Source organism: Mixophyes fleayi, chromosome 4 (genome assembly GCF_038048845.1).
Source record: "Mixophyes fleayi isolate aMixFle1 chromosome 4, aMixFle1.hap1, whole genome shotgun sequence".
Taxonomy (NCBI): Eukaryota; Metazoa; Chordata; class Amphibia; order Anura; family Limnodynastidae; genus Mixophyes; species Mixophyes fleayi.
The window spans coordinates 63012313-63266573 of NC_134405.1; the positions used below are offsets into that span (position 1 = coordinate 63012313).

The 254261-nt window shown below is 41.9% G+C and overlaps 3 protein-coding genes and 1 long non-coding RNA gene across 20 annotated transcripts; 2 read left to right on the forward strand and 2 right to left on the reverse strand.

Annotated features, from left to right (window-relative positions):
* Positions 1 to 44883: 44883 nt before the first annotated feature.
* CAMK2B (calcium/calmodulin dependent protein kinase II beta) lies at positions 44884 to 148598 on the forward strand. 16 transcript variants are annotated; one of them, XM_075207263.1, is made up of 23 exons: positions 44884 to 45348; positions 53347 to 53441; positions 79495 to 79554; positions 80057 to 80111; positions 93149 to 93214; positions 94248 to 94320; positions 100140 to 100242; positions 108187 to 108270; positions 118354 to 118448; positions 118812 to 118934; positions 119096 to 119179; positions 119258 to 119300; positions 120129 to 120206; positions 123110 to 123147; positions 125849 to 125920; positions 126488 to 126532; positions 129333 to 129381; positions 135655 to 135783; positions 137281 to 137400; positions 142043 to 142118; positions 144515 to 144609; positions 146054 to 146288; positions 146630 to 148598. In XM_075207263.1, the coding sequence occupies exons 1-22, from the start codon at positions 45290 to 45292 to the stop codon at positions 146284 to 146286; spliced, it is 1875 nt and encodes a 624-aa protein (XP_075063364.1). In that variant the 5' UTR covers positions 44884 to 45289; the 3' UTR covers positions 146287 to 146288; positions 146630 to 148598. The 16 variants fall into 16 exon arrangements, with proteins under 16 accessions (XP_075063364.1, XP_075063367.1, XP_075063363.1 ...); XM_075207262.1 differs by lacking the exon at positions 94248 to 94320 and adding an exon at positions 98957 to 99029 and having other exon boundaries at positions 44886 to 45348; XM_075207264.1 differs by lacking the exon at positions 94248 to 94320 and adding an exon at positions 98957 to 99029 and having other exon boundaries at positions 44886 to 45348; positions 120129 to 120203.
* LOC142151531 (uncharacterized) lies at positions 143145 to 167909 on the reverse strand. Its single transcript, XR_012691202.1, has 3 exons — positions 167733 to 167909; positions 160582 to 160647; positions 143145 to 143870 (listed from the first exon to the last, which is right to left on the reverse strand). It is a non-coding gene; the product is annotated as an uncharacterized LOC142151531 (long non-coding RNA).
* Positions 167897 to 178645, forward strand: MRPS24 (mitochondrial ribosomal protein S24). The gene is made up of 4 exons (XM_075207279.1): positions 167897 to 168039; positions 169943 to 170023; positions 170747 to 170858; positions 174119 to 178645. Exons 1-4 carry the CDS (start codon positions 168001 to 168003, stop codon positions 174400 to 174402), a joined length of 516 nt encoding a protein of 171 aa, XP_075063380.1. The 5' UTR covers positions 167897 to 168000; the 3' UTR covers positions 174403 to 178645.
* Positions 178646 to 189941: 11296 nt separating this feature from the next.
* On the reverse strand, positions 189942 to 210171 carry SLC20A1 (solute carrier family 20 member 1). 2 transcript variants are annotated; one of them, XM_075207280.1, is made up of 11 exons: positions 209893 to 210171; positions 202898 to 203506; positions 202595 to 202735; positions 201203 to 201288; positions 199002 to 199098; positions 194997 to 195116; positions 194413 to 194685; positions 192236 to 192800; positions 191793 to 191978; positions 191027 to 191111; positions 189942 to 190903 (listed from the first exon to the last, which is right to left on the reverse strand). In XM_075207280.1, exons 2-11 carry the CDS (start codon positions 203241 to 203243, stop codon positions 190742 to 190744), a joined length of 2061 nt encoding a protein of 686 aa, XP_075063381.1. In that variant the 5' UTR covers positions 203244 to 203506; positions 209893 to 210171; the 3' UTR covers positions 189942 to 190741. The 2 variants fall into 2 exon arrangements, with proteins under 2 accessions (XP_075063381.1, XP_075063382.1); XM_075207281.1 differs by lacking the exon at positions 209893 to 210171 and adding an exon at positions 205781 to 205885.
* Positions 210172 to 254261: the final 44090 nt, after the last annotated feature.

The window sequence follows — 254261 nt, forward strand, 5'->3', positions numbered from 1 at the left end:
AGGCCTCCAGAAACCTGCAGCCTCAGCAAACCTCTGGCGTCTCTCCAGAGCCGAAGTTGAATTTGCCCGATCGATTCTCGGGAAGCAGCTCCGCCTTCCGCAACTTTAAGGAGAGTTGCAGATTATACTTCCGCCTGAGACCACGCTCCTCTGGTTCTGAACCCCAAAGAGCCGGGATTGTAATCTTCCTACTCCAGGGTGATCCCCAGTCCTGGGCCTTCTCCCTTCCACCAACGAGTCCAGCCTTACAAACCGTGGATGCCTTCTTCCAGGCCTTGGGGTTGCTATACAACGACCCAGACAGAGTGGCCTCAGCTGAGTCTCATCTCCGGGCATTAAGGCAAGGACGTCGTTCTGCTGAGGAATATTGTGCGGAATGCCGGCAATGGTCAACTGATAGTGCCTGGAATGATCCCGCACCGCGGAGTCTATTCCGCTTGGGCCTTACCGAGCAAATTAAGGACTCCTTAGTTCAGTATCCTGTACCTGCCTCACTTGAAGATTTGATGCAGATTGTCATTAAGATTGACCGTCGAATCAGAGAGAGAAAAACTGAACGGGAATCATCTATACCTCCTTGCTTGCCACCCAAGTCTGGTCCTACTCTTCTGGATTCTCCTGAACCCATGCAGTTGGGTGCTTACCGTCTGCCCCCAGAAGAATGTTCCAGACGATGCTCTCTTGGTCTCTGTTTGTATTGTGGCCAATCGGGCCATCTAGTTCGTTCCTGTCCTAGCAAGGCGGGAAACGCCTAGACCTAGACGCTGGTGAAGAGGTGCGTTTAGGTCTCCAAATAACCTCTTCAGAAAACTCTGTTAGTCCCTGCATGCTTAGCCTTCAGACATCATTCCACTGAGTTATCAGCCTTCCTCGATAGCGGTGCAGCGGGCAACTTTCTGGACACTCTCTTGGCTCAAACTCTTGGAATTCCCGAAGTCAAATTTGGATGGTAATCCCCTAGTTGGGGGCCAAATACTCGCGAAGACTTGTCGAAGTCAGTAAATTGGATAAAGTCATTTCAATGAAAATCGAGCAAACTTGGTTGTCTTTGTCTGAAAATATGCATATGGCACGCTACAGCGTGGAAGGGCGTACGCAGCCGCAACACGTGGCAACAACAGTATTTACGCTTTTACATACATTCGCACCAACACACACATTTGTAAAATAGTAGTAGTTAATGGTAGTTGCAACACATAGTTATTTATGTCGAAATATAGTAGTGTTTATGTGTAATATTATAAGTTATATGCATATTAGTGATACATATGGTTCAGGTTAAAAGAAATGTGTCATGTCTAATATCATATTAATCCCCTTTACATCAGCAGCTGTTCGGTGCATTCGGCGAAGAGATTGCACATTGCATACTCTAGTTATTGATGTTAGGGAATAAACCTTTAATATGATATTAACTGTCAAATGCAAATGGACTGATTGTAATTGGAGTTTGGTAGGAAGAACAGAACTCATCCCCTGGAGAGAGCCCCACCTTTGGATTCCTTAGATTGAATCAGCCTATGATGTGTAACCAGAGCCGGATTTAGACCTCATGGTGCCCTAGGCAAGATATTGGTTTGGGCCCCCCCCCCGTACGCCCTCCCCAAACCTCCGCACGCCCCCCCGCCAGCTCCCCACACGCCCCCCTGCCAGCCCCTCACACGCCCCCCGCCTCCCTGAAACAATCCATAGCATTATATTTTTTTTAGCATAGCATATACTCCTATAGTTAAGCATGTACCGCCGCTCATCACGCTGCTCCTCCTGCATCACCATGCGGCCCCTCATTACTGTCCCTCTCGTCACACTGTGCCCTCCTTTATCATTACACTGCATCACACTGTGGTCCCAGCAGTTAAAGAATAATGTCCATGGACCCCATATTTTGTCAAAGGATCTACCAGAATTTTGAAATATGCTGGTCATATACTCCATACAATGAATATTAAGCTCAGTGGTTGAAGTGGAAATTTAGAAGTGGCGGTATGAAAAATGTAATGGGAATGTAAACAAATGAATGGAATTTTATTATTTTACAATGAAGGCAGTATAAGAAGTAGCGGTATGGCATACTACCATATACACCCCACTTCCACCACAGATTACCTTTCAATTCACACAAATTGTACTTTTTCTTTACATAAACTTAGGTATTAATCATAATTAACATGTCAAGAAACTGCAGTTCATGCTTAGCAAGCCCAGTAAAAAAAAACAGCAGTCTCCTATCACTACCACGTCACAGACCGACCGCCACTACAGTTACTGACTGCAGCCCTCTGTCGAAGTCAGTAAATTGGATAGTCATTTCAATTAAAGTCTAGCAAACTTGGTTGTCTTTGTCTGAAAAGAGGCGTACGGTACGCATCGACGTACAAGGGCACGCTACGGCGTGGAAGGGCGTACGCATCCACTACACGTGGCAGCAACAGTAACTGGTCTTTTACCATACATTCGCACAAACACGCATACTTATAAAATAGTATACATTAATGGTAGTTGCAACACATAGTCAGTTATGTCGAAATATAGTAGTATTTATATGTTATATCAGAGTTACATGCATATTAGTGAAATACACGGAACGGGTTAAAGGAATAACATCATGAGTGGTATCATAATGAACCTTGTTACATATCCTACTGTTTGGTTCACTCTGCGAGGGAATCGTAGAGTGCATACGCAAGTTATGAATGATAGGGAATTATGAACTACTTAAGACTAAGGAATCCTGGCGGGAAGAGCAGAGCATACCCCCTGCAGAGATGACCCCCTCCTTTGGATTCCTTAGGATGAACCAGCCAATGATTGACGACCCCTTGGACATTCCTGAGACCCGGACCAATAGATGCAAGCCATACCATCTTCATTGTATTACTGTATTTGATTGTGTATATAAGCAGCAGCTTGTGATCCAGAGTGCAGACATCTTGTCCCCAGACTTCAGGATTGAATGATTGCACTGGATCCAGAGCGCCTGCGATAAGTAACGGCTGTATTTACTATTACTTCGCTTAAGCATATTTATTCTACTATTTGCGAATAAATCTTTGTGCTTTGGAAACACAAATCGAGGTTCGACAATCGTTATTGGTTAGCGACAATACGCACATAACAATTTGGGAGCTCGTGAGCTTTGGAGGTTTCGTTGCCGATGATACGCAAGACCAACGGATTTCGGTTCCTCAACAAAGGGTGGAGACGCGTCATAAACGGGTAAGAACGCATGGTGTTCAAAACCTGAATTTTACTCTGTGTTGTGAAACCGAATGTCCGTTTTGCATTATCTAGGGCACGCTAACTAGAACCTAGGGACAAAAGAGAAAACTGTTTCTTTTTTCTGTCATTGTGCGTTTTAACTGTATTGCATTGCTTAGCGTATGTGTATTTCCTGCTGTGCGTACACGAACTTCCGGTAAACTTGCCACGTGGTTAAACAATCGTTTTGATAGTTATTATACATGCATAGTATAATTACTTGTGAAAGCCTCTGAGACATTATTACTATTGTTGGGAACTTTTGATTTTCTGCGCAGAAAAGGTGTATAGTGTGTGATGTTGTAACGTAGATACACTGTTTTATTGTGGATTGTGCTCAGTTGCTGTCTGACGAGGCGGATTGCCCAACTGAAGGACGGTATACAGGGCAGGTATACCGAATGCGAAAACTGGGTTTTCGCAAAGAGCTACCAATAGATCGCAAGGTTTGCTAATAATTAGTATTGGTAGGCAGTGCGATCCGATCGCACCGTTAGTGCGAATTGGTGAAGCAGCTAGGAGGAATTATACTGGAAAGGCAGGTTGATTGTATCGACTTTGCGCTCCCAGCGATAATAAACTCAGCAGATTTTTGTGGTTGAGCCAGGGTATCGAGGAGCTGATAGCCCTTGGGGCCCACAGTGATATTTCTGTATTAGGGATCCTCGCCAGGGGCGAAAAAAGCGAGTGAACGCGGCTAAAGGAAATAAGTTCACCGAGCATTATAGATCTCTAGCGGTGAGTATAGCAACAGAGTTGAAATTATTAGGTGGAAAGAACAGAGCATTGCGGTGTGTCTGTATTTCACATTTGGCCGGAAGGGACAGAGCATTGCGGTGTGTCTGTGTTCCGGGTAGAAGGTATATTGTTCAACATGGGTGCTAAGCATACGCTAGAGATGGTCAGTGTACTGCCTAAGGAATGCCCTATTGGTTCAGCGAGGTTTCTCATGTGTAAGAAATATGGTGCATATGCAACTGTGTATTGTGACACGTGGGTCGGGATGACCAAAGCTTGTGATAGGCCTTTCCCAACAATAGGGAGTTTTAATGCAGAGGTACTAAATACTGTAAAAGATAAAATATGGTTGATCAAGTCAACGAAAAAGAGAAATAGACATAATGATTGTTTAAAATTGTGGCAAATGGAAGGTAACACGTGGCAGAGCAGCGAATGCAAACCGGAAATAGGCGTGGCGAAAAGCGCGCGCGAGGCGGATGTAATCATTGAGAAGCGTGGCGAACTCAGCGCAAGCGCGCCCCCGCCACCTTATGTGGCGGGAGGGGTAAGTACAGCCGTTGTTAAAACTGAAAATAGAAAAATTACTAAGTTGTACCCTGTTTTAAATCAGTTTCAATCAAGTGTATCTGAAAATGAAGATGAACCCACTGTGATTTCGGCCATTGCCCATGCTGTTAATGTACTAGAGGCTCAGCACAAGTATGAGAAAATGGCTGAGATAGGTGAGAGTAGCGTGATCACTAGGAGTGAAAGTGTTCTAAATCTAGGGCCTGTAAATCCTGTAGCGTCCCCTGAAGTTAGTGTACCAGAGGGTGTGTTCCCGGTCCGCACAATATCGGTTCCCAATAGGAAACCAGATAAGGATGGTGTAGTTCCTTTAAGAAATGTTACAATGCATTGTCCCTGGACTAGATCAGAATTACGTTCCATTATGACTGAATTCCCGGACCCTAGAAAGGAGTTAGCTAAATGTCAGAAATTTGTTAAAGACTTAGGGAATGCCCACGAACCAACCAGTAAGGATTGGCGGGTAGTGTTGAGGGCGTGTCTTCCTCCCAATACTAACATACAAAAATTTATTGAAGATTGTTTGTTGGAGGAAGATGACACCTTGACTGATGAGATTAACCAACGGAATATAGAACAAATTGTCAAACACTTAGCCATCTGTTTTCCAGTAGTGGTAAATTGGAGTAAGATTTTCACCATTAAACAAAAGGATAGTGAAACTGCCTCAGATTACTTTGCTAGAGCTATAACAGCGATCGCACGATTTACTGGGATATCCAACATAAGTGAGGACCCACATCACAGAGAGGTAGCTGTAGGGGTACTGATGGATGGCCTTAGGGAAAATTTAAAGATGAGAGTACAAACCACATTACCTAATTGGAGAGGCGTCACGGTAGACTCCCTTAGGGAGTCTGCTGTGGAGCATGACAAGAACCTTTTTAGAAAAAGGGAAGAGAAAAGTGATAAGTTAATGACGGTAAGTATACAGGCTCTAGAAGGGATGCACACACGACCACCAGCATACAACCCATATAACAGGAAACCTAAAGTGATCAGGTGTTTCAACTGTAACGAGGAAGGACATTACAGGAGAGATTGTAATAAAGAAAGACTCAATACACATAGGGGTGGGTCACATAGATATCCTCCAAGAAAGGATTCACATAGACTAGAAGACTCACATCTACCCGCGCATATTACGGCAGCAAATGCTGCGCGGGAAATCAATAGTCAGCGCTAGGGGTCAGGTCATACCTGTAGTCTACAGCCAGTGAGGTTAACTGAGAGTCAGAGTGAAGAACCAACAATGATAGTTGACATAGCTGGCAGGAAACAAACTTTTCTTGTAGATACAGGGGCGGCCCGATCTGTGATAACCTCTCCTTTCAATCTACAGGTGACCAGCAAAACTATTCCAGCTATGGGGGTAACGGGAAAAGTGCTACATTACCCTCTAACTAAACCCGCCGAAGTTACTATCGGGCCTCTGCATACTAAGCATTCGTTTCTCTTGGCTGCAGCAGCTCCTAACTTGCTAGGGAGAGACTTGTTATGTAAAATGGGATGTGTCATATACTGTACTTCTGATGGTGTGTTCTTAGATATACCGGAGAAGGTCGCACATGAGGTACAGGATATATTGGACACCCCTCAAAGGTTAATGTTACACTCTCCTGTTATAGAACAAAGTCCATCTCAAGTAAAGGGGATGTTGCTGGGAATACCAGGTTCCCTATGGACCGGAGATGGACAGGACACTGGACTGATGGCAAACGTAGCCCCTGTCATGGTCAATCTAAAAAGTGGTAGGATAGCTCCAAAAATCCCACAGTATCCATTAAAACCGGAGGTGGAACTAGGGGTATATCCTGTTATTTAGAGGCTGTTACAACAAGGGATTTTAATTCGTACAGCCAGTACAGCAAATAGTCCCATTTTCCCTGTGAAGAAGAGTGGGGGGAGGGGCTATAGATTAGTCCAGGACTTAAGGGGAATTAACAAAGTTGTTGAGAGCCAATTTCCCGTAGTGCCGAATCCAGCTGTCATCCTCATGCAGATTCCACCGTCTGCCAGTCATTTTACTGTCATTGATCTATGTTCTGCTTTCTTTTCAGTCCCTCTTCACCCTGACTGCCAATACCTTTTTGCATTCTCCTTCAGGGGAGTGCAATACACATGGACCAGACTACCCCAGGGGTTCATTGACAGCCCCAGTATTTTCTCCCAAGCCTTACATGACTGTTTGCAATCCTTTCAACCCCACAATGGGTCTGTTCTAATTCAATATGTGGACGATTTGTTGTTGTGCTCTGATTCTTTTATGTCATGTTTACATGATACTAAATTGTTGTTGCTTCATCTTTCACAAACAGGGCACAAGGTGGCAAAGGATAAATTACAGCCATGTCAGACTAAGGTCAAATACTTAGGACACTGCCTCACTAAGGGTCTAAGACACCTGACAACCAACAGAATTGAGGCCATACAACACATGACCCTGCCACAGAGCCAGAAGCAGATTCGTACTTTCTTGGGGATGTGTGGATACTGTAGGTCATGGATCCCAGGTTTTTCTATTCTGGCATTACCATTACAGGAGCTAGTCTCTTCCTCAAAACCAGAACGTGTCGTACACACAGAAGAGTCAGAGCAAGCGTTCTTTAATCTTAAAGATAGTCTGACTAGAGCACCTGCATTGGGAATACCTGATTATGAAAAGCCTTTTGAGCTTTTTTGTACAGAAGCTGATGGCTGTGCAGCAGGTGTCCTCGCACAGAAACATGGTGACGCTAGTAGACCGGTAGCATACTACAGTGCACAATTAGACAATGTGGCAAGGTCACTCCCAACATGTCTCAGAAGTGTAGCAGCAACGGCCCTTCTAGTAAGTAAGAGCGAGGATGTAGTATTAGGACATAATTCAACCATCTATACACCCCATGCTGTATCAGCTCTGTTAAATTCAGCCCAAACCAGACATGTTTCTTCAGCTAGATTCACAAAGTGGGAACTAGCCCTGATGGCACCCTCAAACATCACCATCAAACGATGTAGCACCCTAAATCCAGCTACATACCTTCCGTATGTGTCTCAAGAGACACAAAGGGTGGGAGGTGAGGAGACCCTGGTTGATGATGAGTTAGGCAAGAATACTGACACGCATGACTGTATGGAACACCTGAATCAGACCTTTACTGCAAGGCCCGACATACGTGACACCCCCTTAGAAAATGTAGATTTTACGTTCTATACAGACGGAAGTTGCCATAGACAGACAGAGACAGGAGAGCTATGTACTGGTTACGCTGTTGTAGACGATCAGGATGTGGTAGAAGCTGAACCCCTTGGTCCACCTCACTCAGCCCAGGGGGCGGAACTAGTAGCACTAAAGAGAGCGTGTGAACTGGCAGAGGGTAAATCAGCCAATATATATACTGACTCTAGGTACGCCTTCGGGGTAGTGCACGATTTTGGGGCCCTTTGGCGTCTTAGAAACTTTACGACAGCAGCAGGTACACCAGTGGCACACTCACAACACATAAAAGGACTTCTGACAGCGATACAGTTACCCAGAACAGTAGCCGTCATAAAGTGCAAAGCCCATACCTTTGAAGAAGACCCAGTGTCATTGGGCAACAACAGGGCAGACGAAGCTGCTAAATGGGCAGCAGGGCAACCTATAACTGTAGCGACCGAGACTATGATGGTTTTTCAGACATTAGACACGCAGAAATTAATTGAAATGCAAGATTTGTGTTCCCTGCAGGAGAAGGCAGTCTGGAAGGCGAAGGGATGTGGTCAAGAGTCCTCAGGACTCTGGAGGGATGGACAAGGTAAGCCTGTAGCTCCCCGAACATACTATCCAAGCCTGGCTGAAGCAGCACACGGCCTGACTCACCTGGGTAAAGAAGGTATGCGCAAACTGGTGAGAGCATACTGGTGTGCTCCCGGATTTTCCTCTCAAGCTGGTAAGAAACCAATGTCATGTCTTACTTGTTTGAGGAAAAATGTTGGGAAAACTATTCCAACTGAGCCATCCCACATCCCTCCTACAGACGGACCTTTCCAGGTAATACAAATTGACTATATCCAATTACCACCGTGCAGGAATCTAAAGTATGTGTTAGTGTGTATTGATGTGTTTTCCGGTTGGGTAGAAGCATATCCGGCAGCCACTAATACTGCTGTGTTCACTGCAAAGAAAATTGTACAAGACTTTGTGTGTAGGTTCGGTATCCCTAGAATCATTGAAAGTGATAGGGATACCCATTTTACTGGTGATGTCTTCCAAAATATGTGTAAACTCATGGGAATCAGTAGCAGACTTCACACCCCTTACCGACCACAAGCCAGTGGTAAGGTGGAGAGAGTAAACGGTACTATCAAGAACAAACTAGGTAAGATAATGGCTGAAACTGGGTTGGCATGGCCTGAGGCTTTGCCGTTGGTCCTCCACAGCATTCGAACCACTCCTAGACCTCCTCTTAATCTGTCCCCCTTTGAGATACTGTTCGGACGACAACCTCATTTGATCGTGAGTCCACAAGACGACTTAAAGTGTAATAATGAAGTGACTGTACAATATCTTATAAGAATGAGTAGACAGCTGAAACAACAACAACAAAAACTAAAAATGCTGTCACCTGGTATGCCAGAGACGAACTGTCATGATGTTGAACCTGGAGACTATGTTATGATCCGCAATTTCTTACGTTCAGGTTGTTTAACAGACCGTTGGGAAGGCCCGTACCAAGTGCTGCTGACCAGTACTACATCACTGAAGGTTGCAGAGAGAGACACTTGGGTCCATTCCACCCAATGCAGGAGAGTCCATAATCCGGAGAAAGTGCAAGATCTTTCCAGCGATGGAGTGGCAGTTTTTGTTTTTCTTTTGTTCCAGGATTTTCCTTGTTTTTACTTTTTCTAGGACATTCTATTTTTGTGAAGGAGGATGGAGGACGGAGGAGAGTTCTGGGAGTGATACGGATGAAATGGAGGCCGAAGAAAAGTTAATAGGATATCCTGAGCAGCCCATTATCAAACTTGGTCCAGGGGTTATGAAAAGGTCTGCTAGCTCAGGAACTCGGAGGCAGTGTGAGGGGCTATTGTCTGATGAGTATTGTATCTGCAAGTTCTGCAACTCCCTAGTTGAAGAGAGATGCATCCAACGATGCCAGTCCCCCAGTACTCTGAATATAGGCGGGCATCCTTTGGAGGATTATCACTCCCTGGTGGGTAAGGTGCTAAACCAAACCGAGTGTTGGGTGTGCTCTCACGTGCCTCAAGGGCAGCATAACATAGGACTAGTGCCATTCCCTCTAAACATATCCGAAGTACTCGAATTAAGGGGTGGGAGGCCCATAGAAGAGAGGTACAATAACACTAGGTCCCCTAGTCTGACGCTTCGACAATACTCCATAGGCAGATCTTTGCTGTGCCTAAACATATCTCATGCAAAGTGCCTGGAGAATTGGGAGGCTGACCTATCAGATCAGACAATGGCTCGCCACACTCATTTTAGAGAGAGACTCACAAGATCACTACTAGGCAGGAATGTTGATGGAAGTCACAAGTTAGGGCATATAACCAAACATAAGAAGGTATCTATTGGAAAAGTCTCTACAGATAAATGTGAAAATATCATTAATGCCGACACGTGTCTAGAGCAGATGGAGACACTAGGCATGGGTAGTTTTATCAAAACTGTGTGTGATATAATTCATGGGCATACTGTTCCTTATGTTCTCCCTGATGATGTGTATTTTGTTTGTGGAAGGAAAGCTTATTCCTGGGTGACTCCGAGTTCCAAGGGCTTGTGTTTCCTAGCTAAACTGGTTCCTGAAATCATGACTATTACTCATGAAGAAATGGTAGATATTCACAAGACAACATCACCACCATACATACACACACAGTATGAACACCGTGGCAAGAGAAATATGATTTCTGGTGAGGAACCCATAGCTACAAAATTGATTAGTGAAACTGCTGGTTTCCAAGTTATGGTTGCTCTAGATCTCACCAGGACCGCTCGGGGAACATTAAACTTTAAATATATCCAAGACCTAGCTAAATTAATAGATAATATCACCGAGATGTATGATGACACTTTCAGGTATACTGGAAGGGAGCTACAAGCGTACAAAAAGGAGTTGGTGCAACATAGACTGGTACTAAATTATCTCACCTCTATTACTGGTGGGTACTGTGTGACACTGGCCACCCAGTTCGGTGTCAAATGTTGCACGTACATTACTAATAATACAGATGACCCTAAAGAGGTTATAGACCGGAAGATGGATGAAATTTTGCAGCTGAAATGGGAATTTCGAAAGAGCCATAATTCTTCGTTATATGAGGTCGGGGAAAAGGTGGCGGGTTGGTTCTCATGGTTGAACCCAGCAAAATGGTTCTCCGGTCGGGGGAGTGGGTACAGGAAATGATTGCGAGTGTAGGTAAGCTCCTTCTCTTTATACTGGGTGTCATCTTAGCAATTGGTTTAGTTGTCAAATGTGTTCCTACTGTGTTGAAGTGTGGAAAACGGTCTCATTGGAGTAACACTGAGAAAGAGACTGAAAGGGTGGTACCAGATACCGAGATCATGGTCTGTGGAGAAGTATTGTATAATCCTGAACTTGAAACGGTGATTGGGTGATAGTTTATTACACTATCAAAGGGTGGAACTGTCGAAGTCAGTAAATTGGATAAAGTCATTTCAATTAAAGTCTAGCAAACTTGGTTGTCTTTGTCTGAAAAGAGGCGTACGGTACGCATCGACGTACAAGGGCACGCTACGGCGTGAAAGGGCGTACGCATCCACTACACGTGGCAGCAACAGTAACTGGTCTTTTACCATAAATTCGCACAAACACGCATACTTATAAAATAGTACACATTAATGGTAGTTGCAACACATAGTCAGTTATGTCGAAATATAGTAGTATTTATATGTTATATCAGAGTTACATGCATATTAGTGAAATACACGGAACGGGTTAAAGGAATAACATCATGAGTGGTATCATAATGAACCTTGTTACATATCCTACTGTTTGGTTCACTCTGCGAGGGAATCGTAGAGTGCATACGCAAGTTATGAATGATAGGGAATTATGAACTACTTAAGACTAAGGAATCCTGGCGGGAAGAGCAGAGCATACCCCCTGCAGAGATGACCCCCTCTTTTGGATTCCTTAGGATGAACCAGCCAATGATTGACGACCCCTTGGACATTCCTGAGACCCGGACCAATAGATGCAAGCCATACCATCTTCATTGTATTACTGTATTTGATTGTGTATATAAGCAGCAGCTTGTGATCCAGAGTGCAGACATCTTGTCCCCAGACTTCAGGATTGAATGACTGCACTGGATCCAGAGCGCCTGCGATAAGTAACGGCTGTATTTACTATTACTTCGCTTGAGCATATTTATTCTACTATTTGCGAATAAATCTTTGTGCTTTGGAAACACAAATCGAGGTTCGACAATCGTTATTGGTTAGCGACAATACGCACATAACACCTCTACCTACAGAGACATGAAAAATGCTGGAATGCAATAATTATGTTAATATGTCAGTCTTCTGCATGAATCCCATAGTACAACATTTAAACAAGTCAGACCTCATAATATAAATCCCACCAGATTCAGGAGAGTTGGCAGACTGCCCTGCTCTCTCCTACCTGTTCTCGGCACTTTCACGGCTTGTGGCTGCTGGTGTCTTTAGATCAGCTGCTGCTTGTCTGGATCCTGGAATGTTGGAGGTCCTATTTGGAAAAAAAATGGGTACACGAAATTTAGTAAACTCCAACCAGCCCCAGTGTTAAATCAATATAGCACCCACATTTTATAAGTAGACCTCCCTCCAACCAAAACATTAAATTAATAGCATACACATTAAATAAATAGACCTATTTCCCTCCAAACAGCTCTAACATTAAAATAATAGTGTTACCATTTAAAAAATAAACCTATTTCCCTCCCACAAACAGCCCCTCATACACACACATAATATACCTACACTGGCCCCTCACACACACATAATATACATACACTGGCCCCTCACACACACACATAATATACATACACTGGCCCCTCACACACACACATAATATACATACAATGGCCCCTCACACACACATATTATATTAATATAAATGGTGCCTCTTTATTTTGAGGTAAGAGAGGTGTCAGGATTGAGGTAGCGGGTCAATTTAGGGAATAGTTAATGAGCACGTGTCATGGGGAATGTCAAAGAAAATCAGGGGAGAGTTGTAAGGGTATTGTTGGCTGAGGAGGGGCCGTGTGGGGAACAGACTTCTAACTCACATGCCCGCCCTGTGCCCTGCAGTTTCCATCACACCTGCCCCCCCCCTACAGCTTCCAAACATGTCCCCCTCAGCAGACTCCATCAAACATGTCCCCCCCTGCAGCTTACATCAAACATGTCCCCCCTGCAGCTTCCAAACATGTCCCCCCTATGCCAAGTACCTTACCTCTTTCCACATGAATGATGCCAGGAACAGGAGATGTGATGGAGGTCCTGCACCAACTACTATGAACTCCAGCAGCCCGCCTTCACTGCCTACCATGTGACCGCTGCGATCACATGACCCCATACTGAGTGCAAGGTACAAAACCTGAAGGGGATTTAGGCTCCACCCCTAGCATTAACACCAGCCCCTCCCTTGAATCGCGACCCCCCTGTGACTCGCGCGGGGGGGGGGTCGCGAGTCGGGGGAGGGGCCTAATCTTTTTTTTTTCTCCTCTCTCTTGTCCCCCCATCTGGGCCCCCTGAGAGCCGCTAGGCCCTAGGCAGGTGCCTAGATTGCCTAGCGGTAAATTCGGCCCTGTGTGTAACCTCCTGGACCCTCCTGATGCCTGGACCAATAAAAGCAAGCTATACCACCTGCATTGTTTCACTGTATCTCTGTTTGCATATAAGCTGTAGCTCTCATGTAGTGTTCAGTCACCTTGACCACAGACTTCAGGACTGAAAGACTGTTCACTGGATCCAGAGCGCCTGCGATAAGTAACGGCTGTACTTATTATTATTTCGCTTGAATATATTCTGCTACTTTTTGAAAATAAATCTTTGTGCGTTGGAAACACAAATCGAGATTCGACAATCGTTATTGGATAGCGACAAAACGCTCATAACAGACTCCATTGGTTCGCCTATCCGTAGGCGCTCTTCATACTGAAGAGCTCACATTCTGCCTGATCACCTGTCCCTCTGCTCCTTTGATTCTGCGGTATCGATGGCTGCAAAGCCATAATCCCCTTATTGATTGGAAAAGAGGGGAGATCATCCGTTGGAGTCCAGAGTGCTCTACTTCTTGTTTGACCCTGCCTCTCAGAACCCTGCAGCCTAGTTCAGAATTGTTGCCTGCACCTTACCAGGACTTCAGGGACGTGTTTTGTAAACAGAGGGTTGACTCTCTCCCGCCTCATCGGGACTATGACTGCGCTATCGATCTTGTGCCAGGTTCAAAATTGCCCAAAGGGCGTCTGTATTCTCTGTCTGCCCCAGAAACTCAAGATATGGAACAGTATGTGAAGGAGAATCTAAGGAAAGGATTTATCCGTCCCTCCAAATCCCCAGTAGGTGCTGGCTGTTTCTTTGTGGCTAAAAAAGACGGCAGTCTGAGACCCTGCATCGACTACCGTGGCCTGAACAAAATCACAGTCAAAACACTTACCCGCTGCCCTTGATTTCTGTTCTGTTTGACCAGCTTAAGTCTGCCACCATCTTCTCTAACATTGACTTATGGGGTGCTTATAATCTCATCCGCATCAGACAGGGAGACTAATGGAAGACAGCCTTTAATACCCTCTCTGTGTTTTATGAATATTTGGTGATGCCATTTGGCTTGTGTAACGCCCCGGCAGTCTTCCAAGATCTAATCAATGACATCTTGCGAGAATTCCTGGGTAAGACCGTGGTGGTTTATCTAGATGATATTCTAATTTATTCTCAGTCCTTGTCCCAGCACCGCCAACAGATTTGAGAAGTTCTGGAGAAATTACGTCAACACCACCTCTACGCAAAATTGGAGAAGTGCGAGTTCGAAGGGCCCAGGGTGGCCTTCTTAGGATACATAATTTCTTCATCTGGTTTCTCCATGGACCCCAGTAAAGTCCAAGCAATCCAAGACTGGGTTCTTTCTAATAACCTCAAGGCGATCCAAAGGTTCCTTGGATTCGCCAACTACTATCGGAGGTTTATACGCTCGTTCTCTTCATTGGTGGCTCCTATTACTGCTCTCACCCGGAAGGGCGCAAACCCGGCTAATTGGTCTTCGGAGGCGTTGGCGAGCTTTTCTGCCCTGAAAGCCGCCTTTACATCTGCACCCGTCCTCAGGCATCCAGACCCTGAGCTTCCGTTCATTGTTGAAGTAGACGCCTCAGATGTAGGAGGAGGCGCCATTCTCTCTCAAAGAGATCCTCAAACCAAAAAATTGCACCCGTGTGCATATCTGTCCAGGAAATTCTCATCTGCCGAAATTAATTACGATGTTGGGAATGGAGAGTTATTGGCCATCAAGTGGGCCCTCGAAGAATGGCGGCATTGGTTATAAGGAGCATCTCACATTATTACCATCTTTACTGACCACAAAAACCTTCAGTATATTCAGACCGCCAAAACTCTAAATCCATGACAGGCCCGCTGGACTTTGTTTTTCACCCGGTTCAACTTTCTCATCACTTACTGATTCTCTGTCTCTGAGTTTTATGCCATCCCATCCTCAGCCTCCTGACCCGCAACCAATAATTTCCTTCGACCTCCATTCATGTCGGTCTAACTCAAGATCTTGGGGTCACACTCCGCCACTTCCAGAAAATTGCTCCAGCTCAGACACCCGCTGATAAATTGTCCCAGTTCATCAGAGGATCGGTCCTCATCAAATGCCATGGCAATCGCTTAGCAGGTCATCCCGCTGGCTTTGGTGGCCCACCTTGTCTTCTGATGTGGAAAACTATGTCCGCGCCTGCCCAGAATGTGCCAGGAACAAATCTTCCAAAATCTGTCCTCCGGGTCAACTTCTACCCTTGCCAATTCCAAACAGGCCTTGAACCCATCTTTCAATGGTCTTTATTGTCAACCTCCCTTTGTCCTCGGGTCATGACACCATTTAGGTAGTCGTTGATCGATTCAGCAAGATGGCACACTTTATACCATTACTCAAATTGCTGGATGCCAGAAATTTGGCCACCTTATTTATTACCCATATCTTCCGTCTCCATGGCCTTCCAGAAGACATCATCTCGGACTGAGGGTCCCAATTCATTGCACAGTTTTGGAAGTCTTTCTGCAATTCCCTCGGAATCAAAGTTAGTTTGTCCTCAGCCTACCACCCTCAGTCAAATGGGCAGACGGAAAGAACCAACCAATCCCTGGAACACTTTCTACGCATCTACGTTTCCAAGTTCCATGACAACTGGTCCTCTCTCTTATCTTGGGCAGAGTTTGCCTATAACAATTCTTACCATTCCGCAACACGTACCTCCCCGTTCTTCTGCAATCTTGGTTTCCACCCGAAAGAGAACTCTCTCTCTCTTCTGCCGTTACCCTTGGAGATTCCAGGACACCTACTGTTGTATCCCGATTGAAGTCCGTTTGGAAGAAAGTACATTCTGCACTGTGTCAAGCCTCTCTCAGGTCTAAAACCTTCGCCGATCGCCATCGTGGGCCGTGTGTATTAAAAGCAAGAGATCGTGTATGCTGTCCACATAAAACATCAAATTGAGGCAACCCTGCAAGAAACTTGGTCCCCGTTTCATCGGACCATTTTTGATTGAAAGGAAAGTGAATCCAGTGGCATTCCGACTCAAACTACCACCTTCTTTAAAAAATCCCTGTACTTTCCATGGCTCTCTTTTGAAAAAGGCTGTTGCCCCTAGCAAGTTTACTCAATCTTCCTCTAAAAGACCTCGGCCTTTGCTTTTAAATGGAGACCACGAGTTCATTGTTGAAAAAATTCTGGACTCAAGGAAAGTTCAAGGTCAGGTCCAGTTCTTAGTCCATTGCAAGGGTTACGGCCCAGAAGAGCGATGTTGGATACCTCAGAAGCGTCTCCACGCTGAGAAACTCCATAGGGAATTTATTAAGAAGTTTCCTTCTAAGCCTGGATGTCGGGGTCCCTTGACCACTTCTCAAGGGGCGGGGGGTACTTTCAGCAGTCGCGGCGGTGCCGGCGGCCGCCGCGACTCTTCCTGCACTATTCGTGATGTCCCGGCCGTCTCCTTGGCGACCGGGGCGTCCCGGTTGCCTGGGCAACAACCGGGACGCTTCAGGCTCCCTGCCGCCGCGTCCGGCTAGCTGTCAAACAGCCGGGCGCGCGCAGGGCTGTTCAGACCCAGTCATTCTTGGCTGATTGTAATTAGGCTGCAGCTTGGGCGCACTAGATCTCATTGGCCCCACTGCCATCATTACTTAGTCAGGTCCTGGGGCTAGTATCAGGGCTTTGCCCTGATTGGCTGTTGGTATTATTTATGGCAATGAGGACTGAGCCTGACTGCCAGTTATAGAGTCCTGTCTCCAGTATTGCTGCCTGCTCCTATCTATTGTTTGGTGTTGAACCTGAGATTGATTACCTGTGTATGACCTTTGCCTGTTCCTGGATTCTGAACCTGTGCTAGTGACCTTGACCCTTTTGCCTGTACCTGACATTCTCTCTGGTGCCCTGTCCAGTCCGCTGATCTCTGGCCTGCTGCTACACCGTGTGCTACCTCCTGTACCTCTGCGCTGCCGTGTAAGTATAAACTCCTACTACTCTGAGCATAAGACCTGGGGGCATCTGAGGACCTGTGAGCATAACCAGTCTCTACGGGAAAGGTGGCTGCTAAAGGTGAAGACCTCTTCTACCTGTTCTATGAGTTTATGCCGCACTGGTGGCCATAACACAAAGACCTTGAATCCCATACAGGCTCACTGGGCTCTCTTCTTTACTTGTTTTAAATTTATCATCACCTTCCGACCAGGCTCCAAAAACATCAAAGCTGACGCTGTCTCGAAGTTTCCTGGCCTCCCATACTCTGCCTCCAGACCTATGGCCCATCGTACCTTCCCTGCTCAATTCATGTAGGCTTGACTCAAGACCTTGGAGCTACGCTCCACCAATTCCAAAGGATTGCTCCTGCCCAAACTCCTATGAGCAGGTTATTTGTTCCTGTTCACCTTAGAAAATTGGTACTTGCTGAATGTCATGAGAACAAACTCACAGGGCATCCAGGAATATTTAAAACCATTGAGGTATTATCGCGTTTGGTTTGGTGGCCCACTTTGTCTTCTGATGTTAGAAGCTATATTCTCTCCTGTCAGGAGTGTGCCAGAAGTAGATCCTCTAGAACTCGCCCACCGGGTCAGTTGGTTCCTTTACCTGTTCCAGTTAAACCATGGACACACCTCTCTATGGACTGCATTGTGGATCTTTCATGGTCCTCAGGTCATATTACCATCTGGGTGGTTGTGGATCGCTTCAGCAAGATGGCCCACTTGTCCCGTTGCCCAAACTACCGGATGCTCGGACCCTAGCCTCATTATTCATTCAACATGTTTTCCGTTTGCATGGTATCCTGAGGACATCGTGCTTCCCAGTTTGTCGCTCACTGCTGGAGGTCTTTCTACCATCTTCTTGGGGTAAAGATTAGTCTGTCATCCGCATATCATCCACAGTCCAATGGACAAACAGAAAGAACTAATCAGTCCTTGAAACAGTTTATTCGGTTGTACATTTCCAAATTCCATGATAACTGGTCTTCTCTACTCCCGTGGGCTGAATTCGCTTATAGCAAATCTTATCACTCCTCAACCTGCATTTCTCCTTTTTATTTTTTTGTAATTACGTATTCCATCCCAGGGCAAACTCTCTACTTTTTGCAGGATTCTGCTCATTCCAGCATGCCTTCCACGGCCTCACGGCTCAGAAATTTAAGACCTTGGCTTATTTCCTGACAACGCTTTGTTTTCTATCTCCCGCTACTCTGCGCTACGTTACGTTCATAAACTTGTACTACTCTGAGTGTAAGACCTGGGGGCATCTGAGTACCTTTGAGCATAGCAAGCTCTACGGGAAAGGTGGCTGCTATAGGTGAAGACCTCCATCTTGTTCTACAAGTTTATGATAGGACCGATAGCCATAACATTATAACCGGCTAGTGAAGTATTGGAAGAATTCGCGTCCATGAAAGCAGGACGAGTCCCTCTCCAGCCCAAGTCCTGGTGGGCCAGATTTAGACCTTAAATTTATAAGAGGAAAACAGATTCTCTCCCTCCTCATCAGAAGTATGCCGATGAGGAGGGAGTTGCCTTAAGGTCGTTTGTATGCTCTCTCTATTCCCGCTACTCGGCGCAACAGTACATTCATAAACTTGTACTACTCTGAGTGTGAGACTTGGGGGCATTCGCGTTCCTGTGAGCAGAGCGAGCTCTATGGGAAAGGCGGCTGCTATAGGTGAAGACATCTCCATCTTGTTCTACAAGTTTATGATGGGAACAATAGCTGTAACAGATACCTCTCCCACAAGAATCGACCTGACAACTGGAAGAGACTAATCACGTGGTTGGGAAGTATGGAAAGCCATTCAAGAGTTCTTTGAACTCAGTATTACAGATTAGACATCCTTCACCGCTATAAGGGAGGCTCATAAAGCTACAATCCAAGACAAGTTAATTAGGCAAGCTGCCGTCCGAAAAAACTTGCCACGGAGAGCCAAAACAACAGCCAGGGCCCAAAAGCAAGTTGAGGCGTCAATTTCACTGAAAGGTCAGCTTAACATTCTACTCCCTGAAAAAGCTAAAACCTTAAAATGGCTACATCAAACGATCTATGACTATGGTGATAAGTTGACCATTCTGTTGACCACCAAATTGATGAGCTAAGTGCTACCGCAACACAATCAACTCCATCAAGACCAATTATTTTTGAGTCAAACCAGTGGTTGAATTGAATTTGATAGTTTTACAATCAAGGCAGTAGGAAAAGTGGTGATATACTGGCCACTACACCATTGATCCAAACAAAACAGCAATAGAGTTATACAAAATAGAAGGTCCCACACAGAATCCCCAAAATTTGACATCTGCCATGAATTGGATTTTGCACCTGCCTCATAACTTTTACTGGCCATTAAATCCTTGAAAATGTCCCTGCTCCTAGTCACTGGCTCTTTTTAAACTCCATCCTTCAAGGGGACAAATATGATCTTGCCACAATGCACACCAAAATTATTGTTGTTCACAAACGAAAACAAGATCCTAAACTTGGCGTAATTTCTACTGTCCAATCTCGTTACTCAAACACCAAAAATATTGGTCATCAGACTAAATAGGGCAATTTATTAAACGGTATCATCATAAACATTTTTTGATATAGCGCCAGTAAATTTCATAGCGCTTCACAACTTTGACAGACACATTAATAAAACAATAGTGGGTAATACAGACAGACAGGTAGGAAGCCCTGCTCGCAAGCTCACAATCTATGGGACAACGGGCATTTGATACATGAGGTTAAGTGCTACATATTGCCCATTGGTCCAATCAAACTGGTATCATTGCCCTTTATAATAATCCTTCCACTGTTAATAGTGTGTGAAAATTGCCTTTTTAAAAAACTCAAGCTCCACATGTGAGCACTGCCCTCTTCCTTTTCATCTTCGCCCTTGTCATGGAGTCTCTTCTAGCAAAAATTAAACCCTACTATAATATATCACGTCTCCAATTTGGTCCCACCAATCACAAAATTATAAATTATATTGGGGTGGAGGGGGAGCTTATATCTTGGAAAATTATCTGGGGTGGGTTACTAGTCGCCGCTGCGGCGACTTGGCTCCTTTCATTAGGGGCCACGTCCCAGCTGTTGCCCTGACAGCCAGGACGTCACTTCTGGATTCTTTGGCCTGGCTTTCACCGTGGAACAGCCGGGACACACTCTCTTTCACCGCTGCAATCCAGCAAAACTGATAACCAGGCGCGTGCATACTGCAGCTTAATCAATTAGCAGCCTCATGATGCTAATACCTGCTGTGACCCTTGGCTTGACTTTGGACCCTGCTTAAATTCTGATTGCCCCTGACCTCTGCCTGTCTTTTGGATTGCACCTTGCTTGCTGCCAGCCCTCACCTTTGACCAGTCCCTGTTTATCCAGTTAACTGCTGACCCACGACCTTTGGACTGTTTCTGGTATCTGTCTCCTGTTTTCCGATTGTCCTCTACTTCTGTGCTACGGTTGCCACTGATAAACTTTTACCACGCTAGCGTGAAGTCCTGGGGACATCTGAGTACCTGTGAGCAATACCAGCTCTACGGGAAAGGCGGCTGCTAAAGGTGAATACCTCTATACCCTCTTTTCTATAAGATTATCTAGGTAACCATTAGCTCTAACAGGGAGTTATGAATAATATGGTTTATTCCATATATCTACCATATTGTATTTATAACATTACACCGATGGAGGATCTGAATTCTTTCATTGAAAGGTGATACTATGTGGCACTGAGAATATGCATCTAACTTTCTCCGTGTGTTTGGGGGGTCCTGGGAGGGGATGTAAGAGAAGAAAGTAAGAAATTGAAGCTGGAAGTGATGTTCTGGTGATCTTGGGAATCAGCGATTAAATATCCTTCCACATAAGTGCTATTTTGGGTACAATCTCATCAAATGTACAATAAAGTGCCCTCTGTTGTGTGTAGTCTCATTGGAATAACGTGGCACCTTTTCTCTGATGCGGACATATATCAGGCTCTTTACAATGTTTATTCTAATGGTCGGCCATTACTCAGGATCCCCCACATCTCGCTCCCTTTTGATTTCAGGTGGATCCTTGGTATCCAGGCCGTGGGTTGCTAGCAAGTGGTAAATGGATGAAATCAAGCAAAATGGATGAGCTCAAGCAGGTTGGGGAGAGTGATGAAGGGTTTAGATAGGGTACCAAGAACATTGTGTACATATAGTGCAAGTTTGTACTCTTGGGGACCAACTCAAATTTCAGAAGTATCAGGGTTAGCTCTAATTCTTGTAGAAAACAGTTCCATTATCAGGGCGAATATCGCGGGACAGTCTTGTGTAAAAGCTCTGTTTGCAAGACCTGGCTGGGGGTGTTTAAAATGAGTCTCTTGTAAAATAAGTATATCAGCTGTTTGCCTCTTAAAGTATTGGAGAGCAGCCATATCTTTATTTGGTGAGTTAAGGTCATTAACATTGAGGAATAAACCTTAATACTAATGGTGGATGGTAAGGAAGAGAAGGGTGCTGATGAGTACTTAATGGGGGAACTCCAATGTGGCTGCAGTGAGTCAAGGAGTCAGTTATGATAAAGAGAGATTTGGCTAACAGGCGTTGCAGTGCAGTAGGTAATACCCAGATCAGGGCACAACTTTTTATCCATAGTAAATAAACATTTTGATACATAAGTGTCTACGTGAGTTAGGAAGATCAGTCTTTAGGACAACTGGCATGTTGGGAGATCCGGTAGAATAAAGACTAGAAACTGGTTGATTGAAAAACACGGGTAAAGCTTGTGACCATTCTGGAGGGCTCCAGCTAGTGATAGACAATGCATATGCAGTCTCTGGAGCTTTAGTGTGGGAGTAGGTCTTAGAGCTATAATTCTAGGAGCTCCAGGTGTGTAAAAGCAGACAGAACAGTTCAATAGTGTTGGTCGAGGCCTGTCTCAACAGGTTGATTGCAGTTTGCACTCCTCACTGCCACTACTGGGCAATTTGAGGCTCAGTATAAAATGTAATCCAGCAACAAGAGATTAGGCTATCTATGGAGATCTTATTCAAGGTCGCTGAGAGATGGAAAGCCCACAGTGGGAGGTGGAGAGCACCAATCTGGCCAAGTTGTTTGAGGCCTAAGGGATTGCTGAGAGAGGGAATTGTTTTAAGGAGGTTCCCATCTTTCAGATTGAGTTTACTGATGTGCAAAGAATGGGAAGGCCATTTTGGGGGCTATAACCTAGAATTCCGACAGAGCAGTGGAGGTACCACTGGACAGGGTAAGTATTGGAGTGGTGTCTTCTGTGCTCATTTCACCTCTAACTCAAATCTGTAATCTCTCACTCTCTACTGGCATCTTTCCATCACTATACAAGCATGCAGTGATTACTCCTATTCTAAAAAAACAAAACTCCGACCCAAACTCTCTCTCAAATTACCGTCCCATCTCTCAGCTCCCTTGCCCCTCCAAGCTTCTAGAGAGACTTGCCTACACTCGCCTCACACGCTTTCTTTCCACAAACAACCTGTTGGATCCTCTTCAGTCTGGCTTTCGTTCTCAACACTCCACAGAGACTGCGCTGACCAAGGTTGTTAATGATCTGATCACTGCTAAGACTGAACGCCATTACTCTCTCCTAATTCTCCTTGATCTCTCGGCTGCATTTGACACCGTTGACCACTCTCTTCTCATACAAACGCTGCAATCCCTAGGTCTTCAAGACGCAGTTCTATCCTGGTTCTCATCTTACCTCTCTAATCGCTCTTTCACTGTTAATTTCTCTGGAGCCACCTCTGCTCCGCTTCCCCTATCAGTTGGAGTACCACAAGGCTCGGTGCTAGGTCCTCTGCTGTTCTCTATCTATACCGCTTCTCTTGGAAATCTAATAAGTTCCTTTGGCTTTCAGTATCATCTCTATGCGGATGATACCCAAATCTATCTATCCTCTCCTGATATCTCGACATCTGTGTTGTCCCGTGTAACTGACTGTCTTTCTGCCATTTCATCTTGGATGTCCTCTCGTCAACTCAAACTTAATCTTTCTAAAACAGAGTTAATAATATTCCCACCTGCCAACAAGAGCATACCTGACATTTCTATCTCTGTTGATAACATGACCATAAATCCCACCCCACAAGCTCGCTGCCTAGGTGTAATCCTTGATTCACGCCTATCCTTTGTTCCCCACATTGACTCTATATCTAAATCATGTTACATACATCTAAAGAACATTTCCAGAATCCGCACATATCTCACACAAGACACTGCTAAAACCTTAATTCATGCACTAATAATCTCCCGCATTGACTATTGCAATTCCCTCCTTACTGGTCTTCCCAAAAACAGACTCAAACCACTAAAATCTATTTTGCATGCTTCGGCAAGACTGATTTTCCTTGCAAATAGCTATTCCTCTGTTGAATCACTCTGTATGTCTCTACACTGGCTGCCTGTCTTCTACCGAATCCAATATAAAATACTTTTACTAACCTACAAGGCCATCAACAAAGCTGCACCAACATACATCTCCTCTCTTGTCTCAAAATATCTCCCAACTCGGCAACTCCGTTCTGCAAAAGATCTGCGTCTCTCATCCACCCTCATTACATCCTCCCATTCCCGGTTACAGGACTTTTTTCGGGCTGCACCCACTCTATGGAACTCTCTCCCTCGCACAATAAGACTCTCCTCTGTTCTACAAACTTTCAAGCGTTCTCTGAAAACCTACCTATTCAGACAAGCTTATAATATTCCTCAACCACCATCTTAACCTCACTACCTTTAGCCTGTTACACAATTTCACACAAGACAACTACCCCCGGACCAACATTGTTGTGTGACAGGATCATTTAGCTTATGAGTCACCCTACCTTTGCAGTCTGGCTGGGCCAAGATGCAAAATGTATACTTAACCTCATGTGTCAATCTCCCATTGTCCCATAGATTGTAAGCTTGCGAGCAGGGCCTTCTCACCTCTTTGTCTGTTTTACCCAGTTTGTTTATTAGTTTATTACGTTTGTCCCCAATTGTAAAGCGCTACGGAATATGTTGGCGCTATATAAATAAATGATGATGATGATGATGATGAGTGGTATGCAGCTGCATTATCGGAGTGAGCATCTTAAATGGTCAGAGATGTTTGTCAGCGGTTTGACATGGTCCTCTGTATGGGAGGGTACTGGATGTGATCAGTGATGATACCAGTGGGCTCAGGCAATAGCTGCAGATTGGTTACACTTAGTTATGGTTAGGAGCCTAAATTTCAGAAGTGCTGATTGCAGAGAGTACCAAGACAACGCTGTGAAGCATCAAGGGTGCTGTTCTGGACTCACTGGTGTATCCATGCCGTAGCTACCAGAGTTAGTGAGGATGAAGGTCCCAGGTGATGATGACCAGAGAATCCAGGCACAGGATACTAGCTGTGTAATAAATTCAAAGATGCTCATGTGAGATCTAATCATGGTCAAGATATACCGAGTGAAGATCTGTGGGAGCTGCCCATTAGCGTTACAGACAGCTAACAGAAGGTGGAAAGTAGGCCATGGCATGTGTAAAAGTTAAACACGCTCTATATCACAGTCAAAGGCCCCCCAATGGTAGCTGGGGAGTGCTGGCACATTTTCCTGTATCTACTGAAGTTTTGGGCAGGGGTAAACCCTAGATTAGTGTGGATTGTGAAAGTTATCTCCGAAGCTACATGGAAGAGCTGCTTACTCGCTAGATTGTCCGTCCACACACCCTCAATCTGTGTTTTACATGGAAGGAAATAATTAACAATCATTTAGTCCTCAACAAACTTTTTATAAATGTAACAACCCATAACAGATTTTACTTTATTATTATTTATTTAACAAAAAATAAGATAACATGAAGAAACCGGGATGTAGTCATTCTGGCGATGGTGAATATGTCATCATCATCAACATTTATTTATATAGTGCCAGCAGATTCAGTAGCGCTTTACAATTGGTTGACAATTATACTGTTGACATCTAAATGATGACAGTGTAAATGTCGATATATTCATTCTGTTGACATGTTTAAAATGGTGACATGTCAACAATAGTAATGTCAACAGTCACAATGTCAACATTCAAAGGGCAAGGGCATTCAGCGGACCGGGCTGTTGACCCGCAACTAATATATCCATCAAATCTGGCACAAAATAGTTAATATTAAAAAAAACACAAACATTAATCCCAAACCTCCCCCCCCCAAACACATTAACCCTAGTGTTATCTGCACTTTGACTTGGCTATTCCAAAAACTTGATAATTTTCTTTTTCAGCTATGCAGTTGTAGATTTACAGGTGTAAATCATCATCATCAATTTATTAGAATTAACCTTATAAACAAAGTAATGATTACCACTACAAATAATTAATAGCAGCTTTAAAACCCTAACAAACAATAACTCCTATGTTGGTTACAGGTAACTAGTGTGAGTTATGTTAAAAAATGCACCTCCTCCCGGCCTCTCTAGATTGAGACACCGTCTCTGGACTCAGGCCGGCCTTAAATTTCCATCAGATTTCTTGAAACAGGGCCAGTGGCTTCCACTAGCTGAGCTCCAGTTTCACTCCCCAGGCCGGACGCTTAGCCCCTTTGAGTTCTTTCAAATCAGCCATTTTTTGCGATCCCTACCACCCAATTCTATACTGCGTCCCCTCACTCCATTTGAGAAGCTATGCAAACACCACCCCATGTCCAAGGGCATGATATCACAACTTTATAGTATCTTTCTCAATTCCACTCTTCACCCTCAGCTCCCCCACGAAGTTGAGTGGGAGAGAGATCTCGGCCCTCCGCCAGATGAGGAGGCCTGGGAGGACATGAGACTGGGGATAGCCAAAAGCTCTATATCGACCAGACTAAAAGAAACATCCTATAAAATTTACTATCGCTGGTATTATACCCCCACTCGACTTCACGCAATGTTCCCCTCCGCGTCGCCGGACTGCTGGCGGAATTGCGGCCACAGGGGTTCTATGCTACATATCTGGTGGACTTGTCCAATTATCGCTCCCTTCTGGGACGCGATCCATGGCTTTATCAATACTTTATTTGAGATTCCCGTTGCAAAGGACCCCTGGATCTTTCTCCTTTGTTACCCCCCCTCCCCGGATCTTGATAAATACGCCAAAAAACTGATGGCGCACATCCTCACAGCCGCCAAATCTCTTATTGCCCTCAACTGGAAGCGTGCTTCCTCTCCATCTTTTTCGGCCCTTAAAAAACAAATTTGGAATGTGGCAGCAATGGAAGAGATTACTTACCATCTACACGATAGAGGTTACGCTTTCACTCAAGTCTGGGCTCCATGGCAAATGGCGGCAAGCGCTTTTCCCTCTGATACTTGATTTCCTCGTGGAGGCCCATGTGTGGCTAGTGAGTCCCTGCTCCTGCTCTACCAACCCTTGACCCTCTAACACACATTCATTACCTTCCCCCTGACTGTACCCCTGCCTAACTTCTGTGGTCTTCCTTCCCACCCCCCCTCTCTTACAACCCCCCCCCCCCAATTCTATTTTGATGTTGTCTGATCTATGTAAGATAAAGCAAGAAATAATATAAAAAACTGGTCACTTTACAGCTTAAGTTCCCTGTGGATGTCCTTCCAGGATTTCAGTACAATGTAAATGTCTTCCTATGCACACACTGTAACTTTCAGATTTTGTATCTTGTATACCTTGTATTGCTTGACCATTCAAAATAAAGAATTATAAAAAAAAAAAAAAATGCACCTCATTTTTCAAGAGGATTGCACCTTTATCTGTACCATTTTGTGCACCTTTGCTCATGAGACCACAGCCAATCATTTCAGAATGACTTATGTCACTGGTTTCTAGTGGATTGATAAGTTGCATTCTGAAGAATATTACATTTTGCTTCCAGAAGAGATGGTTATGTTACTTTACTAATCATTTGTCATCGTTTTTGTATGAAGTAATTTCTAAACTCATGTATTAACACAAGTTTGAAATATTGGTTACATTTGTGCAACATTTCATACGATTGCACTCTGTAATTGCCTCCTCCGGTAGAAATTGCAGTGAATGTGTGATAATGTACCGTGAACTAAAACTATCACAAATAACTTATTTTAAATCAGTTCACCAGCTATGTACAAATCACATGTTGTGAATATACTGTATATTATCCTGGGTAGAAGAACTCACACTTTCTTCCTTGCTACAACTGTTGCTTATGTCGGCTCTTCTCGCTGGCCTGAGTAATAATCCAGCTTCCTCCCACCCCCTTCAAAGCGGTGTCCATGGAAACACCCCATAATAGCTGGAAGAGACAGCTTTCCATGCTGTGTAGTGCTGAAAGCGAGACAGACGTTTCAAGCATAAGAGATAGTTCAGAATGAAGTAGAATTAGAGCTATAGAGAATTACAATGGAGATTGCATAAAGACAAAACAAAGATTAATAGGCTATGTACGTATTCCAGTGCATTGCTCCCTTTTTCTCAGGAACACTGTATGGCACACATTGCTTTGCCCATCGTGTTAGGTGCAGCTATCACACTCCTATTCTACATTCAATGTTAATCAGATACCTGACTGTCATCAACAGCGTAAAAAAAACTAGCTGTCACCAAAACTCTGCAGCACTGATCCAGTGCAGTCTGATTTTATTTTATCTGCTACCTGTATTCTTAGATATATGTGTGAGACTGCAGCTGTATGCTGTCAATGACTATTCTCTGCTCAGGGCTTATCAGTATTGCACCTGTATCCCATCTATAACAGTAGACGTGCATTCTGTCTGTTAATATTCTAGATCAGTACTTGGATACAACAAGCCTAGATCCTCTTTTTATTCATATATACTGCTGTGGGTAATATATTTTATATTTTGTGTGACCACACTATTGTGTTTAGCATACACTATAGTTTTGCTTTATTGGTATATAGTACATTAATATTTCATTTATATAGTATGTTCTGTGTATATGTGTGTATATATATATATATATATATATATATATATATATATACACACACGTGGATAGCTGACACTGAAAAAAAGCACATGAACACCAGGAAAGTGTGAATGATTCCTAATTCTACTGTATGTACCTACTATAGATCTGGTAAATGCACGGATAATCTAAAATTATCCAGAGTGTTTACATTGTCTGCAACCCTGACTGTGTTACATGTTTATGTCAGTAGGACATCAGCGCTGATGGAATTGTTGCTACTGATTGAATTAAGACTCGTGCTTCAAATGGGAAACTGTAGGAACAAGCGTTAAAATGTTCAACAGAAAATAATGCGGTAATGCTTTTATTAATAATTATTTTAATAAAAATGCTATCCTAATGATCTACATGTCCTAATGCTACATAATCCTAATGCTATCCTAATTATCTACACTTCTGGGTTTGCATAGATGTAGACACAATGATGCATTTATGAGTGCCCAAAGGGTAGAACAAATGTAAGTAAAAGTACAAAATGCACTGTCTATAGGTAAAGAAGTGTCAATGCTTATTATACCATGTAACTACTAGGATAAGGAAGGATGAATACTCTAATACTGCTATAGGCATTTCTATAACATCACTTAGGCGTCAAGACAATCTCACTTGGTCTGCTGCACTAAAGTGATGGAAATAGAATTTGTAATATTGAAAAGTTTGATAAAATATAAACCTTTGTTAAAGAAACTATTCTTAAATGGGCACTTTTCAACAGGTATAGTGAAGTTGCATGAAAATCTCAGATTCTTGGGAGAAGGACATGGCTGAAACCTTGGAAATAGAGGACTTGCAAAGGCAGAAAGCTTCTAACGGGGATGGGCAATAGGGTAAATATTGTCCAATTTGAGTGTTGTGGAGGTGTCGGATCTGGAGATATTGATAGAAAGTGGAATGTGGGAGGTTAAGACTATCACGGAACTCGGTGAATCCAGGGAAACATCCCATTGGAATTATGTCAGGAAGGAATTTAAAATTATGTTTTGTCCATGACATGAAGGATTTGGGTTGAGACCAGGAGGAAATGCCGGGTTGTTCCATAGGGGAAACATTCTCTCTGGGTTCTTAATAAGTCTGAGTGCAGTATCTCCATATATTAGAGAGAGAAGCATATCTTGGGGGGAGGCTGTGGAGAGGGGGTTGGTCCTTAGGGTCTAACCAGAATAGGCTGGAAGGAGACAGCGTCTGGAGAAGGTCAGCCTCCACATCTACCCATAGTCTGGTATGGGGATCTGTGTGGGCCAGGATAGCCTGCGTAAGATGGAATGACAGGTAATATGTTTGAACACAGGGCAGACCCAACCTGCCCTTTTTAGCGTGACGATACAAGACCTTCTGGTGGACTCTTGGGCGTCTTCCGGACCAAACAAAGTTGGAGACACTGAATTGAATATCTGTGAGGACTATGGATGGGACCCTGGACCGGCAGAGTCTGGAACAAATTAAGGAGCTTGGGGAGGATGTTCATCTTTACTGCAGCTACTCTGCCAATCAATCCAAGAGATAAATTGTGAGTCCTTGGAGCAGAAATCCCCTTTTAGAGAAGCGATTAAGGAGGGGAAATTGGCTGTAAATAGTTTATCATAGTGTGTGGTGAGGTTGATCCCTAGATATTTAATCTAGTGTGGTTGCCAGTTAAATTTAAAAGTGTCTTCTAAGTGCTGTAGGGTACGGTGAGAGAAATTAAGGGCGAGGGCTTCTGTTTTGTCTGAGTTTATCTTATAATTTGAAAGTGGGCTATATTCTCTAATTTCAGACAGTAGGGATGGAATCGAGATATAGGGGTTTGTTAGAGTGACTAGGAAATCATCCGCATAGAGTGATTTTGGATGATCTTGTGCCAGGTGAAATACCCGAGATTATTTTGGTTGTTTCTAATTCTAGCTGCGAGTGGTTCCATCAAGTCAGCGAAGAGGAGGGGAGTTAGGTGACAGCCCTGCCTTGTACCATTGGGAATGGGGAGGAAGAGCAACCATTGGCAAGTACCGTAGCGGAGGGGTTAAAGTATAGTGAAGCTATGCCCTTGAGGAAGGTGCCGCTGATACCAGCAGAGTTAAGGACTTCTCGCATAAAGGACCAAGAAAAGGGACCAAAAGCTTTCTCAGCGTCAAGGGCCACCACTAGAGCGGGGGTCTTCAGCTTATTAGAAGCATAGATTAGGTAAATTGCTTTTCTGCTGCCTGGCGATTTAAAATAAATCCCACCTGGTATAGATGGACCAATGAGGGAATTACATGTGTCAGTGTATTAGCTAGAATTTTAGCAAACAATTTGAGATCCACATTTGATAAGGAAATGGGACGGTAACTTGCACATTGACTGGGGTCTTTGCCTTCTTTTGGAATGACCACTATGCTTACTCTGGTGGCCCCATCGAACTTCTTACCCAGAAGAACAGAGATTTAGAAGCATGGGAGACAGACATGGGCACATTTTTTTTTATAATATATTGCGGTGAAGCCATCAGGGACAGGGGCAGAGGTTATTATAAGAGATTTAATAGTAGATTTTAATTCCTCAGAAGTTATTTATGTATTTAGAGAAGATAGTTGCAAGTCAGATAAAGAGGGTAACCGGCATAATTCTAGAAAACGTCTAATTCTATCATGTAGATCTTTAGGTTGGGGGTTGTCGACCTGCAGGTAATATAATTTAGAGTAAAATTCACGGAAGCGGTCGGCAATGTTTTGAGGGTCATATATCTTGTTAGAGGCAGCATCGTGAATTGAGACTATTCTATTGCGCATCCTTTTAGAGCGCAAACGATGGGCAAGCAGGGAGTCCGCTTTATCTCCTTTTTCATAGTATTTCTGGCAAAGCCATTGTAGGGTATTGGCAGCTTTAGAGGATTCCAGTTCGCGAATGCGATTTAATTGGGGGGTTTTAACAGCAGAGGACATACTAATAAGGAGCCCGCATACCGTGGCATAGTGAGCATTCAAGACTATAGAATGCAAGACATCCGGTAAAGCGCTTAATATCCTGAAATCCGTGATTGCCTGCATGATTTTTTGCTTGTCTTCTTTTTTAGATTATAAACTGTCCTGAAGACTTCAACAGCAGCGAGGAGGAGAGATAAACCCCCTCTTTTCCCTCTAAACTCCACACTCCTCCACATCCATATCTAAACCCTTCACTCCCACCCCCCATCTGTCCCTATTCCCCTCCAATCCTCCACCTCTACACTATGTCTCTCACTTTATTCCACTTGTATCTAATTCTTTAACTCCACAGAGTTCCACTTTATCTGCTACACCATTATTTTGAACCTTAACAGCACTCTTTCCACTACTCACGGTATTATCTCTTGTGCACCCTAGCTCTTCATATTTGGAACTGCCCACTTCCACTTAGCCCTCTCATCTATGGACCATGACCTCATATCCATATCCACGATCTCCAGACCATGACCTTATGTCCATATCCACCATCTACAGACCATGATCTCATATCGATATCCACCATCTCCAGACCATGATCTCATGTCCATATCCACCATCTACGGACCATGATCTCATATTCGTATCCACCATCTATGGGCCACGGTTCCTGTACAACTCACCACCTTGACAACCTCCTACGAGCAACTCTCCATGGCATGGACAGATAAAGATATGCTAGCATGTATTAAGTAAGTGTATATAAATACTAGTGGCTTCTATCACATTTACTTGTTGCAGGCTCACTCCCAACTCAACTTCTGAGATCCCACTGAGTAAGATGTTTATATTTGAGGTACAAATTCACGTGTGATAGTCAATATAATATTTAGAAGCAGAGCTTTTAAGATAAGTGGAATGAACGAGTGAGAAGGCAGATTGAAGAGTGAAGTATCTAGCCATGGAAGGTTAACACTCTTAGAAGATCAATTTGTTTCCTTCCTCACATCTTAGAAGGGAGTGGATATATGGATGTTAAGAACCAGTCAGCCAGGGAAGAGAATTGTTCAAGCCCCTGCCAGGGTGGAAGGTGCTTACAGCCTAACCAGTATGGAGAGAAACTGGCCCAGCTGTCAAGTAAAAGATCTTGTCCTTCAAATCAGGCTCCTGTCTATGAGGTTGCCCTAACATGCATTCTGATTGGTCAGTTATGGAAACTTAATCTATCATCGATCTGACCCTAACACGCAGTAAGATAGCTTAGGCCAGGAACGGGAGGCAACGTTACACTAGCATCTGGGGTACAACCTGTTACAATATAATATGTACTTAATCTAAAACCAGACTGTATCAGTACAACCAGTGGGTGAAGTGGAAATTTAAATGTGGTGATATAGAAGAAATGTAGTAGTGGCGGTATGAAAAGTGGGTAAATGAAATGTGATAGCAGTAGGAGAAGTGGCGGCATGTTATACCACCGTATACCAACCCACTTCCACCACTGAGTACAACTATATCATATCTGTGTTTGTGCACAGTAGAACTGCATGCATTTATTTATGTCTGTGCATATGTTTCATGTATTCAGTCTGTGTTATTATATTCCACATATATTGTTTGTGTTGGTATATACTATGCATGTATTGGTATATATCAGTGATAAGCAACCTGATACACTTCAGGGGCTGGCAAGGGCTGCCCTTTAACATTCAAAATGGCCACACATTACCCTTAATATCAGTAATAAGTTAAAACATATTATGTTAATAATATATATTAAACACATGTTCTAACAAAGAAATCTGACAATAAAGCAGGAACGAGCTTGGGGCCGTAGGTGAAGGGCCACCTAGGACCGCCAGTTGCCCATCAGTGGTATATACTGTATGTCTGTTCTGTATGTATAGAAACAATACTCACATGCACTTCTTCCTAATTTGTGGCCATATGTTACCAATAAAAAAATAAAGCAATACCAATACAGAATGGTGCTCAGATTTGCCAACATGGTACATTTTTTGATTTATTAAGTCAAGCAATGTTTTTGACTTACTACCTGAAGCAATCATCGCTCATACTGTGCCTTAATTTAGTCAGTATTACTGTATACTTTATTTATATCCTGTGTGTATGTGAGGAATAGCAATGTAACAATCCCAGAATAAATAAAGTGTTTCTACAAAGGCTTTTTATATCAATATTAGACAATCTAATTACCTGATAGTTTTTTTAAACCATGACACAAATAGTACAAATAAATAAATAAACATTACATCTCTGCACAATGTGCTAACCCCCTAGTTGATCACTGATGTTTAATTTGTGTGTGATTACTGCTTTGGAGTTCACCAGAAAACAAAGATCACCAGGACCACTCAAGAAGTTCATGGTGACTGTCTATGGCCACAAAATTAAATCTCCATTGAAAAGATGGTAGAATACACAACATAGATGTACGGTAGCAGAGTGTTCACATAAGTGTAGCATGCCTCCTAATTGGACGTAGACGCATCCCCTGATCTACGGAGTCGTATATTGTGAGGGTACTGGGGGCTGGTGCAAATATACACGATGATGACCATCAGCAGCACTATATAGTTGCTTCTGACTGGCTGTTTGTATATTGGCCTCTAATTCATTAGCGTTGCATCCATAGTATATCAACTCATGGCCGCTTATTCGCATTTATTACATTTCCATTTGGACTACTACAGGAAAGAAGGAGAAGCAACATTGTGGGGTTACGACTGGCGGGTAATCTATGCACATAGATGTTTGTATCATCAAGCAAAGAAAGGCTGTTGTCAATCATCTTCGAACTGGAAGCAGTCTCCAAATCCATACAATCTAGTTGATATATTCTTCGGGAACTTCCTAGGCTCATGCACTTACATGCACTTTTTCCATATCAACCATCAGATTTGATTAACAGTGGTTTCATCACACACAATTCACCGTACTAAATATCATTGAGAGTTAGATCATTCAATGCTGTATATACTGACCCACTGTGTCTCTACATTGTTATCCTGTATTTACAAAGCACCAACATATTACACGCTGTGCATTGAGATCATGATACAAGTAAATTAAACATGTAGGACATGAAACAGAAGGGAAAGATGGGCCTGTCCAAATGAGCTTACAATCTAAACAGGATGAGGACCACTGAAACCTAAAATAGATAGATAACAAGTGTAGCTGTAGGTAGGGAAAGTGTGTGTTGTTAGTACTGTAAGGCAGCAGCATTATCTACTACCAATATTAAAGCCGCCATTGGTGACTGCCATTTTTGTGGAGCCTCCGGTGGCAGAACACTTTTGGAATGAGGCAATGGAATATGGAGACATGAAATCAAAATTTGTGGTGGCAGCTGCTACTGCCAAGAATGCCAAGGAGATCACCAGATGTGGTGCTTGGCTGCCAATCGGTGATCCATTCTTGAGAGCACCCAAATAAGGCAATATAGAGCTAATCCTGACTGGATTAGGGCCCTGATGATTCAACATTGGGGAAACCTGTCGCCCAATGCTGTAATCTGAGCCCAGATGTTGGTATGACTGTGATGAATAAACAAAGCATAAACTGAATGCTATATCAAATAACTAAATACAACCGGTATTTTCAATGTGACAGGTTAGTAAGCCGCCCTGAGATATTAATATTATGCACAGTAAGAACGGTGCAGTTGGTTAGTAAGGATAATCCGTCAACATATACTCAGGTTCAGTGGGTCCAGCAGCTAAACATAGAAGGCAACAGCAACCACAATTGAGCTCAATGGGTCCAACGATTTGACAGAAATGGCAAACAGTAGATAATGGCTACAAGAGTCTTACACAGGAACTCGGTCTCACTAGGTCACTTGCCCTATCCACAGGTTACATATGCTAATGGAAACAGTACTGGCTAATAAGTGACAAAACAGCTACCTGTTGTTTGCAGCACAAAGAACAGTGACAAGACATACTGGGCCTCATGTATAGTTGGGTGTACATGAATTTGTGATACACGAATATATTCCGTCCTTTGATGCCTACAGAGGCGGTATAGGGGCAGGCAATCATAAGCTGAGTGCAACAATGGTGTGTTCACGTAAGTGTAGCATATGCCCTGGAAATGCAACATAATTTTACGTCTCGTAGGAGCGGTATATCTTGATGGTACTGGGGGACTGGTGGAAAGATACCCAACAATGATGACAATCGGCAGCATTATCCAATTGCTTCCGATTGGCTGTTTGCATATTGGTCTATGATAGTACTTATTTCATTAGCTTTGCGGCTATGTTATGTTGGACATTCATTACTAACACTGTTAAGACACTGTTCTCTTCATTGCAGAATGCCTTGTGCAAATACCAATAATGACATTTCTGCATTTACTACTAACACTTTTAAGCTGCATCTTTTTGCTATCATCTGACAAAAGTATACGTAGTTGCTAAACATGTTACATAGAAATACAGCTATTTTGGAGATGGTCTTAAATATACGCAACCAACATACATGTATAAGTAGACTTTTTTGTGACATAATCTCCTGCGTATGTTTGGCATGCAAAATGCATCAAACTCTAAATACGGCCCAATGAGATTGAGGGGGGGAATACTACAGTGATTGCAGCTGCAGATGCACAATGTAGTAACATTTATTCCGATAGAAATCTGCACAAACCGAGACTTTTTTGCAAACTCTTATCCATGCAAAATAGATAACGCATCTCAGTTGTCCTCTAAGGTACACTAGACTATTTTTAATTTTTCCTTTAAATGTATAAAATGTGGCAGGATTTTATATATAAATGCGTAAATAAATAAGCCTGCTTGCAAAGCCTTCTATTCGCTCGAGTAAGAACATACGTATGCATATTTAAATGTACTGATAGGATGTCATATAGTCTATAAATAAGCATTACATAATGACAATATCAAAGGCAGTTGAAAATATCTGTAAGACTGAGCTCCCTGTGCTGTAATAGAAGTTATCAAGTGCAATGGTTTCAGCAGATGAAATAATAATAATAATAAAAAAAAAGTGACATAGAAAGGGTCAGGTACGGTCAGGGTCAGATTCAGGTACCTGATACATAAATTCTATTATGAGGAAATGATAAAGAATTCTACATAAATATCCACAAAGATGACTATTTCTTTAAGGCTAAAAAGATTGAGATTGTTTACATTGGGAAACAAAGGTGTGTTATTATGAGGGCCACACACATGACATACATTTATCCTCTTGATTGTTTTATACAAATTGAATTCAAAATTGCACCTTGGGTTCAAAACAATAGTCCAATATGGCAAAATTCTAGATGGAGTTTTGATCGTTCCCCCGATTGTTTGGCCTGCCCTGCAAAACATGTCCACTTTGGCCTTGTACGTGAGTAGCCAAACCGGACAGATATTCAGCTGTTTGGAAGCAGGAGAGCTGTGAGGAAGGGAGGGAGACTTAGGATATAGATGTGGGTAGGAGCAGAGCACAGTATGAGGCCCAACTTGAAGGCTGAGTCTAGTTATTTGCATACAGTACACAGAGTTTTTCATGCGCTCTCCTGGGATAGGGGGCACAAAGGGTCTCTGGCTTTGTATTATGCATGCATAGCACACAAGGCCATATTCCCACAGGTGACAGGTTCTCTTCAGATATGCTTGGGATGAACACAGGTTTGCTCTAAGACTAAGCCTTTGAAAAGTAAAGTGGGCAGATTAGCTGCACCAATTGATTGCTGTTTGCAGTCAATATTATATATCTGTAATGTGCTCTGTCTTCACGTTTACATTTCGATAGAGGTCTACTATATAGTTTACTAACGTTGTGAAAACTGTCCTACTGACAACAGATTTGTCTTGTAAGAGTGAAATATAACTGATTCTTCACAGACCACCAGTTTATGGAACAGAAATGAGGATTATATGAGCAAAATGTTTCCCCCACAGAGCACATTCAAGAGCAAATATATTAAGTATTCAAACATTTACATAAACAATTGTGAATGTTACTTACTGTTCTATTATATAAGAATTTGTGTTTTTTGCTTGTTCCATAATAAACAGTAATAAGTATAATGCACTTGGCAACCTTGGAGATTGGATAATTGAAGGCCTATTTATTTGGCTCACTGCTAACTTTAAGGGCTCATTCACACCTACCTGTTTTTTTGTATTTTTCACATGTATGAAAAGTGCATTAAAATAGGTCAAATTAGAGTCAATGGTGCTGTTCCTACCACTGTGTTCTTAACATTTAACGCTGCAGCACAGCCTATTTCTCATGCGTTCTTTTGCTAGCTATCATTCTCTAGAATGCACTAGATAATTGATCGCTAGAATCTAATTGGTTACTATAGGCAACACCTCCACTTCTCATATATAGAAGGTTTGATAAATCTATCCATTATTAGTAGATTTACTAAAGAGCGGTCTGCTTAAACTGGAGGTTTTGGGCAGTTTGTCCAGCGGTATTAAACCTGTTGGATTTACTAACAGCCAAACCGTCAGTAAAACAGCTTTAAAACCACAGTTTAACAAAGCAAACATTACAAATAGCCATCACATTTTAACATGATCAAAACACAATCAGTCAGATTTACTAAGCTGCTGTTTGACAAACCGTCGGGAAAACTGCCAGCAAAACAGCCAAAATAAACATGGTGGTTGTGAGGTAAGATTGCTCAAGGTACATGGGAACACTATGTGCTGCCACTTGTGTGCATCATAAATAATTATTGCCCACATTAGCAATCAAATAGTATTGTCCCTTAATATAATTATATATTTGTATTGCCCCATAATATATATAATACAATAATATTGTCCCCTTAATATAATGAAAAATAACATTTGCCCCCATAAGTTCATTAAAAATTAATTTTGCCAGATGTAAATTTGCAAATTTAGTCAAAGGTGTCTCTTCTTATGTTCTGAATGGCAAGATAGCTCAAACACCAAGGGCTAGATTTACTAAGCTGCGGGTTTGAAAAAGTGGGGATGTTGCCTATAGCAACCAATCAGATTCTAGCTTTCATTTACTTAGTACCTTCTACAAAATGATAGCTAGAATCTGATTGGTTGCTATAGGCAACATCCCCACTTTTTCAAACCCGCAGCTTAGTAAATCTAGCCCCAAGTCTTTTTCTGGGGTTGTAATGGCAATTATGGCTAAAACACCAGCGGTTTAGCTGTTTTCAATCTGCCACACATCACCAGCCATATAACATCCCAGCATCAAACCACCCTATAGTAAATGCAGCATTTTGGAGCACTAAACCGCAGTCAATGGTGTCGATTTAAACCGACACCAAACACAATTTTTATGTAAATCTACTCCCCAGTGTGCATTTTCCAGCTCCCAGACGATATACTGGAGCAACTAGTAATGACCTATACTTATTTTGCACACACCATGAAACATCTTTGCAGCAGTTTGATGATGGGGGCAGCAGTGTGAAGAAGGTGGCAGCAGTGTGAAGAAAGGGGCAGTAGTGTGAAGAAAGGGGCAGTAGTGTGAAGAAGGGAGCAGCAGTGTGAAGAAGGGGAAACAGTATGATGAAGGGAGTACAGTGTGATGAAGGGGGCAGCAGTGTGAAGAAGGGAGCAGAAATGTGAAGAAGGGGAACAGTATGATGAAGAGGGCACACTGTGATGAAGGGGAACAATATGATGAAGAGGGCACAGTGTGATGAAGGGGAACAATATGATGAAGAGGGCACAGTGTGATGAAGGGGAACAATATGATGAAGAGGGCACAGTGTGATGAAGGGGAACAATATGATGAAGAGGGCACAGTGTGATAAAGGGGAACAATATGATGAAGAGGGCACAGTGTGATGAAGGAGCACAGTGTGATGAAAGGGGCAGCAGTATGAAGAAGGTGGCATAAGTGTGAAGAAGGGGGCAGCAGTGTGATGAAGGGGAACAGTGTGATGAAAGGGGCACAGTGTGATGAAAGGGGCACAGTGTGAAGAGGGAGCAGTGTGAAGGGGGAACAGTGGAATGAAGGTGGCGCAGTATGAAGGGGCAGCAGTGTGAAGGTGGAGCAGTGTGATGAAAGGGGCACAGTGTGAAAAAGGGGAACAGTGTAACGAAGGGGGCAGCAGTGTGATGAAGGGGTACAGTGTGATGAAGGGAGAAATCATGATGAAAGAGGGGACCAATGTGATGAATGAGGGGACCAATGTGATGATGGAGGGAAGCACTGTAATGAGGTAGAGGAACAGTGTTATAGAGTCTCACACAGGATGATGCTAGACTTGGGGCCGTCCTTGACTGGTGGGCAACAGGGGGCTCACCAAGTCTTCTTCTGAGCCCAGCCCCAGCCAGCTAATACCAATCTTATCAGAACGAGGGCAGCTATTACAGTGTGATGAAGGGGATATCAGTGTGATGAAGGGGGAACAGTGTGATGAAGGGGGTATCAGTGTGATGAAGGGGGAACAGTGTGATGAAGGGGCGAGCAGTGTGATGAAGGGCAAGCAGTGTCATGAAGGGGGAAGCAGTGTGATGAAGGGGGCACAGTGTAAAGGTGGAGCAGTGTGATGAAGGGGGAGCAGTGTTATGAATGGGGCACAGATGATGAAGGGGCAACTGTAAGGGGGCACAGTGTGATGAAGTGTTATAGAGTCTCACACGGGGATGCTAGACTTGGGGCCGTCCTTAACCGGTGGGAAACAGGGGGCTCACCAAGTCTTCTACTGAGCCTAGCCCCAGCAAGCTAATACCAATCTTATCAGAACGAGGGCAGCAATTACAGTGTGATGAAGGGAATATCAGTGTGATGAAGGGGGAACAGTGTGATGAAGGGTTGAGCAGTGTGATGAAGGGGTGAGCAGTGTCATGAAGGGGGAAGCAGTGTGATAAAGGGGGCACAGTGTAAAGGTGGAGCAGTGTGATGAAGGGGGAGCAGTGTTATGAATGGGGCACAGATGATGAAGGGGCAACTGTAAGGGGGCACAGTGTGATGAAGGGGAAGCTGTGTGATAAAGGGGGTGCAGTGCAATGAAGGGGGAACAGTGCGATGAAGGGGGAACAGTGTGATGAAGGGGGAGAAGTGTCATGAAGGGGGAACAGTGTCATGAAGGAGACACAGTGTGATAAAGGGGGAGCCGTGCGATGAAGGGGGCACATTGTGATGAAGGGGCGCAGTGTGAAGGGGGAGCAGTGTGATGAAGGGGGTGCAGTGTGAAGGGCCAGCAGTGTGATGAAGGGGTGCAGTGTGAAGGGGACACAGTTTGATGAAGGGAGCACAATGTGAAGGGGAACAAGGTAATGAAGGGGGCAGCAGTGTCATAAAGGGGGCACAGTGTGAAGGGGGAGCAGTGTGATGAAGGAGCACATTGTGAAGAAGGAACAGGTTAATGAAGGGGGAACAGTGTGACGAAGGGGGAAATCGTGATGAAGGAGGGGACCAATGTGATGATGGAGGGAACCAATAATAGAGGGGAGCAGTGTGATGGAGAGAAACATTGTTATAGATTTTCGCACAGGGTGATGCTAGACTTGGGGTCAGCCCTGAACAGTGGGCAACAGGGGGCTCACCGAGTCTTCATTTGCGCTCCCTCCCCCCAGCCAGCTGATACCAATTTTCTGTGTCACTTGACTCCTCTGCACAGTTCAGGGAGGTCATGCTGCAGTGTGAAGAAGGGGGCACAATGCGAAGAATGTGGCACAGTGTGATGAAGGGGGCGCATTTGTTGAAGAGGGCACAGTGTGAAGGGGGAGCAGTGTGATGAAGGGGGTGCAGTGTGAATGTCCAGCAGTGTGATGAAGGGGTGCAGTGTGAAGGGGACACAGTGTGATGAAGGGAGCACAATGTGAAGAAGGGGAACATGGTAATGAAGGGGGCAGCAGTGTCATAAAGGGGGCACAGTGTGAAGGGGGAGCAGTGTGATGAAGGGGCACAGTGTGAAGAAGGAACAGGTTAATGAAGGGGGAACAGTGTGATGAAGGGGGGAATCGTGATGAAGGAGGGGACCAATGGGATGATAGATGGGACCAATGATAGAGGGGAGCAGTGTGATAGAGAGGAACATTGTTATAGATTTTCGCACAGGGTGATGCTAGACTTGGGATCAGCCCTGAACGGTGGGCAACAGGGGGCTCACCAAGTCTTCATTTGCGCTCCCTTCACCCCCAGCCGGCTGATAACAATTTTCCATGTCACTTGACTCCTCTGCACAGTTCAGGGAGGTCATGCTGCATAAGAGGAGTAGGAGCACAAATGGTCCTTCAGCCATTTCATGTTGTCCCTCACTGGTATAAAGTTACATATTTCTGTTAATTAAAGCTGTGCTGGGGACACATAACATTTAAAGTGTATTAAAAGATTTACTGTAAATCAACCCAAAAAGTACTTAAACCAGTTCTAAAATATGACCCAAGGCAATTTTTGTTTGTGGCTCCTGGGTCCTGGTGCCTGCCAGGACCGAACAACACACCTGAAAGAATAAATACTTGTATCGCAATAACTCACGCATCATAATTCCATATCAACTAGTCAACTAGAGGAAAAAGTACCAATATGTCTAAGGAAGATTGTTAAAGATTAAGTAAAGCCGCCATTAATATTAGTACATGACATTAATATATATGAAAGGCTGCATATTGCTGAGTTAAATATCCATAAATAACTGTAGTGTTTATACTTAGTAAAATAAAGAGTATGATTGGCTTTTTTAATTAACAGGTTGCCATGTTAGAAGGACAGTGCCTCTCTAACTAACAAGCAGACAGTGGAGGCAATTTATGAAGTGCACCCAATCATGTCTAGGCTTGTGAGTCGTCTGCTTCTTCATTGCTTCTCCCTAAAATATGCCACGCATTGCCCAGGACTGCAGTCTGATTGACTACTGTTCACCTGTTTGCTGACTAATGCATGCACACTAGAACTGGAAGTCCAGACTTAAGAAAAAGTAAAGTTCAAATTAGAAAAAATTATCGTCCTTCATTAAAAAGCAATTGGAGGACAGCGGGGGTACTTGCATGAGGAAACATCGATGGGCACACACGGCACGGATAGCCGTTGATAGCCTTCGCCGGCCAGGGGGCTTTGATAAATAGATTGCTGGTTCTAGGGGATTTTTACCCATTGATAAATAGACTCCTATAGGTCATACTTGCCAACTCTCCCGCATTGTCCGGGAGACTCCCGCATTTTGCGAGAGTCTCCCGGACGAGTGTGGCAATCTCCCTGATAGGAAGGGGGAAAAATTTAGTTTAAACGCCGCGATTCACCCGGAATCGCGGCGTTTAGCCCCGCCCCCACTGTAAAATGACGCGATTTGCGTCATTCCGTCACGGGGGCGGGGCCAAAATGACGCGATTTCGCAGCCCCGCCCCCTGCACGCCCACGTCCCAGCCGGCATCTCCCGGAAGAAAAAAAAAAAATGTTGGCAAGTATGCTATAGGTTGAAGAGGTAATAGAGTGCTATAGCATTGAGGATGGAAAGAACTGATGTAAAAGTAGCCTGGGAAGTAAAATTAAAAGCAACCCTATAGAAATTTACTATCACAGCAACTGAAATGTCAACAAACTCAGCTTTTTGTCATGTATCAGATCCCCTCAGAACACAGTCCTAAAGATGTGGGAGGGGCTTCAGCTGCCTGTAGTGTGCAGGTAATACTTTAGATTTTAGCAGAGCTGCAGTAAAAAGTCAGAGTAACACTCAACAATGTGTTGCAGCTCATATGTGAACATTTCAATTTAGGTTTACTAGTCCTGTAGCAAAGCATGTGGCATAGATGCCATCCACCAGTGTGGGTAATAGAAGCTAAGTTTAGTTATCTCTGTGAACTGGCTACCTCAAGACAGAAGGCTTGAATATGGGTATTAGGGACAGTTTTGGGGACGACATATGAGAACTAGAGATGATTTAGGATGGAGGGATTAAATATTGAATAAAGGCTAGAAAGATTGGATTTATTAAAGGTAGAGAATTTTATTATTAGGACAGGATTACGCCTGTCAGAAGACCTTGCCTCAGGTGGCACTTTTAAGTGGACTCGTAGAAGTTGCAAGAAGCAGCATCTCCAAGTGTCAGAAGTCAAAACATCAGTGGGTATTGCTACAGTACTTTGCTGGAACATCAATGCCAGACCCATTCCTCCAACTGTCCCAATTCTGCAGTGACAATCCTGAATCACAAACCTAGAAAGAGGCAGAGCTTACACAGAAATGGTCGTCCTCTGCCTCTCAGGGTTCAGGTATTTGAGCACAGACAGCTTCAAAGGGTCCGTAGCGCCGTACATAGAGGATACGACAAAACAGTACATGGCAAAAACCATGCACAACAAAATAGGGAAAATAGTACATTACAGCAAACAAATAGCCAAGCCAGCAGGAAATAAATTGTTGCGGCCTCTTTCTACGTTCACTCAAATAGCCCAGCACAGGCTAGCTCTGAGGGTATAACATGAAGGGTAAGAAGGTGGCATGCAAGCTGGGGAACCAAGAGCTCTCTCCAGCAGTAGAATAGATGATTGGCAGAGGATGCAGACCAGGCTTTCCTGTGTTCCCAGCATGCTTTGTATCCTTACCTGTAGGACATCTTTGGATTGGATCAAACCAATGCAAATCCAACTGGAAAGTTATACCAGGCCCATTATGAAAACAGTGGACTACAGTAATTTCTGTGTCTGGGTCATAGAGCAATAGTCATCCTGCTGTACTTTATTCAGTTAATTCTGAAAGAAATCTAGAGAAATAGGTAATTTCCCTTTTACATTTCCTAAAACATGCGTGGCATTTTATTATTTTCCTTTTTTGCCTTCTGTAGAAATCCCACATTATAATTTAATCAGTGTTTTCCACACATCTGAAAATATCTCTTAAAGCCATGTGCTTATTACTATACACAGAAACTGCCTTATATATTACAGCCGCTAATTACAGCCCTTATATACCCCATCTATATTACGTGGGATATTTTTAGACATGCACACAATAATGTTTAAGAATAAAATTTTTGTTCTCTTTCCCTATTAAGGGGCTCCCTCTACGGTGGGTGAGGCGGGGGACCAGTATATTGCTATGTAATTGTTCTAGTAGATGTTACTATGGCAACATGGCACAGACGGTATCTGCATGGTTTAGGCCAAATGCAGGCAGTCCATACCTTTGCCTCTCTGATTACTAATTACCAGCACAGAAACATGGGGGTCAAAATGTAATTAAGTATTTTAAAAAAAGGTATATTTCTTCATCACTGTCAAATGATCTGATACTGAAAAAAACTACATATGTCCTATTTGTTTCCCACAGTGTTTATTGTAACACGCACAAAGCAATATATCTTATTTTTGTTATTTTATAATAAAATCGCAGTGCTATATTATCAGTAGAGGTTCAGCGTCTGAAGTTTGGTAAAATCTCCAATCTAAACTAAAACACAGTTATCATATCACAACTGTCTATTATTGGTTAAATTAATGGTTAGTCTATAACGTAAATGTCCTGGTTACATTGTTACATCTCTCAATATATTTATATATTTTTTATAGTTTGCCATGACTTCAATTTTTTTTTTTTACTAATTGGGTTTAGAGTAATGTGCTTTTCAGATGCAAACACAGTAGTTTGCTGATCTAATCCGTTCCGAGCTGACATCTTTAACCTCTTCAGTCAAAAGCCTGCAGGGCTGTTTGCCAAGGAGTTAAAGATCCCCCACTAAATGGTAGCTTCTGTCCTGTCCTCACACTCTCTCCTGTCTCCCCCTCCTGTTCTCTCATGCCCCTGTATCTCTACTCTATCTTTGCCCTCCCTCTCTCTCTCTTTTTCTCCCTCCCATCCCTCCCTCTTGTTCTCTCTCAGTCTGAAATTAATACAGGCAAGGCACATTCAGAGCTGCTCCTGACTACCTCTCCTCTCTCTCTCTTTCTCCCTATCTCCCCCTAATTCCTGAAATCTCCCCCACTCCCTCTGTCTCTCTCTCACACTCTCTCCATCCCTCTACATCCATCTCTATTATTCTTCATCCTTTCTGGGATTTCTTTTGTGGTAGAAAAGACGCAGAGAACCCCACAGGAGGGGCACACAGGAAAGAGCAAATAAGCGGACAAGAAGGGGCAAATAAAACAGATCTCGCCACAGCCACTCGCCCCCTGTCAGTCCCACTACATCAAGACTGAGGAGATATCTTCCCTCCTAGAGCCAAGAAGCACTGCAGAGCCCGGATCCCATGCAGACATGGCTGTAACCTGCACACGTTTTACAGATGAATACCAGCTGTATGAAGAGATTGGCAAGTAAGACACCATCTGATTCCTCACCTGCAGCTGAGCGGCTGGAGGGATAAGGCACACTGGGGAGAGGGTTAGCTGTGGAATACACCCCTTGTTTCTGTTATCAGGGATAACTTAGGTTCACAAATATATCTTATTTACACTATGACTACTGTCTTTAATAGCAGGGGATGCAATACAGGGCCTTCTGGTGCAGACAGGGGCATGTAGGGTGTGTAATGGAAGGGAGGGGGGTCAGTGGTGCTGAGACAGGAATTTGGTGACCCAACTCCTGATGTGACTGCAGATATCTATATGTTCATATTCCTCTGAGTTGATTACCTGTAGTACTTAGAAAAGGTGATCTTGTGCCTCTGTGTTTCTGTATATGTAAACGTATCCATGTATTTCTCTGCACAAATAATGTGTTTATGTCTGGGAGCCGCTGCTGTGTGTCTGCGTACATTCCTTCGGGGGAGGTGATTAGATTCAGGGTGAGGTTTGGGGTGATGGTGGTTGTATAAAAGCTGAACACTATTCATGGATTGCAGTGGCATTATCATAGATGACTGGTACCCACTGCTGGGCAGACATAGTGTGGGGGAGACAAGGGAGGAATGCGTACTTGTCAAATAGCCAAGGATAATTTAGCATTAATATTGATGATCCTGGGTATACTGGTTGGTAATTGGTGAGGGAGTAGGGGTGTATTAAGTTATTGATACATCATTATTTTCCAGCTACCCGTATATGGCATGAGATATTGTCAAAGTCTGGGTGCAGAGGTTGCCAATTAGCATATCAGTGGAGGTATTTGACAGTGATTGATAATCCTAGGGTGTATGTTCTTGGGGGGAAGGTGGTGTTGGTATTGCAGGTGTGTGATTATGTATTCATATTGGACCTAGAACAACCATTTAGAACATTTGGTGCATCACTTTTTAAAAACAATCAGTGTAATTATTGAATGACAGATAATGGACTTCTTTGTTGGTAAGTAATCATGTGCTCTAGTTATTAATAATCTATTTGGTGATCTTGCCTAGTGATGGATGATAATGATAGCAGGATATTTACGAACACTTTTTGATATACTGGATGTGAAAAATGGCCATATAAGGCCATTTATCTTAGTTATTCTCCCCTGGCTGTGGTATTCGTTGGGTGATTGGTAACACTGTCTATGAAGATGAAGATTTGATTGGCAGGTTCAGTGGTATCTCTCTGTCCCCTGAATGCTCCCCCTCCTCTCTCAGGTCCTCCTGGTTTGCTGAGAGTTATTCCGCCCCCCTGTGATGATGTCACACTTGGCTCTCACATGGATGAGGTTTTCGGGACAGGGCCTGTGAGATGTAGGGTCAGGGAGTCACCAGGGAGGTGAGGTTATTAAAGATGCATGGAAGAACTAACCTGGTCTGATCAATCAATGTATACAGTATACACATACAACTTACACTGCTTTGCTGAATGCCTGGATACATCATTTCAAAACCATGTGTCAAACAGTACATTGCAATTATAATGCAATAAACACCTATATAAGGTCTGTGACTAGTGTGTGCCCTGCAATGGTCACTGCTAGTCGCAATGTGTCTGTGACCAGTACTACTGAAGAAATGTACACAGAATACATGGGAGGGGGGTGCTCAGAGGCTTGTCACTACCATTCATCACTTAGGCATATGCCCTTCTCAGCTTGTTTCCCAGCTATTTATATGTATCAAAATGCCCCAGGCACTTTGTGTATCTAGCAATATTCGGGCAGTCTGCACCAAGCAAAATATGAACTGTACCCAGCTACCAATCAGCATTCAGCTCATAAATATATATTATAATAAATACATATATATATATATATATATATATATATATATATATATATATATATATACATACACACAAACAACATCAGACACTGGTAGTCAATTGTGTGTAATGATCTACTGCAAATTTTGCACCTAAATGCAATGCTAGCAATTGAGCCTCATGCCTACTCAGCAATATTTTTAATAGAGTGAATTTTGTTGGACGACTCTCAGGGTGTGTTTTCCAGCTGTATCCAAGAAACGGCTTCCTATCAGTGCTCATTATGTACCCTGCATAGCCTCCCCTGTGTCCCTCAGGACAGTCCCCCTTTTTTAAGTGAACCCTAGTCCTGTTAGAAGGGGCAGGATCTGCCACCAGCATGCATTGCCTCTGCCGTAGCAAGACCACAGCACTAAGCTGCCCTGCAGAGATGAAGGTACAGGTGGTTTCTTGCTGTAGACTCTTAATATATCCCCCCCCCCCTCCCCGCTACAGAGCAGGCAGAATGTGACTGCGTTGTGGGGTCAATAGAGACCTATATTTAGATTCATGATGGATGTGTGTGTGAGTACTATCACGGATATCTGCAGTTTCCACTGCTATTCCAGCAGTCTATGCACCCAGCTGTCACTACCCCACCACCATCCAACTCTAGAACCTTTTACGTATCACTGTGCTCAACCCAAAACCATGCATGGCTTAGTGGCTTTATCTTCAGGCCGCTCTTTTTTCCTGCCCCCACCATTCTTGATTAATGGAAGGCTAGAAGAAGTTATATTCAATCAATCACTTAACAATACAAGTTAATAAAAATATGATTACGTAACACAAGACATATAGAAATTCAATATAAATATCCAAAGTAACAAAGCATGAAGGAATGTACTGTTATTTTAAAGGGAACAATGTTACAGAGTACCTGTCACCTACACAGAGGGCAGCCCTATTCATAGCCTAACAATTCAATGAGGCACGAGGCACCAGTGACCAGTGGCATCACGGAGGCACGAAGCACTTCAGTGTCTCATGACTCGGTGTTAACACTGATTCCTAATGAATTGATAGGCTGTTTTCAAATAAATATTGGTTCCGCTGAACATAGGTGATATGTACAATTTAACAATCCTATTTGTCAGAAGAATATCAGAACATGGATGTTATTTACTAAAATGGGTGGAAACCTGCACACTACAGTAACCCATAGCAACCAATCAGACAAGTGCTTTTATACTAGTATATTGATCAAAGCTAATTGATTATTGGCTAGTATGGGGTACTGTAAATGTGCACCTATCTGAGTAAATAACCTCCCATCATTAACTTATTTACACAGAGACTTATTTCTGAGTAATTTGAACTATGTCACAAGTCGGATGTATGAACCTTGTTTCATCTAGTGGTGCATTTGATATCACAAATGTCCTGCATCAGTGGGACAGGTGGTTCACATCACTACTCTTTGCTGTTGAGACATTCCACCTTTGACTATCTAACTCACTGTCTGTGGCCTCTTGCTTGCCTCCATTTCCCTCCTTGCATCATGACACTTCCCCTGTCACATGAAGCCCTGACCTCTCTTACACAATAATGTGAATGGAAAAGTCTACCAAAAGACCAGAACACAATTACCTCATGAAATACTCACCCACCCACATTAAAACTGTAGACACACAGAAGTGCAGGAGATGAAGAAGTAAATATAGCAGATGCTCTGATCCTAGTCACCTGCACCTTAGCACATTGGTGTGCACCCAGGGAAATCTAGAGAGGGATACGATGCAGAGGGGGCATGTCTAGTTCCTAAATATCGGACATTGCCAAAATGTTCACACTATAATCATCAAATAAGCACAATGCTTACCTTGCTGCTGTGTTCAGTGGAGGAGGGTTCATAGGACTATTAATAGTCACACTGCTGCTGCTTCCATAGTCGGTGTGTAGGGAACTGTTGAAGTGGAGAAAAAAAGGCTAACATGTCCCTCAGACCTCTTCACCTGCCCCTCAGACCTCTTCATGTGCCGTTCAGACCTCTTCACCTGCCCCTCAGATCTCTTCACCTGCCCCTCAGACCTCTTCATGTGCCGCTCAGACCTCTTCACCTGCCCCTCAGATCTCTTCAACTGCCCCTCAGATCTCTTCAACTGCCCCTCAGATCTCTTCACTGCCCCTCAGACCTCTTCACAAGCTCCTCAGACCTCTTCACCTGCCCGTCAGACCTCTTCACGTTCCCCTCAGACCTCTTCACCTGCCAGTCAGACCTCTTCATGTGCCCGTCAGATCTCTTCACGTGCCCGTCAGACCTCTTCACCTGCCCCTCAGACCTCTTCACCTGCCCCTCAGACCTCTTCACAAGCCCCTCAGACCTCTTCACCTGCCCCTCAGACCTCTTTACCTGCCCCTCAGACCTCTTCACTTGCCCCTCAAACGTCTTCACCTGCCCCTCAGATCTCTTCACATGCAACTCAGACCTCTTCACTTGCCCCTCAGACCTCTTCACCTGCCCCTCAGACCCCTTCACATGTCCCTCACACCTTCCCACATGCCATCAGACCTCCCCACATGATAAATACATGCCTATCATTCTCCCTACATGCCATCAGATCTCCCCATCAGCCACCACTTACACACCCATCAATACTCTCCACATGTCCCTTACAGCCCACTCATACCTCCCCACTTACTTTTACTGCTGGAGCTCTTCTTTAAACCCATGCTAAAAAGGCCATAGGCGTGTCAACAAAATCTGGAACAAGAGGCAAATAGAACCACAGGCCACAACAAAAATTAATTTTTCTATGCCCACTATGCTTTCCAAAATCTTAACAAAATACAATCCTGTCAAGCAAAAAAATATAAAATTAACTTTTATACCAAAACAAATAAAAAAAATTATAATTTACATTATAAACAATATTACAACTGCTCTGATAGCTAATGTATAAATTACCTCTAGTTGTTAAGGGATTGAAGACCCTTGGATTAGGGGTCTGTAATACCTTAAACATTAATAAATCAACTCCCTCCTCCATCTGGCATAACCACAAGACTGTTATGTCCAGAACCACCAGATTTCACAAGAAACATACCAGTTCTCCATAACTCAACAACCTGAAGACCATTGAATGGATACGCCAATATATTGATAATGCTGAATGCATGATATGGCAGAACCACATGTAAACCAAAACAGATCAAAATTAATTATTTATATTAATTCATATTCTCTACTACTTGATTACCAGCCCTCTAACATTCACCAGTAAATCAAGAAGATTGCTGTGTGACTGAATCACAAAGCCACACTAAGCACTTTCTACCATTATACTCTGGGTGGAGCAATCTGTGGCACTTATGTATCAAACTCATATATCAAACTCCTATCCTCCCACTTTATTATCAGACAGTAAGCTAGCGAACGGGGCCTTCTTGCCTTTTTGTCTATCTGTTAATACCCAGTCCTCTGAATTGTAAATTACTTCAGAGTATCCTGGCACTATGTAAATAACTTGTATTAATAATAATTTCTATTCATTGTGCGAAAAGTCCAAAGCAGATATGGTGGAAGAGAAAACCTTGTAGGCAGTACAGAGTTAATCTTATAAACACATTAATGTGCTATTTCTGGACTAGGACAATTGCCTCTGTCACCTTGGGCCAGCTCTGGCTCCCATCATTAACCAATTCCTCTTTCCCATGTAACAAATCTCTCACCCCAAAAGACAACCAGAACCACTTCCCTGTCCAAAGAGTAATTTTACTATTTCCTGAATTTGGGTGATCAGTGATCATAATATTATAGATTGCCCTGGCAAGAAAGTCCAGCCTATGACCTCTGGAATGAAAATGCCTCTTTTTCATAGATTCGCCATAATAAAGGAGGGGAGAGGTCATACTAAATTTCAGGCCAGTGCATTCACTCTTTGTATGTCACTCCATCCTTATTATTTCTTGAAGCCATATTTATATATAGTTTATTCCTTGTACAAACAGAATTCCATTACGTCTCTATCATATGCAGTTTTTGCCAAACTAACCAACCACTACAAACACTTATGTTCTACAAACCAAACCATGGTAGCTCTTATTCTTCAATAAATATCTTCTGCAAAACAGCTAATGATATCATAGTGTATTCTAAATACCTAAAAATATTATTCTGCTTAAAATAACTTGAATAAAGCATATAGGAAACATATAGAAGGTAATGTGGATTTTTGAGGTATTATAGGTTTTTGGATACACATTAGGGGCCTAATTAAGGCATGCAAAACGAACATACATTTTTTTATTTTGTTTTAAAACACACGTAAATCAGTCATATCCCTATTCAACAAGGAGCGGATCTGAAGAACTGTCTGTTGTTAAATATGGGTCTAGGTACACTCTGGTCTGACAGATAGTAAGTACACTGCAGGATTCATCCAATACATATGTGGAATATATTCCCAACAGAACGCACAGGAAAAAAAATTAAATTAATGACAACTGTTAATAATATAGTCATTAATGACCAAACATTAAAAAAATAAACAAAATTATTTCCATTCCCACCAATTAAATACATTTACCATGATGTTATTAATGTCCACTGTACATAAAATGCAGTTTTACAGTTGCTGCTGATTGCAAACACATGTTCTAGCATGTATTCAGGACCGTCATCACTATCACTCGGCACTTACACCTGCCCTGTAGCTGGTGCAAGTGATGTGACAGAAACACACGTACCTTTCAGATGCCCAAAGCTTGGCACGTCCTTACTGTACATTGACTATGTACATACGCCCAGTCACCTCCCCATTCCGCCACTGAAATCGTAGGCTCTTGTAAGTGTCCTCTGCGCTCAAAGATGAATTGGATGTTGCTGGGTCACTGGCGTATTGTCCGGTTCTGGGCATGTGCAGAGCGACTTTACACAAAATACATCACGTACCGGCATTTACGTTCCTTAATGAATCGGGCCCAAGGTGGATTTTAAATTGACCACCAGTATAGAAATTGTCAAATTATAAAATGTATAGTTGAGAATGGAAAGGTTGGAACAGCATGAGTCTTCTAGAGGAAGCATATTTACGTTGCACTACTTACTTCCTGACCTTCATTGATGCATGAAGAATAAATGTGTTTCATTGTTGTTTTTTTGAGGGACAAGTTCCTATTTCCCAAATTGTGTAAATGTAAACAGGTCCCTTCTTCCTCCTATTATTCATGTTATCTAACCTCACAAATCAGGATTGTAAAACATATCAATAATAATGGAGCAGTGACATGGAGAAACGAGGGCACGGGAATCAACCTATGAGGAACCATCACAGGACAGGAGAGGAGCGGTCCTCACCCAGAGAAATCCCAAATTTACTCTAACCAAGAAAATCACAGAAGTCAATGCAGTCATATTTTCAACAACAATCAGGGTAATTGCTATAGACACTTTTGAGGAGCCATTGGATGAGATTATTCGTACAGATCTGTCTATCGGTGGAGAAATAAGGATCAGTGAGAGACAGATGGGATGTATAATATTCCTAGTCAGGAAGATACTTTACAAAGCTCCTACAGCCATCTCTGTCTTGACTTAGTATTGACAAAAGACTGTTTATTTAGGAAATGGTGCATTGCTGTCCATCTGGTACCTGATTATCACATCCCGGACTAAGAAATTAAGGATGGCAAGCATAAGTCATTTGCAGCTAGTGGTGACCTTAGGAGATGTTTCTCTGCCCTGGTTTATTTTTTGCATCACATAAATTAACTAAATTAGTGAACTAAATTTGTTATTAAATAAAAAGGCCTATATTTTTTAATTCATTGATAGACATTTGCGCACAACACATTCAAACAAGTCATGACATGTAGGGTACTTGCTCTCAAACATTTAGGGACCATGTTTTGGAAGTCACAGTAGATTATCCAATTCTATACATCACTTCTCAATTTGGATGGATGGTTAGAAGGGGAGATTTGGGTCCAAAAAAGGAAGTCATGTAGGACCAAAAAACCAAGACCCCCCTTAACTAAGACATTGGGCAGCTCCGTTCTTGGTTGAGGTACTGTGAGGTCAGCACAAGATAGCTACATGTAGGTCTACATCACACCTCATAACGAACGGCACTAATACAAATCTACTTTTGTGTTACCAACCTATGAGAAGAGATGCATAGACCAGGTCATGTAAGGTGAGAGTATGTGCCTAAATATCTTGTTTTTCACTTCCAGGGGAGCATTCTCCGTGGTCAGAAGATGTGTGAAGCTCTGTACCGGGCATGAATATGCAGCAAAGATCATAAACACCAAGAAGTTGTCGGCACGAGGTAAGCGGCAGATAAAAGACACAAAACGATTTAGGAAACACTAATTGATTGTATTTCTAGAAGAACTGGCCCTGTAATTATATAAATATGGGTTATTATATAAATATATTCAGAGTCGTCAGAAGATAATTTAGGGAGCAATAAGACATTTATTTTGAAAAAGAGCAAGCGAAAGGTGCAAGCACAGGAACGAGACCGGACTCTAAGACCTTAGAGGTGCTGAGAAATTATATTTTTTGAACTGCGCAAAAGTAGGTGTGTAATATCACAAAAGAGGATTTGCAATGCAGTTTTCCTGCTTTTGCAGTTTCTGAAAGAGCCTTATTGTGTTATAATAAAGCACTAGTACTAATGAAGCTGTATAAAATTATGTCACCTATCATTTAAAACACAAAAAGAGGACACTCCAAACATCCTTCCTCCAGGTCTATAGCAGCCATATATAAATGGGGGTGCCCTGTGCAGCTGACTTTATTCTAATATTCATCTACATGCCCTCCTGCAATCCTGTACTAAGTACATTGCTTTATCTTTCAGCCTGGAGATATAGACATGGATGAAAAGCACAGAAGGAAGGCAGAATGATAAATCAATGCAATTTAGTAAAAGGTGCAGTAGGGAATTTACAAGAAAAAACATTAAAGGCAACTGAAGGCAGAGAAGCCAATTAAAACCTTTTCAAGAACACCATTTTAAGGGCTTCTATTTTTTGGAAACAGAAAACAAATAGAAACCAGTAACATAAATTAAATAATCCCAAAATACCGCTCTATGATTATTTTTGGGTGCCAAATGCAGTTAACTTCCTGTTAATGTATATAATAGTGGTCTAGATTGCTAGAAAAAATGTGTTTCTTTTTTAGTGCTCTTTTGTGTTTATTGACCTGGTCATTGAACCCATGAAAACCTGTCACAAAACATGGATGGTGACATGCTCTAAATGTCATATATCCGCCTTACATAATAGCGGCTTTCCAAACAGTAGCAGAATTGTTAGTGTTTGACAACAATGACAGAGCTGAGATTAATACTGTTGAGAGCTAATAACATTATAAATAATGATGTCATACCTTCATTCAAAATTAATTAACAGTCAGGGAAGTACCTACAACTTGGCCCGGCCCTGATTGGGCTTCTTACGGAGCCTATTTGATGAGCATCAGACAGTATGGAATCATTTTCTCTCAGGGGTACATGTATCTTTTCGGACTAATTACAGGTGTTCACCACAAACTAATTTCATAAGCACTGAAATTGTGATGCCTGAAGATAGACTAATACAATAAATCAGAGCAGTTGCTGTAAACAGACCATCTGTTTCACCATCTACAGAGAGGACACTATAGCCTCACAGTGATGCCCCCATAGAAGTCCCACTGTTACAAGAAGCTGCAAAAGTTTTGAAATCCTCTGCTAACAGCATGGTGTAGTATTACGTTAAAGACAAGTACAGTCACTTTAATTTACAGCAAACCCTGTGTAATACTAAATTATATACAATTATGTGTTATGCCTAGCATAATCTGCCCAGCTCTCTTATCTTTACTATACAGAAATCAATAGTTGGAGGTGGGGGTGCTTCTCTATCATACATTACCATGGGGAAATCCACAAGTCAGAGCTTTGATAGATAAGTAGATAACATAATGCTCTGTATTGATTAAAGATTGGTGGATTCATATTCAAATACATGGTCAGTGAGGTCACAGCAAGCATAACTGGCAAGTAGTGATTTGCCATTTAAGCTTTTTTGCCCTATAACAGGTTCACTTTAGATAAAAATGTTAGAGCTGTGATGGTGGATAGCAGTTTGTAATGGGGTGGGGTACTGAATTAATCTTTATCTCTATACAGAGCCGCAGTGGTAAGCCAAAATAAGCTCAAACCATGTATTTTACTTTCAAATTTTATACATGAATTTTTGTGGTTTCTTTATTGGAAGATATATTTTACCTTACAGCAAGCCGACTACCTTTCCTCAAGTAGTATTTTAAGAGAGGTAGTAAATGCTGCTTTAAATTACGTTTGGTGCTGAAATCTAATCTGTAATTTGCTGCAAAACAGCTTTCCATTAGCAGGGCTGGCAAGGGCTGAGCATCACCTTAACTCTGATTCCTAGGGAGGAGTACATTGAGATTCTTGGATTTTTGCCCTTCTTGGGGATTACATGGACTGTTTTAGCAGCTGAAGTTCTTTGCAGTCCTTCTTGTGTGACAGGAAACAGTGTTTCCCATTGGCCCTAAGGTGTTACTAGTGTGGGTTCTGAATGCGGTAAAAATGATGTGTTGTAAAACACCCGGGGGTATATTTACTAAACTGCGGGTTTGAAAAAGAGGAGATGTTGCCTATAGCAACCAATCATATTCTAGCTATCATTTAGTACATTCTACAAAATGACAGCTAGATTCTGATTGGTTGCTATAGGCAACATCTCCACTTTTTCAAACCTGCAGCTTGGTAAATTTACTCCCTGGTATTTGGAATGGATTTGTTATAGAAATAATTATTCAGATTGGGGACTGCCTTAAAAATATTTAAAAAATATACAGATGCTTTTCTAAATTTAGTGAGCATATAATTTTGGTGCCAATATAAGGGTTTAGCAATTGAGAAATAAAGAGGGTTTTGAAGCTAAAACCAGGGTAATTTAGTGGTATGAATTAAAACCGGTGGCAAAATTTGCATAGAAAAACCGAATAAAAAAATATTGAGGAACATGAGAAAGGGATATAAAGATCTTTCCAGAGAGTGTTACAGGGGTGAGACAGTGGCCAAACCTTTAGCCTGTACTTTTTCCATCCAAGTGACCACCATACCATTAAAATGACCCTTAAGTATAATCACAGGGACCATTATTACTAGAAATGAAATAATATATTGCAAGTATATATTTTAGGCAACTGCTGACTAGGAATTTATATTCTAGAATGGGATTATTAATGAGTCTCTGAGAAGCAGGGTGAGATGTGCTTACAATATAAAATGCTGACATAACAGATTAATGCTAAAGTGAGTTTCCAACATCTGTTGGGTAGATCCTTATAATGTGTGTAGGATATTCTTTCAGTGCGTATACAATGCATCTAATTTCCTAAGCACATTCAGGGACTTATTTAGAGTTGGGTCCATGTGTGGGGAATGAATATATGCATTTCTGTACTGCGCATGCGTACCAAAATGCGTCAGTACCTAGATTAGAGCGTATCTTAAACATGCAGCCCTTTAGGTCTGGAGAACAGGGAAGGGATAGTGTAAATTGAAGACCGTAAGATGCGACCTAATAATACTTGGACGCATCCCCAGATATGCCTGTTCCTAGTGTAAACATACATGCTGAGCACACTAGCAGCACTATTTAACTGCTTATGATTGACTGCTTACATACTGACTCCTCCAGATGATAGTACCTCATTCATTAACGTTGCGCCTACTTCATGGTAAGTTGCGCCCATCTGTTCTGATTGGGGGGATGTGGGGTATTTATATTTAATTACATTTTATATGGAAAATGTGACTCATATTTATCACTAACACTGTCAAGACACTTTTCTTTCTGATGTATATGACATTTCATGACATTACATTATATTGTGTACTAATAGGGTAAAGCAATTTTGCATTTATAACTAACCCTGTCAAGATGCTTCGCTCCGCTATCATTGGGCAAAAGTATCCGCATTTGTAAGCCTGACGTAAAGAAACTGTTGTGTTTTGATTCGGATGTATCTTGAGATAGGTGTGATTTAACATACACAATGTATTCATGAGAGTAAGAGGGCACTTCCCAATCCAGTCATACCCATGCCCTCACATGACCATAGACATGCCCAAAAAATATTCTGTCAGGCCTTGAAACCATTAAATGAGTGTAGAGGAAAGAAGTAATCATTATGAAACATTACGAAGGATGACTAAATTATCATGCCACTATAATATCGCTTATGATGTTAATCAGATGGCTTTGTTTCATTAGTACATTATAAAATATGTAGCCAAAAAATAAAAAGAAATGATGAACAATGAACATACTGCTTCACTGTCACCAGCAGCATGTGCATCTTTGTATTGTACTATAAATATAAATGTATATCCCCTCCTCCATTTTCTAGCACAGGTTTTTACAAGATTCCTTGTAACGTAGCAACAGACACAGCCAATCATACAGCTTTATATTGCTAGGCTTGAAACATTGGGGCAGTGATGGAGAAGGGAAAAAAGGTTGAGATCGTAAATAATTTACCCAAAATTAGGAAGTGCAGGTAACCTGCCCACATGTAGCATTATTATTATTATTATTATTATTATTATTATTATATACAGAGCTCACCATTAACTGCATGGAAGCCTTAAGAAAAAAGGTCAGTGGATCACTGTTGTACCAATAGATAGACACAATCATGAACTATCCATTAAATGTTGGAGATCTCCGTGACTTTTTCCACTTTGGATGCACACATAAATGTGAGCTAGAGTGTTCTGTATGTCAGAGATGTTCTTTAGTCCTGGCAAATTTAATTTTTGTCTCCCTCCCTTTTCACATGGGCGTTCCGTTCTTGGGACCCATGCAATTGGTGAGACTAGGACAGCCAAGTGAAAGTTCCGGCCCCAATACAGCAACTACTTGCCACATCAGGTTGTTGGCTCCTCCCACTACACAGGCAGACCAGGGCCCCAGTACTTTGTACCTGCTCCCCCCACTCTCCCGGGGCCCCTTGGTGGGATTTATACCAGTCATTGCTGCAACAGTCCTTGTCCCATACCTGACAAGTGGGAGCAGTTCAAATTCAGCAACAGCACAGCGTGAGTTTCTAACCTGTGTGATAAATGACTGCACAATACCCACTTCTGGGGCCTGATTCATTAAGGCTCTTAACTCAAGAAACTTCTCCTGGACAAAACCATGTTACAATGCAAGGGGTGTAAATTAGTATTCTGTTTTGCACATAAGTTAAATACTGTCTGTTTTTTTCATGTAGCACACAAATACTTGATAGCTTATTTGTACACTGAAATTTAAAGTTGATATTTGTGTGCTACATGAAAAAACAGCCAGTATTTAACTTATGTGCAAAACAGAATACTAATTTGCACCCCTTGCATTGTAACATGGTTTTGTCCAGGACACTGAAATAAGAAGTTTCTTAAGTTAAGATCCTTAATGAATCAGGCCCCTGGTTGGGAACACCATAATTCTGCTCTTTGGGTAAAAGTTACAATTTAGCTGAAATTATCCTTTAAAATGTATCCATATGTATTAATGTGTAATGGGTTGTAACAGTACCTTTATCCAAAATAATTACATAACTGTGTCTGTGCTATGCATGATACTGTGAAGATATGTTGTTACTGCCGAAGTAAACAGGACATAAAGAACAGCCAAATCCATAATCTGCTGCTTTATCTGGGAGCAGGGCCGGACTGGGACTAAAAATCAGCCCTGGCATTTAAAGCACACAGGCCCACGTGTTGTGGGCCCCATGCACTATATTGTTGCACACTGATGCTGGCGCAGTGCACATTGCTGGTGCAGTACAACATGATGTAGTATGAGTGTGTGTGGGGGGGGGTATTTATTTCTCCTAATGACCCTCAACATTACATTGTTAGCACCCCAATTACATCAATAAATACCATGACAATACATTATTAGTACCCAAATTACAGCAATAAATAACCCCCCACACACACTCATACTACATCAATCACCCCCACATTACAGCAACCCGCATCACCCCCCACATTACAGCAATACCCTATCATATTTATTAGCAATACTAAGCCCCAAACACACTACAACATTGCCACCACCACGCCACCCCATACTACAGCAATACCACCAATTATACAGACGCCACTGTAGGAAACAATGTTTTGCTTTTTTCAAATCTCCCACAAAATAGCAACAACAGAATACTTACACACATATAGGTAACAGGAACCCTTTTCCCTCAATTAAATAGTAACGGCAGAATTTTCATGAATCATTCCACATGAAATAAAACTAACATATATCTAAATAAAACATAACTATTGAATGATCAGTTGAACCCACACGGCCGTATTAAAAGTATTTCCATCTACAGCAAAATGTCAGAGAAAAATATTTTTGTTTTACTACAGTAATTGGATATGCGTCTTTTCTATTCATTTTAAATAACACAGTATATAAATTAAGGGGGATAGAGGAGGTGGGTGAGAAATAATTGGATGTGATCCATCAGTTTGATTAGATAGGAAACATTTAGATTATTTACCTGGAGACGTCTACCCCCTTGACTCACAGGCAGGGCTGACAAGAGGAATTTTGGGCCCTGATACAGTAACTTCTTTGGGCTCCCATCATATTCAACAATGAAAGACTTGCCTTTGGCAGAAATTCATATGATGCCACACCGTAGTGTGCCCAGTTCATATTATGCCACATCGTAGTGCCCCAAGGTCATATTATGCCACATAGTATTACCCTCAATTTATATTTGGTCATGCAGAAGTGCCCACAAATCATATTATGGCATAGTAGTGCCCCCAAAACATATACCATACAGTAGTGCCTCCAAATCATATTATGTCACAACAGTGCCTCCAAATCATATTATGCCACAATAGTGACCCCAAATAACATTATGCCATAGTAGTGCCCCCAAATCATTAGTAAAGCCCAGACAAAAACTCATTCACAAATAAAAATTGGTACAGCATATCAGATACTGAGTGTGAGTCCCAAGAGCAGCTTAATACATCATTTACAATGCAAACAAAAATAGATATATTGACACAATTACAGATAAAATTTATGACAAGCAATGTTTTTTCCTCTTAATTAAAAATCTCTGTACAGATAAATATGCAAAAAACATTACAGCGCAATAATGAGCAATACATAGTGTTAAACATTATTGGATACGCTGTAGTGTCCCCAGTTCAAGAAAGGATGGTTAAAAACACATTGCACATGAGAAAATATATGAACTTACCTGATTATGGCATCCTGTTTTCTGTTCTCCTACTGGGCGCTGGGCGAGGAGGGATCAGCAGCTGTCAGCTCACACAGGCAGTCGGGAGCAGGAACAGAGGGCAGTGGTCGAAGCAGAAATTTAGGAGTGGGGGTATAGAAAATATAAGTGAATGGAGTATGAAGGCTTGATTTTTTTTTTTTTTTTAACACTTGTCCCCTCTGTGCATTTCCATTCTTCATTACTACTTGCGTTTTATGATAGCTGCATCCTTGACATTCGAATTCTTAAGATGTCGCTCCCTTTACACTTTCTTTTACCTATGCCCCTGCACCATCTTCTCCTTTGTCCCTCTCTCCTTTCTCCGCTGGCTCTCACACATCTTTCTGCATCACCTACTCCTCCGGCTCTCTCACACGTCTTCCTGCACCCTCTACCCCCCGGCTCTCTCACTCCTCTTCCTGCACCCCCTACCACCCTGGCTCTCTCACCCCCTCTCCCACCGCCCCCTTCCCCCTGGCTCTCTCACCCCCTCTCCCAGCACCCCCTTCCCCTTTGGCTCTCTCACCCCCTCTCCCAGTGCCCCTTCCCCTTTGGCTCTCTCACCCCCTCTCCCAGCGCCCCCTTCCCCTTTGGCTCTCTCACCCCCTCTCCCAGAACCCTCTTCCCCTTTGGCTCTCTCACCCCCTCTCCCAGCACCCCCTTCCCCTTTGGCTCTCTCACCCCCTCTCCCAGTACCCCCTTCCCCTTTGGCTCTCTCACCCCCCTCTCCCAGCACCCCCTTCCCCTTTGGCTCTCTCACCCCCCTCTCCCAGCACCCCCTTCCCCTTTGGCTCTCTCACCCCCTCTCCCAGAACCCCCTGGCTCTCTCACCCATCTCCCAGCACCCCCCTGGCTCTCACCCCCTCTCCCAGCACCCCCTGGCTATCTCACCCCCTTTCCCAGCACCCCATGGCTCTCGCCCCCCGTGCAGAATGAGGGCATCCGCGCGACCCCCCTGAAAATCGCGGCACCCCCGCGACCCCCCCTTCCTCTTCAGTAAAAAAAACCCAGGAAACTTACCAGTGTAACAGTGCACCAGTGCATAGCATAACGGGGGAGGGACCTGATGAGCGCGCAGCAGAGGTGGCTGGTTCCTGGGGAGGAACCAGCCACCAAGAAGACGGGAGGAGTCGGCCCGGCCCATCCAGCCATCGGCCCTTCTGGCATTTGCCAGAAGGGCCAGATGGCCAGTCCGGCCCTGTCTGGGAGTGCCACATATAACTTTTTTCATCATCACAACTATCACATCCAAGAGGCGGCAGAAAGATACTTTTATGTTTTGAAAGTTTCAAGTCTGCTTTCAACAATTACAACCATCCCTGCATTATTCTGAACAGGATCATACTGAACATGACATTTTTTTTTTTAATTATTCATTAATTATAATCTCCATTCATTGTGATGTATCATAGCCGATCTGCATAGGAGTTGCATCCATTCACAAGCTTTATAAATCAGCGTCTAATCTGTATTCTACTGAAGATGTGGAACAGATAGGAGTTAAAACTTAATTATGTATAAAGCAAAATGAACAATTGAACTGCTGGGGGTTATTTCAGAGCAGGATACAGTGTTAGCAATAACTGTTCAGTTACTGGTTGTTGTTTAGGTTAATGAGTGCTATGGGGAATCATAGCCAATTTATGTTTCTATGTTTTTGAATGTATTTTACATGTTTTTTTTAAGGCATCTCTGATTAATGTTATCAATGGCTTTATTCCTGTTCTAATGGGAGTGATCTGGTTTCATTGTATTTTTTTCCAACAAGTAGCATAGAATATTTTATATTTTGGGTGCAATAGAACTTGATTGCGCATAAGCAACTTTCAGTGCTTAAGCCCTAAATAGTATCTGTGAGTGGGAAACAAAAGTCCTAAGGCAACAAAGTGCTTGCGGGTATATTTCTGAGAAAGAGGATTTGTGGTGTGATTAATCATTAGAAGTTTAGGGTGTAGAGTAAGGAAGGTGGTTGGAGAATTAATTATCTACAGTGACGAACAGGAATCCTGAACATGCTGCAGAGCCATTCACCACCTCCAAAGACACAGATTGAAAAGGGAGGAGTTTTGGAATCATTAGCTTTGTATTACAGAATTTTTGTCCTGGAACCTAAAAGTACAATGCATGTGGCATCTTCTGAGCTCAAGAGGTCTTGTGTGACAGTGTAAAGAGTGTGACATGTCACTTAGGAACTGATTCAGCTCTTACAGGTGTGAACACCTTATCCTAAAAGCAAATGTCAGGGATTGATCTCTAGGGAATCTTTCATTGATTACATTCCAGCATCCTCATCCGGTGGTCTGCCCAAGTTGACTTTCCAGCTATGTTTATCCTTAGGGGTTGAGGCTTACTTGGCTGCCATAGTATATTGTAGAGTGTAGAAATCATATTTATTTAGTCCAGTGTCAGACTGGGGCATGAAGGACCCACTGTAGGGGCCCACCAGAGGGGGTGTGGTCAGCCACCATAGAGGCAAGACCAGACACTAGAGGAGGAGTGGTCAGCCCATGAATTGCATAGATAGCAGCATAGTGTAGTAAATAAAGAATGCAGTGTATATAAAGAGTGCATAGTCTAGACCCCACCCCTCAGATCAGAACAAAGTCTTACCCCACTAGAATCAGAAGAGTTGGCAGACTGTCTTGCTCTCTCCTACCTGTTCATGTACTGTTCACTACCTGCTACTGCTGATATCTTAAGCTTAGTTGCTGTCTGGACCCTGGAATGTTGGGGTCCTGTTTTGAAAAAGGGATATGTACATTAAATATGGAAAGCCTAGCAATGAGGGCACACTCTAGCCCCTTTCCCCAACCAGTCACAATGTTGTCAGGCGCAGTTCCCGCTGTTCCTCCACAAAGTGGGGACGGTCACCTGATGGATCCGGCCGGGGGCGTCCTGTTGCCAGGCAAGAGGTACACAGCCGTCCTGACTATGTCGAGCGCATGCGTGCCACCTCGTCCTGATGCTAGGTAATGGGACTCTTCCTGTCAGCACCTCTGCCGCCCAGCTCTCCTCCTCTCAGTGTGCTGCAACCTCTATTTAAATCTCACTCTGGCACCATGAGGGTGCCAGGGTATAAGGTCCCCCTGTTTTCCAGCATTCCTTTGTTCCTGCATTGTTATTTGGTTCTGACCCGGCTTCCATTTGACTCCTCTCCTGGTTTCTGTTTTCTACCTGGTTATTGACCCCGGCTTGCTGATGATTCTCTGGATTTCTCGTGACCCTTGACCTCGGCCTGTTTGACTTCGCTTTGGATCTCTCTGTTGTACTGCTTGTCTCCGCTGATTTGACCCGGACCGTCCTGACCCTTCTTCACCATACTGGTAGCTGACTAGGTGGACCCCCTTGCGGGGGTTCCTGGTGAACACCAGGGGTACGTTAGATTCCGTACCTCTTAGTTCAGTGGTGCTAATGCCAGTTGGTGTTTCCTGCATTCAGCGGCTCTTCCAGCCTGACAAATGTTAAATCAATAGCTCTCACGTTTAAAGGGTGCGTGTGAGTGTGACAAGCACTAGGCGACTCCCCTACAGCAAAAAACTTGCATTGTTGCGTACACCATCGACAGAAGTGTAGACGGCCTGCTCAAAGAAGTGTGACACATTTAATAAATAGCCTTCCTGCCCAAAACCCCATATTCAATTAATAGCCCCAAACCACCCCAACATAGAGGTCCCGCCACCTCATCTTAAATTAATAGGCCCCACTATTACATTAAATTGGTCCACCATCACCCCACATAAAAAAATTGCACATATTAATCACCACCTACCTCACACCCACATTATATTACCACAAGCCCCCCTGCCCTCACCCCCCATTTCACTTATAACAGCCCCCCCCTGTCCTCACCCCAATTTCACTTATAACAGCCCCCCTGTCCTCACCCCCAGTACATTGCCACAAACCCCATTGCACACACACACATAACACACATATTACCATAACACGCACACACATAAATTAATTTCTCATACATACAGACACACATATTACCTTTCCTGCTTTGCTTCCAACATGGTAGAGTGGGTAGGGGCATGTCTACTCTGATTGGCTGTGTAACTGTGTCAGCCAATCAGAGCATAGCAGAGGGAGTGATGGGAGACAGTGAGGAGTTCCTGCCTGAGCAGGAAGCTCCTCTGCTTTACCAGTAGCACAGGCTGCTACTACACTTACCTCTACGTGGGGGCCCTGCTGATTGCATTCTGGCCCTGCCCCCTAGCAAAAGGGGGCAGGGCCATCAGACAGTGGGGCTTACCGGGTATTTCGCCGGGACCCCATTGGGCCAGTCCGACACTGATTTAATCTGAAATAACAGATCACCTCAAAAGATGTTAACGATCTGGAAATCTCCAGCTTTGGGTCAGAATTAATAAAGTGTTTAAGTTGGAGGTACTCATATTTTGTTGTAAGTTGGTCAAAGGGGCACATGTGCCTCCCTGTAATACAGGTGGTACTATCCTAATGCCCTTATTTTGCCAAGGATGAAAGTGGGTAGGGGGAACAAAATCTGGGTTGTTCCATAGTGTGGTGAGGGGAGATAGAAAGCCAGCCAAATTAAAGTGTCATCTACACTGATCTCAAATTTGGCTTAGAAAATGAATAACCTGATGAATACATGTTGAAGTGTTTTTTTCTTGGGTATCTCTAGAACGGAGACCATTGATGGTACTCCACTATGTGTTGCCTCCAAATATACCTAACTCAAAGCATGTGAATGGGAGAACCAATCAGCCACCTGGCTGAGATGGGAGGCCTAGTAATAATGTCTGATGTTGGGAAAACCTCTTCCTCCATTTGTGGTTGAGCATCAAAGAGTGAGAAAGTTAGTCCTAACGAACCACACCAGTCATTTTTGAATTTGATGTAAGGTGGCATTAGGCACTTGCAATGGTAATGTCTGAAATAGATGAAAGAGTTTGGAAGCAGGGTCATTCTAATCACTATATCACCATGATATTATTAGTCTTTTCCAAGTGGACAAATTAGTCTTAATGGAGGTTAGAACCTGGAGGATTTTTTCTTTATAGAGGGTTTTATAACTATTAATGACATCAATTTCAATATATTTATGTTGATGGATTTATAAGTGTAGTATAATTGGATTTTATGAGACTAATAAGAGTGGGCAGCACATGATTTTGGAATAATTGATTAAACCATATGTATTTAGAATTTTGTATAGATTAAGCAGTGAGGTGTGGGGATTCGTTCTAGTCAACAAAATATAATCTGCAAATAATTATATTTTGTATTCATTTTTACCAACTACCACCCCCGACGTCTGAAGAAGGCCATGATTTTGCTGCAAGGGGCTTGATAACCAGGGCTAAAATTAGTTTTCGACAATGGGCAACCTTGCCAGGTGCCATTCGTTATGTTAGGAACATCTGATACACTCTGGCAGAAGGTGTTGTGTGCAAAGCTTGGATCCCTATAAGAAAATTCCCTCTAAACCCACACTGGCACAAGGAGTTAAGCATAAAAGGCCATTGGGTTCTGCTGAATAACTTCTCTGTGTCAATTGTGAACAGAAAGGACAGAGTTTTCTCAAAGTTCAGTGTGTGGATCAGGCTTATCGTTCATCTGGTGATATAATAGATTCAATAAAGATTTGTTTAGGGTCATATATTAATGACCACAGGTGGTTTTAATGGTTAACGTATTGTGTTGAGAGAGATTACCTAGCAACCTATCCAGGGGCGAACGGAGGATTGTCGGGGGGGGGGGGGGGGGTTTCCCCCCTGACCCCAAAAAAAAACCCACCCCTCCGTTTCTTCAGCGCTGTCCTATACAGCAGCCGCGGCGCTGTCTAAGAAGCGTCCGCGGCGGTGCTGTATACACTACAGTACCGCCGCGGACGCTTCTTTGACAGCGCCGCGGCTGCTGTATAGGACAGTGCAGCTATAGCGGCCACTTAGTTAGCGCAGGGGGGGGTTTCTGGAGAAACTGCTATCCTCCTTGTCGCCTTTTACATAAAATTATTGCTTTAGCCATTTGAGATCGTTTTCTGTTCTAGCTGTTAACATTTAGCTCTCATCTGACTATTGCATAATCTGAGTTAGAGGTTTTGTATGGTAAATCTAAAAGTCTAACATGCTCAGAGATCTCAGATCTTCAGCAGGTTCTGTTTTTTGAGATGCTTGAAAAACCTGATTTTGTTCCCTATTGTAAAATCTTCTGGAAACTGCTGTGCATTCCAGTCTTGGGTTATAAAATTAAGTGAGCCCTAATTTCATGGTATAGTTTCTTAAAAGGTGTGCCTTGTTGGAAGTGGACATTTAGAAGTGGTGGTATGAATAATGTAGTGGGAATGTAAATGAATGGAATTAGATGGTGTTACAATGAATGCAGTAGGACAAGTGACAGTATGGCGTACCACCGTATACACCCCCACTTCCACCAGTAGAAAAACTCTTTTTGGTCATTTTTGGGTAGATGATCTTTGCTGTGTCAGGTGTCTTTGGAAAAGAGAATGTCTTTCTGAAAAAACCCAAGGTAGGATTTGTGTGGTTACTCGGCAGAAAAATGACGCATTGATGCTGGAATATCACCAGCCCAAAAAGTGCCAAATTATCTCAGCACAGGGTTGAGGAAAAGCCTCAGCAACAAAAGGGAGGTAGGAGAGCTGGAGCGATGGATGTACACTCCACTTTGGACTGCATCTTGATATGATATCAAGTGCTTAATCTGTATGTACCTTGGGTGTATTTTATTTACCTAATTCACTGATGGACGCCTCTGTTGTCCATCTTTATACATATGAACCAACAGGCAACAGTTTCTATAAAGGCTACCCGCTCCACACAACAGTGAGTGAATATAGGGACTCATCCTTTTGATTTTTTTTTAACCTTTCTATATAAGGAGCACATCCTTTATGAATCTAATGACTACATTTTAGATACATTATTTACCTATAGACATACTTGCCCACTTTTAAAATCTCCTCTCTGGGATCTGTGACAAGTGCATGAGGGGGTTGCGGTAACATCATTGCGTCACCCTGGCCCCGCCCCCTGCTATGAAATGCCCTGCCTCCACCATGACCTGGGAGGATGCCTCCAGTAGGGCTCCCTGAAATTATGGAACCTCCTATAGGTCAAGACTGAACAAACATTCTGGGCCTGATTCATAAAGGTAAGTAAGGTAAAACAATAAGTTTTGTCCTGGTCAAATCCATGTTACAATGCAAGGGGTGCAAATTAGTTTATTATTTTGCATATAAGTCACATCTTGGTTGTTTTCATGTAGCACACAAACACTTGATAGCTTAATGTTTACACTGAAAATTAAAGTTGATCTAGGATATGACCTACCACGAATATAAATCTGTCCCCATATTTTAAATGTATCTTCCCTTCCAATGCAACATGGTTTTGCCAAGGTGCAAAGTTACTAATTTTTTTTGCTTTACTTTCCTTAATGAATCAGGCCCACTAAGTATATCTTTGTAGCGCCTATCACTCACCTGTTTTATCCTCCCTGTGCACCTTTATATGAAATAAATATTCAGATTCAGAAGCAAATCATTGACCTTTGCAAGAGAAATTTCAACCTATAACTTCATTACATGTTATGTGTACTACACGCTAAGCAAAAATACAATGCTACACTTATTCTCCAGTTGTACCATTTGGCAGCTGAATACGTTTTTGGAAGTAGATGTGCAAGAAAAATAAAGGGGAAGGTTATCAAACCTTCTAAAAAGGATAAGTGTTGCCCATAGCAACCAATTAGATTCTAGGGCCTGATTCATTAAGGATCTTAAATTAAGAGGTATCTTATTTCAGTCTCCTGGACAAAACCATGTTACAATGCAAGGGGTGCAAATTAGTATTCTGTTTTGCACATGAGTTAAATACTGACTGTTTTTTCATGTAGCACACAGATACTTGATAGCTTATTTGTGCACTGAAATTTAAAGTTGATATTTGTGTGCTACATGAAAAAACAGTCAGTATTTTACTTATGTGCAAAATAGAAAACTAATTTGCACCCCTTGCATTGTAACATGGTTTTGTCCAGGAGACTGAAATAAGATACCACTTCATTTCATATCCTTAATGAATCAGGCCCCTAGTTATCATTTTCTACAATGTACTAGATAAATGATAGCTAGAATGTGATTGGTTGCTGTGAGCAACATCTCCATTTGTCCTTTTTAGGTTTGATAATAGAGTAGATATGGGCCTTATTTCTTTAGATGTTCCTTTTTTTCAACCTAAAATGTTGGCAAGTATGTAATTGTCTGGGCTGTGGTGCTCTAGTGGGTAAATACACTTATTTACCTTGATGTAAGTGACTCTCTGAAACCTCTGAGATGTACATGGTGAAACGGGTCTGCATTATGTAAAAATAAGGTAATAGCTCACCATAATTTAGAACAGTGGTGCTCAACCTTTTTTAAGCTGGGACCCCAAGTGTCAGTGTACCATTGTTGTGGCACTCAAGTGTGAGTGTGCCATTGTTGTAGGACCCCAAGGTTCAGTGTGCCATTGCTGTGGGACCCCAAGTGTGAGGGTGCCATTGTTGTAGGACCCCAAGATTTAGTGTGCCATTGTTGTGGGACCCCAAGTGTCAGTGTACCATTGTTGTGGGAACCCAAGTGTGTGTGTGTGTCATTGTTGCGGGATCCCAAGTGTCAGTGAGCCATTGTGGTTGTTCCCCAAGTGTCGGTCTGCCATTGTTTTTGGACTACAAGTGTCAGTCTGCCATTGTTTTTGGACTACAAGTGTGCTGCTCTCATTTCCAGGTACTGTTGTACACGAACATCAAAGGATGTTCCTGTGCATCACTTTGGGCTGTGAGGGATAAATCCGTAATATCACATTGCCATGGCGTGCCTTCATGACCATTCCAGAGCCAATTTGCTGCACATGGTGGAGAATTGAATTCCCCCCTAAGTGACAGCAAATATAAATGTATTGCACGTCTGACTACCAATAATACATAATTTTATTTGTTGGAAAGAATAGTTGCATTATAAATGTTAATCGCAGTATGACATGATTGCAGGGAGCACCAGATCTCATCAACAGTAATACCTGGTCACCAATGAAGAATAAACAAAAACTATTGCCAGAATCAGCATTTACAAACTAATAACTCAGGCTTAGAATTAAAACAACAACTGGAGACCTGAAGGGCTGAATGTGCCCCCAGAGACTTCTCTACAAAGGTTTCCAAAGCTCTGCATTTATAATAGGAATTGATCCATGAACATTTATTTAAAAAATATATACAACCGTCCTATGAAAAGCCTTCTCTAATTTACATTATACGCCTGCCTGCACAAACAATCTACGAAGATGTCTGATCACCAGAACATGTGTAGATTTATTTTATACAGCTGGGACATGGTTAGAGATTGGGGTCAGTGAGCATACGTATGGCCTGCTAGAATTGGTGGGCTCACACGCAATAGTTACTGAATGCAATCTGAGAAGGTTATGTATATACGCAGGCAAAAACCTTTCACATTTAAATGTGAAGTTTTTACATAATAAATAATAATTTTCACCCTAGTAACTGTGATGCAACGAACAGTGCTTACCTGACACTTTTTTATTTGCACTGCTGTCTGGAATATTGCACTCGGCACTAATGTAATACTTGCATCTAGTCAGTATACTAGATATACCATTTTACCACCATCAGATTCACCATAGGGTTTATTATTATGAAATAACACAGTATGCCTTTCTTATAATATCCTCGGCTTGTCTGGGAGCAATGCTGTGAGCATCATTTATCCCATACCCCACCTGTGCTCTATACAGATGGTGCGAGGCACAGATGGTGGAATGTACGGGCAGCCTCCCACACACAGGGAAGCTGGGAGGATAGCTGCACCACAGCCAAACTGAAGGGTGGAGGTTGGGAACATTCAATTTCGTTCTGTTAGGTATCTGGACACATTCTGCTCTTTGGAGATCTTCTATAAGTTCACCAGTGCAGAATAGGGGGTGTAGGGGCTCAAGTGTCCTTTACCATGATCATTAATATTGGTTGGTGGAGGTAATAAGAAGATATATTTCCATGGAATATTAGTCCAATAACAATAATGATTGCAGGTCCATAGAATAGTGCAGAGAGATGTGTGGGGGGATGGGCTGCAGTGAAAGTGACTAAGCACTTGGTGGGTCAGCTCTGTGCCCTCTAGGTCAGTACAGGAACAGTAGAGGTTAGCACTGGCATACAGTACCAATGCTAGATCGAATCTATGGTTATAAATATTCCTCTTGCTGGCGCGTGCTCTGCTGACTGTGTGGTGCTGGTTACCATGGAGACCACTCCATTGCATCTATCTCCCCCCTCCCCAGCTGATTCCCACTGCGCCCCCTCCTCTTTACATCCCCCAACTCCTCTCAATCTGGGAATTCAGCTTCATGTGTTGGACTTAACCCCTCCATGCCAAAGACACTTAAATACCCAAGCCATTATCGACATATTAAAAATATACCCCCTGGTAATCTTGTGTGGGAAAGTGTTAATGGAGCAATCTTGCCGGGAGACCATGAATGATCAGTGGGTCAAAGGCTGTTAAGCCTCCATGGACCTTAATGGAACTATTTTGCAGAATATTTGACAGAGGCCTTTTTTTGCTTTCAGGGATCGAATTACTATTATAATCCGATAAAACTGAAGAGGGTCTGAAGTTAACTGGCACATTAGATGGACCTATTGTCTATTTCATGTAAATGTACATATCCCTGCTGCTTCCTGACACTGTCTGGTCAGCAAGAGGTTAACTGGTAGATGATGATGATCATATGTGCCAGGGAAGGGTTTATGAGATAGATGATATGTTTCTTTCTGTGCCTAGTTAGCAGATGTTTTACCTCTACCTGGCAGGAAATGGATTAACACTCACAGGCTCTTCATTAATTTCATAGGAAACTGGACAAAGAGTAGATATTTAGTTTCTACGTACCAGAAATTAGATAACAGGATAGACATCTTTCTTCCACATGATGGGATGGAGGAGTTGTTAAAGGACACAAGCGTCCTCCATTCCTGGCATTAGGGTACCACTCTAATATTTAGGGGCTTAATCTACTTCTGCCAATCATGGTATTACTTAAATATGTTCTTCTTTACCTGGAAAAAAAACCCAAACTATTTAAACGTAGATTGTAAACTATAACTTGGAATGAATGGGGTTAACAGGTGTCGTTGCCAACATTTGGGAACAATTCCCAGGGACACTATGCTGCTAGGCTGGTACATGTAATCCGGCCACACGTGGTTTAGGCAGACCTTGTTGTAATACAACCCCCATGATGACGTATTCATGGAACATTGTTCTAATTTTATTTTTTTTATGTAATCTAGGTGCTCATTGATATAAACATATTATCTTACATAGACAAGAGAGTAATAACATAAGTAATAGTTGTATCTTTCATGTACTGTATAAGAAACTAAAACCTTGGGACTGTTCCTGGAGATGATGGGCAATTGGCAGCTATGGGGACAAATGCAATTTGAAACAGTGATTTGACTAATAGATTATTTTTTTTATATTGAATGTAAAGGGGATAAAGAAGTAATTGGTAAATTTTAGATCACCCTGCACAAAATGACGGATGCCCCGTTCTGATCTAATAGTCTCTGAATAACCTGGCAGAAAATTGGTTAAATGATAGATATTGTGCCATTGGCTGTTTGGGAAGGAATTAAAGTGTAGACTCTTGGTAATTAGTAGGCTGTAAAGTAGGTATGTGTAAACTATGAACAGCTATAACTGCATGGTTGCACAGTGGTTAGAACTGATACCTCACAGCACTGGGGTCATGGCTTGGAGTCCGATCAGGGCCCTATCTGTGTGGGGTTTTTATTTTCTGTGTGGGTGGGCTTCCTTTGGGTGCTCCACATTAGTAGGATATATTCTGCAGGTTGAATGTAATCTTATTAGCATTACATATTCAAACCCTTATTTCTAACTACTATTGTCAGTCTTTAGCTATTGTTCCTTAGATGCAGGGGCAGGCTGGGCTGGAGGGAATCTGCCTCCTGGGCCTGTCCCATAGTGGGCTACCTTGGGCTGGGTGACTGGGCCATCTGCATTTTTCTTTTTCTTTTAAATGTTCCTAAACAGCTGCTGAGTTGAGTCTTGCCGAGTCCTCCACGGCTTAGATGTCATCATTAGTCAATTTCCTTTAGTCCAAAGTACATTGTTACTAGATCCAAAAGGTAATTCTGGCTACCTGTTTTATTCCTTAATTCTGGATACTGATTTCAGTCCTTAGCTGATTAGTATTCCCTGTCCAAAACTCATATTTTTATTACTTAGTCATTAGTATTAATTTGTAACACTGGCTACTAATACCATACTTTAGTGTTGACTAATAGGGGGGAATTCAATTCCCCCCGAAGTACCGTTGCGTTAAAGATATTACCGTTATTACTGTAATATTAACCCAGCATTAAAAGTACCGTAATAACGGTAATTACGCGTGCGCGGACCGCGTTACTTTTAGCATTAATGCGGCCAATTGAATTCCCCCAATAGTCTTTGTTATTGCTTATAGTTCTGGCTGTTAGTTGTAGTAATCAACTATGCTTGCTCGCTAGAGTCCATAGCTGAGGAAACTAGTCCCAGGTAATAGCTCTAATTAGTAGTAGTTTGAATCTCTGACTATTAGTTTAAACAATTATCTCTAGCTATTATCTCTATCCACCAACACCAATCCTTAGGATTTTAGCTCTCACACAATTTCCTGTCCGTAATTCTTATCAAGAGTCCCAGCCCTGAGCTTGATCACTAGTCCCGGCCTTTAGGTATTGTTACTTTCCCCAGTCATGAGCTCTGGTGGCTAGTGCCAGTCCTAAGCTCGGGAGGCTGCCCTATGCTCTAGTACTTAGGTCTTTTTCTCTAGTCCATGTACATAGTTCTAGTTACTAGTCTCTATACTCAGTCCAGGCTGCTCATCCCATTACTTACATTTAGTCACTAGTTTAATTTATTACCTTTTGGTGACTATTCATAGTACTTGGTTCTAAGCTTTTATGACCAGTCCCAGTCCTCTGATCCACTGATAGTCACTAGTTTCAGTCCTTGGCTCTGGCTACTAATTCCATGTACTATGGGTTTCTAGTACCCACACGACTTGTGCATGTTGAAGTAAATTGCCCAAACACCTTGTAGTGACAACAGGGGGTAAATGTATGTATGTCCGATTTCTGCAAGTCACCGGAAATCGGCAACTTTGCAGTGAAAATTTAAAGGGGCGATGGTTTGTAAAGGCAACAAACCATCGCCCCTTTAAATTTTCACTGCAAAGTTGCCGATTTCTGGTGACTTGCAGAAATCGGACATTCATACATTTACCCCAGGACTCTCTACTCAGATTTGGTGATTTAGTGATGTATAATATTCACTCTTTGAGGGGAATTCAATTCCCCCAGATTAACGCAATGTTAATCCTGCTATCTTTAATATGGTAAATTTAACATGGCTTTCTGCTCCGAGCTGCGAGCAAAAACCTGGCGTTGAAATTACCGTACTAACGGTATTTAAGCGCACTATTACCGTAATAATGCGCAGGACGCGTTACTTTTTACAGTAACGTGGCCAATTGAATTCCTGATGCTTATTTTTATCTGGGAATGGCCAGAGTTATATGTATCTTACTAGGAACTATGGGTTATTATAGGTTAAATAGTCTCTAACACAGAAGGGTATAGAGAAGTTGATCATCTGCTCCTATCTGATATTAGGGATACTCTTCTTCTCCTAAAGAGCGGAGGTTTATAGGTCTGTCATTGACATACAATGAGTTATGTGGCAGCTGCTTCCCTTCACCGTGGAAGAGAAAAGGTTACAAGGGAGATGGCAGTCTCTGCATTGCAGGTAGTATGTAGGGCAGCCTCAATGCATCAGACAGAACATTCTGTGCATAACTAACAACCTAATCCAGACACATCCCGGTACTGCCAACAGACACACAGACAGATAAACACTGAATGCTCTCTAACAAATCTACTTCCAGACGTCACCCAGTGGCCACTAGCAGACACAGGGCATATAGATCCCACTGACAGACAGCTACGCTGTGTACCCGCTGACTGGCTGATACAGATAATATCTACTGATAGTCTGAGAGCTCCCAGCAGCCAAAGAATGGGAGGACAGAACTGTATGACAATATACACCACCACTGACCACAGTGAGCCCTATTGCAGTAAATGGATGTTACTGATGGCAATTGTCTGTTGATATCCTGCTTTTTCTGATAAACAATGTAAGCCCACAGAAATCCTGCACCTCTCTGTAAGAAAAATGGAGACCTTCATAATCCTTACACAGACCAGCAAAATGATTCATTTTACAAGACAAATGCTGTCACTTTACTCAGAATTAGGGACTTGACTGAGGGAGAAAACGCTATATTCGAAAATGTGCATTGTAAAAGGTGAGTGACCACCACTGTTTTGCTGTAAACTTGCGCTGACTGCCGTGTACAACGTCTCACGTTCCACAGAGTGTCATCTCCTGAGTGCTGCTCACACACATGTTGAAATAATGATTTCATTATGTGAATTGATTTAAGATTTGCTGTCACACACCTTGTGGGATAGATTTGTTTCACCTTGCGTAGCACAGTTACCTCATAACTCATGCTGTGTAACCTCATTCCAGCCCCTCAGCTGCCTCTCTATGGGACTGACCTCAATCTTGGGTTATAAAAAGCAGCGTAGGAGGCGGGGCCTGAGAGGGGAAAGGAGACAGACTGTTTACAATCACTGATGGAAATTCACATGGGAAGATGACATTCATCTTATGACATTGTTACACTGGTTCTGAGATTACCAGCCTGCTGTGTCTACTCTTAATATTCTTAATATGAAAACTAATTAACACTATATATATATATATATATATATATATATATATATATATATATATATACATACATACACACATAGATTTATATATATATATATATATATATATCTATATATATCTATATATACATATAGATATAGATATATATATATATATATATATATATATATATATATATACATATATATATATATATATATATATATATATATATATATATATATATATATATATATATAAAAACAGATATTCTCTATCTATACATTGCTCCTATCATGTCATAACAGGTACAGTGGCCTAGTGGTTAGCCCCTCTGCCCCACAGCACTGGGGTCATGAGTTCAAATCACGGCCATGTGTGGAGTTTGTATGTTTGCATGGGTTTTCTCCGGGTGCTCCGGTTTCCTCCCACACTCCGAAAACATACTAGTAGGTTAATTGACTGCTATCAAGATTGACCCTAGTCTCTCTCTCTCTCTCTGTGTGTGTGTTAGGGAATTTATATTGTAAGCTCCAAAGGGGCAGAGCCTGATATGAATGAGTTCTCTGTACAGCGCTGTGGAATTAGTGGTGCTGATGACGATAACCATGATTACAAATAATCAGACACCTTTTAATTCCAGATACACTTTCTTTCATCTGTCCATAGAGATGTGCACAGCAATATAAACTGTTATTTCAATAACCTTTTAATGTTTCATCTGACAGTTCCAGCAGTGGACAAGCCCTCATTTTGATTGAATGTGATATATGCTCTATAACACACTGCAAAGTAATTGTATAATTATGTAACTGTAGTGAGACGTGGTTATCAGTGGTGTAAATATAACATGATCCATTGCCTTTATTAGACCATATTAAAATTATAATATCAGTGGTTTATATTATATAATACACTACATGGCCAAAAGTATGTGGACACCGGTACATCACGTCCATATATGCTTGTTAAACATCTAATTCCAAAACCATGGGCATTAATATGGAGTGGTTCCCCCATTGCTGCTATAGCAGCCTCCACTCCTCTGGAAAAGCATTCCACTAGATTTTGGAACATGGTTGCGAAGATTCGCATCCATTCATCCACACGAGCATTTGTGAGGTCAGGCACTGTTGATAAGGCCTGGCTCGTAATCAAATTCATCCCAAATGTGTTTGATGCTGTTGAGGTCAGGGTTCTTGCTTTGTGCAGGGGGCATTGTCATGCTGAAACTGACCCTTGAAGCTGCTAGGAGGCCTGGACAATGCTCTCCCTTCACATGGCAGGCCACAGATATTCTTTTCATGTTGCTTCTTGCACACCCTGTTCAAGTATAGCCATGTGTGTCTGAATAAACACTTGTTTTATTGTTGCTACCAATTAGATGCACCATGTGACATGTGCATTTAAGTGCATGCCTGTGATGCCATTCAAGCCTCTATTCAATCCTCTCTGCACCTAGTGTCTGAGCAACAGGTTTTTCATCTATAGTTGTGTGCCAATCCGACTTGCTTTTGACTACGTTTGTTTGTTACCTAAGCTCCTGGTAAAAATTAAATTTACAATTAAACTTTATGTCCTGGTTTAGCTAGTACTTATTGCTAGTGGCATAATAGATCCATATCTGGGACTTTCCAGTGACTTACTCAAAATTGACTCAGTGGTTTACAGATACTTGGCTCAGGGGCAGGCCACCAAGGTCAGGATACTCAGAACTGACTCCAGTGCAAGCAGCCTTTCTTATGACACTCAGATTTAACTCAGAAGCACTAGCAGCCATGAAAGACCTGGGACTCACCTGTCACAAGTTGGAATTAATCAATGTAAAGAATAGGGATTTACATTGTATAAACAAAAACAAACATAGATCCTCTGCACTCTCCATTTACAGACTGGGGTGCAGGAAGGGGCTGCCCACATTGTATAGACAAAACACAGCGATGCTCTGCACTCTCCAAGCACATAATATATAGTATATATATATATATATATATATATATATACATACACACAACACTACAGGGAATTATTCAAAAGTTCAGTTTAAATCAACATTGAGTGATATTGGTATTGTCTAGTGTTATGTGATAGCTCACATATCCTGCCCTACTGACCTTTGTCTCAGCAGAGTGAACATCTTTTTGTAAGACGTGCTTTTGGTTATATTTTTAAAGATTCTCCTGTCTCCAATGCGATTTTATCCAAGTGAACCTACACTGCTGTTTCTCTTATGATGACCTATGCCTGTTGCATTAAACTTAGCTGTCTTCTGCTTGTCCAGTTAGCTGACACCTTTAACAAATGGGCACCATGTAAAATTAGCTGAGACAGTAATCAAACAGGTCTCAAAATTAGACCATACATGCCCACTTTTAAGATTTCTCCGCACGTCACCATAGCCCCGCCCCCACTTAAAAATGCACGGCATTGAATGGAGGGGCGGAGCTTAATGTCACGACTAAGCCACGCCCCCTCCATTCACTACCGTTAATTTCGCCAAATTTCGGGACTTTTGCCTACTCTCCGGGAGTCCAGGAGGACTCCCCGAAATTCGGGGGCTTCCCGGGAATTCCGGGAGAGTAGGCAGGTATGAATTAGACAAACCTCAGTCTATTGAGATCTTACTCACAGAGTCTACAGAGTGAGGACTCCGAGGCCCAGGAGAACAAAGCAAACAAAGGGGCACCAGGTGAGTAATTCTGTTGTCATAATACAAGGGTTGAACCTTGGTTGTTACCTGTGACACTGGCAGGGAATGTCTCTGGAGACTAGTGGGGACAATTCCACACCAATACTGATCCTCAGCCCCATTTCCTTGGCTCCGGTACAGGTATATGGATAAGCATTTCACAATGTAGGCAAATATCTAAATAAACATTAAAACTTATATTTACAATACCAAATTGCCACAAAGAGCTATAACTTTAAAAAAAAAATAGAAACTGGCTAATTATACTGTGCGATGTTCAACAACATGGAGGGTGAAAAAAACACAAACATCCCATTAGAAGAGCCAATCCTGGGGGCTTGAGGTGCATCGATCAGGCACAGTTCATGGAAGTCTTAGAACCTTTTTCCCTCCTACTGTCAGAAAAGCAGCAATCCAGTCCAGCTGTCACCATGCTTTCATCAGGCACAAACTGGTACAAAGACCAAAAGGACTCCCTTGACTTGCAGATCTTATTACTGAAAGATTCTTTATTTTCCTTCTGATTATTCGTGCAGTGACAGTCCATCGGTAACCATAATCACCAGCCAGTCCTTGTTTCTTTGATCTCTCCTTCAGTCTCCATACCCCAGGTCATATACCCACTTTGGTTCCCGTGCTGGAGTATTATGGGTACAGCTGGGAGATCCAGGGTGCTCTTGATTGGTGACTTTTATTTGAAGGTGTTTGGTTAGGAAACAGATCTCTGCCCACTTCGTCCCCGGAACTACTGCTGATCTTGGCTTTGCTGAGTCAGGAGCCAAGGAGCTCATACAATAATGTTGGTTAGAGAAAGAGAAATATTGGTCCACCCTTGGTTTAACCCTCTCCAGTTTAGCTGCAGACCCTGGTCTCAATCCAGTACTCAAGTAAAAATGAAGTGTGTAGGATCCTAGTGGTAAATGCAATTTGATGTTGCTGGAGACATACTGTACAAACATGAGAATGCACCATAATCCAAGAGGTTTTATGTAACAATATAGGGAGTTTCCATATAGATGGATCGTTTTATTGAGCTGGATGTTTTGCATTCTCTTTCTGCATTTATCCTTAGGCTATATAATGTATATAGATGGAAAATCCCTCTTTATATTTGTATTTATGAATATAAGTGAAATAGTAAATAATGGTTAAAAGTCACTCCTTTTAGCTCAGATCTAATTAACAGAGTTGTTTCTGTAAGCAACTGAACAATGAACAAGCTTCACTGCACAATTCCTATGTTTAGTTTACTTTTCCAGCCAAAAGCTGTCAGGAGATGCTTGAACATTGGTTCCACGGTGGTTGGTGAGCCACATGTTGCTTACCTCTACTCCAATACCCTTTCTACTGAGAAGAAATTCTTGTGTTACAAACTGACAGCCAAGGCTGGGATTATACGTGTAGTCTATCTGCTGGCTCAAGATGGCTATTTTTTTAAACTGTGAACAATGCAGATTTCAGTACACAGATATTCAGGCTATATCAGTAAGCTGCTTAGAGTTTTTGTGTTAACCTGAGCTTATTTTTCTGACCCTACAGATCATCAGAAACTAGAGAGAGAAGCCCGGATCTGTCGTCTATTAAAGCATCCAAATATTGGTAAGAGGGTTAATATTACACCTATTTATTTCATTTGTTTTGTTTTTTTAAATAAAATTATATCCGTAAGCACAACCCTGCAACATAGTTAGCTGCATCTAAGGAGAGTGGGTATTATATAAATAATGGTCGCTAGATGTAAAAATACTGACGTCGTGCATTGTAAGCACAGAGAACCCTTTACATCAGTGGTAGGCAAAAAAATACTTCTCATGCTGCTCAAGCAGTTGGTTAACTAAGACTGACTATTAAAGACTGGTGATGAATGCATTGTGCTCCATTTGTGACATCACTAGGAAGAGGACTAATGAGTAGTGGAGAGATTATTCATGAAAGCCACATGTGACCCCTCTAAGCCCCCTAGTTGCTCATAACTGCTTTACAATGAGGCTTGGCAAGTAGACCTTAGTTGAGTGAAGGTAGGCCCAAGGTATCACAACACTACACAAGTAATCATTATAACCAACATGTCTGTAAATGTCTTTATCTGTTGTCTTTTTAGTACGGCTGCATGACAGTATATCAGAAGAGGGGTTCCACTATCTCATCTTTGATCTGTAAGTGGACAATTATTTTCAATTAATAAAGTATGCAAATGTGATATTTCTACAGTCAGATACATATGTTTCCAGAATTTCCCTTTGAAACACTGACCTGGATTAGGCAGAGGAGGGTAGGTATCAAAATCGGGCATGAGGGATGTGACCATACCATATGAATGATGTTGTACTAATGTCCTGCTTCATCAGTGTGGAAGACATAATTCTTGAAAAACATAGAGGGGTGGGGAGGACAGATATACATTATGAAGCCATTTTTGTTTTCTAAATAATATCTAAAATCATACCATGATCAGTGCTTTACAACTATGTGAATTAAGACACACACACACACACACACACACCAACACATTGCATTTTGAGGATCCATGTCTGGAACATGGCACATTGGGTCACCAATCTCCTAATGCCCTGTCAACAGGACAGTCATATGAATATGTGTAGGAGCTGTTTGTCACCAGAGTCACCACTTGAGATTTACACTTTGACTTTGCTGAAAGTACTGACATGGTGAGTAAAGTTTCATGTATTTTGGCCATCTGAGGACATCCACACGCCCGCATACAACGACTCCTAGCCATGGAGGTTACAACCCTGGTCAACCACTGTGTATCGTCTCAACAAGTTTGATCCCTCTTTAAAGCTGTTTTGCGGTTCTTTATTAAGAACTGATCTTTCAGTGTGGATGGTTCATGCATGCAGCAAGTCACGTTTGCCGAGCACCCAGCATGTTTGGATAAACTTCATCATGTGCTTCTCTAGACCTTGGATCTCCTCTCTATCCCAGGTTTTTCTCCGCACCTCTTTACAACTTAAAAGGAAGTAGAGCAGTTCATTACACCTCTGCAAAATACAGAGAAGGCAAAATGCTTTTGCCAAACGAAACTCTGTGCTACACTGACCTGTGGAAGCCGTGGCTGGGCACTGGTCCTGTGGTTCCAGGTCCCTACATTGCCTCTCTTCTGACGTGGCAATGTCGATGAACACCTGACCACTTCTCCTTCTGTCAGAGGGGATTGATCATCATCCGACCTGTCTCTCTGTAGCGGGACTGGTTCTGAAAAGAAAGAGATATGTAAATGACCAAGGTAAGAGTCAAAAGCATACATCAGACACAATATTTCCAACTTACCGTCCAGATTAATGTGCACTCACGAGAGACAACAGTTTGCTGATCTTGGCAAGTTGGAGGCTACCTTCTTAAAGGCGGTAATACTGCCGGTCAGTGGCAGGCTGGGATGAGGCTTTTGAAGCTTTGTGGAAGAAAGTGTGTAGGGATGTTTGGCTTCACACTCTTGGGCGTATGCAATTGGAGCCTCTGAAATGTGACAAGGCAGGTGGTTTGGCAAACGTATACATTTTGGGTAGCCATTGCACACTCTTCATGCTTCTCTGGGAGAAGTTCCATTGCACATTGCATGCCTGGTGTCAGCAGGATGGGGACTTTCTCCCTAGTTTTCCTTGGATTTCAATACGAGTGAAGTGCTGGCAGAGCTTCCTCTCAACCTCGGAAAGCGCGAGGGCCACATCTTCGTGGAGATCCAAAGTGTCTCTTGAGGAGAAGGTAGTCAGCAACATCTTGGAAACTTCCCCTTCCTTGCTTCGTTTGAACAAGATCACTTGTGCCAGGGTGACTTTTGCAAGTATTGCCCAGGTGTTAAGCATAGGCTCGGTGGATATACCACTTTTGTAGGCTTGCTGGTGCTCATCTTGGTACAAGAGCATCTTTTTCCTAGATTTTCCTGATGTTGCGTGCCTTTTCAACTGCAGCAGTGCAGCCCTCCATCATGGCTCGGCACTCCACAATGCTCGCTATCTTTTGCAAGCTGTGCCCGACCTTGAGTCGAGGGTGTCTTAAATGTACCTGTCTCCTCGTCATAGCCAGCTCCCAGCGTTGACTACATGCAGAAAGTTCGATGGTATGGTAAAGTCTTCCATCCTCTCCAAAGGGGTAGCTCTTCTGGCCTTTAGCAGTAACCTGCCCATTTGTCTAAGAAGCACTTGTGTCTGCCGGCATCTGAACCAGTCCGGTTGAAGAGATGCTGCCCCATCTGCATGATGCACTGGTCATTTTTGACTGTGATTAATATTTCATACGGGATCATGTTGCTCAAGAGCTTTCTAAAGCCACCACTGATGTCAGGAGGAGCAGGCTGAGCAAAGGCACACAGAGACTGGACTGTTTTACCAGGTGTGGGCCTGTTGCCCCTTTGCTTTAGCTTACATTTCATGTATTTCCACAGGTACTTTCTTGTAAACAAGCCTTGGCAGATTTAACAGTGCATGAAGCCTTTGGCATGCACCTTTCTTTCGAAGACTTTCATGGCCCAGGCTACTTCATTCTCATTGGGGTGAACATGCTCCATATGCCAGGATATTTTAGACAGGCTTCTCACAGTACAGGTAATACTGCTTTTTGCTATACGCCCTGGAGCCATCACTGTTTCTGGATAGCGTCTTTCCAGCCCTCTGTGTTTAAAACACTGCTGCCAGAAGGTTGAGAATAGTCATGCATAGAAAACTGGGTACCTGCACTTTTGCTCCACTGCCGGGCAGTGGGGCATCACTGCTGGTGTCTCAACCGCTGTCCTCCTCCTACGAAGTGTCAGCAGCATATTCATCTTCACTGCTCACCGAGCTATAGTCAAAACCACTGATGGGCTCTGTCATGCTCCATTCTCCCCACTTTACTTTCAGCAGCAGACAGATGCGACCATGTCTTATCCCCGTTAGGTGTAAAAAGCCCAGGAATGTTGCAGTCTCTTCCTCTTCCTGCTCTTGCATACATATGGATGGTCGACTGACCTTTAGCAGTGACGTGCACACACACTCTCCCCTCCACATCGGACACACACTCTTTTGGTCCGACAAAAGTGACTCGCGGGGTCTTTGGTAAGCTTTGTGGGGACCTCATTTTTTATCCCCATAAGACCAAGGTCCCCACAGCATTGGTGTGTAAATAGGTCAATGTCCCCACAAGTATAGGAATGCAAGAGAGCACGCACACACACACGAAATGATGTGTGTTACCGAAGGGTTCATAATTAACTATATTATTTTATATATATATATATATATATATATATATATATATATATATACACAAGTTAACCCGTGCATGATACTCATGCATTCTAGTCAAATCAAGCTACTTAAGGTCTTAAAAAGGTTTTTGTCATGCATTTGGACCTAGCCCAGGCCTCCTCAGTGGAAGAGCGTTACTTCCCGACGCAAGCGGCCTTTTTAATGTGTGTTCATGAGGTAAAATTACCTCACGAAAATGAGTTTGACCCCTCAACTCGTAAATTTAGCCTTTACTACCCCTCCCACGGGGGGAAGGGGGGATGATGGAAGTTAACGGACTTGACTATTCTAATTTTTTTGTCAAATAATGTCAGTATACCAAATTTCAGGTCAATTGGATGAGCCCTTTCTGAGAAAATAGTTTTTTCCACACACACACACACACTAACGCACGCCTCTACACGTGTGTTCATGAGGTAAAATTACCTCACGAAAATAAGTTTGAGCCCTACCAAATTTCAGCCCTTTTTGAATTTTTTTTCCCACACACACTAAGAATTTAGTAGGTCAGTGTATAACTCTGCCCAGTAGGTGGCGCTGCAACTTGTTTTTTTTTTTTCACACACACACAGACAGACAGACGCCACTAAGCATTTATATATTTTATATATATATATATATATATATATATATATATATATATATATATATATATGGCCATCATGCTCTATTTCACCTCTTTAGCGCAGGTCACCATGTTAGGAGGAAGGTGCTTCTTAATATTACATGCTTCTGAGCCAACATAGTGTGAAATTTACTTTGTGAAATGGTGACTTCATACACAGGACAGAATCAGTGACGTCACAGTAGCTTACCTCACTGCAGCCTCAGCTTTTTGTTTTTCACCTGTATCAGGTAGCACACTGTGGGTTATGGCTTCAGCTGCCTGTAATGGAGTGGGGACGTTTAACAATGCTGCAGTGGAATGTCAGGATAACAATCATAAATTACTTTGCATATGCTTCATATATGAAATAAATATGAATATTTTTTGCCTCATATAAACTGAGAATAGAATACATGTTGAGATAAGGGATCAATTTTTAAACATACAGAATAAGAACATATCATGAAACTGTATTTACCTTACAGAACAATGGAGGTGGTTATTTGCCCCTTGCCTTACATGCACAGTAAACCCAAACATTGTTCTTGCCAAGCTGAGCAAACTGAAAATAAAAGAGTTTAAAAACTTACTCTATTAATATGTTTATTTTCTAGGGGCCTTATTCCTATACATTTTCAAAAAATCCCTACTGTAACATGCTCGCTGGCATGATCCTGTGCTACTTAACGCTGATAGTAAACCTCTACATATATAGGGCGAAGTGAATATAGGGCTATAGGGCTTTTCGTCCATGGTGATCAATTCTCCCAAAAGACCTGATACCGAGGATAGCAGAAGTGGTACTGTGCAGTTATCCATACATATACTATAAGACCAAATACTCAGAATAATATCCAGCATGCAGGACAGCAGAAGTGATACTGTGCAGTTATCCATACATATACAATAAGACCAAATGCTCAGAATAACATTCAGCATGTAGGACAGCAGAAGTGGTACTGTGCAGTTATCCATATATATACAATAAGACCAAATGCTCAGAATAACAACCAGCATGCAGGACAGCAGAAGTGGTACTGTGCAGTTATCCATACATATACATTAAGATGAAATGCTCAGAATAACATTCAGCATGCAGGACAGCAGAAGTGGTACTGTGCAGTTATCCATACATATACAATAAGAGGAAATGCTCAGAATAACATCCAGCATGCAGGACAGCAGAAGTGGTACTGTGCAGTTATCCATACATATACAATAAGATGAAATGCTCAGAATAACATCCAGCATGCAGGACAGCAGAAGTGGTACTGTGCAGTTATCCATACATATACAATAAGATGAAATGCTCAGAATAACATCCAGCATGCAGGACAGCAGATGAGGTGCTGTGCAGTTATCCATACATATACAATAAGATGAAATGCTCAGCATAACATCCAGCATGCAGGACAGCAGAAGTGGTACTGTGCAGTTATCCATACATATACAATAAGATGAAATGCTCAGAATAACATCCAGCATGCAGGACAGCAGAAGTGGTACTGTGCAGTTATCCATACATATACAATAAGATGAAATGCTCAGAATAACATCCAGCATGCAGGACAGCAGAAGTGGTACTGTGCAGTTATCCATACATATACAATAAGATGAAATGCTCAGAATAACATCCAGCATGCAGGACAGCAGAAGTGGTACTGTGCAGTTATCCATACATATACATTAAGATGAAATGCTCAGAATAACATTCAGCATGCAGGACAGCAGAAGTGGTACTGTGCAGTTATCCATATATATACAATAAGACCAAATGCTCAGAATAACATCCAGCATGTAGGACAGCAGATGTGGTGCTGTGCAGTTATCCATATATATACAATAAGACCAAATGCTCAGAATAACATCCAGCATGCAGGACAGCAGATGTGGTACTGTGCAGTTATCCATATATATACAATAAGACCAAATGCTCAGAATAACATCCAGCATGCAGGACAGCAGATGTGGTACTGTGCAGTTATCCATATATATACAATAAGACCAAATGCTCAGAATAACATCCAGCATGCAGGACAGCAGATGTGGTACTGTGCAGTTATCCATATATATACAATAAGACCAAATGCTCAGAATAACATCCAGCAGGCAGGACAGCAGAAGAGCACTTGTTCATTCATATATAGTAAAAAACAATCACTGGGATTTACTTCTAGCATATAAAATGAAAGAAATCACACCGGGAAAATGCTAATTTTATCAAGTATATAGTAGAAGGGAGATGGTAGTTTGTCGATCTGCATGCATATAAAGCAGCCATAGTGAACCGCTCTGTTTCATATCAATATAGCTGTAAAAGTTGATTACTGGAGGCTGCCGTCAGGTCCTAGCTTGGCCCATCAGTGTGACACCAATGGTCTGTGGTGTAAAAGCACACATACATACTGCTCTGGAAGAACAGGTTATAATGTTATGTTGTTTGCTAATGTATATTGAGATGTCTGGTTGCAGATTGTGTGGGTATAGCTGAGGGAGTCTTGTTGGTTAATAGATAGATATATCCTATAGTGATAGTTTAAGCCAATCAGCAATTTGTCTGCCTGAGGCTATGAGAGACTCACACTACCCCCACCAAGCCCTCTGACCCCACTGAAGGCTGTCTGCACAACTCTCTGTCTGCTTTGGTGGGAACAGTTAGTACATTTATTATAGGGTTTGTAAGGTTATGTATATATTATATGCTATTTTGTGGATGCAAATAATAACTGCAATGCCTATCAAGATATCTGCTATTGAGAATAATGTCTTTGATATGAGTGAAGCTACATTGCTGGCAGTGTAACATCTCCCCCAATGCTGCTCTTTCTGCAGAGGATTTTGGTGCAGGCACAGAGGAGGGGGGACGCAGCCTATAAATACACCAGGCTGTGTTTGGTGTTACAGCTCTGTGGGCGTTAGATGAAGACAAGACATGAGTCTAACTGCTATTCACTGCATCTCTATCCTCCCCTGCAACCACCTCCTATTCTTGTGCTGACCTCACACACAGCTTACCCAACAATCTACCCTGCTAGATCTGTGCTAAGCTACCACACACCTGTCACGGTCTCTGCTTCCTGTCCAAGACCCTCCACCTACACCTCTTCCACTTCATTCCCATCCTTCTGCGCTACAGATCATACATACTTCCTTGTTACACCTCGCATCCTCCTCTGAAAGGTCTGTGCTGATATTACACCCACATTTCTGTCACTCTCTATCATGTACTGTAGCACTGTGCTAGTGCTGAAACATATACCTCTTGGTACACCTCCATCCTGCTATCTACACCCCTTTGTTCTCTCCCTGGACACATTCAGTCCCCCACTCCTGCACAGTTTATGCCTCTCCCCATACACTTGCAGTTCTATTGAAAGCAAGTGCTGCAGTGACACATTTTAGAACTCATCATTCTATATATAACCCAATGTGTAGCTCCCAAACCCGGTTTAATTAGACAAAGCCTTTAATAGCCCCACTCCAATGAATCCTGTTATATTCTCCTTCCTGTCATTCTTTATCTGTTGTCCCTCCACATCGTCAAATAAGCACCTGCTGCCAGATTGGCTTAATCCACTTGCCCCTTTCTGCATTAGTGAATTTCACCGTGGTCCGCATGACCCAGTCTGTTCCTTCGTTTGTATGTCTTCCATTCTTTATTGCACCATGAGCTCCCCTGGAGTGCTGGTCATTTATTCCCTGTGTTGTTTGTACAGATAGTGTATATCTCCTGTACACTATATATTACAGGAGAACAACATAGGGGTGCATGTCTCAGTGAGCCCTACATGTGTCATAGAGAATTAGGTATCTTTTATCAGCATGTAGGGCCTGAGTCATTAAGGAGAGCAAATAAAAATAAAAGAGTAACTTTGCACCTTGGCAAAACCATGTTGCATTGGAGGGGGAGTAAATTTAAAATGTGGGGGTAGGACATTATCATCGTCATTCATATAGAGCCACTCATTCCGCAGCGCTGTACAGAGAACTCATTCACATCAGTCCCTGCCCCATTGGAGCTTACAGTCTAAATTCCCTAACATACACACACAGACAGAGAGAGAGTAGGGTTAATTTGATAGCAGCCAATTAATCTACTAGTATGTTTTTGGAGTGTGGGAGGAAACCCACGCAAACTCCACACAGATAAGGCCATGGTCGGGAATTGAATGCATGACCCCAGCGCTGTGAGGCTGAAGTGCTAACCACTTAGCCACCGTGCTGCTCGTGTAGGACATGTCCTAGATCAACTTTCAATTTCATTGTAAAAATAAAGTTATCAAGTATTTGTGTGCTACATGACAAAAAAAAGCAGTATATTCTTCATGTGCAAAATAATAAACTAATTTGCACCCCTTGCATTGTAACGTGGTTTGTCCAGGAGCAAACTTACTCCTTTTCTTGCCTTGCTCTCCTTAATGACTCAGGCCCGTAGTATCTACAGATACACAGAAGTTTAAAACTATACTACATCTTTGTAACATGTATTGTATTGTGTGTCACAGCCCATACTAGCAGTGGACGAAAAATGGAAACACCAATATGAAGTCTCTTAATAGAGCATTGGGCCACCACAAGCAGCCATTATGGCTTGTATGTGCCCTAGCATAGTCTACCAATGTCTGCAATTACGCAGCATCACTCTTCCACAAGAAATTCACTCAGTTGACTACTGGTTGATGTAGCCACAAATGCACTAGTCCGTTTGTGAAGAACATGGTAAAGGATGATTGATCTGACCATATCGCCTTCCTCCACCACTCAGTAGTCCATTTCTTTTTGTCCCACTGAGCTCACAAACGTGCATTGCCAGGTGTGATGAGTGCTTTATGCACTGCAACCCGTCTACGGTATCCTGCTGTCTTAAGTTCTCTGGATGTTTTTTGAAGAAATTGCTTGCACCAAAGGTTGAATTTTGCAATCTGCAGTTTCCCATCCCAATCCCAAAGGCTGTTGAATTTTGCTAATGATGTTATTTCCCTGGAGTTCCATTTTGACAGTTCTTTACACACTGTTGCTTGTGAAACATGAGATGAGTTGTCTAGGTCCCAGAATCTCCTGCCAAACACACTCCAATAACCACTCCACTCTCAAAGTCATCCAGGTCTCTTGTAGCCATGCTAGCCATAATTATAGGCAACCAGGGCAATCCAGCATTTTTATACATGATTCCAATCATGCTGGGATGCTACTTGCTTAAATAATGCATGATCTCCTGTTGGGAAGCCCTTGCATGTGTTGTTTTTTTCATTTTTTTTCTATCCACTATTTGTAGTTTCTTATGAACGTTTTTGATATGGTTACATGCAGTTAGACATCTTCTGGGAAGTATCACTACTCACCAGCATTCCTGAGAGTGTGAACACCTCATGTAGTGTCTGGACCATGCTCACTATTCTCCAGAAATACTTTCTGTGACATTATTCAGCACACTGGTCACATGAGATTAGTGCCACAGGATCTTCAGACCACAGGAAAACTCACACCACTAGTTGTTGTAATGATTAGGGAATTTTAACATAGAGAGAGATGTGGCCCAATTTTATATGTTATATTTTCAAGAATGGTACATGTGCTAATAGCTATGTATAGGCTTTTACTAAGGATGTACTATTGTACTGTTACATTTTCCAAATAGCATGACAGGTACACTCTAGAGGTACCTGTCCCTTACCCATAGTCCATCATGCCTCCTAGATATCACTGCATTCTGAAAACTGTTAGTAATTTGCATAAGATTTTGTACAAGTTATGTAATACTGGCATTCCTGTGGATCTACATTCATCAGTTACCATACTCCCAAAACATTGTAGGACTGCAGATGATGCCATGATGCCAACTGATAATAAATTGATGATTAATTAGCTCCTTAGTTCGCCCGATAGATGTCTATACAGTCTGTTAAACTTTATGCATGGTTAAAGAGATGGAGAGAATATGGCACAATTGAGATTCTGTCTAGAACAGGTTATCCTCCATAACTGAGCATCTGCACCATAAGAACAACTGTTATGGAGGTTACCACGAAACCTATGGCAACTCCTACATGGTGGACAACACTTCACAAATAGGTTTTATGGGAGGGTGGCAGAATAAAAACCATTGTTGCCAGAAAGCATGTGGGAATATTACATGCCAAGTGGAGGAAGGGTCTTTGGTCTGATGAGGACTTTTTGGCTTCACACTCAGGTGCTATGTATGGCGCATCATGGCAATATCTTGAAGCATGGTTGTGGCAGTATAATACTATGGGAATGGTTCTCTGCTGGGGGACTGGACAATCTGCCAAAACAGAAGGCAAATTGTGTGGTGCAAGATATAGACAAATCTTGGAGGAAAACCTGCTGCAGTCTGCAGAAGGCGTAGCAAGTGAAGGAAGATTTATATTCCAGCAGGACAATGACCCAGCAAAAGCCATACTAGAGTTGCTTAATTACAAAAAATCAATGTCCCTGAGTGGCCAAGTCAAAGCCCAGATTTCAATCACATTGAGAATTGCTGTTCACCTATTGCTCCCATCCATATTGCAAACAATAGGCGGTAATTGCAGCTAAAGGTGCTACTACCATTTAAAAAGGGTGTGAATACTTATGTTATCAATTATTGTCTGATTTTTAATTAACTAATTAATTTATTCATTTAAGAAAAAGCTTTGGAAGCTGTCGAAGTCAGTAAATTGGATAAAGTCATTTCAATTAAAATCGAGCAAACTTGGTTGTCTTTGTCTGAAAATATGCGTATGGAACGCTACGGCGTGGAAGGGCGAACGCAGCCGCAACACGTGGAAACAACAGTATTTACGCTTTTACATACATTCGCACCAACACACACATTTGTAAAATAGTACACATTAATGGTAGTTGCAACACATAGTCATTTATGTCGAAATATAGTAGTGTTTATGTGTAATATTATAGGTTATATGCATATTAGTGATGCATATGGTTCAGGTTAAAAGAAATGTGTCATGTCTAATATCATATTAATCCCCTTTACATCAGCAGCTGTTCTGTGCATTCGGCGAAGAGATCGCACATTGCATACTCTAGTTATTGATGTTAGGGAATAAACCTTTAATATGATATTAACTGTCAAATGCAAATGGACTGATTGTAATTGGAGTGTGGCGGGAAGAACAGAGCAGTTTGGCGGGAAGAACAGAGCTCACCCCCTGGAGAGACCCCCACCTTTGGATTACTTAGATTGAATCAGCCTATGATGTGTAACCCCCTGGACCCTCCTGATGCCTGGACCAATAGAAGCAAGCTATACCACCTGCATTGTTTCACTGTATCTCTATTTACATATAAGCAGTAGCTCTCATGTAGTGTTTAGTCACCTTGACCACAGACTTCAGGACTGAATGACTGTTGACTGGATCCAGAGCGCCTGCGATAAGTAACAGCTGTACTTATTAATATTTCGCTTGAATTATTCTGCTACTTTTTGAGAATAAATATTTGTGCGTTGGAAACACAAATCGAGATTCGTAAATCGTTATTGGATAGCGACAAAACGCTCATAACAAAGCTTATTATATATCTTTGAAACTAAAGTGTTTTGTCTTGATTACTGATAGCCATTCCTGAATAAATCCATTTGGATTTCATGATGTAAGAAAATAAAATGTGAAAAATGTATATTATTTATACTATTTGTAGGTTATGCACATACATAATGACCCCTGTATCTCATTGTTGAACATTTTGCATATATTATAATTGTTTTACTTCATTAATGAAATATGGCTAAGAGCTCTCTCCAATATATCAATTAAGTAATTTGTTGATGGCTTTCTGATGCTCAGCTTTGTCTTGAAAAATTGAAATTATATAGTGATATATTAAATATGCTGGAAATCGTTCATTATATCAAAATATGCCTTATCATACTGATTTGGACCTACTTCTCTTTAGCGTAAAATATGCATTTCTGTGCTGCGTATGTGCACAAAACAATGTGTATGCATCTTACACTTGTGACTCCTTCTGCTTAAAAACGCGGGATGGGAAAGGGGCTGGTAAGTGAGTTAGACCTGGTACACATGTAGGTCTGTCAGTTGATGTGGCCACGTCACGATGAGAGTGTGCCCATGTCACGATGGGGGCTTGCAGAGCAGCAGCGACTGAGACGTATCTCCCAAATATCCCACCCGCACGAAAAATCTGTCCTGATCAATAAGGGGAATCAGGCCCCCTGACACTGATTAAATTAAATTATAAATTTCAGCATTTTCCTGTGGTAATTGTGTAGATATCTGTGTTATCAAAGTTACTGGAGGCCAAATAAGTGATTTAGGTCCCCAAGAGAAGAGGTATACAGTGATGAAATCAGAAGGCCTTGTGGGACCTCAACAGGTAGAGTGTATGGGTGGATGTGAAGGGGAGGATGTGCCAGAGGTAGAGATATAGAAGCTTTTTTAGTAGGAAGTGAACCAAGACAGAACTGTATTATGAAGGCCAATATAGTGGAAACTTGGAAAAATTATGTTTAGCTTTAAAAAAGATCATGAATTACTTTTGTGAGAAAAGTGTCAGTTGAATGTTATGGGTGGAAACCCAATTCCTGCAGCGGTGCACATCAGTAGCAGGTCTGTTTGGTGTGCCATGTTTGAGGTTGGGATTGCATGTAGTGGCTCGAATTGCCTTGTCTAGGGCTGACGTGAGTTTGCTGTTGTTGAAAGTGGCAGCCAGATCAAGGAATGAAAGTGTAGTCATAGGAGAGAGGAGCAGTTTTAGTGAAGATGTGAAGTGGATTGGCTCAAGAGTATTTAGGTGTCACTGTGTGCATGTGGATATGTGTGCAGGATGGGAGCATGAGGTCAGGTGAGGTTGAAGGACAGGTGGTTGTGGTCAGAAAGTGGGAAAGCCAAGTAGTAAACTCTAGAGATGGAGGGAGAGGACAAGGTCAAGGCAGTGTTGATCACAGTGGGTGGGAGATGAGGTTTTCTTTGAGACCAAAGGAGGAAATAGGTAAAAAAAAAACAATTTTGTAGAGACAGAGACAATGGGAAGAGTTGGCACTCGGCCTGGAGGTAATGACAGAAACATAAAGGTGGAGCAGGGAGAAGAGATGGATGGTGTGGAAGAGAAGAAGTAGTGTCTAGAGACTCAGCAATCTAATGCAGGTTGCATGCATACTCTGCTATAATATTTAAGGATCAGCTGATTACTTCACACGCACCTGGTTTTATGATCGGATATAATCGGATCAGATATTGATTGCATAGGTTATGTCATACACTGCACAATGATCGAAACCAACCAGCCAAGATCTTGCTGTGAAGTTTTAGGTTGACAAGTCACATGGTTTTCACTTATCCCCAAACCTCTTGTGTTTCAGGGTCACAGGTGGGGAGCTATTTGAGGATATTGTGGCACGAGAATATTACAGTGAAGCTGATGCAAGGTGGGTACCCCCCTGAACTAGAGTACCCTTTCTTTTACCTCTCATCCCTGTCCCCTCCCAGCCAAGATTACTCGCCGATGTCTATGTTGTTGTATACAAAACCCTCAATTTAGGAGTCATGCAAATGCAATACATTTGTTCTGCACAAAAATTACACATTTGACCCAAAAAATACATTATTAATTTTGTTAACATTTTGTAGTTAAATGCTAATATCCATCTGCAGAAGAGCTTACAAATTCACAAAAAGGCATATTTATTGAAATCTTATGATATCTTATTTTGTGTTCTGTTAGATTTGCAGTTTCTTTTTCCAGGACCCTACAATTTAATTCTATCCACACAGACACAGACATATACACACACACATACATACAACTGCCTCATAATTGAGGAACAGTGTAAGCAGGCTTTGTTAACACCGCCTTCAGACGCTATTGTAGTTCTACCAATGGCTGGCAAGTAATGCCAAGTGATCCAACACTGCACCATCTATATAGTATGAATACTTTGTCACTGTAGTAGTCCTGCATGCTGCCTCTTTTCTAATGTGATGTTTTGTGATGTTAAGACTGTGTTTCTCTCCTCTTGTCCCCTTTTCCCTTTTCTCAATCTGTTTTCTCCCTCTGTCTCTTTTCCTTTGTTGTAATATATTGGTTCTGTTCATACTGTTACCCTGCAAATTGTCTGCTATTTACCTGTCACTGTCCTGTCATCATTACTATTACCTTACTAATCCTTCTCCTCCATCTGCCACCCCCACTTGCCCTTTTCTACCTCCTTTTTTCCTCATTATCCTGCCTTCTTTTTTGTTGACTTTTTATTGCATAATGCCTTTCACTTTTAATTGTTAATACAAATTTCACCCTGGTTATTAAACATACCACTATTGCCTCTATATGCAAATGCCTTATGCTATCATTCCTCTGTGTTCTTCCTTTGCTGTCTCCATATTCCAAATTGTCTCCCCTTGTTGTTTGTACCATCTCACTGTGCCCTTGTACCCTGTGGGTGTGCTGGTTTTGTTTTACAGTCACTGTCTCCATCAGATATTAGAAAGTGTTTGTTTCACACACTCCTGTGACATTGTGCACAGGGACTTGAAGGTTAGTATTCCTGAAGGGGAAGAGGGTGACATGGCATGGGGGCCCAGGTGAGAACTGGCACATCGTGGGCACTGCACTCGTCACATCCCTACACCATCTGGCTCTGGAGATACAGTGCATGGGGAGCTGGAGGGGGGTGTAAAGCAATGATGGTTATGTGCATCCAAGCGGGCATGAAGGGGTGCAGCTGATTACTGCTTAACCGTTTAAGGGCTGTGCAACTACAATTGATGTATGCACCAATGCCCACATCCATGAGTGCTTGAGTCTCTACTGACAGTTCAAAGGAAGTGTCTTGTATTAAACATGCATATCTTGTAGGGTTCATCTTGACAACTACAGTGCACATGTCCCGTATACAGTGGACCAATGTTTTTGTTAGACATGAGGAACGATCAGGCACCCTCTGAACAGTGGAGTCTGCTTCCATTTGTCCAATATGCTCCAAGGGCAGCATGACACACTTAAGATTAATGGCACGGTCTACATGCCGAGTGGCAGACACTCAATTGCGCCATTGCTTTAAATAAATGTCCCTCTATACTAAGGGGAGGAAGCCATTTTCTGAACGTAACCAATAGTCATGAAATTGCAGCCTATCAATTCACTAGGAAGCAGTGACAGCATTAGAGCATGACGGACCATCACTGAGGCACAGAGAACTAGTGGACTTTGGTTCAGCTCACACAATGGCCGCCTCCAGTATGTGCTGACAAGTGCACTTTAAATTGAGGGTGTCCTCATTGATCGAGAGGTGCACTTTCCCAGAAATTGAAATGACCCAATATATTTTCAAAGCATTGTAGAAGTGCTGAATACATCATAAAACTATACAAAGACAATAATTTCATATAGCACCATCTAAAGGATATAAGAGAGAAGTACACTATATCAGTGACATTTCAGCACTGGCTAGCATGAATGTGCATCTTTTCTAGATGAAAGTAATCTCCGTCCAGCAGACCAGTTCTGCAATATATGTATGTTTATATAATATTCATTTTAATTAATTTGATTTTGTAAGTGAATAATGTATCACATTTCTCTCTGTTTATTGTTTCCTCTGATTATCTGTGTTTTGCAATATTTTACTTTTTCTCCTTAGCTCCAATCACTGACACTTCTCCCTGCAATCAACCTCTCTCTCCTCTTTCATCTTCACCCACTATTTACATTTTCTGCCCAATAAACAGAGAGAGACAGTGAATCTTTATTTGTCCCAGCATGCACCTGCTCGTGGGGTCATGGGGCATATAGCATTGCAAAGAAGTGTGCAGAGCATTGCACACGCCGTGGTGTGATACTCTTCAGTTGTCTTGCATGTGATGCACTGCATTCTTTAAACTCATAACTGCACTTTCTTTTCTCTCCCTTAATCTACCATCCACCCTATTCTGCCTCTATCTTATACTCCCCAATGTATTTTGCAATTTTTTCGGCCTTCCCATTTCCTCTGTCTATAAATTCTTTGTATACTTGTTATCTCCACTACTCGTTCTCTCTTTACATCATCCTCCTCAGTTCCTCTCCTCCTTTCTGCTTTGTGTTTCTTACGCTTGTTTTTTGCTTTCCTTGGCACCTATTTTTAGTCTCTCTGCTACTCCATCTGTCTCCCCCTCCTGCGCTCTCTCCTGTCTCTTCCATGTGTCTATCAGTAATAAAATTCTGTGTCCTGCACTCCTCATCGCATGTCTGCATCTCCACCGTTACTGCACTGTGTGTTAAAATCAAGGATCAGAGATCACGAAGATCTTCATGACAACACTCTGTCTTCTCTGCTGTATCCTCTCCAGTTCCTTCCACATTCCTCTCTTGTGTTCTATAGTGCCAGATCACCACTTGTCACACCACCAAATACTAATGTCGATGAGCAGGTGGTGCTTTGTGCCACAAGGATATTAAAAGCTATAGATGACACATAACTGGGGAAAGGGTAAGGTGGACAGAGTTGCATGCCAGTCATTATCCCCATCTTCTGGATACTTATTCTGGTCAGGTATTTTTTGTCACGGCAACTAAGAATTTGTATAAAGTCCTTTGTGTCTTTGTGATCTCCGTTCTTTGTAGCTCTGGACAGTGTCGCTCACTTCTGTACCCCAGTCACTATGTTTGTCACTAGATGCTGTAGCCCACCTATCCCACCGAGAGGCCACAAATCTAAACAGAGGACTGTAGCAATATGGTATCTTCTCCATTTTCCTTTCCTTTTCACTACTGATTGACTGATCGTATATTATAAAATAATGTAGTACACAACAAAACACTGTATACGCTGTTAAAAATGCATTTATATGCAAAACAAGATTTCTCTACGTTTAGTTTATCTGTCGTTGACACAAAGCAGGGGATGCAATTTTGTTGGCTGACACAATATCCACAAATTCAGTTCACTGAGGCGTGAACTATGTTCTGCTTAATGGATCACTGTTGTCACTAGATCCTAGGGAATTCATAGTCTACATTGTCCGGAACAGAACCTAATCACGAAAAATGGCTGCCTCCATTATGAGTTGTCGACAGGTACACCTTAACATTTATACAGCCGTGTAAAGTCTCTAAGGAAAGAGCAGACAGATTAACACTATATTGCTGCTATGTAATCAGATATGTCTTCTTAAATGGAATTATGAAGACGGTACAAGATACAGCTTATCACACACGATCCAGGCCACAGAGAGGACTTTTGCATCCTGTTGCAACCGCTTCTTGGAGCACTCCTCCAATCTTTGCACACAGCCTTGGTAAAAGCTGCTGCTCCACACATAACCTATAATGTGTGATTGTACTGACACCCTATCCCCCAGGCAACAACTGGTGGTGCTCGTACACCGCCTGATGGAGTGTGGCAGTGAGAACTAATAGGGAGTATTTGTATCCCTGTCCATAATATGGCCTATCTGACCCCACCAAAATTGCCACCACTGGGCCCCTGGCCCCTCCCGACTCCTCTGCACACGATTCTGCAGTGGAAATCTGATACAACACACTGCATAGCAAATACCTAAACATCCAATGAAGCTACTCCTTTGATACGCTGTCATACCTACAATGTGTAATATTTCTATTGCCTATATTATATATTGCCAACATACTCCTGATGACATAAACCTTAAAGCATCTCTGTCATAGCAAATACACAATTTCCACAAAAGTATATATTTGACACACTCATTGTAACTCTTCACACAGATCAACTAGAATATTCAAAATTATCAGTTATACATGAAATGTGATTAATTTAAGGTCCGCCTGTCACCTACACATGGTGGAAACAGCAATTTTGTGGGCTGACCATTATTCAGTTTATTCATTCACAAGGAACTATTGATATCACTAAAGACAAGGCTTCTTCATGTCTCAATAATGCCAGTAGGTCCTAGAAAATTTAGAGGTGCATTGTTAATATTGGTTCAGCCTAATCTTCTGTGTTTTTCAAATGTGACTAAGTGCATTTCAGTTCAGCAGCTAGGACAATGGCATCTATCATCATACTCTGCCACAGTCTCCTATTATCAAAGGAACGCACTGTATCTTTCTGCCACTAAAATGAGATATAAAAACAAGGTGTACTATAATCATTCTAAATAAGGTATAGTGAGTTCTCGTATGGCTTAAACGCCAGCCTTACCCATTTCATCTAAGAGACATTTTTTGTGAAGTTAATTATTTAAAGATTTTACCAAGTCGTTCTCTCTCTGCTAAACAAGCAGAAGGTTCTAAAGCCTAGTAAGCAAAGTAAAGCCTAGTAAATAACTTAAAGATGATATATTGTGGCCAGAAAGCATGCCACTGAGAGCCCAGGACTTAGATTCTGTTGTCACTATATTATAATGAAATAAAAGTAATTTTTAGACCTAGGACTAAATTCACTAAGGTTTCTCTTTTTTGATGTGGGGTAGTTGAAAAACCATCAAAAAAAAATCTATAAATGCTGCGGATTAAACAAACTGTACTTTAATAAATTTGTCCCTAAATCTTTCTCCTGTTGAATGTATTTAGCAATCGGTGAGGTGAATATAAGCACTAATAAATAGTATGTTCTGCTATGTGATGGCTCTGTAGCAGGTATTGCCAGATGTAACACATTCCTGCATATTGCTCCTGTACCAGGTGCAGTATTACAGAATTATGCACATTCAGTAACAGCACTGCTACAAGTTATTGCAGTACTGCCCTTATATGACATCATACAATCATTGCTACATCCAGCTCTGAGAAACTGCAATATGAGTTATCAAGGATCTGAGCATTGGCTGAGCATGAGATGTGTCTTATAGTTTTAAATATGGTTTAGTTCTTGTTCGAGTCCACTTTATTAAGAGAGATGCTTCACGTTGATGATAGATCTCATCTAAAGTCAAGAAATGTGTTAAGAGTAAATATCTATATTATCTGGAGCTAGACAAGGTTTGAAAAAAATCACTGAAACAACAAATGAACTTTCATGGTGACTAAGTATAAAACAATCATGGACAACTCACAATCTTATGTCAAAAAAGAAGTTTACCCCATCCTTTTCAATGGTTGATTTTGGTTGGCAGACACCCCTTCCCTCCTCTCCTGCCCCTTCCCTCCTCCATCAGCTCGCAGGGAGCACACAGACCTTACTAATGCCCCCCCTGCTGTTTGCACGCAGTCATTGCATCCAGCAGATTCTTGAAGCAGTCCTCCACTGCCACCAAATGGGGGTTGTCCACAGGGACCTGAAGGTGAGTTTTGTATCCCCCATACCATCCTCTTTTCCATCTGCATGTCAGGCTGGACATCCCTCATCTCTCCACCCAATACACAGCCTGTCCTGGGAGTGTCCCCTTGCATGCTGGTGTATCTGGCTTTCTTTGTGGATTGTTAGAACAGTTGTGGTTATCACAGCATGAGAGTTTGGTCTGGGAAAGCTGCCTTTTCTGAGCGTGGGGGTGAGGGGTGCATGGCATGCAGCAAGATATGGTAGTTTTTTTGTGTTTTTATGTGTGATCTAGTGCCAAACGTTTTTATGTATACACTTTTTATACCTATCTAAAGGGCAAATGAGCAATCTCTAGTTGCACCATCATTTTGCAAATGTTGTCCATCCTTTCTAAATTTCCCTTGCTCGTCAGTGGTATGCTCACCATCTCTCTAATAGCTACCTGTACTGTGCTAGCCAGTCTTGATGGGGACACAGAGGTGCTAGACGTTGTTATTTCTCAGGTAGAACATATGGGCTGGATAATGGTTAAATAACATATTTGGGATGACTATATACATGATAAATTAAGCTAGGAGTACACCTTCAATATGAATATCATCATTCTTCAATCCCTAGAGAGACTAATCCCTATCAATAAGCAAAAGCAATACCTTACACTTGTCATTGATTCCGCCACGTTCATGGTGCTTTTGCCAATCCTATGGCTATCCATCCAGTAGTAGGCTGTGGCTGGGTAGCTTACTTTTTTGGGAATACTGAGGCTTTTGGTTTTTGGTATTTTATAAGTACTATAGTAGTATTGCCAGTTTCCTACTTGTTGTTGCAAGAAAGATTAACTGTTCTTGGGTGAATTTAACTTAAATGTTCTCCAGACTGGAACATGAGGTAGCAGAGATGGAGACCATGCAGTTTAATAGAAATAAGGTGACCAGACCTCCATTTATATAAGGTTTCAGTGAAACCAAGGAAGCCCAGTGCTTTTCAATGTCATTTCTCCAACATCCTTCATTTGGCTGTAAGTCTGGCCACCTTTCCTAAGAGCACCTTAATCCACCTGAGTGATTGTAGCTGAAGACAATGACTAGTTGTGGCCTATCACTGCGTCTAACCACATCTCTGTTAACAACAGCCAGAAAACCTTCTCCTTGCCAGCAAATGCAAGGGAGCGGCAGTCAAGCTGGCAGATTTTGGCCTGGCCATAGAGGTACAAGGAGAGCAGCAGGCCTGGTTTGGTAAGTTACTATTAAAAGAAAACTATCTGTGTCTGCTACAGAACAAGGAAACGGATCAAGTTAAAACATTTTAAAGAGCACCTGTTGATTTTACAAAATGGAGGCAGCCATTGTGTGGGCTGATCCAATATTTAACCTATCACTTCATGCCTTAATAATATCACTAATTCATTGATAGATCGTATTCTCAGGACTGGTGGATCAGCCTCAGTTGTGAGTCGTGGCATGTGTAGACTTTAATAAATAACTCCACATTACCATTTATATCATTGCGGTGAACATGCGCGAGCGTGCTTGTATACTTTCTATAATGCTGATAATAGGGGTGACCTGTCAGAAATACTATTTTGCCACCCTCGGTAGTCACTTGGCTTGGTGGCTTGTGTCTGTCCTTCATGTCCCACACTGGGTGTTATGAGTTAGTATATAAACCGTTCAGATATTTTACCTCAAGATTTCACAAAAAAACAGCCAAGGACCAAACCCCCTTCCGTTTTCTTCCCTCTACTCGGATCTACCATAACCTACAGACCACGCAGCGTTCACCTTACTGACTTCCACCACACACAATACATACATCAGTGCCATATACATAAAACATACACATTAATTACATATCATATAGTACAAATCACCTACATAACTATCACTCAGATATCACATGTAAGCCATACATACATATTCATCACATCACATTCATTCATCACATATATGTGAAATACACAGCATGATCATTTACACGTATACACATATAGGGCATAATTCCTTTACAGCCTCCTCTTATGCTCTGACCTCACACACAGGAGAGAGCCAGATGCCAAGCTTTTAATCTCTAGTGGAGCCCTGTGTTTGGGTATTGAAGAGTGTGTGTCGACAATGAATGTAATGACAAATGCAGCCCTTGAAACATCTGTTGCTACAACCCTTTATATCTTCAGTGTCTCCCCAAGCTGACTGCTTCCTTCTGAAATTCAGTGTAATCATGTCTATTCCAGGTATTATTTTGACAATGTTCCTTTCTGGCTTTTTGACATGTTAGTGGTATTGCATAATTTATGTCCTTCTCTCTGCAAATCCACTTTTTAATTTGTTTATGAAAAAGTTACATTTAGACATATGACTGTTATACTATGTTATAAAATAAATAACGGCTGGCATCCTTCCTTCCCTTAAACTCTTAACTCTGTTTTACTAATCTTAAATAAATGACACAACAACTTAGGTGTGGCGAAATAAAAGGAATTAATTTTGTAAGGTATGGTGGAGGAGAAAGAGAGCAGTCAGATCGACATCTGCCAGGCAAACCAGGAGGTCCCAGCATTTACCAAGGGACATCCGCAAACGGGGGACAACCAATACACCCCGGGCGCACATATGTACCTTAAATGGGGTAGCCACCCCGGGCACTACAGAACCCGCCCCCCTTCTGGGTTAACGGAAGCAACCACAAGCCGACCCACCTGGGTGGTACTTGGACTGAGAACATAGCCGATTCCATCGAAGAGAGGTGGGTTAAGTGCGCTCGCTACTGTAATGTGCCCTCACTACTGGCCATCGACTGCACTGCATTTTCCGGGCCGCGCCTGGATCTTTAGACCCGAGGCCTGCGACCACAACTACAATACCTCTGCTACGCCCTTATAAACATCTCCTATGAACAAAAACATGCCCTCGTCACTCAAACAACGTCTGGCCTATAAAGAAGGTGATTCTGAAAACGAATAATCGGGTGCTCAATACGCAAACCACCTAACAAGCGAGTGAACCGTGCAATCACCGAGTTAATCTTCTCCCGGACCTCATCAGCCACCCAGCTATTGCGGAAAAAACACCAGCTCATCCTAGGCACTATATCGGACCAGCATATGATCAGGCTAGGCCAGGAGGCACGGACCCAAGTTAGTTTAGACCGAATCGAGAAATATGATCCACAGATTTTCCCAAGCCCAAATCATTCCCCCCCCAGATGAACTACCAATATATGGGGCAACCCTTGCTTTGCTACCTCATCTACCAGGAGTTTCCTAAAACTGGGCCACCTCAAACCCCTCTAACCTGGACCACTACCGACCCCGAAAGAGAAGATGTGTTCTATGCTGGCCTATGTAACGCAGCCCAATGAACATACGAGTGTCCATCACCTACATCTACCGTGGGGTCTTGTGGTCTGTAATAGGCGGAAAAACAGTATAAACATTAGCATACATAACAAGCAAGCACATTTCAAAGGAAAGTGAACGGAAAAGAAAATAGAAAGAAAGGAGCCAGAACATGGCCTAGAGACTCAAGAATGAACACATATATCCATTATTATCAGCAGCCCACCGAACCAGAGGTGTACATTCTTACAATGGGGAAGAAACCTCGTGGTGCCAAGTACCAATCAGGCCCATTTTTTAGAGGAAAAAATTGAGAAATCCCTTTGCGCCCTGCTTCCAAAAGCATAAATAGTGGAAACCTTGTGCCACCGCAGCAGAGAAAGTAAGTTGAGAAGAAAAGTCAAGGAAGAAGAGAGGGTCATATATAACGTTTATACACATCAGCTTTCCACCTGCCTAACTCCTTTATAGCGGGCCCTGACGCCCCAGCAACCGCTGCAGATGTGGAGGCCCCAATACAAAAAGAATGTATGCCAAACTGAGAACCGTCCATACCAACCAACTGCTGCTAAGGTACGCTTAAACACCATTGAAAATTGGTACCTAGTGAGGGGGGGACCATCGCCATGCACCAGCCATGGGAGAGCACCACTAAGCCACAGGCAAGCAAATTCGCTGATTATTGCAATCGGGCAAACAGAGCAACCAAATTTCGGGACCATTGTAATCCAGCGCCCTCGCCCCAGCTGGTCCGATTTAAATCTTCTCACTTTGCAGCATACCGAACTGTCAGATAACACCACGTGTTGTGCTAATATGCCCGTAAGGGGAACGGACCTGGAGGAAGCAATTAGCTCACTCACCCGGAGGGCGCTAAATTATAACATGATTTAAGCCGCACAAAATAAAGCCACCTCGTAGCTGTCCCGTGCTACCTTTGGGATCGTGTCCAATAAGCTCCACAAAAGGGGGCCACTAATGGTCCTCCTCTGATCAGGGGAGACTGGGCGCTCTCTCGCCCAACCCCTGAGAGCCCTGGAAATCAAAAAGCTTCTGGTGTAGTCAGCCTGCCCGCGCAGCCTAGCGAAGAATGATATACCCGCCAGGGACCCAGCCATAGCCGCTCTAGACCAAGCATGCGCTTGTCCCCACCGCCATGTCCCTAGTTCTGGAAAGCACACCACTCGTTCCAAGCGTCACAATTCTTCCGAGTCGTAGGAGCAAGAGATGATTCGGCCAGACCCTCTATGTCGGCTTGACAATCTGCCATACATAAGCAGGACAGGGAAAACCCACTTGGGATGCCCCCGGGGCCAAAGCTCTAAACCTCTCTACTTGACCCCTCGGCAAAGCATCTGCCACGCATTCTCCATGCCAGGACCGTGCCGAGCTTGGAAGCATATGATGTAGGACAGACAGTGCCATATCAGCCTGTGCAGAAGTGTAATCAACGGATGTGAAGTGGCTCTCTGCCAATTGATAGCTTGCACTACTCTGAGGTTGTCACACCAGAAAACTATTTGTTTCCCGACAAACCGGCCTGCCCAAAGCTTTACCACCACTACTATCGGGAAAATCTCAAGGAGTGTTAAGTTAGCCGTCCAGCCAGACAGCACCCATTCCATAGGCCACGGGGCAGCACACCATTCCATTGCAAAATAGGCCCCAAAGCCTACTGCCCCAGACGTTTCCGTAAAGAGCTCCAGCTCTTGGCTAGCCACCGGCGGCACAGGCCATAAGTGCACTCCATTAAAATCTTGTAGGAACAGGTCCCAAACTGCCAAATTCTTCCGGATCTTTGCCGAGTGAGGGATTTAACTGTGCGGGAGCCTGTGCCTGTCCGTCGCCCGCTCCAGCTTTCGACAAAACACCCGCCCAATAGGTATCACCCGGCAAGTGAAACTGAACAGCTCAAACAAAGATTGGGCCTGCTGCAACGTCACTCCTCCAAGCCCTAGCACCTCGCTTAGCACAGTACGTAGTTTTTGAACTTTGTCCAGTGTTTGCCGACAAAGACCCAAGACCGTATCTCGATGCCGATGTACGACAACTGCGTTGTCGCACCTTCCGTTTTTTTCCCTTGCGACTGGGATGCCCAATGAATGGACAGGGCCATTACTGAGAACAACATCTCCTTGCAGGTAGAGGCACTGCCAGGCCCGACCACCAGGAAATCATCTAAGCAATGGGCGACTCCCTGATGGCCTGTGCCAGCGCAGACACACCAGTGTAGGGAGAAACTAAAACACTTGAAGAATGCACAAGAAACCACGCATCCCATGGGGAGGCATCTAACTACATAATAGCCATCATCAAGCCTGAAACCCATGAAGGAAAACGAGTCAAGGTGAAGCGGCAGCAAACAAAAGCCGCCTCAACATTGACCTTTCCTACCAATGCGCCTTTACCAAAATCATGCACCATGCCAAGGGTGGCTTCGAAAGACTGGTACGTGACCCTGCAAAACTTCTCTGGGTTCGCATCATTGACCGAAGAACCATGGGGGTATGAGCGATATTAGATCAGTCTAAACATCCCGGCGGCCTTCTTGGGAACCACCCCTATCAGTGAGACCACAAGGTCCCAGTAAGGTGGGTTCCGAAACGGTCCGCTCATATGGCCGAGCGCCACTTCTTTGCTGACTTTAGCCGCCAACACCTCGGGGAACAAACTGGCAGATTTCAAGTTCCCTACCTTGGCCAACTGAACTGATCCTTCGATAGGTACCCGAAATCTGTGAAGAAAACCCTCCCTCAAAAATTCTGCTTGCATAGGTAGCGACTGATCCATCAGCTCAGGCTAACCACATTAATCGGCGATCCTGCCTTCCGCAGCGCCGGTGAGGGGCTGGCTACCTTCTCCTGCCCTTCTGATCTGCTTGTCACATGACTTAACTGGGTAACCTCCCCTGCATTTAAGGCAAGTGTGGGAGACCTTAGACGCTGGTCCGTGTGGGCAACTTGCTCGGTTGAAAGGGTAACAGCGACCCTTGCAGAGAAAGGGCTGCATAACCCTGCCTCGCCCTGGCTGCCTCCGCTATGTCGTGGCCGAGGCACCGACCCCCCCAACCATCCTGGGACACTTTTAATCAAGTTTCCACGTCACGATAACCAAGCATAAGGCTGGCGTGACCATCGTACTTTTCCTGAAACACCTCGCCATAGGCCAGCCAAACCCTGGGGCGAGATGATGTATACATCTCATCCACCATGTGCAAGTACTTCAACATGTCCATCCACTCTTGCGGGCGGGTCTCCAAGTAACAGGCTGCAAAGGGATAAGCGCCCATAAGCCAGTTCTTATAAGACTTATAGCTAGCCTCTCCCCCGCCCCTGCATGACATCGCAGCAGCCACTACTTTCTTGGCCTGTTTGGAAAAGGCAAATATGTCTACGTACCTGCCTTTATCAATTTTGTCCCAGAGAGAAATGCTAACCCCTTGAAATAAGGCCGTGCTGGGGCGGTGCACCATCCCCCCCGCCCCCCCCCCTTCCCAGAGATACGAGAGCCCCCGTAACGCCCGGCCCATCGCGTTGCTGCACGATCGCCATTGTGTGGCACAAAATGCTTCCGCAAGCGTTTAACCAGCAGCTAGGGGCAATCCCTGGAGTCAGAATATGCAGTACTAGAGCTATAACAGTCCGACAAAAAAGATTGAACATCAAGCAAATCATACATATTCATCTCACCTTGTAAATCGAAACCGCCCTCAGAGCCATCAAACTGACCTTCTAAATCCAATATTGGCGAGGCATTCCGCTCGTGATTCCCTGAGCTGGAGATTCGTCTGTCACCGAAGATTCCATGATCTGCTGGAAGAGACATGTTACTAACAGAAGCCTGAGACATAGAGCCGCAAGACATAGACCTTAGCCCATGATCATCCGCCACATGGACAAATGTGCTGCCCTGCCAACTTTCTCACCTTGCGCCCGGAACCTGCAACGCTACCATGGGCTGACGTACTCCTGGACCGTGACCAGCATAAAGTGGCTGCTCTGTGCCCACTGTCTAACGAGCCACAGGCTGATTGCTGGCTACCTTGGAACGTTGGCCCACGCCCACTAGTAAAACTCTGAGCCTGCGTGCCGTCCTGTGAACTATGCAGAGCACGGGCCTCCACTTCAGTGCAGCCTGGAGGAACCCCCTTTTCATAAGGGGTTGAGCCTGCGGGCTGGGATTTTCAACTTGTATGGGGACCTGAATGCCATGATCAGTATGCCGGCGTTTCACCTGCCTGGAGGAACTGCTACTCGCGTGGGGAGCTCTCCGAACTGCCTCTTGCCCTGTAAGGGAGGCACTGCTACCCCCCCTTTTCTGTCGGTGCCCACAGGCCCCGCATATCAGATGGGGGGAGCAACCCAGCCTGATGATACCTGCGATGTGGGGCACGGCTACTCCCTCTACCCGCCTGCCGTGGTACCTACTGTCCCGATTTGCAGTGTGGGGAGCCACACCCCTACAACCCTATTGCCTCTAGTCATACCGCGGGCCCCCCTCCCCACCCTTGCTGGTGCTCCCTGAGCCTGCTCACCGCTCGGGGATGCGTGGGAGTGATGGCAGCGGGTTGTGCGGCACAAGAAGTGACGCAACCCTCCGCCGAGGGTAGGGTGTGTGCCCGTTCCCCCACCTGGAGGGAGACCGGGGCACTCTAGAGTAGCCTGGCCAGGAGCCGGAACCGGACGGGGGGCATGGAGGGGATCCGGACGGAAGGTGCATAATCAGGGAAATGAGAATCGGGGAGGAGGGCGAAAAAGAGTTAAGAAACTGGATGACAAAGAGGAGGGGGAAAAGGGGGGTAACGAGTGGTACAAGGGAAGGAAGGAAAACAAACTGGGGACCACAAAAAAGACCAAAGGGGGGGGGGGAGAGAGAGGCTATAGACACTTGTAAAAGAAGGGGGAGACAAAACACTGCACAAAATACCACTGACAGAGAAAAACAAAATGGGGGAGAATAAGCAGAGAGAAAAAAAGGCAAAGAAAAAAGTTAGAGAATCAATAGAAACAAACTATGAAAAAGGTACTAGGGGACAAGTGATACTTATCCAACAATATCCAGAAGCCAAGAGGCTGCTTACTCTCCGCCCATCTAATATATCACTTCTGACATTCCCTCCTCCGTGACATAGTGGCCTTAGTCAAATTATTAACCCCAGAGTACCACTACAGTTAACAGATCCAGCCTCAGATTTTAATATCCCTCGGGCATAGATTCAGCCCTAAGTTCCTATTCTTCATTTACTGAATCAGCTGTACACTCAAACTGCCATAGCACACTATCATAATGAGTGATATTATTCAAGTGCATGATACTTCTTTACATAAAGATGGATTGGATAAGAATGCTAGGTGCTTCTAGCTTTGGGCAATATACAAACAAATGTCTTTATTTGAGAACCTGCATGCTGTTTTCATAGCCAAACAATCGGATTTACTATCCGGCGGTTTGGAGGCTGCAAACTCAAGCAGCGTGAGATGTGTGATGGTTTCATCAAGTCTCCCCTTTTATTTTGTACCACGTCTGCTCAAAGTCATTTGGATATAATAAGGTTACTTGTGTACATGTTTATGAACATGTAAAATATATTTTATTATTATTATAATTATTAACATATTAGTTACATATAGAAAATTCCTCAGTGCTTTACAATTGGAAATGACACAGTAGTAAACTATACTGGGTATTACAGTCAGACAGAGAGGTAAGCTTACAATCTATAGGGCAATAGGGTTGCAGATTGTATCACAAGCTCAGATATGACACAATCCCACACAGCTCTCTGCATAAAATCCCTGACAGCTGGAGGTAGGGGAGGGCTCTCATTATGTTCTTTCTGTGCCAGGTTTTGCTGGAACCCCAGGGTACCTGTCCCCCGAGGTGCTCCGAAAAGAGGCATATGGAAAACCAGTGGATATTTGGGCATGTGGTAAGCAGACACAAGTTGCAGTGACTGTGCCATTACAATACACTAAGCCGTATGGAATGTTCTTACTCCTATGTACATTTGTTTCTTCAGAAATGTTTGTTTCTTGATTGTCCATTCTGATGTGCTCTACAGAACACCTGATATAAACTCAATATTTGGTCATTATATGGTTATAATCCCATATAATATATCTATAATATTTAAGTACAAACTAGAAGACGTAAAACCTGGCAGTGTCTGCTTATAGTCACTGTTATTAATAATATTCCAGGCCATGAGTCTTATAAAGAGAAATGCTCATGCCAGACAGGTTCACCAGTCATTTCCCCTAGGTAACATACAAATGAATGAAGACATGTGTTATGTGTGTTTTTGAAGCATATTTTATATAGAAAAGTCACACTCAAAATCACAAATTATGTCTTCCTTGATTCCATGGCCACAGCACATGTGGAGAGTATTTGAGATACCGAAGCACTTAATAAAAATAAGTACAAAAAATTTGTGTGTACGCAGTCTAACACTACATGATCAGTTTCTTCACATTGTGCAATATTAACATTGCATAATAATGTGGGTATGTATTACGGCACCGTGTATGTTACATTCCTATATACAAGGAGCACTCCAGGGAGTGATGCAAAAATCTGTCAAGCACAGACTGGAACATGCAACGGAAGAACATATGTACATATTATGGCACATCCACAAAAGAATTATCCTACCTAGGGTGGGAGTGGATGATAATTCTATGCATTTTATCTTAGATTATATTGTCTCCAACCTAATGTCATGCACTCACTCCTGTGTGTTCTATACTCCTCGTGATATTCCCCCAAATGGCGTTCATGAGAGAAATCGAGAGTAGTAGTGGCGTGCCAGAAGTGCCTGTTTTCAAGGGACGGTCACACATTTTTTTTGTCCCTGTCTTTGAGCACTGAGAAGCGCTTGCTTTGTAAATGCAGTTCTCAGTTGCTGTATTAATTTGGAAAATATAGAATATTTTTTTAATTAATAATAGGTATTTAGAATGTTACAGAATTGTATTATCATTAGTTCCACATTGTGGGTCAAGTCAGTAGGTGTACTGCCCTATGTCTCTCTAGGGTAATAGAACTGTGTTATGATGTCCAATGGTCAGGTCATGTTGGGATATGTAGTGTCCTATATCTGTATAGAGTGCAATAGAATTGTATTATGATCATGTACAGTGGTCAGGTCATGTTGGAGATGTAGTGTCCTATGTCTGTTTAGTGTAATAGAATTGTATTATGATCATGTACAGTGGTCAGGTCATGTTGGAGATGTAGTGTACTATGTCTGTATAGTGTATAATAGTGTGTAATATAATTGTATTATGATCATGTCTAGTGGTCAGGTCATGTTGAGTAGTGTAGTGTCCTATGCCTGTATAGAGTGTAATAGAATTGTATTGGGATCATGTACAGTGGTCAGGACATGTTAGAGGTGTAGTGTCCTATGTCTGTATACTGTAATAGAATTGTATTATGATCATGTACAGTGGTCAGGTCATGTTGGAGATGTAGTGTACTATGTCTGTATAGTGTAACAGAATTGTATTATGATCATGTACAATGCTCAGGTCACAATGGGATGGTGTAAATATATGCTGCAATTGAAATGACCAGTCAGGCTACTTTAGACCATATTGGCTGCAAATCACTGCATATAGGAACTAAAAATAACCCTTGATTACAATCAACACCTGATAGATCCAAATCAAATATTCAGGACTTGTGTAAAATTCAGTTGGGCGTGTCTGTGACCATGTTTGCTGTCGTCATCATCCGACCACACTGACTGCACCCTATAAGATTCAGTCATTTGGATCAAGAGTTGAATGGTTGGAACTGTTCAACTTGGCCCCACACATGTGCAACATACCTCTGGCCATTTGTTGCTCATGTTGAGCAGCAGGATGTCACGGGCACTAGGAGTCTTTACCCAGGGATCACCAGGTGATAGGCTTACCAGAGCAGTATAGGTGGTAATATGGTACTCTGGTAGCAGGGTGATCACGGAACAGGAAATAGCAGATGATGAGATGCTCAGGAAAGTCTATGACTAGCAGCACTGGCAATATGGAGGTAGTAATACACGAGGAACTGTATGGACAAAGGACACGTGAAGGTAGTCAGTGGTCTGCGGTAGCAAGTTGTACCACTGCTATAGTGAGGAGGAATGTCCAACAGAAACGAGGGGGTGATGAGAGTCAGCGGTCTGCAGATAGCAAGTTGTACCGCTGTCTGAGTGAAGGAGTGGAATCCAAGTGGAGGTATCCGGATAGTCAGTGGTCTGCGATAGCAAGTTGTACCACTGCTATGTGAGAGGATACTGGAACAGGTGATACAGGAAACAGGGATCAGTGGTCTGCCTTCAGCAAGTTGTACCACTGAATATATATGTGAGGAGGTGCACGGGGAGAGACTGCAACACAAGATATACACGGGCACCTTGACTTTGAACCACAGTGATATGCACAATATAAATGTATAGATGACTGAACAATACTGCCAATATAGAAAGTCTCTTGAAGTAGTCCAGCATAAGATAACACAGTCAATGATGGCAATAGACTCAGCGGATAGCACACTCCAGAGGAGAACCAACACAGTCCAGCAAGGTATGCAATACACAGCACAGTCAATGAGAAGTATGCATACCGTGGTTCAGGAGGCAGTCAGACAGGAGTGCAGAGATACCTGAACGGCAGGAGGCCGGCAGGATGCGAAGTCCCTGGATGGGTGAAGCGGTGGTCTAGTAGGTGCAGCGCACGGGTAGGTAGACCAGCAGGGAACACAGGAAAGCGTGGAGAGCGGATCAGCAGTAGATGGATGAGTAGTGCTGAGGAGTAGCAGCAGCGGGTCTCTGCGGGAACACGGAGGTAGCCAATAGCAACCAGCAGGTGCAGTAACGATGGGACACGGGAGAGCAGAGTTGAACAGGCACTGTTGATCACGGAGAATAGCGGGTAGCAAAAGTGGAGGCAGACTCAAGGAAACACGGGAGCGTTGACAAGGACTGAAGACTGAAGCGCACAGAGGCAGCGGATAGGAATCAGCCAAACAGTCACGATGAAACACAGACGGGTTGCAGGTTGAAGACTGTAGTGCACGGAGGCAGCGGATAGGAATCAGCTAGCAGTCACGATGATGAAACACAGACGAGTTGCAGGTTGAAGACTGTAGTGCCCGGAGGCAGCGGATAGGAATCAGCTAAACAGTCACGATGAAACACAGACGGGTTGCAGGTTGAAGACTGTAGTGCACGGAGGCAGCGGATAGGAATCAGCTGGCAGTCACAATCATGAACAGGTGAGTGGATGTGAATGAAAGACTGTAGTGCACGGAGGCAGCGGATAGGCATCAGCTAACAGTCCCAATGATACATGGTAGAGTTGAAGTGGTTAGAAGACTGTAGTGCACGGAGGCAGCGGATAGGAATCAGCTCACAGTCACGATGATACAGTAGATGGTAGAAGTGGTATGGGAACCACAGTAGCAGAAGTGGTTTGGAAACCACAGAGGTAGAAGTGGTTTGGAAACCACAGGAATCAGCTGGGCTGAATAAACGAGGAAACACAGGAACACCTTCAGAGACTCATGGGGAATGAGACTCCAAGATCAGGCAACGTGGTGTTGACCACAGGTGCTTAATATAGGGAGGTTGCCTGATCTGCCAATTAAGTTAAAGGAACATACACTGAAGGTTTGGAAAGGGCTGCGCATGCGCAGTCCCTCAGGATAGAGGACGTCCACGGTTCCTAATAGTCCGGGAAGAAGCACTCACAGTCCGGTGAGTGACAGTACCCCCCCTTTTAAAGGTGGGCACAGAACGCCTGGAACCGGGCTTGTCCGGATTTTTGGAATAAAACTTCTTCAGAAGGGCAGGAGCATTAAGATCTTCAGCTTTGATCCATGAACGCTCTTCAGGACCAAAGCCCTTCCAATGAACGAGGAAACGGAGGACTCCTCGCGAAATTTTTGCATCCAATACCTCAGTAATCTCGAAATCCTCCTCCTGATGAACTTGAACTGGCTGCGGTGCTGAGGGAGGAGTCGAGAAACGATTGATAATAAGAGGTTTGAGTAAGGACACATGGAAGGCATTGGAAATCCGAAGATTCTTAGGAAGAAGAAGTTTAACACATACTGGATTGATAACTTGAATGATCCTATATGGACCAATAAAACGAGGGGCGAATTTCATAGATGGAACCTTCAAACGAATATTTTTGGTAGATAACCAGACACGATCTCCAATTTTTAGTGGTGGAATAGCCCGCCTCTTCTTATCTGCGAAAGACTTATATTTGTTAGATGTCTTCTTTAAACAGGTTTTGACCTGAGACCAGATATTTTTGAAGGTCTGACAAGCAGTCTCCACAGCAGGAACTTGGGTGGGCGGGAGGGCAGGAAATTCCGGAAAAGACGGATGGTGACCGTAGACCACAAAGAATGGAGTTTTGGATGATGACTCATGGTACATGTTGTTATGGGCGAATTCAGCCCAAGGGAGCAATTCTACCCAGTTGTCTTGGTTGGCTGAAGAGAACATCCTAATAAAAGTCTCAAGATCTTGATTGACTCGTTCCGTTTGTCCGTTAGATTGCGGATGGTAAGACGATGAGAGTGCTAATCGTATGCCCAAGGTTTTACAAAGGGCCCGCCAGAATCTGGAAACGAATTGTACTCCTCTATCTGACACAATCTCAGACGGACATCCATGGATGCGGAAGATTTCTTTAATGAAATGTTCAGCCAGAGTAGACGAGGAAGGTAAACCGGACAGAGGGACGAAATGAGCCATCTTCGAAAATCTGTCTACCACTACCCAAATAGTATTGTGATTCTTACTTGGTGGCAAATCAGTAACGAAATCCATACTAATATGGGTCCAAGGCTTGGACGGAATGGGTAGTGGTCGCAGCAACCCTGCTGGAGTTCTGCGGGAGGATTTGAACTGAGAACATAAATCACAGGAAGCAATAAACTCTTTGACGTCTCTCCTCATTGAAGACCACCAGTAACTACGAGAGAGAATCTCAAAGGTCTTATGTTCACCGGCGTGTCCAGAAAAACGAGAGGCATGGAACCACGAAAGGATTTTCCTCCTCAGAGTAGGAGGCACGAGGGTCTTCCCAAATGGTAGCATTTTGGTGGATGAAGCAGCCAGAGAAATACATTTGGGGTCTAGAATAGCATGGTTGGAAACCTCTTCTACATCAGAGGACGTCACAAAAGCTCGAGATAGAGCGTCAGCTTTCTTGTTCTTAGCAGCTGGTTTGAAGGTTATAATTAATTCAAAACGGGAAAAGAAAAGAGACCATCTTGCTTGACGAGGGTTCAAGCATTGAGCAGATTGCAAATATGACAAGTTCTTATGATCCGTGAAGATCGTCACCGGATGGCGAGCTCCTTCCAACAAGTATCTCCATTCCTCTAATGCAGCTTTGATGGCCAGCAACTCCTTGTCCCCGATAGTATAGTTTTTCTCTGCGGGCAGAAGACCCCGAGAGTAGAAGGCACAAGGATGTAATTTTTGTTGCTCCGAGCGTTGGGAGAGAATAGCTCCTAAGCCCACATTAGAGGCATCTACTTCTAGGAAGAAGGGGAGTGTCACATCAGGTTGTCGCAGAATGGGAGCAGACGAGAAGGACTCTTTGAGGATTTGAAAGGCTTGGAGAGCCTCAGATGACCATTGCTTAGTATTAGCCCCTTTCCGAGTTAAGGCCACAATGGGAGATGCAATGGATGAGAAGTCTTGAATGAAGCGTCTATAGTAATTGGCAAAACCTAAAAAACGCTGGATGGCACGAAGAGTAGTTGGCTGAGGCCAATGTAGTACAGCATTTACTTTGTCTGGATCCATCTTCAGGCCAACTCCGGAAACTATATACCCCAAGAATGGAATCTGGGGTAACTCGAATGAACATTTTTCCAATTTACAGAACAATGAGTTTTTCCGTAGTCTGGAGAGGACCTCTGCCACATGTTGGTGATGAGAAGGCAGGTCCTGTGAGAAGATCAATATGTCGTCCAGGTAGACAACGACACATACATATAATAAGTCCCGAAAGATCTCATTGATGAAACCCTGGAAAACCGCGGGGGCATTACACAGCCCGAAGGGCATTACTAAATATTCGTAATGCCCATCTCTGGTGTTAAACGCGGTCTTCCATTCGTCACCGGAACGGATTCTAATTAAATTGTAGGCACCACGAAGATCCAACTTAGTAAATATCCGAGCTCCCTTGATGCGATCAAATAGCTCAGTGATCAGCGGAATGGGATACCGATTCTTGATAGTAATGGCGTTGAGTCCACGAAAATCTATACAAGGGCGTAATGATCCATCCTTCTTTTTGACGAAGAAGAACCCAGCTCCAGCGGGAGAGGTGGAAGGTCGAATGAACCCACGCTGGAGATTCTCCCGTATGTACTCAGATGTGGCTTGAGTTTCAGGTAACGAGAGAGGATAGACCCGACCCCTGGGAGGAGTCTTGCCAGGTAGAAGGTCGATCGGACAATCCCAAGAACGATGAGGAGGAAGACGTTCAGACTGAGCTTTATCAAACACATCGGCAAATGAAGCATACTGAGGAGGGAGTCCCGGGGAGGAAGATGAGATGGAAGATTGCTGTACTTTAAGAGGAATAACTTGAGAGAGACAACGATGGTGACATTCAGGCCCCCAAGACGTAACTTGAGGGGTGCGCCAGTCAATCTGGGGAGAGTGACATTGAAGCCATGGAAGGCCTAAGACAATCGGACTTGTCGTAACAGGAAGAATTAAAAACGAAATTTCTTCATGGTGTAGTACACCAATCTGAAGGGTTACTGGAGACGTACTCTGGGTGATGAGACCATTGATGAGACGTGATCCATCTATAGCCGTCACAGTAATGGGTGTTTTTAAAGTGATCACTGGTAGGGACCATTGATTCACTAGTGATTTAGAAATGAAATTTCCTGCTGCTCCGGAATCAATCAATGCCTGTGACTCAAAGGATTTAGTAGCAAAGGAAATCGTAACATCGAAAGCGCAGACTTTAGATTTCATAGACAATGGAGAGGACTCCAGGGACCCTAACTTCACCTCTCCAGAACTAGTTAGGGCCTGGCATTTCCCGATTTCTTAGGGCAAGAACTGAGCATATGTGTGGAATCAGCACAATAGATACAGAGTCTATTCTTTACTCTTCGTTTCCTCTCTTCTAAAGATAATTTGGAACGTCCTATCTCCATGGGAATCACAGAAGGTGAAACTGGACGAAATTGAGGGTTTAAACGAAGAGGTGCTTTAGCAGAAGTTGTTTTCTCAGATTCTCTTTCACGAAATCTCATGTCTACACGATGGCAAAGAGAGATCAAATCTTCTAGTGACGAAGGAAGCTCTTGGGTAGTCAGTGCATCTTTAATTTTATCGGAGAGCCCCTGCCAGAAGGCGGCAACTAATGCTTCAGTGTTCCACTGAAGTTCAGAGGCTAAGATCCTAAATTGAATGACATACTGTCCTACTGTATGGGAGCCTTGTCGCAAACGAAGAATGCTGGAAGCAGCGGAGGTCACACGACCTGGTTCATCGAACACACTTCGGAACGTGGAAATGAATTTGGCACTATCTTGTAGAATTGGATCGTTTCTTTCCCACAGAGGGGAGGCCCAAGCCAGGGCTTGTCCAGAAAACAATGAGATAAGATAGGCCACTCTGGAACGATGGGTAGAAAAATTTTGAGGTTGGAGTTCAAAATGGACTGAACATTGGTTAAGGAAACCTCTACAAGTTTTGGGGTCCCCGTCATATTTTGACGGAGTAGGCAGGTGAAGCGTAGGAGCTGTAGACACCTGGGATGGCACTGGGGAAACGGAGGAAAGCACAGGAGCTTCAATACTAGCTGAAACAGTCTGTCCAGATGTTCCTTGGGAGGTTAACGATTGGTAACATTGAAGTAACAGCTGTTGGCGAGCATCCTGTTGCTCCACACGACTGACCAGATGCTGCAGCATCTCTTTAGCAGTAGGTTCCGTATCTGGGTCTGTCATGGCCTGATCTTACTGTCACGGGCACTAGGAGTCTTTACCCAGGGATCACCAGGTGATAGGCTTACCAGAGCAGTATAGGTGGTAATATGGTACTCTGGTAGCAGGGTGATCACGGAACAGGAAATAGCAGATGATGAGATGCTCAGGAAAGTCTATGACTAGCAGCACTGGCAATATGGAGGTAGTAATACACGAGGAACTGTATGGACAAAGGACACGTGAAGGTAGTCAGTGGTCTGCGGTAGCAAGTTGTACCACTGCTATAGTGAGGAGGAATGTCCAACAGAAACGAGGGGGTGATGAGAGTCAGCGGTCTGCAGATAGCAAGTTGTACCGCTGTCTGAGTGAAGGAGTGGAATCCAAGTGGAGGTATCCGGATAGTCAGTGGTCTGCGATAGCAAGTTGTACCACTGCTATGTGAGAGGATACTGGAACAGGTGATACAGGAAACAGGGATCAGTGGTCTGCCTTCAGCAAGTTGTACCACTGAATATATATGTGAGGAGGTGCACGGGGAGAGACTGCAACACAAGATATACACGGGCACCTTGACTTTGAACCACAGTGATATGCACAATATAAATGTATAGATGACTGAACAATACTGCCAATATAGAAAGTCTCTTGAAGTAGTCCAGCATAAGATAACACAGTCAATGATGGCAATAGACTCAGCGGATAGCACACTCCAGAGGAGAACCAACACAGTCCAGCAAGGTATGCAATACACAGCACAGTCAATGAGAAGTATGCATACCGTGGTTCAGGAGGCAGTCAGACAGGAGTGCAGAGATACCTGAACGGCAGGAGGCCGGCAGGATGCGAAGTCCCTGGATGGGTGAAGCGGTGGTCTAGTAGGTGCAGCGCACGGGTAGGTAGACCAGCAGGGAACACAGGAAAGCGTGGAGAGCGGATCAGCAGTAGATGGATGAGTAGTGCTGAGGAGTAGCAGCAGCGGGTCTCTGCGGGAACACGGAGGTAGCCAATAGCAACCAGCAGGTGCAGTAACGATGGGACACGGGAGAGCAGAGTTGAACAGGCACTGTTGATCACGGAGAATAGCGGGTAGCAAAAGTGGAGGCAGACTCAAGGAAACACGGGAGCGTTGACAAGGACTGAAGACTGAAGCGCACAGAGGCAGCGGATAGGAATCAGCCAAACAGTCACGATGAAACACAGACGGGTTGCAGGTTGAAGACTGTAGTGCACGGAGGCAGCGGATAGGAATCAGCTAGCAGTCACGATGATGAAACACAGACGAGTTGCAGGTTGAAGACTGTAGTGCCCGGAGGCAGCGGATAGGAATCAGCTAAACAGTCACGATGAAACACAGACGGGTTGCAGGTTGAAGACTGTAGTGCACGGAGGCAGCGGATAGGAATCAGCTGGCAGTCACAATCATGAACAGGTGAGTGGATGTGAATGAAAGACTGTAGTGCACGGAGGCAGCGGATAGGCATCAGCTAACAGTCCCAATGATACATGGTAGAGTTGAAGTGGTTAGAAGACTGTAGTGCACGGAGGCAGCGGATAGGAATCAGCTCACAGTCACGATGATACAGTAGATGGTAGAAGTGGTATGGGAACCACAGTAGCAGAAGTGGTTTGGAAACCACAGAGGTAGAAGTGGTTTGGAAACCACAGGAATCAGCTGGGCTGAATAAACGAGGAAACACAGGAACACCTTCAGAGACTCATGGGGAATGAGACTCCAAGATCAGGCAACGTGGTGTTGACCACAGGTGCTTAATATAGGGAGGTTGCCTGATCTGCCAATTAAGTTAAAGGAACATACACTGAAGGTTTGGAAAGGGCTGCGCATGCGCAGTCCCTCAGGATAGAGGACGTCCACGGTTCCTAATAGTCCGGGAAGAAGCACTCACAGTCCGGTGAGTGACACAGGATCTGTCTGTGTATTTGCACCATAAGTGTGTATTAAAATAGGTTTGAAATGTTGTCAAGTAAAGAGAGGCTGGAGTAACAACATGGCGTCTCTATGTCATTCTCTCACCAGGTGTCATTCTTTATATTCTTTTGGTTGGATACCCTCCATTTTGGGATGAGGATCAGCACAAGTTGTACCAGCAGATCAAAGCTGGGGCATATGACGTGAGTCCTCCTAGCCTGCGAAATTCATGTATTGCTCTCCACTCCAAAAAAGAAAAAAAGAATGCTTTGCCCTACAATGCCAAAACTTTATTACTATATATAAATCTACACAGTGATAAATAATGAATATACTGTATCGTAAGTTATACTGAAACACAAATTTGACAAACCAAAGACTTATCTTACCATATGGAACTGCGGGAGTTACAGATCTGGTGATTCATGATATTATGTCCCGCAGGCAGGTTCATTCTACCTATGTAATTCATACTATGTACAGGTACCTTAGCTACTCTGGAGTACAACAGGCCACATTTATATGCCTAAAGAATTACTATCTCACTCACTCTTGTTTCTCAATAGTTTCCGTCTCCAGAGTGGGACACGGTGACACCAGAAGCGAAGAATCTCATTAACCAGATGTTGACGATTAACCCTGCAAAGCGTATTACAGCACATGAGGCTCTCAAGCACCCATGGGTCTGCGTAAGTAACTATTGCCTGTACATAAAATACCTCTCAGTGATGACTAGCAGAATTGTGATAGCAATCCATGGGGGTGCAACATGGGAACGCTGTTCTGGAATTACCATGGTAAGGATTAGTAGCAAAGCCCCATTTTACTACTTCTCTATGTCTCCCTACAGCAACGTTCAACTGTTGCCTCTATGATGCACAGACAAGAAACTGTGGAGTGCCTGAAGAAGTTCAATGCTCGCCGGAAGCTGAAGGTAAGTACGGCTCCATCACACATGCCTCTGTTTACCCATTTAGACATGATATCAATCCACATTATTTTATTTATATAGGGGGCCATCCTAACTACAATGCTGGCAACAAGGAACTTTTCTGGTAAGTCATTGCTTGACCATATGTCTTGTATTTGCCCTTTGCTGGGCTTTTATAGGTACCAGCTTAATGCTCTGCAGAACCAGTTCTAAGATAACCAGTGTTGTATATCACAGATCCTATTGTGCACTACAGAGCCAGTTGTAAGTTACCTTGTGCAATACTCTGCAGATTCCACTCTCGTATAGTCAATGTAATACCCTGCAGATCATGTTCTGAGAAAACTATGGTTATGCATTGTAGATCTCTCTTATATAATCATAGTAATGCACTGCAGAGTGCCTTTTCTCAGTACTATAGTACAGTTTTTATATCGCCAGTGTTCTATACTGAAGAGTCTTATATATTCAGCATTATGCACTGCAGGGCTGTTATTCTATAATCAGTGCCATTCACTCACAGAACACATCCTAATCAGTGTAATGCACTGAAGAGCATACTGTGATAGAACCTGTTTTATGCACTGTGTAGCCCCTTCTGAGATAGCCAGTTACTACATTACATGTGTAAGGGGTAATGTGATGTTTTCTCTGCTATTATCTCTTCTTTAGTTTGATTCTGCCTTATTCTACTTACTTCATCTCTCCTCTTCTCCTCATTGTCTTTGCTCTCCTACATTTCTTGATATCCGCACACCTCACCTTTCCTTGTTGTTCCTGCCACTCTCTGGTTTAATCACTTACTTGTCTAACTCACATTTCTTCATCCACCAATCTCCATCTCTCATAACTCTTGTTGTGTCTGATTTCATCCCCTCCCTCCTATCTGTTTTCTACATCCTCCACTTACCATTCCCCGTCCCTTTTTCTCTGATCTCTGTCATTCTCACAGTGGGCAGACAGACCACAGCTCCTGCCACAATCACCACTGCCGCCACTAGTACAGCCCTGGGGTTGGTGGAACAAGGTAGTAGTGTCCTCTGGGCACGTCCCTTCCTCTCCACACCTGCCCCTTCCCTCCCCTGAGAAGTGACTGCATGTGGCTGTTTCTTCCTAGCTGCCTGCCTGCGTGGGTCAGTACCGGGAGATGCACCTGCAGGGACCAGGGGTGCTGGGAGGTAATGAGGAGTTGGCTAGAAAATAGTACATATAAAATGTCATTTTATTATGTATTATAAGTAATAGTAGACAAGGGCTAGAATAATACCTACGAGTTATATTTTAATGTTTGAATGAAGCTACATTGTATGCTTGCTGTACTAGATGATTTTATTTTAGGTAACCCCACATATAGCAGGCCTTTAATTTATATATAGTTCTCCTACAATATGTGCCAGGGTCTGTCTGTGCCATGCTAAGGTTATGTAGGCAGTGTGTATGGGGCCCACCCTGGGATGCTGCATGTAGTGTGTGTACCCTGGTGCATGTTGTACGCTTGGGCATGTCATGTGCATGGCATGTGCTCAGAGGGTACTTACAGCCTCAGTCTGACAGTGTACATGGCACTCATGCTAGAAAAGGCTCACTGTGCTTCTCAACAGTCCTATGTGTAAATGTACAGTGCATGGGTGTTATATGTGAGTATCATCATGTAGACAGAGTATGTACATTGCTCTGGGATAGTAGTACAATGCTCTGCACAATGCAACAGAGTACAAAACAAATGGTGATAAGCTTAAATACATTATACCGTGATGCACTTGTTATAAACTCAACAAACCTTGTCAACATTAGTATCCATAGGATAATCCATATCTTGGAGCACTCAATATATGACAGCTTACAATTTCTCCAACATAGAACTAGAAACATAGGGGCTGATGCACAGTTGATCGCAAAAACGGGAGTAATTGACTCTTAAAAAATGGCACAGAAAAATAACATATATCTGCCCATATACAAAGCCGTAAAAATGTTAAGATGCATCTGCTTCTGTATAAGCAGCATATTCACCAAGTCCAAAATATACGCCTTCTACCATGTGTACTTGCGTGTTTCTGCAGGTCTCCACGAGCCACATTTGGTAGAGACCTGTACTGTATGTCAGAACACCCCTTCCCTTGCCCATCCTGCCTCTCCAGGTGCAGGTGGGTATAGGTGCCAGAATCTGCATAAGAGCATATATGTGCACCCATTTGGGTATGCACAGAGCAATTTCACTCGAGACGTTAAGCGAACTGGTGCATGTCCCACTTTGCATCAGCCCCTTAGACAATACAATTCTTAGTACATCTCTCACTATATAGCAAAGCAAGATCTATCTGTGCATACAGAACCTTGTATAATTTTATATATGCACAAACTGTAATTGTTGTATGTGTTTGTACACCTGCTATACTGGTAGGACACTGCGTATGTAAATGCTGTGTGCATGCGTGCTGTGTCTGGGACCAGGCTGTGAGTTCAGTGGCTCACAGGAGCAGTGCTCTATACACTGTCAGGAATATACAGTGTGAGGCGGGCTGCATAGGTTGCAGTGAGCAGGGGGGCTGGAAATGTGAGTGTTGTGTTTGGACAGTGTTTCAGTGGACGGGCATGTATTGGATGTCCTGTCTTGCCAGCCTGCCGATGCCCGAAATTTATGCACAAATCTGCCATTTAAAAGTGCCCACCCTGTGTATATTACCTCTGTGTATCTTCTCCTCCTACCCTGTCTTTTCTCACTGTTTCACAATTTATCTTTTTCTCTCTCTCCCTCTGTTTCACTTTCCAATCTCTGGCTTCCTTCTTTTTACGTTCTGTTTGCTCCTACTCCCTGCCTCTCTCTTTCTCCTGTGTATTCTTCCGTTCCTTTTCTATTTTTTGCAAGGTAAGTCCTAGTACTTTGGTTCTTGTTTTACATTCCTTTTTCTGATATTACTTTGTTAGTGGCATCCTTAGTCATCTGAAAGTGGAAAACCACTTAAACCCTTTCTAACTGTACTCCCCTTTCCCAGTTCCTGCTATAGTGCATCACATGCTGAGAAGATGCTATCTATCCAGCACTGATGAATCTTAATAAGGGCAAAACAGTCTGTCAACAGGTGGACATCTGTCTCAGTGCTAACCTGTGTCCTATGGGTAAAGCATTTACTTAAGGGGTACCACGACTCAATAATCATTATGCTGGGTGCTACCACTTCCTGGAGTAACTCAAACTGAAATTGTACTTCTGGCTGATATTGCCTGTTGAATACTTCAACACTCCATTGTTGGTATTTGACAGATCAGTTGTTAAGATTTTAATTAGGCAAAATCATTTTTGAGTGGCATTACAACTTAAATGACACCACCTGTAATGATGATTTGCATATACATGCAAATGGGTAGTACCAGAGAGAAACTTTTAAATTCTCCCTAACCATATTGACGTAATACAAAACATAATAAAAAGTCATTAACTATTAGGCAATAAAAAGAAACCCTTTATCTTACTTTAGCTATCTTTCTTTACATCCAAAGATTTCTCTCTTGTTATTTGATTGATTTCTGTCAAATTTGTTGACTGCGTCCAATTATATTTTTTCAAGTTTTGAATTTTTTCCAAGATTTTAAAAATATTTGGACATTTTTCCTTTTAAAATATGCAAATTAGAAATGAACATGGTTTTTCCTTCATGTTCTGGCAATTGTTCACAATCTCTAGCTATGAGAACATTGCCCATCATGTACCTTACATTGAGATGTAAATCAGGGAAAGCTGACAAACACTGTGCAGTCACATAGAAGTGAAATAGATCATGTACATTACTTGCTGTTCATGGGCAGTCGTAGAGAGAAAGCCACATATTACACAGACACATACTTACACAAAGTTATAAACGTTATAGATGTTGCCACCACTTTAATACATGCTGACCACACTGTTTCTGTCTCCCTTGGATCCTGCAGCAGCTAAGAGTTTGTTGAACAAGAAGACAGATGTTGGAAAGGTAATATAACTATAATAATAATAATAGCAATATTCCATATACAAACTTCTTTAGCATACCCATCTCCCTTACTGAACTTATCTCTCCATTAAGGGTAATGTGCCGCCCTTTTGATGGCCAGAGGGCCGTCCATGCAGACCCTGAAGTGTATCATGTTGCCTGCCACTGACTTAACTGTTTAGTCTCGGGACCCAATTTACTTTTGGAAGCCAACTTCAGGACCTATGGTTCTGTTATGAACTTACAATGTGAATTACTTGCCTGTTAGCTAATAATTTATTATTTATTTGTATTATAAAATGTATTTTGATTCAAATACAGTCAAGTCCATAAATATTGGAACATTGACACAATTCTCATATTTTGGGCTCTATACACCACCACAATGGATTTGAAATGAAACTAACAAGATGTGCTTTAACTGCAGACTTTCAGCTTTAATTTGAGGGAATTTACATCCAAATTAGGTGAACAGTGTAGGAATTACAATGGTTTCCACTTTTTAAGGGACCAAAAGTAATGGGACAAACTAAACAATCCTACATCAAACTTTCACTTTTTAATACTTTGTTGCAAATCCTTTGCAGTCAATTAGAGCCTGAAGTCTGGAAGACATCACCAGACGCTGGGTTTCATCCCTGGTGTTGCTCTGCCAGGCCTCTACTGCAAATGTCTTCAGTTCCTGCTTGTTCTTGGGGCATTTTCTCTTCAGTTTTGTCTTCATCAAGTGAAATACATGCTCAATCAGATTCAGGTCAGGTGACTGACTTGGCCATTGCATAACATTCCACTTGTTAGCCTTAAATAACTCTTTGGTTGCTTTTGCAGTATGCTTCGGGTAATTGTCCATCTGCATTGTGAAGCGCCGTCCAATGAGTTCTGAAGCATTTGACTGAATATGAGCAGATATTATTGCCCGAAACACTTCCGAATTCATCCTGCTGCTTTTGTCAGCAGTCACATCAATAAATACAAGAGAACCAGTTCCATTGGCAGCCATACATGCCCACGCCATGACACTACCACCACCATGCTTCACTGATGAGGTGCTATGTTTTGGATCATGAGCAGTTCCTTTCCTTCTCCATACTCTTCTCTTCCCATCACTCTGGTACAAGTTGATTTTTGTCTCATCTGTCCATAGGATGTTTTTCCAGAACTGTAATGGCTTTTTTAGATTTTGTTTGGTAAACTCTAATCTGGTCTTCATGTTTTTGTGGCTCACAAATGGTTTACATCTTGTGGTGAACCCTCTATATTCACTCTTGTGAAGTCTTCTCTTGATTGTTGACTTTGACACATATACACCTACCTCCTGGAGAGTGTTCTTGTTTTGGCCAACTGTTGTGAAGGGGTTTTTCTTCACCAGGGAAAATATTCTTCTGTCATCCACCACAGTTGTTTTCCGTGGTCTTCCGGCTCTTTTGGTGTTGCTGAGCTCTCCGGTGCGTTCTTTATTTTTAAGAATGTTCTAAACAGTTGATTTGGCCACACCTAATGTTTTTGCTATTTCTCTGATGGGTTTGTTCTGATTTTTCAGCCTAATGATGGCTTGCTTCACTGATAGTGACAGCTCTTTGGATCTCATATTGAGGGTCGACAGCAACAGATTCCAAATGCAAATTTCACACCTAGAATCAACTCCAGACCTTTTACCTGCTTAATTGATGATGAAATAACGAGGGAATAGCCCACACATGTCCATGAAATAGGTTTTGAGTCGATTGTCCCATTACTTTTGGTCCCTTTCAAAGTGTGAGGCACATATAGAAACTGTTGCAATTCCTACACCGTTCACCTGATTTGGATATAAATACCCTCAAATTAAAGCTGAAAGTCTGCAGTTAAAGCACATTTTGTTAGTTTCATTTCAAATCCATTGTGGTGGTGTATAGAGCCCAAAATATGAGAATTGTGTCGATGTCCCAATATTTATGGACTTGACTGTATAACTGTTTTTAAATATAATTATTTAAATTGTATTATTTTGGAGCTTGTTAGCTGGTAGTACAATGTGCAGTAGATTTACAAGAGAGGATTATGTGGATCAACCATGCATGGCAAGGGAATAATGTTTTGGGTTGAGAACCACAGGTTAAGAACCGTACTCTACACACTGAAGACCTCTTTCACAATGCCCTTGATGCACAGGGCAGTAAGCCTTGGGTTTGCACCAGTGTAACTGCACAAACTAAAAATGTTCCCAGCTGCAGAGAGGCGGCAAAATGTAAAAAGGTGCACTCTACAAAAGTGGCATTACATCTAAGGTCCAACCTTGCTATCATTTGACAATGACATATAGGTTGTGAATAACTGACCTTCCTTAGCAGCATCAGTAACCATGGAAACAAGCAGTACAATCCACAATTAGGTTCCATGGTTACAGATATTGCTAAAGAAGGACAGTTATTCTCAACCTGTCAAATGTCAGCAGCAGTCCCTGAGTTTCCACTATATGAGTTCAGATATAAATCTTATTTCAAGTATCAGGAGTTATTTTAGTAAGCTGTTTAATCAGGCCAAAACCATTCTTGAGTGATATTATCCATTAAATACTGTCTCTATAACCTCATAGTATTACCCCATACAATGAGGACCTCATGATAAGTTTCTTTTGCATGATATTAGTTACAGTAGCACACTGACACTTCACTGCTTTCATGCTAAATTTCTCAACCTCTATCTATGTCTCTCTCCCAAGCCTCAGACAAACAGCACCAAGAACAGCGCTGGAGTGACCAGTCCAAAGGGGCCCATTCCTCCAGCTGCCTTGGTATGAGGAATGGGTGTGGGCAGTACAGTCATCTGTGTATCTGTGATATTCTGTGGTGTCTAACACTGGTGTGGAGTTGGGGGGGGGGCTGGTAGAGGGGTACATTGGAAAAGTCTGGTCTATGTGTACGTGGTGAGGAGCCCTTTTCTGTCCAATTCTTCGGAAAGTTTGTTTTGTGTCCACTAGTAAGAGACATCTGTGGTCTGTTCAGGGAAGTCTCTGTGTGGGGTTCAGGGACTTCCGTTTTAATCTGTCTGTTGCTCGGATAAGTTTGTGGTCTGTCTTTGGAGCGGGAAGTCTGTTATCTGTCTGTGGCTTAGATTAGTCTGTGATCTCTCTGTGGGTTAGTTAGAGGTCTGTGATTCGTCAAGCGGTCTTTGTCTGCCTTGCCATGTTTCCATTTTCTCAGTCCTCCTGCTCTGTCATCTCTTTTCCAGTTCTCTCCTGACAACCTTTGGTTTACCTCTCCCTCCCCTGCTTTCCACTTCTACCTAACTCCTCCTGTTGCCACCTACCCTTTTCCTGTTCTCTCCTCCTTCCCATTTCTCATTCTTTCTTCCTCTGTAGGAGCCTCAAACCACAGTAATTCATAACCTGGTGGACGGGATAAAGGTATTTGTCATATCTTTACCTCTCTCTTCATGTGTCACGTTTCATGCACCTCTTTACTCTGGAGTCATCATAGGGAGGACCTTGTACTATATTACACATGGTGTTATTCTCCACCTAACCACTAGATGGCTGCATAGTGCATTTCTGGAAATCTAGTATAAAGGCCTCATGTTGTCATGTATAAATACAAAATGTTCTAACACAAGAGTGTTGTGTTGGTGGATTTTTTCCTCTCTGTCTCTATGATAAATGCGTGACTTTAGTAATGGGTGAAGGATTTAGAATAAAAAATCCAGTGTGCCAAAAGTAAGAAGTGCCACAAGTGTGTTCTCATCGAATTTCCCTTTGCTGTGATACACGTTTGAAGGATCACCTACTAAACTTAAATTAAAAGTTGCTCTGTGTAAAGGAGCTCCTAATATCTTCCAGAAATATACATATATGTGTATTTGTGTGTAAAAGTTTCAATTACTTGAAGGAATTTCATGTTTGATATTCTATTTACATTTTCTGTTCTCTTCTGTTATCAGTCAAGGGCGCTAGTTGTGGCTGCACATGCAGCAATATAGCCAAATTGGCCCCATATTTCTACATGTGTGGCCCCAAAAAACAATTTAGATAACAAGGAATTTTGATCAGTCCATAAGTACTTCTGGCTGCTGCTTTTTATGTGTGACCATCTGTCAGCTCCATAGCCCAACCTCCAGATCTGTCTGATTGGCTTGTGCGTGGAGATACTTCAATAGGACTATTGACAGGAATTCTGCTGTGTTTAGGGAACTCTCCCCCCACCCACAAATACATCTGATTTCCAGATAACTTCCATTCGGATAATCTTATGTGTGAATGTTATTCAGCAGCTCTCTTATACAAAGCATCTTGTATTATAGGCTTAGTGGAACATTAACATGACAGAACCCACTGTCCTATCATCCTGTCCAGTAATACGTACACATAATGCTTTCCACAGATAAATCCTGGTATTTCAGTGCCAATGTGCCCAGGATTATTCAGCAACCACCTTAAAAGATCACAAAACCTAAAATGCTGATTGATCTATACTGAAGAACATTCACGGGTAAAGGATATAAAGAGCTTATTAGAATTGAAGATATGGGTGTTTGAGATTTGTTTCTTCATGTGTGCCAATGGTCACATTCAATATTAATGTCTTGTTATGGAGCATTTTAAATATACATCTTTAAATGTATATGGAATCAACTTGTGTTTTTGGTGTCGTGGCTCTTTAACGTACACCTCATACTTACATGCCTGTAGCCTTTTTGTGGGCAGGGCCCATAGTCACGACAATGCGGCCTGTCCATTCACTAGGAATTAATGACATCACTGCGACGTAACTAATATTACCATTGTATATAAGAATGCAGTCTATCCATTCAGTAGGAAGTAATCTCAGTGATATTGGTGGCTTATAGTGAATTTATATCTCTATAGTGTATAGGAGACAGGTGCATTTCATTTAAATATAAAGTGAATCACTAGACAAACTGGGCTACTAGCACATCAGCCATTTCTGAACTTATGTTGAATGAAGGAAACATTATACTACCATTGAGTGTAAATGTTTAATGACATTAACTCTGAAATATTACTTTCTGCTCTTGCGTCTGTGCTTTTTGGTGATTGAGTAGGAGGTTGTGATAGTATTGCTGAACAACAGTATAAGTAGCATACATATTTTATTATTTAAAAAAAACCATAAAAATATCCTGTTGTGAATGGTTTTGTACTCATTTCGGGATCAAGCTATAATTCTAAGCTTATACCGTAGAATTGCGTAACCTGCTATTAATCCAAACAATCCGTATCTCTGGAAATTATGCAGTACATACAAGCAGGGCAAAAAGCCAAATCGCCTCAATGTCCGGCTGCTCACCTTGTTGGCTAATATGGTACAGACATCGCCCCTCACTTTCCCTCACTTCTCTATGGGACGCAAGGGAAAATTTGATTTTAGTAAAAACTGAGTAGATATATAGATATGAAGTAGTATGCATGGTAAGGCAAAAAACTGAATACTGTGCACGGTAGCCCTAATTGTACAGAAGATTATATAGTCTTATATCTTTCGTTAACTACCCTAGAGATCGTTCAGTCCCCATATGAGTTATCAGAGGTTTGTACTGGCTGTATCCTGGATACCTGTTAGTTATTGACAAAAGTAGCATTCAGCCAACAAGACATGCTAACTTCTACCAGCCTTATGCTCTTTCTACATAACTGTAGAACTTTTTAAGCCTATCTCTGTGCCTTTCCTTACGCTGCACTCTCCGTGATATTTTCGCTTTCTTGTTTCTATTCCATGTACCTCTTCGTTCCCCACACACACACACTTGTGTCTTTCTCCTATTTCCCATATTAACCAGAAATTCTTCATAAGGTACACAACAGGATCATTCTGCAATGCTGTTAGTTGATCACTGTGCTACCGGAAAAATTGGCATATTCAGTATGATTATTACCATAATCCTCAGTATAACTGTCATGAAGCCCTTTTTATTCACAAAACAATGCATGTTTGGCTATTTGTAATTCGCATAGATCCGTACCAAGGTGTGTGCAATGGCACTAGAGGATAAGAGTAACATGATAGGTTTTGTTTTGTACCCCAGAAGCACCAGATCATAGAAGGGTTTTATTACAAGTATCTATTTGATGCTGAGAGTAGTTAGATTGTTACTAACTATTATAACTTTTCTCTTCTCTATCTATCTTACACCTCTTCCTAGGTTCACTTCTTTACAACTATTTCACCAGTTTCTTTCCTTCTCTCACACAGGAATCCTCGGACAGTACACATACTAACCCAGAGGATGAAGAAATGAAAGGTATCATAGCTCAGCCCTCATATCCACCATGCCCACCTCATTTGTGCTGCCCAAATTACACCTTCTATCTATTTACCCCCCCCTCCCCCTTCTCTTCTGGACAGACCATCTGGTTAACATGGATTGGTTTCCCTTCATACCTCAGTCTGTCCACACATTCTAAACACCTCACCCCTCTTCACTGTAGTCACATAAGGACAACACAGAGACACATTGATCCATACACAATACTCTATGATCCTCTGATTGATCTATCATCCTGCTATCTCACTGCCATGTTGTTATATCTCTCCTTGTCTCAGGCCTATTCACATCATCTGCTGTTATTCTGCCTTTATCTGCCTAATTTTTCTTACTACTACTTTTTAATTTGAAGTTTATTTTGAGCATTCATATATTCATTGCTCTGAATTACGATTATTATTATTTATCAACTATTCTCAATTGTATCACTATTATTATTTCTTCTTCTTTATACATCACTAACATGACGGAGTATATTATATGCAGGTACTTGCATTCATTGTACATATAATATATATATTTGCAGGTTAAGTCTTAGTATTACATTACTCAGACTATGCCTGCAAATACGCTTTTCCACCATTAGAAGTGTGAGACTCAGTCTTCACCAGCCTTTGGCAGAGAAGAGCATTTTCTAGGCAGACATCAAGCAACGTACCGCTGCACAAACACAAAAGCGACACATGTCAAACAGTCCCAATGTCCCCTCACTGTCACGATTTATTTATGCTGTAAATAAAGCTAAACTGAGTAGTATTTTAAAAATAAAAACGTAAAAGTTTATTTAATTGACAGGGTTGGTATTATGGAGGTAGGAAGTTGGTTTGGAGGCTGCACCCAAATGTGGAGTGGAGGTGTAGACTTTAATGTATGCTGGGTGGACCAATAAGGTGCATAGTTGCACTGTGAAAACGAGTGTAAGAGACTTACCTGTCCTCGCTTCTGTTCCCGATCTCAGCCGCTGATCTGTTCTTCAGGGCACGCAGTGCATGGCTGCGGTCATGTGACACAGGGGCGATTGGGCAATTTATGTTACGGTAAAAGGAAGCCAGATTATAGTCACATAATCACATCAATAGAAGGGTTGGTTAACAAGTGCATAAAGAAGACATAAACATAAAAGTGCTAGAGGTAGGTGTGAGTAAAGGACTGTGCTCTGCAACACGAGGTTTGGAATGAGTGTGGTGATGAACATGGTTGGTAAGATGAAAGCAGTCAGAAATATGATGGGGTTTTGAGGTTACCAGCAGGAAGGGCAGTGCAAGTCTGAGAGGGCTTTAAATAATCCTGAGGAGAAAGTGTATTAAAACTGGAATACAGACAAAAGGTGGTATTGCCCACATCAACAAAGTAGATTGTAACAGCCAATTTTCTAGAGCAGTTTAGAAAATAAAGTGTGCGGTTGGTTGCTCTGGGTAACACCACCTTTTTCAAGTGCACCAGTTTTTATAAATATTCCTGAGTGTTCTTACAAAGCAGAGAAGTCGAGAAGTGAAGGTGAGCGGTGAATGAAAGAGCAATAAGACCTTTGTTGAATGTTGCTTGCATTGGTCTCACTACATTGTGTATCTAATGTTATTCCATCACTCTATAAAACATGTAATGACCTAGACCAGGCCTGGCCAGCCTGTGGCTCTCCAGGTGTTGTGAAACTACAACTCCCAGCATACCCTGCAAGCTATCTGATGGCTACCTACTGGCAAAGCATGCAGAGACTTGTAGTTGAACAACACCTGGAGAGCCACAGGTTGGCCTGGCCTGCATTAGACACACAGACATTCCAAACTACATCTGAATTAATTTGTTAAAGGCTTATCCGAACAAGACTTTTCTCTTGTGATGATCCAAACAGAACACAAATCAAGAAAAATGACAGTGTAACCTGCATATCCTGTTCACACTAGCATGGAATAAACTACTACAAAATTAAATCTGCAGTAGTGTTATTGGGTATTTCCTACGTAGAACGCAGTAGAAAAAATTAAATATGATATACCCTGTATGAGGAAGTATAGGCATCGGCAATTACTTTCAACACTGGGAGAAGCATCACTTAGAACTACAGTTTCATTGAAACGATTATCATTGTTCCGCAGTTCCTATATATAACTCTAGGATATGAAACATCAAGGCAAACACACTGTTGTGTTAATATGCAAATCAGTTGATTCATCTACGTAAGTACATTTAGGGAAGTCTTTAGGCATCACATGAAAACTGATAAGTTACAATACTCAAATGCATTTGCAATTGGTTACATAAAGTCAAATGATAGAAAACACAGAGGGTCCGATTCATTAAGGAAAGTAAGGCATAAAAAGGAGTAAGTTTTCTCCTGAACAAATCATGGCTGCTTTTTCATCTAGCACACAAATACTTCATAGCTTTATTTGTACACTGAAATTTAAAGTTGATCTAGGGCATTCCCTATCCCAACAATAAATTTGCCATCACAGTTTAAATTTGCCTCTCCCCTCCAATGCAACATGGTTTTGCCAAGGTGCAAAGTTACTCCACTTTTTTTTTTTGCTTTACTTTCCTTAATAAATAAGGCCCAGAATGTCTGCTTGATAGCCCCTGTGACTTCCTTTGGTAGCAATCACCAACCTATGTATTTTGATCCCTTTACAGTACTGAGCAATAATGCCCAATTAGCAATAGAATTTTCACAAGTGACAGTTTTTTTAAGCTCTTTATTTTGAAAGAACACATGTAATACATACAATCAGTATATAAAATGAGAAAAGCAATATATACAAGGTCAATTTTTGTTACAAATATAAAAACATTTTTGAATAAACAATAACATTATACAAACAAAATTTTGAGAATAGAGGGAAGGTAAGGAGGGAGAAAAGAATCAAGAGACAGTTTTAAAGTGTTATACCAATGTTTATGAGAATACAAGGGTATATTTATGTCGGCAGATGGATTGCCGTTTATAAGTGGCAGCCTCGTGTTGCAGAGCAGAAGCCCTGAACTAGAACCCAACTGTCAATAACAGCTTCTGCTTCCTAGGAAGTGACCAGGAACACCCACATGATCGCTGTAAATAGCAGTCAAAGTGAATGCTCAATGAGGAAGCCTAGGCTTCAGGAAATACTGTGATGACACTATGGTGAGACCATCAGGAATCTTGCCTAGTGTATGGAAAAACCAGGGAGCTGCACTCAACCTGGTCTACCAGCACTGATAGATACGGTGCAACCTGCATCAAACAGCTGCTATCAGATCCAGGTCACACTGAACCTGTAAATGCTGTCATTACAGGACACTTGTTCAAATCTAAATAAATAATTAATTTTTAAAATTGAATAATTAAAAAAAAAAAGAAAATATACTAAAGTATAAAGCCCTATAAAAATGTCACATATTACATAACCTACACATATGTGGCATCCCTATACTCCAGAGAAGTAGATCACTCATGTTTGGGGTGAAGTTCTAGGGTTGCACTAACTGGGTAACTATAGACAGAATCGTGACAAGTTAAATTTTTGTTAGTTTTGCCTGTTTTCCTCATATAATATAAACTTAATAAGCAAAGTTATTTATTTTACTATACTACACAACTAAATCCCTATATGTTCTGAAAAATAAAAATGTGAATTTACTAGGGTACAGAAAGCAGTTAAAAAAATTATTCTCTGTAAAGCAAACACATAACAAAATTGTGAAATATGGTTTGGTCACAAAGGTATAATATACACCTAGTCATGAATGGGGTAAACAGCATTATTCCACAAGCATTGAACCCATAAAAGGATCCGGTTAGCATCCCAAGTCTCTTAGTAGTTCCTCTGCTGGTAGACTAACAGTGCCTGTGTATAACAATATATGTAAATGTGACACTGGGCCCCTGCAGAGAGCCTAATCACCAATGCATGTATGTATAGCTTGTTTATACAGCCAGTGTATGGTTGTCTACAGAATACAGGCAGGGGACGAGTGACAGTATTCACAGGAGGTTTAAACCAGTCAGTGTAACCTCATGTCAGTCGATCACATGCCTGGATCATGAAATGGACGTTTAAATAATTCTGCTGCAGGAAAAAGGAAGTAAAAAACTGCGTGATTTACAAATGATTTTATGAATCATTTATAAGGCTAATGCTCTTTAGTGTTTACAGACAGTAAAAATGTAAATTGGTGAAGGTCACGAGGGAGGGAAGGCTCATACAATCCTGCTGAAAAACTGACAGAATGCTGCTCTAAGACGAGAGGAACGCGCTCTCCTTAATGTTCTATGACGTCACCACTGATTACCTCACACAAACCCAGCAGTCAGTAACACACTACAACTTCACGTTTCAGTTTTATTGACAGATGACACCAGGAAGAAAAAAAGAGGCAGCTTATTAGCAACCAATTTCCTCCCCATGCATTGCACACAGTAAGGCGACCATCCAAGGCCCCCACTCTGCTCTCAGAGGCTTCTTCTGAGCATGCTCCGGGCTCAGTCATAGAGCAGAGCAGGCTAAAGAGGCCCAAATGTTCTATTAGTGATGGGAAATCTAGTTCATTTTGAAGATTAGTTCATTCTAATCTAGTTCACACAAAAGATTAGTTCAAAAGATTAGTTCATTTCACTCATTTGACTCAGTAGTTCATTTCGCTCATGTAGTTCATTTAGCTCATTTCACTCATTTGACTCAGTAGTTCATTTCGCTCATGTAGTTCATTTAGCTCATTTCACTCATTTGACTCATTTAGTTAATTTAGTTCAGTTAGATCACTGGCTCTGGAACACTGCTGAGAGAAGTGATTGGAGACATAGATCTAGTCTATTACACATACTGCAAGCATATCTACTACTACCTCATTAGATGAGTTATAGTCCTATGAAAATGATCCGATAACTTATACAAAAACTAGTAGTGACATGTTGAGCTCTGCAAAGTTTATTGCATTTTCATTATTATTTATTGCTTCCATAATATGCAAATGAAAAAGACCCAAAACAGGCATCACGTCACTGGGGTCGGGGCCAAAATGGCGCAATTCATGAAGCCCCCCCCCCCCCCCTACGCCCATACTCCACTCCAGGAACTCCCAGATGTAACCAACATAATGTTGGCAATTATGACTAATCAGCTTCTGTCATTTATCTAGCAGAGTCTATAAAATGGCAGAAAATTATTAGTTGCTATGGGCAACGTTTCCACTTTATCTCTCTTGAAGGTTTAATACATCTCCCCTGTATATATGGTGCAGTAAACAGAAGTGCAGTATATAGCAAGCAGCACTCAGCAGTGCAGTGTGTCTTGAGCTGACAGGGAAGGGAATGTATTCTGTGACTCATGAGCTAAATGATTCAAAAGATTCAGACGGGTGAAAAGATTCAGACAAGTAAAAAGATTCAGATGAGTGAAAAGATTCAGATGAGTGAAATGAGTCAGAGAGTCAAATGAACTAGATGAACTATTGAACTCCTGAACCAGGAGAATGACTCATGACTCATAGTTCAGTGATCAGCTCCTCAGAGTCTCACACAATGTCTGAGCACAGCAGTGCCACCTTTGGTAGTTTAGAGGTACTGACTCATGAGTATTAAATGAGAGAGCTGAATAGAAACAAAAGAGCCAGTGTGAATGAGACAGTGAGAGAGGCTGCTGGAGCTTCTCTGCTTTATCTCTAAATCCTCCCACTTGTTTTAGTTCCTGGTGAACTAATCTTTGCCATAGCTGTGAACTAAATGAATTAGTTCACTTTGACGATTAGTTCATTTGAACTAATCATTCGTGAATTACCCATCACAAGTTGCTATATCCCCCAAGATGTTCTGTTCCAACCCATTATATTCTGATTTAAAACTGGACAAAGACCCAAATGAACACACATTATGGGACCTGTGCGTTTAAATAAAGTAATACATTGAGCAAGTGATCCACATGGCGTGGTTTTGCTTTTTTAAATACTTGAGAATCCACCCAACAGTGGACCCTGCCACAGCTTCTCCGTTTCACCAAAACATTTACATATTTAAAGTTCAAAGGCCATTTTCATTCAGTATGATATATATAGTACATTCCATTTATCATTTTTAATCTCAGTGTCTTCTCAGTTCTATGTACCTCATCATATTTGGTTTTCTCAGCTTCTCATTGTGTGTTCATTTAACTGTCTGTTACTACTATTCATAACATTACATTTCTCCCTCATCATTTATTTTCTCTCCAAATCCCCTTTAACTTTTCTCTCTCTCTCTCTATTTGGCTTCACCTCCTCTTCTCTCCCCGTTCTCTCTAGTGCTGAAGTTCTCAGACATTTTAAGCTCAGTGAGGCGGGGTTCGGGGGCCCTGGAAGCTGAGGGACCCCAAGCCGCGGTCGCTCAGCAGCCCCTCTCCCCATCCTTCCCCCACTCACCTCTTGCACAGCGTAAGTAATAGGATGGGGACATAGGAAAACTCTGCATGGACAGTATAGACTTTATTCAACAGTACAGAAAGCACTTCCTGCCCATACAATTATTTTGGGATGCTGCATTAGATCTTTATTTAAATTGTATTTGAATACACTATGTAATCCATTAATGACAAGCACAGATGTACAAACGTCACTTTAACACAAAGAATATATAGTATGGTGAAAATGACATAACTGTGCTCCAAAAAGTCCCTAATTTGTAAAATGTAAGAGTTATAGCTGTATTATAGGCTATGCTGGCACTATAATGGGCAGGGAGTTCAGCATAGACATCCCCTTGTGTTTCTTTCACTGTGATGTGTGTGTGGGGGGGGTTGCCCCTATTTACGTTCTGTGGGGAGTGGAGTCAAGTATTGTCCTTGCCTGTTTGTGATGAGATGTTGTTTGTGTTTCTTGTCACTCACATTGCTGCTGTGTCTGCTCTTTCTGTGTTGATATCTGTCTTCTTTTTTTATTCTTTTCTTTTATTAATTGATTCGGTTGTTTCCCTACTGCTCCAACCCCCCTCAATCCTTTAATTTTTCTCTGGTCCTATCTCTCTTCACTCTCTATTCTCCTGGCTCTGCTTTTATGCCTCTTGGCCTTCTGTGCTTATCTTTATCTCTTTTCACTGTTTCTCTGACTTATCTTTTTACCTATCCCTGCTCTTCTGCCTGTGCACATTGGCTCTTTTCTGCGTCTCTGTATATCTTCATCTGTATCTGCTTCTCTATCTTCCTCTGTATCTCTTTCTCTATTTCTGCTTGTCTGTCTTATTCTGTTACTGCTTCTCTGTATTCTTCTGTTTCTGCTTCATCTTACTTGTTTTCCTTACCCTCTAACTGCTTCTCTGTCTTCCTCTGTATCTGCATCTCTATTTTTGCTTCTCTGTCTTGTTCTGTTTCTGCTTCTCTGTATGTCTTCATTTGTATCTGCCTCTGTCTCCCTTCCTATATTTCTGTTTCTGTCTTCATCTATATATTTTTCTCTCTCATCTGTATCACTTCCTCTATTTTTGCTTTTCTGTCTTTTGTTCTGCTTCTCTGTCCTCTTCTGTTTTTGCTTCTCTGTCTGTTTTCCTTTGTATCTGCTTCTCTGTCTCTCTTCCTCTGTATCTACATCTCTGTCTCTCTTCCTTTGTATTTAAATCTCTGTCCGTCTTCCTCTATTTCTGCTTCTCTATCTTTCTCCGTTTCTGCCTCTCTGTCTTCCTCTATTTTTGCTTCACCGTCGCTCTTCCTCTGTATCTACATCTCGATCTCTCTTCCTCTATTTCTGCTTCTCCTTCTCTCTACCTCTGTTTCTACATCTGTGTCTCTCTTCTTTCTGTTGCCCTGATTCTCTTCCTCTGTACCTGCTTCTGTCTGTTTCTGCTTCGGTCTCTTGTCTCACTACCTCTGTTTCTGCTTCTGTCTCTTGTCTCTGTTTCTATTTCTTTCCCTGGTCCCTGTCTCTTTGTCCCCCTCCCAGCTGCTAGATTTACAGATATATTTAACACAGTCAGACGAGGCTCAGAAGCAGAGGGAGTGCAGTATTCCAACACGCAGCATCGGCTCTCCCAGCCCCACCTAAACTCTCCGTTTGTACAGCGTAAGTAGAACTAGCGCATACAAACGCATCTCACATGGGATCATATCTCTTCTTACAATGGACCTCTATTCACCATTGCCTTTCCCTCCTCGCCACATTTTCTCCTCTTCTCTGTGCTCATCACCTTAATAATGCTTTTCCTCTTCACACACGTCTAGGTCTTCTGTCCTACCACAAGGCAATTCTATATCTCACCATATATTTTCTTCTTACCAATTCTTTCCACATTCTGTTATATCCACCATGCTCATTGTCTTCCATGTTTTCTTGCCTAAAGGTTATAGTCGTTTTCTTTCCTCAATATTCTGTTCTAGTGAAATGAAAGGGTTTTGCCTAGAGGGTGTCACACAAAGATTACATGCTCTGATGTTAAAAAGCTACATGCAGCATTTAGGGCTGGCTGATATGTTTTCCTACACCAGCAATTAAATAGCTGCTGTGAAAGTGTTTGGATAATACGAAGGTAAATTACAAAGCAAAAAATGGCAGTTCCACAGCGCATATACAGTATTGGACCCACAGTGCACCGTGGCTGCTTATGTGGAGGAGCAAAGGATTCCCCAGACAAAAGTGTGGAGACAGCGCACTAGTGTGCCTCGTCTTTCAGAGCAGTACAGAAACAAGATTCCATTTTGCAGAGCGAAATTATTGTAATGAGGTAATGGGGTTGGAGAGGTTGAATTTTCAGGGGAATTCTCAGCTGCCTACTCAGCAAAAGGACAGGTATTCTTCATCAGCTCAGGGCTCGCAGAGATCAGTACATGTCCTATAGTGTTCCCCTTCCGCTCAAAATCCTCACCAGACTCAAGTGCCGGCACTTCCCTTGCTATGGTGACGACAGACCCAGCGCTGGTGCTTACATAGGGGAACACAAAAAGCATCATGGGCTCCCTCCTAGTGGCTACCAACCAAGCATTAAAAAGTGCTGGTACCTGGGCTGACACTAAGCCCCAATTGTAAGTATATCCTGTTCAGCATAACAATCCTCTGCACCACAGTAGTAGGACACTGAAATAATTAATGATTATAACCTTTTAATATTGATTGTTACTCATGCTATGTAACCGAATAGACTACATTACCCTTTGCTGTTGTTGTTATCCCACTTACAAAGGAATGTGCAATTTACTTTACTATTAGTTTAACCCTATAAAAACCTAAATAGTTTAAAAAGCTCTAGTACTCTCTCTGACCTTGTGGGCTACGAGGTCCGCGGTAATTAACCATATTGCTGCTCCTGGTCCCAGTTGAACGGATAAGAGACCCTAAGATACCAAGAGAGTAATAAAAAAATAACTATAATTGAATAAAAGACTTCCAAAAACCCTGGTTCACCACATTATAAAATAAAAAAATATTGTTTGTTCTTTCTTCTTAATCCATTGTAATGAAAATGGAAAATACAATTTTATTTTCTTTCTTAATTTGTAATAGTCCAAATGGGAACCACCCTCCCCCTGAAAAATCCCCATTACAAAATGACCCACCTGCACACGTTCCTATGTCCCCCTTTGCCAGCCAACCAGGCACAAGCAGCCATGTGGGAAATATTCTGTGATTGGCTGAGTGGTGAAAGGCAATCCCAGTTACTGCTGGCTCTAGTCTTTTTGTGTTGGTAGGTCACAGTGTGTGGATGGTTTTTTATCCCCATTAGGAATATGACAAATCAACAAAGAGGATTTTATTTTCCATTTGGGCAATGATGGCTAAGAAATAAAGTAGTAAACAAGAGTTTTCGGCTGTCTTTTATTGATTAAAGTTTATTTTAAAACTGTGCGTGTGGACTGCTTTCCTTTATGCTGGGATCACTGGGGTGCAAAGTTGAAACCTCCAGGAGTCCCAATTTTATTAATGACACTCACCCAACAACCCAGGGGGGTAAGGAAGAGCCTCAGTGCTTTTCAATTCAGGTTTAAACATTTCTTTACTTGAAAGGAGTGAAGGAACTTAAGGCATTTTGCGGTGCGCCTCAGGTACGCTTAGTAAACAACCTTGTATGTAGAACTTTTCAGGCAACTGGAAAATTGCTTGTAAACAGCTTTTAGCCAATTTTCTGCTGTGTGACACCACTGTAATTCACCAGTTTTTTTTACTTGAAACAAGTTCTCATTTCCTTTCTATTCTACATTTTCCATTCTAAGTTTATTTTCCTGCCCACACGTACTTTTAACTCTTTTTTTCCCATATTATACAATGACCCCTCCTCCACAAATATTTTAGTTGCAACCATGCCCGTTTTTCTAGTTTTCCATGCTCTTCTATGCTACCAACCATACTTTTTCCATTTTTCACTAAGCACTCTTTCTATCCATGCTTTCTTGCATTTTTCCGTTGAATATGTTGACCCACAAAGCAATACCCCTTCCTTTCATGTTCTCCAACAATTTATTTCCTGTCACCATCTTCTCCTACCAACCATGCTCTTCACTGATCCTCCATATTCTCTACTAACCAAAATGGCTGTCTTCTCCTCAGTAGACATTCTTGCCACTCTGTGATGTTTTCTAACTCTATGATGTGTTCTAACTTTGTAACTCTATGATGTGTTCTAACTTTCTAACTCTATGATGTGTTCTAACTTTCTAACTCTATGATGTTTTCCAATTTTCTGATCTTACCAACCATAGTCTTCTTCCTTACACATTCCCAGCAGTGTTTTATCTTCCTATAATACACAAGTGATGTTAATATATGTACATGTATACGTATAAAATTGTATAAACAATATCTGTACAACCAGAGTTCTGATGTCATCGCTTATAATCGGTGAGTTCTGGCGTCATCACGTCAACGTTCATTAGGAAAACCTGTGTATTGTAATGATTAATGCACCTTATACTTTAAATTATTATAGATATTAGAAGTCACTTGTGATATGTGTGAGTTATGTAAAGGCAAACGGCCTACAGCTTTTTACTTTTATATTGTCACAAAACTTCTCGGAGATTTATAATATCCAGATTAGTAGGGAGTGCATTATAATATATACTATCTAATGTTCATATCAGTAGGGAGTGCATTATGCTATATACCATGTAATATCCATATCAGCCAGGAGTGTGTTATCCCATATACTATGTAATATTCATATCAGCCAGGACTGCATTATCCCATATACCATCTAATATGTATATACCATCTAATATCCATATCAGTAGGGAGTGCATTATCCCATATAATATCTATATCAGCAGGGAGTGCATTATCTCATATACCATGTAACATCCATATCAGTAGGGAGTGAGTTATCCCATATAACAATCTCACATATTCTATCTACTAAGGAGCTGACTTAAGAGTTAGGAGCAAATACAGTTACTATGTGCAAAATTTGCCCCTAAAAACACATTCTGTGGATACAGTAACTCTATATCAGCTCAGTCTTAGCAGCCATCTTATTTTGCGTTTTTCTGTTCTTCTACAAAAGCAAACTCTCCACCTGTTTCTTTTCTACTAGTTATGCTTTCTTCCTGTGACACTTGTACATTCTTTTGACCTCCATCCTCTGCCCATTCCTTTTTGCCTAATTCTATTGTAACCTGGCATGCTTTATAGAGTTGCTCCATGTTCTTTTCTCTATCCAGCAATCATCCTCCCAGGTAGATTTATCAAACCTTCTAAAAAGGAAAAGTGGAGGCGTTGCCCAGAGCAACCAATCAGATTCATTTTCTAGAATGTACTAGATAAATGATAGGTAGAATCTCTAATGTCCTTTACTGCAACCCAGTTATTCTCTTGGAAATGATTGTTCATGCTCAAAGTGTATTCTCTCTTATCCTGTCAGACCTTCAGAAGTCACTTTATTTTTTCTTTCTTCCCTTGTTTTGCTAAAAGTTATTTACTGCTGCTTTCACTGATTAATTACAAAAGGACTAGTAAAGTTAAAATGCATGTCTTAAATAAAAAGCAACTAATAACATTCACAAATATATATGCAAAACTTCCCATACATTGACAGACCTTAATATTTAACATTGTATTTACATTTGCAATGTAGCTGACGATAAGCTTGTTATCTGGTATCAGCCATGTTCAGGCTAAGAGGCAGGCTGCAATGTCCTTCCATAGGCTTACAGACATGATGTTAGCTCTGCATTGTAAGAATGTGAATTTTATCGGCAGCTTTTTATGCAAGGCCACCTGAATTTTAGGTCTAGTTGCTTTATTTTATTGTCTACATAAGCATCAGATTCTTACTTATTTCAGCAGCAATCAGGCCTCTTATTTGGCTTCCGCCTGCTGATTAGCAGAGCTTTGCATTTTCTGTTCGAGTTCTTCTGCCTTAACTTTTTTACTATCAATAATTCAATGTTGTTCCATTATATCCACTGTCCCCCATCTCTACTGTCATCTTACGTTCTGATGTTCTCCAGTCCTTCTTGTGATTACTTTTTGGGGTAAATTTATCAAACTGCGGGTTTGAAAAAGTGGAGATGTTGCCTATAGCAACCAATCAGATTCTAGTTCTGCTTTATTTAGTACATTCTAGAAAATGACAGCTAGAATCTGATTGGTTGCTATAGGCAACATCTCCACTTTTTCAAACCCGCAGCTTCATAAATTTGTGTCTTCTTTTCCTCTCTCTCTTTCTCTCTCCCTCCTTTTTCCACTAGTCGGTTAACAACCAATTTTGTTTTTTCAGCTCGAAAACAGGAGATCATTAAGATAACAGAGCAGCTTATTGAGGCAGTGAATAATGGAGACTTCGAGGCATATGCGTGAGTTACCGCGTGCTATACCATACTCCCTTGTAGTCGTGAATAGAAACGGGTTTCAATATAAATATAGGCTTAATCATTATAACACATGCAACCTCATTTAATAAGATTGTGTAGCAAACATAAATGTGCTGTAACCTGTATTAACTAATCAGATATTAGCTTTGATCGAGGTAGTGCAAATGATAGCTTACCTTCCAACAGTGTCACACTGGGACATGAAGGGCTTACCAGGAGAACGTAATGGTAGGTGCCCATGAAATATTGTGTGCTTCGCTGATGGGGAGTGGCCAGCTGCCATAGAGGGTCTGGCCAGCCACCAGAGAGGCATGGCCAGAAACTAGAGGGGGTGTGGCCAGCCAACAGAGGACATGGCTAGCGCCATAGTGTAGTATATAGAGAAAAAGTATACCTTGCAATGGCCAATTTTACATGTACATTGTAAAACATAGACAGAGAAGCAAGGGATTGTTTTCCCTCTACCCGTATTAATTTGGGGTTACCTATTAATACCGTCAGCAATAACCCCTGCTGGTGGAGCCTATTTATCAAGCATTCAGGCGGCACTCCCTATTCTCTAAACGCCATCATCAGATATTTTTGCAAGAACAGGAGCATTGAAAAATGCCTTATTCTTGGAAGCAAATAACAAGCATAAGATTTGAAAACAGTGGTTCAAGTGGAAGTAGCGGCACAGCGCTGAAGAGCTATAGTGCTGTCTGTATAACTAACAAAGAAACTTTATTAATTTAACTAAGTTTCATTTAAGTAAAAAACACATTTTATATCATTTTAAATATTATGTAGCTGAAAAGCTATTTTTAACAATAAAAAATAAATATAAATATATTAAAATACTGAACATGCACCTACCTAGATAAAAGTGAATGTCATTTCTTTCTTCCTCTCTTTCAGTTTTTCTCTTTCACCTGTTTCTGTTCTACTAATTGCAGTCTCCTACTTACGAGGCTCCCACTGAAATTTTTTTTTTTTTTAATAAACTTTATTTAATACAAGGTTGAACAAACTTATAGTGACATTTGAACATGAGAAAATATCAAAAGATCTATAATAATATATAACATGTCAACACAAATGTAAATATGAATGAAAATAATCAGAAAAATAAATATGTATTTACAAAAGGTTGCAACCATAGAGGACTAGATGCTGAAAAATAATGGACTTAACTCCTGTAGGACCAATGCTGTGTTAGTAAATGACGCAGCTTCATAGGCATCCAGCGGTCGTATAATATCCGGCCAGATGGCAACCCAGGTCATTCAATAAGGTCCTGGCCAACCAGCCCCTGACTACAGTTCATGGTCTAGGCCCTGGCCCCTGGGGTAAGGGGTGGGCCTCAGGCAATGGGGCCCAGTAGGGATTTCTCTTGTACCTGGACCCCAGCTTCAAACTTTCCTTATTGTACAATAGACATGTTAGGTTACACCCTTAATTGGCCCAGACTGTGCGGCAACCAACCACTTGGTTACACCATTATGATGCATAGCTCCTGACTGTCCCAATTTGAGGGCACTGTCCCACCATCCTGATTGGGACGGCTTTGTCCAGTGGGTGGGAATGTTGAGAAGTATTCTGTTCAGTGCTGGTCTATGTGGTGGAGCAGGGGTGAACTGGTGCTATGAAGGTGTTTGGAGAGGAGGGGCATTCTGGTGCTTCAAAAGAACTAGGCATGCCCTGACGTCACACCCCCTGCAACCAAATTCACTAAGCCATGAGCTTGTATTGTCCCTTGAAAAAAAGAAAAAACCTGGATTGTTGTGGGGTTATAGATAACTAAAATGTGACTGCATATAGTTATGAAATATACCTGAGTCTGTACTTTCCAGTTTCAATCTGTTTTCACATGTAGGATTTGATTACATTTTGCTTGACTTCAGACCTCCTTTGAGGTATATTGTTAACTATAAAGTCAGGTTATAGAAAAACTGTTACATGACATCTTATGTGGGGTAGCATTGCTTACTGTGTGTTTTCTGAACATACACAAGCTTAAACACATGTTAAAAGCTACCACCCTAACCAAAGGAATATGCCGTTACCCCACAGTATAATTTAGTGACCTCTCTAACTAATATGATATAAGCTATTACAGCTAAACTAATTATCTAGGAAACTAATTATCTAGGATCTTTTATATTAATACCAGTCCATATATGTTGGTGGTTATCTTATATTAAAATAATGAGATGGGAATATGGCTGGAGGTCAATATGAAATTAGATAATAAATATTCTGAATGTGCAAAGTTTCTGGATTCTTTAATAAAAAATAAAAATAAAAGTGAAAAGATTGAGCAAGTACGTAATTTAGGAAGCAGCTGGACATAGTTACCTTCATTTTTTTCACATAGCTAACTTAACTTTTATTTTCAGGAAGATTTGTGACCCAGGACTGACCACGTTTGAGCCAGAAGCTCTGGGTAACCTGGTGGAGGGAATAGATTTTCACCGATTTTACTTCGAGAACTGTAAGAAGCCAATTGATATATAACGATACGACACCTTTTTTCCTACGCTGGTCATGCATGCTGAAATATAGCAGCTGATATTGAAGAACTTGCCCAATACTGCAGCATGTATGGCCCAAATAAAAGCCCCACTACATTCGATAGGATGATTATTGTGCATGTCCGTAACCTAAGTGTGTGATCGAAATAAGGCAGTGGTGAAGCTGTCCGGCACTTGCTCTGAGCAGCAGGTTTAGACAATGTGTGGGCACCTTTCCCAAAACTCAGAGGAGGAGTGTCTACTCACAAACCTAACAAAATAAACCAGGAGTTAGGCCAACCTGTGCTGAACCAATTGCACTACTCTTTTACAAATGTAATGACCCACAGGGAACCCGGTCCTTAACTCTGGGACAGTCTTCCCTTATCTATATTGCTGTCACATGCCAACCCAGAGGATATCATTCAGTCAGTAGAAAGCAGGACTATCAATATCGCTAACGCACATCTCCAAAATTTATATTTTGAAAGATACAGTAAAGCTCTTTGAGATGGCACCTTTGCAAAAGAACACATCACACCAATGATAGTCCTTCTGCAGAATTTTAAGTAGCATTTACTGAAATAATTAACAACGCAGGTGGTTCACACAAAATTAAAGTACCTGTGCTTCTACTGTCTCTTGCAAACTAAATCCACATTTCACTGGCCACAGAAGGAGAATTCAAATTGGCCTAAGACCAGGCTGACCCTGCCATTAGCCTAGCAAAGGTCTGGCCAACCTGTGGCTCTCAGGTGTTGTGAAACTACAATCCCCAGTATTCTTTGCCAGTAGAAAGCCAGCATATAGCTGGAGAGCCTTAGGTTGGCCAGGTCCGGCCTAGCACCTTAGTCCTGAACCAAGAATTTACCCCAAAGCCATTGTAACACCTTCATATTTCAGTACTAAAGCGGATATTAAAAACAACCCTTTATAACACCACCCTGAACCTTCCTCTGCGTCTAAGAACTCTGGGAGAAATATACTTACTTTCCCCCAAGGCTATAACATAAGTAACTCAGACTGACAGACCAGCATAATACCTCCAACTTCCTTAAAGTTGAATGGCTACCTACACAACATGAAGGCAGTGGTGTTGCGGGTTGTATAAATCTTCAAGAGAATAAGGCCTATTCTCAATTAGGAACTAATGACATCAATAAAGGTTGAAGCACAAAGTTGGTTCCTAGTAAACTGGGCAGTGGCTCAACCAACAAAATGGCTGCCTCCACTCTGCAAGTTATAGGACTATGTTAAATGATTATCTCAACAACGACATAACATGTAGAAATACTTAGAGATGGTCACTAGGCTTTAATGACATTCATACATGTAATACATTTTTACTATAGTCATAACCCTTACATCATGTTGTGGTGATGCAATTCCTTTTTGAAAGTGAAACTTTGTCTTTGTTGTACTTAGTGCTGTCAAAGAACAACAAGCCAATCCACACGACCATCTTGAATCCTCACGTTCATGTGGTGGGAGAGGATGCTGCCTGTATCGCCTACATTCGCCTGACGCAATACATTGATACACAAGGTCGACCTCGTACCAGCCAGTCTGAAGAGACCCGTGTTTGGCATCGCCGTGATGGCAAGTGGCAGAATGTCCACTTCCACTGCTCAGGGGCCCCCGTCGCACCCCTCCAGTGACAGTAAGCCTGTATTTCATTCTTTTGTTGCTCCCATTCCTATCTATGGAAGATCATTCATCTATAATTCATGATAATAAATCCATTTATTTCTGCAGAGAAAATGTTGGAACTGCCGTCACTGTAGTCCAACTTTTAAGGAATGATGTACCGAAAATAATTAAAATGGTTAAAAAAAAGGTTGTTCTCATTATAAACTTATGGATTTATTAAGTGTTAGAGTAATTTATTCATTCGTTATCGGAATTTGGACTGCAACTGTTTTACCTAAGTAGCTCCTTGACACTTCCACCATTATTGTCTTCATCTACAGCTACTTATTGTCTCCTGTTCTTTTTATACAGCCTCCAATAACGCCCTCCTGGCTTCACCAGAAAAGAGGAAGTGCCAGAGACTTTTGGCTACGCCGCTCAGAGAGTTCCAGCGGCGAGGAAAAGCACGTGACCGCATGCTTGTGCCGTTCCCTCTCATCCCTCCTCCCCCTCAACCCCTCCAAATCCAGACTCTTTTATTCTTGTAGCCCTCAATGCCCCCATGTGCACATGTATCCCACACATCCACTGCCTGGATTTCTGAAGTGTATGCCAGAGGACAAGAAAAGGTTGTAGGACTAAGCCTCCTGTGTATGTTTCCCTTTTGATCTGTAAGCATTCTTACCCCTCCCAAGCTAGGGGAAGATGGGAGCTCAAACCTGTATGACCCCTACCATGTTACGGGGGTAAGTGCATTCATTGACTTGTTGCAGAAAAGTCTTTTGACCTTCAGCCCTCCTTACCTCTTTTTGGGTTTATTTGGGGGAGGGGGGTGTGTGGAGGGGTGGAGGGATCGTCTGAAATATTGAGGGGCTGGGGGGAGAGAACTGTGACCTTCCCGTGGAGCCGTTCCTTCCCGTGTGTTTGCGCGTCCAACGTGAAATGAGTCGTCCAAACAGAACAAAGAGAAAACAAAAAAAGTACTTAAAAAACAGACAAAAAAAAGTACAAAACAAAAAGAAAAAAAAAGATTTTTATTTTATTTTATTTCTGCAAAGCAGTTCTCCCAGGGGCCCCCACTGCTACCCCTTTACGTTGTTTTATTTTGCTTTAGGAATGCACAAATAATATATATATATATATATTTATTATAAGAAGAAAAATATATATATATTTAACAAATGATCCAGCTCTGTCAAACCCATACCCTGTAAATAATGGTCTTATCCATTGTCTGCAGTGGAAGAGCCAGTCCCAACGCATGGCGGGCGCATTTTATGGAGTGTGCTTATTGTCTGTCAGCTCTCAGTGAGTGTGATTCTCCTCTGACATGTGGGGTCTGCACAATGGGTCCATGATGTCACTCAATTAATACTGAGCAACATGTATACATAGCAGGGATTCCAAAGTACAACTGATATCTTTCCTTTAAAGTAGCTTGGGTTTTATTTATTGGCCCGCAAGGAGATATTTTACTGAATTATAGTTACTAGTAAAATGAACATTTTTTTGTAGGTTATGGCATTTTTGCAGAAGGTTTAGGGTTTATAGGATTTCCTGTGTTTGTAGGGTGGGAATGTGTAGACCAATTTGGGTCAGTACTGAATCTTCCAGAATGCATAGGTTTAACGTAAAGTTAAACCCATTGCTTAGAAACCGTAGGGACAACCAATTTGTAGGCGGAGCCAGTGTTCAGAAGAATGCAACCAATCAGCTTGCGGTGGACTTGTGACATCACTGGGGCATTGATATGCTGAATATTAGTCCTGCCCATAAAATGGCTGCTTCCATTGTGTTTGGGTCTACCTTAAGTGTGCTGGGAAGAAGCAGCAACCAAATCTTCAGGGATTGAGAGGAAGCAGAAATGTGATTATCTCTATTGTGCCTGATTATTATTGGTGGTACAGAGTCTTCTGCAGAACCCCAAAAGACTAAGCTAGGGGTGTGTGTAACACTCCTTCCACAATTGCCAATTTACACAAGTTTACAGGGTTCAGAGCAGTGACCCCAAGGGAGAGGAGAGGTGAATCTCCGGCCTGACTTGTTTTCATTTGTTGCTGTTTAATTTTCTGCATGCCCTTTAAACAGAAATCCTATAAATACATATATATATATATACATAAATCTATATATATAAGAGAAACAAGAGGACAGCTTGTGCGTTTTATGAATGCCAGTGGGGTTCTTTTGCTGCTGTCTTCCTTTATATTTCTGTTTTCTCGTCTCTTTCTCACTCTTTTTTTCTGAGCCTTGTACGTGTCAAAATAAGAGGATAAAGACAAACAGAAACTTCATCTTGATTTGTTTCAGAATATTGCAAATTAAAAAGAAAACCATAAGATGTGTGACTTGAGTTTCTTCTTTCCATCTAGTTTTCCAAACTTTGCTCAATATATGTCAACACAGCTTTCTATACCTTCATCAGTCATCATGTGCACAGCTTTCCATACCTTCATCAGTCCTCGTGTGCACAGCTTTCTATACCTTCATTAGTCCTCGTGTGCACAGCTTTCCATACCTTCATCAGTCCTCGTGTGCACAGCTTTCCATACCTTCATCAGTTCTCGTATGCACAGCTTTCTATACCTTCATCAGTCCTTGTGTGCACAGCTTTCCATACCTTCATCAGTCCTCGTGCGCACAGCCTTCCATACCTTCATCAGTCCTCGTGTGCACAGCCTTCCATACCTTCATCAGTCCTCGTGTGCACAGCTTTCCATACCTTCATCAGTTCTCGTATGCACAGCTTTCTATACCTTCATCAGTCCTTGTGTGCACAGCATTCCATACCTTCATCAGTCCTCGTGCGCACAGCCTTCCATACCTTCATCAGTCCTCATGTGCACAGCCTTCCCTACCTTCATCAGTCCTCGTGTGTACAGCTTTCCATACCTTCATCAGTTCTCGTATGCACAGCTTTCTATACCTTCATCAGTCCTTGTGTGCACAGCTTTCCATACCTTCATCAGTCCTCGTGTGCACAGCTTTCTATACCTTCATTAGTCCTCGTGTGCACAGCTTTCTAGACCTTCATCAGTCCTCGTGTGCACAGCTTTCCATACCTTCATCAGTCCTCGTGTGCACAGCTTTCTATACCTTCATTAGTCCTTGTGAATGAAATGATGTAATTTTAGGTAAATGTTAAAAGGTCATCAGCAAATTACCTATTTTAATCCTGTTGATGTCTGCGCTGTTCTAATAGCAAGGGCCGGTGCTTCTATGCAGAGAACAAAGCTTAACAGTGAGACTGAGCATACTTGCCTGGTGCCATCTGGGATTGGGAGAGAGACTAATAAGGAGCCACTAACCCTACTTCTAGTTAAGGGGTTTCTGTAGAGAGCCTAGGCCAGCAAATTGGGCCCAGTCCCAGGTGCCCCAGCAAAGGAATATTTTTAATACATTTGCTATTAGTTTGGCAAATAACATGTGATCCACATTGAGAAAGGATATTGGTCTACAATTGGGACACGGGGAAGTGTACTTGCCTTCCTTAGTTATGCAGTAATGTGGACTTCTAGAGACTGGGAGGAAAAAAATGTATCCATTATGTCACTGAATGCCTGTAATATTAGGGGGGGTGAATTGTCCAGGGACCAATCCTGGGGGTAAATGTATCATTCTCTGTATTCTGCAAGTCGCCGGAAATCGGCGACTGTGCAGTGAAAATTTAAAGCGGCGATGGCTTGTAAAGGCAAGTTTGCCTGTACAAGACATCGCCACTTTAAATTTTCTCTGGTAAGTCACCGATTTCCGGCAACTTGCAGAATACAGAGAATTAAACATTTAACCCCTGGGGGTAAATGTATCAAGCTGAGAGTTTTTCGGCAGGTTTGAAAAACCAATCAGATTCTAGCTATCATTTATTTAGTACATTCTGCAAAATAATAGCTAGAATCTGATTGGTTGCTATAGGCAACATCTCCACTTTTCAAACCCGCCGGAAAATTCTCAGCTTGATACATTTACCCCCTGGAGTCAGATTTCAATAAATAAAGCAATATGAGGATACTGGGCTGGTCAGTAGAAAGCATTTCAGGAAGAGAGGAAACATCTATTTGAATGACGGAGCAGAATGTCAGCAAACTTGGGCATTCCCACCATATGTGGAGGAAACAAAATGGGCCTTATGCAGGCTCTCCAGCTTTAGTCTAAGGCGACTGAATACAACTTGTGTATCCTCAAGTGAACATAGTACCACCTACATAGAAGCTTAGATATGTTTTCTTTAATTTCACACATATGAAGCTCCTGGCAATATTATTCCTATTTCCGTCCTCTCTAAATTATAAAGTGTCTCCGCCAGGTCCACATTCCACTTAAGCTTGTGGGGTTCTTTTGTTGCAGAGCAGGACACCATATGTGGTTGTGATTAGATCTCTTGATGTGGCCTCGGTGGAGACACAGATTCAACGGTAGTGAGTTCACTGTTGAGTATAAAAGGTGTCTGACCTCCAACAATATATAATCAATTAAATGCTCAGCACTGCACCTTATGTCCTCACTGTAGTGTCATTGTATATGCAGGTGTAAAGGCAATTGTGTACCAACAATGATTATTTTACTTCAAATCACATTTGTTCCTGTTTACTGATTATCATAGAATTTCTTAGTCCTTACTCCAGTGATCATCCACAGTTAACATCAATTCAAAAACTGACAAGAAGTTAAACAGTCCAAAAACTAAATATAAGCCCTAAGAATATCAGCCGTCAACAAGGAGGACAACAGTTCAATCTTAAATCCACCCGCACTAGAATGTTTAACTCCAGAGGTTTTGAACTGAACACTCAGCAGTATCATACCTCAGAAATAAACAGAAAGCAAATAAAGAGGATAAGATCGTACCCTGCCAACGTTGGTTTGTGGCACAAGGAAAAGGATGATACTCACTATATTCTGTCTCTCTCAATGTAGCTCTGCTAACTGAGTGGGGTCTTGTAAATGACTGCCATCTCCAAAGTGTTGTATAGATATATTCTTTATTAGGATAAAATACCACAATCGTATATCTTCACCATATATCGCTTAGGAAAAAGTTTCAAAAGCTAGACTCATATAGCAAAGTTTGTTGTTTCTTTGAACAATGGACTGTGGACCAGGTTGTTATTGGTGCAGAGTGTTCCACCCTAGAGCGCACCTAATGTCTGGCTTGTAGTACTGGATAGTGTGTTCTGTGGATCCCTGACACATTTCAGCCGTGGTTCGGCCTTTCTCAGGGAGTGGATGTGTGTGCACATATGGTTTTATTACTTCAAAGAAGTGTCTCCTGCACTTTCCCAGTACATATTTATGTCTGTGTTTTAGCAATTTATTTAGGGATTCACATGTTTCTGAGAGTTCCTCAACTGTATCTTTGGAAAGTGAGCGCTTTTGACTTGTGTATAGATCTCTGTATTTATAGAGAATAGTTTGAGCTTCTCCATGATTTATGAGATAAGAGCCTAGCTAGATACATTTTCTTTCCTTGTATCACACATTTGTTACACATACTATAAAACAGGATTATATTCCAATCAGTTATACCTCTAGATGTATAATTTCCACAGTGCAAGAGAATTTGGGTATTAGCCTGCCATACATGTGAAAAGCCTTCTAGGCGTTACTCCTGATACTTCCCCCTGCTACCTATGCCCACTACCATATAGCTGCCCTCATATTCCATTTCTCGGGGCTCTGCTTACTATACTTGGTCAACACCCAATGTTGGCTTAGCTGTCATCAGGTGAATCCAGTTCAGAACAAAATTATCGAAGCCTATCAGGAGTAGAGATGCTCACTGACCACCGTGAACTGGTTTTGGATCTGGATTAGCTTTGTGTTTTGGTAAAACTGCCCTCGTGTGGTTTGATTTTGGTTTTGGATCTGTATTTTTTTAGAAAAATTGCTAAAATATGCTAATCATTTTGCTCTTTTTTGATCCTACATTATTATTAACCTCAACAACACTAATTTCAAGTCATTTGCAGTTAATTTTGACCACCTCACAGGTCACAGATTCAGAAGAAAAGCCTGCCAGCACTAGTATTTGTATTTTTCAGCAATGAGAATTAGCAATGGAGCTCACCTGAATGTCACTGTAGACTTTGTTGAACACTGCTACCCCTCTTCTTTCAATTCTATCTATGCTGCTGCCCAACTGCTCTACAGACTGTGCTACCCCTTCTGTGTCCCTCGTTCAAATGGTGCTAGATCGCCGTGGAGGGCGGTATTTATAGATTTCAAAACTCACGAGATCCGAGATCCAATGACGTAACGATGACGTGTTGCCTCGTTTTCGATTACGAAAAAGTGCGGAAGTACCGATCCGACTCAGCTCAAATATGCTAAGTTCGGGTGTGTTTGGTTCTCGGGGAACCGAGCCTGAGCATCTCTAATGAGGAGACCAGTGTTATGATAGTTCAAATTAACGTGTCTAGTCCTTTGTCAAAGGACTAGACAAAGAACTAATATGTATTTACACATACCATAAGGTTAACTCTGTATTTGACATAATATAATCACATTAATCATCATCACCATTTCTTTATATAGTGCCAGCAGATTCCATAGCACTTTACAATTGGGAACAAACAGTAATAAAACAATACTGGCTAATACATATATACAGAGAGGTAAGAGGGCCCTGCTTGCAAGCTTACAATCTATGGGAAAATGGTTTGAAACACAAGGGTAAGTGCTACATCATATTGAATATTTGTCCAGCTTGAATGCAAAGGTTACAAAGTATTTTGTGGGCTGTATCACACAACTATGTTGGTCATAGAGTTGTTGTCTTGTGTAAGCCGTGTAGATAGTGGTAATAGGGTAAACTAGGAAGATTAAGAGGGTGGTAGAGGAATATTATAAGCTTGTCTGAAGAGGTGGGTTTTCAGAGAACGCTTGAAGGTTTGAATATTAGAGGAAAGACTTGTGGTGCGAGGGAGTGAATTCCAAAAAGTGGGTGGAGCCCGAAAAAAGTCCTGTAACGGAGAATGGGAGGAAGTGATGAGTGAAACAAAGATGCAGATCTTGTGCAGAACGGAGGTGTCGAGTTGGGAGATATTTTGAGACAAGTGAGGAGATGTATATCAGTGCAGTTTTGTTGATGGCCTTGTATGTTAGTAGAAGAATGTTATAATCGATTTGTTGAAAAACAGGCAACCAATGCAGAGACTGACAGAGAGACTCAGCAGACGAAAAACGATTTGTAAGAAAAATCAATCTAGCCGCTGCATGCAAATAGATTGATGCGGGAGATGATGAGTGCATGAATGAAAGTTTTTGCAGTGTCTTGTGTGATATATGTACGTATTTTGGAAATGTTTTTTAGATGTATGCAGCATGACGTAAATATAGAGTTGATGTGGGGAACAAAGGATAGTTGCGAGTCAAAGATTACACCTAGACAGCGAGCTTGTAGGGTGGAATTTATGGTTATGTTGTCAACAGAAATAGAAATGTCAGGCAGGAAGCTTGTAATGTTGGGTAGGAATATTATTAAATCTGTATTTGAAAGATTGTGTTTGAGTTGGCGAGAGGACATCCAAGACGAAATGGCAGAAAGACAATCAGTACCGCGACACAACACAGATGGTGAGAGATCAGGAGAGGATAGGTAATTTTATGTAGCATCGGCATAGAGATGATACTGAAATCCATAGGAGCTTATTAGTTTTCCAAGAGAAGTGGTGAAGATATAGAATAGCAGAGGACTTAGGACTGAGCCTTGTAGTACTCCAACTGATAAAGGAATTGGAGTGGAGGTTGTTCCAGAGAAATTAACACTGAAAGAGCGATTAGACAGGTAGGATGAAAACCAGGATAGGACAGTGTCTTGTAGACCTAGGGATTGCGGCGTCTATATGAGGAGAGAGTGGTCAACAGAGTCGAATGCAGCAGAAAGATCCAGGAGAATTAGAATGGAGTAATCAACTTTAGTTTTAGCTGTGATCAGATCATTGACAGTGCAGTCTCTGTGGAGTGTTGAGAGTGAAAGCTTGATTGAAGAGGATCCAATAGGTTGTTTGCAGACAGGAAACGTGTGAGGCAAGTATAGGCAATTCTTTCAAGAAGTTTGGAGGGGCATGGGAGCTGAGAGATGGGACAGTAGTCTGAGAGAGAGTTTGACATCTTATTTCACCATCCATAAGCTCTGAAAATATGGGGATCTATATTTCTCATTTAACTTCTAGTACTGGGATTCGGAATCCTGCTGTACATTCACCTTTGGGAAATTGAGTAATGTTAGTGTGTGCAGATATACTTCTCAATCGTGCTAAATAACAGACAGCAGAGGAATTAGCTGGAAAGTAAGAATAGGACGCCACACACTCTTTGCCAGTTGCCATTGTCACATAACATGTGGCCATTATTAATCCACCACCATTTGTCTTTATATGTGAGAACTTAGGATTTTGTATCTATGTGGGAATACACCGAAAGATGTATGGATGTGATACAAAGAGAGGTTGTCCCAAATGCTAAAAGTACAGCCGAGTATGTGAAGTGTGGAGGTTTGGTAACGTGCAACGGAGTACACAGAATTTGTGGGCTCTGCCTGGGCAGCATGTAGCGTGTGCTAAGTTACACAAAGGTGTTGGAACTCACAGAGTGGTTGGCACTGGTTGAACAGTGCAGAGTATGTAATGAGGTACATGGATGTGTTGGCACTGTCTAAAAAGAGCATAGCGCGTTAGCACTGTTTGAACAGTGCGTAGCATGCAATAAGGTACACGGATACAATGAAGTATAAATCACAGTGACCCTGCTGACTTCAAGTGTAGCGGAGTACACACACACAGATGACAATAACTAGCATGTGTCATCAGTACTGGGAAAGGTGTTATCATCTCTAGCCTGAGGCTGAGCCCAGCTGGGTTCTATTAAAGATTCTAATTGACCATTAGACCATTGACCATTCGGAGATCCAACTTCTTTGCAGAAAGTCGTAAGATTCTTGCCCCGGGAGTTCTCCATGATTCCTTTCTTGTACTCGACAGAACAGCTCTTTCTTTTTGCACTCATCTTGTCAATACTTCCGTTGTGTGTTGCAACGTATGTACTACCGTAAATGCATCTGTCTGGCTGACGATATTTACTAGGGCTTATTTTTGGGGTAGGTCTTATATTACGAGAATAATGAAAAATCATGCTAGGGCTTATTTTCCGGTTAGGTCTTATTTTCGGGGTAATATGGTAGTAGCCGAGGCACAGGAAATTAGGATTGCATACTGATATTAGAGGCACCAAAAATTAGGATTGCATACTGATAGCAGAGGCACAAGAACTAGGTTTGCAGGATCAGGATACTGCCACTCAAAAAAAGTGGTTCAAGACCCAATCACAGGAACTGTATCTGCGGACAGGATAAGCTCACTAATGATCTTGCCATAATTGCAAGGAAAGCCAGAGTTTTAAATGCCAGCCAACAGGTGCACCTTGTTAACTGCTGGGGAAAGCAGCAGAATTAACTGCTGCATTACTGGAAAAGCAAAAATCCAACATACAGCAGCACCTCTGGTTGAAGTATGATATTGCAACTACAAGTCCACAGGAACCAGAGCTTCAAGTCCCGACACTGAGACTGTGATTTATAATATTATAGTAACATGTGTTTTATAGATGGCGATGACAGTTTGTTCCTAGGTAAAAGAGGCTGTAGCAAGTGGCCTTTAGAAACAAATTGTGTTTTCCTGGCTTTTAAAAACAAGAACGAAATAGAGCCACAATAATTAAATCTGCATGTTTAATCTAAGTGTCTTTGGATATGTAGAACCTCATTCACTTTATATTGTCCAAAATCAAGGAAAACACTTAAGTGTGAATAATAATACTTACCCCTAAAACCCTACTAAATGCTGTGTGACACATCTGTGTAGAACAGTGGAAAGATAGATTTAAAACTATATACACCAATCAACCACAACCACAAGTCTGAGCCATGGAGGCCTCACCTCGCAACAGGACTTAAAGGACCTGCTGCTAACGTCTTGGTGACAGATACCACAGAACACCTTGAGAGGTCTTGTGGAGTCCATTTCTTGATGGGTCAGAGCTGTTTTGGTGGCATGATCGGTACCTAACACAATGTTAGGCGCAGATGGTTTTAATGATGTGACTGATCGGTATATATATATATATATATATATATATATATATTAATACAGATATAGAAGGGCGGCGCCTTCAGGTGTCTACAGTGCATATTCAATAATCACAGAATAGTCCAGAGGGTGTGTAGTTACACAATGTCTATGTGTATACACCGTAGATAGTTCATAAGACTGATGCACAGGGTGATGGTTTATTGTTATTATGATAGAGGTCCCTCAGCCGGCTCCATACAAAAGCTAGGTGCAGGACAATTCTACAAGGGAATAAACTGCAGACCAGTTATTTACAGATAAGCTTATACAAAATATACATATTGTGAGTTTGTATTCTTATGTTTTACTCAATTAAAATGTCTATTTGAAAATACTACACCATATGGCCTTTCTCATATATTTCCTCCCTATGATGAGCGGATGAGGTTGGTGTTTGCGGTTGAGATACTACTTAGTACATACTGTATTTCCATCACCAAGGAGATTTAGTACAGACCTAATTGTTTGGGATGCCTGAGGAGCCACTATACAGATAAGCGGTTTATTTATATATATCTGGTACGCACGCTATTATTTATATACTGCACGACCATATTATATGCCTATACATAAACCATCACCCTGTGCATCAGTCTTATGAACTATCTACGGTGTATACACATAGACATTGTGTAACTATACACCCTCTGGACTATTCTGTGATTATTGAATATGCACTGTATACACCTGAAGGCGCCGCCCTTCTATATGTGTATTACTATTTAATTGTCCGGACTAACCATCCAATCTTGAAGGTTGGCTGCCACACGTATATCTGTGGAGGTGTTACTCTTAATTTATTTTAATTTCTATTTTCATTATATATTGTACATACACGTGCATTGTTTATATACATACTTGTCAATTGTATCAGTATCCATACACTGGGTTAAGCGCCACTTATTGATATCCGTCTCTACTATATATCATCTAATATATAAATGCTTAGTGGCGTCTGTCTGTCTGTCTGTGTGTGGAAAAAAAAAACCAAGTTGCAGCGCCACCTGCTGGGCAGAGTTATACACTGACCTACTAAATTCTTAGTGTGTGTGGTAAAAAAAATTCAAAAAGGGCTGAAATTTGGTAGGGCTCAAACTCATTTTCGTGAGGTAATTTTACCTCATGAACACACATGTGTAGAGGCGTGCATTAGTGTGTGTGTGTGGAAAAAACTATTTTCTCAGAAAGGGCTCATCCAATTGACCTGAAATTTGGTATACTGACATTATTTGACAAAAAAAATTAGAATAGTCAAGTCAGTTAACTTCCATCATCCCCCCTTCCCCCCGTGGGAGGGGTAGTAAAGGCTAAATTTACGAGTTGAGGTGTCAAACTCATTGTCGTGAGGTAATTTTACCTCATGAACACCCATTAAAAAGGGCGCTTGCGTCGGGAAGTAACGCTCTTCCCCTGAGAAGGCCTGGGCTAGGCCCAAATGCATGACAAGAACCTTTTTAAGACCTTAAGTATCTTGATTTGACTAGAATGCATGAGTATCATGCACGGGTTAACTTGTATATATATATATGTCTTCTATTAGCATTCAAAACCACTGTGGAGCCTGCTGACCTCACATGAACAAATGTGAATAAACATCCAACTAGAAAATCTAACACTTGTTGATACAAGAGTCTGCAGTGCCTCCAACTCTCCCCTTTCTCTTAGTCACGTGGGTGTCTTACAAGAAAACTCACAGGATTGATAAATCTATAGTGATGATAATAATGATGGCAGACTTGACAAATCCCACCCCCCAATTGAAGTGTTAGATAGACACCCTAGGAACCTTGAAATATTCAATAGAATACCTGTCTTCAAAGATAGCAGATCCAAGGAGAACAAAACTGATCTTAGGAAGATATGTCACACACACACAGTTGACTAAAGAGATATAGCAACTTGTCTCAAAGAAAATGTTTAAACACAAATGTACAAAGACTCATAAATGTGAAGGAAACATGCAGATACATAGCTCTTTCAACATTAGTAAATCTCCTCTTCTTTACAGCAATCTAGTAATGTTCATATAACATGTAGTATTTGAAATGGTTTTGTTCCATACACTACCGATCAACAGAACTTAGGAAAGAAGAAACCGTTTTGAGAATAGAATTGCTTTCCCCTCAGAGTTGTTACTAAAACATTAAGTGGGATATCGATGATAACTAAAGTTGGCAGCCGCATCCTAAGTGTGTCTACTGCATGAATGTTACATCAATGCTATCACTGTGCAGAGGGAGGAGTACCTGTGACCTTTTCTCAGGTGTGTGTAGACCTTTAGCATTAATGGATCGAAGCCTAACAGATTCCTGGCTATGTGCCATCAGTTGCTCTCAATGTATGAGAATATATATATATATATATATATATATATATATATATATATATATATATATATATATATATATATATATATAGATATATATAGATATATATATATATATATATATATATATATATATATATATCTTTTGAGTTTTTACCAATGAGGAAATGTCTCCTACTCCCAATAAGGTAAATGATGTTAGGAGATCAAGGCAAGGGGATGCAAACTTATCAAACACCAGACAAAAACATAAGACATAAAACATCAAAAAGTAGATAGCTGCTGGACAATACAGGTGAGACACTGAGGAGTGAGCGTGAGACGGAGTATCTCAGTTCCATGTGAGCGAGTATGAGTCCATATTTACAGCTGCCTTTCAGCATTTGTATGTAACATAGGCTTTATCTTAAGTATGACAGGTCCTCTTTAAGCAACTACTGAAGTGCCAGTGGAAGAGATTAATGCGATATAGGGGTACATTTATCAAGATGCGGGTTTGACAAAGTGGAGATATTGTCTATAGCAACCAATGAGATTCTGTCATTTTGTAGAATGTGCTAAATAAATGATTACTAGGGGCCTGATTCATTGAGGATCTTAACTTCAGAAACTTCTTATTACAGTCTCCTGGACAAAACCATGTTACAATGCAAGGGGTGCAAACTAGTTTTCTGTTTTGCACATAAGTTAAATACTGACTGTTTTTTTTTAGCACACAAATACTTGATAGCTTATTTGTACACTGAAATTTAAAGTTGATATTTGTGTGCTACATGAAAAAACAGTCAGTATTTAACTTATGTGCAAAACAGAAAACTACTTTGCACCCCTTGCATTGTAACATGGTTTTGTCCAGGAGACTGTAATAAGATACCTCTTCATTTAAAATCCTTAATGAATCAGGCCTTAGAATCTGATTGAGTGCTATAGGCAACATCTCCACTTTTTCAAACCCACAGCTTGATAAATTTACACCACAGTTTCAAGTAAGCAAAATAAACAAGGTGGAAAATATACAAGTGTCTCTCTAGCCCTTACTTCCAATGGAGAACTTGTGCCTGTGACTTATCCTGAAGGTGAAATATATCATGCTTTGTTTCTGAATCTTAAAACTGCATCAGACTTAACTAAAGTACCAGTATTTCATATAACTAATATCTGATGTGAAGTAATATATTTTTCATGTTGTACTACTGGAATTGTACTATTTGCATGAGGTTTAATAAAAACATGTAATATTTTCAAATTCCTTTTATAAAGCCCATAACATAAAAATATATTTATTCCAAATGGAAACCTTATATATCCTGAAAGAACATACAATTCAGTTGGGTGGACTAAAAATTATTCCAGGAATAACCAATGTACACAAATGTACATACCTCTGCTTTACCTCTAAGTTCCCTCTGACAACGTTATTGGTGTATTATTAACATACCTCATTTGAAATAAATAAAACATAGGTTACATTTGAATTTTGGACACCCCTGGTCAAGTGACTGGCCTCCAAGACAGGATAGATCTAGTCAGAAAAGTTATTAAAGTCAATTTTTTAAACATTTGTCATAGATTCTGTCTATGGAGATTTTGAATATGTTCTATATATTGGGCTAACTCCCTGTCAGAGTTATTGTGACTAGCAATTGGCTAGGCATGTCACATGACTGTGCATTACATGACATGATGTCACACTGTCCATATCTACCTCACAAAGCCCTGGTAAGTATAAAAGTGAGGCTTCTGCAGCAATCACTGTTTAGCACAAGAAGATGGATTATCTCCAGAAAGGTAAGCAGCAACTACAACATAATATTACAACCTGAATTATTTATTGAAATAAATTGGACAGCCAGCTGCTATTTGGCTCATTTTACCTTGGATCTAATAGTGTTGACAACCGGGTAGACCAATCAGTCTTCTCTGGCTCAAATTTTCCCTGGCTACAATAAAACACAGTTACACAATAATTAATAAATATTAAAAACTAAACACTTAGAAATTAGTATAGCTGCAACCCCCACTGACACCTTCTCCTCACCCGCAACCCCCACTGACACCTTCTCCTCAACCTTAACACCCACTGACACTTGCTCACTCGCCATCTTCTGATGCTCCTCTGCGCCAAACAGGTTCCTCTGTCATTTTATACACTCAGACATGGGCGTTAGTTTCTGCTGTGGACCAATCAGCGATGATGCACGCTGAGAATGGAGCATTCCATTACATACAAAGGGATTTTATTATCAAGGAATATTCATTGCATTGCACTTTAGCAGTTTAATGTTTTTCTAAATTTTATGTATGTTACTAAACTTCTATTTTAGATGAATGAATGAAGAGACAGTGTTGCCTTCTCTTTTTATGCAGCTTTGGGTGTTAACTATAGCAAAAGCTCTGCCCCTTTATGCTAATGTCTTTGGTATCTCGTTACATTTCCTGCAAATGTCGCTGCAGTGTGTACGAAATTAATATCATTGCTCACAACAATGTGGCTGTAAAAAGTCGCTAAAGGGACGTCCGCTCTTCCCTTTATCGTCCTAAACAAGGCTAGTGTGTATGCAGTCCATGGACCGAGCGATCGGACCATCGATCGCATGTAAAATCGCTCGGCATAAAAAGTTGGTCGAAATTTCTGTAGTGTGTACCCAGCTTTATTATAGTGAATCATTAATGCAACTGCATAAATTAGTGGCAAACATAGAAACATAGAATTTGGCGGCAGATAAGAACCACTTGGCCCATCTAATCTGCACATTTTTTTAATTAACCTTAAACCCTAGTTGATCATTTATTCTTTATAAGGATATTCTTATGTCTATCCCAAGTATGTTTAAACTGCTCTACTGTATTAGCCTCTACCACCTCTGATGGAAGGCTATTCTGCTAATCAAATTTCATCTGAACCTACTTCCCTCCAGTTTCAATGCATGTCCTCTAATACTTATCTTATTTTGAAAAATGTTTCCCTCCTTTACCTTGTTCAAACCCTTGATATATTTGAAAATTTCTATCATGTCCCCCCTTTTCCTTCTCTGCTCCTTGCTATACAAATTAAGATCTTTGAGTCTTTCTAGGCAAGTTTTGTGCTGTAGGCCATGCACCATTTTAGTTGCCCTTCTTTGTACAGTCTCTAATGTATTTATATCCTTCTGGAGATATGTCCTCCATAACTAAACACATTGTAGATGAGGCTGTACCAATGACTTATACAGTGGCATTATTACTTCTTTCTTTCTACTACTGATTCCTCTCCCTATGCAATTAAGCTGACTTGCCTTCCTCATTGCTTTGTTACATTGCTTACTGCCTTTAAGTCACCTGAAATAGTGACTCCTTCTTCCTCAGTAGTTTCCATTATAGTGCCATTAATACTATATTTAGCCTTTGGATTTTTGAGACCCAAGTGCATGATTTTGCATTTTATGGCATTAAACTGTAGTTGTTTGTCACTCTCTTGACCATTCCTCTAGTCTGCCTAGATCATCAATCATTTGTTTTACCCCTCCTGGTGTGTCTACCCTGTTACATATCTTTGTGTCATCTGTAAAAAGCCATACTTTCCCTTGAATACCATTTGCAATGTCTCCAATAAAAATATTAAAAAGTACTAGCCTAAGTACAGATCCTTGGGGTACTCCACTGGTAGCCCTTCCCTCCTGTGAGGAAAAGGCTACCATTTACCATAACTCTCTGTTTTCTATTCTGCAAACAAGATCTCATCCATTCAACCATTTTAGAATCCAATCGCAAGATTTCAAGTTTATTTAACAGTCTGCGATGTTGGACAATGTCAAAAGCCTTACTAAAATCTAGATAAGCTACATCTATGGCCCCCCTTGATCTACTACTTTAGTCATCCAGTCAAAAAAAAGTTAATAATATTTGTTTGACATGATCTCCCCTAGTAAACTCATGCTGTTTAGGATCCTGCAAGTTACTTGATTTGAGATATTCTACAACTCTTTCTTGTAAGCGTGTTTCTATCAATTTCCCTACTACTAATCTAAGGCTCACTGGTAGGCAACCTGATACACTTCAGAGGTTGCATGGTTGGCCCTCTAACCTTCAAATGGGCCACGCATTATCCATAATCTCAGTAATAAGGTCAAACAATACATATAATCAAAGAAAGAGACACCTATCTGCAATAACATATCGTCAGGCATTTTAAACAAGTGTTACAAGATATATAAAAAAAACAATCTGACAATAACGGAGCTGCAGGAGAAGCCTAGGTTGGCCGCATCAGGCCCTAATGCTGCCTTTTGACCATTACTGACATAAGTCTAAATTGTTGTGAATCTAAAAAGCCTTCACCCACACTGTGACTGGGAAATTTGTTTTTGTCACATTGTACGTGGTATAATTAATGCTGTTGAGAGTTTATTATATTTTTGGGGAATTTGGAAGGGAGAGAAGATTAAAGTTCAGTTAAAAGTCAGGATAATTTAGATCAATGGTTAGAACTTAGATTTGGATTAATGTTAGGTCTAGGGCCAAAGCTTTTGCCGGTTTCAGACTGAAGCATTTTACCCCTATCTAAGCTTCATTACTAGAAAGTCTAAAGTCTAATGGTGTACCCTTTTCCTCAAGGCCCATGGTGAATACCCCTTTTATTAAAATAGCTATGGAAACATAATAAACATACTTTATTGCTGTACAGTTATAAGTTCAGATGCTACTTATAAGTTGTTATGGTCCCCAATATATAAGTGTCTACAAGGCTTCAGTGGACTAAGTGCTAGGAACTCAGAAAACATCTAAGGGGTTAAACTGGGTAAAGTAGCTCAGTCCTCCTCAGCTAATGATATTAACAGAACACTCTTCCCTGTGTGCTCTCCCCTGTCTTGGAGAGTCACCTTCCAAGTCAGCAGGAGCTGATCCTAGCACGGGTTCAGGAGGAGGTAGGCAGCATCCACCCATCTAACCAGCCAGCTGCAGATTACATGCTCCTGTGGGACTCTTCCAGGAGGCCAGAGTGTGGAAACTAGGAAGAGTTTAATAGTCTCATCCCAGAAGAGAAATGGGCCCATTGTGTAATGAGTCCATTTCTACTGGGCTCATTCCACAATGAGCTACATTTAACTTACTACTTAGTAAGGACTGATGGGGGTTCGCTTCTCAACTTTTTGGCTAAGAGCAAGTTCAGTAGTGGCAGTGCTGTACTTGGTCCTCTGGCCAGAAGGCTGAGGCTGCAGAGAAAGCCTGGGACAAGATGTGTCCCCGATGTGGTGACCTGGGGGTGCCTGAGAATGACATATGCACTGGGACAAGATTTTAACGGCACTTGTAATGTCCGTTTCTATCGTCGCCAATAAAGATTGTCACCAATAAATATTGCGATTAGCGTGGTTCCAAAACACACAGATTTAATAGCAAAAGAAAAATATAACAAAGTATAATCTATACATACGCGTGCGCACAGAATCCAGTTGCAGCTCATCAAGTCTGAAGTCTGTAGTCAAAGAGGCTATTACTGTATCTGTGACCAGTTTATATACAGCTTGGTTTGAAAAAAACAGGGATGATGTCACAATGTACACAAAGGTAACACTAAGAAAGTTCTTCATTGGTTCAGGGTTTATGATGTTCCAGTAGAATGCTGATCATAGGTCAGTTCAAATGATCCTTTTCTAAAGGTGGGGGCAACTCACTCCAACATCTGTGTAAGTGTCTTGCACAGGGAACCGCAAAAAATCTGGTTTACACTAACCCATAAACAGAGTACTTATGAGAATTAATCTTATACTAATCATAACTAGAGACCACTATGTGCGATCACTTCTCCGATGATACCTGACTCTTGCTGGTAAAATGTGGAATAATATAAGACCAAACACCATACATTTCTTAGGGTCTATGCAAAGTCTGACTGACCCATCTATGTTCATTGCAGCAACCATGGCTGAGACCCACTGTGTTGCTTCCTCTACTGGGGTAATTATAATTATATAGTTCCTCTTCGGGGGACTCATTATCCCCCCCCCCCCTCCCAGAAAGACTGGAGTGACAACTCTCAGGAGTGAAACATAACGTGTTTACATAGTATGACATACATAACTAGAATGCAGAACGGAGAACAGGATCTACCCAGCATGCCTAGCCAATAACCTCACTTCCTGCCAGGCCCTGACAGGTCATACATTTACGTTCTGCCCTTCAAAATACAGATAATGGGTTAGGCCTACAGTGGCAGTGGGGTAGGATGGAGCGGCAATCTAATAGGAGAAAAGGACTTAGAAGAATTACCACTAAGTTACATAGTCTTGGACAATAGGAAGCATCAATTGGCTAGACTGAATGTCTGAGCTGCGGTCCATATTCACAGTTAGCACTCTAACCCTGGGCACAGACAGACGTGTATATTCCCTACAACTGATTATTGTGACATTACTGTGCTGGGCCAATGGCCAAAAATCTGCCATAAAGCCATTTATTCAGTGCACTGGATCCATCATCTCCTGCAGCAGTCTCCCAATATCCCCCTGGAAGGCTGTTCCAATGCTGCCTATGAGAAACTCATTTTTTTTTATATAACAAATCATAATGACAGATTTACTGACCAATTTGGCCACACGTGTCAAGAAACGGGGTGCTACTGAACTGAGACCTTTTTATTCATCACCCGTTTCTCACGGTTTAATGTACTTTTAATCCTTGGCTCAGTCTAAGTATATACACCAGAGCATCAGTGCATTATTATTTCATGTTATTAGGTACATTTTGCTATTGCTATTACCTGCAATATTGTATGTATTAGAAATATAAAGAATATTGCCATATAGTGTGAAAGTAACAGGACAGCAGAAGTCATTTTGCTTGTGTTAGCTAATGTAATTACCATCTGTCTCAAATGTCTAATGTTATGAGGTGTGGCTTAAATCTGGTTTGTAATCAGAACAATAGCCTAGTGACTTGACATAGCTAGCTGGCAGTCACGTTAATTAGCTAGGTCAACAGGTAATCTGAGAGGTAATTAGGTTAGAACTTCTATATGATATGCAATGTGCCTCCACAGTAATATACTGGCTGAAATAGCATTGGGAAATGTATTATGTATCAGTATAAATGTAATTGTATTAAAATATATCACAGACTCAGATTGTGTAATGTTGCAGATACTATGTGTCAAATGTCTTGTTGTTTCATGCAAGCGTGAGTGTCATTCCTTGATGTTATATTGTAACACTTTGTTTAGTGCAGGGTTTCCCAAACCCAGTCCTCAGGGCTCCCTAACAGTGCAGGTTTTCTGGATCACATGTGACATAATTAGGACCACCTGTGGATCTGTTACAATGTGTCAGTCAGTAATGAATACACCTGTGCTCCAGCAAGGAGATATGGAAAACCTGTACTGTTGGGGAGCCCTGAGGACTGGGTTTGGGAAACCCTGGTTTAGTGTATTCAGCCAAATAGCTAATTGAGTCAAGCCATTCCATTGTATAATCGAGGTAACAGAGACAGTATGTCGAACAGATAAATTATCCGCTTATAGACCCCTGCTGCAAGGGGGATGATTGAGATGTTTGACCTTTCTCCCTTTGTATACAGCCAAGTATATAAGGAGAGCAGAATGCCGAGAGGGATTCTAGCTTGGAGGATCCTAGTGCACAAGACATCAGTGAAAAAGACTCTGGGCCAGGCATCGTGGTGCCGCTGGAGGAAACCCTACCAGGACAGGGTCTGTGTGAGCCAGTAACCCAGGCTGGGCGACACCGTAACTGTCTAGCTAATCAGTAGTGGTAATATTGTGAACAGTTAAGCGACTGAGATTATTACTTTGGAGTGCTGACTGCAAGAGGCTGCTGGAAGATACATGCTACCATTTACCCTGTGTTTTGTGAACGTCTTGTGGTGTTGTGCCGTCATAATAAAGCCTTATTTTGGATATATTCTGATCTACCCGAGTGAGTTGAATCCCACAGAGGGTAACTGCCATCGCAGCTAAGGGGGGTATCATCACAACATGTAAGTGACAAGTTTGGATGGTTTAAGTGTCTAAATCATTTCTGGTATCACTGTAATATCACTGTGCGTGTGGTCAGCTATAGGTCACCCAATTTGGCCATCTGAATTAGACTGGGTTTTCAGCCACTCCCACGATAAACCTACATTTGGCCCAATATCGCATTAGTGTGTATGCTGCAACAATGAATGATTATCATTCCAATGCTCATCGTACCGTTTCATTTGATTTTTAAACTTAACTAAAAATCTTGTTCAATGATGGAATGTTTAACGATGGAACGATGTTCTCCAGTGAGTATGCACTCACGACCAGCAATATAGGCAGATCTCTATGGAGTGTGTAGAGTCACAATCTCTCCAGCTGATGGTTATGACAGATGAAGAGCACAGATCTGAAGGTAAATTGTGTAAAATGTGTTTACTGTGTACACATTATTCGGCATACTGATCAGGACTTTTTTTTCAGTTATTGGTAAAATCGTTAAGGATATCGCATCGGGAGAAATTTTCTGTAGTGTGTACCCAGCTTAAGTAGAGGACACTTGCATCAATACATAAGGCTGACCGTACATGGACTGCTCGTGACATTTGGCCACACATGTGGGTCATCAAATCAGACAGACCACACTGTTTGATGCTTGGATTAAAGGGCTGGATCACATTGGGGCCTGTGAGTGCAGCGGACAGACAATCATGTACAGGTTGATAGTGGTCATCTGCTTTTGGGGAGAAATTTTGTATAGTGTGTACCCGGCCTTATAGGGAGCTATGTATATCTGTCCGTGTATACTGCACACACTTTGACAGTCAGTACTTGATAAATACCCGTTTATATATTTTATAAAGGCAACAATGACAGGGACACTCAGTAATCGTCCTCTTTGGGTACAAAAATAAAATTGTTTGGATTTCTACCTCTTGTTATATTTGTGCCCCACTAATAACAATGATATCTAATTCTACTTCTATAGAGCCAGTGAGGGACAGAACCAGGGGGGTCACATGTGCCGCCTAGCCCCTGATAGTCACTTTAAACACAATGGACTAAAATATTTACCACATAAAGAACCTCAAACAATGACTCAGAAACAAATAAGACGACGTCACACTGTCCCTGAGGCCAGCCTCAGCCTAGTGTAAGGGTAGTGTCACATGACCTGGAGTGGAACGTTCATGTACAGGTCAGGATAACGGCTACTCGGCCTCCCCTGTCTCACTGTGACATCCAGGAAGAATAAACATCGCGTCAGCTGTACGTGTCCTCTAGAGGTCGCTGTTTGCACTGCAAAGTAAGGTCATGTCTGTACGAAGGGTTCGTTCCAAAGATGGCGGCGCCCATGTGCAGTGTTGTTTCCCGGCTGCAGGTAACGAGGACGCTGGGGTCACAGTGCAGCAGTGAATTTTGCATTTCACTAATAAAGTAATTAGGGAGATAAGATTGTCACCTAGTAGTGACAGGTGAAATAAGTTAAAAAAAAAAAATTCCCGTCTGTATGTAATATGACAACTTATCACCAGATAGTGCCTGTCATTTGTCAAGTAATGATCATACGGCATGCTGTGTCTGTCAGTGCCCCAGTATACCCACTTGCATGTATGTGTAGGCTGGTTACCTTGTCTAGCCAATAAATCTAACCGTCACTTTGCAGTCAGTCCGAGCGGAGAATTTGTGCTGTTTTGGGGGCTTCTAACTTAAATGTCTGTAACTAGTATACAGGTGGCCTTCCTAAATACTGCTTCCATGAAATAAGAGTTTTATTCTACAGATTTTCAAATGTATGTTAATGTTTCAGTGAAATAACAGTACATCCTACTGTACATCACCACTTTGTGTTGCAGTACTCTTCTCAGTATATCTTGAAGTTAAGAGTCCTACATTCTTTTGACAGTATGGACACTGTGGTAATACAAACCAGTCTTCCACACTGTCCAGTGTGTTTGGAATAATTTATCACTAAATGTAAATAGATAGGTTCAATAACTGCTAATCCTGAATCTTGGAGGGGGGGGATGAGGGATTCAATTGGCCGTGTTGCTCTCAAAAGTAGTGCGGCTTGCGCATTGTTACTGTTCATACGGTAATTTTAACCTGGATTTCTGCTTGTGGCTCCCTGAGCAAAAATCAGTGTTTAAAAATTGCAGTACTAACATTAATAATGTGCACTATTACCATAGTAATCTCTCTAAAGTTATGCGGCCAATTGAATTCCTCCCTTTAAAGTTATAAATTATTCTAAGACTTTTTTGACCACAAAGGAAGATTTTTCTCCTGTGCACAAACTGCTTTCAGTCTGTAAGTCTGTTAAAAGACCACTTCAAGCGGTATATTTACTAAACTGGGAGTTTGAAAAAGTGGGAATGTTGCCTATAGCAACCAATCAGATTCTAGCTGTCATTTTGTAGAATGTACTAAATAAATTATGGCTAGAATCTGATTGGTTGCTATAGGTAACATCTCCACTTTTTCAAACTCCCAGTTTTGTAAATATACCCCCAAGTCTGAAATAATTAACAAAAGCAAATAGTAGCTTGCCTTCAGCTGCATAGCAGATGTAAAGTCAATGCTGACTTTCCCAAGCTCTGTCAAGGTATTGGAACATTTACATCTAGATTTGTGGGTGTTATTAGCACTTTTATATAAAAGTTTGTTTCGTTTTATTTTGAATTAGGAGTCCTTTAAAACATGCTAGCCACATATGGCAAAATCAGAAAATTGGCCCTATATCACGGTGCCTGTGAATTATCTAATAGAAGTAGACTGGATTATCTTTGGGTATGCCTGAAAATGTGAACAGCAGATGACCACTATCGACCTGTACATGATTGTCTGTCCGCTGCACTCACAGGCCCCAATGTGATCCAGCCCTTTAATCCAAGCATCAAACAGTGTGGTCTGTCTGATTTGGTGACCCACATGTGTGGCCAAATGTCACAAGCAGTCCATATATGGTCAGCCTTATGTATTGATGCAAGTGTCCTCTACTTACTACTACTCTAGAACATTCCTTGCATGCTAAAGTCAAGAGATGATAGCATTATGAAAACTTTTCATTCTTGTCCTTTTGTATTTGTTATAAACTTGTGATTTTTCATGGTAGCTGATTTGTTATCAGGTGACGTAACCATTTGTGCAACAGTGATGGAGAATTGTCACCTGTAGCTAAAACTATCTAGTCTTAACAATATTGTTAAGATATCTATGTGCTTTTATGAAAAATGTTCCATAGGAATCCTGAATCTGGACAAAAACAGTTTTTTCTTTCTTAGGTTTTGCTTAGGGGGCTAGCAGGTACTTTGCCCGGACATTCTCAAATACGTTGTATTCAGACGACCTCTGTTTGCCTAAAGGTAAGTGGCAATAGGATGTGTGTCATCATTGTGCTTCCCTCTTTGGTGTAGCTTCCAATGCCTTACATGCAGAGTAATTATTTCAACAAAGGAAATGTTACCTTAGTGTTACATGTGAATACAGAAAATAATTACACATTTTCTAAACAAACACCCTTTCATGTTGTAGTGAAACTAACCACAAAATCTGGAAAAATATATATTTAAAACTCTATGCTTCTATTCATACATGTGAGCATGACAAATGGGTTTTTAGGCTGACTTACATCCCTTATATTATCTCCATGCTTGCAAACTTGGGGGCTGCCATAATGTTATCTCTTGGAGAATATAACTGATATACCGTCCCCTAATTGCTTATTTTTTTAGAAAGTCTGGCATAAAAAAAAAAAATTTAGTAGTAGTTGAAACGGGCTGTCGCAGAAATATAACAGTGCTTAGTATACAACTGCTGAATGGTTGTCTCGGGAAACCATGTAGTTCATACTTGCATATAAATTTATTTATTTAGTAAGTGTGCATGTATTCATTTCCACTTTTGCTCTGTCCATTAAAGAGCCCTCACCTGGTTTATAAAGCATTCATAGTTATGCCTGTCACAGGAATGATGTGTTGGTTACTAGAAATCGGTCTCTACTTATTGGATGAGGATGTCAAAATATGGATGCAAATTTTGTGTGTATATAATGTGTGGTATCTAAATCGTCTGTCTTCTTGTTCTAGAACCGCGCAGCACGTGTGCGTGTTGGAAAAGGAGACAAGCCTGTGACCTACGAGCAAGCGCATCCACCGCACTACATTGCCCACAGGAAAGGCTGGTTGTCTCAACATACAAGTGAGAGGTTTATAACTTCTCCAAATATACCCCTATGTGGAAACCAAAATACTGCTGGTTATGTGTGTGTATATGTATAATATATATGTACACAAACATACTCACTGCACATGACATAACATCAAGACATAATAATGGCCGAGTGATGCAAGATTTCCACTAAGGTTTCCCTTAGTTGAATAAATGTCCTCCTGATGGATATCCCAGTCACCAACAAAAATAATCCTTGCCTTAACTACAGCTTACTGTGATGTATGGGTAATGGATTAGCCATAGATGGTCAGTCCCGGCAGTGCTTCTTAAAACTTGTAACTCTACTGCCAAGACCCTCCATGGCTCCTTCCACCCAGCAGAAAAAAAGGCTTACAGTGCTGAGAGTCAGGAAGCAGAGATCCCATACTCCTTATCGCCTGCAGACTTATACCGTGTGTATGTATATATATATATATATATTTATTTATTTATTTATTACATACTCGGCTATTAACTACAAGAAATAACATCAAGATGCTGTGCATAGTCCATATGACTAATATATCTATAATTGTTAAAAAGAAATGACCAGCAGAATAATTAAAGAAAAATACAAGAAAAGGAAGAAAAAATGTAATACATTATAAAACATTTCCCATATTACCTTTTTTTATTTCTTGTTTTATATTTTTCTATTAAGTTTTTTTTCTTTTTTTTACGATTTTGCTGGTCTGTTAATTTCTTTTGAACATTTATAGATATGTGACTACACCATTGAATTTGTACTTTTTATCACCATGTCTCCCTAGAGTGTCTGCCCTAGCACACATTATGACTGTCTGCATTCAGTATGTCTGTTCTCATTCCCCATGTCTCTGCTCACCCCCATACTGTGTATGACTATCAGTCTTAAGATTGGTAATATATGAGATTGTGTTATGTTATCTATTGCACTGTAGGAGAGATATTCATGTTTAAGTCTATGTATATTCTAGATCTGTAGAAACAATACATCAATAATTACATCATCAGGCCGACCAGACTATTGTTTAACAAAAGCTATCTTTATTTACCTAAACCACAGGAGATCTAGCTAGGGGTAGTGGCCCCTCTGTACTACAAGTAGCTAGGCAAGTGTTCTGTCTAAAGCACAATGGAGTGAATAGCCAACATTACATTATGCTGTAACCATTTATATAGATTGTAATTATTCTGTCCTGCTAATTACATTGCTATTTACTTAACCACACATTACAGGCTAACAGTGAGAGACTGTAATATATATCTAGTAGTGGCAGTATGGAAAATGTAATAGGAATGTAAGTGAATTGAATTTGATAGTTTTACAGTGAAGGCAGAAGGAGACGCGACGGTATGGCATGGCAATATATATCCTTCTGCCTTCACTGTGAAACTATCAAATTCAATTCACTTACATTCCTTTTACATTTTCCATACCGCCACTACTAAATATATATCACAGTCTCTCTCTCGCTCTCAAATATATATATTTTGACAAGTGTTTAAGCTTAGTTCTCCCATAGAAGTGCCTGGGAGTACATAGTCTAAAAGTGAACTTCAGTTTCCCCAAAAAAATCAGCCCTTTCCAACAACCTTAGGGGTCCCCCTCTTGGAGGCCCCAGCATTTCCTGGGATGCACTGTCCTGCACATCCCACCCCCCTGTTTTCACCTACACTGTACAGGAACTGTGTCCTAGAAAATACATGGTGTGGGAATTCCCAGAGGTGACATCTGTAGTGAGAAGCAAGAGGTTTTATCCAAGTATTGTATCTCATTTTTCATGCTGATGGTTCTGCAGCAGTAAGATAGATCATCTATACACATAAATAGAACAGTGTTGTCTTGTATCTGTACTTGGAATAACCAAGCTTTTTCTTTAGCAAATACACATCTACAAAATGTCTATTGCTTACAATATAAATCATCTTACAAACTATCTTTAAATCTATTTGGAAAGCCCAAGATATTTGTAAATAATACCTGTCCTACCATGGGAGAAACGGGGGTGTATAAGCAGCAATGAGGGCTATGAAATGATATTGCAGATTTTCAGTAAACCACAGCAGCCAATGAGACACATTATATTTTATTGTCAAACTCGCTCTAGTCAGATAAAAAGTAATTATTGATTGATTGCTTCAACTTAGTGCAAATTTTCACTTAAATGCAATGATAGCAAGTAATTTGTCTTTCCTCAATTTTCTTTTAAATTATTCTTATTAACATGCTTTCAACTGGGCAAAACATATTCTATTTTATTTTAAATGTAATTCTAGTTTATAATTCAGCACGGCAAGGTGTTCCTTAGAATGTGTACATAGGTGTTATTGTGTGTTCTAATGCTTGTCTCGGTTTAGTATGTAGCATTTGGTCGATATCTAAACATCTTCATGAACAGTGAGACCTGCAGATTTCACTACACATAATGCTCAAAAAGAGGATCCTAGAAACATAATAAATAACAATGTTCTATTAAAATCAATTGCAAAATCCAATTAATTATATTACATTTGGCATGTCCTTAAAAAATGCATCGTGATGACAATGGCCAAGAAGTCTTGTGTAGTTTATATGTGCTAATGTACCCCCTAATTTAACGTATAAGGATATTAGAAGTGGTGGCAGTCCAAATGCTTTTGTATAGTTCTTGGAAATTCAAGGTGATGTCTAATAATTGTATTTTACACTAGGGGGTATGTTATTCCTTACATTACACTAGGGGGTATGTTATTCCTTACATTACACTAGGGGGTATGTTATTCCTTACATTACACTAGGGGGTATGTTATTCCATACATTACACTAGGGGGTATGTTATTCCATACATTACACTAGGGGGTATGTTATTCCTTACATTACACTAGGGGGTATGTTATTCCTTACATTACACTAGGGGGTATGTTATTCCTTACATTACACTAGGGGGTATGTTATTCCTTACATTACACTAGGGGGTATGTTATTCCATACATTACACTAGGGGGTATGTTATTCCATACATTACACTAGGGGGTATGTTATTCCTTACATTACACTAGGGGGTATGTTATTCCTTACATTACACTAGGGGGTATGTTATTCCTTACATTACACTAGGGGGTATGTTATTCCTTACATTACACTAGGGGGTATGTTATTCCTTACATTACACAAGTTTTTCTTATGAACAATAAAATGGTTTATACGGATATATTCGTATCACTTGTCTGTGATCTGTGGTTTTGTGACTTGATGCCTTACATACAACTTGCCTGCACTCTTTCAGGTAACCTGGATGGTGAGGGTGGCGCTGCAGAGCGCACCATAGAGGATGTCTACATACGTAAATTTATGTATGGCACATTCCATGGCTGCCTGGCCAATGAGGTGGTGATCAAGCGCCGTGCCAACTTAATAGTGATTTGTGCTGTCCTTAACCGCTACTTCAATGCACAGAAGCTGTACTTCCTAATCGGCTACACTGAAGCACTGCTCTCCTATTTGTACAAATGCCCGGTGAAGTTGGAAATCCAGACTGTGGAGGAGAAAGTCATTTACAAGTACCTTTAATTCCTTCATTTAGGAGGACTGTCCAGTTCCCTTTGTTACCAGCAGCTATAAATGAACTTTTCAGTTTAATCACAGCCCCACACCCTGTGTCTGAACTGCTACTTTTTTTATATAAGTTTTGTTATACTGACTTTGAGTGCTTATGCGATGAGTGACTAGTAAATGAATTTTTTCTTTCTAAATGAATAATAAAATAAGTTAAAGCTGAAATATAAGCCACTTCAATTCAATTCACAATTATTCTTATGGCTTTAAATGAATGACATTGATACTTTGAAAGCAAGAAAATAGGGTGCTTGTATTTGGTGTTTTATCTGCCTCTTATGCTGGCCTTAAAAACATATGGTATGCAGTGTGCGAGCACATGCTGATATAAGCTAGTCATGTTGGCTGTGTTATACTTTTGTTTTGAGCAATTATGTGCTAGTTTTTTAGGTAGATTGCTGTATTGTGCTGTGCAATGCATGATTGGATATACATGTAAGAAAAAAATGGATTTTTGTACTTGCGTTAAAATTTTCATCACTAAGCCTGAAACTCCTCCTCTTCTATATCCCAGCCCTGCAGGGAACTCAATTATTTTTCTAACCAAGCTCCACAGGAGAGAATAGAGGAAAGGAACAAAGACAGAGAGAAAGAAAGAATAGAGAGATGGAGTCCACGCTTCCCTAGAGAATTAATGTATGTTGTGCTGCCTTTGCGAGGAGAGTGGGTGGAGGTGTGAACCTTTACCCTCAATGGCTAATGCAAAAAGGAGAATACCTTTTTTACAGAGAAAAACAACATTGCCCAAAAACAAACTTTTTACAGGAGAACAAGAGCATAAAGGGAGGGGGTGCGCAGTGTCCCCCCAGTGGATTCAGAGAAAAGCATTAAATGTACATACAAAAATTTGTTTTTCTCATTTCCTGTGATGGACACCGATGATGGGGACTTCACAAAGCTGCCCTTATGGGTGGGTACATACAAGTGTTACGGTGCACAGCTACTTCCCTCCAAAACTAGCATCTTTTGATGCAAACACTTTAAAAAAAATGAAGTGAACGTATGACCGAGGACCAGGTGGCTGCTTGACCCAGCTGCTCAGCTGAGGCACCCAGAAAGCACACACAGATCTGGTGGGTTGTGGCTTTAAACTGTGAAGAACAGATTTCCCTGCCCCAATGAAGGCCTGTCAGATCACTAAAGTAATTCATCTAGGGAGTGTTTGCTTTAACTCAATCCAACCTCTGGACATAATATGGGAACCAAAAATCATAAGTTTTCTTAAACTCAGGAGCCCTATTGACATAGTAGGGTTCTAACTACATCCAAACATTGAAGTGATCTCTCTTACTCTGAAGATTGATTTTGCAGTAATGGATGATAATGTCCTGATTTAAATGAAATCTAGATAGTACGCAAGACTGAAAAGATGGCTTTGTCCTAAGGAGAGCTCTATTCTCTTTAAAAATGTTATATTGTGATCTGTAATGCCATCAAGACTAAGGGGTAAATTTATCAAGCTGCAGGTTTGAAAAAGTGGAGATATTGCCTATAGCAACCAGTCAGCTTCTAGTTATCATCTATTTAGTACATTCTACAAGATGGCAGCTAGAATCTGATTGGTCACTATAGGCAACATCTCCACTTTTTCAAACCTGCAGCTTAGTTAATTTACCCCCAAGTTTTAAATGCCAAGGAGCTATTGGAGGGATGTAAGGAAGTTGTACTTGCATAACTTGCTGCAAGAGAGTCCGCCCTTCTGGAAAAGTGCCACCCTCTTCTGAAAGAAGACTTGAGAGATATGAGATCTGGACTATCCAACAGAAAATTGGCCTTCTGCTTCTCCACTCTTGGAAAGAACACAGCTGAAGATGCTGGAACATTTAGTTCCACCTAACACATTAACTTGTTTTTGTTTTGCCATTGCAAGGGAGCTCGTACTTCCTCTCTGATGGTAGATGTTACCACTACTGTAGTAACATCTGACGGAATGTTTAAGGGCGTTCCCCGCAACCGAAGATGTCCTGTGTCTGGAGTGTTTAGCACCATTCTTAGTTATCTTTAATCATTATAATTTTATTTGTAAAGCAGTGAGCCTGAAATTAGAAATAGTGAGACTGAACTGCGAATCTGAGACGGCACTAATGCTCTTCCCAGATCTGAACAAAAGAAACAAAAAGCATCCATGGATTCTATGAACTCTTCCCGTTCCATGCTGGCTATTGCAGATCTCAGACATTCTATCTTGAACCTGGGTGTTCAGTCTTGAGGTTCAAATTGTGACAAAAGGATCCACCTGGCTTCTGGATCAAGAAGAGATTCCAGTAGAACCCCCATTCCCTTCTGGTTTGCTGGTACTGGGATGACTATCCCTGTTGTAATTAATGTCTGAATAGCTCCCTGTACAGCCCTGTGTCTTACTAGTTCTCCAGGATGACTTGTGGTGAACAAATGTCAGGGTGAAGATCAGAGAAGAGCTATGGTATATCCTTGATTGATGATGTCTCTCACCCAGGAATCTGAATTGTAACTGAACCATTAATGCCTGTAGAGAAGCAGACAGGCTTCTACCACAGGCGCACCTGGGTAGATTGCCCGCCATGATGTTCAACTAAGATTAGTCATTCAGACCTGGGTCATTTTGACTGCAAAGTCTCCAAAAGCTGCTCCTAGTCATTTTCCACTTCCTTGTTAACTTAGACACATATTAGACTCCATATGAGAGACCAACCAGCCACAGAAAAATATATATATTGATTTAAGGATGGTGTCCAATTTCCTATACCTGCCATCTCTGAGTGCCGCAGCATAAGGAATAGTAGCAGTCTTGAATAATCTCGTTATGAGGGCATCCACCTTGAATCCTATTTATCTGTGTTCACACTAGGGAAAGGATAAAGAGTCTACAATATGCATGATAGCTGAAACCAGCGTTTAGGTTTTTCCAACGCTTCATTAATAAGTCCTCTAAGGAAAAGAAAAGAATGAAATTGTTCTTCCAACTTAAACAGCACATTGTCCGGCATTGCCTACTCTGCGCTGTCTTGAATGTTTACTGTTTGCCACACAGCTCGTACTCCATCATCCACAACCTACCACTTAGTGGAATCCTTCTCCAAATAAAAGGAATCTTCATTGTCTGAGTCCATGACCCCCTCACCCTCCTCCTGAGAGTAGAACTTGTAGGGGGGAAGGGGGCTGGCGCTAGCAGAATGTAGAATCCTCTCTAAAGAGAGTATTCTACCTTGTGGCACTGGGTTTGCATTGCTAGGTTACTGATATTAAAGTAATTCTATCGTTTTCAAATAAGCATTGCCCAATCGATTGTATGTGTTTCCGAAGCACAAAGTGATTTATTTTAGCAGATGTAAATAGTCAACAATTCAATACATTATTATATTATGATACAGTACAGCCAATACCAAAAGATAAATACATTCTGCTTGCGCTACGCTGCGCTAACCACGGGCACCAGTGAACAGTGATTCACCTTTGAATACTGTGATCAGTGAAGACTGAGGCTGGTGGGGGTGCAGCTATGATTATATATACAGTCAGTGTTATGGAGTGAACAATAGAGATGACGTGTCTTGCTTCTATAGGTTCAGACTTCACATGGGTCCAGGGTAATCAAGTCATAGGCTGGTTCAATCTAAGGAATCCAAAGGAAGGGGTCATCTCTCCAGGGGATGAGCTCTGATCTTCCCGCCAAGATTACTAATCCTAATAGTCCATAATTCCTTAACATTAATAACTAGCGTATGCACTCTGCGATCACTTCGCAGAGTGAACCGGACAGTCGCAAATGTAAAGAGGATTAGTATGATATCAGACATGACACATTTATTATGACCTGAACCTTAAATAACACTAAAGTGTGCATATAATCATAATATATAAACTAAATACTGTCTGCTCATAAATTACTGTGTAATGGATCCAAAATGAATATGAATTTCATAAATAACTAAATGTTGTAATAAGAGTGTGTGCGTGCGATCGCCGTATGCCACGTGCAATCGGCCAATAAAACAATATTAACCAATATACTTTCGTTCATCCAATTATACGACTTCGACAGTTCCACCCTTTGATAGTACAATAAACTATCACCTTAAAGATGTTATATGCAGGATCTCAGTACCACGTTTCATTGTTATGTAATACAAATCCCCCTTGGTGTATGACCACGCTGTTTGTAGCTCTAAACAAGTTATCATAAGAGAGAATCTTAATCCTCAAACGATTTCTTCTTTTACTATAGACCGTACACTTCTGGAGCTTGGAGATAAGTGTTTTATTGCACCCTTGAAGGGCATACAAAAGGTTAATACATTATTTGGAAAGGTACAAAGTACAATAGAACATGTATCAGCTATACAGAATACTCTACTACAGTTCTTCAAGTTTAACAGGTTCTTCTGTCCAACGCATGTCTTTAAGCTCAGAATACATTTAAACACTTCATGTTCATCAATAGCATCATCCTATGTCTATCAATAATGTCATCTACAACCTCCTTCAGCTTGCGTTAATATACACACTTCTAATAATGTCATCAGTTCTTTTCATCAACATTTGTGGGCGGGCTATTGTCTGTTCGATCTTCCCAGTCTCCCAATACTCAGGTTTAATATTGGGAGACTCCAGACTAAGGGACCTAGGTGTTGTACTTTTCCCTTAGTGACCTCCCACCCATACTTCGGGTACCTCAAGAATATTTAGTGGAAAGAGAACTAATCCTACTTGATATAATCATTGAGGCACGTGAGAGCACGCCCAGCACTTTGTTTGGTCTAAAACCTTACCATCCCAAGAATGATAATCATTCTCAAGGATGCCTGCTCAAGTCCGAATATTACTGGACTGGCATCGCTGGGTGTACCTCTTTTTAACTATGGGGTCACCGTACTTACGGACATAATGCTACTCAGACAATAGCCCCTCGCACTTTCTCCAAGCTTCCAAATTTTCCTTTACCCCTGAATTGAATAGGGTAATTGGCTGGACCGATTATGCTACTAACTTCTCCTTCATCCCCAATACCTCATTATCATTACCTGAACCAGTCTCTGTTACCTGCCAATAATTAAAAGAATTGACCGTCCTGAGAAGAGAATGAAATGAAAGAACACAAAACAGGAAAAACTTCAACTTCATGCTGGACAACAGTCTTAGCCTTTGGCTCAGGTGCTACTAACTGCATTCGAGGCCTTCCAGAACAGACTCATGAGTGCCCTTGGACCCTTCTCTGAGTGTTGGCTCCTCTGCAGTGGGTGGAATGGGCACCAGTGTGTCTCTGCTACCCTTGAAGCCGTGATGTTGGTAGCCTACACCTGGTACCTGTCTGTCAAATAACCTGAGCCTAAGAAATTTCTGTTCCACAACTTACTCTCCCGATCCAACATCCTGACAGTTAGTGTGACTTTTCAGGAAACAGTTTTTTGGACGTTCTCGGTTGCTGTCTCACTATTTACCTTCTCTCAAGGTCTAACCTAGCCTCCCAGTTACAATCTCATCTCACGAGGGGTCAAGAACATTTCAAAAACTGACAGGGTAAGAGGCTGCCCAGGAGTGACCTTTTGGTAGCGGGGAAGGACTAGTGGCCGAAGCTATCAGTCACTCCAATCAAGTTCCAACTCTTATTCTATTCAATTCGTTCTACCAACTACCTTTACTTTATGTTCACACTGGTTTGTGGCTAATCTAAAGCATATAATTTGTTACCACTACTCATACGTTATACGTTTATTATCAATAACATGAATACCCCTATCACCTATTATAACTCTAGGGCTATCACCTTGAGTAACAAAAGCTTTGAGTATGACATAGTAATACATTATTAGACACATTTCAATACATCTTTACCTAGACATATTTTATCGGTACACCAGTGTCTACCTGAGGATCCTGCATGGTGGTAATTGGATGACGTGGATTTGTTTTATCTGCAGAAGTTCTTCAGGTAACCCAAATCTTCATATATTAACTAATATGTGTATGTGTGCATGTTTGTGTGTGTGTGTTCACATTTTAAAACAAAAACAATACAACGAAAAACAAAACAAAACATAGATTTGTTAGCTGTCACATAAAACCCTGCTGTCTATTTGACAGCTATGTTCGCCCTGGTGTGACAGCCATGTATGGTTGTGTGTGTAAGTGTGGACTTTACTAGCAGCTACTTCAGTTGGTAACTGTGTCACTGTATAAAGTCCTCTATGTAGTGTCCTACTCATGTGCTGGTATTATTATAAAAAGATTTTTCAGTCAACTCAACATTGCCCCCTAGACTAGAAAAATGCTGAAGGCCAATGTATATCAATCGATTTTCCCTCTGCCAACTCACATGCCCTTCTCAGTACCTCACATTCAGCTACTTGACTAAGTGAGAAAGACAAAGGGGTCTTATTTCTATAACACTTTCTTCAAATATAACAGTACCCAGTACATGTCTGTCTAACAGTGAAAAATATAAAACACGTAAATTCTAAATTTTCTAGGGTTTTACATTATGTCGTATCTTGTGGTAAAAATCCTACTCCAATGTTCTACACAGAGATGCATATCTGTATACTTAACCTCCAGCAATCTCCTCCTATACACCCTTTGTGCATACATATAAAGGCACATTTTTGTACAGGAGGCACAAAACACAAAAAAACAAAACAGATATGCATCTATAAAAACATGACTTGTATTTCCTCACACAAAAAAACTTTCTGCTTAAAATCAGCAGTTTCTATACGCATGAAAACAAAACCCCTGACTGTTTCTGTAACTCATGTCAATCTAGTGTGTGTATCCCTGAACTTGTGTTATGTAAAAAAAATAAAAAATATGTCTTAGCCCCATTGATGAGACTGTGTCTGTTTTTATCTCTACCAGAGCAGAGAGAGAGAAAAAGAAAGAGAGGTTCTAGCATAGATGTAAAGAATGAGAAATAAGAAGCAATGAATAATAGGAATACAAAGATTTGAATACAAACATACATGCAGAAAGGGAGATTTTACAACACAAATGACAGCTGGATTGGACTCTATGGGAAAATGGCTGTATTCATTCCACTAATCCCCTTAGCTATTTGCTAAACTATGATCCCTCCCCCTACTTGACTAGGGGGTCTTACGTCAACCGTGCAATCCAGCTGTCGTCCGTCATTTGTTCATTAAGAACTCGGTATCACATTAACTACATACCTTTTCAACTGACTTTCTGACTTATGACAGAGAAATGTAAAAATTAACTCTTGATGACTCATCTGATTAGTCTTTCAAGAGTGATTTTTCTATTTCTCTATCCCACCCCTGTAAACACTAAGTCTATATTTCTTTCGTGTACTCTTATCTGTGAGGAGAAAAACAAGATAGTTATCTTAAAAGAGCAAACAAAACAAACCTTTCCATTCTTTTCCCTCGGCCAGCGATTAGGAAAGCAAGCATGTGACAACATAAAACAAACAAGCAAAATCAACAAAGATTACCTTTTAAATCAGGTTTTTTTTCTCTCTAAACCTGCACACTAATACTTACCACAGTTTAAACCCCACCTGGTTGTAAGACTACAGGTCTGACCTAACCTCTAGGGTTGGCTATGGTTCTCCCCCAAGGCATTGGCTGCTATGAGGTGCACAGGAAACTGTTGAGAAGTCTCTGAGACTTGTGTGCGCCGTCTCTGTGGGTGTCTCTCGGTGATTCCCCCTTAGATGGGCCAGGTCTCTTTGCTTCCGCTCTTGTCATTGTACAGTCCTTTGCTTGGTGTCCCGTTTTAGTGCATCTAAAACACTTCCTCAACTCATGTTGTTTCTTTTCCTTAAACCAGGTGTTATTATGCTGTGGTTGTGTGTGCCGTCCCTCTAGTGCTTGGATACTCACCATCATTAACCTATCACTTAGTGTCTCTTTCTGTTTATTTATATTCTTATCATGTTCTATAGCTGACTCCCTGAGAGCATCTACAGTGGTCCCTCTCCAGTTCGGTAATGAAGTTTGCACCCTTGTTTTCAAATTTTCTCTGAGGCTGTACTTATCACATCAATCGCATTTGGCTGTGAGGGCGCACGTGCGCTCAGTTCTCCGCGTTTTTCGCCACGCCTACTTCCGCTGTGCACTCGCTGCTCTGCCACGTGTTGCCTTCCATTTGCCACAATTTTAAACAATCCTCATGTTTAATTCTCATTTTTGTTGATTTAATCAACCGCACTTTATTTCTAACAATATTTAACACCTCTGACTCAAAACTACCCATGTTTGGGAAAGGTCTTTCACAATCCTTGGTCATTTTGACCCACTTGTCGCAATATGCAGTTGCGTATGCACCATATTTATTAAACATGAGAATACTTACTGAACTAACCGGCCATTCATTAGGCAGCACAACACGAACTATCTCTAGCGTTTGCTTCGCATCCATTGTGAAAACAACCTATTTCTCAACGCTACGCAAAAAGACTTTTTTTTTTTTACCTGTTCTCCTTTCAAACAGAACCTACTAGAGATTTTTATCCGTGGATGGTTTCACAGGCTACGCCCACACACCTCCTAACACAGAAATATCATTGTGGACTAAAGGGCTATCAGCTCCTTGATACCCTTGACTCTACCACAAAATCTGTTTTCACTGTATACCCTGTATACTACTTATTCAAATCACGTACTTCTTCAATACACCGTATGCTACTCAAAATACCACATACTACCATAAAAACCCACACCATATACAGCTTAGAATACCGTATATTACCTATAACACCGTATGCTACATAAAATTCCACATACTACCTGAACCCACACCATATACAGCTTAGAATACCGTATATTACCTATAACACCGTATGCTACATAAAATTCCACATACTACCTGAACCCACACCATATACAGCTTAGAATACCGTATATTACCTATAACACCGTATGCTACATAAAATTCCACATACTACTTATTCAAATACACCGTATGCTACATAAAAATCAACATACTACTTAGAATAGTGTTCTTATTTCAAACACAACCTTGCCCATCCAGTCCCCCTGGTCAGGCAGCAACCGATATCCCTGTCTTTTCAATAGTAAATCACCTCTTTGTCTGTCTTCAACAGTATGCAAATTCTTCCCTTATCTTTATGCATACCATTTACATACAACCTTTTGTTTTCTGCACAGAAAAAAGATTTCCCAATCAATGGTAGTTTTACAGAGGTTTTAACAAATGCTTATATAACAGACTATGAACATGATTGTTTAAACACGTGGTAACAATACCGGAAGTTCATACACGCTAAACAGGAAGCACACATACACTAGGCAATGCAATACCTTTTAAAACGCAAAACGACAATAAAAAGAAATATTTTTCTTTCTTGTCCCTAGATTCTAGTTAGCATTCCTTCAGATTACGCAACTGCGGACATTCGGCTTCTCAACACAAAATGGACAACAGGTTGTGAACACATTGCGTTCTTTCCCGTAGGAGACGCGTCCGTCAATATCCACCCTTTGTTGAGGAACCGAATTCCGTCAGCATTGCATACCTTCCGGCAACGTAACCTCCTAACTCAAGAGCCCCCAAATTATTAAAGTAATTTTATCGTTTTCAAATAAGCATTGCCCAATCGATTGTATGTGTTTCCGAAGCACAAAGTGATTTATTTTAGCAGATGTAAATAGTCAACAATTCAATACATTATTATATTATGATACAGTACAGTACAGCCAATACCAAAAGATAAATACATACCGCTTGCGCTATGCTGCGCTAGCCACGGGCACCAGTGGACAGTGATTCACCTTTGAATACTGTGATCAGTGAAGACTGAGGCTGGTAGGGGTGCAGCTATGATTATATATACAGTCAGTGTTATGGAGTGAACAATAGAGATGACGTGTCTTGCTTCTATATGTTCAGACTTCACATGGGTCCAGGGTAATCAAGTCATAGGCTGGTTCAATCTAAGGAATCCAAAGGAAGGGGTCATCTCTCCAGGGGATGAGCTCTGATCTTCCCGCCAAGATTACTAATCCTAATAGTCCATAATTCCTTAACATTAATAACTAGCGTATGCACTCTGCGATCACTTCGCAGAGTGAACCGGACAGTCGCAAATGTAAAGAGGATTAGTATGATATCAGACATGACACATTTATTATGACCTGAACCTTAAATAACACTAAAGTGTGCATATAATCATAATATATAAACTAATAATAAACCAAATACTGTCTGCTCATAAATTACTGTGTAATGGATCCAATATGAATATGAATTTCATAAATAACTAAATGTTGTAATAAGAGTGTGTGCGTGCGTATTTTACCATGCGATCGCCGTATGCCACGTGCAATCGGCCAATAAAACAATATTAACCAATATACTTTCGTTCATCCAATTATACGACTTCGACACTGATCTAAACCGGCTCTACGGGTGGAGTCCGTGGACCAAAGGACTGCTTGCTGGGAGGCTTCAGTTGAACTGACTTGCTCGCTGAGGTTTCAGTAGGGAAAGCAGAGGAGAGGCTGTTTTTGTCTACCCCAAGGTGATGTGGGGCAATCTGTGTGATCTCAGTAATAGACTGGACCAAAGATTTATCCCAAGCTGGTTTTCCCAGGTCCATGCCCCTTCCTGCAGGAGTGTGGGGAACTTGACTTTCGGCCTTGCACGCTGCAAGTGTCTGATAAATTCTCAGGTAATTTTAAGTAACATTTTGAACACATCATTTATGTATATAGCGCCTCTAATTCCGCAGGGCTGTACAGAGAACGCACTCGCATCAGTCCCAGCCCCAATAGAGCTTACAGTCTAAATTCCCTAACACACACATACTGGTGTAAATCTGATATCAGCCAATTAACCTACTAGTATGTTTTTGGATTGTGGGAGGAAACCAGAGCACCCGGAGGAAACCCACGCAAATACGGGGAGAACATACAAACTCCACACATATAAGACCATGGTCGGGAATCAAACTCATGACCCCAGTGCTTTGAGGTAGAAGTGCTAATCACAAAGTCATCGTGCTGCCCACTTATAATAGACACCTCTCCACCAGATTAGAATTACTTTCTTTATCAGATGTAACAGATAAAGATGAGACAAAAATGACATCTGCAGTACACAAGGAGAAAGGAAAGTGATTCCTGCAAGAATAGACACAACCCCAGCAAGAATGTGGAAGCAAAATCCACACAGAAACCTCTCTCTCTTGAATACTTCCCTCAGGGGAGATATAACAGGAACACCAGATGCCTGTGACTTTTCTCAGTGACAAAAGGCTGCTAAGAAGGAGGAGCTAAGATTCGGGGTTTAGTCTAAAAACCCTGCGCTAATTACACTTTGAACACCTATAGATGTAACAGAGGCCTCTTCTCAAAGTTAACTCTTGAATTACTCCCCTTTTCAAGCATGACTGGTAAATATGAGATGTAAATGACAGCTGTAGTACACAAACAGAAAAGAGAAATTCCTGCGGAGGCAGAACCCACATATAAAACCCAGTGTCGAGTTGGGTGAATGCATTGGTAGGGACCCATGAAATATTTGCACTGCTACAAATAATAATATATAAACATACTTTTTATTATCTCCTTTTTTCTTTTTCTAGCTTCTGTTCTCTCCCCTGCAGCTATGAAAGTGGTGCAGGGAGACCAGTCTCGAGTCTGATAGGGGAGAATAGTGGCAGGTGATGTACAACAGCAGATGTCTGGCAGAAGGGAGGAGCAATGTATTGGTGGGACCAATGGCAACATGGGGTGACTACCAGCAGGAAGGGGGAGTATGGCAGGTGGGGTTCTGGGAGCATGGGAGTGGCAGGTGGGGTTTCTGGGAGCAGGGTGGGAGGAAGGTGTGGCAGGTGAAGTTTCTGGGAACATTTACCCCCACAGCAAAGTGCAAGGGGTGAGAATGTATAGATATACGGTGCAGCCAGGCTGGTGAACGAGTGGGAAAGAGGAGCAGGTCCTCAAGCAGTGGGACCCACTGCCTGGTTCCATGTGCTAAACAGACTGTGATTTCCCAAAACTGTCCAATGAACTCAGGGATGCAGATGACCAAACTACGCAGTCTCCCCCCTCCACCAGAATATTCACTTCTAATGCACCTGTTTAGCTTTACTGATACTCCCTCTCATACACACAAACTCCCACACTTACCTCTTCCTGCTGTGCCTGGCTCCAGCTTCCTCTGTGATTCGGCCAGTGTAGCGTAGGTAGGGATGTGTCTGTGCCCTGATTGGCTAAGCATAGCAGCAGCTGCTGATTTCCTTGCTTGAGCAGGAAAGTCCTGTTTTAGAGCGAAGCATGCTGCTCCTCCACCCATAGACGTTTATAGGAGCCCCTGCTGTGTGGGAGTCCTAGAGTGATCACATGCCAGCACTGAGTGCATGGTCTTGGCTCTGACCTGTAGGGAAAGGAGGGGGGCCCTCAGGCAGTATGGCCCACCGAGGATTTCCCCGATATCCCAGTTGGCCAGTTTGACTCTGAGAAAATATCCCTCACTCATTATTATTGTAGATTTGTAAGGTGCCACACAGTGCTCCCCTGTGATGTACTGTAGGGAAAACAAGACATTCATGGTAGAGAAAATAAATGCAAACATGAAAACAAAAAGTTTGGATGGCCCTGCTCTTTAGAGAGCTTACATTTTAAGTAGAAGAGGGCACAGCTGAAGAGGAGTAAATGTGGTTCAGAGTGGAGATTGGGACAGTTGTGAGGGGTGATTATTGTGTGCAGTATCATCAGGCATCTGCTCTAATACAGATATGGGTTTTCAGAGAACGGCAAATGATTTTAAGACTGGGAAAGCCTGGTAGGGAGTTCCATAAGTGAATAGCAGCTTGGTCTTGTAGGCGGGAGTGAGAGGTGGTTACCAGAGATGAGACAAGGCGCAGGTCAGAGGTAGATTTAAGAGGGTGGAAGGGAGAGCACTTTGCTATGACATTTAAAATGTATGAAGGGGTGGTGTTGACGGCTTTGTAGGCAAGGGTGAGTAAATTTAATTTAAATCTGGAGGACACAGAGCCAGTGTAGGGATTTGTAAAGTGTTGCAGCAGATATAAAGCCCTGAGAGAGGAAGATCAGTCTTACAGCAGTATTTAGGATGTATTGAAGTGTGGAGATACATAGGTGTGGGGAGGTATAGAGGAGCAGCAAGAGCTGCAGGCACCGCTGTCTGACCATTTAGGCAGGATTTCCTGTGATGGGCTAGACTTTGCTACATGTTTGCGTATTAATGAGCTTTGGGTGCCCACAACTCTGGTTGTCCTTCCAGTTTTGGCTGGTACCAACTACTGCATATCGGGAGCGCCCAACAAGACCTGCTGCTTTGGGAGATGTTCTGATCTAGTCATCTACCTATCAGTTTGGTCCTTGTCAAAGTCGCTCAGATCCTTGCGCTTGTTCATTTTTCCTGCTTCAACACATCAACTTGAAGAATTTACTGTGCACTTGCTGCCTAATATATTCCACCCCTTGACAGGTGCTGTTGTAAGATAATCAGTGTTATTCAATTCACTTGTCAGTGATTTCAATGTTGTGGCTCATTGTTGTAAATTATACAGGTCATGGAACTCCAAGAGAGATACAGGATTCATTATGGTACAAAAGTTTAAATAAAAAACAAAACACACACTAATGTGTGTATGCATATATTCCGTTGATTCACACTAGCAAGCACATTGCTCTATAAACTGCCACACACAAATTAGTTTAACAGGGCATGTCTAGTCTGACTTTGGGAGTCGTTTGCACTCTGCCCGATTACTTGTGGCATGCAGAAGAAAGGGCAACCATCCAACACGTCCTCTGACCCAACAGTGGTTAGCGGTTGTTAGCAGTCTACTAGGGAGGCAGCTGCAGATGTGAATGTATAATCAACATGTTCTTACTAGTTATTTATAGACATCTATGGGGGGTATTCAATTGTTGGTTTTAACGCGCTAAAACAAAAAAAAACGAGCGCTCGAAAAATATTAGTTTATACGGTAATATTGCGCACGAACAGTTAATACGGTAGTTTACTCGCGGAATTTCAGCTCGCGGCTCAGGGAGCTGCAAGCTGAAATTCTGCGAGTAATTACTGTATTAACGGTAATATTTTTCGAGCGCTCTTTTTTTTGTATTAGCACGTTATAACCAACAATTGAATACCCCCTTATGAACGCTGTATTAGATCTATATAACTTGCTTACATTCTAGATGTGAGCTGCTCTATACTAGGCTCCTGCTGCCTTGTAAGAAGCAAAGTGACAGTATAAAATATATTGTCCAAATAATTTGTGTGTATGTATATGTAATTAATATATATATATATATATATATATATATATATATATATATATATATATATATATTCACACACACAGTGTGCATGTATATATCTGGTAAAATTTGTGATGTAGTATCCAGTAATTTATTATACACCATTATCTGCACCAGGCACCTTAGAGTGGTCCTAGCCTGCAAGACGCATAGTAATTCTACTAAGTTGTGATCTGATGTAGAGCAGACAATTGGAGAATAAAAAGTAATACTGTGTTATGCAAAGGATAATGGAGGGTCATTTTAAGGCTCACCGAGAGAAATGCACCCATGTCAGTACGGCAGTTATTTGTGCATACCCAGTGTTTTTAAACTTTCCCAGGACAGATAAATAGAACCCACCACACAATCTGCACCTATTGCAGGTCCAATTTTGATAACAAGTGTGAAAAGTGTCACTGCAATATCAATTTTTCCAATTTTTTTTTTTTATTTTTTTTTTAAAATACTGATGTCCTAAAGCATGTAGCGAGAGATGCTTTGTAGCTCCTCACACTAAACCGCTCCTTTTCCCTCAAATTGGTCCTCAAATCCATGCAATTCCCAGTAGGAGTATTCATGAGAACATAGGTGGAAGTGGCACATTCACCGCAGGAGACTTCTATTCACAAGACTGGTTAGGCAGCATGGTGACACTGGTGTGCGTTGTGGTTGCACAAAGTTGGGACCATGGGTTCTACTCTGAACAGAGGACTGTAGTTTGAAGCACCCCAAAGTAACTCATGCAAATACAAGGGATAACATACAATGTCTTCCCATGGTTAAAAACCCCCCCCCCCCAAAAACACACAAAGGTAAAGATGATTTACATATACAGGTTAATGGAGTTCAGACAGTTACTATGAGCATGTCTAATAGGAGAATTAAGACTAAGCTCCACTTGGGCAGGGACTGATGTGGATGATTAGGATGTTGCTGCTATATGAATGCTAAGGTCAGAAGCTTCTAGTGAAATAGGCTAAATAAATGGCTGCCTCCCCTATATAGATGTAGGAGACAGGTCCACTAAATTTAGCTAAATGCAGGATTGTCACAGGTATTAAGCAGTTTGGGTTAGACTCGTTTAAGTATTTTGCGACCAACAGGACACCTTGCTATTGTCTGTTCATCGGGAAGGACTGTTTTCCAGGTGTGTAGCAAGTGCAATGTAAATACAAAGTGTGAAGCAGTTGGTGGTGCAGACTTCCATGTCCTTAGTAAAATAGTTTATTACATTATACACAATACTGAAGACAGAGGTGATTGAATTAGTGCTATTTTATTTCAGCTTCACCAGTAACAAAGATGGAAACAAACCAGTGAAATGGACACTATGCCTATTTGCATGGTCACAACTCTCCCGAGTTACTGGAACTGCACATTGAGTAGTGGGAGCTATATACCCCACATCACATGGACAAGATGTCTTCAAAGACCAAACTGATACTTTGGATTCTGCTTTAAAATAAAAATCCATGGTTTCCCATGGTTACATAAAAAGATAAAAAACAAACAGTCTGCTGTAGCTAGTCATGGTCCGAGGTGGTGAATTCACAACTTCCTCACCCAGTCTGCCAAGCTGCTATGCAGTAGTTTGTCAGTGAAAGAAATGATATGATTTAAAATAAAAATGTACAAATTCTTCTGTGTGATATAAACAAGATGAGCAAACATTTACAGCGGCAAAGAAATCCTGACATACAGGCGGTTTTATATACAAAGAACATTAATACTGAGGAATGATTGGTGTGTGGATACAGGTAGATTGGGTTGATCTGTAATATTCTAAAGCATAACAAGCAGTTTTACAGCACTAAAGGGAGAGATAGAATCCTGTTATAAATCCACTTCCTACTCTTATGTGATTTACCCCCCCCCCCCCCCCCATTCCTGGCAGAGCGAGCGCATTGCATATTCCAGATCTGTTCTCAGCCCCTCGTGCAGGGATTGGGAGCTACTTGTGTCCTTTGTTACTCATAGCATTGCACTGATGGGCTATGTGCAGTGGATCGATGGTCTCGAGGCGATTCTGGCTAGCAAGTGATGTGGTGGTGAGATGATCAAACCCGGAGGATGGCATACTTGAAGAGTGCCATAATGCCAGCGCTGATGAGGCCAGAGATGGGTACTGTGACAAACCAGGCCAGGAAGATATTTCTGAAGAGTCGCCAGTCCACAGCCTTCTTGGAGCGCAGCCATCCAACAGATACAACAGACCCAACCTGCAGAAACAGAGCAGACATTTACTTGTGTGACCTTTATGGACAGAACGCCCAGGGTGAACTAAATACATTCATCTTAAAATCACAGCAACATACATTCTAGGATAACACCCCCATCCTCACCTTGCAGTGTGTGGTACTGATTGGGAGACCAACATTTGAAGCAATTACAACGGTCAGGGCAGAAGCCAACTCAATGCTGAAACCACTGAAAGGAAAAAACACAGGATATTAGACAATGCAGGGCTGGGGAATTAGGAAAAGCAACACATGTTAAGGCTACAATAAAGTCTGATCAACGCAATACTATATTACCTGACTACCGTAAGGAATCAGATTTCTTGTATTCTGGATGCATTTTCTGATCAAAGGGGCTGGATTTAGATAGGTGGATGGGGGCATTTTTCATGAAAATATATAGTATCCCATTTTTAAACTATTGCCAAAAGTGAATCTGACTAACCTAATTACCTAATTAGTACCAATACAAGAAAAGACAGTATATGCTCAATAGAAATGTGATCACACTGGAGTAGAACCGTTATTGGTGCGATGTCTTAGTTTCAGGTCATTGCCCGTAATTTATGTCATGATCGCCTCAATGTACCTTGCTGCTTAATATAGCACTGCTTTATAAATAAAAGATAATTGTCACAGTAAATATGACTATACAATGTTCTGTTATTCTGCCCAATTGTAACCTACTCTAGTAATTTAGGTTTAATACGTTACCAGAACATTAATTCCAGTCTGATATATACATTTAAAGCTATGATGCACACATACAAAGTATAACTTTATAATCTGACAGTTCCATTTTAATTGTGCATTACATGCTTGTTGTTTCCATCCTAAATCCCTGCCAGCCTTATCCAGATGTTTAGATTACCTTGAAGGGGTAATTGGGGTTAGATCTTTTCCCATAGTCTGTATGACCCTGCGTCCCCAGACCCACAGACCGATGCAGATACCGACCCCTCCATAGAGGAGCAGCCAGATGGGGGTGGCAGCCTTGGTGTTTACATCTCCGCTCTCATAAACCAGCCACAAAGCCACCAACGGGCCAATGGCGTTGCTGTAGGAGACAGAAGTAAACTACTATAAATAATTGAATAAGAATGGCATCTGAACATTAGAGAAAAACAAAGCACAGCCCACACCAGCTTTCTGGTGTTATTCATAGAAAACAGGTAAAATGCCGGAAACAAAATGCCTTGTTACAGATTATGATTTGTATTTAATGATTCTCTGGTAGGCACTGGAGTTTAAACTGTACAGGTAACAAAATCCTGCACATCCTAATCAAAGTCCTATAGTTAAAAAGCCACTGACCTGACATCGTTTCCACCATGAGCAAAGGAGCCAAAACAGGCTGTAAGGATCTGCAGGAACTGGAAGAGCTGCGACACCTCAGGCTTATCCTGGTCATGCCATTCTTCTAAAGAAGAGTTACTGCTCTTCCTGTCTGCCACCTCTTCCTCTGTACCGCCTTCCTCCTGTTCTTCTGCGCCAGCATTACTGTGTGTGTCCGCCACTGCATTGCAATAACTGGTGTAGCTGTCCATGCGAGCCCTCTTTTTCCCGTCTGTCCCGTGCCAGGTGAGTTTTTCTGCTTCTTCTGGATGTGCCTCGGCATCACGGTTTCGGAATGAATCCAGAGGCATTCCGCAGATGGCCATGGTGTATGAGGTATAACTGTTGTTACGGCGCAGTGGCTTCTCACCGGAGTCTCCCATGCAGTCTCCTACTTTGGCTAAATGCAGTTTGTGCAGCAGCTCTTTGTACAGACCGGAATCCTTGTGCACCGTGTGATACTGGTACTGCCCACTGGAATTCATCTGGTTACTAACTGTCTGACTGAACTGAACATGATTCCCATTTGGCAGCTGTACTGCCCCTGAAGAGAGGGGGAAAGATAAAAGTATTTAGCACAGATATGTTACTTTCAAGTGTGTGACCATGTTATCTACACAAGTGGAAGTAGTCCTTTTATGGGGCGAATTACTGCCCAGTTAATTCATAGGTTTCAGTGTCATTAATATTCCGTCCACAAAACATCTGTCCCTGTTAGCAGTTTACCAAGTTTATACCTCATCAGGTTTCCAGTATAGTGGGGATATAAGCATTTCCTTTGCTATGCCCCATGCAAAAGTGGAATGAAAACCTGGCCTACTGGTAGCACCGGAGTGCCAAAATTCTAACAGGTTAAGAACTTCTACTGTTCACAAAACAAGCAGACTATCTATACACAACTTCTAGGCTATATTGTTCCTAGTTGTGCAGTATTCAGAGTCTCACGTGGTAGTGCTCGCAGAAAACGTAAACAAGCTTGTCAAGTGACTCGCTTAATTATAGAAATCGGGTGAAAGACAGAAATGTCAAATCATTTCTCAACCACTAAGTCATATTACATGAATGTGTGAACTGTGAATCAGTACATATTGCCTAGACAAGCGTAGGACTGTCAGTAACTGGGATAACTAGCATGACAATGGAATGTACATTGATTTAGAGATTTAGGGGTGAATCCAGACAAAACTGATGGCACAAAAGGTCTCTTGGGACAATCGCTGGTACAGTGGAAGTACTGTCACACAATCCCAACCCTACTGTCCTCCCATAAATTAAAGGTTTCCATCAAGTTGCCTACTTTACACACACTATATGAATTGCCACAATGTTTTTACAGAGAGTCAGCCGTGATTATAAGTGAAGAACACATGGAAACTGAACAAGGGCTAAAGCAGGGACGAATGGTCAATACTTCACCAGATATGTAGTGGTTTAGAATGAGAAATTCTAATTGCAAATATTTGTTTAAAGACTTCATGACAAGGCTTCAAACTAAAAGTTTATATAGTGTTTGCAGGCGTAGAGGTTTCCTAGAAGTACTTTAAAGAAGGAGTGGTCATGTGATGAAGCAAATGGACAATGAGATTTAAGGTAAATTAAAATATTGCTAACAAAACACAACACCTACCCCCCTCCCATCCTTGGCATAGGGTGGTAGATGTTTAAGATTTCTTACAAAAGTGGTCCTGCTCTGACAACTGCTCAAATTTGCACTTCTGGATTATAAAATGTTACACCGACAGATATACAAGCTGTACCTTCTGTGGCTAATCTACTACACAAGCTGTACCATCTGTGGCTAATCTACTACACTGTAGAAACACATTGTTCTCCAGTAGAGGGGAGCCTGGAATCCCACTAGCTGCTGCACTCAAAGCACAAGTAGAGTCCACAGAAGTAAGTTACAAAACAAGTCTAGATGTGGGCTTAGGTAAAAGGTATATGATGGTGGAGAACTACTTTAATGAAAAGCCTAAACCTTGTGCATACTAAAGCCAAATCTAGTGTTGCTGGTCAAAGTACACATTTTAAAATGTGCCAAAATAGATTTAAGAGTGCAGATCATAATAAGTTAGTTTTAGAGCACACGTTGTCCCATCCAAGGTTGAAATAACACTTGTTAATAAAGCAGGAGTCAGGACACAAGTCTTATTTACCATTCCCAGGCTGGTCAATGTTAGTCTCCATGCTCTGACACTTCTCCCTCTCTGGCACATCATCAATATCACCCATCTTGAAGGTCACTGTGCGTTCCTCTGCTGTGCGTGATGGAATCTTCACAGACACCAGGTCTATAATTGGCACTTTGGTCTCTGCAGTAATGCCCCTGTCAATGGACAGCTTTACATCGGGATCTGGCTTCTGGGTGTGACAGTGGTCTCTGGTCTTATCCATCAAGGGGGATTCCGAGGGGCTGGACTTTTTTTCACCTGTGTGACATTGATCATCATGAAAGGATTCATTTAAAAACAGCTTAACAATCCCCAGTACTGTCACCACTATTGCAGCAGGAAACAACCTCTACAATACAGCTTACTCTCAATGCTACAGTAATCTACCAGTAAGCTCATGTTAACACCTTCCACACTGGAATATGGTGGTAATATCGGAGATGCAAGTCCAGGACTACGTGGTTAGTCATACACACATAAACCTGAAGTCACCTCTCACATGTATTACTGCAGTAAAATATGCAGTTCTCAGATATTCTAAATTGAACAGGGCACAGAGGGACACTTACGTTCTATCTTCCTCTTCATTCTGGGGCAAATGAAGAACCAAACAACCAAGGCGCAGATCACAGCACACACCACAGAGATGAGGATGACGCCCCATAAGGGAATCTTGTCAAATCCCAGCACTAGAAGAATGAACAGACACATATGAAAACTAACCCTTGTCACACAACCGTCCACATGTGCAGCTCCAGAAACGTAACTCCAAGTCGCAGGTCCAGGCAGAGCTAGTCACACAGGTACTTCATGTGTGTAACCAGATGTTTACAGGTTAAGCGATGCAATTTGTAATACGTAGTAAAGCTTAACACGGTGGCAGAAAAAAACCCTCTCAAGATGCTAGTATTTACAGACATACACCAACAGCAATAATTACTGTATGTAGTCACTTATTGGCAGCAGGATATCATTTGCCTTCCCAATAACTAGAACTCTTCCCAGTAAACAAATGTTCATCTAGGTTGTATTAACATTAAAACTAGTGGATTCCAAACTTTCTCGAAGCACCCTTAGGGTCTTCCATAATTTTTTCAAGTCACCCCCCCCCCCCCAAGCCAAAATATTTACCAAGAAGTCCCCTGCCTTGCTTACAAAGGGCCCTGACCGAGGCACCCCTGAGATCTCCGCGGCACCCCAGGTGGCCACAGCACACAGTTTGGGAACCACTGCATTAGACTAAAATTAAATCATTGAGATAGTTGAGACCATCATATAAACAAGTAGCAGAAAATGCAGCTACAGTGGCTCAGGGACAGTTGTCACGTATTACAGCAAAAAAGACCGCCGCCCCCCCCCCCCCAAAAAGACATTTGGGCATCATCCTTTCTCCAAGAGCTATGGAGGTCTGCACACTAGAAAACCGCCATATTAAGCAGAATCCATCATTAGGCCACAGTAGGCTGTAGCAAAGGTGGTGCTGCCCTCACAGTAGGTGCATATTAAATTCGCACTACCACCTAGGAAAACATTCCCACTCACCCCCTCTTCAATCATCTCTGTCAACAAAATTAAGTTGCAGATTCAATAATATAGAGCTCAAGGAATTCGAGCTAGGGCCACCTTAGGAAGATATTTTCACAAGTGGCAGTGTAACTTTAAGCCATTATGTGCCACAAACTGTTTACTCTAGTTGTTGAGTTACTTATTAAATTCAAGCATTGGTTTCTAACCATTGGTTTACAGGTTTGGCAGACAAAGAGAAGCTCAATAAGAATTTACATTTATTGCAGCTCACATGGAATTGTGAAGACACGTGATAAAATTTAAAACCAATTATGGAAATGTGCAGTTATGGGAGAATAACCCATTCACTAGGTTAAAAGAATGTATATTAACAAACATTAATGCAGAGTGTCACGTCCTCATAGACCACATGGCTGCAGTAAGACAATTATTTATATGAATCAACATAAGGTCTCCTGAATCACCAGCAGCTGACCGCTACATATGGAATAATGAAGTCAGGAGAAACGGCTTTCTGGTCCTCTGCAGAGAGCCCATGTGACACTGTAGCCTGCATTCACTGCTCACAGGTCTACTGCAGCAAATTTATTGTAAACTGTTATACTGTTTACTTAACGAAACAGATTTCTGTGTGTATGTGGTAGAGAAATTAGACTAAGTTCCACTGAGGCAGGGACAGATGCAAATGTAAAGTGTGGTGTAATATGTTGGCACTATATAAATATGTGATAGTAGTATGGGTAGTACTAGACCAGAGACCATTCAGACAAGCCAGTTGGGGGGTGGATACAAGTCCTTTACCTGCATTGGCAGGCCATGCTGGACCTGGAGTTTTACAGGTTGCCCAAGCTTGATCTAGAGACACCCATTTAAACTGGTATTCTGTAGAACTTAATCTAATTTAACTATAGGAAGCAAGTCATAACAATAATAGGAACATTTAGGTAGAAAGTGTTTTGCTAGTAAGGCACCACCTCCTCCATGGCAAGTTAGATAGTTGCACCAATCCAATGCTTAGAACTTCTGCAGTTTGGGGATTGAGGGGGATACTGCACTGATCCCCACAGCAAGATTTTCCACTTTATACTATTGGAGCACCACAAGGTGCGGCATGGGTTAAACAAACCCTTCTGATAAATCTATGTGCATGTCCATGTGCAAGTTGCTTGAATCCTCTTATTTAACTACATTTTGGGCATTAGAGATATATTAACCCATAGCCTAGGATGTAGCAATACCCATTTAAAGAGATAAGCTGCTATAGTTTTTAAATCGAGAGGACACAGCATTTCTCGATTATACTAACTCGTTATCTAACAAACAATCATCATTGAAATGAAGTCTGGAACACAGACCCTGGTATGCTTGTTGGCTACAAAAGAGAACTGTACGCTTCGGTGGTATCCACACACTTCCATTTAAAACAGTGTTTCGCAAACCCAGTCCTCAGGGAGCACTAACAGTGCAGGTTTTCCAGGTCACAAGGGAAATCATATCACCCGTGGATCTTTCAAAATGTGTCAGTAATGAATACACCTGTGCTCCAGCAAAGAGATATGGAAACCATGCTCTGTTAGGGGTCCCTGAGGACTGGGTTTGGGAAACACTGTACTAAGAGGTGATCACTCTGCAAGGCTGATTAGGAGATTAACTAGATCAAAAACACATCTGAAGCACCAGATCCATTATATATTTTTTTTAATCTCACATTAGCTGCCAGGATTAAAATACCCACTATATATTTAGAGGCTGTCAACCCATGGCTCTCCAGCTGTTGAGCTACAAGTCTCATGAATCTAAGCCCATGTCAATAAGTCTAGTGAAAGTCCATCAACAATTGTAGATTTACTGCACTTGGAAACTATGTCCCTGATTAACAAAATAGCATTTCTTATTTAAGGGGGGAGAAAAATAAAATAAAGATGCTCTTTAATAAACAAATCCTCCCAGTAGCCGAACTGAGACTGTCTCATGCCGGGTGTGCTGGCAATATTCATCCCGTAACAGGCACTTGTCTCTGGCCGACAGCCAGGATTAAATAGCCCCTGACAAAATCCAATACGTGTGAGTAATGTGTAAGTTATCCTCTACTGCAGAGTGGCCAGGGTGAGGATCTGCTGACCGCATGGAACACTAGCAGTTCTATTACTGGGGGGGTAGAGGAAAGACTGCTTTAGTTAGAAAACATTACTCAATGTAGCCTGAAAGGAGACCTCCAACTAACTGCTTTAGTAGTGATATAATTGGAGTCAATCTGTAATATGCATTTTAATTTTAAAGGGACTGCTATTCTTCAAAGCATAAATCTTAAACAACCCAAAATCTGCTATTTTTGGATTACATAACAGATTATATGGCTCTACTGGCCAAGTGCACTTGTGCTCCTATTTATTCTGGCAAAAAAAAAACCCCAACAACTATTAACCACGGAAGACAGACACCTGTGATGCCAGCGAGACAATTTACACCCAATCCTGAGTTCTGCCACCTTGCTGGCAACTGTTCTAGAAATATTTATCCTGCAATCATCTAGGAACAATTTATGGAATGGAGATCTCGACTATTTATCATTTCTCAGTCGTTAGTTTTTTTGAACATTCTCTCTATTGTTGTAAGCTATACTTTATCAATGTTATAGGAACCTGTCCTCAACTTCTCTGGTCTTAACACTAACCCTGGGAAAAGTAGTTAATATATGTATAGTTCTGTCTTGGAGTACAAGAAAGAGGGGAGAAAATATAAGAATCTTCTGTAGGATCTTCATGGCCACCGTCATTGCTGAAGGGAAGGTAGTGAGAGAGGGCGTAATTGCATTGCTGAAGGAGTTGGGAGGAAATGGCTGTAGGGATTTAGCCAGGTTGGTTAACTATTTAGATTAGAATTGTCAGCATACACTAGCCTGCAGCCTTCTGTAACGGGCTCAGGCCAGCAGACTTCTAGAAGTTTTCAGTCCTGCAAAGTAAAAGTAGTAAATTTTGGGTTTAATGGTGGGCTCACGAGGACATGCCAGAGGCAAAAGACCAAGAGCGTAATAAATGGTTACTCACGGGGTGCGCCAGTGTACATAATAGAGAACAGGTTGATGCTGATCGTACAGGCATAGAAGAGAGGCAGGGCTCGCAGTCCATTGGGAACAGGGTCGGCCTGCAAAAAGAGAAACATTGTATCACAACATGGATCTAGACAACCGCCAACACATCCTGAATGTCTAGTTCTGCCTAACCAAGGATACATACTACCAAGTAGTGTACAGATTTCCCCAGCTGTGCTCCTTTATCATAGTTACTAAATCAGTATGTGTGATATTACAGAATGCTTCCAGAACTGCACAGGACACACAAGGAAAGTACTGCCACAAGATGTACTTATACTGTACAGCTTATTATGGACACCATACAAATATTCCCATTTGAGGCAGAAAGCATCCAGCACAATGCTCAGTTACACTGCAGGGTGTAACAGCAGAGTTTAGGAATAAATGCAGCTATGTTTAAGCTTGGTCATGTTATACAAGTCAGGCATGGCTGCAGAGCTTGTGACTTCGGCTTATGTCCACTCACGATCATGGAGGACCGTCCATGATCAGCAATGTTTATAAGGGTAGAAAGATGCCAGGCGGCATGTACCATTGTCTGTAAACATACAGAACTGAACACAGAAAGACTGTACACTTCTGTTTCATCTTTCCCCGATAACCAATTGTATACAGAAAGACCATATATCTCTTCAAGTGTAAATTGTAGACATATCGGTTTTGGTCATAATTTGGGTGCTTTCTCTGGATGGGGAGATTAAGGTTACAGGAGAACCGCAGCCATATAAAAACGCAACCACCAATCAGGTTAGACCCTTGCACTGGAATATATAGCTAGCGATTTCCCCTCAAGTGTAAACTGTAATCATAGCCTGTAGAATTCTGAACACACTAGACAAAATGTGTAACATTGAAAACTCTGGGGAACATTTATGAAGACGTGTATACAAATGGCACAAAAACCCTGGAAAGCCTAATCCAACATCAGTGCACATATATATCTATCTCTATCTCTATCTCTTATATTTTCTATAAGATTATTGCTGTGTCCCTGTAATATAAGACATTCAGTTAGGGGTCCAATTAGAAAAATTGTCAGTTATGGGAAAACGGCGTACAACAGAAAAAAAGGTTAGTGCACATAACTGGAAGTTTGTGAAAAGGTGAAAGTTGTTTTGAAATTTGTTCAAAGGTTCTACGCAATCTAAACGAGACATACTAAATATTGTAATACCATAACTTCACGTTCCAGTCTCTAGCAAGGTATAGCCTAATAGTTTTTTTGCCATTGTAGACGAAGTTCTGGAACAATGCAATGAGAGGTCACTTCTGTATGATACTAGCAAACGGTTTACACCTTTATTCTGTCCAGAAAGACTCATTACTGCTTATTTATCCGTATTAATGGGGTTCCACATTTAGCATGTTCTGGAGAGTCCATGAAGACAGGGAACCATGGGCCCAGGGTACATAGATCAGTTTACCATTGTTACTGCCCTTATACTCCAAGCAAAGCATCCTCATACCCAACAAACAGGCTGCAGACTTAATCCCAATGACGTATTAACATTGTAAAACTAAAGTGGTGATCTTTGTTGGTTAATTTCATCAATGAGGATATCATGTGTGGGCTTCCAAACCATCTTTATACATCAGTCTCTTGTTGTATTTGCTCAAGAGAATCAAAGGCTAGATGGTAGATTAACACTTCAGATTTTGTACAAAATAAATAAATAGCCATTTGTTGTGTTACAAGTAGCTGAACAAAACTGAAGTTAGAATGAACACCTGAAAAAGTGATCATCAATTTTTAGATTATGAAGTTAAAATTAGTTAGATAACCTGATCTTCAGAAATTGCAGAATCTGACGAGCCCATTTGTCACTCATGACCACCCGTATACATCCAGTACACTGTGGTAAAGCTACAATGTCATCACCCAGGTCTACTAGTGCACTGAGTGATAAAAGAAAATAGAAACGCAAAATAAGGAGGAATGAGACCTCCCCAAACTTAATGGGTTAATTTAGATGGGTCACAGATGTCTGTAAATTCGCTAATCTGCCCTTAGAAGCAACCAACTCCATAGAAGCAAATGGAGTTTATTATTGTAATGTTCAGAATTTCAAAGAAATGTTATGGTGCTGGGACAGGGTTGAAAGTGTACAAGACAGGTTTGACTAGCTCTTGGCAAAAGTATGAAATACTTCTTACCTTGTGAAGGATGAACGTTCTCACAAGGAAGAAGAGGAGAGCAGACATGATTCCGGATAAGAGAGGAGAAATAAACCAGGACAACACTAGAAGAAAAAAAATAAAATACAAAAAAAGGTAAGACACTTTTCAGACACTTTCACAAAATGCAACAACTTAAAACACAAACTCAAAACAACAAAGTTAGGTACATCAACTATATAGTCAGTACTCAAGATAAGTTTCTAAAAAGGATACAAAAACAATAGCACAGTAGACATACAAACATAAGGTGGCTTACAGTGCTCACACATGCTACATCTGCAAAGTCAGGGACTTGATTTTGTATGAACTTACAGATTTATGAAATATGACAACATGCAGTAAGCACTTCTGAGTAAGGTCCCATTTAACGGAAAGGAAGGACAATATAGCTGTCAGGTTCACTTAAAATTACTTTGTGAAGGTCATTTAATGGGAATTAAGACAGTCATGAAAAAGGACAGAGATAGAAATACCCAGAAAGGAAAGAAAATATGCTATGTGTAACTGTAAAACACAACTACTTTTTTTTTTATTTTTTAAAGTCAGTGTAGTTTATGTAACATCTCCAAAGCAAATTACGTGAAGCAAAGAATTTTAAATTCTTTTAAAGTTAACAAAAAAAAAACAAAAACATCTGCTTTACAACCTGTTAAATCCAACCATCACCCTTTTAGAGGATGCAAAAGTTTAACTATTTATTTTTGCTTTTAATTATATAAAAGTGTTGTGCCTAATTTACATAGTGTTGGGGAGTGGGATATTTGTGCACACTTCCTCCAGTGACCCCACCCCCTTCTTTAAATGGATTTTTTAATGGTACATGCTGGAAAATATGGTAAAACGAATTTGCAACCATATTCACTGCCATGCAGCATATTTTGCAGTTAATGTCATACGCTGTAGCACTCACATTCCCAACAGCAAGCAGGATTGGAAAACTGGAATATAAGTCTCATTTATGGCGCTACACTCAATCTGATGCCACATTTACTGTAACAATTAATGAACAATTTAGGACACTTGTATAGGTAACTGTATAGAAGAGGTGATGTTGGCTATAACCAGACAGACATTTTATCATCAGATTGTAGGCAGGGCCTTCTTACCTCTCTGTATGTATGTATTACCCAGTAATGTTTTATTACGGTTTGTTCCCAATTGTAAAGCGCTATAGAATTTGCTGGCGCTATATAAATAAATGTTGAGGAGTTAGCTCTGAATGAAGTTAGAAGGCACATTTACCATATAAACTGTTCTACAATAACAAGAAAGGCTCATTTACTGGTTGTGGACCAGCAAAGTCTTCAGCAAAAGTTGTTTTAAAAAAAAAAAAAAAAAAAAAAGAAGGTATACCTATATAAGACTTACCAATGCGAAGCAGCTCAGACCACTTAACTCCTTCCTGTCCTTTAGCCACCAGAGAAAAGCCAATAGTGGCTCCAACAATGCAGTGTGTTCCAGAGATCGGTAGTTTCAGGAAGGAAGCCGCAAGTTGCCAAACAGCAGAACCTGAGAGATTAGAAACACAGAATATTTTAAGTATTCCTTCACCTTAAACTTTCATTTGCTAGAGAAACGGAGCTCAATGTTAAACCAATCCAATGTTTAATGTTGCACTACTGATTCAACACACACAAAATGTAAAGACCTCCAATATCCAGATTTACTCACCAAACATAGAACTGATGGAACCAGCCATTAGAAGCTCCTGCGTAGAATTGTACATGTTGACATCAATCAGTCCTTTGCGGATGGTTTCGCTCACTTTCGCCCCCAGCAGAACTGACCCCACGGTCTCGAAGATGGACGCCAAAATGCAAGCTTGTCGTAAGGTTACTACACCAGATCCCACAGCTGTGCCAAAGGAGTTTGCTACATCATTGGCACCAACAGAGAAAGCCAACACAAAGGCGATGACAAAGCCCAAGATAAGCATCCAAAGGAAGGCAGACATAGGACTCCCCATCTGGATGCCAAGGGTACTAGTAACTACACTGAAAACGGTTGTTGATTCCATATTTACTTTTGGCTCAATGTTAAATCAGATAATTAAATACTTAATATGTAAACAAAAAAATAAAGTGAGGTATGAAAATAATTCAATAAATTACTATAAAATTAAATATGCAGTAAACTGAATAGGGCCGAGAATCTCGGACTAAAGTCTTTGTTATTTGCTGCGTATGGAAATTGGCTTTCTAGAGTTCCTTTGGCTCTGGCAGGTTAGACGTGAACAAAATTCCATGGTGCAATAACAAAGAAACAGACAGATTCTTCATTCTGTAAATTCAAAGAAAGAAAAGATGTGTTAAGGAAAGATTAAACAGAGCTAGATGTGCGCTGGACACCTCACAGCCTCCGATATAAAGCTTCATCGCAACCAAGAACCCTTTTATGTACTCTAGGACTAATTTGGCAAGGTCAAACTAGGTGTGTACTTCCTTTGCTTTACCTCTGTTTGGCTCAATCTCAGTCATATAGGCAAGTAACCAGAATTGACCAACAGGTTAATTGGTGATAAAATTGGGCAATGGTTGTATAATTGGTACTGACACTAATAAAACAATAAGCAATTACAATTAAAAGCTAATCATTTAATGTCCCTTAGAGAAAAACAACTTTAGAGTGACTTCTCCTTTTCAGTCACGTATATAATAAGTTAGGACATTCTGCAACAGTTACCAAACACCACCCATAAAAGCCAGAAGCAAAACATCCAGATATTGAAACTAGATAACAGTGGAAAGCTCTCTCTATTACCCTAACCGGAAATATTATGTTTAATGACAGTATATAAAGCTCTATTGATGCCAACTGACTTGTATGTAAAGGTCTCCCAAATTAAAATCAGTTGCTCTGTTTAAAAAACACAAGTAGTTTTGCAGCTACATTATAGGCCACATTTACAGTTTAGGGGTAAATCCAACTCTAAAACAGTGTTAAACTAAAGCTGTCTGTGCACTTTATGCAAAAGGAAAGACAAGTTGCATTTTGCCCCTTCGTTGTCCAGGTGCAGATTCACACCAATAGCTAGATGTGCGCCCAACTCTAAAGGAAGCCCTATAACGGGCATGGCCAACCTGTAGCTCTCCAGGTATTGTGAAACTACAAGCCCCAGCATGCCCTGCCAGGTATCAGCTGGTTGTCTACTGGCAAAGCATGCTGGAGCTTATAGTTTCACAATACCTGAGAGCTACAGGTTAACCAGGCCTACCCTATATGATTATAAAAATAAACTTCATTTGATCAGGCACATAGAAACATTGGGAGATACATTTTTTTTAGTTCAAATTAAGCATGCCGGATTTGATCTTAAATCTTTTAATCCTATCTAGATTAAAAAAATAAATATGAATTCCAGCAGTTGCCAAGCAATTAAGAACATTTCAATTAAAGCATGTGACATATTTCAGTCTGCTATAACCCCTCACCCTTCCCTCCCCCAGGTTATATTTCACTTTAAGCCTTAGGGCAAAAAAAAAAAAAATTGGCAACCAGCACTATGAAAAAACAAAAACACAGGACACCAAACACAATACAATATGTTAAAATTAAACCTTATGGGTTATTATACATTTAATGTGGAAATTCATAGATCTCACATTAGGTTAGTCATACACTTACAGATGTAATTAAACAGTATCATACCAACTCATTATTTAGGGATTAGTGTTTCCTGAACATTTAATAAGAGTGAACAGGGGGGGGGGGGGGGGAATCTGTTACGAAAACGGTCTTATGGAGAACAGAATTTCCATTGCTAGCTAGCTCTATATCTATATCTATATCTATATCTATATCTATATATGGATTCTTTCACTTAAGTTCAAGGTAAACTCTGGGGGCAAATAATGGAAACTTGTCTCTCTGCAGAACTACAGGTATAGTACACTAATATAATGAGTGGCTATACATTAAGGTTAGCAATGTAAAGTAACCCATAGCTAACAGACATTTGCTGTCATTGTACTTTTATACAAGGGTGATCAAACAGTTACAGAGCCCCCATAACATGTTCCATACACGTCTGTATAAATCGTGGAGTGCCCGTCAATCTGCAGCCTGGGACCGAGCCCCGACATGTACGGCAGGGGGACAGACACAGCCCCGACATGTACGGCAGGGGGACCCCGACATGTACGGCAGGGGGCCCCCGACATGTACGGCATGTACGGCAGGGGGACACACACAGCCCCGACATGTACGGCAGGGGGACACACACAGCCCCGACATGTACGGCAGGGGGACACACACAGCCCCGACATGTACGGCAGGGGGACACACACAGCCCCGACATGTACGGCAGGGGGACACACACAGCCCCGACATGTACGGCAGGGGGACACACACAGCCCCCGGGATACAGCAGGGAGACACAGCCCCGGGATGTGTCAGGCAGACTCATAGCCCCTGGTATGCGCCAGGTACAGCAGGGACACACACAGCCCCCGGGATACAGCAAGGTGAGACAGCCTCCTGCAGCAGTCCTGACCTTGGCGCTGTCTCCATCCCACGCACGTCATCCCCACACCCCCCCATGTCGGTACCGCTTACCGTGTGCTTAACACTGGACCGCGTCTCCCCACCAGCTACACCGAGGATATACCGCCGCCGCCGCCTCCTTCCCGCTCGATTTTAGCACAAAGGCGCTAAGTGAGACAGAGGGAGGGACAGCCGGGTGAGCGCCAAAACATAATTGTTTGAACAAGCCAGTGATGTGATGGGAGGAGGGCTCAGTGATGTGTGTTACCTCCTGCCACAGCCCGAGCACCAGGTCCTGTCCACAGCATTATCCCTGACCCCCAAACCCCAGTTCCCATACTAGAGGTCAGTGTACCCCACATTCATATAGCGCCACTAATTCCGCAGCGCTGTACAGAGACTCACTCACATCAGTCCCTGCCCCATTGGAGCTTACAGTCCATTCCCTAATATACAAACGGAGGTCAGTTTAATAACAGCCAATTAACCTACTAGTATGTTTTTGGAGTATAATGTTAGTAACATTACAATGTTGCTGAATGAAGGCGGGACTACAAGTCCCAGCATGACCTGCCAGCCTCAGCTCTTTACATGTATTACCATTACTAGGGTTCTCGGGGAGCAGAGTATAAACTCTACTGTCCTGGTCTCCACCAGTGTAACCAGTAGCAGTTGTAATGTTTGCAGCAAACGGATGCTAAATTGTTGCACAATCCCCACCAATCACTGAGACCCCACATAATGACTTTTACCACTTTATTACTGTCACTATTACCTGTGTGTTTATATTACCCAGCATTGTTTTATTACTGTTTGTTCCCAACTCTAAAGCGCTGCAAGATTTGCTGGCGCTATATAAATAAATGATAATGATCCTGGAGTGTCTTATTGGAAACTACATATATATTATGCAATGTACAACTATGAGGACATTAGGGGTGAAGCAACTTTGTTGCCAAAAGATTAAAAACACAATTCTAGTTTATGGATTATTTTTGCTTTACATCTCCAAGTCACATAGGCGAGTTCTATATCACCGAGCAATGGCTACAACCTGCTCATGGTCCTGATGCTGGACCCTGTATGTTAGGGGGACGCTCAGCAAACACTGAAGGGCAGAGGATGCCGAGTAGTTAGAGCTGTCCCTTATTTACATGATGGTGCCCCCTTAGGGGCTACCAGCCCTGCATGTGTGGCTAGCAGGGCTAAGACAAAGGCTTCCCACCCGCACAAGGTGCACTGCACACCTTCACGTTGGCTTCGGTATTAGCCCCGCTCCTATGTAGTTACACAGAACATGGAGGTATGGGCACAAGCCGAGGCTGACTCACTCAAGGTGACGACATTTCCTCTAATGCACAAAACCACCCCCCTCCACTACACAAAGCAGCAGCCGCCTGAGTCTGGCTGCCCCATCACTCACAGCCCCCACCGCTGCTCACATGTACGTAGGTGCCTCTCCCAAGGCCACATGACTGAGACACGAGGGGGCTCAGGGACATTACAGCACAACTGTAATCTTCTATGTACACAGGACAGATGGCGGAGTGCCCTTCACCAAGGCTACTGCAGTACCAGATAGCAGCTATCTGTACAATGGCAGCTCCCCGTCTAACCAGACACTGCTGCTGATAACTAGTAGTTCAAGTGCAGCCGTGAACCTGACTCTGCAAAACAGCTTCCTACAGTCACTTCTCAGAACTACTTCGTGTGTATGGCTGCAGGCCAAGCTCTGACACCCCGGGTGGTGTGGGACCACAAGTCCCAGCACGATCTGACAGCCAAATGGCAAGCTGGAACTTGTTGTTCCCGAACCTGATAAAGAACATTTAGAGAGCATCTCCTATTTCATAAACAAAGATAGAAGAAGTAATGTATTGTGACAGATAGGGATATATAGCTGTAAATAGCTTGTGAAACGGAAACTTGCGCACAATCAGTCTATTCAGCCACAAAAACTGGTTAAAGTGTAACTACAACAATGATACAGTTACGATCTGAATTATACGTAACAAATATAACTTAAAGGTTATTGTCCTCATTCATCAACACCAGGTGCTTCCTTTATATCCTGCTATAAATGTGATTTGTACCATCCAAGGAGATAAGGACATGCCCAAGGTCCTTACACCAGTTACTCAACTTCTGCTGCATCTGCTGCCAGCAACACAACCACAGTTAAGGGATGTGTAACTCATTACACATGACCGTGCCGACTATATATAATCATTTCCACCGACAACCGTTCACGGATCTCCTCTGATTGTGATAAATACCACACAATAGAATGTGCTGCACGGGATTGTCATTGGGATACCTGGTATAGAGAAAAGTGTCATTCACTGCAAAGGAAGGGTCCAATCTATGCGTCACTCAGTGGGACCATGACCAGGTCATCAGACATTTCATAACAGACTAATGTCCAATGGCACAATGCAGCCTCCACGTCTTACTTTGTGATACAATGATCTGTCTTCTTAACTTTGTGGGTTTATTTTCATTGCAGATTTACCTACAGAGATCCAATCATATCGGCCAACAGATCTCCGTGGGATAGGTATACCATACATACACAGCCCTATATTCCGGGCATTAGCAGACAGTAAGACCCACTTAATCCCTGCTCGGGGGACACACGTGTTCCTGCACAGTATACAGCTGTTACATTGTATACATGAAGCCCAGGGAGATTTACCACCATACACAGCCAGCATCACATTACACACTGACTGTTCAGTTCTACAGCTGGAATACACTATTAGTATTGTGTATCACACACCAGCACTCACACCATCAGCATTGTGTATCACACCATCAGCATTGTGTATCACACCATCAGCACTCACACTATCAGCATTGTGTATCACACACCAGCACGCACACTATCAGGGTCTTCAAAACCACTTAAACCCCAACCTTTAACATCATACATACCAATAGGCGTTAGGCAATAAAGCACATGAAATTCAGAAGCAATCAATAGACAAAGTCACTAAGCTCACCACATCTACACAAAGGCAAGAATATTTACGTAGTTATAAGATAACATATATATATGTGTTATGAATATTAAAAGTACAATCCAGACTCCATACAGGCATTATACACATCACCAGCATACGGTGACGGACCAGAGTGTGAGCTCCTAGGGCTCACACACTACATAGGGAGGGATGTACACACATCACCAGCATACAATGATGGACCAGAGTGTGAGCTCCTAGGGCCCACACACTACATAGGGAGGGATGTACACACATCACCAGCATACAATGATGGACCAGAGTGTGAGCTCCTAGGGCTCACACACTACATAGGGAGGGATGTACACACATCACCAGCATACAATGATGGACCAGAGTGTGAGCTCCTAGGGCTCACACACTACATAGGGAGGGATGTACACACATCACCAGCATACAATGATGGACCAGAGTGTGAGCTCCTAGGGCTCACACACTACATAGGAAGGGATGTACACACATCACCAGCATACGGTGACGGACCAGAGTGTGAGCTCCTAGGGCTCACATACTATAGGGAGGGATGTACACACATCACCAGCATACAATGATGGACCAGAGTGTGAGCTCCTAGGGCTCACATACTATAGGGAGGGATGTACACACATCACCAGCATACAATGATGGACCAGAGTGTGAGCTCCTAGGGCTCACATACTATAGAGAGGGATGTACACACATCACCAGCATACAATGATGGACCAGAGTGTGAGCTCCTAGGGCTCACATACTATAGGGAGGGATGTACACACATCACCAGCATACGATGATGGACCAGAGTGTGAGCTCCTAGGGCTCACATACTATAGGGAGGGATGTACACACATCACCAGCATACGATGATGGACCAGAGTGTGAGCTCCTAGGGCTCACACACTACATAGGAAGGGATGTACACACATCACCAGCATACGGTGACGGACCAGAGTGTGAGCTCCTAGGGCTCACATACTATAGGGAGGGATGTACACACATCACCAGCATACAATGATGGACCAGAGTGTGAGCTCCTAGGGCTCACATACTATAGGGAGGGATAAGAACAGTTATATACAGGACAGATGGGGCACACTCCCAGCACAGAGGAGTCCTCCTGACGGATAATGTCAGCTGTAGCCATCACTGCGGAGTAACATACGGGTATTACTGCGGCTCACTCACCACTGTGTGTCCGGTGCTCCGCTGACAGATACCGGTGTCAGACCTTCCTCAGCGCCATATTAGCAGCAGCGACCTCGTGTACGTAATATGAGAAAGGCTGAGTGGGAGGAGCCAGCCCCGCCCAGCGCTCATTCATTCATGGCCAACCCCAACTCTCGCCCCAAAGGAGGGGACTAACGGCTCCGCTCATCACGTGGTTCGCGCCGGTGTCCCGGGGTACACGACGTTCTGGTCACCGAGAGCCGGGGGGGGGGTCTGGATAGGGATTACCGGACGGTGGGGGGAAGGGCAGGGCGCGCGCCACATGACAGGACACGCCTCTCTCGCTGCCACCAGAGCTTCTGATTGGTCAGCTGTAGGGGAGGAAGGGGCGACGTCACATGCGATGCCAGTAAGTGGAGGGAGTGGGAGGAGAGTACCGAGATTAATGACATAGATCCGTACAGGGGACTGAGGTGGTCATGGAGGGAATGACGGGGGAGCTGTGGTTAGGCTCTCAGGGGAGGTGGGAGAAGTGTAATTCAGCCATTCCTTTCTCCTCATAGGGCCTCAGTCTCCAGGCACAGGGCTGGCAGAATAGTACTGTCATCATAATGCAGTTTTAGGTTAGATATGGGAAGGAACTGGGTATCGGGCATAGTAAAGGTTAAGCCTGAACATCCAAGTCTCACAATTCTTAATACCCATGCTGGTAGTAATACAATGTGTTGCAGTAATTGTTATGATACTAGAATGTTGAATTATCACACCTGTCCTCAGTGACTCTTTACTACCACAAAGAGAGAGAACAGAGTTTTCGGTGGACACAAAGGGAGAAGGAATAAGTTTTAACAAATAGGTTAATCTGGGTTAGAGAAGGTTAATCTGGGTTAAAGACATTGCTTCTCTGCCTTTAGGCTAAGATCAAGTATTATACTGGGCTAGAAGGGTATGACAGGACCCCTGTGATCATGGTTATCTTACTCCTCTGGCCAGGTGCTGAGAGAGCCTGGGATCTATATGCCCTTGATGTGATGAGGAAGGGGTGCCCGAAAATCACTCAGGGAAGGGAAACCCCACAGAGAGAGTAAGGCACAGAGCACATTTGTTTCCAACTTTCCTATTGTTGAATTTTGCCTTTTTTTGCCCTGGCCTTTAGGCTTAGCAGGAGAAGTTTTTATAATTGCCCGGCCATTAGGCTGGTGCTGTATTCACCGGACACCTATTTATTTATTCACCTTTCTTGTTTGTCACCTGCGCTTTACATTTTGTCTTTTTTACTTAGATTGGCAGGATGCAGAGACCCTTATGGGCTCCTACCCACAATCTAGAGGTGGGGATGTGGCTCTGAGGTTCCCACCATTCTGTCTCAGACATTCCCCCCTTCCAGGGGAGGAAAGGGCAGAGGATTCGTTACCCTGGGGAAAGCCTTGCCCCTGATGGACTTTTTGGTTCCAGTGGTTTGGGGATTAAGGATGGCCTGAAGTTCCGCACCACTTCACTTTTTTGTGTTTTTCTGCACTTCTTTTGAGCATTTGGGTGACTGAAAGCACCGATCCCAGACTTTCAAAAATAAAACACTTAGCCCCCCACCCCCCAATCTCAGGTACTATCTGGCTATTTTTCTCTATGTTTACCTGGTATTATTTCCTTGTACCAACTGCCTTTCTCAGCAGGGCCAGTCCCAGCTGGTTACAGAAGGGGGAGCGAGATGGTGCCATCATCTATAGCCAGTCCCTAGATAAGCCCAACTATAGGCACCCCACTCCCTGGTTTGCCTGATATCAAGAGCATGGACAAACCAAAGAGTACATGCTTTCCAACCAAGCAAACAAGGGGATTATGGTTCCTGCTGGGCTGATATGCTTAGAAAAGTAACAAATGAGCATCAGAACCAGTGCAATCACGATTGGTGGCTGTCTGAAGGTTCTCGCTGGTAGATTAGGCATATTGTAAGTGGCTGCCAAAGGGATCTGTAAAGTCAATCTCCTTGAATCTATTCCTCTGTGTAAGTCCACTGAGGCTAGGATGATTACTATGTTTACTTGTCATGTATAAAATAACAGTGGTAAAATGTGTAATACAAAATAAAGTGTTGTTATATTCTTTACATCAACTATCTAACTACTTAAGTGTAATTCCTACCCACAGTACCCAATGCCCTGTTAACACTGGCTGGTCTTCATCATCATCATCATTTATTTATATAGCGCCAACATATGGTCTTAGTAGTCACATAAGGCACTTTTGCTCAAGGACATCCTGGGATATACTCCTCACCCCTGGATGTTGCGATACTTCATTTCAGAGAATTCTGCCTAGGCTGACACCAGGTCCACACCATGTTGGAGTTAAATGTTACATTGGCTTCAAATTAACTTAATAAAAAGACAGATGCCCATCCCCAGATAGGTCTATACCAGTATATAAGGTAAATGAGGAGGTGGATACTGTAATCAAACTACTCCAGGTTATTCCTTGGCATATCAAACAAATAATTAGAAGAAAAGCAACCAAGGGCAGTAACTAGAGATAGCGATTTAGAGAAAAGAGATAATCTGTACTATTTAACAAGGGCAGAAAAGTTGAATCCAGAGAGCGATGGAGACAGTTTTGTTCAATCAGGTATTCTAGAGGGTGACTTCTGCTGTAAGCTGTCTGGGGATTCTTGTCAGGCCCTGGACCATTTGTCTCATGGTGGGAAAGCTTGTGGAGTCAGACGAGTGTAACCTTGTCCAGTCTGAGAGAGGTATATTATATTTTGAGTGCTTTACAGAAAGACCCTATGTCATCAGGCTCACAGAGCAGAAACATCTTCCCTACACACTATGCGAGGTAGCTGAAGCCGGGCGAGCTAGTGTGCTACAAAGGAGCATCATTCATCCAGGAGGTCAGGGCCCAGGGTGGCATGAACCATTTCCCTATAAAGACTTGGGGGAGGACGAGTTGCTGTCTGAAAGCCCATAGTCAGCAGGACAGAAGTGGAGAGCGAGACCAAATGCTTCAACTTCCACAACCCTTACACTATCTCTATATCCCTGTTAACCTGTTAAAGGGAGGAAGAGATTGGATCTCCAGGAGGGTATTGTGATCAGCAAGAGGGCTCCAGAGCTATTAGGAAAGTTGAGCTCTGTTGTCATGTGCCTGGGGAAATATATTTATGTTTCTGGGGAGGATAATCAAACCAGTACTGTTGCCCCTATAACAAACCCTAACTGTGAAGATAAAGGAACATTGAGTCCACAAGTACACAACCAAAAGAAGAGTGCTGCTAGTCCCTGGAACCATGGCTCATGCGTGACTCTGCATTACCACCACTACATCTGTTCCAGTGGCTACAGTCCCAGCAGCACGTATCACCACTGGGAGAAGGCGCCTGCAGGCTGGTCGCTGACAGTCCTTACTGGCTCCCAGGGATTCCTATGTTTTCAGTCACTTACCCTGGGGGGAAGACATACCAGGTAGGTATGTTGCTTGGGACCTGTGTAGATCCTGGGGAGCTCTTCAGCATTCCTGAAATATCACAAGTGGGAAAACATCCGGGTCTTGAAGATTTGCAGCCTTTCCACCTGGCAATGTTTCTGGATGGGCCGCTGACACTTCCCCTGAACTCTGAAGTTCTCCAACATTTTATTGGCACTTGGCAGACTAAGTTAATGGTCCAGGATAAGAGGGTGATTGCACTTACCCCGTGATCAGGGCCCCAGCTCGTGAAGCCCAGGATTGTTCAATATTTGTGCCATTTTTCCAGTTGATTGTTTATTACTTTGGTTGTGAGTACATGTGCTGCCTCCTGCCATGTGTTCCGTTCTTACCAATGCAGTGGTACCGCCTTGTGGGGTATTGCCACACACCCTGCCATGCGTCACCAAATTCATTATTTCTGTCAGAGAGAAAATGAGCAGAGCAGTGGAAAAGCCTACTTAGGCGTTTCCGCTTAGTAACTGATTTCAAAGAACTAATCAGCCTTGATGTACGGTTGACATGATCATGCAGGCTTTCAGCAACTTCCCTGTGACAATCCTACGCAGGCTGTGTCCACAGTGCTGTGCCACTCGGTAGTAATGATTGAGAATTGTGCCATTGGGAACACGTTTGTCTGTTTAGGGGAAGTTCGCTTTAGCAAGGACCCCTATAAATGGGAAATAATCACACATTGTAATGTAGTTACAGTTGATAGTTTTCAAATAATATATATATATATGAGACAACCTTCTTTTTTTTAAGTATATGAAGATCTCTTGATTTGTTAATCTTTTAATCTTGTATAGTATTTCTCATAAGTTAAAGCTTGTCAGAAAGTGTGTGTGTGTGTGTGTGTGTATGGTTCTCATAGCTTACGATATAATTTTTTTTTATTTTTTTAAAAGACTGGTATATTAGAGTATTTGCTAGTCCTTGATGACATTCTTACATGTGCTCTAATCACTTGAATTTAACACCGATGTGTATGATGCCATAGGTAGTGGAGTGGAATTTCTCAGATATGTGGCAACACCCATTCCAGCCAGATAAACAAGACATGGTAATAAAGTGCTATTACAAAGTATGAAAACTGTATGTAAACATAAGTGTTGCATTATATGGCTTAACCAGGGCTATTTTTCAAGGGAGAGAAATCAAAATACACATTGTGGTAAAGATAAGGGTGAATTCAAAGGGTGGCTTAGTTGATAGAGAAGTGAAGAGGGTAATAGCATAGATAATCATGGCTCCTACAAGGCTGTGGTAATGGCCTCTGTGTGTGGATGAGTAGACACAATCAGATTCAGATTATGCCTTTATCTGTCGGTAGTGAGCTAGTTTACTGCAGTGTGAAGGCTGCAGATTTGTTGTGTCTCTATCCTGACATGCAGGCACTGCTCTGCTTTCAAGTATAACCTATTAATCTTACTTATGTAAAACTAGTTTTCTTACCAGCCCGTCTGATGTTACTGAGTGGGGTGTGGAAAAACACAATACAGTAGAGAAGTCCCGCTCACAGGTCTAGAGCTTATATCCTGCAGTAAAAAGTAAAATCAGTCTCTATAGACTCTATTATCTGTATCTATGTCATTCAGCATATAGTCCTATTTTTTATATTATACCAAGTGAAATTAAAACACCCACTGTTCACCTTCCAACCTCAACCTCCTCCGCACAGTGTAGTGCAGGCAGATCACCATTGTGTTTCAATGTCAGAAATCCGTGAACAAGTACAGCAATACCTGTAAAATGATATCTAGCAGGAAGCTGTGCTGACAGAGGATACAGTATGAATGATTTTAAATATGGCTGTGACCTTAATATGGAAACAAAGGCTGTCAACCCACATAGATACAGAAGGATTCATGTCTCCTTTTTTCAAACTATTGTTATTATTATGATTATCTTTTATTTATAAGGAGCCATACGTGCTCCACAGCCACAGCATAGTACATAGAGTTTTAACAGCAAACAGAAAAATACTGTAAAGTCACACAGGTACATGAGCAGTAAAATGGCATAAGTACACAGAGAACATTTGTATAATTACAACCCACAAAATTACATAATTACATAAAGAAAACAATGGGAAGGAGTGCCCTGCTTGTGAGAGCTTACATGCTATGAGAAAGTGGCAGAAAGAGAGTGCAAACTGAATAGGGCAGCAGAGGTGTTGAGCAGAGGCAGAAGAGGGCTGATAACCTTGGATGAAGAGATGAGTTCTAAGGGCACGTTTGGAGACAATTGGGCATGGGACTGTGTTTCAAAGGTTAGGTGCCAGGGGCGCATACAGGGGGGGTTACTGAGTCTCCAGAAACCCCACCCCCCTAAAAATCCTGCGTGCACCCCTGGGTGCAGTGTGGGAAGAAAATCCTGGATGCAGGAGTGGGACGAGGTAATCAGTGGGGTGAGGCAGTGGCTGTTGGCAGAGTAGAGTGGGCTAGTAGGCAGTGTGTGCAGGAATGTGTTTGGAGATATAGGGGGGAGCGGAGCGGCTGAGAGCTTTGTAGTTCAGAATGAGGAGTTCGAAATTGATTCTGTATTGGATAGGGAGCCATCATAGCAGCTGGCAGAGAGGGGCATCAGCCTTAAGGATTGAAGTGTGGACAGACAGGAGTAGGAAAGAGAGAAGAAGGTTGTAGTAGTCAATACAAGAGTGGATGAGAGTTTAAGTAGCTTCTAGGGTTAGAAAAGGTCTGATTCTGGAGATATAATGAAGGTGGAAGCGGCAGGATTGGGCGAGGAACTGTATTGGGGGGGGGGGAGTGTGAAGGAGACAGTGGAGTCAAGGATAAAATACAGGTAGTACACTTGATATGCAGATGAGAGGGGAAGGAGGGGATGTGAGAGGACCTTGGAGAGGTGAATGATTTCTGTTTTAGACGTGTTCAGTTTACGAAGTCACTGGGACATCCAGGAGGAGATGTCCAATAGGCAGCCAGAGACATAAAAGGGGAGCGAAGAGGTAAGGTCAGGGGAAGAGAGCTACATTTGGGTGTCTTCAGGATGGAGGTGGATATGATGGCCAAATGAGATGATAAGGTCACAAAGGAAAGAACTGTAGAGGGAGAAGAGCAGGGGGCAGAGAAGAGACCCTTGAGAGGTGCTGATAGGTAGGGGGAGAGGAGGCAGGGTGGAGACAGAAAAGGAGCAGTTGGTGAAGTACGAGGTGAACCATGCAGGGGTAATGTCTTGGAGGCCTATGGAGTGGTGGGTTTTAGGAGGAGAGGGTGGTCAGAAGTGTGAAATGATGCAGAGAGGACAAGAAGGGAGATAAGACCCTTGGATGTGTGAGCAAGAGCCACTGTATGGCGACAGAGTCCTAAGGAGGGCACATGGTTTACTAAGCTACTAATTAAGATCCTTAATAGGTTCTTCTTTTAAACTAGTAGCACATTTAAAGTAGGGATGTGCACGGGCGACTTTTGAGGTCTCGTGTTTTGTGTTTTGGATCCGGATTGTCTCGATGTTTTGGGTTCGGATTTGTCTCGCAAAACACCTGCCGAAAGGTTTTGGTTCGGATTTAAGGTTTTGGATTCGGATTTTTTTTGAAAAAAGCATAAAAAGTTAAAAAATCAAGTTTTTGGGCTTATTTTCACTCCTACGCTATTATTGACCTCAATAACATTCAATAACAAGCATTTCCACTAATTTACCGTGTATTCTGAACACCTCACAATATAGTTATTAGTCCAAAACGTTGCAACGAGCTATCTTTCTGGACTGCGTAGAGAAGTGGGTCACCACAATATAAATTAAAAACCCTGAACTTGTATGATTCGCACCAATAATGTACCTGGACTGCGTAGAGGAGTGGGTCACCACAATATTATTAAAAAACCCTACACAGGTCTGAATTCCACCCAAAAAGTTTATGGACTGCGTAGTGTAGTGTTCCCCACAATATTATTTAAAATTTTTGCAGCAACAGTCAACGTTGTTTAATATCTGATACACCTCTATCTGGACTGCATAGTGGAGTGGCCCCGGTACCCAATTTGGTACCGGGGCCACAATACCTCCTCCAAACATGGTACAGACCATTCGTCATTGAGATCCCATCAAGTATGTTAAAGACAGACAGGGTCGAAGTGTTATTGGTTGACTTTGTAAACCAAAAAACTGTCCCTGTTGCACATAGTCGTGCAATGAAGACTGACTTTTTCATTTAAAGGCACCATCTTTCAAGTGTAGTGTTTGTAAGTCATATTATACTTTTGGTAAAATTGGTTTATTTTGTTCCTCTTTATGGTAACTACTAATAGAATTAAAGTATTAAATAGAAGCGGCAGTTCCTCTTTATGGGAATTAGTAATAGAATTAAAGTATTAAATAGAATTAAAGTATTAAATAGAGTGGTATAGAGTGGTAGTGTGGTATAGAGTGGTCCCCACAATATAATAATAAAACCCTCAACTGGTCTGAATTCCACCAAACAAGTATCTGGACTGCGTAGTGGGGTGGCCCCGGTACCCAATTTGATACCGGGGCCACAATAAAATAAATACACCCTCAACTGGTCTGAATTCCACCAAACAAGTATCTGGACTGCGTAGTGGGGTGGCCCTGGTACCCAATTTGATACCGGGGCCACAATAAAATAAATACACCCTCAACTGGTCTGAATTCCACCAAACAAGTATCTGGACTGCGTAGTGGGGTGGCCCCGGTACCCAATTTGATAGCGGGGCCACAATACCTCCTCCAATTTCCAAGTGTAGTGTTTATAACATCTTAACACTACACTAATTCTAGCACGTCAAAACCTCTTGTTTTAAATAATGACAGGGCATTTAACTTTTGATTTAATTTATTGAATTTGTTGGCATTTTCTTTTACTTTTTGAACATGGCAAACGACTGTTGAATGGTCACATAATGCCCAAAAAAAAGTTGCAAGATGGAATTGTCCTTGGGCCCTCCCACCCACCCTTATGTTGTTGAAATAGGACATGCACACTTTAACAAACCAATCATTTCAGCGACAGGGCCTACCAAACAACTGTGGCTGAAATGATTGGTTTGTTTGGGCCCCCACACCAATAAAACAATTCATCTCTCCCTGTACAAACTAAACAGGCTCTACTGAGGAAAGATGTCGTCCTCATCCTCAACCTCTGATTCCTCTCCCCCTACAGTGTGTACTTCCTCCTCCTCACATATTATCAATTCGTCCCCGCTGGACTCCACAACCACAGTCCCTCTGTACTGTCTGGAGGGCAGTGCTGTACTTCATTGAGTAATTGATTATTCATTTTTATAAACATCATTTTTTCAACGTTGTGAGGAAGCAACCTCCTTCGCCGCTCACTGACCAGGTTTCCCGCTGCACTAAAAACTCTTTCCGAGTACACACTGGAGGGGGGACAACTCAGTTAAAAAATAGAGCCAGTTTGTACAGGGGCTTCCAAACTGCCTTTTGGAGTTCTAGCACGTCACTACCTCTAGTTAATTTAGATTGCAAGGCTTGTAAATATAAATACTTTGAAGATAAAAAAAAGCAGGCTGCACAGACTGTGGAGCTAGAAAGTGAAATTAAATGGACCACGTTACTTTGGTGGCTATCTATGCCCCCCCCGCCCTACACTTGTAGTTGAATATAAATAAAGCAGCCTGCATAGACTGTAGAACTAGAAATTCAAATATACAAAGAAATGGACAAAGGCAGTTTGGTATCTGTCTGCATCAGATCCCCTCTCCACTAGGAGTAAAACAGAAAACTTTTCAGCCGTTATATAATCTAGAATATAAATAGAAATTGAGAAAGGCAATTTGGTATCTGTCTGCATCATAATCATCAACATCCTCCTCAGCGCCAGCTACATCAATATCCTCCTCCCAGTGTACAACATTCACACCTTCATTAGCCAAATCTGTAACTGGACTGTGGGTGATCCTTCCAGCATATGCAGAGGGCGTGCTGCAAATGCTGGATGGAGTCACCTCTTCCCGTACAGTGATGGGAAGGTCAGGGTTCACAACCAACAACACCCTTTGACTCGCCTTGGGGATTTGTGATGTCATCTGTTTAGAAGGCAGAGTTCTTTGCTGTTTTGTTGTTGTTGCTGACAGCATAACTCTTTTAAATTTTTTGTAGGGGGGGGGGAAGAGGGCTTAGATCCTTGGGTGAAGCTGGACCACTAGTCATGAACACGGGCCAGGACCTAAGCCGTTCCTTGCCACTACGTGTCGTAAATGGCATATTGCCAACTTTACGTTTCTCCTCAGATGATTTTAAGTTTCTCTTTTTGCTATTTTTTGAGAACTTGGGCTTTTTGGATTTTACATGCCCTGTACTAGGAGATTGGGCATCGGGCTTGCCAGACGACGTTGATGGCATTTCATCATCTATGTCATGACTAGTGGCAGCAGCTTCAGCATTAGGAGGAAGTGGGTCTTGATCTTTCCCTACTTTATCCTCCAAATTTTGGTTTTCCATTATATGTAGCACAAGAGAGCGTACCCCTAAGCCACACACACTCGGCAAAGCCTTTAAAAATTATATGCGGCACAGGAGAGTAGCACTGGACTTATACTGCTGAATCAGTGAACTTTGTAATAGCAGTACCACTGGACTTATACACTGCTGAATCAGGGAACTGTGTAATAGCAGTACCACTGGACTTATACACTGCTGAATCAGTGAACTTTGTAATAGCCGTACCACTGAACTTATACACTGCTGAATCAGTGAACTTTGTAATAGCAGTACCACTGGACTTATACACTGCTGAATCAGGGAACTGTGTAATAGCAGTACCACTGGACTTATACACTGCTGAATCAGTGAACTTTGTAATAGCAGTACCACTGAACTTATACACTGCTGAATCAGTAAACTTTGTAATAGCAGTACCACTGGACTTTTACTGCTGAATGTGTGAACTTGGTAATATTGCAGTACCAATGGGCTTATATACTGCTGGATTGGCTTTGCAAATTTGGTTATAATTATTTTTATTTTTTTTATATTTTTTTTTATAACTTTTTTTTTTTTTTTTTTTAAAAACTTGGGAATAATGGGGAAATAACTGTGCCCTTAGAAGCACAGAGCACAGGACACAGCACCACTGGACTGAACAGGACACAGCGCAGGACCCAGCAGCACTACTGAACTCAGCAGGACAGAGCACAGGACACAGCACCACTGGACTGATACTGCAGAATGTGTGAACTTTGTAATATTGCAGTACCACTTGACTTTTACTGCTGAATGTGTGAACTTGGTAATATTGCAGTACCAATGGGCTTATACTGCAGGATTGGTTGTGCAAATTTTGTTGTAATTAAAAAAAAATGTAATTAGTTTTTTGTATTTTTTTTAAATAACTTTTTTTTATTTTTTGAAACACTTTGGAATATTGGGGAAATAACTATGCCCTTAGAAGCACAGAGCACAGGACACAGCACCACTGGACTGAACAGGACACAGCACAGGACCCAGCAGCACCACTGACCTCAGAAGGACAGAGCACAGGACACAGCACCACTGGACTGATACTGCAGAACACAGCACAGCACAGAACTTAACTGAACAGCACAGAATTTAACTGAACAGCACGAGATATAGCAGGACAGAGGACCACCTAACACACCCTCCCTCTACCCTGATCAATGCCCGAGTGAAGATGGCGGCGACTAGCGGGGAATTTATAGGATCCGAGTATCGCGAGATCCGACAACGGGATTATGAGTCAGAGCCTCAGTTTCAGATTTGAATTTGGCGCCAATACCCGGATCTGTCTCGGATCCGACTCGGATCGGCAACGTTCGGGTGGGCTCGGATTTCATAAATCCGAGTGCGCTCATCTCTAATTTAAAGTGTACCTGTGTCTTACACACAGTGGACGCTATTTACAAAGTGCATTCAGTCAACTGCAAAACTTAAATTAGTCCTGAGAGGGACTGACCATAAGCACTACATTAGCTTCCCCTTCCTTGACCCTCTTCAGTTTGGCTTCTTACTACTTTCCAGCAAAACTATCCCCTTTTTCAAGCAGAACAGTGGCATTCACTTTCACAGGCACACTGCAGCTAACAATTTACTGGTGAACTCCTCGCAAGCAAATCTGCAGCCTGAAGCACCTAAATATTTGTGACTCATCCTGTGCCCAACATAACAGCCTTATGACTCCTGTTACCTCTTTACTGAGTAATTTGGAAACTATAGTGTTAAACATTGAATTTGCAAGGAAAGATCCTCCAGGATGGAGTGCTCCTTAAAATAACATTTTAACTTTTTTTCAGATTGTTTATTGGTAAAATTGCCTATCATACAAATCCCTGTACCAACCTCAGTGCCACCAGAGTCCCATAGCAACTTATCTGCCCTGACCTTATGCCTAGCATGTCCATTCCACTCCACCTCTGACCTTCCTTCAACCCTCTTGCCACCTCATTACCTCCTCTCACTCTCATGTCAAAGACTTCTCCCTCGCTCCTCCCCATCTATGGAACCCTTGCCTCCCCCAATCTTCAGATTTTCAAAAGATCCTTCAAAACTCACCTGTTCATGTTTTTCTAACTCTTAACCCTCACACCCACTCCCGCTGCCTCATTGGTTCACCACATTCACTCTTGCCCCATTTCCACCTACTGTCTCTCATTGCCCCCTACCTCTAGAATGTAAGCTCTCACGGGCAGGGTCCTCTCCTCCTTACGTCTCATTTCCCCCTCTCTCGTGCCACCTTGTTGTCATGTCTTAAGCTGAATCCTGCACTACCTCATGCTACTATTACTAATTCATAGCCATCCATTGAGATGTTATTAAGCTTGATTGTATTCATGTCACTGTTATTATCTGTATCTGTCACTATATTTATCGTACTTGTGTTTGTCAGATTTGCGCTATATGAGGCCTTATAAATAAATGAGGATGATAATGCCCTTTATTGGCTTCTTTCTCTCTGTAGGCGGTGTATAGTAGGCTCCACACACAGTGGTTTCATATTGAAAGTTGGCAGCTTACAATTTCAACGAATGAAACTACTTGATGCTGTGACAGAGGAGAGTGAAGGTGAAGGTAACCCCAATACTTAACCCCAGTCCAAACCTGTAACTAATTCCTAAACCTAACCACAACCCTCCATCTCTACCTCCAGTGTTCAGTCCCAAACTAGTCTCTAATGCCAATTCCATATACTTGGAACCCAAATGAATAAAGTAAAATCCACATTAAATATCAGTGCCCTAATTACCTGGAGGTTAAATAATCTGATGTCCTAACTAATTGATATCCATTTATACGAGTCCAAATAAACTGCTCTTATATGTTTGTGCTGTAAAAATGAGTAGAGTCTTGGGGGTAAATTTAATACAATTTCCTTTTAAGATCTGTACGGCAATATCGCCCAAAATCATATTTTAATACATTTGCCCCCTGATGTCCATTGATTTGCAGAATAATCGCTGCATTGAATTCACCAACACTCATGGTGAGGGGGCCCAACAGTAAACCAGCTCTGCTCTTACTATAATCAGAGTGAGGAAGGGCACTCGAATGGAAAGGGCAAGATTAAAACCCAGCTTTTGAGCTGACACAGGAAAAGTGAGAATGTGAAGCACAGTGTGAATTGGAGACAGACAGGGTGGGCTCTCACTGAGCCATGCAGCAGCTAGATACTAGTTCAGTGCTGTTTGTCAGACTCTTCCTGCTCTGCTGCCTAACAATGATTGGATCTCTCATAGGGGCCAGGTAGTATTGACTGAGTTTTAGCCTATAACAATCTGTTCCCATCGGACTCCCGTAAGACCAACACTGTAATAATGAATGACGCAGCTGCCGGCCCAATTGTTATTCCACTACCTTATGTATTAGTTGTTCCCCACATCTCCTAGATTGCAAGCTCAGCTTGGCAGGACCATGTTTACCCTCTGCTTCATGTCATTGTATGTAATTTATTTGTATCATGATCCCTTCAATGTACACTGCTGTGTAATATGTTGGCACTTTATAAATAAAAGAGGATAATAGTCTCATCACTATAGCCTCCATCAGATCTGGGAGAGAGGGATGTGTCCAGGCCCTGGATCGCTTGACAGCAGAACACTACATAGGGCTCTAGTTTACCCTTATAATGTACCTTGTCAGGAGCATCATAGGTGAAAGAGTGTGTGTTGGGTGGGTGGGGGGGGGGGGGGGGGTTATTGTTGCTCTGGGTGTCATGGCTCCACACTGCACCTCTGCATCCACTGGACTGAGGGGGGTAGGGATGGTCAAAGAGAAGTGGGGAGGAGGGGCTGTGTGTTTTATTTGTACTGGTCCCCACAATTTCGATGTTGGCCCCGATGCAACCCACAACAAGGCACATAGTGTCCCTCTTTCCCGCCTGAGCATTTTGACAGGCTGGGTAATATGCAGGTGATAAATAAATGCATATGGATGCAGTACCACTTGTAGCCTACAGTTGGCGGTATAGAAGCAAACAATTCTTTCACTGTTGGATTTTATTTACCAGATGTTTGCACAGAGCACCCATACATTTGAATTTAAAAATCAAAACAGCTATCTGAAGTGTTCTTAAGATGTAAAATCCACCAAACCATACTTCCCTCTAGAGCCCAAACCATGCAAAATAGTTGTTGAGGACAAGATAAACATAGGAGGTAAACCTATGTCCTTTGGTATTCATGCAATTGTGTTTACTTTATGCTGTATGAATACAGTGAGAATCTTGCACTTAGTTACCTGAGTATCTAGGTAGGGCTGCATAACAATGGTACAAACACATGATCTATATATGCTGTGTCTGCAATGCTATTTCTGTTTTACAGAAACTTGCCAACATTTACATTGTTTATATAAAAAGTTATCTGTGTTATGATTCTGTTGGGTTGTTTGGGTGTCATAGAGTAACGCTGCCTCTGTTAGGTAATAAATCTTTATTGTATATGCAGGCTAAACCATATTGGCATTGGTAATATTTTTTTATCGGGGGAGGGGGGGGGGCTTTGCTCAATGCTACTATTTGCTTCATACCAGGATGACTGAATTTGCTGTGAACGGTGTCATTAAGCCCTACCCACCTCACTAGGGTAGTGGTCAGGATGTGGGAGATTGCACTGTTCTCCCAGGGACACTCCTAGAAATTCCTGGACATTCTGGGAGAATGAGCAACTCTGACTAAATATCTGTTGTCATGTGCTGTCTAAGTATGTGTATGAGCAGAGTCGTGTTTATGTTGTAACTATGTGATTGTGAGTCAGACACTGTTTAACAAAACAGGGATGTAATGCAAAATAGTGTATTGGGGGGGCCACCAAAAAGCTTTGGAGGTCTGCAATCTGCCGATGGACCTCCTGTTGGACCTCCCTGGTTTATATTTTCTGCGTTACAAATATCCTGGTAAAGTAAGGATGTACAAGTAGTCTTCTCTGTAAATAAAATGGAGTTATTCTAATAATTACTAGATTTAATTATAAGGAAGAACCTACTAATTGTTTGCAGCAAGTGCATTCGCATTTTACTGCCCCCCCCCCCCCCCCCCCCCCAAGCCAGCTGCCCGAGATAAACATCATGGAAAATTACAGATCACAGATTTAGGCTTTATGAGAGTATTAGGAATGATAACACGCACATAGTGACTTTCTGTGGTGCCCCTCTGGTGTGACCGGGGCGAGGTGGCAGGGCACCGTGCACATGATCAGGACCTGCCTGGAATGCATGTGTGGAGCGAATAGGATGTTTGTGGTGATAATTACAGTTCCGTGTGACAGGCTGGAAATTTGTCATACCTCACCTCCTGCCGAGTTTGTTTGTTGGTGGCTGCCTTGGAAAAGTTAGCAGATGACAGGATGTGTCATACTTCACAGGTGCTGGTCAATAACTTTGCTCACAGCCATGTATATTATTGGAGTATACATTCCTCGACAATATGAGCTATGAATAGGAGTTATATGCTGTAAATCAATATTGGTGAAAGGTGATATGGAGAGATGGAAGGGTGTCAGTATAATATGGACAGATTATTGCATGTGAAGTAATGTCTGCGTCTGACACACAAAGTATATATACATATATATATATATATATATATATATATATGGAAACCTGTGCACAATGGTGTTGGATTATTTTGCAGTTAGCGAACCTCGCAGTCGCCCTGATTTAGGCGGCACAGTCTCGATTTGAGGGCTTTATCTTGCCATCCCGATCTGGACAGCTTTGTCCTGCGGGTGGGAACGCTGGGAAGTATTGTCTGACACCAAAGAACAATAAGAAGAATTTACTCACACACACATGTAAAAGGGACAAGCCACATGGAATGTTTATTAATGAGCCTGGAAAGGGAAGGCCAGTAAATCAATGGATAACGATCGAAAAAGAGGAACTTGTCCTCCAGATAATTTAAAGTAGCTTTGGTTACAGTTTACAATGATTATAAAGTTGCACCCCAAGTAACAATAAGAAGAATGTAGTACAAAAAATGAACATGAAAACAAATACAATTACATGACAATTAGCAATGACCTACTATGGTCAGGATAGATCTTGCAAAGGAAATGATCAAAGATCACAATTCTAATAACAACAAGAAGTGTCGGTGTAATAATAGAAACCCTGCTCTTAGCATGCAATCACTCAAACCTGGCCGTGGGACTACCACTGGCAGTAATCACATTTAGACCTACATCCACACACCCTAAACTGGTGAACAGCATATACCAATAATGGCAAACTAAAGAGGAGAACAACCAGGAGCCAGTGTTATCACAAAAGGTCTAACTTGGGTTATTATAACTGCATAAGGTGCATTTTTAACTGTTGGTTCATCCCACAATATGGTTTCCTTACTGTGTGTAGTAGTGGTCAAAGTGGAGTTTTAGAAGTGGCACAATGGAAAAAGTAAAGGAAATGGAATGTGATAGTTTTACAATGAAGGCAGTAGTAGAAGTGACGGTATGGCATTGTTATTTGTTTACTGTATTGTACTGTTATACCATGTACTGTGTTGTTGTTTGCCCTCTGTACATAGAAGCATAGAAATATAGAATTTGACGGCAGATAAGAACCACTTGGCCCATCTAGTCTGCCTAATTTTTAAACAATGGTAATCTCCAACCCTATTTAATCCTTATTTCCTTTTTATGGATATCCTTATGTCTATGCCAATGATATTTAAATTGCTCTACTGTATTAGCCTCTACCACCTCTGATGGGAGGCTACTCCACTTATCCACTACCCTTTCTGTGAAGTCATTTTTACTCATATTTCCTCTGAACCTACTTCCCCCCAGTGTCAGTGCATGTCCTCGTGTTCTAATATTTATCTTCCTTTGAAAAATGTTTCTCTCCTGTACCTTGCCTGATATATTTGAAGTTTCTGTCATATCCCCCTTCTCTTCTCTGCTCCACACTATACATCTTTGAGTCTTTCCGAGTAAATTTTGTGATGGAAACCATGCACCATTTTACTTGCCCTTCTTTGTACAGTCTCTAATGTATTTATATCCTTCTGAGATATGGTCTCCAGAACTGAACACAGTATTCTAGATGAGGCCGTACCAATGACCTATACAGTGGCATTATTACTTATTTCATCCTGCTACTGATTCCTGCCTTTAACTCACCTGAAATAGTGACTCCTAGATCTATTTCCTCCTCAATACTTTCCATTAAAGTGTGTTAATACTATATTTAGCCTTTGAGTTTTTGATACCATAGTGCATGATTTTGCATTTTTTGGCATTAAACTGTACTTGACACTCTCTTGACCATTCATCTAGTCAACCTAGATCTTCAATCATTACTCCATTAGTAACCTTTTTCCTGCTGTGAATGTACTCCATTTACTACAAATCTCTGTTTTCTATCCTGCAACCAAGATCTTATCTATTCAACCATCTTAGAATTAAATCCCAAACTTTCAAGTTTATTTAAGAGTCTGCGATGTGGGACAGTGTCAAAAGCCTTGCTAAAGCCTATATAAGGTACATCTACCCCCCCCCCCTCCTTGATCTAATGCTTTAATTACCCAGTTAATAAGATTTGTTTAACATGATCTGCCCCCCAGTAAATCCATGCTATTTGGTATACTGTAAATTGCTGGATTTAAGATATTCTACAACTCTTTTTTTTTATGAGTGTTTCCATCAATTTCCCCACTACTGATGTAAGGCTCACTGGTTGGTGGATACTTGCCTCTTCCTTGCTTCCACTTTTGTGCTCTTTTCCAGTCCTCTGGAATTATTTCTGTAGCTAGTGGCTGTCTTAACAATTATGTTAATGGTGTTACCAGCACCCTTTTAAGCTCTTTCATTATCCTTGGATGTATTCCATCTGGCCCCATTTATTTATCCACTTTCAGTTTTGAGACCTCTGTTAGGACCTTCTCCTCTATCAATGTACTTGTATCTACCTCATCTTTATGAGTATACTGGCAACTGTGGCCCTTTACCCTCTCGTTCTGTAGTGAACACTGAGCAAAAATAATTATTAAGATGATCTGCTATTTCCTTGTCTCCCTCAACAAGACTCTCACTCTCTGTCTTTAGTCTTATTATTCCTCCTTTTATTTTTCTCCTTTCACTTATGTGCCTAAAAAATGTTTGCCCCTTTTACCTACTGACTTGGTCTTTTTGTCTTCAACTTGTGCCTTTGCACATCTGATACTGCTTGATGGTGACTAGATCCTAGGCTCTCCCTGGGAGAGCTGGCAATTCTCCCGCGTCTGCCCACTTTACTAGTGAAGTGGGCAGATTAGAGCTGGCATGATGCGATTCTCTGAGAATCACGTCATTTTGGCCTCGTCCCCAGTGATGTAATGCCTGTGTTGGGTCTTTTTACAGCTATATAAAGACCCATAACAGTCAATATGTCACTGGGGGCGGGGCCAAAATGACGTGATTCGCAAAACCCCCTCTGTCCATACACCCCTCCTGCCCTCCTGGATGTGACCAACATAAAGTTGGCAAGTATGATATAAGATGCAATTCTTACTAGTCTCTGAGTTTTATCATTTAACATTAAAATGAGAAGAAAAAATATTATAATCTTGTTCAGTGAAAATATCATGATGGGATCTGCAGTGCACCTAGACAGTACCTTGTGTACCATGGGTACATGCATATGCTCCAAAGGCAAAGTGTCCCTGCGAATTATATTCAAATGTAGGCACTATGTGACATCTTAGTCCTTGTTGTGCAATACAACCTATGTATGTTCACCCTTGCAACAACAATAATATAAACACATCCCTGTTATTGAATTGGAGTAGTTTGTGATTTTTCCTAGCGATAGAGACGTCATTGCTAAAGACAATACCAGAGACTTTGTTCTGTTGATAGCAAAATCTATTTAATCACAGAGCAAAATCCAAGCTCCAGTCACTGATCACATTAAATGGGGATTATCATGAAGAAGTCATCACTATCTCCAGTCATGACTGATAGATGTACAAGTGACAAGCCCAGAACATTCCATTTGAAGTAACGTGATTTTTGTTTGTTTATTCAATTGCATAACACTTTAGGGATGAGACGATATGTTAAGTGAAAAGAGATTTATAAAGAAGAATGCATAAATGTATAAGCGGACACAATTTAGTGTGGAAAGAACACTAACCAAAACCTCAGTGATGTCACTGGCTCCAGTATTTGATAGGCTACATTCTGGGGAATATTACTCGAGCCTACAAAATGGCCGCCTCTACTGTGTGTGTTTTCTTACATTCTTTTTGACACAATGGGGCCCACTAAGGCTTTTTCTGGACCCAAAACTTGGTGCACAGGGAAAAGGGGCTGTAAGTCATAGCAACCAATCAGATTCTAGCTGTAGTTTACACATTAAAAGCAAAGGCCTGATTGGTTACAATGGAATATAATTTGTCTGTTCACCAGTTTTTATAAATGTTCCTAAAAGTGTTCCCTTTTTTTGGTCATTTGTATGTATTTGTGTAGGAAAATATAATTGAGGTGCCCATATGGTACAGTAAGGTCACTAACAGCTGTGCTGCACACAATAAAGCTATGTACACATATGCAAGTATCGTGCAGATCACACGATTCACCACCGTATGGTCAGATATTGCAAGAGTGTGTACGTTTATTGTACCAAAACACATCGCATCTGCTGATTTAATTTTCTAAACTTCTTAAAAATCACGATTAACGATGGAACAATATCAGGCAAATGTGGAAGTGTGTACGCACTCACGACGAGCAGTGTAGGCAGATATCTGTAGAGTGTGCAGAGTCACGATCTTTTCAGAAGATTAATTATGTCATTGTGTACGCATGAATTGGCTGCTCATCAGGACTTTCAGTCATTGGTTAAATCGTTAGAGACATTGCATCTGAAGTATGATTGCATAGGTGTGTACCCAGCTTAAGTGATTATCCTCATAGCAGGTAGTCAGAGCAGCAAATCTTATCTGTAGATCATACAAGTCTCTTTGGTATGCTCACAGAATGTATAAGTCACATGTCATAAATGTTCTTCCCGCCCACAAGTTGGCAACCTCCAGCATGTGTAAACAACCAGTACACTATATTTAATTGCAAATGACATGACATGAATTATCTTGGCTGGTAATCGTCATCTTCAAAGTATAAATGATGAGTTTCATAAGTTTTCTTCATACAGACTTTAATTAAGCATACATACCTACTTCTAAGATTTCTATAATTAAGCCCCGCCCCCTCCATTCATTGCCTTTAATTTCGCCAAATTTCGGGAGTTTTGCCTACTCTTCCGGGAGGACTCCCCGAAATTCGGGAGCCTCCCGGGAATTCCGGGAGAGTAGGCAGGTATGTAATTAATAAACCAAATGTGCTATTCATCATTGGATGGTATTCCTCGCTTAGGACTCAAAGATGTCATCATATGAAATGTGTACATGTATGGAAAAACACAAAAAAAACATGCAAGACCACATAGCGTATTATGTAAACATATGATCTAATCCTTTCAAGTCCACCACCAAAATGATAGTATGTGTCAGAGTCCTAAGATATGTCGTTTTTCCTCACAACACCACACTCGTGATATCTTCTCCTCAAAGCCCCTCTCGGGTATATGCTTACATCTCCATAGAATAATTTGCGCTTTTCAAATCCAGAATCCTCTTCCTCATACAAACAAATATGGATAATGTCTCCAGAAGAGCGATGGGGCATGAAATATATTAAAAAAAAGCATACGAAGACAACTTCGTGCATTACCCCAAAATACACATTTAATATCAATGGAACAATAAAAACAATGATAAAACTAAAACACTTGTGCAAACGTATCCACATAATGATATAAAAGTCCCGTACCGGATGGCAATGTGTATACAGCCTGTGAAGGGATCCACTTATAGATGGTGTCACACTGGTCACTCGGTCTCTGGGAAAAGCCGCCAACGCGTTTCAACCCTGTCCGTTGTGGGTCTTTTTCAAGGCCTTGAAAAAGACCCACGACGGACAGGGTTGAAACGCGTTGGCGGCTTTTCCCAGAGACCGAGTGACCAGTGTGACACGTGCTTGTGTTTTGGATCCCAAGCTGCAGCGATACCATCTATAAGTGGATCCCTTCACAGGCTGTATACACATTGCCATCCGGTACGGGACTTTTATATCATTATGTGGATACGTTTGCACAAGTGTGCTTTTTAGTTTTATCATTGTTTTTATTGTTCCATTGATATTAAATGTGTATTTTGGGGTAATGCACGAAGTTGTCTTCGTATGCTTTTTTTTTTATATATTTCATGCCCCATCGCTCTTCTGGAGACATTATCCATATTTGTTTGTATGAGGAAGAGGATTCTGGATTTGAAAAGCGCAAATTATTCTATGGAGATGTAAGCATATACCCGAGAGGGGCTTTGAGGAGAAGATATCACGAGTGTGGTGTTGTGAGGAAAAACGACATATCTTAGGACTCTGACACATACTATCATTTTGGTGGTGGACTTGAAAGGATTAGATCATATGTTTACATAATACGCTATGTGGTCTTGCATGTTTTTTTTGTGTTTTTCCATACATGTACACATTTCATATGATGACATCTTTGAGTCCTAAGCGAGGAATACCATCCAATGATGAATAGCACATTTGGTTTATGAACTTCTATGGGCATGAACGGAAGCGCAAGTGTATGTACTCAATTGTTGTATATATCGATGTGATTTTGAATTAGTTGTGGAAATTCTAGAGTACACACGCGGCTGCATGCCGAAGTGGAGCGCCTGATAGAATTGATTATCTATTCTATAGGTATGTAATTAAGTGATTGTTCACCAACACATCTAGTACATTTGTTTCATTTAGCTATTGTAACATATATTAATAAATAAACATGAAGTAAAAGAGGTGCAATATGGAACTGAACCAGACATGAGGTTCTGGAATCCCATTTGATTTATACATTACATAGCACATTGTGCACTGTACATGTATAATAAAATGGTGTTGCCCAAAGGGCATCAGTAAAATCGTTACAGAAATCGCATTTGCACTAATTTTCAGCTTTGGCTTTAGCCCAAATTGATTAATCCAGTTTGATTCCCTCCTTAATAAATGTTTACAAAGGTTACCAACTCTAATGTCTGGAGTCACCATTTCCAAATCAATTATCTTTAGACGAATAGTTTGGGTGTTTTACTACAAAGTGTCTGGCTGCTTCACTTTAATTCTTGCATTTAATCCTAAAGCGATGTTGGCTAATCCAAATGGTCAGTGACCTAATTACACAGCCAGCGTTATACAGAGTGTTTAGTGAATTGAATGGCATCATAGATGTACAATAAAAAAACAATCTTTTTTGCCTCTTAGTGAGTGCAATAGGTATCTTGTTGGTTGCAATAATTTACATTCTGTACGTGTGCCGTGTGGATACTTACCTTTAATACTAGAAAATAATTCCTTATTCACACCAGTAGGAGACATACTAGTCGCCCTCCTATAAATGAATTTGATGAACTATCAATGTATGGGATAATGCTGCTTTTATTTCCTAATAAGTGCCGGTTTGCTTGCAAACGTCATTGATATATTTTGTTACTGTATTGTAAATGCCACTGTGGAATTGTCAGCGGTGTACTCGCAAGCAGCCAATCATAGGCCCAGATCCATAGACCCAGAGACCGTCATCATCATCCACTATTGACACCTTCCCCTGATCACACACGACTTTCTCAGGCGTACCTACATCTTTTTCCTGGTCTGCATACTTTTGCAATTGCCTGTACATGTCCTTATTGTACTCAGCCTACGTAAGAACGTCCCTGTAACGCCTCTCCAGGGGGCAGACTGGCATAAGTGGCACAATCAGGCAAATGGATGCCTATGCTTGGGCTCACTTTCTGGGCATGCACATAGCTATTTCTTGTAAGATTCACTCTGCAAACTGGTGTAATACTCACTCAGCACCAGCCCCTTATTCTTATTGTTGTGTACACATAGTCACGGCATCTCTGTAAGTACATGGTGTGTACTAAGGACCCTTAGATGATTTGACACCATGCTTGCTGCATCAGTTCAGATGTGTGGTTTATTAGTTGTCTAGTAGTAGGACCCTGGTATTGAATTACCAATTTACTGGCGTTATCTTCTGAGAAAAATTCTGTCGGTCTCTAGACCACCAAGAACATGGATAATGTTGTCTACTCTGTTCTGTTTCCCTAATAACTTTTCCTATTCCAGGCAACTGACACCCTCCTGCATCTTCTAGTGACTATCTGTTGTCACGGGCCGTGTTTAAGTCCTGCTGCTAACAGAATTCTAGTGAGCCATACTGTAAGGGGGAAAGGACTGGAGGTGAGGAGGCCCACATAGGGTTACTGTGCCAGGATTTCCTGAAATCGGAAACTGACATCCCCGTCATAGTGACACACATACCTTTTGGGAAAGGGAAGAAGGAGTTTCCATAGTGGCAATGTCTGAAGTCACCACGGGTCACCGATGATGCCCTGTGGAAGTAATTAGTTACACTTGTGGAAGTTTCGTGTTAATGTTTAATAAACAACAATGGAATAATAATGGATGGTTCTCACATTCCAGGAATTGGCTCTACATTTCCTGAGTGCAGGTTTATCCCTGTATTCTCCTGCTCTGCGTGGAGCTTTGTAAATATGTCCTTCTTATAACAGTGCTCTTATTGTCCAGAACCAGCACAATACAGCACATGGACAACACTCACCCTCCCTTGTTAATGAATGGTGATCATATGGGCAGAGATAAGATATAGATGACAGTAAAATATTTACATCCAACAAGATCACAGTAACAGCTGATCTCCGACAGACAAGACAAGCAGAGAACTTGGTGTTTGTTACAGGAACTCTCTGTACAATCGTGGGTCCGTTCTACAATTCCCAGTAAGAGTCTGGAGGTTGTACCGGCATGCTTCAAATGCACCATTTCAAAGTTATTGAAGAAACTGGCCAGATACCAACAGACACATTTGCGGACATTTATGAAAACCAGAGCACAAGAAAAATGTGGTGCAGCCTATATTAACCACTTAGGGGCATATTCAATTATCTGCCTTGTACGGAGAAACATTGCGGCTGCACACGATTTTGACAAAGTGCCTAGGGCGCCAAGGACCCTAGCACCGGCCCTGCACATGGTTTAGGCATTCTTAAGTACAATGTTCATTTACTAAAAGTCTAATGTAGGAGATATCGTTCACTGGTGTAAGGTCTGTTTCTGAGCATAAGTAGAGCTATTTCACTCAAGTTACAACACGTATTGGACTTACGTCTGAAGATGAATCTGGTCCAATGTCTTTATGTATAATTTTGGGTAATAATTAGCTGTATACGTAATAACTTATTATTTGGAATCCACTAATATCTATACAGATGAAAACTTAGGCGCGGTTATCTCTATAAACACTTCCTCCTTACACACTGACATTTTTTCAAATAGATGACAGACCAAAATAGAGCACGGTAATATGAGCCATCTATTGCCCGTAAACTGAACTGTACAAGCAAAAATCACAATCTAAAAAACACATTTTTTTACAATGTCCTTTTTTTAGTGAGAAGTAAAGTGCTCGCTGGCACCACCTGTTGTCCTCACATGGCATTACGACATCTCTGTGCAGTCTTTTCCTTATGTTTTGTATGTAGCAAACAGAGTTTAATGGTGAATTTGCCCAGTGAGTACCATAGAGAAGTAATTCTTATCATTAATGCAGTGATGATTGATTCATAGGTAGCAATCTAGAACAGAGGTGGCAAACCAGTCAAAGACAAAGAGCAAACTTTATCTATTATATGTGTGTATATTTATACACAGTATAAACATACAAATATATAACATATACATTGAAAATATAATATTTATAATATCTTCCTAAGTGAAAAAGAAAATATCCATCATTGCTAAAAATGTTCACAATAATCATCAAATCAGCAAAGCTCTGCACTGCACAACTATTACCTGCTGTGTCCAGGTAAGATCTGTGGGCCAAAGGGCCACTTATAATCTCTTCACAATAGCTCACAATGCTACTGCATCCACAATCACTGTGGGGGGAACTGTTGAAATGGGGGAGTCTTAAATGGCCAACATGCCACTCAGACCTCCCCACATGCCCATCAGATCTCCCCACATGCCATCAAACATAACCAAATGCCCCTTGTATGCCCCTCAGACCTCTTCACATGCCCCTTACATACTCATCGGATCTTTCCACATGCCATCAAACCTTACCAAATGTCCCTTGCATGCCCATCAGTTCTCCCAACATGCCATCAATCTCTCCATATGCCCCTTACATGTCCATCAGACCTCATCACATGCCATCAGATGTCACCACATCCCCATCAGCATCCCCACATGTCCCTTATATGCCATCAGACCTCCCCACATGCCCCTTATATGCCATCAGACCTTTCCATATGCCACAAGATCTACCCACTTAACCCTTATATGCCATCAGACCTCCCCACATGCCCCTTATATGCCATCACACCACCCAACATGGCCCTCATATGCTAATAGACCTCCCCACATGTCACATCAGACCACCCCATATGCCCCTTATATGCCATCAGACCTCCCCACATGGCACATCTGAACACCCACATGGCCCTTATATGCCATCAGCTGCGGGTCGGCCAACGTTGATCTAGACCAGCAGTGGCCAACCAGTGGCTCTTGAGCCATATGCAACTTTTCTGGTTTTAAAATGTGTCTCCTGGTCGGGAGTATGACCTCAGCTTGGTGCTTCGGGCACTGGTAGGGGCAGATTGGAACCCAGTCAGCTGCTCCCACTCTCTTAAGACTGACTGGGAGCAGCCACGCCATGTGACCTCATTCTGCAGGAAGGTCACAATATCCAGATAATCCAATCAGGGAAGGAGGAGGTCAGAGAAGAGGTCTGAGCAGCTTGTGAAGAGGTCTGAGGAGCATGTAAAGAGGTCTGAGGAGAATGTAAAGAAGTCTGAGGAGCATGTAAAGAGGTTTGAGGAGCAGGTAAAGAGGTCTGAGGAGCATGTGAAGAGGTCTGAGGAGCAGGTAAAGAGGTCTGAGGAGCATGTGAAGAGGTCTGAGGAGCATGTAAAGAGGCCTGAGGAGCATGTGAAGAGTCTGAGGAGCATCACTTCATATTAATTTATACACTCTTCACTTTTTTCACCATTAATTTATTAATTTAGTAATCTTATCAATGAGATAGCCACACTAGGATAGCTTTGTATCTCTTATGTGATATAGTCGCACTCATACTAATCCCAGTTATGAATAAAATCTTCCTTATAAATTTTGTTATGACTTTCAAGCAATACAGCAATTATAATATGATATCTACCATATGATAAGTGATTAATTTTGATTGGAAATATTGAAGGTGGGAGGTTGGAACACATAGATGTGTTTTATTAAAACATTGTTCAATATAACGATTGATCATCAGTTGATGACTAGATATATATAGGTTGAAGAGTCCAGATAACAATTATAGCTACAATAGTATTCTCCATTAATTGTAATATAATCTACAAAGTGGGACAATTATAAATTTGTTTTTGAATTGTAAACATTTAATGTGCCAACAGGCAACGATATTTCAAAGGAAGAGTATGAAATTATAAGAGAGAAATAATTTTTAGGTCTCTTAGATGTCCTTGTCTACAGGATTTATTATTTTGCATGTAAGGAAAATACTGGCTGTTTTTTATGTATCACACAAATACTTCCTAGCTTATTTTTACACTGAAATTTAAAGTTGATCTAGGACATGCCCTACCCCAACTATAAATCTGCCATAGCATTTTAAATTTACCTCCCCCTCCAATGCAACATGGTTTTGCCAAGGTGCAAAGTTACTCTTTTTTTTTTTGCTTTACTTTCCTCAACGAATTAGGTCCCATATGTTATGCCTTAAGGTTATGAATCTATGAATGTGTTTATAAATCTACTGAAGAAATACATCAGGATTCTTAGGAGTTATACTGGCTCAGAGCTCGAGTAAATCACATTTGTTGATGTTACCTGTGTGCAGAATGCAGCAATCTATTATGCACTAGTATTGTCCTGTTTAATACCAGAGCTGTTTATTAGGCAAACATATTACCTCCAAGCCAAACCCATTTTTGGAGCTGTATCTAACATACCAAGTGTTGCCTACATCACACGTCCCCTCCAGTAGGATGACCTAGACCTTTTCAGACATAAGTATAGGCAAGGATGCCCTTCAACGTGACTCCTTGGTTGTAAGATGTTCAGCTGTCTCTTGCTCAGCAAGTGCATGTAGCTTTCTTTATTGCCGGATAACTTAGAACATAGAGGTCAGGCCCAGCAGGGGCTTGTTCTATATTTATAACAAGGGCACTTCCTTTTAAATTTCGGAAAGCTATTTATAATACCAAAAAACAGAAAAGTAAATCAAGCGCTAAGAATCAGAAACAGCACATATGCCCGACCTGCAACTCTCCCAAACAGATATCTGGGTCTGATATAGAACAATATAACAAAAAACAGAGAGCGCTATCGTGCTAACACATTTAATAATTACTATTAAAACAAAAGCAAAGAGGTATATATGCATCAATCAGCCATCAATAATATCAACGGAATCTTGGAGCAATTAGATCTCATGAAAGGTCTAAGCAGAGTATAAACAGATACTTATTCACCGATAATGACCAAGATTTAACGTGGATAAAATGTGAACAAACAATTTAACCTGCTGGTATAGATTCAAACTCTCCTTAGCTAGGACAAAAAGGATTATGTAAATAATTTCATAAGCATACGTAAAGGAAATGTTGCGCATAAACACAAATACTAATAATAAAAAATTATATAGGTGATATATACATCAATAAAACAAACATCAAAGATAGGCCCCTAAATAACCGTGCAGCTGATTTTTTGTTATATTGATTTATAATACCAATGAATGACACATGTCCATGTATTTTGCAGCAATATTACCCCAGCTGGCCACAAATGCAGCTATATAATATACTTCTTCCCTGAAGACTGGTGGAGGTCGGGTCATATCCTATACTTTTAATGGGATCTGTTGAGGGAAAAATATATGCTTGCAGGCGTACCCTGAGAAAAGTAATACAATGGCCATCTGTAATACAACAGTCGCCATGCACTGAGCACTGTTTACAATAAATAGATAAATAATGGGCAGCCTGCCCATTATTGAGCTAGACAATCTGGGCTGGTTATCACTATAGCAGGGAGACCATGGGTATGGGGTCTCCTTGAAAGTGTAAAAATTATCCTCAGGCTTGTCGGGGAAGGACTGGTGTTCCCATGGGATTCCAAAACATACAGTGTGCGCCTTCCTCCAAGAGGCTCACAAGTGCTGTGGGTGGCAGAGTAATTAACAAGATTAGGACCACTGAAATGACAGCTTCGCTAGCCCAGTGGTCTCAGTATTTTGGATAGGGGTCCTTAAGACCCCTGACTATTGTATCAAAAGAGTAAAAAAAAAAATGTGCAAATACACATACAATTTTTAAATAAACTTTGAAAAAATAGTAAGTTTTGGGGGCCGGCAAGGTAAAGCACTAGTGACCAATTATTTTGCATTGGTTGTTTTTTTTATGGGGATCTTTTTTATTAACAGCATCCAATAGATGCAAACAAAAAGGAAAATGGATAAGCATCCTACGCAGAGGATAAATGCAATTAGAGCGCAATTTGTTAAAGTACAATGTCATATGCAACATGTCATATGCTACTGCAAATATGTGTTTGTGAATTAATGAATAGTATTAGCTTGGTGTGTCTCAGATGATTATGTGTCCAGTCGTGGCTTAAACCTGAATTTAAATTAGTGTATCCCTTCGATTGTTTCTAAATTCTTCTGTTCTACCCAGGGGGTATTTATGGTTAGAGAACTCCAGACCCTTGGTTACAGACGAGTGCCAGGTACCCAGAGCTGGATTAAAGCTCTAGGGGGCCCAGGCCACTTAAGACATGAGGGGCCCTACTGGCTATAATTTTAGACAAATACACAGGAAAAATGTGGACACTACTGTTACGTGCACACAACTCTGGCTTCATTAGCTGTACAGTGTGATGCAGGACATACCTTCCAGCTTTACTTACACACAATATTCGTGACTGCCTCACCAGATCCAGGACAGTTGGCAGACTGTCCTGCTCTATCCTACTTGTTCTTGTCACTTTCACCACCAGTGGGTGCTGGTGTCTTAAGCTCAGTTGCTGCTTGTGTAGATCTTGCAATGTCTGGGCCCTATTTGGAAAAAAGACAGGTCCATAAAATTTAGGAATCCCCAAACAGTCCCATGATGAAATCAATAGCACCCCCTTTAATAATTAGGCCTCCCTCCCTGCTACCAGCTCCAAATATGAAATTAAATAAAATTAATAGCATACGCATTTAATAAATAAACTTATTTCCCTCCCCACCAAACAGCCCGGCAATAAATTAATAGAATTTACATGTAATAAATAAACCCATTTTCCCCAAAACTATTGGCACCATTTAATAAATAGCCCTCCTTCTCCCCAAACTCAGCCAAACATTAAAATAAATAACCCACCATCACCCCACAAATAAATTAATGACACCCACCATTAATAATTAGCCTCTACCCAAACTCCATCATTAATTAATAGCCAACCTCCTACCCACATTACATTAGGAACACTTTCCGCACACATCCGAGCTGTGACAGACTCTACTGTTGGCTTCTCTTACAGCCGTCCTCCTGCATGTCAAGTGACCTATATAATTATCATATTACCTTACTATATGTATGTATATATTGGTTTTCCCTAGCAGCCTAGTCCTGGGTTATCACTCTGCAATCCTCTCCATGACCATAATCACACTCTTCATGTCTATAATCACCTCCTCCATGTCCATAATCACCTCCTCCATGTCAATAATCACCCCCTCCATGTCCATAATCACCCCCCATGTTCATAACCATGCCCCCATGTCCATAATCACCCCCTCCATGTCCATAACCATGCCCTCCATGTCCATTATCACCCCCTTCATGTCCATAATCACCCCCTTCATGTCCATTATCACCCCCTTCATGTCCATAATCACCTCCTCCATGTCCATGATCACCTCCTTCATGTCCATAATCACCCCCTTCATGTCCATAATCACCTCCTCCATGTCCATGATCACCCCCTCCATGTCCCTAATCACCCCCTTCATGTCCATAACCACCTCCTCCATGTCCATAATCACCCCCCATGTCCATAATCACCTCCTCCATGTACATGATCACCCCCTCCATGTCCATAATCACCCCCCATGTCAATAATCACCCCTCTATGTCCATGATCACCCCCTCAATGTCCACAACCACCTCCTCCATGTCCATGATCACCCCCTCCATGTCCATAATCACGTCCTCCATGTCCATGATCACCCCCTCCATGTCCATAATCACCCCCATGTCCATAATCACCCCTCTATGTCCATGATCACCCCCTCCATGTCCCTAATCACCCCCCCTATCCATAATCACCCCATGTCCATAATGACCCCCCTATGTCCATGATCACCCCCTTCATGTCCCTAATCACCCCCATGTCAATAATCACCCCTCTATGTCCATAATCACCCCTCTATGTCCATGATCACCCCCTCCATGTCCATAATCACCCCTCTATGTCCCTAATCACCTCCTCCATGTCCATAATCACCCCCCATGTCCATAATCACCCCTCTATGTCCATGATCACCCCCTCCATGTCCATAATCACCCCTCTATGTCCCTAATCACCTCCTCCATGTCCATAATCACCTCCCACGTCCATGATCATCCCTCTATGTCCATGATCACCCCCTCCATGTCCCTAATCACCCCCCGTATCCATAATCACCCCTCTATGTCCATGATCACCCCCTCCATGTCCCTAATCACCTCCTCCATGTTCATACTCACCCCTCATATCCATAATCACCTCCCACGTCCATGATCATCTCCTCCTCTGGCTAACACACACATGCACTCTGACACACACACACACACACACTTTGACACACACACACACACACGCTTACTTTAGTCAGCTCCCAATTAATCTACCAGTATGTCTATAGTTGGTGGGCTTTGGTGCTTCCAAGAACTGGTAATTAGACAGGTGGCCAAAGTTTGGTCTAATAAATTAAGTGTTTAAGAATATCTACAAAAGGCAGGGATAGTAACGTGTGTTTCGGTTGGAACGGAACATCTGTAGCAGTTATACTTACAATAAAATAGAGCCTAAATCTTGACAGCCTCTCCATCAAAAAGGAGAAACGCTGGTAATCGATATTAAAGATTACCAACGGTAATAATGCGCACTATTTCCTTAGTAATGGTAATAGTGTGCAGGCCGCGTTACTTTCGGCAGTGACGCAGCCAATTGAATTGCCCCCTAAGAGGTGTGAGGAATACTTGATACATAAGGTATATGTGGGAATGGTTGTGCATGGCAAGAACGCCCCTGATAGTGCACCCTCTCTGCTCCATCATCTTATTAGTACAATGGTGCACAACAATTTATTGAGGCATACAGGGAGAATGGACGCCAGGACAGAAATTATATTTTAGTCTATCTTCCCGGGCCCCTCTGTATCTGTCCTGCATTGTTCTCATTCTGGTTGGGATGTGTGGGGGGGAGGGGGTCACTCCCAGTCCTCACCTTCATTGCTGAGTGAGATCCAACATTTCGCAGTGGGGTCAGTAGAAGAGCATATCAAAATAGATGAGCTTTAATCTGATTCTGAAAGAGGCTAAGTAGAAGCAGCAACTTGGGAGGACAGGTAAGAATTGTGCAGGAAATGTATTCCCCAGGGGCAAGGGGGAAAATGCGTTCCTCCCGGGCGAGAGTGGAACAGTGTTCACCCAGCGCGAGAGTGAACATGTGTTCCTCCCAGAACAGGAGGGGGAAAATGGGTTCTCTGCGGAAGGAGGGGAAATTGGTTCCTCCATTAGGGGAAAGTGTTGCTAGAGGCCGCAGAGCCGTAACTTAGAATTCTAGCGCCTGGGGCGAGAAAGACAAATGCCGCCCCCCTAGCACTCAATTTTAATCAAATGAACCTAAAATATTCCTAAATTGCGCCCCCCTTCAACGTTGCGCCCTGGGCGATCGCCCCTATCGCACAGCCCTAGTTACGGCCTTGCTGGAGGGGGGAGAGGGAAAAATGTACTGCTACACTGGGGGTAGAATATGCTGCTACATGGTAGGGTCAGAATGGGCTGCTACAGGGGAGGGGGAAGAAATGTGTTACTATAGAGGTGAGGTAATAGGTGATTTATTGGATTCAACTTTTACACTTTTCCCTCTTGCATAATTTCTCAATTTCTTGTGGATTGCTGGCATTAATGAGACACATTCTCTCGTCACCATGAGTCACAGTGAATGTATTTGGACAATAATATTTAATCTATATTTAATTAGTATATCAGCATAATCCACAGCTTTATAGAAATTGGCAACACAAGTACTTTTATGTCTATGCATAAGTATATAATATATGGTTCCTACGGGAACATATCAAGCTGTATTTCTGTATCCAGTTAAATCTCCCTGTCACAACTTTAGCAGTGGTTTAATAATCTGCTTTTCCATTCTACAGCATACTTGCCAACTCTCCCGGAATGTCCGGGAGACTGCCGCATTTTACGAGAGTCTCCCGGACTCCCGGGCGATAGTGGCAATCTCCCGAATTCTGCCCACTTCACTAGGAAGTGCCCCACTTCCTAGTGAAGTGGGCAGAATTAGATCCCAAACGCCGTGATTCCCGGTGAATCGCGGCGTTTAGCCCCGCTGTCAAATGAAGCGATTTGCGTCATTACGTCGCGGGGGTGGGGCCAAAATGACGCGATTTCGGCGACCCGCCTCCCGCACGCCCACCTGCTACAGAGAGTCTCCCGGACACCAACTTAAAAAAGTTGGTAAGTATGCTCTACAGACCGCATCAAGAGGAACAGTTAGAAAGCAGCATTGGGAATTGCCAAGTAAAGATTTAAATTCCTTTAATTAACACCAGGAGGCAGCAAGTTACATCAGTTCAGTTCCTCCACAGTCTACATTGTACTTTAGTTCCAAACTTGCAGCACTGTTCTCTTTGCTTCAAATGATATCTCTCCCCAGACACACTACAATGTTTCCAAGAACATTGTGTGACTTTGGCATTTAAGAAGAAGTAATTACAGCAAGGATTTACTTCAAACTAGCTTATTCTCTAAAATGAGAGCCCTGCTGTTTGAGCTTTATCATCACAGAAAAATCTGTTGTGAGATCAGGTTCATACCATAATGGATAGTATTGTAAAAAAATCCAATAACATGACATGATAGTTTCCACTTAAATCCAATATAACATTTATTTTAAGCTTAACATAAGGTCCAGAGTACAACGGGGTCATCTATCAATGTGGCCAAATTGGACGAGATAGTACCATTTGGTGTTTGGGTGGGATACACCAGGGCTTGATAGTGTGCTGGGAAGATGAACACACAACACAGGCCACAGCAGTCATTTTCCAACATGGCGAATAATGAGACAATCGATATTGATCAGATCATTACCCTATTTGTTTTGGGGCACCATGTAGCGTATTATTGGTCCCGCATAATAGTTTTGACAGATGTCGTCACACTCCTCTCTTCCTCTTCCACCTCATCCTGTTCCCTCTGTCCACTTTCAGCTACTGCCCTATTTCTCTCCTCCCCTACAAACTACTTGAGCAGCTTGTGTACAACCTAGTGACCCACTTTCTCTCCACTCACTTTCTTCTCAATCCTCTGTAATTGTGCTTCCATCCTCTACACTTCACCGAGACTGCCCTCACTGAAATAAGCAATAATCTGCTCACATGCAAGTCGAAGACATACTTCTTTCTATTCATCCCTCTCCACCTCTCTGCCTCCTTTGTTATAGTCATCCACTTTCTTCTTCTCGACACCATTCACTTCTTTGGCCTTCTCAGCACTGTTCTCTCTGGGTTCACCTACTACCATTATGAATGCTCCTTCAGTGTCTCTACTACTGACACATCCTCCCCTCTACTCCAATTATCTGTTGGCGGTCCCTCAAGGCTCTGTTCTTGGCCTTCTGCATTTATCTCTTTATAACTCTTCCCTTGATGAACTAATATGCTCCTTTGGATTCCACTACCACCTTTATGCAGATGACACACAAACTATCCTCCCCTGATCTTCTCTCTTATCCAGTCTCTGCCATCTCTTCCTGGATGTTGCAACGCTACCTAATGTTCAACAGGTACAAAATTGAGCTCATATTCTTCTCTCCTCCTAGTGACACTAACCGTCCTCTAGTCTTCCTCACAGTTCTCCCCTGTTCCCCAAGCCTGCTGCCTTGGTGTCATCCTTGTCTCCACTCTCAGCTTCACTTCACACATACAGTCCCTTGCACTTTCTTGTCGTTTTCTCCCTGAAAACACTTCCAGATTATGCCCCTTCTCTCTCAGGATGTTACCAAAACCCTTATCTATTCTCTCAATATCTCCCGCATTGACTACTGCAACCTCCTGCTATCTGGACTTCCCCTCCCCTCTCTTTCCCCTCTACAATCCATCCTAAATGCCGCAGCAGAACGGATATTCCTCTCTCACTGCTACACATAAACTGAAATACTCTGTAAATCCCTACACAGGCTCCCCAATGCCTCCAATATTCAATTCAAGATTGTCACCTTCAAAGCACTCACCAACTACTCCCTTTCATACATCTCTGACCTCATAATGAGATACTGTCTTTCCTGCTGTCTAATTACCACCTCACAGTCCCACTTCAAGACTTCTACCCACTTATAGAACTCGTTATCCCACCTAATCAGACTCTTCCCCCGACCTTTTAAGCACTCTCATAAAATTCATTTTTTCACAATAGCCCGTCCTACCCCCGCCTGATACTACTCCCTATGCATGTTCTAGTAGCTACAGTCCCATGTCATGACAGGAGGTAAGAATTTATTATGTTTTGTATTTACCCTGTTATAAAGGTTATTAATATAGTAATGAGTGTATGTCAACCCTCCAGGATCAAACCATTATCTTCATCAACTTTTACTAGGTTTCCCAAACATGTTTATATGTGCTTGTGAATTTTATTACAAGCTGTTTTATATTTTATGTAACTTACATTTTAGTTTTATTGGTTTTTGTCTGATACAGCGGGACAGATACTGTAAATACAGAATTATCTAGTTGAGCATTCCAGAAATAAGACTATGGGCCTGATTCATCAAAGCACGCATTCTGAGCGCAAACTGCATTTAGAATTAAAGGCACATATTTAGGCTTTGTGCATTCCTGAATTCATCAAGGCACGGATCTCAAGATACCTGTGCTGTTGAAATCAGGGGCAGGTCTGCTGAGCTCTACTACACAACACGCTGTAGGATACGTCCAATACCTATGTGGATTCTAAATTTGCAAAAGAAGTCGCAGAAAAATTTTAAATGATTGAATTAATGTCTACTGTTATTAATACAGGCATTAATACATAATAAAATAGTAAAAAGAAAAAGTTTTTTTTTTTTCAATGAAATACATTTATTGGGATATTCTCAATGTCTACTGAGCATAAAATACATTTTTACAGTTGCTCGTGATTGCAAACACAAGTTTTGACATGCACACGAGACTGTCATCGCTATTGACCAGGACTTAGACTAGCCCTGTAGCTGGAATAAGAGATATGGCAGATAAGCAAGTAACTTTGAGACACTCAGAGGTGGAGACACTCAGAGGATTCAGACGTGGCTGAGTGCGCTTGAATTTGGCACACCCGTACTGTACAGTGACTACGGCAAAACGCCTCTTCCCTGCCCTGCCCACTCGCCGAAATGGTAGGCTGTTGTAAGTGTCCTTGCGTTCTCCCAATTGTAGGCATGCGCAGAGTGATATTGCGTACAATACGCTCAAAATCGCCAGATATGTGCCTTGATGAGTCAGGCCCTATAGGTGTAAGTAGCGATATGGTTCCTGGAATATATGGTAGCTTTGCAGTCCCATTAAAACAACGCACATATTTTAGAACTAAGGGATCAACAAAATTCCAGTTTCACGCTTATTGTTATTTCTAATAATGAAATCCATTGCAAAATATTTATTCCAGCATCATCAGAGACTAGTTGGAATAAGCCAACATTCTTGAGTTATCTAGAGAATTCAGTAAAATAATAACCTGAAAATGATTGGTGCCAAAACTTAAGGACATGATCTGTAAAATAGAAACTATGATTTTCTGTTGTTAGGTCAATATGTGCCTTCTGGTTATAAGGGAACTTCACTACTTCCCAGATACATGCCTTGCCCAGAAACATTTGGTCAAATTTACAGAGAAAAAACTTGGCTTCCTCCTTCTGAGGGAAATGTTATTTTGCAATAAGCCAGAGATTTTACTATAAATATAGTAAATGCAGAAACATGCTGTAAAGAGCCATTAAAAAACTCCAATGTCACGGCTGTGGAGCAGAAGGTACCCTCTTCCATACATGGGGGAGCGGTCCCAAAATTACAAGTTTCTAGAAGGTAGTCAGTGACTTAATCACACTCATCACACAGGTCAACCGTAACCTCTTTTATCATCTACTCCAGTGCCTAGTCCCTAACACACCGAAAAATACTTAAAAACTGATAGGTCACATCCTCACTGCTGCTAGGTGTCTCATAGCTCTTAATTGGAAGAAAGAAGACCCCTGCACGCACTATTTAAGCACTTATACATAAAATCTGTCAATCACACAAACTGGAGCATATCACCAGTATAGTACATGAATGCGCCATCCAATTCCTGGTTCGCCTTAACTTCCCACTATGAGGACATCCCATCACCAGTTACATAGTTATTCATTCTTTGTATTCTATTGCATTCTTCTCATTCTCAATCCTGTCCCTACCCCACCCCCCACTCCTACTATCAATTCCCTGGTCCTTCCCTTCACAGTCTCTGACCCTTAGAGTGTACCCTTTTCTCCACATATTTTAATGGATTCTTTACTTTTTGATTGCTTATATACTGTAAAATTCCCTTATTGAGTAGTTTGTGTCTCTTTATACCAAGTGCATTTATTTTTCAATTAAGAATGTACTCCCGAACCTTCCTACCTTCTTCCCTTCTGTATCCACATCCTCCTCTCTTTAAATATTCTTCAAAAAAAAAAAAGTAATTAAAATATGCTTTTTAAAAAAACATTCCAATCTTTTGTCTGCTCCATTGATGATGCTGGGGTGACATTTCACCCCCCATCTACGCCTACTGCAAATGTTTTCAAAGAATATTTCTCATCGTTCTCCAAAATTAGCCAAACACAAGAGCCCTTGCGGCTAGTTATACCACCAAGCCATTTTAAAGTATTAGCCGTTGTATGGCTTTCTATCCTTGCCGGTGAACTCTATAGAAGATCTACCGATTCCCCTTACAGAGGTGAAAGTGACCACTTCCATCTCACAAACCATTGTGGCTAATAGTCCAGGGCACAATGATTTGACTATCCAATGCTACAAATCCTTTCCGTCAATACTTTTACCTAATTTCTTGAATACCTATACGTCTTTAACCCCCACTGACCTTACAAATGTATATAATGGTGTATCTTGGACAACTCAGCATTGACATGTTAATATGCTTTTTTAACATGAATTTTTCCCTGCATACGTTCTGAGCAAAAATGTGTCAAAATAAGATGCACAGGGTGCAAAGTGTGAATGTGGACTAAAAACAATTTGTTGTAGAAAGGAAAGTGCAAAACCTGATCTAGAGATGTGAGGGAGGGTGGGGGGGAGGCAGAGTAGTCCAACATTAAACTGCAGTGTACAAATAGGGCTGGCCAGTATCTGTGTACAGCATGCAAAAGCATGAAGCATTTGCACCCCTTGTAGTGCAATATGTATTTTTTGGCTGTGAATTCTGCACCCAGGCAAAATTTGCATCTAATCCTAATTCAGCCCTAATAATACTAGAATCCTTTATATTTAGAGCTATATATATATATATATATATATATATATATGTACTGTATATCTGCTACTGATTGCTTATTTAGCATGTGCATTTGCGTTTACTTTTCCCTGTCCTTGTGTGAGGGTTACAATGTCAATCAGAAATGGGACTGGCTGACCTTTCACCGAATCAGCATTTATTGCAAAGTAAATATTGCATGGAGTTCCCCTATACTATCCCTATATCCTCTAATATTTCATCACACAGATATGCTGAGGACACACAAGTCACCCTGAGGTCACTGCTCCAATTTATTGCCTGCCAACACTGATATCCAACTATCCCAACGTTCACGGATATGAGGGGAAAGCAGTTTTGAAATTAAAAAATAAAACAAAAAAAAGTCAAAGATGATACATTTAATAACTAAATGTAGAGGAACTTATTGCAATATTTCAATGCACTATGGTCCCTTTTTCTGGCAAATTACACAGGGGTAGAGAATGCTGACAATTGCAGAAATGTGATGGGAAATATGAAGAAATAAGAGGTGTTAGGTATCAAAATATATGCTGTTACTGATGGGAGAGGTGGCGAGTGCTTGTAGATATTTAGCATAATAAACTAACAAAGTCTGTGCAGCTTTTATGTGTTGACAATTCGTCATGAATCCCTAGTGTAAAGCTCGGTACACACTACAGAAATTTCAACCAATTTTTTATGCCGAGTGATTTTACATGCGATCGATGTTCCGATCGCTCGGTCCATGGACTGCATACACACTAGCCTTGTTTAGGGCAATAAAGGGAAGAGCGGACGTCCCTTTAACGACTTTTTACAGCCATGTTGTCGTGAGCAATGACTGTAATTTCGTACTCACTGTTGTGGATCGGTCGGAAGTTTATACACACTACACAGCGGGAACGAGATTGGAACGAAAATATTAAACGGTACGACCAACCAAATGAGGCGATAATCGTCCATTTGGGCAGACTTTCGACCATCGTATCACTACACACACTGACCCAACTTTTGAACGAGCGGTCGTATGTCGGCTGTTTGAGCCGATTATTGGACGAAAACCGTGTAGTGTGTACCCAGCTTAAGGGACACCAGACTCTGCCGACTTCCTGATCTGATAACTTATCAAATAATCAAAGAGTCATACAATGTATCTCCTCTATTTTGTCAGGAAACCGCTCCTGACCACCTGTCACAAACCGCATTCTGCACACTCATGGATTGGAAGCTTACTGTAAGGGGACACACATCACTGAATCTTGCACTCATACATCCCAAAGGTTACAGATCTAACTGGTCCCTTCCCCACAACAGGTACCTACTTCCACGCCACTCAACTGCCACCATCTACGTTTAATTTAAGGCCTGTAGAAAGCTTATGATTTAATTACACAATTGCACACACTCTGCACTCTGATAGCTGAAAGATTAACACTTCCCACACTGGTATGTAAAGAGTTAACACAGCCAAACAATCAACCTCTTCTAAACAAGCAGTGGATTTGTTTAGAGCAATAAGTACAGCACTTATTAGATTAGAATTTAATATAGTAAAAACAATTAATAAAAGATTATATAACGTACAGCAAAGCATCTTATATATAAAAATCATTGGTTTATTTGTCTGTCCGGTTATGCACTCGGACACCACTGCACCAATTGGGATGAAACTGGTGTGAGGTACTTTGACCCAGGGAGTTTGTTCTGAGCCTATATTCGAACACCCCTACACCTATTGGAATGAAATCAACACAGGGTGGTCCAGTCGGATCCTGGACAGGTTTTAGAGGGTTAGGGTCCTGTTTGGACATACTGTTGGTGTATGCTGGGCAGAACTTTAAACCGGGAACCTATTCTGAGCCTTCCACTGGATGGATTTGGATGAAAACTTTACAGACTGGTAACATTGGATCCCAGAAGAAATACTAGGGGGTTGAGGCCCTAGTCAGACCTCCCATTGGTGTATGCTGGCCAGAACTTTGACCCAGGGAGCCTTGTCTGGGCATTTCACTGGATGGATTTGGTTTGTTTGTCTGTCCGGTTATGAATTTGGACACCACTGCACCGATTGGAATGAAGCCAATTTGAGCTGGACCAGTTGGATCCTGGCCAGGTTTTAGGGGGGTAGTTAGGGTTATGGTTGGACTTCATGTTGGTGTATGCTGGGCATAACTTTGAACTCTCTAGAGAAGGCCTGTGACAAAGTTTTACAACCACAATTCATATCTTCCTTGTTTAATCCCCAATGCTAAAATGTAATATGTTTTTTATGGGGAGTCACACAGACCCAATTTATCATTAATAAATCCAATATAAATTTACCAATCTACAGGTACCAAACAGAGATTGGTTAAATGGATTAGTTGATCTGATACTCTTTTTCTCTCATTCCCTGTGTGACAGACAGCTTTATGCGGCGTATGAGTTACCCTTAATCATCCGATTTATGAATATGTGGCTGATCATTAATTATATTGATTGTAAGTGGTATTTTGGAAATGGAACAATATTTGCCTATATAAAATATAGCAAGCCGTCATGTGGTCACAGAGCCCATGTCTCTTTGTGTAAGTTCGCTTGCTGGGATGGTTCCCTGAAGTGTCTTTTGGTGCCAAAAATCATTCCAGTACCAGGACATAGCTCATCCCATGAGGTCTTTGAAGCTGTTCAGTTCCCCCTAAAGGTGATATTATCTTGCAGTTCTTGAGTCTGCTAGTACACTGCAGGGCCACAGAATAAACACAGGCCAGTATTCCTGGCCTCATGAGTAGGCCGTGGTGCATGGTCTACAGCACAAAACTTACATGGAAAGACTAAAAGATCTTAATATAGTTTGTCCCCAGCAGAGAAGGGAAAGGGGGGACAGGAGCAGTCTGGACAGGGGGGCATCTGCCCCGGGTCGGTCTCATAGTTTGGCTGGGTCACTGGGCCACCTGCATTTTTTTTCCCTTTAAATTAGACTGCTGAGACGAGTTTTGCCCCCCGGGCTAAAATTTGCAGCTCTCCCTTGAGGGTGAACGTGATAGAAACTTTCAAGGGTTATCAAGGGTTTTAACAAGATGGAAACATTCTTCAAAGGAAGAGAAATATTAGAACACGAGGACATGCACTGACACTGGAGGGAAGGAGGTTCAGAGGAAATATGAGGAAAAAATTACTTCACAGAAAGGGCAGTGGATAAGTGAAATAGCCTCCCATCAGAGGTGGTAGAGACTGAAACAGTAGAGTAATTTAAACATGCTTGGGATAGGCATAAGTATATCCTTACAAAGGATAAAGGGTCAAACAGGGGTTGAGGTTATCATAGGTTAAAAAATGAGCAGATTAGATGGGCAAAGTGGTTCTTATCTGCCATCAAGTTCTATGTTTCGACTAAACCTGTGAGAGCAGGACAGGCTCTCCTTTGAAGTCATTGCATCCCACCCTAAGTGACAGAGTAACACAAATTATACATGGATTCATTTGATATGCAGTCTTTACAATACAGTCCCTTATGATTATGCTTTATTCACCACAGTTATGTTATGGGTTGATCCTTATAAATGTAATTCCTCCCTTTTCACTATACTAGGCTAAGACTATTTTGAAAACAAGTGTTTTAAATAAGTCCCCTAAATTCATGTATGTTTGAATGAAAAACACTTATAAAGAACTGTACAATATTAAACTGCTTTTATTGAATGTAATTCTGTTTATTTGCATTGACATTCAAGGAAGACACGTAAACATTGTGTGCAAAGTTCTTTACTAGTGTTTTTGATTGAAACAAATACTGATGAATATTTGGTCTCTAACTACAGATGCCTTTGAGAAGTTATATTGTTGTATTGTTTGTTTCAAGCTTATTTTTCAACAAGGTAAGGTATTTAACTCCCAGAGCTCCACAGACTGTTCAGTTGAACTAGGATGGCTTGGTGCTCATTCCATACAAGACACTTTACACTTCCGCTATCTATATCAGTGGGTTTCCAGACAAGAGGCACAAAGCAGTACCTCTTAGGCAAGTCCTAAATCAGGTAGAGGGGTGTCAGATGTATAGACCTGTATGCATAAACTATTCCATTACCTACCAGGAATACCTGTGTACCTAAGTAGATATAGCATCTACACTGCATGTAATTATGTGCCTTGGTGCTTTGTATCTGAAAGTATGCTGAGGTTACTGCACATATATATATATGAATACATTAAAAACTCCATCTTACAGCAAATTTTAAGGCCCTCTTTGTTCATTTGTAATGTTGTTAAGGCTCAGCAATCCTTCAAAGGATAAAATACCCTATTTATATGTAGGTATGCTGGGATGGGCTTACTATGCCATTACAATTTTGGGGTTTTACAAGTATTCAGCAATTAGTTGTCCCTGATGCTGGTGCTGCTCATCCAAGCCAGCCATTCACTGACTGTGAGTGGATGGAAGAGATCATTAGCTGCCACCACCAAATAACGGGATCTTCGGAACTACCATGGTTGCTGTAGTTTCCCTAAGTAGACAATGAGGTAGGTACCCACTGTGGGAAATTATGTATAGCAGGCACCATAATTACGTATAGATGGTCCATTGATGGAGAACACAGTGACAATCCAGCCTCCATGTCCATATAGGCCACAACATTGACCATATCACCACAATTTGGCTACTGATTCCATAGTCTCTGAGTTTACCAAAAGTTATCCAGGGCCAGTCCAGCTGCTATGCCGTGGACCCTTTCTTTGCTTGTGGATAATATGAAAGTCGGAAATCTGGAGTTCTAGACTCCACCGCAGCAATTTGCCATTTCCCCTGAGGTGTCCTGCTGTCACTTCAAAGGGTTGTGGTTGCTTCCAAAGAAGTGCCAGACATTCAGTCAGGGCTCAGTTGCTTCACAGCCCATAGAATGGCCAAATGCTGCTTTTCATACCCCACCTCCTGGCTCCAAGGTTTCCGGCACACGTAAGCCACAGTATGCTCCTGTCCATCAGGCCAGTACTGCTACAAATCTGTAATGGAACTCTTCAGCCTGTACAATAAAGTTGTTATTGTCATTTGGCCCTCCCAGTACTAGAGAACTCACAAGAGCCCTTTCAACATTTGGAATGCCAACATGGAAGGTGATGTCTAGTCTAGCACTTTTGAGAGCTGTTTCTGAGTGAGGTCTCTCAGGGGCTTGGCTACAGTAGTGTTGTCAGGGACCAATGGTCTATAGTGCCCTTCAATCCCAAAGAAAACTATGACCGGTCACTGAGTTGAGGGCTTGAGTCAGGCGGGCTTCACCACTACCTTCTCGGGTTCTGGCATAACCTGTCCTCTGCCTTCGGTATAGTACTTCTGATGTCAATATTTAGTAGATAGTTAACCATGCCTCCCAGATCTTTCCTAACACCTGCCCCGTCTGTCGCACATGATAATGTCTTCTAAATAAGCCTGGGTAAACTCACAGAGCCCCCACTCCCCCCTTTCCCATAATGATGTATAGGCTTTCTTAATATGGCACATATACAATGGAGATACTCAGGTGCTAGGATGTCATCACCCCGTGTCACTACACAGTGGCGTTCATTGTGGTGATTAAGTCCATGTAGGATTAGAATGAACAAGACCTCCAGAATATTGGTAATACGTTTATATAACAGGGAGAAAAGTATAGCGTATAGAGTAGCCTGTACACAAGTATCATATGGAAATTCCCACTGTTATGTAAAGTGTCGAAGGATCTATGCTCCATGCCTGGACTACATGTTTTAGTTGCCCTTGCTCCTTATGCCACCACCTTGTGCCACCATCTGCTTATTAGTGAAGTAGCATGGATCTCATTAGGACTAAAGGAGCCAATGGTTCCAATTCCACCATTGAGGTAGATTTGCTGCTGTGAGAGTGTTAGGAATACAAGGTGATGTAATAGTAAAAACATAATGGACTTTATTGCAGTTTACTGCATATAATGATGGTATGAATACAAGCACACTGGATACTACAGTAATCAAGAGAAGCCAGGTGATAACAAGGACTCTGAGGTAGTGCAGGGATGACTCACAGCCAAAAGACAATGCAGAAATATAACTCAGTCTTTATGGAAATGCAGGTATATAACACTATCTTTGCAGCAAGCCTGGTATATAACAGTTTTTGTAGCAATGCAGAAATATACACAGTCTTTCTGCGAATGCAGCTATATTACACCAGCTCTGTAGCAATACTAGTATATACCACAGAGCGGGATTAAGGCTCTGGGGGGCTCGGGGTTCTTAAGATGGGGGGGGGGGGGTTAGATGTAATACGGCTATCATTTTAAACAAATACACAGCCAATAGGTGCACACAGCTCTCCCTCCACAAGCAGAGCAGTGTGAAGCAGGACATACCTCCCAACTGTCCATGCAGATGGACCTAATCCTGACTAAGCGGGACAGTCACCCAAATTTGGGACTGCCCCACCCGATTCAGGACAGTTGGCCGACTATCCTGCTCTCTCCTACCTGTTCTTGCATCTTTCACTACCTGCTGTCTGGTAGTGTCTTAAGCTCAGTTGCTGCTTGTTTGGATCAGGTAACAAACAAATTTAGAAAGA

Bases quoted from the DNA above. Each gene is read 5' to 3' on its own strand.
- CAMK2B (XM_075207263.1), top strand. From the start codon at position 45,290: ATGGCTGTAACCTGCACACGTTTTACAGATGAATACCAGCTGTATGAA. The intron at 119,301-120,128 runs GTAAGTCATTGC...TCATTCTCACAG, and splicing joins GGCAACAAGGAACTTTTCTG to TGGGCAGACAGACCACAGCT. The intron at 144,610-146,053 runs GTAAGAAGCCAA...TGTTGTACTTAG, and splicing joins CCGATTTTACTTCGAGAACT to TGCTGTCAAAGAACAACAAG.
- SLC20A1 (XM_075207280.1), bottom strand. From the start codon at position 203,243: ATGGAATCAACAACCGTTTTCAGTGTAGTTACTAGTACCCTTGGCATC. The intron at 202,736-202,897 runs GTGAGTAAATCT...CTAATCTCTCAG, and splicing joins TTCCATCAGTTCTATGTTTG to GTTCTGCTGTTTGGCAACTT. The intron at 192,801-194,412 runs GTAAATAAGACT...CCCTCTCTTCAG, and splicing joins CATTGACCAGCCTGGGAATG to GGGCAGTACAGCTGCCAAAT.
- MRPS24 (XM_075207279.1), top strand. From the start codon at position 168,001: ATGGCGGCGCCCATGTGCAGTGTTGTTTCCCGGCTGCAG. The intron at 170,024-170,746 runs GTAAGTGGCAAT...TTCTTGTTCTAG, and splicing joins CGACCTCTGTTTGCCTAAAG to AACCGCGCAGCACGTGTGCG. The intron at 170,859-174,118 runs GTGAGAGGTTTA...GCACTCTTTCAG, and splicing joins CTGGTTGTCTCAACATACAA to GTAACCTGGATGGTGAGGGT.